Raw genomic sequence first — 202,618 nt, 5'->3', positions numbered from 1 at the left:
TATGTGGAATATGTGGTAATGGGTAATCATCACCAAGTTTTGATGTATTTCCTTTAGCTCTGCTTGTGTTTGAAGCCCACTAATTGCCTGCATTACCTCTTTGTCATTGCTCTGAGATGTTGTCCTAGCGATGAAAACAGGAGCATTGGAGCACATGAGGTTCAATGGCAGGGGTCAGTACTCATCAGGGTGTGTCCTGATTTGGATATCTCTTAAGCAGCACAAAAACATATTGTTCTAGAGCAATGAAGATGTATCATTTCATGAAGACATGTCACAAGTCAAAATTTCCAGAATAATAAAGACTCAACTTCCTTGACAACAGAGTGGAGTATATTTATTTATTTTAGCACAACAACAGTGGAATTCTATTAGCTATAATAGGAAAGAAGAAATACATTTACTTTTTGAAGTAACACCAATAATAGTACTGACTATAAGTACGGCAAACATTAGAATGGGATAAAAATATGAGATCAAGAATTTTTCATAAGATCTTTTCCAAAGTGGCATGTTTTTAACTGCGTGTGGATTCAAAAGCATACATAGATTGAATTTAAAGCTCAAACAACCATGATTCATTAATACTGTTTTGTCTGTCAAATGTATGCATGTTTTTAAGCTCTGGCTAGGGCGTGAACCATGGATCACAAAGTTAAGATAAATGATTGGCTATTTGGGACTTGGATGAAGAGAAACATCTTCACTTAATGTGGATGAAAATGTCTACCCCAGTGAGCTATGGATGCTCAGTTGTTGAGGATTCTAAATCAGAGATTGATAGATTTTTGGGACCAAAGGGAAAAGAATATTCAATAGTGTGCACAAATATAGCATCTACTAGGCCTTATCCTGGTAGATTTCTTCAGTTCCTGTTGAAACTAACTTAAGTGATTGTCTGCTTCAATGGGTGATCTTACTAAAAGTGCCATTACAAGATCTTCAGCAGCAAGAGGTTAGTATCAGCATTGGATTGATGGTGCTTTCCCTTGCAACATCTCCAAAAGAGACCAAAGATGGTTGACAAAGAACAGCATCATCTACAGGAGTGAATGGCATAACACAATTGAATGTTGCTGACATTGTCTTGTTTAATCAAATTGTGTATGACAGAGGAATAATGGAGGAGCCTCAAGAACCTTAATTAATAATGAATGTACTAAGTGTGAAGTCACAGAAAACCTCTAAATCCTGAAACTTCACAGTGTGCTTTCTTGAAATCTCTCAAAATTCTTTAAGTAATAAGTTTGAATCTGAAAATGTCCATGCTGTTGTGTTGAAGATAAAGCCCATCACTATTACACAGTAAGGTCTGGCTCTGTTCTCAATACAGTATGTGCTAATGTCTCGAGTGAGATGCTGAGGAGCTCATGACACTGGGAAACAATGTTGTATTAAGGGAATGATCTACAAATTTAAACAAGTTTATATTTCAGAGGGAAGATGGCCAAGGCCTTTCTCATCGAGGCATATTTTATTAAATGGTATAAACAGTGTAAATATGGAATACTAATCGGCAGTAAACCAAGAAATTAAGACCAGAGGACAAAATTTAAATGAATGAGAATAAATTTGATACAAAGTAAAGCAATAAATGCCTGTCATAGTCTGCCAAGTATCAGATCAAAACATTTAGGATATTCATAACAGAACTGGCAGCTTGATTGGAAGGTTGGGGTATTACAGAAAGAAAGTACAAACCTACATTTATATGGCAACTTTCACAACCTCAGAGCTTCACAAGCCCTTAAACAGCCAATGAAGTATTTATATTGTGAAGTGTAGTCTCTGTTTTAATTTCGGGAAATATGGGAACTAATGTGAATGCTGCAACGTTGCACAAACAGTAATGTGGGAATGTGTTTTCTGGGGTGGGGAAGAGGGCGTGTGGTGGGAAAGGGAGGTGGAGAGTGGTGGGTGGAATGGGGGTGGGGATAGCAGTAGGGAAGTATAGTGAAGCCTCTCAGAAAAGTTGTTTCCAAACTGACAATTTTGAATATATTAGAGGGGTAACGTGCCCTACACCATCAATATGACTACATTTATGTAATGCAATATTGTGGCTTATGTGACGATTAAGAAATTTTGGCTATATTAAATAATGTTTCATTTAATCAATGACAAAATGGCAAGGCTATTGGACCTAATGGTCCTTTCCTATTCCTAAGGGGTCTTATATTCTTGTATTTTGAAACTATTTCCCTATTAGCAGCATACACTCTTATACACTCATCTAAGTGACAGAAATTAATCACTTATCAAAGAACAAAATACAGCATTATGATGCAAATCTATATACAAAACACATACACAGGAAAATTAAACCTAGGAGGGGTCAAATGATAAAATAATCTACCAATGTTTCTGATCTATTCTACTTTACAATAGAAGACCATTCACACACTCAGAGCTTTGTTGTCTCCATGTAATGAAAGTATCAGTCATTTTGGAACAAGAAAACATTCAAACAAGTCTGCCACTGTCTTGTGAGTCGTAGATTAGTCATGGATACATAGTATAAATGGAATTACTAAATAATGTGATAGAAAGTGTCAAATATTTTATTGCACAGGCTTTGCTCAATGTTTCCATGCCTACAAGAGTTGAGATGATATTTTACAATGGTATGTTGGTAGGGTGAGGTGTGAATTAGACACCAGCACATGCAGTATTCTGCATGACTGAATCACTACCACTGGCATTATCAAACACCACCCAGCATTACCATGACGTAGCTCTCATCCCTTGCCTGCTCAGATCTTAATTTCAGTTCGGAAAGTCTGTTGCACATGTTCAGTGTGCTTGGCTGGGTGCCTCTTTGCTTTAATCGTCAGCATCCCATCATCACCCAGGGCGGAGGTCACAGAGGTGGGGTCCACATCATCTGGTAGCTGACATTTGTGTGTGAATGTGTTCATGACAGTTCCATCTGCAGCAAGCTGAAATTAAAAAAAAATTGCTTTATATTTGTATTGAGCCTGTGAGAACATGGTGCCTACTCCCACATGTGGGCTGAGCCAATATGAAATTGTGCGAGAAAAACAGAAATTACTGGAAAAGCTCAGCACTTCTGGCAGCACCTGTGGAGAGGAAGCAGAGTCAATAATTCCTTAATAATGGAAGAAGAGTCACTGGATCTGAAACATTAACACTACTTTCTCTCCAGAAATGCTGCTAAACCCAACAACAGGATATAAGAGCAAAATGAGGCCATTTAGCCAATGTGCTATATTTCCTCAAGGATATGACCTCACACATGTATAGACTGTGATAATAATGTGCGGTAGGTTTCTTGTTGTGAGTACAAGAGCTGTCAATTTGTATTGATACTATTTTCAATGCCATAAAATAGTACTAGAGACATGACAGTCTTTAACACTTTAATTGCTTTAGTGTTAAATTAGACATAGATTGTAGGCTAGATGCACAAATTAAATAATTTGACCACTTATTATTCATAAGTTTGCGGGAGAGATTCAGGGAAGAATGATAAAAGTGATACATGGACAAAGTGTGTGTTAAAGGGTTAATTTTCTCTTTCTGTAGCGGCACATTTTGGGAAAGCATATGTGGCAGCTCGCAACGTTCCGCCTATTAAAGTTATCAGACAGATAATCATAGACGTCATCCCCAATTTCCCAGCTTGTGGTTTTGGCAATAAGGCTTTGCACCACTTGTTCCAACATTTTCCAACAGGCAAAATATGTCTATGTTTCATTAAAGTAAAACAAAGGAGGAAAGAAGAGATGCTAATGGGGAATGTAGGTAGGTGAAAATGGGTTGGCTGTGCTGAAAGTAGTTGAGAGTGTGTTGCTGGAAAAGCACAGCAGGTCAGGCAGCATCCGGGGAGCAGGAAAACTGACATTTCAGGCCGGAGCCCTTCATCAGGGATGGCCCCTGTGTTGAAAGTAGCCCGTGACATGACAGGACCTGGGGTTTTGGTGTGGGTAAAGGACACGGAAGAAGGTGTTGAAGTCGATATTGAGTCCTGAAGGCTACAGGCTTCCCTTCTGAAATATCTATCCCTTTGTCTGCCTAACTGACTTTCTCTCACTCGGTGCTCCATTTCCACTTATCGCTTACTTTTTACATCCCTGCTGCCTCCACCATTTGTCTTCAGTATATTGGCTACTATCAGTTCTGGACCTGAAATGTTAACTCTGTTTTCTCTCCAACAGATGCTGCCAGACCTGCTGAATTTTTACAGCAATTTATTTTAATCTACAGTTCATGTCAAATTTGGTCCTGGGCTGTGTTTTCTGTTCATAGTGACCTTACACAGTTGCTACAATAGCCTAGTTGATGCAGGACTAGATCCAGCAACTCAGTCTTAGCGAGTCCATATTCCCATAATGGCAAATTGGGAAATGGGGCCTGGATTTTATTGTTTCTGGTGGGATGAGAGAGGTGTATGAAATATTGGACTGTTCAACACATAGGGGCACAATTTATGTTCAGATTGGAGATTCCTCACCCAATTATACATCTAGGTCAGATATCAGCTGGGCGAAGGGCTAAGCCACAAACTGAGAGTCAGTCACTGCCACCAATTCAAAGACCCCTCTCCTTTCACTCTCTCCTTATTTGTGATGATAAACTAAACACAGTGAATAAATAAAGTCTAATAATAACCGGCACTCCCATCTTTAGCAGCAGACTCTGCTGCTACATGTATCTATAGTCCTGCATGTAGGTCTTTTCAATCACACAAGAGTTGCCTCCTCATAAGCAGAGTGAGTTACTTCCAAACATTTTCCCATCTGACTACCAAGAAATGGAGTGTGAGACAACAAGGTTGTGGTTAATTGGCTCCTTAACAAGCTCAATAGCTTGAAATAATAAAGAGTTCATTTTTTTTCAAAATGCTAGATAAGCCTCTGATTTTGGCGTCTTAACCTTCCTTAAATTCCCAGACTGGTTGATGGGTGTTGGATTGCTGAGCTAACTGTATTTTATGGAATGTGAAGGGTTGGAATGGGAATAACCCCAGCTCTTTCATTAATGTAATTAGAGTCATAGAGTCATAGAGATGTACAGCATGGAAACAGACCCTTCGGTCCAACTCGTTCATGCCGACCAGATATCCCAACCCAATCTCGTCCCTTTTTTTATTGGGCTGGGTGCTGGCAGGTGAGACTAGATCAGGAGGTGACAGGACTACCTAAATTTCATTTGATCTCAGCCTCACGCTTTGTGGTTGGTCAACATTTAATATCCTCAGAAAAACTGGGGCTGGCTGCACATTAAATACTGTCTTGTTAATGTTGTTCATGTCCCAGGAATACATTTTTCAAATGTAGTAGGCCATAAGAAATAGGAACAGGAGTAGGCCATTTGGCCCTTTGAGATTGCTGCATCATTCAATAGGATCATGGCTGATCCTTCATTCCTCATGTCCAATTTACTGCCTTTTCCCTATAACCCTTGATTCCCTGACTGATCAAGAATCTATCTCAACCTTAAATATACACAAGGATTCTGCCCCTTCAGCTCTCAGTGGCAAGGAGTCCAAGGACTCACAACCCTCTGAGAGAAGAAATTCATCCTCTTGTCAGTCGTAAATTGGCACTCCTTTATAAAATCCCTTCAGTGCAGAAAGAGGCCATTCAGCCCATTGAGTCAGCATTGATCCTCTGAAGAGCATCCACCCACACCCACGCCCTCACCACCCTATTCCACATTTCCCATGGTGAATCTACTTAGCCTGTTTCTCTCTGGACACGGCATGGCAATTTAGCATGGCCAATTCACCGAACCCACACATCTTTGGATTGTGGGAGGAAACCCGTAGCACCTGAATGAAATCCACGCAGACACAGGGAGAAAAGCAAACTCTACACCAACAGTCATCCAAGGGTGGGATCAAACCCGGGTCCCTGGCTCTGTGAGGCAGCAGTACTAGTCACTAAGTCACTGTGCCTGAGATTGTGCCACCTGGCCCTTGACTCTCCTAAGAGGGGAAGTATCCTCTCAGCATTTACCCTGCCAAACCCCTTAAGAATCCTATATGTCTCAATGAGATTATCCCTCATTCTTCTAAATTCCAGTGAGTAGAGTCCCTATCTGTCTAATCTTTGATCAAAAGACAATCACTTCATACCAAAGATCATGCGAGTGAACCTCTGAACTCTGCCTACAATGAAATTATATCTTTTCTTAAATAAGGGAAGCAAAATTGCTCACAGTATTCTAGATGTGGTCTCACTAGCACCTTGCACAGCTGCAGTAAGACTTCCCTACTCATACTCCAATCCCCTTGAAATGAGGACCAACATTCTATTAGCCTTCTCGATCACCTACTGCACCCAGATGGTTTTCTGGGTTTTGTGCACAAATATCCTCATGTCCCTTTATGAGATTTCTTCAAACAATTTTATTTCTATAAATCAGTTGCTTGTTAGCCATCTCAGGTGGGGAGGAGGGGTGCTTATTGGTAAAGTTGCTGCACTAGTAATCAAGAATCCCAGGCTAGACAGTGAAATTTGAATTCAATATAAATCTGAAATAAAAACTAGTCTAATGATAACAATCTAACCATTGATTGTCATAAAAACCCAGATGATTCACTGTTGCCTTTTAGGGAAGGAAATCTACTGCCCTTACCTGGTCTGGCCTACATGGGACTCCAGACCTACAGCAAGGTGGTTGACTCTTCATTGCTGTAGGTCTGGAGTCATAAATTTATTTTAAAAAAACACAACTACATTGGAACTGACAACCTAACAAACATGCAAAATAATTTTGAGAGTATCAAAATGTGATTGGGTGTTACAATTAGTGAGTTGAAGTACGTGATCAATGTTCTGTGGTCCACTTTTGTTGCTTTCCACTGTTTTTAGAAGACTTGATGTCCTCTTCTGCAAGAGAGGAGCAGAGTAGAAATGTGAAGTCTTGTCGTGATGTAGATTTCTTAACTGTAAAACTGGAAAATTGGTACAAATTGGAGAGGCAAAGTGAGACTGTGTAAGTCTTCTCAAGAAGGTTTATCACATGTAAAGGATATGCGAGAAACTGTGGGACAATTTCAGGATTTGAATAGTGGGAGACACATCCCAAGAGAGAAAAATGTCTCTCTACAGTTGTGTATCCATCCAGCTTTCCGATTACTCTGGTGGCAAGTGTTTTTGGCTGGGAATACTAGCACACAGCAGAGCTTGTAAGTAAGGGCATGACTTTGGCAGCTAAAATGCTCTTTGAGAAGACTGAGCAATAGGTCATTGGGACTTCACCCCCTGCTCCAAAACTCAAGTCTATGAGTGTTGCACCTTCCTTTACCTCACAGCATATTCCCTCCAAGAGATAGACTCTTTATTGCACAACCTTTCAGCACCTCCTGGTTGGTGTCTGGTCCGATTCAGTGCAAGTATGGAATCACTAGGAGCTGAGCTTAGTCTGAAAATGTGGAGTAGAGTACTGGGCCAGAGTGTAGCATTGAGGCAGATTAGACCTTTATCGATACAGCACTGAGAAGATCTTGTAGATGTTGCAGGATGGCAGCATTATCTTCTGTTTTGTATAAAATGAGAAGATGACGAAAGACCTCTGAAACCAATTTTTATGTAGCATTGTCATTTTTTGGAATGCAGCAACTTTTGATTACCTGGAATGTACTACCTGAAATATAGATTGAATATAGATTCAATCGTAATGGTCAAAAAGGGATTTGAATAAATACTTGTCAGGGTATTGCAGTTAATTCTTTCAAGATCTGGCATGGCCATGATGGCTCAAAATGGCCACCTTCTGTGCCATATCCCTGATTTTGATATTTGTGGAAAGTAAATCTCTAATTCAGCTGAAAATAGCTTTGGATCTGTTTAGAATGTGCAATTGTTAGAATGAAATCCAGTATTGAGACTGATCTTGGTATATTTGTTGCTGGGATGAAGAGTTGAGATTGAGCAAGTTTAGACCTTAAGTGGCAGTGAGCTGAGTGCCACAGTTATTTTTAGAAGTGATAAAATCCAGCTCACCTGTCTTTCATTTGTAAAAGAGAAAGCACATGCCCCAATTGAGTCCAAGATCTGACTAAGATTGTTTAAAACCTACAGTAAATCAAATTAATTTCAGGAGGTCTAATGTGGGATGTGGAGAAATTTTCACTATGGACAACTTTTCACCATGCCATGTACCAGTGCGGACTCTACATGCAACTAATAGTATTTTACGGATGAGGTGGAACTGGAAGCACATTCATCCCTAGGCAGAATCTTGTGCCAGTGAGGGGGGACTTAGCCAACAAATAATTGGAGCCGCAGGACAAAAATCTTAAATTTTAGTCCAAACGTCATGATGACTTTTTTTTTGCAAAACAATCTTTGTTTCCTAATGCAATCCGCAATAGCTGTCCAACTTGGGAAATTAAATCATTCGATTGAGTGAGCTAGTGACACCCCAAGTCACTTCTCTCTGGGGCCACCCGTATTAAGTGCTAATCAGGCTCTCGATAGGCCTCTGGGACTTTCTCTGGAGTTAGGAGCCCAGTAGGCCTGCTGCTGTGCTTAAATCTATTCTTGAAGGTTTCCATACATGATTTCCCCCAAATTCCAGCCAGTAATTTGACAACATTTCCACTCTCATGCTTATCCTATGCCAACTGAAAAGAAAAAAGCCTCATTAATCAATTCTGTGATCCTTGACTGTCAGCCAAACTGCCTCTGTCTCCCTCTATTTCCAATATTTTTATATCAGTGAAAAAGAGAGGTTGAAAGTATATGCCAAAAGAAACATGATCTGTGTAACGTCGCACACAGTGGTTTCTTAGAGATTGATCTTCAATTATGTGGAGAAATTCCAGGCTAATCCTGCAGGCTTGGCAACATCAGGTCCGAGGGGCTGTATCCTGCCCGCTGAGGAGATGTTGGTGACTTCTGTTGGAATGGCACCCACCCAAGGGCCAGCACCAAAGCCACTGGTAAAAGATGGCAGGAGAGGATTTGGGATGTGGTCGTGGGAAGTGCAGCAAGAGCTGCGGGCAGCTCCAGATGGATTCCCCGGCTCCTTCCCAATGCTGGGTCCTTCAGTTTAGATTAGAGTGGTGCTGGAAAAGCACAGCAGTTCAGGCAGCATCCAAGGAGCAGTAAAATCGACATTTCGGACAAAAGCCCATCATCAGGAATACAGGCAGAGAGCCTGAAGGGTGGAGAGATAAATGAGAGGAGGGTGGGGGTGGGGAGAAAGTAGCATAGAGTACAATAGGTGAGTGGGGGAGGGGATGAAGGTGATAGGTCAGGGAGGAGGGTGGAGTGGATAGGTGGAAAGGAAGATAGACAGGTAAGACAAGTCATGGGGACAGTGCTGAGCAGGAAGTTTGGATCTGGGGTGAGGTGGGGGAAGGGTAAATGAGGAAACTGGTGAAGTCCACATTGATGCCCTGGGGTTGAAACCCTGCTGGGTCCTTCAGTCAGGCACTGAGCATCATTGAACAAAGTATTCCAATTGATACTGTTCTGATCAGAAAGCATGCCAGGGTTTGCCTGTTATGCATGTTGCATGGCAACCCCCTGTTGGGTCAAGACCAGTGGCAGCACCAAGGACTTACGTGAGGGCATAAATGAGCACAGGGCACAAAGGCCATCCATGTGCCTTTTTGCCTTGGGTTGAATTGAGGTGGAAGCTTGAAGTTGACAGTGTCCTCCTGCCCACCCCCCTCAGCACAAACCCAGCACAGGAGGGAACAGGAATCTGTCCTCTGAGTCAGAAGTGAAGTCCCAAACCCAGACATGAGCACAAAATTTAAGCTAATATTCCAGTGCAGCGTTGAGGGAGTACTGTGCTGTTGGTGACACCATCTTTTGGATGGGACATTAAACAGGTGTTGTAATAGCAAACATTACACAATTTTGAACAATAGTAAGCAGAGTCCTGGGCCAATATTTCTCTGACAGTGAACATCATCATACAGAATGGATTATTTAGTAATGATCATGCTTGTGTTTGAAGGAGTTTGCTGTGTACAAATTGATTGCTGTTTTTCCTTCATTGTTACAGGAACTGCACTTCAATAGTCCGTTGTTGGCTGGAGAGTGCTTTGAGGGGTCATGACGGATGCTGTATAAACACAAGTCTTTCTTTTTATAGATGATAAAAATCTTTCAGCAATCTCCTTTGAACTGAAGGAAAAGTGTCCTTATGACCAGAAGACTTTGATATGGTGCTTTGGAGATGTTCAACCGTACAAGTTACAAGGCGAAAGTGAAGTGTGGTGCTGGTAAAGCACAGCAGGTCAGGCAGCATCTGAGGAGCAGGAGAGTCGACATTTCGGGCAAAAGCCTTTCATCAGTATGAGCCCTCATTCCTAATGAAGGGCTTTTACCTGAAACATCGACTCTCCTGCTCCTCGGATGCTGCCTGACCTGCTGTGCTTTTCCAGCACTACATTGTCGATGTGCAAATTACGAATCGAGGCTTGATGATGGTGCCTTACCTTTTCAGCATGAACTTCAATCTGATTATTAGAGGTGGTAACAATAATATCTTCAGGTGAGAAGTCACTCACATCTACTGTGAACTGGTAATTGTCTCCCATGGTCTTTACATTTCCAGTATTTCCTGGGCGGCCTATTTTGGGGTAAAACACATTGAATAATCCCATCAGCTATGTTTGTATTTGGCAATGTCTGTAATGTATGCTATTGCATAAGTTGGAGAGTTGGACGGTTTCCATTCTAATTGGATGCAATCCTATGCAGATGCTTAGTCATTGAAAATTAATGCTTGAGTCAATTCTATATAAGTGCGATGATAAGCCAAGCTGACACTCTGGTATCTAACATGTGAAAGATATCTACAGCAATATGTTAAAATGCATGAGTCATTATCGTGCCCAGACACTTTTAATTCAAAAGCAGCAGAGTGACCTTTTCCATCCTATTAACATTCCAGCTGCAGGCTTATTATGGGCCGCCACAGTTCTCAATCTGATGAAGCAGTATGCCAAGAAGTGAGTCGGGAGTTACATTTGGAATATGAGCTATCCAAATCTTATTCAGGAGCCTTTAATGGAGTCTGTTATGCTATAGAGATAAGATGTAGACAAACAATGCAGAAAATTAAACAAGGTCAAGCAGATTTTATAATGAGGTCTGGTCAATTACAAACTGTTTTCTTTGTAACATATTTTTATTTGCTTGTTCCTAGTTTCTCCCAGTTTCTCATTATCTTCTTCATTATCTCTCTTTGGATATTTTTATATATATTTTATATATATTTTTTAAACTTCATAGCCCCCACCCTCCTTTTCTGAAAATAGTTAAGTGTGGTTGAACAGATGCTGGCAAACGTAGAACATCTCACCAAAGTGACCATTCTTGAATAAACCTCAACGTTTCGATATTGAAATGTGACGCTGATCTCATCTGACTCTTGATCTGTCAATCCACAATGTACTCCTCCACTAGGGTCATTAGAAAGAGATCGGGGAAGAAATTTTGACTGATTTTCCCTAAACCCCACGCATTTGCCCATCACTCGCTGAAGAAAAGGATGCTAATTGTAATAATTCCATCACCAACCATGTGATTGGCTAACAACCCATGAGGAGATCTGGTGATAAAATGACTACTGTCCCTGCCTCTGAGTCAGACACTCGGGATTGAAGAGCCCTTCCAATTCTTGATGACCAAGGGAGATGTATTCATAACAAGTAGTATCAAATTGTACATCCTTCCAGTGTCAATGGCAAGAAGAGCAAGAGAGATTCCTGGTCAATCATGTGATAGTAAGAAAATCTGAACCTCTACTGTCACTACTTATAGCTCCATGTATAGAAAAGTACATTGTCATAGCATCTTGGAATTCTTGGGGGGGACAGTGTTATGACCAGATCCCATTTCCCTAAATTATTACAATTCTAGATGGGATATCCCAAATTGTCAAGATCCCACGTGAGGAGGGATAAACTGTCTCTCCTTTTTTATTCACTCGATTCGTTAGCTGGTCACAACAAAGTCAACTTTAAAAGGTCCCTTCCTTGTGAATGCATTCCTCCCAGACCAAATCAATTCATGGTTTAAAAGGAGCCACCTTAACCAGGCTTTCTTAAGTTAACAAAAGAGTGAGTTTATTACTTATTAAAATGCAGGAAGAAATAACAATGCAACGGTTTAGAATATGCACAGTTTAGGAATAATGATAACATTTTTAAAAAATGATATACAACTTAGTCCCTGTGTCATTTGTGAAAAGTGGATAGCAAAATGCTGCAGCCATCACAATGGATGTACCGGCAGCATTTGAGTAGTTACCTGTAGTTACCATTTAGCAGTCAATCTGAGATTCTTGACCTTGCAGGTTGATTGAGATTCTTTTGTCCTTGTTTCTTTTAGCAGTGCCTGGCTGGCAGCACTCAAGAGAGATTATTTTCCCTTTCTGTACCTTCAGTTCAGAGGTGTTTAATGGGCTGTTCTCAAAACTGTGACCTTCACAGCACACTCATCCATACACTAGGATGCCAGGCCACTAATAAACACAGACCAGAAGTGACACCCTTATTCCTGAGTATTCTTGAAAGGGAAGACCCAAACCATGTTTCTCAACCAGAGTGCTGTCCTTACTCCCACCATGTTCACTGTCTGAGATAACTCTCAGCGATGGTAGTTCAGTTTGTAGCACATTTCTCCCTTTTAAATGCATCTCTTTGAAGCTTCCTTGACACCCATAGGTGTGACATTCCATGGTGTCTCTCCAGGCAGCCACTGAATTTACATCCACCATCATTTTATCTGTGTTGTCTTCTTTTTGAAAAAAAAAGCAAGCTGGAATTAAAGCAAGACATGTCCATTGCTGATCAAGGGCCATGATCCACAGACATGACAACGACTTGTTCCATTAGCTGTATGGCCAATGTGGATCAGATTGCTGCTGACAGTGTGCAGTTTGATTTCTTTTCTGGTTGGGATAGATTTGGGGCTTACATGTGGTGGAGGTCATGGCGCTGTGCGGGTCAGATCTCCATTCAGGCAGAAAATAGAAGATGAACACACCTGAGGTTGAACTAGACAGTACCTTGCTGTTCTGTGTGAACACGGTGACTCACACACTCAACCCTGACAGCTGCTCCTTTTTTCTCAGTGTATTTAATTTTTTAAATCATATTTACTTCATGCTAGTACCTTTATCCGTGTGGACATCTGTGCACAAAAGACACTGAGCAACTTCTGAACTCTAGGAATTTTGTATTAGATTAGATTAGATTACTTACAGTGTGGAAACAGGCCCTTCGGACCAACAAGTCCACACCGACCCTCCGAAGCGCAACCCACCAATACCCCTACATTTACCCCTTCACCTAACACTACGGGCAATTTAGCATGGCCAATTAACCTGACCCGTACATCTTTGGACTGTGGGAGGAAACCGGAGCACCCGGAGGAAACCCACGCAGACACGGGAAGAATGTGCAAACTCCACACAATCAGTCGCCTGAGGTTATTCAATCTTTATACATGTTGTAATCTATGACCTTGATAATCAGAGCACTAACTTTATCGATCAGCAACGTAGATTGAAACTCATTGTACTGGTCAAGTATCTCAACTTTTGAAATACACTTGAGATTTTCAAATTGTTTTACAATGATGTGTTACTAAAAGGTTTAGCATATTGTCATGGTTTCTACAAGTACAGATTAAGGAAGATGTTTGTAGGTCAATATGCAATTTTTACACTTGACTATTAGAAGGATAAACATTTGACTGTGTTATATAGAGTAACATTTAAGTGTAATTGCTGTGAAGCATCTCTCCAAACAAGAAATGTAGTAAAACAAATTAAGTAATTTTTTCAGACTTTGCATATTCACTGGCATCCACAGTCCCACAAAAAAAAGTTTCAAAACAAGCATTTTAAAATGGCTAACATTTTAAACTTTGGAATGTCAGCCCAAAGTTGAAACAGTAATGCAGAACTAAAATTCACTCCCACAGTCAGTGTACCAAATTAACTCAGAAGGTTTTGATCCTAAGATTTTTTCTCTGTCCTTTCTCAATCTGCTGCTCTACTATAGGACTTCTTTGTTTATTAGATGTTGACTAGTTTTGTACCTTAGTTAGTTTCCTGCCCCATGATTAGCATACAAAAGTAGAATTTATTCTTATTCTATTATCACTTTTACATGTCTTGATATATACCCTGTATGAACTTAAATACAGATGCATAACCACACACATTCAGTTAAATGCACACTTCCAAATTAAGCTAATATATGGACATCATTTTAAAGTATAAATTATTTTAATTTAAATTTTGCAGAATACTTTCATTTAACTTTATCTTCCTCACTTGCATTTTTATCTTTAGTTCAAAGTATTTAAGCTGTGTTTAATTATAATTGCCTGGGGAATATCATTGCACTCTTGGTCACAATGACTTGATTTTTCTGAGATTTGTTGATCATTACTTTCTGTTTTTGTGGAATTAGATTGATTCTCTGTGTGAATTATTTTCAGATGCCAGACACAGCATCGCCTTAAATAATCAAACGAGGAGACCCATTCAATTTCTGGTGTTGATAAATGTCAGTACGGGTATTCGTTGCTCTGGACAGATTGCACTTACCTGAATATCCAAGTTGCTCACTCCGGGGCCTCAAGAAGCTTCCATGGAGGATTGAGGACTTCTCAAACTCGTCCCCAAAGAGACCTCTTGATTTATCCATGCACTGATCCAAACCTGGACCCAAAGAAGAAGAGGAGGAAGTGGTGTTCTGATGAAAGCAACGCTCAGATCTGAAAGCAGTTGAGGATTTTACACTCATGGAAGGCAGATAAACTTTAAATCTCAAAACTCAATTTCACCAGCTCCTTTCTTGCAACCCTGGATGGCCAGGAAATATTGGATATGCTTCCAAAGACCAAGTCGTCTTTTGTGCTCTGATTGTATTCTCCTCAGCTTTTATACAGACTCCTGCCAATGCGTCTGACTGCCAAAGTCAAATTTTGATGTTAATTTTAGCTCTGGCCACATCAGGCATGCAGTTGTGAAAATTCTAACAGATGAAAAGGTCGTCAGAGTCCTCCAAACAAATGGAGTGATCAGGAATGTGTTCTCATAGCAAACATTCCAGCTCAGTTTGATGGAGAACTTAAAAAAGCAATTGGTCTCCCAGCATTGCAATTCTTGTTAAAGCTGCAGCTCTGCTGTTCTGATACTGGAAAAATGCTTTATTTAGACTTGAAGAGCTGGTTTGGGAACAATTGTAAGGATTCAAGTGACATTTTGAACATAAATGATTGTGCATTGAGTTAATGGAGAAACAATTCAAATCATTCAAACAGTCCCTACAAAACACAGCAGAATGTAAAACATCTGGTTGTTTTGACCAGGATGTTTTACAAATGGTCAGAAGCTTTATCATTTCCAGTAAGCTCATGCTTAAAGCAATCAAACACTGGAAAATTAATGTAATATCTTTCAGAAGTTGGATTTGAACTTGGAGCTTAATGTCTGAAGATATGTTAAAAATGTGTTATAATTGGGATTATGGATCCAGACCTGTGTAAAGCTGATCATCGTGGCTCATGCTTAGAAAGCAGGGATACAGAGAGAGTTCACTGTTAAGGAAACACAGCTTGTTTTCTGAAACAGAAGCAGGAAAAATGGTTGGATATTGGGTAACAAGACTTCACTTCAAACTTACTTCTTCACACCAGGTCTGGTTAAATGGGGAAGATTAAGTTAATGAAAATGGAAATGGCAGTGTACATGCAGTCTGTGACAATTTAAGACAATCTGAACTAGTGATTGTGAATGAACCAGTGATTTGATGAGATGGCACAATCTCCTGTAGTGCTGGAGGTATAGGAGAAGAAACTTGAAGGAAAACTGGGAGAAATATAAGATCAAAATAAAATGCGCATCGGCATTCAAAGCATTTTCAATTTATTAACCTATCTGATTGGATTTTAATGAAGCATTGATTTTGAATATGCCAATATACAGCCTTCAGGATGCAGTGACTTGATAACAAGAGGGTAAGGAGTAGGGTCAGACTGAGCTTTACTTCCTCCTTAGTAGAAATTGGTGATCTAATAAGGGTTTATTTTATTGGCTTCGTATTACCACAGTAAGAAGAGGCAGTCAAGGTATGTGAAGAAGGTCACCCCAGTGCAGGGCAAAGCTGCTGAAACTAAAGTTGTTCTTTGCTGTTGACTAGACAGTCTATTGCTGTTCAACAGAAGTTGTGAACAAGGCTTGTTAGAGAGCACACAAAAACAGTGATCTAGATATTGGTGATGAAATTTGGCTTCAGCATTTGTGTAAAACCGGCTGAAGAAGAGTCTTACTGGACTCAAAACATTAACCCTGTTTCTCTCTCCACCAGTCCTACCAAACCCTGCTGAGTTTCTTCAGCATTTTCACTTTTTGTTTCAGATCTTCAGCATCTGTAGTATGTTGCTTTTGTGGAAAATGGGTCAACACGGTCGTCACAACCAGAACTGAAATCTTTTTGGACTCTGACAGACCAGATCACAGTAGAGGATGGCATATTATTAAGGGGAACAAGGGTGATTGTCCTGAACAAAGGTTGCTGCCAGATACTGGCTATGCTGCAGTAGGGTCCTCTTTTGGTTTCCAAAATCAACTTATTGGCGAGGAAGTCATGTCTGGTGGCCAGAACTGGATGCAGAGTCAAGATTAGAGTGGTGCTGGAAAAGCACAACAGGTCAGGCAGCATCTGACGAGCAGGAAAATGGATGTTTCGCGCAAAAGCCCTTAATCAGGAATGAGGCCTCATTCCTGATGAAGGGCTTTTGCCCAAAACGTCCACTTTTCTGCTCCTTGGATGCTGCCTGACCTTCTGTGCTTTTCCAGCACCACTCTAATCTAGATTCTGATCTCCAGCATCTGCAGTACACTCACTTTTGCCCAGGACTGAATGGAGATGTAGCTGCGTTGGTGAGGCAGTGGTCAGAAGTGCCAACAAGGACAGAAATTACAGCAGCTCCCCCACATTCGTGGGAATGACCAGGTAAGCCCTGGACATTCTTACATATTGACTATCCAGGTCATTTCATGGACTCCATGTTCTTAGTCATTGTGTATGCCCATTCAAAGTGACTGGACATGCATAGAGTTCATTCATCAAACATGGGGATGATTATAGAAAAACTGCACACATCTTTTCTAGTACACAGACTCTCAGAAGTATCGGTCATAGATAACAGGCATCTGTGGTATGTGCTTTTATCAAATATTGGTGGTTGTGAATTGGTAGCCTATTTTACTTATTCATTTAAATTCATTTCCATTGACTTTACTTAATGACATTGGTGAGGCAGTTGCCATTTTAATGGTATCCACACCCATGTAGATGTACTAACCCTGATTTTTCTTTCATAATGATAGCTAACTTTCAGAACTAATTTGTCACAATAATGCTACCTAACAATACAGTATTAAGATTCACACCCATCGCCTTTCTTGACACAATAATGGTTGACATAATTATAGAACCAAGAAATACTGAAAGTTGAAGTCAAACAAACTTATGATGTTTATTATAAAGAGTAAAAGAAAGGAAAAGTGGCCTTGTTATTGAGCTGTAAAGTAGGATCTCTTGACTGGGGACCTCAAGTCTGGACTTTATTGGTTTCTGGATAATGAAGAGGAAATGCAATAAATCTAAAAAAAATTTTTATAACAATTGAAATGTGAATCACTCAAGAACACTTCTACTGAGATGGCTAATTACTGGTATATGCTATTCTAATACTCCAACAATACCTAATATTTATATAGCACCTTCAACGTAATAAAAAGTCCCAAAGATTTTCACAAAAACATTACAAAATAAACTCTGGTTCTGACCACATAAGGAGATACTGTAGTAGGACAGGTGACCAATAGCATGGTAGAAGAGGCAAGTTTTAAGGAACACAAAGTAAACAGAAACAAAGGGGTAAAAAGGTTTAGGGACAGGATTTCAAGGCGAAGGAATTTGGAAACTGGAGGCATGGCCACCAATGATGAAGTGATTAAGGCTATGGCATCAAAAGACCAGAATTGGAAGATTGAGATACATCGGGGAGTAGTGGGATGGAAGAGATTACAGAGATAGAAGGGAACCAGAACTTGGAGAAAGTTGGAATCCAGAATGAGAATTTAAAAATCAAACTATCGTTTGACTGGAACCAATGTAGTTCAGTGAACTTGGCTTCATTGGGAATGCTGTAAGAAATCACTGTATTTAACATAATGTTAAGAACTTTACTGAATACAATAGAAATAATTTTCTCTCTCTCCCATGAAGAGAATTTCCATAGTGGTTTACTGGATTGGCAAACACAGTTCGGCATAGACCTGTAGCATTCTCCAAGGACATATTTCTAATGTAGGCTTTGAAAAAAGCTATTCCTGATACTGATAACATTCTTTTTCATGACCCATAAATCAACCAACTTTTTGAGTGAAGATTAAACAGTGTATCCTAGCAAGTGATGAGCCTTAAGGTGACTACATAGGTTTCAGAAGGAAGTAAATGGGTTTAACTTGAGTACCTGTTCCTTGGGTTTGGGTAAATGGGGTTGAACAAGAGGCTCACATGGGCATCCAACATCTTCTAGAAATGAAATGCCTGAGAGTGAGTCTTCAAGCCTTCTATAATAGGAAGTACCATGTCAGGTTGGTGGAAAGGGTAAGGGTGTGGGTAGGATACCAAGGCAGGAATGGAGTTATTGTCCAGAGAGGTCATATTCAAGAGAGGTTCTACTTAATACACACTATGCACAGAATTAGGAGGGATCTTATTTCTATTCATTAAAGATGTTAATCAGTTATATCTATGGATGAACTAGACATTGAGCCAGAAATTAATTTTTAAAACTACAAATCACGATGAAGACCATCCAAGTCAAGACATAAGACTTCAGCGAGGTACAAATGACCTGACATGTACACTTTCAGGGAGAGACCTTCTGACAGATTGAATTTATGGTGTCTGAGACTTGGGGGGCAGAAAGGATAGCATCTAAATGTGAATGTAACAAATATGGATGAAGACCTGGGAGGAGGAGATGTAGTGTTCAGTTGGTTAGGGTTAATATCTGGGACTATCCCATGTTGATAATGTAAGAGAAGACGTGATTGAGAGACTTGGAGGGAAAATGATTGTGAATTCAACAAAATTAAACATACTTATGTAATGTACACAGTTTCTTAATATATAATAAACTAGCTATTAGCGAGTTTTGAGAAGATTTGTAGCTCAGATTGAGGTTCTGGATGTAGGTTTGCTCACTGAGCTGGAAGGTTCGTTTTTAGACATTTCATCACCGTACTAGGTAACATCTTCAGTAAGCCTCCGGATGAAACACTGGTGATGTAGCCCACTTTCTATTTATATGTTTGGATTTCCTTGGGTTGGTGATGTCATTTCCTGTGGTGATGTCATTTCCTATGGTGGCATAATTTCTGGTTCTTTTTATCAGGGGGTGGTAAATGGGATCCAAGTCAATGTGTTTGTTGATAGAGTTCCAGTTGGGATGCCATGTTTCTAGGAATTCTCATGCATGTCTCTGTTTGGCTTGTCCTAGGACGGATGTGTTGTCCCAGTTGAAGTGGTGTCCTTCCTCATCCGTATGTAAGAAGGACACCACTTCAACTGGGACAACACATCCATCCTAGGACAAGCCAAACAGACACATACATGAGAATTCCTAGAAGCATGGCATTCCAACTGGAACTCTATCATCAAACACATTGACTTGGATCCCATTTACAAATGCCAGAGAAAAAGAACAGGAAATGACACCACCATAGGAAATGATGTCACCACAAGAAATGACATCACCAACCCAAGGAAACACAAACATATAAATCGAAAATGGGCTACACCACCAGTGCTTCATCCGGAGGCTCACTGAAGATGTTACCTACTATTGTGACAAAATGTCTGAAAGCAAACCTTCCAGCTCAGCGTATAAACCTACATCCAAAACTAGTTATTGTTTGAACATACCAAAGACTCAATCCAGGCAGCTCCTGCTTTGCAAATGCTTTCTGTTCTTGAGTCTGTTCTAAGTTGATTTATACGTAAGTCCGAGCACAATGCAGGACAATGTAAAAGACGTTTTGTAAGTACAGAAAATGTTCACATGTCAAGTCTTTAAATTTCTGCTCCCTGTATGGGATTGCGTTTGTCAGTATGAGCTGTCGTAAGTCAGATGTCTGTAACCCCCTGTAGTTTTTGCATAGCTAGACTAACCAACACGTAACAGCATCCCTCATGAATGGTGGGATTTTACGAGATACTGAGCCTTCCACATGCAAAGCGTAGTGTGTTCTGAAAGGGTTAATTTTGAAATCGACAACGAACTCCGCCAAATATGATCATGTCACATGACCTTCGGTGATAAAAGGCAGAACTACTCTGGGTCTCAAAGGAGACGGACCGAACAGCTAGATCTCCCCAGAATCTTTGTAAAAGTGTCTATCATACCACTATACCATATATCTGATTGTTTTCATGCAACTAACTTGTTTAAGACTGCAGCCTCTCCTCAATAGACTACTTAGTGGTTTTCCTCTGCCATATTACATAAAGCAGCCCTGTAAATCCCAATCTAAAAAGAGGATGGTGCAACAAATCTACCTTTTTGTGACCAAGAGTCCAATTAGCTCATACAACATGGCACCAGCAGTGCTTTTCTGAAGATTTAATTTAGCCATATCATTCCAATACCGTGATTTCTTATATCAGTGTGTTGTCTTATTTGACTTAAGTAAAATAGATTGTAGCTAAACTGCAGAATTCAACCAAGTCTGGCAAAATCCTACTATTCCAGCTTTCCTTATTTTAAACCTGTAAGTGGGCTCAGTCTCATTTCTAAACTTCCTGTTCTCACAATTAGAGGGGAGACCATTAAGCCCTGGCAAATATCCCAGACTTACCAGAATGGTGGGTGTGGGATGATTGTTGATAACTAGAGAGTTTGCAAGTTTCTTGTTGTTTTCTAGAAACTACCATTGATTTTTTTTGCAATAATTTTGATTGTGGTTCCCACCACCACTCAACAAACGCCAATCCCACTCTTGTCAATGTTGCAGTGTCATGCGGACAGATCTGGAAAAATGCTGCAGTTGGTGCTAGTGTGAAAATTCTCTCAAACAGTGTGGTTGGATCAGCTGCACAATGCAGTGCACGTTCCTTTTCAATTTGCATTTGAAATAGTTTAATTATTAATTGTCCTTCTTTCATTCCGGGCATTAAGTTACACATCAGTGAGACTCTAGTTTGCCTCTGAGCACAGAATCCCTCATACTCTTGACCTCTGAGAATGGATTGCTTGTAGAACTATTAACCTTATTAAAAACGAGACTCACAACTGTAAAAGCCTTTTTACTTTTCTTGTTTCAAAAGCCTCCTAACATCCACTTCTCTTATATTTTTGTCTTTCAAGACCCTTCTTCCTCAATTACCCTTCCTATTTTTGTCTACTAGTCTGTGAAACACCAGGATTCTGTATGTGATGAATGCACCAGAACTGCATTTGAAATTTGCAACAAATTTGAAGATGATTGTTTATGAGAACACAATGAAAGGGAAATTCTTGGGTGTGGAAAAGAGCTGTGCTGAGTGAGCAGTTATTTGAAATAAACATAAGTTTCTAATTGAATTGAGAGGTGGATCTCAGCTGTGTTTTTGTACTGTTCGATGAAGTGCCCAACACTGAATGTACGGATTTACATATTGTATTTGAAGTTAGATGAGGTAGACAGATGAGTTGCTTGGCTTTAGCAGTCAAATGCTGCAACTTTGTCGTCTTGGATACAATCAACCCAGTCTGACTGAAGTGACACCATCATGGTGTCAGTGGCAGTGTTTCCCCAGTTTAATATTGCAAAAGGTTATGATGCATTTAAGTATCTTTACAGCTTTTGATTTGCCCACTTTAATTACAATTCTTGACTCCAGCTTTAAATAGAAGACAGGAATTCTGCAACAAGCACAGAGAATGTTGGAGAAACTCAGCAGGTCTGGCAGTTAATGTTTCAAGGCTAGTATGCTTCTTCTTCATAGAGTCATAGAGATGTACAGCATGGAAACAGACCCTTCGGTCCAACCTGTCCATGCCGACCAGATATCCCAACCCAAGCTAGTCCCACCTGCCAGCACCCGGCCCATATCCCTCCAAACCCTTCCAGAACATTAAATCTGTTTCTAACATCACAGATGAGGCCTGATTCTCTGTGTCTGTTTTAGATTTCCAGCATACAGTGGCTCAGTGGTTTGCACTGTTGCCTCAGAGCGCCAGGGACCTGGGTTCGATTCCACCCTCAGACAACTGTGTAGACTTTGCACATTCTCCCTGTGTCTACGTGGGTTTCCTCTAGGTACTCCAGTTTCCTCCCACAGTCCAAAGATATGCTGGTCGATTGGTCATGCTAAATTGCCCATAGTGTCCAGGGATGTGTAAGGTCATGAGAAATGCAGGGCTACAGGGATGGGTCTGGGTAGGATGCTGTTTGGAGGGTCGGCATGAACCTGATGGGTTGAATGGCCTGCTTCCATGCTATACAGCCTCTATAGTGTTGTGCCGTTATGGGAATTCTGCAATCAGGCACTCAAGTCATTTATCATTTGGTCCTGGTTTAATTCCAGTTTGAGTACAGCTTTTGAGAATATCTGTGTTTGGCGAACACCTCATCCTGCCAGCTGATGCCAGGAATAGTTGTGGACAGGGCAAAGGGAAATGTACAAGTGGGGAGTGGAGTGGAGTAGGACGCGATGAGTTGCATGCTGTGAAGAGGAAACAACCTGACACTGATGTTATTGGGACTGGACTTCGGTGACAGGTTTTGAGTTCACTGGAAATGTTTCGAAACTGGAGGCTTTGTACAGAATGACACCAATGCAGGTTTAAGCGATTGGCACCTGGTGTTGTCAGTTCCTCTCAAATGAAATTGCAGCTGGTGTTGCCACAATAAACTTGTGGGTTATCCATTACACAACATGCTGTAAGGTTAATCATAACAACTTGAATCCTTGAATCCACCTACCTCACCCAATAGTTAGGCAATTGCCCATTTTTGTTACTTGCCCATCATCAGACAAGGCTAAGTAGGCCTAAGTTGGTCTTGGGTATTTGATCTGATGAATAGATAAGGCTTAAAAATATTGGTGTCCAATGAGATGAGATGGTCAAAAGATTGACTGAGACAGCATTTCCTTCAGTTAGAAAGGTCATACTCCTGAAAGCCAGTTGGTAAAGGAAGAAACCAGAGCTAGTCTTTACTGGGAATGGATTTAGTCATGGAATGAAACATTACAGGAATATCTATCCTGACTCCACTCCTGTATCAGTAAGTGTCTCTTTGCATGTGCTTAAGCGACCATTCTATCAATACCCTCCACTTGAATATAATTAACCTCAATTGACAATAGGAACTGCGATGTAATAAATAGCGTACGGTGGAGTGAAATGTAACAGCAAGAGAACGACAGTTGTTTCTAGCCATCCTTGTGTTGTCTCAGTTGCTTCATGTCAGAATGCCTTTTAATCAGGACTGACCCTATGAGTGTCCTGGTGGGGGCAGCCTAAATGCTTAACCCAGCAATCTGTCTCACGGAAAATCAGCAAGGCTACCAGGGTGATTACGTCTGGATATTGGGATGTGTGGAAAATCCTGCAGCCTCATTCATGCCAAAGCCCTTTTCCCTCTCAATATAACATCAATAGAGCAACCTAACAAAGCAGAAAGAAAATTGAACATGGAACAATACAGCACAGCAACGGACCCTTCAGCCCACCATGTTGTGCTGAATACGAGGCCAAATTAAACTAATCCCTTCTGCCTGCCCTTAGACCATATCCCTCTATTCCTTGCATATTCATGTGAATGATATGAATTCACATGATGTGAATTCTTAAGCATTTGTTTATCTGCTGAAAGTGGTGGACCAAATGTTATCAGGTCCACTTATTTATCTTGAAACGTGTGTACATTATGGTTCCATTCTAGCATGTCACTCCTTCTTTCGGTGAGCTCTATATTTTATCTTTCTAATTGGCATTCAAAGATGAAAGATTTCACACCACTTCTGTCATTTCCTCTGTTTTGATCGACTTTTGTGTTTCAAGTCAGAATGGCAGTCAGTAGGGAATCTGCATTGTGTAATTTATAATGCTGGAATGGACCACAACAAGGACAGTTCTCGCTTTCCTTCACATGTTTTTGCAGACTTAGTAGTGTCCGTCCAAAACAATTCTTGTGTAGATACTTTAGTAAATGTATCTTACATTTTGATAAATGTATCCATGCTATTTTTTCACTCTGTCCTTTCAGGATTCGTCTTGGTTGTTTTTAATTCACCAGTGGGGAGTAGGCATCGCTGGCTGGACCAGCTTTTATTGCCTGTCCCTAGTTGCCCTTGAGAAGGTGGTGGTGAGCTGCCTTCTTAAATGGCTGCAGTCCATGAGTAGACCCACAATGCCGTTGGGGAGGGAATTCCTGGAATTTGACCCTACGGCAGTGAAGGAACAGCGATATTTCAAGGCTGGATGGTCAGTGGCTTGGAGGGGACCTTGCAGGTGACTGTGTTCCCATTTATCTGCTCCACTTGTCCTTCTAGATGAAGATGGTTGTATGTTTGGAAGGTGCTGTCTCAGGATCTCTGGCAAATTTCTGAAGTGCATCTTGCAGATAGTACACACTGTTAGTACTAAGCGTTACTGATAGATGGAGTGAATATTTTACATAATACAAAAGTCTTGATGGGGGTAGAGGAAATTGCTGATCTTAGATTTCACAATTGACTGTGATTCTGAAGTGAAGTGTACATCATAAGCCCTGATCTTGGTAAACTAACGACATTGGACATTTTTACTTACTTCCAATGTCTGGAATCCTGAATGACCATCTTAACTGGGAGAGAAATGAAGTCATCCTAATGGACAATGAAGCTTAGTTTATTTAGGCATGGCATGTAGAATGTGGATTCAGGAGGTGAGTTACATCCTGCAGCATTCCTGGCCTCCGACCTGCTTTTGAAGACAATATGTCTTGTCCAGTTCATTTCCTGATCAATAGTAACCCCCAGGATGTTGATATTGGAGGATGATTCAACAATGGTAATACCATTGATTGGTAAGGGGCAATGGTTAAAGTGATGGTCATTGCTTGGCATTTGAATGCTCCTTGCCATTTTTCAGCCCAAGCCTGGATATTGTCCAGGTTTTATTGCATTTGAACATGGACTGTTTCAGTATCCGAGGAGTTGTGAATGGTGCTGAACATTGTGCAATCAATGAACAAGCCCACTTCTGACCTTATGATGGAAGGAAAGGGGAAACAGCTGAGTATGGTTGGGCCGAGGACACCATCCGAAGAAACATTTAAAATATGTCCTAAGCCTAATGATTAACCCTGAACCATCACAATCAGCTTCCTTGTGTTAGGTATGGTTCCAGTCTTTGGAGAATTCCCTCCCCCACACCCCCACTGATTCTCACTGACTCTGGATTTGCTAAAACTCCTTGATGTTGCCACCTGGTCAAATGCTACCTTGATGTCAAGGGCAGACACTCTTGCCTCATCTCTGCCATTCAACTCTTTTGTCCATATTTGAACTGAAACTGTAATAAGGTCAGAGTTGAGAGGCCCTGGCAGAACGAAAAGTGTGTTTGACACAAACAGTGATTTTTGGCCTCATTTGCGGGTAACCTGGAAAATGAGCAGGTGTTTGATGTAGTCACTGGAGATGGTGCATGCTGGGACAGAAAGCGAATGCAGAGCTGGCTTGACAGAACCATTCCTAATTTTTTGACTGAGTAGACCAGGTTTCTGTCTATTAATTGGGCAGATCTAATCAGAAAATCCCCACAGTTCAGTCGAGACTGCCCTAAGTAACATAAAAACACACAAGCAGGAGAAGGCCATTCAAAGACTGTGGCTGATTTAACTGTGGCCTCAAACCAATTTCCAGACCACCCCGATACCCTTTAATACTCTTGGTTTGCCAAGAATTTATCTATCAGTATTTTTAAAATATTCAATGACCTTGCCTCCACTATTCACTGGGGAAGAGAGTTTCAGTCATGATCATCTGACAGCAAACCATTTCCTCTGATCTACCTCTTACCTCTTTACTTTTAAACTGTGCCCCTCATTCTAGTCTCACCAAGGGAAATATTCTCTTGGCATCCACCGGTCAAGGCCATTCAGGATCTTAAAGGTTTCCATAAGTTCACCCCATGGTTTTACAGATACAGCTTGTCCAATTTTTCCTAAAACTGACACCAGGAATCAGTCAAATGAACTTCTTCAACAGTCTTTAGTTCAATTATTTTCCTGTTTCTCTGCCTAATCATCTTGATACATCAATTACTGGGTTGTTCAGGGCTTCAATTAATTTTCATTAGCTAAGGAAAAGCCACAATTCCTCCATCCAACTACTTTCCTCCTCTGTTCCGTTTAGGATTAGATCCCTAACCTTATTAAAAGATTGCAATGACTCAACGTGGTGTGTAATCATTTGAATTTAGAAAGTTGAAACGTGATATAACAATGGTTTTAAAACAATTCAGGGATTCAGTAGAGGGGTGTTGTTATAATACAGTTCATTAAGGAAGACCAGGTTGCCATGCCAATATACACTCTTTACATGCATATTGTAGATTGGTGCTGGACATCGTGATAATGGTGGCCCCAATAATCTTTACCTCAGCTGGCTGACTAGGAATCGCTCCTGATCTTACCACTTGCCATTGTGGTGAGACTCCCTCTCACACTCCCCCAATGACACGCAAATCTTGGGCCTCCTCCACTGCCAAATTGAAGCCACCTGCCAACTAGGTCCATCTTCCATCTGGGGACGCTATAACTACATGGCATCAACATTGACTTCACCAATTTCAAAATCTCCCCTCCACCCACCTCATCACAGATCCAACCTTCCAACTTGGTACTGCTCTCTTGACCTGTCCTACCTGTCCATCTTCCTTCCCAACTATCCGCTCCACCATCCCCACCAACCTATAACAATTACCTCCCTACCCTGATGAAGGGCTTATGCCTGAAACATCAACTCTCCTGCTCTTCAGACGCTGCCTGATCTGCTGTGCTTGTCCTGCACCACACTTTTTGACTCTGACTCTCCAGCGTCTGCAGTCCTCACTTTCTCCCAATTGTCTATACCCAATGTATGACTTCTTCTTATTCTTGACTAGAACTTCAATATTTTTATTCATCCATTGTTCCCCACTCTTACCAGCCTAACCCTTCACGCTAACAGGAACATACTGCCTCTGAACTCTTATTATCTCACTTTCGAAAGTATCCCACTTGCCAGTTATCCCTTTATCTTCAAAAAGTCTACACCAATCAACTTTTGAAAGTTCCTGCCTCATGCCGTCAAAATTTACCTTACTCTAATTAGGAACTTTAACTTTTATATAAAGCCTATCCTTTTCCATAACTATTTTAAAATTAATAGAATTATGATCGCTGATCTCAAAGTGCTCCCCCATTAACACTTCAGTCACTTGCCCTGCCTTATTTCCCAAGAGAAGGTCAAGTTATGCTCCTTCTTCAGTAGTTAGATCCACATATTGATAAAGAAAATTTCCTTGAAAACATTTAACAAATTCCTCACCGCCAAGCCTTTAACAGGCTGGCAGTCCCAGCCTATGTTTGGAAAAATAAAACCCCTACTATTACTACCCTATTACTGTTATATATATCTGAGATCTCGCTACATATTTTCTCCTCAATTTCCCTCTGACTATTGGAGGAGGCCTATAGGACAATCGTATCAAATCGTATCAAGGTGATCATCCCCTTTTTATTTCTGAGTTCCACCCATATAACTTCATTGGACAATCCCTCAGAGATCTCCTCTCTAAGTACAGTAGTAATGTATTCATTAAACAAAAACACCACTCCCCCTCCTTTCTAGTCTCCCCTTCTATTCCTTCCTTTGCAACTAAAACCTGGATCATTGAGCTGCCTGTCCTGTCCTTCCCTCAGACAAGTTTCTGTAAAAGCTATTATGTCCCAGTCTCATGTTCCCATGCATGCCTTGAGCTCATCTGCTTTACTTGTAAAAGTCCTTGCATTGAAATAAATGTCGTTTAATTCTTCAGAGTTACCTTGTTCTCTGACTTGTTCTTCTCTGGCTTTTCTAGTTAACTTTCTCTTTTATCATTCAGAACCATCCTCATCTGTCTTTCTATTCTCATATCTTAGGATTCCACCCCACCTACACCCCCCAACCCACCACCACACACACCCCACCACCACCATCACCAACAACATCACCCCGCCTCCTAACTTAAACTCTCCTGCATAACAGTAGCAAATCTCCCTGTCAGGATATTGATCCTCCTCCAGTTCAGATGAAAAGTATCCCTTGTGAACTGATCTTTTCTAACCCAGAAGAGCTCCCAATGAACCAAAAATCTAAATCCTTGCCCATTGCACCTCCTCCTCAGCCACTGATTTTCCTGCCCTACCTTCTTCTTCCTACTCTCACTACCACATGGCACCAGGAGTAATCCAGAAATTCCTACTTTGAGGGTCTGCTTTTTAAACTCCTACCTAACTTCCTATATTCACACTGCAAAACCTCAACACTTTTCATAATTATATTATTTTACCAATGATTTGGAGGTGCCGGTGTTGGACTGGGGTGGACAAAGTTAAAAATCATTAAACACTAGATTATAGTCCAACAGGATTATTTGGAAGCACGTACCAATGTGTACAACAACTTCTGGCTTCTCACTCTCCCCTTTGACAATACGATGTAGCAGCTTTGAGACGTTCTTGACCCTGGCACCAGGGAGGCAACATACCATCCTGAATCCACACCCATGGCCATAGAATCTCCTGTCTGTGCCAATGACAGGAGAGTCCCCTATAACAATAACATTGACAAAACCCTGCTTAATGTAAGGTTAATCCTTGGTGCCCAAGATCTGGCTGCCACTTCTATTTTTCTCTGAGAGACTATACCCCCAACAGTACCCAAACAGTATACCTGTTTGAGAGAGGATTAGCCACAGGAGACTCCTGAACTACCTTCCTATTTCTCCTGACAGTCATTCATCTATTTGACTGAATCTGCATTGTAACCACCTCTCTAAAGCTACTAACCATCATACTGTGTGTCTCCTGTATGCTCCTCATTGACTCTAATGGCCTCTGTAGCTGATCCAAATGGTCTAATATGAGATGAATCCAAACACACCTCCCTGCAGACATGGTGTCCAGAGACAGTCCACAGTTGGCGTTATTTATTGTAGGAGAAAGTGAGGTCTGCAGAAGCACATGACCTCCTCATTCAGGAGGGTAGATACAGACAGATGCAGGCCATTACACATTATCAACTTCTTGTGATTGGGTGCAGCTCCCCTCATGGCTGATATGATCTTTCTATTTTCATTTAATCACCGTCGATATTATGATTCATTTTATGTGTCAAGTGTACTGGTACAGCACACTCTTAAAATAAGAGGCTTGTAATTCAGGAGTTAAACTAGGAATCACCCAGTCATACAAATGGTAGTATAAGTTTCAAACTCGGTCTCCCAGGACTGATGGAAATTTTGAAAGAGGAGATCAATAATTATTATTGATTCAGTGTATGAAGGGACATGGCCCAAAAGGCAGGAAGATGGAGTTGAGATGCAGACCCCTCGTGATCTAATTGAATGGTAGAACAGACCCAAAGGGCTGAATGGCTTCATTACATTTTTTCTTTTCTATATCATGTTTCAGAGAGACATACAACAGAAAGCACAAAGGAAAGAAATTACATTTCATTAGCAATAGTGAAAAAGGAATGGAAATTAAGAATTAATGAATAACAACATTGCAAGGGTAAACAAAGCATGTCCTCAATGGTAGGTGAAGATGACATTGCCTGGGTGGTGGATTTCAAACATTTCCTTTCTCTCATTTCCTTCTGTAAAAGCTATTGACTCTCACAAAGAGATTTCCAAGGGCAGGCAGGTTGTGACTGTAAATGTTATGCATGCTAAGTGTGTGTGTCTGTGTTAGGGTAGGAGGGAGGGGTGGTGCAGGTGCCTTGATCCTGTTTAGACAAGGTTTGCAGCAAACTGCTGGTTCAGGTACACCTGGCGGCTGGGGACACTTAGCAAGGGACGGTGAGCTTGGGTGGCGAATGGCACAGGTTTCTGGTAGTGCCTTATGTCTGCAATGAGTGAAATATGGAAACAAGAGAATGCTCCCACACTGGGAGCAGAAGAAAGGATCTTTCTGCAGCCAAAGCCACAGAGACCTTGGTCCAAAACCAGGAAGAACATGACAGGTTAGTAAGACTAGCCTGCAGAATAACTTCTAAGCTTTAGAATTATTTCTGGCTTTGTCAGTAGGTATTAAAATTGATGAATGTGGCATAGTAGAATTTTAAATATTTACAGAACGAATAAACCTTCCTTACCACGTGGACTTATAATAATTTGTTACATGTGGTATGTCTTTAAACTTGAGGAATAAGCTCAGTTAGCAAGCACGGAGCATCACTGGCTCTTACTGCTGGTAAAATGATCTGGTCTACTGAAGAAAGCAACTCATGCAATTCCCAACAGTGTCTCATTGTGTTTATAATTCCTAAACCGGTTCTAAGTTTATGTTCTATTGTCATCCAGATATATACCGAGGCACTAATGTCACAAATATTACTGTGTGACTGCTGGAACAGTGATTGTTCAACTCACTGGAAGAACCTGGTGTAGTAAAACAGGTGTACTTAAATTCATTGTATCAATATTTGCAGAAAGAGAAATAATCTTCTTTCTTGTTCTGGATATGGAGGGAGTGCAAGAAAGATTTACCAGACCGATTGTGGGATGGCAGAACTAACGTATGAAGAGTAACTGAATTGATTTGGACTATACTCACTGGAGAAGGACAGTCTTGTAGGAACCGATCTAATTCTAACAGGGCTAGACAGGGAGTAAAGATGTTCCCAATGACCAGAGAGTCCAGAACCAGGGGTTACAATCTAAGGATATGAGGTAGGTTATTTAGGACTACTATTTAGGATGAGGAGAGATTTCTTCATTCAGAAGGTGGTGAGCCTATGGAATTTTTTGCCAAAGAATGTAGTTAAGAGCAAAACGTTGAATGTTTTCAAGAAGGAAATAGATATAACTTTTAGGACTAAAGGAAGTCAAAGGATATGGGATGAAAGTGGGAACAGGGTACTGAGGTGGATGATCAGCAATAATCATAACGAATGGTGGAGCAGGCTCAAAGGACTTATTCCCGCTCCTGTTTCTATGTTTCACATAGTCTTTTTTTTACTTCATGGTATTGTAAGAAGTGCACCTTGAGTTATTTAAATTGAGTAAGTATTTCATTAGTACCTTAATTTTTCCTAGAGGAACAGGAAATCTTATTGAAATATCCTTAATTGTTAAAGGATACTAACTACCTGTGGGTCATTATACCACAATAAGCATATTATATTTATGCTTGTTGTCTTTGTGTTGATTGGACAATTTAATACTGAAAAGTTTTATTTTTGTATTAACATATGATCACATCTCAAAATATTTCACATGGTCCGAATTACTCGAGATGCAGTTACTGTGCAATTGATTAGATTAGATTAGATTAAATTAGATTCCCTACAGAATGGAAACAGGCCCTTCGGCCCAAAAAGTCCACACCGACCCTCCGAAGAGTAACCCATTCCCCTACCCTATACTTATCCCTGACTAATGCACCTAACACTACGGGCCATGTGTTTAGCTTCAGCCTCACAGTCAATCTGTGTTTTGGGTGATGGCCTTTTGTGTGTAGAAATGTGTCAGTTATTTTGCTACTAACTTATGCTTGTTGTCTTTTTCTAATTTAAATATTGTGGCATCTTGGAAATGAATGGTTTCTCTGTGTGTGCTTAATGGAATGATGTGGGATATTGATGAATTCTTCTAATTCTGCTTCTGTGTGAGTCCAACTATGTCATACGTCAACATTAATACAGAAGGTAATATATCTATGTGACATCAACATTTAGTAAAGTAGTAAGGATGGAAAAGGAGCACCTGAAAACCAAAACTTAACACCCAAAACATTGCAAATTAGCCTAGAGAGCATTTTAAGAGGAACTCTTAAAAAAAAAGAAATTATTTTGACCTTGTTGTACCACCCAGGGAAATGTAGCATGAATTAACCTGATTTGAGTATAATTAATGTAGAATATGTAAAGAAATGTTCTGCAAAATAACTTGCTCCAGGGACCTCTTACAGTTTTGAAGTATCTAACATATTAACAAAGGAAACAAGGTGTTAAATGCTCAGATACTCCCATTGCCAGAGTCAGAATATGAACAGTAATCTGGCTGAGAAGGCCATTGTTCAGCACGGTGGCTCAGTGGTTAGCACTGCTGCCTCACAGCACTGGAGACTTGGGTTTGATTCTACCCTTGGGTGACTGCCTGCGTGGAGTTTGCACATTCTCCCCGTATCTGTGCAGGTTACCTCTGGGTGCTTCGGTTTCTTCCCACAGTTCAAAGATGTGCAGATTAGGTGGATTGGCCATGCTAAATTGCCTGTAGTGTTCAGGGATGTGCGGGCGAGTCAGCTATGGGAAATGCAGGGTTACAGAGATAGGCTAGGGGGGGATGGGTCTGTGTGCAGTGCTGTTTGGAAGGTGGGTGTGAACTGGTTGGACCAAATGGCCTGTTTCCACAGTGTAGAGATTCCGTGAAATCTTCTAACAGGCTCTGTGCATTTTGCATGAAAGTGTATTCTGCGCAAAGTACTTAACTTCCCAGGGGAGGTTAATGACCAGATTGAAATTTCCAAACAAATAAAGTGAAACGGCCCTTGAGCTCAAACGTAATTGAACCAGCTCTGTAGGATATAGATCTAACATTAGAACCTACGTTACTGAGCCATGACCAGTTACATTCCACAGATAACATTTCCATGATTGCAATGCTATGAGATACACTCGTGTGTGCAATGTGTAATATTGCCTATGCCTAGAACTGTTGAGGAGCAGTAGATACAGCTTTTATTGTGCCACTGTACTACTGGTCAACTCTTTAATTTGATGCAAATTTTGTTTTCGTGTACTATGTATGGAACTTCATACGATGGAAAAATACAAAATTACTTTACCTCAAGCAAGATGTGAGATTGGAAGCAATTCCCATATATCTTTAAAAAAAATTCCAGTAATTCCAAGTTAATTAAGAAATTTTCATAGGACATTTCTTTATAGGATGCAAACTGGGAAATTAAAGTTAGGAATAACTCATACAATTTGCAAAGAAGGTACATTTGTGAAGTTTGGTTGGATGAATAGCGTCACCTTTCTGGCCAAGTTTGTCTCCAGTTTTTCTCTTAATGGAATTGATTAACTTCAATGTATGATTCTGCGACCATTGATTGACCTGCTGTGACTCACACCAATAGAGATGCCCAAATATTTAATGTTGGTAGAAGCTTTGATCAATGAAATGATGGTTCTAGCTCTGGGATTCTTCTCACCCAAAGTTGACATGTTTAGTATTTTTCTTGAAGACCACTCCTCATACCTTGTGGTCATTGCTGGAGGTGGTACTAGGTAAGTCTTTAAGGCAGTCTGCTGCCACCAATCCTTCTCTGCTTTTGCTTTGTTTTGGGTCTATCTTGTGATTAGTTGTGGAGAATTCACCATCATTGAATATCTATGGAAGTGACACTGTTCTTTAGTAACAAGAATATTTATTGCAAAACAGCAGTAATTAGAACTACATATAGAGTCATAGAGATGTACAGCATGGAAATATACCCTTCGGTCCAACCCGTCCATGCCGCCCAACCCAATCTAGTCCCACCTGCCAGCACCCAGCCCATATCCCTCCAAACCCTTCCTATTCATATACCCATCCAAATGCCTCTTAAATGTTGCAATTGTACCAGCCTCCACCACTTCCTTTGGCAGTGGGTCATGTACAATTACTAGAATTGTTGGGAGCTGGTAATCTGATACATCTGCTCACTATGGAACCTAGAATAGAACTCCTCATTTCCATCCACAGATGTGTGGAATACCACTGGCCATGGATCTCCTCCACAATTACATTTTGTCTTCTATGACCAAGCCAATTTTGTATCCAACTTCTCAATTCACCATGGATCCCATGTGTCTTAATCTTCTGGACCAGCCTAACATGAGGGACCTTGTCAAATTGCCTAGCAATGTCCAGGTAGACAACATCCACCATCTTACCCTCATCAATCATCTTTGGTACTTACTCAGAAAATTCAATCACATTTGTGAGACAAGACCTCCCCCTAATAAATCCACTCTTCTCTAAATGTGATTAAATCCTGTTCCTAAGAATCCATCTCCAATAATTTCCCTACCACTGATGTAAGTCTCACCAGTCTATAATACCCTGGAATATCACTGTTGCCCTTCTTAAAGAAAGAAACAACAATGGATATTCTCCAGTCTTCTGGGACTTCATCTGTGGCTAAAGAGGATACAAAGGTCTCTGTCAAGGCTTCTGCAATTTGCTCCCTTGCCTCCCTCAGTATCCTGGGATAGATCCCATCATGTCCTGGGGACTTATCCATCTTAATGTTTCTCAAGACACCCAATACCTTCTTGTTTTTAATACTGACATGCCCTAGAAAATCAAAATGCACCTTCCCCCCTTATCTTACCATCATCCATGTTTATTCCTTGGAGAATATTGATGTGAAGTACTCATTAAGGATCTCCCCCACTTCCTCCGGCTCCATGCATGAATGGCACTTCACCTGACAAAGGGGCAATGCTTCAAATGCTTGTAATTTCAAATAAAACTCTTGGACTATGACCTGGTGTCATCTGACTTCTGACCTAGTCCACCCCAGTCCAACACTGGCACCTCCACATCATGTGTCTTCTTACAGTTGTAACATTCTTGAAGTAGTAAGTTAACTTGCTTGAAAAGTTTTTTTACTTCTGAGCTTTTGGGATTTCTCTTCCTCCTGATGGGGGATGAATCTGCATTACTGTTATACTGTTTGTATTTTCTCAGATGAGTGCTTCTGGTACCTTGTGGCATCTGTCACCTTGATCAGTGTGTGGGACTGGCTTAGAGTTATTGCAGTGGATAACTACCACCACTTGTCCTCTGTCTCAGGCCTAATTAGTGATTTTTGGCATAGGCCACATCATGGCAAAATATCTACAGAACAGGCAGTATTCCTGGATAATATGAATGTTTGTTGCATAATGGCAACAGGTAAAAAAGTAAGTTAACTGAGTCTAACTATATTTGATCAGTCCTAATTTTTCAGACCTTCAGGAGCTAGCAGAGATATATCTGCTCCCTCCATTTTAAGGCTCAGTTACTTAATGCTTTTACTAGCTGAGCTGTCAGGCAGCCCTTAATCTGCTTAGCAATGAACAAATGACATCCATTATTCATTAAACTTTCATTAAAATCACCAACAATGTTTTAAAATTAAGAGTGACATTCCAGACTGGTTAGTGAAAAGTTTTGGTGCCAGAGAGGCTGTTCAGAGTTATTAAGTCACACTGTTAATTTCAATGGATATGCCTTCTAGAGTCATTGAGTCATAGAGATATGCAGCACAGAAGCAGACCCTGCGGTCCAACTCATCCGTGCTGACCAGATATCCTAAATTGATCTAGTCCCATTTGCCAGCATTTGGCACATATTCCTCTATACCCTTCCTATTCATGTGCCAATCCAGATGTCTTATTGTATTAGCTCCATCACTTCCTCTGGCAGCTCATTCCATACACACACTAACCTTTGCATGAAAACATTGCCCCTTATGTCCCTTTTAAATCTTTCCCCCTCACCTTAAACCTATGCCTTCTAGATTTGGACTCCCCTACCCTGGGGAAAAGACCTTGGCTATTCACCTTATCCATGCCCCTCAAGATTTTATAAACATTTATAAGGTCACCCCACAGCCCCCGACATTCCAGGGAAAACAGCTCCAGCCTGTTCAGCCTCTCCCTATATCTCAAACACTCCAATGCTGGCAACATCCTTGTAAATTTTTTCTGAACCCTTTCAACTTTCACAGCATCTTTCATATAGGAGGGAGACTAGAATTTTATTGAATAGAATAGATATCTAGCATGTTAATTCTAGTGATTTCATTTGTTTTCATGCTGTATATGACAGCAACTTACCAGTGCAACTAAACATGCTAAAAAGCAAGGCAAACTTGACAGTTACTTCCTATTTCCTTGTTAAGCTGCACACATATGGATTCCAGACATGGCTGTCTGATTTTTGTTATAATAAGAGTGAGAATTGATACTGCCACTATTACTATTACCACAAAATCCAGGCTAATGATAAACCTACCAGTCTATACATTGGTAGTCTCTTGTACAAAGTTACTAACAATCCTCATCATGTTTCATTTTTTTGTGCAGGATGTTTGGGTTTCGTCAAACGCCAGCTCTTCCGGATAGGAGACGACTGGTATTTTCTCTTCATTCTTGGTGTGTTGATGGCTCTCATTAGTTTTGCACTGGACTTCACAGTGGTCAAACTTCTCAAAGGTAAGCAGAGACAAGTATTTGCGTTCTTGGTTTTGCTGTGCCCTTGCTTGCAATGCTATGTCGTTCCATCCACCATGTGGCGGCAAAGCAGTAAATTATCCTATATGTTCGTCAACAACATGTTGTTATACAAGAGTGAGACATACAGCCATCCTTTTTTAAAAGGTAATTCTCACCTGGCTGCGAGTTCACTGAGTATGTTAGATGTCCCTGGAGCATGTTCTGACCACTGAAAGCTATGGATCCCAGATAAGTGACCCAACAATTTACTTTGACTTTCTCAGACTATACATAGATAAATATGACAACTACTAGTGGTTTACAATCAAGTTCTGGAGGAAGGTACTGGTCCCGGTTATCTTTTCATTATTGATAGCTACTTTTTTGTGTTGAATTTTTAGTTTGTCCGATTTTCCCAGGACTGTCGTGAAGATAGTGTGCAGATATTCTGCAGAATTCACATCCCTCTCTAGTTATCTTGCCCAACAGAAATTTCGGATTAACCACATGGTTAGCCGTGGTGATTCACAGCACAGTTAGGAATGTAATTCCAGGATTTTGACCCAACCACTGTGAAGGAACAGCAGTATAATTCCAAGTCAGGATCAAGTAAGACACGCATACGACCATGCGCATTTGTGGTGATGTTCCTGTGCATCTGCAACAAATGCCTGAGTCACTTAAAGGCGGGAAACCTGCTAGAGGCTCATCAAAAATATGCAAAACAGAAAAAGACCAGGAGATTTGAAAAAAATACATTCATCAGATACATAGCTACAGTGACATCACAGACAATGTTATATCAGGTTATAGTCATAGAGTCATAGAGATGCACAGCATGGATACAGACCCTTCAGTCCGACTTGTCCATGCTGACCAGATATCCTAAACTAATTAGTCCCACCTGCTAGCACCTGACCCATATCCCTTCAAACCCTTCCTATTCATATACCCATCCAGATGCCTTTTAAATGTTGCAGTTGTACTAGCCTCCACCACCACAAGCTTTTAGAACACTGCTCCTTCATCAAGTTTCACCAAATAAACCTGTTGGACTATAATATGTTGTCGCGTGACTTCTAACTTTGTCCATACCGGTCCAACACCGGCACCTCCACATCACAATGTAAAAATACCAGGGATCCACACTTTTTGCAGCACTGGCACCCACTTCCAGTCAGAAATTTTCATGTTAACCAAGGTATTTGGTGTAGAAGGCATCACAGTTAAGTTCAATATTCTTTACCCATCATTAAATCATGTATGTTGGCCAGCAGCAGTCCCCAGTGATCAGGGCTGAATGGACGTATTTCTCTTTCTCTACACCAAGGAGAACATGATCAGCTGGGACGTCTCCTCCTTGAGATGAATTGGCAGCACATATTGTGGTTTGGACCTTCAGCTTTTCCCATGTGCATAGTTATGCCTTTAACCACCAAAGAGGATGTTTTATAGAGTAAAGCAGCACAGAGACAGACTGTTCAATCCAACCAATCCATGCCGACCATTATCCTAAACTAAACTAGTCCCACTTGCCTACGCTTGGCCCACGTCCCTCCAAATCTTTTGTAACTAAACATAAGAGCAAGGAACGCTTGTAATAAGTCCTTATTTAAAGAGTACTATTGATTTAGATCGCCTGCCCGCTAAGTGAAGAGTCCAAGAGCCCGTGAGTTGACAATTTCTATTCGTCCATTAAAGTTGAAAATTATTAAGAGGTAATGCCCTAGTGGCATTATTGCTCGACTATTAATCCAGACACTTAGGTAATGGTGTGAGGACCAGGGTTCGAATCCTGCCAATTATCCAGAGGGGTGGGTTGATTGGTTTGTGATTTTAGCTCCCAGAGTGGTGCAACAGGAGTGTATACTGAGCCAAAGCTCAATGGATTGAAACCATCCTCTGCTATTTACAGTTTCACTAACACCACATCTTAGGATGTGGTGGTAGTGTTCCCAGCTCTGATCCATCTGCTCCAGAGGTGTATCATAACATCTCTGAACAGAAAAGAATAATTGACAATAATTGTGTATCCCTTGTCGTGTAGTGGTAGTGTCCCTGTCTGTGATCCAGGAGACCTGGGTTCAAATCCCACCTGCTCCAGAGGTGTATGATAACATCTCTGAACAGATTGATTGAAAAGTGTTTGAAGGTGGTATTGACAAGAGGAATATTATATTTTAAAATTCTCATATCAAGTTGTTTTTGATCAAGTAAAATCAAACAACATTGTTGCATTGGTTATAATGGGTGTCAGTGCTAGTAAATAATTAAAACTATGTATTCCTTTCCTGTTCCTTCATTTTCTGCCCTTGTCTTGTCTTTGCAACTCTTCACATCAGTTACTGCTTGGTATTTCCTGAAGTAACTGAGTGCTGCAGCAATTTATCAGTTTCAGACCAGATGAATTTCAACAGACTGAGTTTTAACAGACTCAGTTAGACTATAAGACTGATTGTGTAATGGCAAATAGTAATTTCTCCAAATTGTTTGTTGAAACCAGATATTGCTATGTTTTGACATGAGCAGTGGAAACAATTTTAGCATGTAAATTAAAATAGTTTGAGCATGTGTCCGAATTGAATGTGACCATGGTGCAGAACCAGCCTGTTTTGTTCGTTGTGAATTTGCTTGTTTGTCATGCTCTGTGTATGTCCACAGCTCATCGGTGGCTCTTTGAGCAGTTGGAAGGCAGCAGTCTTCTCCAGTACATCTCTTGGACTGTGTATCCTATTGTAATGACCACATTCTCCACCGGCTTCTCTCAATGTGTGTCACCACAGTCAGGAGGTACGTCTGTCACTGCCAGTGTATTTATAGAGCAAACAGTATTTGTATGATTCCATTTCCCATCAGCACTGAGGACATATCTCAAAATACAACTGGTTAATCTCAGCTTCCTATGTCAAGGTGAACTGAAATTCAGAGTTGGACACTCAAAGTCCATCCATAAATTCCAGTCGTAGAGTTGGAATTTTAAACTAGAGGGAATGGTAGTTAAGTGAAGAAGTCAATAGCAAAGGTCTTCTGAGAGATTAGGTCAATTCATTGCTCTTCTGTTTCCAGCTGGCATCAGTGTTCAATGGGATTTGAGTTGATAGAGCTAAATAGTGTGGTGCTGATTCTCTGACTTTTGAGCACAGCACCCATTGGTAGCACTGATAGATGAGTTTGACTCTCTATAGAGTCATAAAGATGTACAGCACAGAAACAGACCCTTCGGTCCAACTTGTCCATGCTGACCAGATATCCTAAATTAGTCTAGTCTCATTTGTCAGCATTTGGCCCATATCCCTCTAAACCCCTCCTATTCATATACCCATCCTATTGCATTTTAAATGTTGTAATTGTACCAGCCTCCATCACCTCTTAGACTGAACTCCAATGTCCAGAGATGCTTGTCAGCTGGAGAATGTTGAAGATATAAATGTCAGTCAGCTGTGAACTTCCAGCCTTTTCAATTCTCTATGTGGACTTCTGCTCTCTCTTTTCTCTCATTTCAAAGTATCGATGTTTTGATCTTTTTTTCAAAGTTCCAAAACAAAGCAACAGCATATAAAACAGTAACTACTGCTCCAGGAAATCGAGAAAATCAGTTCCAGTACTGAAAAAAAACCTCAACAAAAAAGAAGCAGCTCTTACAGGCATAATTTTCTCTCCTCCACCATTTTGGAATCTCTTTTTGTGGCCAATTTACTAAATCAGTAAGTGTGGACCAGTAAGTTCCCTGGTCCAATTCTCAGTCTGATAATTGTGTGTCTTAGCTGGGCCAATGGTTGACTCATGACCATTGACAGTACAATGGTGTCAGGGGATACAATGATGAGCCATATGTATACTAATCAGACTTCATATCCAAGCTCTGCCACATACATCACTCCCTTGCCACTGACTCCATCCTCCTCTCTGACCACTCGCTCAGACTGAACTGAAATATTTACTGTTGTATAAGATTATGGTTCTGAAAGAATTAATGTTGAAATTGCATTGAGCTCCACCCAATCTGAAGATGTCGCAGAAGGTTTGGATGAAGCACAAGGTCCAACTGGGGACAGGTACGCCACCTTTAGTTGCTGATAGTCTTCAGTAGTTATGCCAAACTAGTCACTGTAACTTGTACCTCTTACTATTATGCAATAAACTGCTTTTTGTAGTGTAAGACCAATGCCTCTTCTTGCTAAGAATCACTGATGGTCTATCTGCCATCACTGATAATCAGACAGGCCCTGAAACTCAGTGTAGAAAGGAGGATTGTTGACAACAAAGCCCCGCCTAACCACAAGCTGCCAATGGTTGGTAACTAACACCTGAAATGATATTTATAACCTCAGTATTTTGCTCATTCCAGAGCCCAGCTCTGAAATGTATATCCAATTCATTTCTAAAACTCCATATGTTGACCTCAGCAATACTATCTGTGCTGTACAATTTTATCACCTCCATGACCACTCACTTTAAAATCTACTCTGATGTCTGCTGATCCTTCATGAGTTCCAACTGGTTCAACATTCATGAAGCCCCAATTATCTAAATCTTTGCTAACCTAATTTGCATCCAAGGCCATCAATTTATCAAATTTAAATTCTTTGGCTTCATCTTCAAGTCCTTTTGTGAACTTGCCCCACCTTTATATTTAAATAGTCTCCAGCTCTAGCTTAATTCTCAATTTTCCAACTTGGGCTTTTCGCCACACCAATGTGAAGCTAACCTCCCTCCCTAAACCCACTGCCTCTTCTCTTCTGTCTCTACTTTCCAAAAAGCTTTGAAGAACCATCTTCTTGACTAAACTTTCAGTCACTTGCACTTAACTTGCCTTGTTTTAATGTAATTTGTTTTCCTCTCACCCTCCGTAAAGTAACTTGGGACATTTTCTACATTAAAAGCACTGCATAAATGCAAGTTGTTCTTGCAGTGTAGGATTCCAATTTGAAAATTGGGTGAAGTGATGATAGATCTTAGCCGTGACAATACATGATGTAGGTGAGGGAATTAAATGTAAAAATCTCCAAGCTTGCACAAAGCAGGGTGAGCCGTGAGGAGGATGCAGAGATTTTGCAATGTAATTTGGGCAAGTTGAGTGAGTGGGTAAATGCATGGCAGTTGAAATGTGAGTGGATAAATATAAGGTTATTCATGTTGATATCAGAAACAGGAAAGCAGAATATTATTGGAACTGGTGATAGATTGGGAAAGGTGAGGTGCAATGAGACTTGGGTGTCCTTATTCACCAGTCACTGGAAGTAAGCTAGCAGGTACAGCAGGCAGTGAAGAAGGCAAATGATATGTAGTGAGATGATTTGAATACAAAAGCAGGGATGTCTTGATGCAATTGAACAGGGGGTGAGATTACACCTGGAGTATTGTATGCAGTTTTGGTCTCCTTATCTGAAGAGGGATGTCAGGTTATGGAGGGAGTACAAAAAGGTTTACCAGACTGATTCCTTGAATGGCCGATAACGATAAATCAGAATTGCTGGAGAAACTAAGCATCTGTGGAGAGAAAGCAGAGTTAATGTTTCAGGTCCAGTGACCCTTCTTCAGAACTGACAGTTTTCAAGAAAAGGTAGTTTTAATGTGATGATGGAGGGTGGGGGTGAAGGAGTGAGCGGATAGGCAGAACAAGAAGAAGGATTGAAACAGAAACCGTGTCAAAGAGAGGAGCAGTACTTCTTCAAGCTGGGCAGACCTGAAAGAGATGTTGCAGGACTGACATATGAAGAGAGACTGGATTAATTCAGGCAATATTCATAGGAGTGAATGAGGAGGGATCTAACAGAAACCTCTAAAATTTTTCCAGACCAGACAGGGTAAATGCAGGAAAGATATTCCCGATGACTAGGCAAATTAGAACCAAGGGGATCTCAGTCTAAGGATATAGGCTAGGTCATTCACGACTGTGGTCAGGAGAAATTTCTACACCCAGAATGTCATGAGCCTCGGGAATTCTCTGCCACAGAAAGCAGTTGAGGCCAAAATGTTGAGTATTTTCAAGGAGATTCTAATTCTTAGGCCTAAAGGGATCAAAAGGCTTGGGGCGAAAGCAGGGATAAGAGACTGAGTTGGATGATCAGCTATGATCATATTGAATGCTGGAGCAGGGTTGATGGGCTGAAAGTTCCTGTTTTCTATACCTACATTTCTATTCCCTCAACCAACTTCCTGACAATAATTAATACTGAATGTTTGAAAACCTATTTTCTTGGCATGCTGACAGTCAATGGGTTATATCACCAACGTGCTGTAGGAATTACAATACTGACTTACATAGCTCAATGCATTGCTTGCCCTGACTGATTTAATATTTGGAACACTGCCAACCTCGTCAGGGTTACTTGGTTTATAAAGTGCTGTGGTATGTGAATAGAGTTCCCCCAACTGATTTCATACAGTACTGCAACAAGTTTGTTGTGCAGTCAGGAATTACAAAACAAATTAACAGGCAGCATTGAATTTTTAAGACTAATATTTAAACAATATGTTTTACAATAAAAGAAAATAATAAAATAAATTGCAATAAATTTATATTGTGTCTTTCATGACTTCAGGTTATCTCAAAGCCAATGGGCATTGGTAAAGTATTATTGCTGTTTTATCACAGGGAAATATTTCTAAGACAAAATATGTTTTTCATCAACCTTGCCTTCTGCAATTCTCATACATAGAATCATAGATGTGTACAGCATGGTCCAAATGTATGCCGTAAACAACAGAAGTGTTGATGTATCACAGCCACAGTAGCAGAGGACAGACAATGTTCGTAACTTTGGTTTCATTGCTGGGCAGAGAGATTCGGAATGAAACGAAAAGATTCAAAGAGACAGAACACAGCAACAACTTAAATTTGTGGAACCCTTTTGTCAAAATAAAACATCCCAAGACAAGAGCATCATCAAACAAAAGATACCGCAGAGCCACACAAGGAGATATTAATCTCAGGAAAAGGAGTTTTTAAATGGAGTGAGAGAGGATGTAGGGAGGAGGGGGAAGGAGTGAACAGATAGGTGGAACAAGAAGAAAGATTGGAATAACAATCCTATCAGAGGGAGGAACAGATGTTCTTCAAGGTGGGCAAACCGGGAAGAAATAAGGCAGGACTGATACATGAAGAGAAACTGGATTGGTTCAGACTCTACTCCCTGGAGCTTAGAAGAATGAGGAGGGTTATAACAATAACCTATGAAATTCTTACAGGACTAGGGAGGGTAAATGCAGGAAGGATGTTCCCAAACTAGGGGGTTACAGGATATAGGCTAGGCCATTTAGGACTGAAATGAGGAGAAATTTCTTCACCAGAGACTGGTGAAAAGTCAGGGAGACAGGCAATGAGGTATGCGGGGGTGCAATTCCAGGGTTGGGCTTAGGAGCTGAAGGTAAAGTCATCAATGATGGAGCAATTAATTGATATTAGAGCAAACGATGAAAGATTGTTTAGGTTTCCAAATAACTGATATTTCACAACCTCCGTTTGCCTTATCTGGGCCAGGGCTTTCAGATCAAGTGTTTCTCTTTGTGCTGCTTCAAAAATGCATCCAAATGGACTTGTCCTTTGCATCTAGGTTCAGGCATTCCAGAACTGAAGACCATTCTAACTGGAGTACTTTTGGAGGAGTATCTGACGATGAAAAACTTTAGTGCAAAGGTGGTCGGTTTGACATGTTCACTGGCTGCAGGAAGTACAATATTCTTGGGGAAAGTGGTAAGTTAAGGCTCAACTGTACAACATAAGAGAGATGGGAAGAGTGTAGCAGTGCTAGGAACTAAAGAGATGGGAGGAGAAAGGAGAGCCAGTGGGATACAGAATGAAGAATGGAGAGAAATCATGAAAGGATGGATGGACCCAGGCAGGGTGATAAAGACATCTTGGAGGTGGCACTCATTAACACTTGGGGTTTGACCGTATGGATATCTAAGAGCAAGTGAGCACTGCAGATGCTGGAGATCACAGTCAAACATGTGGTACTGGAAAAGCACAGCTGGTCAGGCAGCATCTGAGGAGCAGGAAAGTCAACGTTTCACCCATAAGCTCCTCAGGAATGAAGGGGGTAGCCCAAGAGGACTGAGGGAAAAATGGGAGTGGGGTGGGGCTTGGGGGAAGGTAGCTAGGAATGTGATAGGTAGATGGTGGTGGGAGTTGGGGGGTGATGGTGATAGGTCGGAGAGGGGGGTGGAGCGGATAAGTGGGAAGGAAGATGGACAGGTAGGACAGGTCAAGAGGGCGGTGCCGAGTTGAAAGGTTGGATCTGGGATAAGATGAGGGAAGGGGAGATGAGGAATCTGGTGAAATAAATATTGATCCTGTGTAGTTGAAGCCAACTTGCGGAATGTTTAGAGAACATATCTGGGACACACACACTAAACAATCCAACGGTCTTGTGGCAAAACACAATTCCCTCTCCCATTCCACCAAGGACATACAGGTCCTTGGCCTCTTCCACCGCCAGATTCTAGCCATCTGACGTCTGGAGGAAGAATGTGTCATCTTCCATCTTGGGACCCTCCAACCATATAGGATCAATGTTAATTTCACCAGTTTCCTCATTTCCCCTCCCCCTCTTATCCCTGATCCAATCTTTGGCACCACCCTCTTGAACTGTCTGACCTGTCCATTTTCCTCCCCACCTATCTGCTCCGCCTTCCTCTCCTATCAGCATCACCCCCCCCCACCTCCATCTACCTATCACATTCTCAGCTATCTACCCCCCCCCCCCCCCCCCCTCCCAGCCCCACCCCCGCACCCCATTTATGTCTCAGCCTCCTTGGGCCACCCCCTCATTCCTGATGAAGAGCTTATGCTCGAAATGTCGACTTTCCTGCTCCTTGGATGCTGCCTGACCAGCTGTCCTTTTCCAGCACCACATTTTATGATGGATGGATATGTGTATGTTCCTGAGCAAAAAAGAATTAATGCCAAACATAGAAGATTGAATGAGGAAAATGAAAATTATTAAACAATTTTTTTTCTTGCCCGAACCTCAGGGTCCCTTTGTTCACATCTCCAGCATGATTGCCACTTATTTGGGAAGAATCCGAACCACAGTTACTGGAGATTATGAGGTAAGCAGGGACATTGAAGTGAAATTCACAACTCATTAATCCCTAAATAACGTCATTGCTGCTGTGGACACAGTGGAAGCCTGACTTATTTTGTTCAGTAAATTGTAGCGCACAATCTCTCTCTCTCTCTGAGTATCAATGGGGATCCCTGTGAGCCATGCAAATCAAGAAGGATTGATCTTCTGTCTGTTAGCTGATCTCTCTGGAGTGCTGATGGAGTCAATATAATCAGTCTCAGCAACTCCTGGCTAAAGTCAGCCCGGGTTCTTATTGCTGTTTTCAGACCAGTAATACTAATGGAAAGCATGTTCATATGTGTGCTAGATGAGAATAGAGTGGGACTTGGCTGTGATGATTCATTGCAGGAATATACTTAATTTCATACAACTCTAATAAGCAAATTACATCACTATTCAAATTGGATAAAATGAACATCAAATCAGTTTCTTCCAATGCTGTATTGGATGTTGTACATTGAGGTTCCTCACTACACTTACAGTTAATACAGGTACACAATTCTTTATCGAAAATGTTCAGGACTAGCTAGTTTTCAAAATGCAGAATTTTTCAAATTTTAGAAGTGATAGTTTTGATGGTGAAATTTTTAAATGTCTTACCGAAGGAGCAGACTCATTGAGTAAAACAGGCCTTGAGACAGAATTGAGGCCTGCCAGTGCTGGGCCATGCCCCCCCCCCCAATGTTGCATCTGAATGACACGCATCGAGTGGGTATCAACGTGGGTTAACTGTTTGCACGCCAAACAACCTTGTTGATGAGCATAAAACTTCACAAAAAAAACCTTCAGACTTTGGAGCTTTTCAGATTTCAGGATTTCGGATAAAGGGTTGTCTACCTGTACTTAAAGTATTCATTTCATGTCAAACATTCACCTCAAGGGCTAGTTTCCAGCCACTTGCTATATTAGGTTGTAAGTTTGCTCACTGAGCTGGTGGGTTTGTTCTCAGATATTTCACCACCATGCTGGTAACATCATCAGTGAGCCTCCAATGAAGCATTGGTGCTCTGTCCCACTTGCTATTCATGTGTCTTGGTTTATTGTGGAGGGTGATATAATTTCTGGTTCTAGTTCTGAAGGGTTAGTAAATGGAGTCCAAATCTGTCTGTTTGTTAATGGAGTTCCAGTTTGAATGCCAATTCTCTAGAAATTGCCATGCATGCCTTTGTTTAGCCTGTCCCAGTCGAACTGATGTCCCTTTTTGTCTGTGTGTGCATCTACCAGTGATAGTTGGTCATGTCCTTTGGTGATTAGTTGGTGCTCATGTATCCTGGTGCCTAGGTTCCTGCCTGCCTGTCCAATGTAATGTTTGTTGCATTCCTTGCAGGATATTTTGTATACGACACTTATTCTGCTGGCTATGGGTACGGGGTCCTTTAAATTCAACAGGAGCTGTTTAAGTGTGGTGCTAGGCTTGTGGGCTACTGTGATGACTAGGGGCCAGAGTAGTCTGGTCACCATCTCTAAGGCGTCTTTGATGTATGGCTGGGTGGCTAGAGTCTCTGGGCATGTTGTGTCTTCCTGTTTGGGTTTTTAGTGCAGGAATCGGCGGACTGGCTTATCAGGTACCCGTCGTTCCTGAATACATTGTATAGTTGTTTTTCCTCGGCTTCTCGTGGTTCCTGGGTACTGCAATGTGTTGTAACCTGTTGTACAATGTGTGGTACACTGAACAGATACTCAACTACAGCAGCAACCACTCCTACACCCACAAACAGAGCCACATCAGGAGATTATCTAAACGCACCACAACATACTGCAGCACCCAACAACTATGAGAAGCCGAGGAAAAACACATATACAATGTATTCAGGAACAACGGGTACCTGATAAGCGCAGTCTGCTGATTCCTGCACAACAGACCTAAACATGAAGACACAGCATGCCCAGGGACTCTAGCTAACCTGCCATACATTAAAGACATCTCGGATATGATGACCAGACTACTCCAACCCATAGGCATCACGGTTGCCCACAAACCAACCACCACACTGAAACAGCTCCTGATTAATTAAAAGGACCCTGTACCCGCAGCCAGCAGAACAAGTGTCATATACAAAATATCCTGCAAGGAATGCAACAAACATTACATTGGACAGGAAGGCAGGAAACTAGGCATCAGGATACATGAGCACCAACCAACCACCAAAGGACATGACCAACTATCATTGGTATCCAATGATAGAGGGACATCAGTTCGACTGGAACAATGCATCCATCCTGGGACAGGCTAAACAAAGCCACATGCGGGAATTCTAGAGGCCTGGCATTCAAACCGGAACTCCATTAACAAACAGATAGATTTAGACTCCACTTACCAAACCCTCAGAAACAGAACCGGAAATGATGTCACCCACCACAACAAACCAAGACACATAAATAGCAAGCAGAACAGAACACCAATGCTTCACCAGAGGCTCATTGATGATGTTACTCAGCATGGTGACGAAACGTCTGAGAACAAACCCACCAGCTCAGTGAGCAAACTTACAACCTGATCCACAATCTGAGCGACAAATCTTCTCCAAAATCTTAAACTTGCTGCACTATTGTAGCAGGGCATTAGAAAATGATCTTTTCCAAATGACACTTTTGCAGCAACAACTTGTCATGTTATGTCTCACGGTCAGTGACATAATACTTTAAGTATTACCTTTAACAGACATGCTCATGGTATCGTCAGTCTATCCAAGCATGTGACCCGATGGTATAATGGTATAAGACTCCATCTTACCTCAGATCATGTGATGTCTCTATGTGATTTCAAATCAACTTGTGTCATCTCATAAATAACTGCATTTCCACAGAGTCAAGCTCATCCAGCCTGTGATATGTTCCTTTTCTACAGAATAAGAACAAACGGTATGAGATGCTGGTGGCGGCAGCAGCAGTAGGGGTTGCAAGTTGCTTTGGTGCGCCCATCAGTGGTAAGAATCTGGTCAGAAACTGGTCTCTGCATTGAGGCAGATTGAAAAAGGAACCCTCCTGGTGGAGGACATGCATGGTGTCATTCACGGTGTCATAATATCCACAAACTAGAAAGCAATTGGTATATTTGTCAAAAGGCAGGCAAAAGTGAGGACTGCAGATGCTGGAGATTAGAGTTGAGAGTGTGATGCTGGAAAAGCACAGAAAGTCAGGTAGCATCCGAGGAGCAGGAGAATCGACATTTTGGGCAAAAGCCTTTCATCAGGAATGAGGCTGGGAGCCTCGGGGGTGGAGAGATAAGTGGGAGGGGAGTGGGGCTGGGGGAAAGGTAGCTGAGAGTGCAATAGGTGGATGAAGGTGGGGGTAATGGTGATAGGTCAGAAGGGAGGGTGGAGTGGATAGGTGTGAAGGAAGATTGACAGTTGGGACAGGTCATGAGGATGGTGCCAAGTTGGAAGGTTGGAACTGGGGTAAGATGGAGGGAGGGAAAATGAGGAAACTGGTAAAATCTACACTGATGCCATGGGTTAGAAGGTCCTGAGGTGGAAGATGAGGTATTCTTTCTCCAGGCGTCAGATGGTTAGGGGCGTGGCGATGAAGAAGGTCCAGAACCTGCATGTCCTTGGTCAAATGGGAGGGGGAGTTGAAGTGTTCGGCCACAGGGCAGTGGGGTTGATTGGTGCGGGTGTACAGGAGTGTTCTCTGAAGCGCTCTGCGAGTAGGTAGCCTGTCTCCCCAATGTGGAGGAGACCGCATTCGGGAGCGATGGATACAGTAAATGATGTGTGGAAGTGCAGGTGAAACTTTGATGGATGTGGAAGGCTCCTTTGGGGGCTTGGACAGAGGTGAGGGGGAAGGTGTGGGCGCAGGTTTTGCAATTCCTGCAGTGACAGGGGAAGGTGCCAGGAGGGAGGGTGGGTTGGTGGGGCCGTGGACATGACAAGGGAGTCACAGAGGGAAAGGTCTTTACAGAAGGTGGATAGCGGTGGGGAGGGAAATATACCTCTGGTGGTGGAGTCTGTTTGTAGATGGCAGAAATGGTGGAGGATGATGCGATGTATATGGAGGTTGGTAGGGTGGAAGCTGAGTACCGGGGGGTTCTGTCCTTGTTGTGGTTGGAGGGGTGAGGTTTGAGGGCGGAGGTGCGGCAAATGGATGAGATGCGCTGGAGGGCATCATCAACCACGTGGGAGAGGAACTTGCAGTCTCCCCTCTGACCTATCACCATTTCCCCCACCTCCATCCACCTATCGCACTCTCAGCTACATTCCCTCCAGCCCACCCCCTCCCATTTATCTCTCCACCCCCTCAGCTCACAGCCCCATTCCTGATGAAAGGCTTTTGCCCAAAACGTCAATTCTCCTGCTCCTCGGATGCTGCCTGACCTGCTGTGCTTTTCCAGCACCACACTTTTTGTCAAAAGGCAGTGTGCTCTTTTGTTATCTCCATGTTAATTATGTGCAGCTAACTCTGATTAGATTAGATTAGATTACTTACAGTATGGAAACCGGCCCTTCGGCCCAACAAGTCCACACCGAAGCACAGCCCATCCAGACCTATTCCCCTACATTTACCCCGTCACCTAACACTACGGGCAATTTAGCACGGCACATTTTTGGACTGTAGGAGGAAACCGGAGCACCCGGACGAGACCCACGCAGACACGGGGAGAATGTGCAAACTCCACACAGTCAGTCCCCTGAGGCAGGAATTGAACCCGGGTCTCTGGCGCTGTGAGGTAGCAGTGCTAACCACCGTGCCACCCATGATAAGTTGGCTTGAGTTGATGCTACCTTTTATCATGAAGGTTGCTGCCTTCCTCTTCTGTGGAGGAGCTCCTGGGTATGAATTTCATTCCTGGAGGAAGAATGTGTCTCTCATTGGCCCACAATAAAGCTGTGCAAACTGGAAAGCCAGCACACTGATTTTGGGTGTTTCTGCAAACTAATCTGCTGACATTACAGGAAAAGTTTGGGGGAACTCCCGTGCACATCCGCTATTTGGTGTTAGAATGAAACGACAAATGTTCTGATGGAAATTATGACTCCAGTTTTAACTTGCTCTGTATAGTCACTCATTGTAAAATAAAACAGTTGAACAATTTTGAATCTGCAGTCTTTGTTTTTCTCAGTTTCCCTTTGTGAATTTTGGAAAATCTCATGTGTAGAGGTATGAAAACCTAGTTCAGTTCACAAGGGGAACCCTGTTGTTACGTCTTGAGTTCCAACATTGTGTGGTTAAGTATTGGTTAGTGTGGTACTCCCCTGAGCACAAAATGTTGTATCTAAAAGTCACCACTCATTAGAGAGACACAAATGGTGGTGGTTTAACCTGAGGGTCACCACAACTCAATCAAGGGGAGAGGTTGAGAAGGAGGTTCCTTCATTGTAACCTCAGCCAATGCTGGAATCCATAGAATCCCTAGAAGACCACTCGGCCCATCAAGCTCACACTAACATTCCGAAGAGCATCCCATCCAGACCCAGTCTCTCAACCCTCTAACCCTGTATTTCTTATGGCTAATCCACTTAGCCTGCAAATCCCTGGACAATTTAGTCTGGCCAATCCATCTCACTCGCACATCTTCAGACAGTGGGAAGAAAACCAGAGCACTTGGAGGAAACCAGCAGGACATGGGGAGAATGTGCAAACTCTATACAGACAGTCACCCAAGAGTGGAATTGAACTTGGGTCCCTGAATAGTGTGCTAATCGTTCAGCTACCATGCCACCCCAATTGAAACCTTTGGCATTACACTGCATTGCAAGTGTGCTATCCAGCCAATTAAGCTAATGCACTCGCATTCAGATTATCAGGAATAATCCACTCGATTGAGAGAGTATTGAAGGTAACATCTGTCGTAGCTGACAGCTGCTCAGTTACTGTCTTGGGCTCATACACCAACTTCCACAGGGAGCCACATGTGGAAGTTAGAGCCAATGGAAAGACAAACTCTTATTAACTGTTGGAGTATACCATTTCTGTTAGCTGGTAACTGTAGCTGTACTAATCTAATTCCCGAGAAGAAAGAATCAGAAAAATGTCAGTGTTTTAAACAATAAATGTGACATACATTTAAACTGTTCTTGGAGTGCATTTTGGAGGGCATTGCTGGGGGGTGTTCACTCATTCACTGGATTGAAAATCAGTCCCCATAATGCTCAAGGTATAAATGTCAATGAGCAGCCTAGGCACTTGACAATGACCATGTTACTGTCACTGATCCTTACTGAGTGGCAGTGTGGTTAAAAAAACACTTCTGTCCTGAGGTTGAAATGTGATCTGTGCTTGTTTTCCTAAGGTGTGCTGTTCAGTGTGGAGGTGATGTCCTCTCATTTTGCGGTGCGTAACTATTGGCGAGGCTTCTTTGCTGCTACCTGTGGGGCATTCATGTTTCGACTCCTTGCTGTGTTCAACAGTGAACAAGGTAAAAACAAACGCCACACACTGGCACCTCTGGGACAGCTGAAGCTCTTTACCATGCATCCACTTGGTTTCTTTAGTTTGCTATAATGGTGGTATATTCTGAAAAACATGATAGTTCCAGAATTGGAAACACTCTTCAGTCTGCAAGTGAGACAATATTTATCCAAATATAAAACAGTACAGGAGTAGCAATGTATTAGACTCTTGCATCCATATCCCATTAACAAGTTAGGAAAAACATTCTACATGTAGCAGGGCTAATTTTGATTTTTACTGATGACAGTGGATCAATCATTCCTGCGATATTTCTCCCAAAGTACTGTCGTTGACAATATTAAATGCAATGAGTTCTTACTAACAGAGAGTCTCCTAAAGGTATACTGACAGACTGACCAAGAGGCAGAACACAGCAAGGCTGGGTTCCAGCTTTGGGTTTTTATTGCTGAGTGATGGCATGATTAGTTTGACTATGGTGTCATAGAGTCATAGAGATGTACAGCATGGAAACAGACCCTTCGGTCCAAACTGTCCATGCCGACCAGATATCCCAATCCAATCTAGTCCCACCTGCCAGCAGCCGGCCCATATCCCTTCAAACCCTTCCTATTCATATACCCATCCAAATGCCTCTTGAATGTTGAAATTGTACCAGCCTCCACCACATCCTCTGGCAGCTCATTCCATACACGTACCACCCCTGCATGAAAACGTTGCCCCTTAGGTCTCTTTTATATCTTTCCCCTCTCACTCTAAACCAATGCCCTCTAGTTCTGGACTCCCTGACCCCAGGGAAAAGACATTGTCTATTTATCCTATCCACGCCCCTCATAATTTTGTAAACCTCTCCCTGCCAGCACCCACTAACAATGTTTACATTGTGAATAGCCTTGCAGATAATGTTAAAGATAATCCATGAATGTTCTACAAACACATTAAGGGCAAGACAGTAACTAGAGAGAGAGTAGGGCCCCTTAAAGCATAACAAGGTCATCTTTGTGTTGAACCTCAGGAGGTGGGAGAGATATTAAGTGAATATTTCATATCAGTTTTTACTTGGAGAAAGAAATAGAGGCTAAAGAACTCAGGGAAATAAATATTGATGTTTTGAAAACAGTTCACATTACAGAAGAGGAAGTGCTGGAGGACTTTGGAAACATAAAGGTAGATAAATCTCCAGGATCTAATTGGGTGTATTCCAGGATGTTGTGGGAAGTTAGGGAGGAAATTGCAGAATCCATACCAGAAATATTTGTATAATCTATAAACACAGGTGAAGTACCGGAGGACTGGAGAGTGGCTAATGTTGTGTCATTGTTTAAGAACGGCTGTAAGGAGAAGCCTAGGAACTATAGACCTGTGAGTCTGAAATCAGCGGTGGGTAAGTTGTTGGAGGTGATTTTGAAAGATAGGATTTACATGCGTTTGGAAAGGCAAGGAATGATTAGGGATAGTCAACACGGTTTTGTGTGAGGAAAATCATGTCTCACAAACTTGATTGAGTTTTTTTTAATGAAGTAAACAAAACAATCGATGAGGGCAGAGCGGTAGTCATTGATTACTTGAACTTTAGTAAAGCCTTTGACATGGTTCTGCATGGTAGACTAATTAGGAAAGTTAGATCATAAGGGATTCAGGGTAAGCTTGCCGATTGGATACAGAATTGGCTTAACAGTAGGAGACAGAGAGTAGTGATGGAGGCAAAAACAGAAATTGTTGGAAAAGCTCAGCGGGTCTGGCAGCATCCGTGCAGAGAAATCAGAGTTAATGTTTCCAGTCTGATGAACCCTGCTCAGAATCATTCTGAGGAAGACTCACCGGACCCAAAATGTTAACTCTGAATTCACAGGTATGCCAGACCCGCTGAGCTTTTCCAGCAATTTGTTTCTGATTTACAGCATCTACAGTTCTTTTGGTTTTTATTTAGTAATGGTGGAGCAATTGGATGATTCTGTATCCAATCGGCAAGCTTACCCTGAATCCCTTATGATCTAACTTCACTAATTAGTCTACCATGCAGAACCATGTCAAAGGCTTTACTAAAGTCCAAGTAATCAATGACTACCGCTGTGCCCTCATCAACTGTTTTGGTTACTTCATTAAAAAAACTCAATCAAGTTTGTTTATTAGACTGGAGGCCTGTGACCAGCAATGTTCCACAGAGATCGATATTGGGTCCACTTTTGTTTGCCATTTATATAAATGATTTGGACGAGAATATAGGAGACATGGTTAATACATTTACACATGACACCAAAATTAGTGATATAGTGGACAGTGAAGAAGGTTGTCTAAATGATATGGTGATTTTGATCTATTGGGTCAATGGGCTGAGGGATGGCAGATGGAGTTTAATTTGGATATGTGTGAGGTATTACATTTTAATAATACAAGCAAGAACAGGACTTATACAATTAATGGTAGGGCCCTGGGAAGTGTTGTAGAACAGAGAGACCTAGAAGTTCAGGTACATAATTCCTAGAAATTTGCATCACAGACAGACAGGATGGTTAAGAAGGCTTTTAACATGCTTGCCTCCATTGCTCTGACCTTTGAGTATAGGAATTGGGACGTCACATTGAGGTTGTGCAAGAAGTTGAGGGCCTCTTCTGGAGTACTGTTTGTAGTTCTGGTCGCCCTGTATAAGAAGGATATTATTAAAGTGGAGATGGCTCAGAAAGGATTTACCAGGATGTTTCCAGGAATGGAAGGTTTGAGATATAAAAATAGACTGGAAAGACTGGGATTTTTTCACTGGAGCCCCCATAGGAGGCTGAGGGGTGACCTTACTGAGATTTATAATGAGGGGCATAGATACGGTGACTGACAAGGATCTTTTCCCTAGGGTGGGGGAGTTCAAAATTAGGGGCATATTTTTAAGCTGAGAGGAGAAAGATTTAAAAAGAACATGAGGGGCAACTTTTTTTTACACAGAGGGTGATTTGTGTTTGGAATGAAGTGCCAGAGGAAGTGGTGGATATGGATACAGTTACATCTAAAAGGCATTTGGATAAGTACATGAATAGGAAAGGTTTGGAGAGTTATGGGCCAAGCTCAGGCAGGTGGGACTAGTTTAGTTTGGGATCATGATTGACATGGACTGGTTGGACCGAAGGGTTTGTTTCATTGCTGTATGACTCTATGAATAATATCCACTTCAATGATGTACCAATGCCTGTGGAATTGTCTCTGTGAAAGTATCAGCCTCTGCAGGAAGGGAAGGAAATCAGGAAAATTGGAAATAAGGAAAATTATAAATCCAAGAAAGTCTCCCGGTTGCATGGAAAGCAGATCGGATAATTGCCTACTCCAGTTTTTTGCTTTAAGATACATTCCTAATATTTTTTCTTATTTTCTTTTTCTTTCAGAAACTATCATTGCTCTTTTCAAGACAAAATTCAGCATTGACTTCCCATTTGATTTACCTGAAACATTAATCTTTATCATCTTGGGGTGAGGTGTATTTGCAGCTTTATCTGTTCTCCAGCTATTTATAAAAATAGGATGACGATGGCACCAACAGCAGCTACAGCGTCTGTTGCAACAGTGTTTGAGTGGGACGCAAGCTATCGCACGCGTTACTCAGGATAGCCTTCACCAAGTAGTGTTATATGGGGAACTAGAAAATCTATTTGTTTCTACAGAGTGGCACAGGAAAACATATTGTTAATGTTGTGCAATATTGAGCATTGGGTAGACGATAAATTAAAACTTAACGCTTTTAAAAGGCTGCACTAGACCCAGAGAAATTAAATCATTCACTATTTTCATACTTTTGTGAAGAGATCTGTGACAACTTTGTAAACACCGGATCATGCCGTTAAAATGTGTTGATAACATTATTTAATCACATGTGCATAACATTAGTGAACATTATTCTTCCAGTGAAAACAAAACAAAATGACAATTATGTCCACAGTAATGCCAGCACAAATGTGGAACAACACTTCTGAGTCACTGATTTTGACGTACCATATAAGAGTCCCCGACATCTCACAACTGCTCCTTTTTTCTTTTGTTGCCTCTTATTCCTATTTGTTGGGTCATTATCAGCTTTTCAAGGTGAATTACAATGGTGCTGGAAATAAAAACTTTGCTGTTTCTAATTCAGGTAATGACTGACAAAATTATACTTGGGCCAAGAGTGTTAATATCAGTTTCAGACAAGATCCCATACAGTTCAGGAATGAACAAAGTCAGGTACTGTCAAAATTGTTGTCTGAATAGGAATAGCACATTCAGATAGCAACAGTTTCACACCGAGGATGGGTGTGATCTATTCAGATACTTGCTACCCCCATTCACAGCAGTGGGAGACACATATACTGACAATATCAAGTCCTTGAGTTATTGATCACACTGAGATTGACAGTGTTACTGATAGAGTATTAGGTCCCATTAAGAATGTAACCACTTTGGAAATATTGGTTCCTGCAACTGGCATGTTATCTGAATGAAAATATCTGGCAATGTTTCTGGATCTGAAATATTACTTTCACTTTAAATAGAAAGCAAAACACCGTAGATGTTAGACATCTGAATTAAGAGCAGAAAATGCTGGAGAAACTCAACAGGTCTTGCAGCATCCATGGAGAGAGAAATAAAGTAATGTTTTGAGTCCATCAGTGCACGCTGATCCAAAGCAACAGTCCAGAAGAAGTGTCTTTGGACTCAAAACATTAACTCTATTTCTCTCTCCACAGATACTGCAAGACCTGTTGAGTTTATCCAGTGTTTTCTGTTCTTATTTTGTACTGCTTGATTTATCTGCTCTTTGTTATTATCTTTATCAGGATTATCTGTGGGATACTGAGCTGTGTCTATCTGTGCTGTCAGCGCTGGGTGGTAGGATACATCAGAAGAAATGCTTTCATCCTGAAGCTTGTGGCAGCAGAGTAAGATTGCAATATTATTTTTTACAAATTGCTGCTTGGTGCATCGGAAATTGAATATGGTTGAAATTGGAGACATATTGCCAAATCTTTTTGTCTTTCATCCAAATACATGAACATCAAACTTCAAATTGTATAACAGACAAGCGACCGTTTGGTTGGCTAGTCAATTCTGGCCAAGGCATTAACCCATTGCTTTCTCCATAGCAATTCTCCTTGTGTTCTTCCTTTTCAAGTAATCACCTAAGACTCTTAAAAAAACCCATGAATGCTCCTTGAGCACTGTATGTAACAGGGACTTATATATACAAATCACCTTCTGCATAAAAAAGGGCCAACCTATCTCTATTGATTTCTGTCAATACCTTAGGCTTTTTCTAGTCATATCATCAATCAGTGGAAAGAACCTATCACTATTTATCTTCCCATAACCTTTAAAGAGTCTAATACTCATTTCTTGATGTTCTGAGCTCCAATAGAAATACAGAAATTTCTCGAGTCTCGTGCTTTAACTGTAAACCTTTATCCCTTTGTTACATCCTGTTGAATTAAAACAGCATAGTTTTCATTCTTTTCTATAGTGGGCTTTTCAAAACCATACCCCACAGTATTCCAGTTGCAACTTAAGCAAGGTCGTGCATAAGTCCAATGTTGCTGTTTTTGATCAGCAACTTTCAAACTGTGGTCCATGGATTAACAGTCCATGGTCCAAGATGCACGCCATTGATCCACTAGGCCACAGCCAAAGTCATGTGACAGGACAGGCCAGACCCTTCATGGCCACTACCGATGAGTCACAGTCATACAGCACAGAAGAGGCCTCTACTCCTGTGACATCACACAGTTAGGCCCATTCCCTCCTGCACAGCACAGTGGTCATAAGTACAAACTACAACAACAGCACTGTTTTAGAAGTCATCTTCCTGTTGATTTTGTTTGACTAGGATGTTTCAAACAAACATGTTCCCTTGTAATATTACTGCTTGTGATATGAAAGAATTTGTAGAATTATTTCAGGCATGAATAATTTACTTATAATATTTAAGTAAAACACATTTAGTACATTAATTAATGAAAAAAGCAGCAAAATGTTTATAGTTTCCATAAGATTCTGTTAGTGTCCTAGGCTCAACCATCTTCAGCTGCTTCATCAATAACCTTCCCTCGATCATTAGGCCACAAGTGGGGATGTTCGCTGATAATTGCACAATGTTCAGCATCATTCATGACTTCCCAAATACTGAAGCAGTCCATGTTCAAATGTAACAAGATCTGGACAATGTCAAGGTTTGGGCTGACAGGTGGCAAGTAACATTCGTGCCACACAAATGCCAGGTTATGACCATCATCAATAAGAGACAATCTAACCATCGCCCCTTGACATTCAATTGTGTTACCACCACTGAATCCCCCACTATCAAAATTCTGGGTGTTATCATTGACCAGAAACTCAACTGAACTCACCACATAAACACAGTGGCTACAAGAGCAAGTCAGAGGCTAGGAATATTGCAGCAAGTAACTCACTTCCTGACTCCCCAGAGCCTGTTCACTATCCACAATGCACAAATCAGGAATGTGTTGGAATTCTTCCCACTTGCCTGGATGAGTGCAGCACCAACAACACTCAAGAAGCTTGACATCATTCAGGACGACACAGCCTGATTGATTGGCACCACGTCCACTCCCTCCACCACTGACGCTCAATAACGGCAGTGTTTACTACCTAAAAGAAGCACTGCCGAAATTCACCAAAGATCCTCAGCTAGCTCCTTCCAAAACTATAACCACATTCACTTAGAAAGGCAAGGGCAGCAGATATATGATAACACCACCACCTTCAAGTTTCCCTCCAATCCAATCAACATCCTTACTTGGAAATCATCGCTGTTTCTTCACTGTCACTGAGTCAAAATTCTGGAATTCCCTCCCTAATAACATTGTGAGTCAATACACAGCAGGTGGACTGCAGCGGTTCAAGAAGGCAGCTCACCATCACCTTCTCAAGGGCAACTAGGGATGGGCAATAAATACAGGCCAGCCAGCGACACCCACACCCCACAAATGAATAAATTTTAAAAATATAGTTTCAATCATTTTGGAATGAAATTAACACATTTCAGCACAGAGTATGGGGAACGTGACAAACTCCCTATCTGTAAGAAGGAAGAGAATCCATTGGATTTCTGTGCTAGCTCAGCTGGTACGCTATATTGACTTACTTGTATTACACTGAAACTTGAAATGTTTCCAAACAAATCAATGGTGCGAATCAGACTGTTGTCTTTCAGTGTTCATTAATTGGCAGCTGCAGTGAGAGTAAAAGGTTCATTACTTAACAATACAGTGATGTCAAAATGTTCATTAACATGCAACAATATACTGTGAAAAATAATTCACTGACAGATCATTAATTCCTTTCTGTTTACTTGCACCATTCTCAGGAAAGTGACTGAATTGGTGTTTGGTTGAGCTAATCATATAATTGTTCAAATCTTTTTGGATTAACGAATAAAGCATTAGCTAATATCTGAAAACTGTTCTATCAATAGGAAGGCAGTGTACTCTGGACTTGTCACCTTACTGTTGGCATCTATCACCTTCCCTGGCAGTCTGGGTCAGTTCATGGCATGCAGAGTAAGTATTTCTGAACACAAAGCATTTTCCAGCGTTTTCCTTTTATTTATTTCAAAGTATACTACATTTGTAAAAATTATCTTCCCATATATATATATACACATGCACATAGTCACACAGTAGCATATCAAGGAAACAAACACTGGAGTTTGACCCTGTCCAAACAAACCAAAGGCCTCTCTCATTTGAACCAGAATATATTTATATGCATTTGAGGCACTGGAAGGGTCTGATAACTGAACAGACCCCCATTTAACTTCAGCGGGTACGCCTCAGACAGTGGTCTTTCCCCACTGCACCTTGGCAGCAGCTGCCCCAAGCTTTACTGCATCCCTCAGCACATAGTCCTGGACCTTGGAATGTGCCAATCTGCAGCACTCAGTTGAGGTCAACTTCCTTGGTCTGAAAGGCCAACAGGTTTCAGGGAGATCAAAGAGCGTCTTTCAACCTTGTAATCAGGCTCCATGTCACGTCCAGGTTACGTAACAGCACAGATACTGACCTTTTTGTTTCTTCAGCCAAAGGTGACACCACCACATGACTCTGAGGGTGACTTTTACACTAACTAGATTAGGAAAAGGCTCAGGGAAACACACATTGCTGGTCAGTTAGAGAATACTGAAACTTACTTTCTACCTGACTCATTGTAGATTCTGCCCTTCTACAATAGACATTCCTCTGCCCATTGGACCAGATGCTATGTTATTGAAACCAAACTGCCTTTAATCTGTAACTCCAAACACACAAGATGCCTGCTTCCCAGCTCCCACCATCTTGTTAGCACATCAATACTGGAATAACAATGGTGTTGAGCCTTGGACATAGAAAGGGGTCTGGTATTAATAGAAGCAGTTTAGTCATAAAGTTTGAATCATTGATCCACCAAAGCAGTAATGTTCTGCCTTGTTGGAGATTTTCCACTCTTCAGCCACAGGTTTCCCTTCTTCTCAGTGTTACAGGTGCTGTCTTGTTGAGGGTGTGAATGTGGTTGTTAACAGAGTATATATGGGTTACCTGCAGAGTAGGGAGATTGCGATGGAAGTCAGCCCACACCACGGATTTTGTTAAAGATATTCAGGGATATGGGCCAAAGGCAGGTATATGGAGTTAGGCCACAGATCAGCCATGGTCTCATTGAATGGTGGAACAGGTTCGAGGGGCTGAATGGCCTACTCCTGTTCCTGTGTTCCCATTTAGCTGTAGCGGCTCTACTTGTGAACTCAAGCTTCTGACCTTCTTTAACCTTGTGGATCTGAATGTGCACACGAGGCAGGAGAGGCACACAGCTTTATTCACAAAGGGATCATCAAATACTTTCAGATGAGCCTCTTTGTGAGGTTGTAGGTGCTACGTAACATCAGCACGTCGCGATTCTCTTGCACTCTGTGATTGATAGTGGAAGTGCATGCATGTGAACTGCAGGGATACAAAGGGGCACAGTTGTTATATTCTCCATATAATTGGAGGTAGTTAATTAAGATCCTCATATGATTGATGTTTTGGAAGTGGTACTTGAGAGGCAGTAGCACCTGGAACCAAACTTCAGTGAAGGTGTCAATGGGACAAAGTTCTCAAGGAAGGAAACTGAAGCAACAAGTAAACAACATATCAAATGGAATGACCTAACTTCCACAACAATTCTATCAAAGGGAAATGAATGAATGACTCTGGTATAGAAGGGATGATCTCTGACTGTGTGTTGTTTCCCTTGATGTAGCTCACTATGAAGGAGCTTCTCTCTTCACTCTTCGATCACCGGTCCTGGGGTGTGCTGTCCCAGAATGCAACACTCAACATCCAGGCAAGAGTAGATCCAGACAATCTCTGGATTGAATGGTGCCACCCAACCTTCACTTTTTTTGGCACGCTTCTCTTCTTCCTCTTCATGAAGGTAAGGCCCAGCCTTAAAATAAGCCATTAATCGCTGACCACAATGAGTTGCAGTAATTTAATGTCCAGGGGGCCACCGCAATGTGTGCAGTTATGAATAGTCTCACATAGCCATGTGTATATTACAGGAAACAGCAACATGTTCAAGGTTTCATGCTAGACTGACTTTGCATTGTTTCCCCTTTACCTCTAGTTTTGGATGCTGATCCTTGCGACCACCATGCCAATGCCTGCTGGATACTTCATGCCTGTTCTTATATATGGTAAGCTCAGGAAATAAATTTTCATCTTCAATACAAACAACAGAGAAAGGCTCTAAAATCAAATCTTTAAAATTTAAAAGCAGTTGGAAACTTAAAACCATTGAATCAGAACCTGAAGTTTTCTTTAATAAACAGCTAATGCATTTACAATTCAAACACGCAGAAAATTCATGGCAGGGGGGAGGGGATGGCCTAGGATGGACTATTAATCCAGAGACCTGATGATGTCCTGGGGACACGGGTTCGAAAACCACCACGGCAGATGGTGGAATTTCAATTAAATTTTTTTAAAATTTGGAGTTAAGGGTCTAATGATGACCTTGAATCCACAGTTGAAAAACTCATCTGGTTCACTAATGTCCTTTAGAGAAGGAACCTGCCATCCTTACCTGCATGTGACTCCAGGCCCACAGTAATGCCCTTTAAGTCATTAGGGATGGGCAGTATATGCCAGCCTAGCCAGTGAAGACCACATTCCATGAACAAATAAAGGAAAAAAAAATACAAGGAGGCAGTGAAGACCTTTGGTCCATTGTCTCCACGCTTGGCTGAGAGACAGCATTCCAGCCAAGTTCACCACTCTACCTCTCCTCTTGCAAGGGGCTGATGGAATATGTCCCACTTGCCTGGATTCGTACAGCTCCAAGAACATTCAAGAAGCTCAAGCTCTAGGACAAAGTAGCCTCCTTGATGGCTCCCCTATCCACACGCATTCACTCCCTCCAGCATTGGCCTTGAGTAGCAGAAATGTGTACCATCTGCAAGATGCACTGTAGCAACTCACCAAGACTCCTTTGACAGTACCTTCCTAACCCATGAGCACTACCATCTAGAAGGACAAGGGCACCTCCATCTACAACTTCACCTGCAGGCCTCTCACCATCCTGACTCAGAAATATGTTGCCATTCCATCAGTGTCATTATGGCAAATCCCAGGAACTCCTGCCTAATAGCATACTTACACCAAATGGACTGCAGCAGTTCAACAAGGCAATCCCACACCCTTCGGAAGGGCAATGAGGGATAGGCAATAAATGCTGAACCATTCAGCATTGCCCACATCCCATGAATAAAATATAACTTTTTTTTAAAGCCTTGCATAAGCAAATAGTTTTTTTAAAAATATGTTTTGTGTGTTTCTGCCTCTGCTACCCTCTCAGGCAGTGAGTCCCAGTGAGACAGAATCCCAGGCCACATTGAGTGAACAATTCTCCCTGATACCCCTTTAATCCTTTTGTCAATTATTTTAAAACTAGGCTTTCTGGTTATTAACTTCATTTCTGAGGGAACTCGGTCTTTCCTAACCATCCTGTCTAGGTCCCTCATCATTTTGTTCAATTCGATTAAATCTCCCCTCAGCCTCCTCTGTTCCAAAGAATACAATTTATCCAATCTTTTACTCACAGCCAAAATTCTCCAGGTCTGGTAGATATCTTTAAATCTTCTCTGTTTGCTCATCAGTTTGATCACATCCTTCCTATAATGCAGTGACCAGCACTATGAGTAATACCCTAGCTATGGCCGAATCAGTGTTTTATACAATTCTAGCATCGCCTCCTGCAAGTGGAATGAATCAGTTTAGTTTATTTATGTGTAATTAAGACATTATCCTGCATTGTGATGGACATTGTTTTAACCCAGGGCTTCAGGATCCCAAATGGGCTCTCGAACTCTGAGGCTGTTATGGAGCTCTGATTAAGTTATTGCAGCTGTGTCCTGAGGGGCAACGTTTTCACACAGAGTGTGGTGCATGTATGGAATGAGTTGCCAGAGGAAGGAGTAGAGGGCGGATACAATTACAACTTTTAAAAGACATTCTGACAAGTACATGAGGTTTAAAGGGATATGGGCCAAACGCAGGCAGATGGGACTAGTTCAGTTTAGGGTACCTGATCGGCATGGATGAATTAGGCTGAAGGGTCTGTTTCTGTGCTGTATGACTCTATGACAGGCTCACAGGCTCTCCCTTCCTCACCCACCTGCAGCCCCACACTTTCCCAGCACCTGATTTCACAGACTCTCCCCATTATTGCCATACCCTCAATGTCTCACCCCACATCTTCACGGTTCTCACTGAGGGCCAGGATAATTTTGAAGCCTCAAAATGGTGTCACAGTAGGAAAATAGATTTGGAAAGAACTCCTTTAACCCTTTCAAGTTTCTTCAATCCTTTAGGATTTGCAGAGGATTTAAAATTTGGAAACATTGTAAACTGTGAGGTGGACAGTGTAAAACTCAAAAAGGACATAGGCAAGTTGGTGCAAAAAGCAGATAAGTGACAGTTAAGTTCAATGCAGAGTAGTATAAGATGGACATTATAGTAGGAAGAACATGAACAAACAAGGTAAAAGAGGGAATACAATACTCAGGGAGTAGAGGAGTAGATGGACCTGGTGCTTACATGTGCACATCATTGAAGGTGGCAGGACATATAGAGAGAATTTCATAAAGTAATCAGTATCCTGAATTTTATGAATAGGGGCATAGAGTATAAAAGCCAATGGGATGGTGATGAACTTAAACAAGCTACTTGCTAGATCTCAGCTGGGACACGGTGTACGGTTCTGCGTGTCACATTATAGGAAAGATATGAACACATTGGACAGATTGCAGAAGGAATTTACAAGAATGGTTCAGGGATGAGAAACTTCAGTGATGAGGATAGACTGGAGAAGTTGGGACCGTTCACTTTGGAGAGAAGAAGACTAAGAAGGGATCTGATAGACCCTTTCAGGATCAAGAGGAGTCTGGGGTAGATGGGGACAAATAGCTCGCTCTCATAAATGGATTGAGAATGAGGGAGCATGGATTTATTTGCAAATGGAGCACAGGATCAACTGAAGCATTCGAGAGGCCATTGGATGATGATTTGAACAGAAACACTGTGCATGGCGAAGAGGCAGGACAGTGGCAATATATCTTAACCTTCATTGAATAGTCAGTGTAGGATGTGTCATAGAATCCTTACAGTGTGGAAGCAGGCCATTCAGCCCATCAAGCCCAGACCGATCTTCCAAAGAGCACCCCACTCCCCTACCCATGCATGTCACCCTGCATTTCTAATGGTTAATCCACTTAGCCTGCACATCCATGGACAATTTGGCAAGGCAGTCCACCTAACACACACATCTTTGGACTGTGGGGGTGAAACCGGAATGCCTGGAGGAAACCTACACAGACATTGGGAGAGTACACAAACTCTACACATCCAGTCACCTGAGACTGGAATTAAACTGACTGTGTGGAGTTTGCACGTTCTCCCCGTGTCTGCGTGGGTTTCCTCCGGGTGCTCCGGTTTCCTCCCACAGTCCAAAGATGTGCAGGGTCAGGTGAATTGGCCATGCTAAATTGCCCGTAGTGTTAGGTATGGGGTAAATGTAGGGGTATGGGTGGGTTTCGCTTCGGCGGGTCGGTGTGGACTTGTTGGGCCGAAGGGCCTGTTTCCACACTGTAATGTAATCTAATCTAATCTAAACCCAGGTCCCTGGAGCTGTGAGGCAACAGTGCTAACACTGAGGCACTGTGCCACCCACATGTGATATGGGACTTGTGAGACCTCAGCTGGAGTTCTGCACACCACATTATAGAGTAATGCAGTAACAGACCTTAGGCTGTTCTCTCATGAGAGAGAGAGAGATGCACGCAGTTGGTGTGTGGTTTAACCTGAGGGTCACCATGCCTCACTACGAGGGGCAAGGTTGAGAAGGACAGTCTATCCTTGTAACCTCAGCTGATGCAGGATGTTGGTATCATTCGCCATTGTAAGCCAGCTGTCCAGTGTACTGAGCTAACCAAACCCAATAGATCAGGTGGTCTCCATCTGCACTGTAATACTTCTGTAATTCTGTAATGTGGCATCAGCCTGGATTGAGTGTCTCCACTTCGCGCGTAGTCTGGAGTGAAATCATTATGTCATTTCAGGAATTACTTCCGCTGTGAAAAACATCAGTGATGAACAGATGGCTATTTAGTTTATAGAAAGGGAGGGTTTGTAATCTGTCCCTAGTTGACTATAATCGAATGGATGGAGAGTCTGATCTTGAGGTTAATTGTAGATGGGGCGATGCGCAGCTTCCCTCCCGAGAGATTACAGATGGAGCACATGGGCCCTACTCCAGGATGGTTGCACATGGGGACCACATAAAAACTGGCTCAGGAGAACTTTAAATCTGTGATTTATTTTCTTCTATAAACAATGTGTTATAAAGCCCTGACATTTATCTTCAGCATTTTGTACTCTTTAGGGGCTGTTATTGGTCGCTTAGCTGGAGAAGTTATGGCTCTTATATTTCCTAATGGCATCAAATCTGAAGGAGTCCTGAACCCAATAATTCCTGGGGGGTATGCCCTTGCAGGTAAGTATGTGCTGGTCACACATTTCCTAAATATGCTTCTATATTGTCAGCTTGTCTTACATGTCTCACCAGGTATAGTAGTACTGCGCCTATCTCTGGGCTAGAAGGTCCTGGTTCAAGACCCAACAACTCCTGGACTAGAGTAGGTTAACTAAAAATACAAGTCTCATGATGTATTCTGCAGGGCTCATGCTGTTATTTGTGTACAGCTACCTCCAGCCATGATTGAATGGTGCAGCAGACTCGATGGGCTGAATGGCCTAACTCCTATATCTAGTGGTCTTATTGCAGTAAACCTTCCCAATGCATTGTTGTGTTGCCCTGTTTGTAGCTGCTCAGTCAGAGGACTCGGCTGCCCTACCAAACTGCTGAATAATAATTCCCTTGGATGAATTAGAATTAGGTTTTATTGTCATGTGCACTCAAGTACAAAAGTACAGGAGTCCAGTGAAAAGTATAAAAGTCACTGCACACTGTGCCAACTTAGGTACAAAGGTCAAGAGTGTGGTGCTGGAAAAGCACGTCAGGTCAGGCAGCATCCAAGGAGCAGGAAAATCGATGTCCGGGCAAAAGCCCTTCATCAGGAATTTTACCTGAAACGTCGATTTTCTTGCTCCTTGGATGCTCCCCGTCCTGCTGTGCTTTTCCAGCACCACACTCCTTCGACTCTAATCTCCAGCATCTGCAGTCCTCACTTTCACCTTAGGTACAAAGATACCTAGTTATAAATCTAGAATAGGTTAGGTACAAAAATAGCGAAATAAAGAAAAAAGCTCAAAGGCTTACATTACAGTTCTTCATCGTATAAATTAGGAAAATAGAAAGTTAAACATTGGAGTACTTCTACTCTAGACTGTAGCATCCCTCCCTCATTATGCTTCCAAACACATTACATCTTCCTGTTGCAATATCTTATAACAAGGAATATCATTATGGCACCCAAGTGATACTTTGCTCACATCTTAGGTATATCTTTTCAGGCAATGAATGTTCTGTTTCGGGCTATTGTAACCTACGGGCTATTGTAACCTTTCTCCACTGTAAGTTCAAGGAATGTGAAGTCTTCCTTTTTGTCTTGGCAGGAGCAGCAGCGTTTTCTGGAGCTGTGACTCATACGCTGTCCACAGCGCTGTTGGTCTTTGAGCTGACTGGGCAGATGGAACATTTCTTACCTGTTCTATTGGCTGTACTTGTAGCGAACGCCATAGCGCAGAAATTCCAACCTTCCTTCTATGACGGGACCATCATTGTGAAGAAGCTGCCATATTTACCCAGAATCCGGAGCAGTGTGACTGGGTTGGTATCACCCCTAATGCCAGCAGGTTGGTGAAGGGGGCCATCTGATGGGGGTGGTGGTTTGTCGTAGCAACATGATTGAAGGGTCTCGATATTTTAGAGTATCCCATTGCAACCCCAGTTTGGTGTCTAAAAATCACTGGCTACACATCCAGACCTGTAAGCATGGCAGGGGAGAAGGGGGAGCCTGTGGGAGGGACAGATACAGTGGCAAGGAATATGGGACTGTGTGGTGGAAGGATGAAGGGGGTAGGGGAGGAGATGAGGGACTGGGAGAGCCGTTTAACCCACTTTGTTCATGACCTATCCTTTCTCATAATTTTTCTTGGCCTTTAGGATCAGGCAGTCAGGTGATGAAATGATAAAAAGAACCGTGAACTTTAAATGTATTTAAATGTATTAAATGTCTTAAACTTAAAGGGACCATGTAACTGTTAGCACTCAGAGAGTGGGACGTCTACAGTAGCCATTGCTGCTTCTGAGTTTGTGACCCCACTCCCCAGTTAGGGAGGCCCTGCTGTATTTTCTGGGGTGGCTTTTGTGAACCCAGTGGCCGGGGAGGGGTTTAGCTGGAAGTTTCAGAACCTGACGCACCATTCAGCTGTTTTTTCAAGCTCTGCATCTTTTCTCGAGCACGTTTGTTGATCAATCTGACTGATGTGTTTGACTCCCGGACAAGTAGGGAATACTCTGGAACGGGCCACGGCTAGAATCAGGTCATGGGCCTGCAGCTTGGTTAGTGATAGTGGGACACTGGTGTATGGGATCTGGGTCTTGACAGGATTGGAGATGGTTGCTGATTCCAGGCTGTGGATTGAGGGAGGGTTGGAATGGAGTCATTCGATCTCCAATTCCAAAGTGTGTTCAAGGAAGAAGGTGGACTGAAAGGAATCTATACTGCTCCTCTTGGCCCATAAGCAGTGCTGTAAAGACACTTACATTTTCCTCAAAGCCATTATTATATCCATGTACTCAATAGGTTTCCTGAGGTGAAACTGGATTAATTATCAGAATACAGACACATTATAGTACTTATATAACCAATTGTCACAAAACTGTTTTTTTTTTCTAAAAGCTGTTCCTTTTCTCAAGGACACTATGTCCTTGGTTTTTTTCAAAGGGATTGTAAGTGCTCCCATTTCCGATTAGACTGATTTGGTACAGAGATTAAAGGGTATTGAGAGGCCTGTTTGTTTATATGTAAATAGATGAGACTTCAGGTCAAAGTTGTCATGTTTTAGCAGTGACCTGTATAATGAAAGGAGAGTGGTCAGCTCTCTAACTGAGCAGTTCAATCTAGAACTAGTTAGTACTTCAGCAGTGGACTGTGTGAACAGGCTCTCTCTCTTTCTGCCCTTCTAACTTCAACCTGTAAGCATCTGTTCCATCTTATTTTACTGTGTTTTAAGGAGGTTTGCTTATTGAAACTGTGGTGTATATTCGGAACACCATAATTAAGTCTAGTTTGGATAGACCGAGTTCTGTAGAGGTTCTTTAATCTGTTCTTTATGTTTCCTTGTGTAATTTTGTGAATAAATTTGTGTCTGTTTTAAAACCTGGTACTCAACCTAATTACCTCACTCCGGGTAATTTTCTGTACACTTACTGAAACAAATTGCAAAGCTATGGTCAGGATTGCCTGCTCAAGAATGTTTTGAGTGGTCTGGCCTAGTCCATAACACAATCCATTTCCTGGGCGCAGGTTGGTAGGTGATCCTCCCTCCCACACTGGCTAAATATAGATGTGGGTGGTTTTGAGAGGTGATGGGTTCCAGTTTGAGATGGTTTAAATTTTAACATCCCACCCAACACAAACCCACTTTTCTGGGGGGAGCTAAATTACCCTCAAATTTCAAACCAAAAGCATTATTTTTCTGCCGTAGTCTTGTGGCTTGATAAGTAGTGCCCCTACTTCCTTCAGCCGTTCAAGTCTCATTGTTGGCCACCCAAGGAACATTCATGATTTGCTTCAACAGTTTGAGAATGAGCCAATTTTTCCTGCCAATACTTGTCCACTATCCCCCAAAGTGAAAGAAAAATATGTAATGATATAAAGCAAAAGAATTGTGTCTAAATCAAACATTTCTGAGATACTTGCCTTAACAATTTCTATAGACCTCTGAGCAGACATTAGTTTACAGCTTTACCTTGTTTCCTTTAGTGGCGCACTCTCCGACTGAATCTTGCTGTTCTGCTTATTTGGTGTTGATCTATTTTTCAGTGCTTATGATGTGACAGTGGAAGAGTTCATGAACACCAATATCACATGTTTGAACAAAAGATTCAGCTACACTGATATCCTGCGACTGGTGACCTCGCGTTCTGATGATGTGTATCCTGTTGTAGAGAATGCAGGTACTTACCTCAAGAATTATGCAAGATGTCCCTTGTCATAAACATTCACTAAACTGCCTTTGGCTAATTTTCATGATGGATTTCATGGTGGTTTGAACTTGGGGCCAGTATCATTTGTATTAGACAACTCTGGTGCTGATTTCTGATAACGTCCATTTAAGATTGAACAAAGTAGTTAACTGTATCAATTGGCATGCCCTAGACCATATCCAACTGAGAAGTGACAAATGACATGTGTGCCACTCAAGTGCCAGGCAATGATCATTAATGGCATCACTGAATCCCCCACTATCAACATTCTTGGGTTACCATTGACCATAAACTGAATAGGATGAGCCATATACAGAGGAAGCTCAATTATCTGGCATTCAATTAACTGAATTTCAGATTATCCGAACAAGATCGCAAGGTCCTGATGCTTGGCTGACTATGTTATCCGGCATTGATTATCTGGCATTCGATTAACTGAATGAAATATTCCCTGCCCTTCGGATAAATGAGGTTCCTCTGTACCTACTTTAACTACAACAGCAGTGACTATGAGTTGTGAGGCAAGTGACTCACTTCCTGTTTCCCCAAAACCTGTCCACCCATCCACAGGGCTCAAGTGAAGAATGTGATGGAATACTCTCTACTTGCCTGCATGAGTGAAATTCCAGCAACACCCAATAGATTCAAGACCATCCAAGGAAAAGCAGCCTACTTAATTGATATACCATCTAGCACCTTCAACAACCACACCCTTCCACAACTACAAAGTGGCACAGTGTGTACCTTTTACAAGATGCACTGCTGGAATTTACCAAAGCTGACCACACCTTCCAAACCTGTGACCTAGAAGAACAAGATCAGCAGCTGCATGGGGTCACCACCACTGCAAGTTTAATTGATAATGAAATATGTCCCCCTTCCTTCACTGCCAGAGAGTCAAAATCCTTTAACTCCCTTCCCACAGAGCACTGTGGGTATGCCCACACTCCAAGGACTGCAATAATACAAGAAAGCAGCTCACCACCATCTTTGGGAGGGCATTTAGGAATGAGCAATAAATGGTGGCCTAGCAAGCAGTGTCTACATCCCATGAAGTTTTTTTTAAAAGTCACCCTGCAATCTTGCTGCAGTTGAAAGCTTCTAGCTGTACAACCTAAGAAGATGTATTGATGCTGTATAAGGTGTTAGATGCCTAATACAACACTGTGTTCAGAGCTGTTTATCTAATCATAGAAATAACATTACTAAGTTCTAAGGACAACAGGAGTGATGAGAAAAAAGGTGGCTTCCAGGTTTCAGGAATTTAACTTGCGAGCAGTGTTTGATTTCTTTGGAAAAGAAGAGATTGTAGGAGATCTACTTGATTTTTATTCTGGTGAATAATTCAAATATCAGTGTTATTTACAGATGAGAAAATCCAAATGTAAGGCATCCACCCAGCGCAAGCTTTCACTTGTTTGGCATTGACTGTTAAATAATTCCTATCATTATATGATGATTAAATATCATTCTGCCAAGGTGTACATTTCATTCATTGATCCCTCTGACTGAAGAAACACAATGGACAGATTTTTTTGGCTCTTGAGGAATCAAAGAAGATGGAAAATGGGCAGGAAAGTGGCAGAAGATGATCTTATTGAATAAAGAGAGACTTGAGGGGCAAAATGGTCCATTTGTCCTCAAATTTCTTATTGTTTATGTCAGTCCATATCCCCTTGTCCTTCTCTTGCAATTTAAATTCAAGTGAAATTTGTTTTTCCATATCAAATAGTTATTTGATAGTACAGAGCTTGAATAATGCAGTAAAAAAGACAGTTTTTTTTTCAAAACTTTTTATTTTGCCCTCATCAGGACAATTTAAGGGAAATATCAATATAAAAGGAAAATAACATTTATACGATATGAACAGAGAGTGCTGATTGGTTTGCAGATTAGGAGAGCATTTAGATGATGACTGATAATTAATTACTAAGCTTTGTTTATATTTTAACCTGTCAAATTGATTCTTACTACTCAAGGCATATGATTCCTGATTAGTTTTATTACAACTCTCACGCCATCAGCTCTGACACTGCTGATTACCTGTCCCCCATAAGAATAAGAATCTAGAACTGACAGTCTCCCATCTTATTTAGAAAACAGAAGTTTTTACATTTTTAATAATTACTTTAATATTACTTTAAAAGTCCCATGTGGAAGCTTACAGAGAATGGTTTTTTAACTGTCATGGTACATGAATGTATTTTGTCCTCACATATCATCAGAGGTTCTCTCTCTGTTAACAGAATCCATGGTGCTAGTGGGGTCAGTTCAAAGGAATGAGGTTATCAAACTACTTCAGGCTCACAGGAAAGAGGAGGACCAAAAGGAAAAAACACATCAGGTGAGCAAACTACTGATCGCAGGCACAATGGGCCAGAAGACCTCAAAGAACCATTCAAACAAAAGAATTTGGAGCAGGAGAAAAACATTTGTCCCCTTTTGTTTGCTCTGCCATTCAATCTGGTCATGGCTGACTTGATGCTGCGCCCAGCTCCACATTCCTACTTATCCCTCAAAACCTTTGACTCTCAATTTTTAGTGAAGAATTTGTCCAACTCTGCCTTAAGAACAATCAATGACTCCCCCCTGCCCCCTGCTCTCTGGGGAAGAGAGTTCCAAAGACTCATGGCCCTCTTTGGTGATGCATTATTTATCGTTCTGTAACAATGCACTCGATCGTAAAATAGTATATTTTGTTGAACCCTAATCATGGTTCAGCAAGGATCAGCAATATCTTTGAAAGACCTCAGCACTTGGGTAGATTAAAAGGAAGGTTTGAATGTGTTAGTATTTAAGACTTAAATTCTAAAAATAAACTTTAGCAAGCATACTGACTGCCCAGCAGGTCAATGATTTATTTGTTTGAAATGGAAAGCACATGAGTCTAAAATGTAGTTTTTATAATGTTCATTATTCTTTATTTCAAAGATCTAAACTCTGTGCTGCAACTGATTCTGGCTGTGTTTTCACTCTGTTTGTATACTGCACACTCTGAAATAAACCTGAATAGATAATATTAGTGAGACCTGTTTGTACATTAACTGAAGGTTCTCTTACACATTTTTATGATGCACATTTATATTTAATTTAATCCTTAAATCTAGAAATGCAAAGCCAATTGGCATGTGCTAAAATAACATAGAAAGAAAAATAAAAGCTCATATTTATGATGCACTCTATCATGTCACCCAGAAACATCTTGAAATACTTTACACGCAATAAATTACTTCTGAATTGCAGTGAATGTGTACGTGAACAGGCTAAGAAGCTAACCTGATTCCTATAGGAGCAGAATGAGGCCTGGATCTGTGCACTGCTGATACTGAAGCTTTAATGAAGCTAAAGAGAAGATAGCAATATTTGATTATTATTCCTTCTGTCATGATCACAACACTAAAGATATACTTTGCTGGAAGCTCTTTTTGTAAAATCGCAATTTTAAAACATTGAATGAACTGAACTAAGTTTTTAAAAACTCACGCTTAACGTATCAACAATTTGTTCAATTTTCCCTGTTTCAAAGTTCAAAGGACCAAAACCAAACCCATTTCAACCAATCATCGTCAACAATTTATTTGGATTTTAGTGTGGGGTTTTTGGAAGAAGGATTTGAACAGAATGTTCTGAATGATTTATTGATTGATGTAGAATTAGTGAAATAGGAAAATCTCTGAGTGAAGAAAGGACCGTTTAGCTAACATAGTCTGTTCAATCCATCTGCCATGTAAAATGGTTTGATCAGAGACTCTCTCCCAAGCCACAATTAGTCATCCCTTTCTTCATTCTTCAGATATGGCCGTCATGGCAGCAGCATCATTTATGACTCACCCTAATTGTCATTGAGTAGCTGACAATGGCCTGCTGGGCAGTTTCAGAATGTAGTTAAGGATTAACCATTGCTGAAGGTCAGGAGTCACATGTAGGCCAGTCTGGGTAAAGACAGCAAATTTCCTCCCCCGAAGGATTTTATTCACAGCTTTATTAATTAATTGAATGTAAATTCCTCCAGTTCCCAGGGTGAGATTTGAACTCCTGTCTCCAAAGCATTTGCCTGGGCCTCATCCAACAACATTGTCATTATGATCCCATTCCCTTAAGAGATACATGAGGGCAGTTTTGTTTTTACATCTGGGTTTACTGAATTTCCTTTGTGCAGTTCATACTGTACATTGAAAATTCATACTGCACACTGAAAATTCATACTGCACACTGAAAATTAAGCAGTGCAATTGACCCTCTTTGATTTTCTATCCAGTTAAATTAACTCACTCAGGCTCCTTCATGGGGATGTGCTCCTCTTCATCTGATTTTTCTCCATGAACCACAGTCAGACAAGATTAGATACAGGGAAATAGAAATCTGGCCTATTCACACTCTTCACCTAAATTCCCAGCTCTCTATAAGATATCATTGGTCTAAAATATATATGTTTTTCCTTTATAGAAAGAAGTGGATATAAATATTTGGGAAAAATGCCACATTGATCCAGTAACTTTCCAGCTGTCTCCCAATACGTCGTTACACCAGGTAAATGCACATTGGAATATGGAATGCTCAGCTGATAATACTTACAATGCTCTGAATAGTTACAATCTGAACATGTTCACATTTTAATTATATTCACTTTGGTCGGGTGTGTTTAATATTAGTTAGAAAAATGAAAGACAGATTCACTTAGTGCCTGATCAAATATCTCACCAATAGATCTTAAAGTCCTTTCTAAGTAAACATGCCTGGCCACAGTGAGATACAATAAGTAGCAATTCAACACGCTAACATGTAGTTTGGGTAGCATGAGACAATGGAGGAATATTGGCTTGGAGAGTTTTGTCCCTTCTCCACACAATACAATGGGGGTTTTATTATCCCACTTGAGCAGTTGGACAGGAATAGCCCACTTCGGAAGTTTACAGGAGTCATGTGTGGTGAGGAATATTTCAAAATACAATTATAGAGGGTCAAATCCAGCCATACGCCTGTGCTCTATGTGGTTCTTCACAATGCGAAAAGCAAGTCATAGTCACAGAGTCATAGTCATAGAGATGTACAGCACGGAAACAGACCCTTCCGTCCAACCCGTCCATGCCGACCAGATATCCCAACTCAATCTAGTCCCACCTGCCAGCACCCGGCCCATATCCCTCCAAACCCTTCCTATTCATATCCATACCCATCCAAATGCCTCTTAAATGTTGCAATTGTACCAGCCTCCACTACTTCCTCTGGCAGCTCATTCCATACACGTACCACCCTCTGTGTGAAAAAGTTGCCCCTTAGGTCTCTTTTATATCTTTCCCCTCTCACCCTAAACCTATGCCCTCTAGTTCTGGACTCCCCCATCCCAGGGAAAAGACTTTGTCTATTTACCCTCATAATTTTGTAAATCTCTATAAGGTCACCCCTCAGCCTCCAATGCTCCAGGGAAAACAGCCCCAGCCTGTTCAGCCTCTCCCAATAGCTCAAATCCTCCAACCCTAGCAACATCCTTGTAAATCTTTTCTGAACCCTTTCAAGTTTCACAACATCTTTCCGATAGGAAGGAGACCAGAATTGCATGCAATATTCCAACAGTGGCCTAACCAATGTCCTGTACAGCCGCAACATCTCCTCCCAACTCCTGTACTCAATACTCTGACCAATAAAGGAAAGCATACCAAACGCCTTCTTCACTGTCCTATCTACCTGCAACTCCACTTTCAACGAGCTATGAACCTGCACTCCAAGCTCTCTTTGTTCAGCAACACTCTCTAGGACCTTACCATTAAGTGTATAAGTCATGCTAAGATTTGCTTTCCCAGAATGCAGCACCTCGCATTTATCTGAATTAAACTCCATCTGCCACTTCTCAGCCCATTGGCCCATCTGGTCCAGATCCTGTTGTAATCTGAGGTAACCCTCTTCGCTGTCCACTACACCTACAATTTTGATATCCAAAGAACAAAATTTCAGTCTAAGAGCTTTGCATTGGTATGAGGTCATGGAAGCCACCCAACATTTTCTGAGTATTTCCTGGATCAACATGATGAAGATTATCAATGCTGGGGGATTAATCACTTTCTTCCACTTTCTGGAACACAATATTAGCGTTAATCAGAGTTGAAAAATATGATGCTGGAAAAACACAGCAGACCAGGCAGCATCTGAGGAACAGGAGAATCGACGTTTTGGGCATAAGCCCTTCTTCGGGGGTGGGGACGGAGAGGTCGGGAAGAAGATTGCAGGTCAAGAGGGCACTGTTGAATCCGGGGGGTGGGACTGAGATAAGGTGGGGGGAGGGGAAATGAGGAAGCTGGAGAAATCTACATTCATCCTGTGTGGTTGGAGGTTCCTAGGTGGAAGATGAGGCGCCCTTCCTCCAGGCATCGTGTGGTCAGGACTGGCGATGGAGGAGGCCAAGGACCTGCATTTCCTTGGCGGAGTTGGAGGGGGAGTTAAAGTGTTCAGCCATGGGATGGTTGGGTTGGTTGGTTCCGTAAGTAGGCGGCGGCCTGTCTCCCCAATGTAGAGAAGACCACATCAGGTGCAACGGATACAGTAAATGATGTGTGTGGAGATGCAGGTGAATTTGCGATGGATATGGAAGGATCCATTGGGGCCTTGGAGGGAGGTGAGGCGGGAAGGTATGGGTGCAAGTTTTGCACTTCTTGCGGTTGCAGGGGAAGGTGCCAGAGTGGAGGTTGGGTTGGTGGGGGATGTGGACCAGACGAGGGAGTCACGGAGGGAGTGGTCTCTCCGGAACGCTGATAGGGGTGGGTAGGGAAATATATCCCTGGTGGTGGGGTCTGTTTGGAGGTGGCGGAAATGACGTAGGATGATACGATGTATCCGGAGGTTGGTGGGGTGGAAGGTGAGGACCAGTGGGGTTCTGTCCTGGTGGCGATTGGAGGGGCGGGGCTCAAGGACGGAGGTGCGGGAAGTGGAGGAGATGCGGTGGAGAGCATCATCGACCACGTTGGAGGGGAAATTGCGGTCTACTACAAACCGACCAACTCCCACAGCTACCTAGATTACACCTCCTCCCACCCTGCCCCCTATAAAAACGCCATGCCATATTCCCAATTCCTTCGCCTCCGCCGCATCTGCTCCCAGGAGGACCAGTTCCAATACCGAACAACCCAAATGGCCTCCTTCTTCAAAGACCGCAATTTCCCCTCCGACGTGGTCGACGATGCCCTCCACCGCATCTCTTCCACTTCCCGCTCCTCCGCCCTTGAGCCCCGCCCCTCCAACCGCCACCAGGACAGAACCCCACTGGTCCTCACCTACCACCCCACCAACCTCCGGATACATCGTATCATCCTACGTCATTTCAGCCACCTCCAAACAGACCCCACCGTCAGGGATATATTTCCCTCCCCTCCCCTATCAGCATTCAGGAGAGACCACTCCCTCCGCGATTCCCTCGTCAGGTCCACACCCCCCACCAACCCCACCTCCACTCCCGGCACCTTCCCCTGTAATCGCAAGAAGTGCAAAACTTGCGCCCACACCTCCCCCCTCACCTCCCTCCAAGGCCCCAAGGGATCCTTCCATATCCATTGCAAATTCACCTGCACCTCCACACACATCATTTACTGTATCCGTTGCACCCGATGTGGTCTCCTCTACATTGGGGAGACAGGCCGCCTACTTGCGGAACGTTTCAGGGAACACCTCTGGGACACCCGCACCAACCAACCCAACCGTCCCGTGGCTGAACACTTTAACTCCCCCTCCCACTCCGCCAAGGACATGCAGGTCCTTGGTCTCCTCCATTGCCAGACCCTGACCACATGACGCCTGGAGGAAGAGCGCCTCATCTTCCGCCTAGGAACCCTCCAAACACACGGGATGAATGTAGATTTCTCCAGCTTCCTCATTTCCCCAACCCCCACCTTATCTCAGTCCCAACCCCCGGATTCAGCAGCACCCTCTTGACCTGCAATCTTCTTCCCGACCTCTCCGCCCCCACTCCCTCTCCTGCCTATCACCCTCATCCTCACCTCCTTCCATCTATCTTATTCCCAGTGCCCCTCACCCAAATCCCCTCCCCCATACCTTTTATCTCAGCCCGCCTGGCACACCAGCCTCATTCCTGAAGAAGGGCTTATGCCCGAAACGTCGATTCTCCTGCTCTTCGGCTGCTGCCTGGCCTGCTGTGTTTTTCCAGCATCACATTTTTCAACTCTGGTTTCCAGCATCTGTAGTCCTCACTTTCTCCATCAGCGTTAATCAGGCATGTTCAGGATCAGATGCAATGTAATGTTCCTCTACGTGACCTAACAATGTGTATAAGTGCACGCTTAGAGAATCATTGCTAACTGTACCCGTGTATAATTTTCATGCCAGCCTCTGTAGCTGCTTTGAATAAGTTTGCTAATGTAATGCTGATTTACGATGGAATGTCAGAGATTTCATGTTGTGGTCCTGTGTAGCCATTAATTTGATTACAGACTGCTGCATGGAGGTGGAAGCACAAATTGCAATTGCTCTGACCTGGTCCACTGTTTAAACACAGCAGCTCTGAGCAAAGGGATTGCATGCCAGGGCACTCTCACACTATGGGTGTGTAGTGTCTTGAGAGATCAAACTGTCACGCAGTACCAATAGGCAAGAACTGAAAGCCCGGAACTCCTAACATGGGATGGTATGGTGGCTCAGTGGTTAGCACTGCTACCTCACAGCACCAGGGTCCCAGGTTCAATTGCAGCCTTGGGGGACTCTCTGTGTGGAGTTTGTACATTCTCGCAGTATCTACATGGGTTTCCTCCCACAGTCCAAAGATGTGTAGGCCAGGTGAATTGGCCATGCTAAGTTGCCCATAGTGTTAGCTGCATTAGTCAGAGGGAAATGGGTCTGGGTGGGTTACTCTTCAGTGGGTTGGTGTGGACTTGCTGGGCTGAAGGGTCTGTTTCCACACTGGAGGGCGTCTAATCTAAGTTTCAATTCAGCAGACAATGAGTAATCTGGTCATTTTAAAACACTGCTGATACATATCCAAATCACATTTATAAATGGGACTATGGTAACTGGTAGGAAAGATTAGAGATTTAAAAAGCAGATTTTGTAAAAATCTATTTATTTTGACAATTGAAGTCTTGAACCTTCAGAGTACAGAGCGGTTATTTAGCGAGTAACCTGGTGGTGGAAAAGAATCAATGCTTGATCTGCACTGATTTAAGTCATTTCATCCAGGGAAATGACAATGGTGTTAAAGGTGTTTAGCATGGACACATTGAGCCAAAAGGCCATTTCCTGTGCCCTAATTACTGTGTAACTCCAAGCAGTCTCTGGACTCCCTAGAGTGAAAGATTCAGGCAGTGTTCATCATTGGGAGTTCAGTGGTTACTCTTCAGTGCACCTATAGGGGGGACAGATCGCAAGCTGAGATACAGCTCGAAAAGCCCACCCACATTCATTAAGTAAGCTGCCACGAAGATGGCCTCACCTGGAGAAAGAACTGGATGGTTGCCAGCAATCTTGGAACTGTACTCCCGACGAACTGAAAGCTTACAATATTGATAGAGTCAATCCCATGCCCGGACTTACAGCGAGATGTTGTCTGTGACCATATGACCGGTTTGGGAAATTGTGTGATGAATGTTTGCGGGCAATTCCTTTGCCATTTTTTTAGTTTATTAACGGAGCCTGGATTGTGGAATCACTCCTGATCAGTTGTAAATCTTGTCAGTTCTGTACTAGACTGGGCAGTTCCCTGTTCTTTGCTGGATATAAATGAGAGCTGTTTGTGGATTCTAATTTAGACTGTATGGAGTGAGCTTTCAGACTCCACTGAGACCAGGATTAGACACAATTCAGGATGAAAATTAACCTGACCAGCTGGTGCCCTTGTTCCCTGGCTGTGGGCCATTTTATTAGAGACAAGTGTAGCAATGGAGGCAATGGTCTAGTGGTATTATCACTAAACCAGAAAGCCAGGCAATGTTCTGAATCTTGGGTTCAAATCCTGCCAGGGAAGATGATGGAAATTTGAATTCAATAAAAAAATCGGGGATGACCATTGTTGGGGAAAACCCATCAGGTTCACTAATGTCCTTTAGGGAAGGAAATCTGCCATCCTAACCTGGTCTGGCCTACATGTGAAGGACTTATGCCTGAAACATTGACTCTCCTGCACCTCGGATGCTGCCTGACCTGCTGTGCTTTTTCAGCGCCACACTTTTCAACTCTGATCAGCAGTCCTCACTTCCTCCTGGGACTATGTGACTGCATACCCAGAGCGATGTGTTTGACTGACAATTGCCCTCTGTCCAATTAGAGATGGGTAATAAATACCCAGAGATGTTCATGTCTACTGAGTGAATGAGAAAAGGTTCCAAGTGGGCCTAGAATCTACTACTACCTGAGTGCAAGAGCAGCCAGAACCTGCCGGAAAACAGGAATTCAAACCCCATTCCCCCCCACCAACACTACCACATCACTCTGATCCTTGAAGTGGCCTAGGTACCAAATTAATTTTGAAAGGTTGGAGTGAAGGTGCTGCAATCTATAAAGATCCTCTCAATTGTTTACTGACAATGGCAGCTTGCTGCTATTCTCAAACTGAAACTCGCTCTTGCTCATTAATTGACTGCCTCAGGGAAAAGTGAAGGAAGAGTTTGCCCCCTCCCAGAGTAGTTTCAGGAACCAGAACAGTCCTGACCTCTGTTTCAGGAATCTCCAGCTGAGTGTCTCAGAGCCAGTCGGTCTCACACAGTTTGTTTGGCCCAACACCGAGAGTCAGGCGGTGGATTTCTATACAATTGGTCTGAGATTCTGAACTAAATAGTGCAGTGATTTGTCATTTCTTTCTGCAGCATGGCTGACTGGGAAACTCGTCAGCACTTAATGTCTGTCATCAGGTCCTTTGGAAGGATCCACAGGTTAATGATCAAACATTTGGCCACGCTACTAATGCACCTTCCACAGTCAACAATCTCTTGAGTATCAAGGAGTGGTCTGATAAAAGTCTTCAATATATTTACAGGAAAAGACATGGTAGCTAAAGATAAACTACTTCTACTAGTTGGGGATTCAAGAACTGGGGACATGGTCTGAGAATTAGAGCCAGGCCGTTCCTACAACCATACAATCCCTACAGTGTGGAAGCAGACTATTTGGCCCATCGAGTCCACAGCAACCCTCCAAAGGGCATCCCATCCAGACCCATCCTCAAACCCTATCCCACTAACCCTGCATTTCCCACAGCTAACCCACCTAGCCTGCACAGCTTTGGACACTCTGGACAATTTAGCATGGCTAGTCCATCTAACCTTCATATCTTTAGACTGTGGGTGGAAACCGGAGCACCCAGAGGAAACCCACGCAGACATGGGGAGAATGTGCAAACTCCACACAGTTAGTCGCCCGAGGGTGGAATCAAACTGGGATCTCTGGCGCTGTGAAAGGACTGTAGATGTTTGGAACTCTCTTGGAGTTATAGAGATGTACAGCATGGAACCAGACCTTTCGGTCCAAACTGTCCACGTCGACCAGATATCCCAACCCAATCTAGTCCTACCTGCCAGCACCCGGCCCATATCCCTCCAAACCCTTCCTATTCATATACCCATCCAGATGCTTCTTAAATGTTGCAATTGTACCAGCCTCCACTACTTCCTCTGTCAGCTCATTCCATATGCGTACCACCCTCTGCATGAAAAAGTTGCCCCTTAGGTCTCTTTTATATCTTTCCCCTCTCACCCTAAACCTATGCCCTCCAGTTCTGGACTCCCCCATCCCAGGGAAAAGACTTTGTCTATTTATCCTATCCATGCCCCTCATAATTTTGTAAACCTCTATAAGGTCACCCCCTCAGCCTCCGACACTCCAGGGAAAACAGCCCCAGCCTGTTCAGCCTCTCCCTGAAGCTCAAATCTTCCAACCCTGGCAACATCCTTGTAAATCTTTTCTGAACCCTTTCAAGTTTCACAACATCTTTCCGATAGGAAGGAGACTAGAATTGCACACAATATTCCAACAGTGGCCTAACCAATGTCCTGTATGTTGGATCAGTTGTTCATTTTAAATCTGAGCTAGATAATTCTTTGTTAAGTAGAGCTATTAAGGAATATGGGCCAGTATTTAGATCAGCCATTGAATGGTGGAACAGGCTCAATGGGCTGAATGGCCTACTCCTGTTCCTGTGTTCTGATAATTTCTTGTATGGGACTTAATCCTGCAGCTTCAGTCCCAGCGGTAGGGACCAAGGTTCCCTCTAAGCTGCGTGGCCACTGGGAAACTCTGCATATGCTAATCAGCTATTTATTGCAAGCAGATTGTTTTTAACCAATGGAAGATGGCTTTTTCTTAATAATCAACAATGGTTTGGTCAATAGACTCTTCATATCAGATTTTTATTAAATTCAAATTCCACCAACTGCTGTGGCAAGATTGGAACCTGAGTCCCCAGAACATTACCTGGGTCTCTTGATTTATAATAATACCATTACCTCCCCTACATGCAATGCATTCTTTAGCAATTTAGGTAAAAAGGTTCCCTCCTCAGTAGATCACAAACACAAACAGAAATTGCTGGAAAAGCTCGGCAAGTCTGGCAGCATCTGTGGACAGAAATCAGAGTTAGCATTTTGGGTCCTGAGGAAGGGTCACTGGACCTGAAATGTTAACTCTCATTTGTCTCCGCAGATGCTGCCAGACCTGCTGAGCTTTTCCAGCAATTTCTGTTTTTGTTTCTGATTTACAGCATCCACAGTTCTTTCGGTTTTCATTGAGCAGATAATTAAGCTGTTTGAGGAAGGAGTTGGAATTGAACCTGCAGGGTAGTGCTGAAGAGGTCTGCATTATTTGATCTGCTCACCTTTTGATGCAATATCTGTCTCTTCAAATGGAAAAAGAGCAGTTCGTTTTCCTTCTGTAATGGCTAGTGAAAAGTGACTCTCTGCTTATTCATGGGATATTTCTGGTGCAGGATAGTATGATTATTTGTCTGCAAATGACTATCACTTCACTTCATCATTAATACATTGCACTTTGAGACACACTGGTGTGCTAATTACAATTATAGCTGTTAGCAACGGCACCGAATTGTGTATAATTTATGAAAAATATGTTAAATGGTTTGCAATCCTGTCAACATTTTCTATCTCTGAACCCGGCCAAGGTCGTATCTGCAGGAGTGATAACTTGGAATTACAATGAAATTGCTTTGAGAAATAGCTATCAAAAATGTAATCTATTTGCAGGCACACAAGCTTTTTGATCTTCTTGTCCTCCAGCACATGTTTGTTAGCTCTGCGGGGAAGGTGGTTGGCTTTGTAACCAGGAATGAGGTAAGACAACGAGAAAACGTAACCCAGAGGGAAAATAATATTTGCATATAAATTCAATCTTTTCAGCAGCAGATTTGTCCTGGCGCAGACACTGTTCTGAGAGCAACACTCCTAGTCAGCGCACAAAACAATTAATCGACTCTTCTGGAGATCCTGGGGAAGTTTTAACCCTGTCACAATGGGTGTGATGGGTTTAGGAGAGTGGTATTAAAAATCAAAATCTCACACAGTGATGCCAGCATGCTTCATTCAGGCCCCGTGATGTTACAATGATGAAGGAATCAATTCAAAAGAAAGATTCACCGACTGCTCCATCTTCAAATTATGTTCCCCTTTGGAGCAAATTCTCCCTCAGAGTACCATCAGATCATTAGAATATTTACAGCACAGAGGGAAGTCGTTTGGCCTGTCACGTCCGTGCTAGCTCTTTGCAACTGCACTTCAACGATTTGCCCATCCTCTCCCCGTGGCTCAGAACCATTTTATTCTCCATGTTTTTTTTAATTGTTATCCAATTTATTTTCAAAAGTCACACTTCAGTGTACTTTCTCCAACCTCTCAGGTGGTGCGTTCCAAATCCTGAGCAGTCCCTGCAGAAAGAGATTGTTCCTCAATTTGTTGTTGCTTCTTTTGGCAATTGGCCTTAAATCTAAGCGCGCTGTCACAGTACAGACACTTTCTGGAGGTTTTGAACACCTTCATCATATCTCCTCTGAGATAAATAACCCCAGCTTCTCCAGTCTATCCCCATACCAGCAAATAAAAGCTAAAAGGATTGTGGATACTGTAAATCAACACAAGAATAGAAATTGCTGGAAAAGCTCAGCAGGTTTGGCAGCATCAGTGGAGAGAAATCAGAGTTAACATTTAGGGTCAAGTGACCCTTCCTCAGAAGTGTTCTGAAGGGTCACTTGACCCGAAACGTTAGCTCTGATTTCTCTCCACAGATGTTGCTAGACCTGCTGAGCTTTTCCAGCAATTCCTGTTTTTCTGCCCATAGCAGCAAACCTTTTCTGCACCCTCTCTAAAGCCTTCACGTGTTTCCGACAGTGTGGTGCTCAGAGGTGTGGTGCTGTACGTGAATTCCCTACTCGGTTAAACCTCCACGATCTAGAGCAGTCTGATTACTTTCTTCAGCAGCTAAAAGTTGATTTGCATCCAGTGCCAGATTTTGCGATACCTCCAACAATATTCCTATTCAATCATGATTTGGAGATGCCGGTGTTGGACTGGGGTGTACAAAGTTAAAAATCACACAATACCAGGTTATAGTCCAACAGGTTTAATTGGAAGCACACTAGCTTTCGGAGCGACGCTCCTTCATCAACCACCTGATGAGGGAGTGGTGCTCCGAAAGCTAGTGTGCTTCCATTTAAACCGGTTGGACTATAGAATAGTGTTGTGTGATTTTTAACGCTATTCAATCATTCCAGCTTCCAAATGTTCTGTTAGCCAAACTTGCCAGGATCTAATATGTAGTAAAATAAATGGCACCAAATGCCACCATTGTCAAACTATAAGAGTCCTTTTCTGTGCATAATCAATGTTTTGTTTTATGTTGTTTTCTTGAGAAGGTTGTATTGCTTATAAATTGAAATCAATGACTTTGTTCTTGTGATGACACTGGTCAATAACTAATAGCTCTCTATTCTCTATCAGCTGAAAAAAGTGATTGAAGATCTGGCCAATGACCGTATTCCAATCAAGCAGTAAATATTATAGAAGAGGAGACTTGTTTGCCATTTTACATATCACCATGGAGTCCTAATCAGAGTTGCCTTTAGCCCGATATGTCCCATCACAGAAACACGGCAGTAACACATTCAGTAACACCAACAAACACATTAAAGTTTGCTTATCCTCACAATGCAGTCAGATTGCACTTCCTACATTCCAAAATGTTTCACAACAGCTGAAGTCCACACATCATGTTGTTTTGATTTCCTGTGTATCATGAGATTATATAACTACAGTATCATAAAAACCTTAAACAAATAAATAATTAGATCTCTGCTTGTAGAGGATATTATAATCGAATTATTAAGACGAGACTTCAGAAATATCTGCTGAGTACTGGAAGAAGCAGTCTGAAGTGACTCTTCTGAAATTTTCATTGAGGTATTCAAGAATGTATGTCTAACATGGGCCCATTCCAACAAGGATGTTCCTGACTGTTTTGCTCAGTGTTACCTATGTTACATCATCCTCCAACATAGCAGCAAGAATTCCAAAGATATTTATAAGTGTGTAGAAAGATTATCAGTTGGGCTCTTAGTGTGTCTGAAGCTGCTTAACATAAAGGGCTCTGTGTCCTATTGGCAATAGGAAATCATGCATACATTACACCACCCTTTCGTGGTGGTATTTGTAGGAAAGTGGTTGTGGAGATAACCAATCTTTGCTGCATTCCCCACATCAACACCCTGACCAATCAGAGTCAACCTGCCTGGTCAGAGAACTAAGATTAACAATTAACTGTTCCTGCTGTCCTGCCATGTCAATGATGCTCTTACCAATCAGCACCCTCATCTCATGCTGTATAAGTTGGTGCTCCCTTTCTAACTCTGCTGTCTGCATGCAGACCTTCCAAATGTCAAAAAAAAAGTTTGTACTCTGACAAATAGCAATTGTTGCTGCAGTACACAGTGCTTGCCTCTGACCTTACTCCACTACAAGAGTTTACATCATGTGTTTGGCTGTGAATATTTCAATTTTGCAGTGTCACCTTTTGAAACATTTTCAACTGCTTTTTCAAAATAGATATTTTGTAACCCAAACTCTCCTCTTTCTACGGTATTCACTTTTGAGATTGTTCATTGAATTTTAGCAGACATTCTACAATAAACTTAGAATTAAATAACAGATTTAAATGGTGTTTAATTGTTTTTTTTCTCAAGTGCAGTTGAGTTCTAAATACAATTCACAACAAAGACATAAGAGTAAATCACAGCCACTCATCAGATATTTACCACATATCCCTGTGAACTTCCGTGTGATGTTGTGCTCATTGGAGTAAGGGGTGACTGATAACTGAAGCATCAAACTGATTCTCAGGAAAAGATCTTCTCAAGTGCCCTGTCCAAAAGCAGGTCTAATCCACTGTGCCCTCCACCACACATAAGACAAGGTTGCAGATCCCAAATCAACCCCAGCTAGAACAGGGATCAAACCATGTGCTTTTGGTACCAATTGGATCCACTGCCCACTCCCCAAGAGTCAAAGTAGCTGCAGCTATGGGTAACAGTGGTAGAGGCTCCCATTACAGGGCTAACTAGAAATCTCTCCTGCTCTCACCCCTTCCTATTCATGTATACATTGGGAGGATTTACAAATTAATACTCCACCTGTTTGGCAGTATCATGAATGCAACATCTTTGACCATTGTAATCTGGAGTGGGACTTGAACCCAGAGCTTTGACTTTATAGGCAGGGATGCTATTGATGTGCCACAGCACCACCTTAAAATCATCTAAATAAATTAAAGAATCAATAAGGATGTAACATTTATCTTTCATGCTCAATGAGAGGATTGTGCCAAAGTTAGACACAATTACAGTATTCAGAATATAGCAGAAGAGCATTTTAATGTTGATCCTTGTCATTCTAAATGGAGTAGCTCTGTACAGCGTATTCCGGTATGACTTAGTTAGATTAAGTCAATGAGCTGTACTAGCCAAGACATATCTGACCCTGTTTCCTTCTAATCTTCTTTTCCATTTTCCCAGAGATGTTGGCTCTTGCTACGATTATCTTGCCAAACTGATCATTCCTATGGTCAAGCCTAGACATGAACAATACAGCCCTGCCAGCTTGACCAATTGTCATTGTAGGAGCTATGGTGACAGACCAGTTGAACTCTCCCCATTGACTTTCAAGGCTTGTGTGTCACTGGCCTGTTTAACATTGAAGCTCAATACCCCAACATCCACTGACAGTCATTGGATTGTGAGGGAAAGGGAGGAACACAGCTAATTTCAGCCCCAGTCCTGTCCTGCTGATCTCTGGGACAACTAGGGGTTCCCATTTTTTCAGGCATCCCAAACCTCAATGAGCGTGCACCCACAAAGACACACAGAATGGAACAAATCAGTAACAATTCAGTTTTTGTTTCAGCTTTTAACAAAGGAAGCGGTAAATTCCCTTGTCCAAGTGTATACAGTTTCCCATCCTAATTTTCTGTCTAATTATAAAACACATCATCTTCCATGAGCGAGCTGCTGTTGCTGGAGTGTGATTGATGTAAGGGACTTTGCAGTGTTCTTTGTAATTCTGCTCCACAGGAAGTGGTTGCTGGGAGAGACGAGCAGTTCGGAAGGTTGTGAGTCGGTAAGGTTTCCGTCAACGTTCCGCTGTGGGAAGAAGGGGTGGGAGCCATGTCTGTTTGCAATGGTTCACCAGCCAAGCTGGCTACATATGAAGATACAGGAGTTATGACAGTGCAGGACCCTTCAACATTCAAAGAGTAATAAAAGCCTTGAGATCCACTTGAAAGCTGATCTTCAAGATACACTTCGTCTGTATCTGAGAAGAGAAAAAAAGTAATATTAAACAAGAGTTGCTTTTCCACACAAATGAGAAACTTAGAACATAGAACATAGAAAAATACAGCGCAGTACAGGCCCTTTGGTCCTCGATGTTGCGCCGATCCAAGCCCACCTAACCTACACTAGCCCACTATCCTCCATATGCCTATCCAATGCCCATTTAAATGCCCATAAAGAGGGAGAGTCCACCACTGCTACTGGCAGAGCATTCCATGAACTCACGACTCGCTGAGTAAAGAATCTACCCCTAACATCTGTCCTATACCTACCACCCCTTAATTTAAAGCTATGCCCCCTCGTAATAGCTGACTCCATACGTGGTCAACCCTATCTAAACCCCTAATCATCTTGTACACCTCTATCAAGTCACCCCTAAACCTTCTTTTCTCCAATGAAAACAGCCCCAAGTGCCTCAGCCTTTCCTCATACGATCTTCCTACCATACCAGGCAACATCCTGGTAAACCTCCTCTGCACCCGTTCCAGTGCCTCCACATCCTTCCTATAGTATGGCGACCAAAACTGCACACAATACTCCAGATGCGACCGCACCAGAGTCTTATACAACTGCAACATGACCTCAGGACTCCGGAACTCAATTCCTCTACCAATAAAAGCCAGTACGCCATATGCCTTCTTCACAGCACTATTTACCTGGGTGGCAATTTTCAGAGATCTGTGTACATGGACACCAAGATCCCTCTGCTCATCCACACTACCAAGTATCCGTCCATTAGCCCAGTACCCCATCTTCTTGTTACTCTTACCAAAGTGAATCACCTCACACTTAGCTACATTGAATTCCATTTGTCACTTTTCTGCCCAGTTCTGCAGCTTATCTATATCCCGCTGTAACCTGCCACATCCTTCCTCACTGTCAACAACTCCACCGACTTTCGTATCATCCGCAAACTTGCTCACCCAACCTTCTAACCCCTCCTCCAGGTCATTTATAAAAATGACAAACAGCAATGGTCCCAAAACAGATCCTTGCGGAACACCGCTAGTAACTGCACTCCAAGTTGAACCTTTACCATCAACTACTACCCTCTGTCTTCTTCCAGCCAGCCAATTCCTAATCCAAACCTCCAACTCACCCTCAATGCCATATCTCCGTATTTTTTGCAGTCGCCTTATGGACCAGCGGCCTGTCTCTGAAACATTCATACATGTTTCATTTTCAGAAAAGCATTTTTCCTTTTAATTCTTTCATGGGATACAATAAGGCCAGTATTTGTTGCCCATCTTTAATTGCTTCTGAACTTACTGACTTGTCACTGTATTTCACTGTCAACCACACTGCTGTGGGTCTGGAATCACATGAAGCTGGGTAAGGACAGCAAATTTCCTTAAATTATGAAAGTGAAACTTTTTTTTAACTACAATCAATGAGGTTATAGACACAATTTCTGAGATGAGCTTTATATTCTAGATTTATTAATCGATAGAATTTAAGTTCTGCTAACGAGAACAAAAGGGATGAAAGGTTATTGGAGGAATGTGAAATAATCTTGAACCCATGCCTCAGACTGTCACTCTCAGTCTCTGGAGCACTTTAATCCAGTGACATTATCACTACGTCATCATAATTTCTTTTATAGTTCCGATTTGGAGATGCTGGTGTTGGACTGGGCTGTACAAATTTAAACATCACACGACACCTGGTTATAGTCCAACAGTCCAATTAAACCTGTAGGATTATAACCTGGTGTCGTGTGATTTTTAACTTTTTATAGTTCCCAGTACTTACAGCTGGTGTTCAGAGATTTGTCCACATTAGTTAAGCAACCAACATTATTTTTGACAAAGAGCAGAAAATTAGCAGGTGCTAATTGTTGGCAGTTGTCATTAAGAGAATCACACTTTAACCTGGGTGAACTGCTTAAACACCCACCTTTGCCTGAAATCAGCAAAGCATTGTAAGTCAGTAAGTATTTAAAATTACCCAGAATAGAGAATGTACTCCATGAATAACAAGATGTGCCAGTGTAATTGATTTCTATGCGAACAAAAAATGACTAGCCAAAACAAGTGGCTGCCTGCATTAAAAGTGACGGGAACCATGTTTGTAAAGAGGATTATTATGTGTAATATGTCCAGACTTTTCAACACAATTTAATGCAAATTGCCTTGTGCTGACAGCACTCAGGGAGACACAGGCTCAAGAAAAAATCCTCAGTAAAGCATTAGGTCCATCATACAACATCTGTTCAGTGCCTGTACTGAAACATTTATAAATATGCCACATGCGATCATCATGTTACGTGCTGTTTTAACAATTGTCATTCGGTTGTACAGTCCTTGAGTGTTGCTGAGAAAAGACACATTTTTGTTGAAACTTTTCATCTTGTACTCATCAGGAGCAATTTGCAAGAATACCAACCTTAAGGAGGGAAAAACCAACATTAGTGCTTCATAAGAGGAGAGTGCTGATAAGTTTGTAAGTGAATTCTGATTGGTCGAGGCATTGCCATGGTGAATGCACCTATTCATGCTGATTAACATTAAATTTTAAACCAGGCAGGTTGTCTCTAACTGGGCAGGGCACTGCCCTGAGAAATGAATTGGCAAATGACTGTTGCCTATTTGACAAGCTGGAGTATTTGGAAAGGATTAAAATACAGAAATAGAGTCATACAGAAGTACAGCACGGAAACACACTCTTTGGTTCAACTCGTCCATGCTGACCAGATATCCTAAAATAATCTAGTTCCATTTGTCAGACTTGGGCCATATCCCCTATTCATTTACCCATCAAGATGCCTTTTAAATGCTGTAATTGTACCAGCCTCCACCACTTTCTCTGGCAGCTCATTCCATACATGCACCACCCTCTGCATGAAAACGTTGGCCTTAGGTCCCTTTTGTATCTTTTCCTTCTCATCCTAAAGCTATGCCCTCTAGTTCTGGACTCCCCCATCCCAGGGCAAAGACCTTGGCTATTTCCCCTATCCATTTCTCTCATGATTTTATAAACCTATATAAGGTCACCCCTCAGCCTCCAATGCTCCAGGGAAACAGCCCCAGCCTGTTCAGCCTCTCCCTATAACTCAAACCCTCCAATCCTGGCAACATCCTTGTAAATCTTTTCTGAACCCTTTCAAGTTTCACAACATCCTTCCTATAGGAGGAAGACCCAGAACTGCACGCAATATTCCAAAAGTGGCCTAACTACTGTCCTGTAAAGCTGCAACATGACCTCCCAACTCATATACTTGATGCTCTGGCCAATAAAGGAAAGCATACCAAACGCCTTCTTCACTATCCTATCTACCTGCAACTCCACTTTCAAGGAACTATGAACCTGCACTCCAAGGTCTCTTTGTTCAGCAACACTCCTAGGAACTTACCATGCAGAAGAGAAAACAATTTGAAGAGTTTAAGAATTAGCGACAGCATAAGCGTGGTTGGCTTCTTTCTGTGAGCCTATCACATGATTACAATCAGTGCCAGAGTAAATGACCCAGAAGATTATTTGTTGCATTATCATTCCCTGTGTTAGAAGGTAAGACTGAGCAACAAGAAGGTAGAGTGGTTCAATTTTGAAAAGAAAGATCACAGAGGGGATCTTGAAGATGTGAATAAGGCATAATGGAGCATCCATCGCCCACAGATTTCCCTTCAAGATACAAACCATCCTGACTTGGAAATATATCGCTGTTCCTTCAGTGTCGCTGGATCAAAATCCTGGAACTCCCTCCCTAAGGGCATTGTGGGTCCACCTACAGCCCAAGGACAGCAGTGGTTCAAAAAGGCATCTCATTACCACCTTCTCGAGGGCAACTGGGGATGTGCAATAATGCAGACTCAGCCATGAAAGAATAAAAAGACAATTAATAGGATAGAGAAAGTTAACCCAGAGGCATATTATGAGATACATGGAGATAATAGGATAAAATGATTTAGTTCAAATTTGGGAAAAGGATGTTTAGGATTAGGATAGATGTTCAGAATTACTTCTTAAGAAAATGATTAACAATTACAACAAAAGACCTTTGAATGTATCATTGAAGGAACTGAAGAAGCAGCAAGATTTCATCCTGGTGGGATTAACTCTAGGTAAAGAAGAGCCTTTCTGTGCAAAGTGACCCCATACTTATATTACAGGTGGACAATAAATAGACAACAATAAAATGTCTTTAACCTACTGAGGTAGTCAACCGTGTTGCTTGGACTACTGCCACAAATCACCTCTTCCGCATCCAGTGAGGACCAGGCACTCAGTGTTGCCTCAGTAATGGCAAACTGCTCAGCAACACCTATTTTTAAAGAAATGAACGGTGAAGGAAAAGAGTATCAACATCAAGACTAATAATTGACAATAACCAAACCAATTATAACTGACCCAGCACCCACAGAAAATTAATACCAATCAATTGGATCCCATTTATACAATAGTCTGAATCTAATCTAAAGGGAAAATAGTCAAAATGAAAGAAACAAACCTCTAATGGGAAACTGGTGCAGGATCTCACTGTAGTTGAATATATAATTAATTTCCTGGGGGTTCCACAGGTTGCGAAAGGCAAGAACCTGGTATGGACTTTGTAGAGTTTTAACACTGACACTTGTTGTGATTACTATTTGCAAGTTGCAAATCTGCGCCTGATAAAACTATTAATGATTCCATTGGTAAATGCATTAGATTTGCTCTGTCTGTCTCTAGTCTAAAAGATCCCTCAAAACCTCTTCTTGTTGTCTTCTGTGACTCTTCCAATCTCTGCTTGCTGTCCAAACCTTCTCCTCATTCCAAGGTCACAGAATTGTTACAGTACTGAAGGTGGCCATTTGGCCCAATGTTCCTGCACCTCCAAATGAGCATCATTATTAAGTGGAGTCTTCCCAGCCTTTCCCTGTAACCCTGCACATTGTTTCTGTTTAAATAATCATCAAATCATAAGGGACATGGATAGGATGAACAGCCAAGGTCTTTTCCCTGGGGTAGTGGAGTCCAAAGCTAGAGGGCATGGGTTTAAGGTGAGAGGGGAAAGATTTAAAAGGGACCTATGGGGCAACTTTTTCATGCAGAGGGTAGTGCGTGTATGGAGAGAGCTGCCAGAGAAAATGGTGGAGGCTGGTACAGTTACAACATTTAAAAGGCATCTGGATGGGTTTATGATTAGGAAGGGTTTAGAGGGATATGGTTCAAATGCTGGCAAATGGAACTAGATTAATTGAGAATATCTGATCAACATGGATGAGTTGGACCAAAGGGTCTTTTTCCATGCTGTACAGCTCTGCAACTCTATAACGTACTCCTAAACAGTTCAATTGAACCCATTTCCAGGCAGAGGTCCAAGTCTGAACTACTGGCTTTGAGACAAATTCTTTCTCTGACATCAAATTTACTTCTTTGACAAGCCACTTTAAGTCTGTAACCTCTTGTCCTTGTTCCTTTTCTGAGCAGGAAGTGCCTTGGAACATTTTGTAATATTTTCAATGACCTTTAGCAACTTTAATGTAGTAAGTGATCCTAGGTGCCTCACAGGTCAATGATGAAGCAACATGTGACACTCAGCCACATGAGGAGATATAAGATCAGATTACTAGAAGATTTGTCAAAGGAATAAGTTTTAAGGAGCAGCTTAAAGGAAGGAAAATGAGGTAGAGAATATTCTAGAGATTCAGTATCAAGAGGCTGAAGACATGGCCACCAAAGGTGGGAGTGATTAAAATTGGGGCTATGCAGCAAAAGGCTGGAACGTGAGTATTGGAACTACCTCAAAAGATTGTAAGATTGGAGATTACAGATATAGGGAGGACAAGGTCATGGAGGGATTTAAAATAAAGTACAAATTTTATCATAAGTGCCTGGCCAGAAACCAGAAATAAGCACAAGGAGGGTGAAGAGGGCTGAGTTAAGAACAGGTCGCAGAGCTCCTAAGTTCTAGAAGGTGGAAAGTAAGAGAGCAGGCTTTGGAATGATTGATTCCAGCGGTTCCATAGGCTGAATAAGGTTTCCAGTAGCAGATGGAGATAGGCCCAGAGCTAGCTAATGTTCTGGAATCGAAGTTGGGTCCCTTGTGTGATATATATATACATCCTCACTTTTCCTCCATGCTTGTGAAGTATGTACTATTGTACAGGCCTCAGTAATAGTGATGAAATGATTTTAAAATCATTGGAAAACAATTAAAGCTCTAACAATCTACAAAACATCTGAAATCAAACTCATAATCTGGGTCAAAAAACCCAATAGAAAGATTGCATTCTTTAAAGCACCTATGAGGTTTGTAAACAAACAAGAAACTGTTTGTTACTCGCTTCAATAGCTTTTGGAAACAGGCAGCCTTAGTGATGGCACCAATATGAGATCAACTTGGAATCAAATGTGCATCATAGTTGCAAAGAGACTGGTTAGTTTCAGCCTGTCGCTAGACAGACAGATGGAGATAGTGGTCAGGGAATGGAGTTTGTGGCAGAGACTTGGTCTGGGCTTGGGTCTCCCCAGTATTTATTTTCTGGTTTAATTCATCGGGTGTATTCATGGAATAAGTCTAATGCATGAATTTCCAACCATGGGCTGGTGAGGCACAATTTCTTAGTGTCTGTGCCCCCTGAGCAGCAAGAGAACAGATGTCCCCCCTTTTGGAAGTGCAAGTTGTTATTGTCGCTGCTTATTCATAAGGAGTCACTAGGGGGAACCAATGAACCATCCACTGCCCTCGACATTCCTAAATCCAACTTATATACAGCCTTCAGCAATGCCACAAAGACACAGCAACTTTTGTGGTAAATCACAATGTAAATTGTCCTCAAATATTTTCTGACCTTTTTTTGCTTTTCAGTGCTGGGAGACCACTCTTCATTCCTTGTTCTGCTGGGGCTTTGTTCATTGACCAGCATTGCTAATGAACAATGGCTGTGGTGGGATTTCCAGAATCCACCCGATCCAGGAGATCTTCTGTCGTCTCAATTATCTAAACATTATTGGTGATATCTCTAAAATCCTTCAGGAAGTTAAGCCAATTGTTGTCATATGACAACAGCTTCAGAGCTTCTGCCATTTTGGAGATAATTTATTTTTTCAGTGGTTGGCACTGTTGTCTTATAGCACCAGGGATCGGGTTCGATTCTAGTCTTGGGCAACTGTTTGTGTGGATTTTGCGTGTTCTCCTGTGTCTGTGTAGGTTTCCTATGGGTGGTCCTGTTTCCTCCCTCAATCCAAAGAAGTGCAAGTTAGGTGGATTGACCATGCTAAATTGCCCATGATGTCCAGGGATGTGCAGGCGAGGTGGGTTAGCCATTCTGGGTGGGATGCTCAAGAGAAGGTTGGTGTGGGCTTGCTGGGCCAAATGGCCTGCTTTCACACTGTAGGGACTCCATGATTCAAATTGCAGTTGATCTATCGCTGCATGTTTTTTGGCTTTCAGGATTTTAATTCATTGGATGTCAATCTTTAATTATTTCAATGTCCCTGCCAACACAAGAGCTGCACTATTGAATATCAGGAACAGAATTTTTGCTCCATTTTTCTGCACAAATAGCCACATTCGAATTTATTTTTGGAGGATATTCAATTTTGCTCCATGCCCTTTTGCCCTTGTCAGTTTGTGGGCTGGGAATGCTGAGTCTGCGAAATACTCAGACTTCCCCATTGAGACTGAGATTCCCAGTTTAAATGGAGGACAGAAATCAGATTTCTTTCCCTGTACTATTTTCATTTATTGATCCAAGAGCTATTGAAGTGAGTAACTGAACATATCTTTGTTGCAGTTTCTTGTTTGTTTACAAACCTCATAGGTGCTTTAAAGAATGCAATCTTTCCATTGGGTTTTTTGACCCAGTTTATGAGTTTGATTTCAGATGTTTTGTAGATTGTTAGAGCTTTAATTGTTTTCCAATGATTTTAAAATCATTCTCATCACTATTACTGAGATCTGTACAATAGTACATACTTCACACGTATGGAGGAAAAGTGAGGATGTATATATATCACACAAGGGACCCAACTTCAATTCTAATCTCAGGCGACTATCTATGTGGAGTTTGCACATTCTCCCCATGTCTGTGTGGGTTTCCGCTGGTTGATCCAGTTTCCCCCCACAGTGCAAAGATGTGCAGGTTAAATGGATTGGCCATGATAAATTGCCCCATCGTGTCCAGGGATGTGCAATATTGGGGGATTGGCCATGGGGAAGGCATGGTTACAGGGATAGGGTAGGGATGTGAGTGCGGATAAGATGCTTTATGGAGGGTCAGTGTGGACTTGATGGGCCAAGTGGCCTGGTTCCATACTGTAGGGTTTCTATGAATCTATGACTCTGTGATATAGTCACTGTATAGAGAATGTGAAGATGGCCTATAGAATGTACATGAGTACAGGTGGGAGTGTGTGGACATCTAAACCATCTTTCCTCAATGTTGGGAGCTGGACTGCAGAGCTGGAGGACAGAGGCGGGCCTTTTGACCAGTTTACCTCACGCACTCCTTCAGAACTCGCAAAATACACAGGCGACCCACACAGACTAAAATCCCACGTAAGCTCACAATGGATTGGCTATGCATTGAACCATGAACATGCGCCTTGCGGCCTTTCCCGAGTCCAGGTGAAAATGTGGCCTCACCTGTAAATTCCTGCTGGAAATTGAGTAGATGTGGAGATTGGTGGAGATGCAACGGAAACCTTCAGCTCAAATTTGACCCTGAAATATCTGGAGTGTGGCTGAAAAGCAGCATTATCTTTTATATAGAACATGGAACCGTACAGCATAGTACAGGCCCTTTGTCCCACAATGTTGTGCCAAGCATTTATCTTAATCTAAGATAAACCTAACCTACACACATCTCAATTTACTGTTGTCCATGTGCTTGTCCAGCAGTTGTTTAAATGTCCCTAATGTCTCTGACTCGACTACCACCGCTGGCAGTGCATTCCACGCACCAACTACTCTCTGCTTAAAGAACCTACCACTGACATCTCATGACAGCCATTTCCGCCCTGGGGAAAAGTCTGTGGCTATCCCCTCTATCTGTGCCTTTCATTACCTTGTACACCTCTATCAAGTCACCTCTCTCTTCTTTCTTCTCTCCTGTGTGAAACGTCTTAGCTCACTCAACCTCTGTTCATAAGAAGAGCCCTCCAATCCAGGCAGCATTCAGGTAAATCTGCCCTGCACCCTCTCTACAGCATCTGCACCTTTCTGATTATGAGGTGACCAGAACCAGACACAATATTCCAAGTATGGTCTAACCAGGGCTTCACAGAGCTGCAGCAAAACCTCATGGTTCTTAAACTCAATCCCCCTCTTAATAAAAGCCAAAATACCATACACCTTCTTAACAATCCAATTAACTTGGATGGCAACCTTGAGGGATCTATGTACATGGACCCCAAGATCCCACTGTTCCTCCACACTGCCAAGAATCCTGTCTTTAACCCTGTATTCAGCATTCAAAATCAACCTTCCAAAATGTATCGCTTCACATTTATTCAGGTTGAACTCCTGGTGGGTTTCCAAAAAAATGGAGCTTCTGCATGGTTGTGTTTATGAGCACTTTTTTTTTCCATTTTGAAGTAATAATTATGAGCTGGAAAGCACAGAAGTAAACACCTCGAACTTTCTCACTTCTATCTGGTATAGACAGAGTTTGAATATCAACATTTTAACACAGAACATCACTGGCTTACCATATGATTAAATTACTTACAGTGTGGAAATAGGCCCTTCGGCCCAACAAGCCCACATCGACCCGCCAAAGCGCAACCCACCCAGACCCATTCCCCTACACCTAACACTACGGGCAATTTAGCATGGCCAATTCACCTAACCTGCACACTTTTTTGGACTGTGGGAGGAAATCTACACAGCCACAGGGAGAACGTGCAAACTCCACACAGTCAGTCGCCTGAGGCGGGAATTGAACCCGGGTCTCTGGTGGTGTGAGGCAGCAGTGCTAACCATTGTGCCACCTTGCTGCCCACATGCTAAAATTCAGATCACTGGATTAAGAGTGAATCAAAATTGAAACTGAATAGCAACATGATGATTTGATTTGATTTGATTTATTATTGTCACATGTACCGAGATACAGTGAAAAGTATTGTTTTACATGCTATCCAGATAACGGATATATACACACTGGGGAACCTCGATTATCCGAACGAGATAGGCAGGTACTATTTTGTTCAGATAATCAATTATTTGGTTAATCAATTAAATGCCTTTCCTCTGGGGCTTGGAGTCTTTAAAGTCTGCTCCCCGTTCAGGAGACTGCAGCCGCGTCCCCAACACTGCTCATTGCCCCCGACCCCAGGTTCCACCTCTGCCCTGTACAGGACAATGTTGGAGAGATTATCTGGGGAAGCGGGGTGGGGAGGATTAGCGTACACCCTGTAGAACTCCAGGGAAAGTGTGGAGAGAGAGAGAGGTCAGTCATTTGGAGACAGTGCCTGTTTAATCACTGTAAACAAAACACACGATCACTGTTGGAAACTCGTCTTTCATGTAATGTTTCTATCGGGGCCTCCAGATCTCCTTCGGATAATCCGATTTTCAGATAATTAGTATTCTGATAATCGAGGTTCCTCTGTATTATATATATATATATACACATATATATAAATATATGTGTGTGTGTGTACATCAGATTTACGTCAGTTTTAAATTCTTTGACCATCTCATGGATTGCTACTTGAAAACACAGTGAAACAATGGACGATCCCATCCCCATTGAGTAGATATTTGGCTTGGAACCCCAGTGTTTCAGATTGCTTTGCCCCTTGTGTAGGACATCGTATTGAACGCAGTTTAATTCCTGCCCATCTTACCTGCTGCAAAACGAGCTTCCTTCAGCTCATCGGTGAGATTGGAATAGTGGACGTCATCCATCGAACATGTGTTAGAGCCTCTGCCATGGGCACCCCAACCCTTCCATTCTATTAGGTGAGCCACCCGGCCACGTGCCATTGCTGTTGGCTTTGTGATGTGATCTTTGACTGTCTGAACCAGACCTGCAATGGAAAATCAGTATCACATTTTGCTGCTATGGTGAATTTAATCTATTGGTTTCACTACATGCGCAAGAAGGTAAATATCTTAATTGTTAAAAGGTGAAGATTACAAATGAGATTTAAAGGATGAATTCCTCACTCACAATCCATCAATCACAACCCCTTCATTGCATTTCCATTTAACTTCCTTCTTTTGTCATTCCCACACTTTTTATTAAAAATATCTGAAATTTGGAACAATCAACCTTTTTGTGACCAATATTCATGTTGCAGTAATGTTGGCTACCAACAGATTAATTTTCTTTGTGGAGAACTTAGAAGAGAATAGCAATCAGTACAGCACATTCCAAAGGAATAGCAATGGGGTCAAAATTACGACAGTAAAATAAAATGGCTTATAATTATAGAGCAATAAATCGCGCTATCATTCTCCCAACAGCCAAACTATGTTCAGACAATGACCTACTTTCTCAGTGTGGCACTGCAATGTCTGTGTGGAATATGTCCTTAAGTCAGGAGTGAGGTTTGAGACAGAGCCATTAGAAATAATAGCTTGTCTGATATTTACTGCTATTGGGTACAGTATGTTGCCACTCTGCAGAGTCAGAGACTTACCCTTGAAGTGTAATTTTTTTTTTACTCAATCATGGGATGAAGGTGACGCTGGCTGTGCTAATGTTTATTGCTTTTCCTGAATTGCCCAGAGGGCCATTAAGAGTCAACTACACTGCTAAAAGTCTGGAGTCACATGTAGACCTGGTAAGGATAGTAGTTCCCTTCCTTAAGGGACATTAGTGAAACACAGATGGGCTTTTCCAACAATTGACAGTGGACCTGCAGTCATCATTAGACTCTTAATTCCAGACTTTTTTTTAATTGAATTCAAATTCCACCTTCTGCCATGGCAAAATTTGAACCCAGGTCCCCAGAACATTATCTGGGTCTCTGGGTTAACAGTCCAGTAATTATACCACTAGGACATCATCTCCCCTAAACAATCAAGTGTTAATGGAGCTATTTTGCTCAACCCAGAGATGACACTAAATGCAAATTGTTTAGATGATATGTATCACTTTAAAAATTAATCCTAGAAAGGATCCATTTCTTACAGTTGGGTGAATGAAAGTAACTTAGTAACATGCAGACTGATGACTTGTTTCCCGTGGGCTGTTTCGAGTGAGCGCTGCATGGATGTGGGGTCCATTGTCATGGAGATGTCAGATGAGCAGAATGAATGCGGTGAGATTTATACACAGGGCTGAAGCTCTGAAATCAGCCAGTGATTTAAAATTTAGAGAAGACGGTAGCATTTTTGTTATAAATCTACATTTTGAATTCATGTTGGATTTCGGAAAAGCTTGGGCTGTGAAGGACATTTTTCTCCCTTTTGATCTGTGATAGAATTAGACACACCATTCCTCTGCAGAACGGTTACATATAATACAAAACTAAAAAGATGTGGGTAAAATGTGCGGAATTTGTGCTAGGGTTCAAGGCTTTCCTACTGCAGCTGGTATTGACACTGTTTCCTGAATGTCACAGCACTTACAACTGCAGCTGCTCAATATGGAGATGGCACTTGGCTGCTAATTGTTGGTTAACTTCCTTCTCTGTATATTTGCAATGGAGATTTAAATGGTTTCCGTCAATTGATTGCCAATTCATTTTATGTGAGTCCCAGTTAATTCTTCTTCAGCCATGAGAAACCAATGCTACTCCCTCTAAACTACTTTGCTGTTTTGAGAATGTAACTTTTAAATGTTCTGCGATTTACATAGGAAAGAACTGAAACCAACATGTTAATTCTAAAAGATTTGGAGATGCCGGTGTTGGACTGGGGTGTACAAAATTAAAAATCACTCAGCACCGGGTTATAGTCCAACAGGTTTAATTGGAAGCACTAGCTTTCGGAGCGCTGCTCCTTCATCAGGTAGTTGTGGAGGACACAATTTTAAGTCTTACAATTGTGCACTCCACAACCACCTGATGAAGGAGCAGAGCTCCGAAAGCTAGTGCTTCCAAATAAACCTGTTGGACTATAACCTGGTGTTGCGTGATGTTTAACTTTGTACACCCCAGTCCAACACCGACACCTCCAAAGCGTTGCTGTATTGAATATTCAGCAGAAGTGTATAAAATTGAAAGGAGAAAGTGAGGTCTGCAGATGCTGGAGATTAGAGCTGAAAATGTGTTGCTGGAACTCAGCACCGCCTTCCTAACCTGCAATCTTCTTCCTGACCTCTCCGCCCCCACCCCAGTCTGACCTATCACCCTCACCTTGACCTCTTTCCACCTATCGCATTTCCGACGCCCCTCCCCCAAGTCCCTCCTCCCTACCTTTTATCTCAGCCTGCTGGACACACTTTCCTTATTCCTGATGAAGGGCTTATGCCCGAAACGTCGATTCTCCTGTTCCCTGGATGCTGCCTGACCTGCTGCGCTTTTCCAGCAACACATTTTCAGCTATTAAATTGAAAGCCAGAGCTGGGATGGCATGTACAAACTGTGCAAACTAATTAAGGTACAGAGATCATAAAGATTTATCAAGTTGATGGTGTCAAAACAGGACAGTTAGGAAGATTTTACAGACACAGAACAGTGTGGCATGTAGCACAACATGTACCTTAATTAGTTTGTACAGTTTTGGATTACTTGTTACTTTGGTTAGACCCTCAGCATGCGAGTCTTCTACCTGTCATGTTATTCCGGTCATTTAGTTCGTCTCCAACACCACCTTATTTTAATTTTTTGTAATGATCTCTCTGCTTCATTTAATCGATTATAAGTCATCCCATCAGCTGTTGACACTTTACTCACAGCGTCTAACATCCTCAGTCACCTGCAGAGACTTATTATTCCACACTCCGCTCACACCAATTGTATGATCTTTTGATCTCGCTGCCCTTGATCTCTCTGCCTATAAATACTGTGTCTGTGTGCTCTTCTCTCTCACTTCACCTGTCGAAGGGGCTATAATCCGAAAGCTTATAATTTCAAATGAACCTGTTGGACAATAGCCTAGTGTCATGTGTATTCTGACTTTGTCCAACTATTCAGGGAGAGCTTAAGTTATCATAGACAGTATACAAAGACATTTAATCCATTAATTAATAGACAGAAAACAGAACAGGGATAAATGGATCATTTTTGAATTTGTAGACAATTTGTAGAGTTGTAGAGATCAATAGTGCATCAAAGGCCCTTCAGCCCATCAAGTCTTCTCCAGTCAAAAACAAGCACCTAGCTATTCTAATCCAATTTTACAACTCAAGTCTGTATGCCTTGGTATCATAAGTGCACACATCAAAATTCTTCTTAAATGTTATGAGAGTTTTTGCCTTGTCTACCCTTACAAGCAGTGAGTTCCAGATTTCCACCACCCTCTGAGTATTAAAGAAAACCCCTCTAACTCTTCTGTCCCTTCCCTTAATGTATGCACCTGGGTCACTGAACCCTCCAACAAGGGAAAATATCTCTTCCCTATTTACCCTGTCAGTCGTGTCCCCCTCAGTCTCCTCTGATTCAAGGAAAACAACTCAGTTTATTCAATCTCTCTTCATAACTAAAACTCCCCAGCCCAAGCAGCATCCTGGGAAATCATCTTGGAATTCTCTCCAGTGCAATCACATCCCCTCCTATAATGTGGATTCCAGAACTGCACACAATACACCCACTGTGGCCTAACCAAATTTTTAGACAGTTCTAGAATCATTTCCCCGTTCATAAAGGGAGATGTAAAGATTAGTTCTCAGCCTCAGCTATTTATAATTAATCACATCAATCAGTAAGCAACGAGTAATGTACCCAGGTTTGCAAATGATGGAAAGGTAGCTCTAAGGAGGACACAAAGGGCTGAAATTTCGCTTTGTGACAGGAAACAGGAACTGAGGATCATTTTCCAGTTCCAGAACTTGATCCCCAAGGGAAACATTTTTTGTAATGTTATCAGAGGCTGCTTATTCGTTGGCATAGAAACAGGTTCCCTAGCCAATGATGAGTGGCTGGGGGAGGGGTGGTGTGCTCTCTCGAAGATGGAGGGCCAATCAGCGACCTTCCAGCTTGATAACAGCAGCTGGTTGAAGGAAAGAATAAATATGAGCCGGTGCCTTGGGTTCAAGTCCCAGCTGCTCCAGATGTGTGTCATAATGTGTCTGAGTAGGTTGCTTTAAAAATAAAATTGTCAGTTATGCCTCAACAAGGACTTTGCTTCTCCTGTTAAAATTGTAAATTAAACAGCGAAAATAAATGAGGAAGAAGCGGTATCCCTGAATTTTTGTCTACACCCCAGCCAGGTAGGCCAAGAGGTCCTGCAGGCTTGTCCAGAGCATTCGGCCGTTCCCTCCCTGCCCCCAGCCGATTGCTAAGTGCCTCCTGCCTCCACACATTTAAACAGCCCTCCAAACTCATTGGGAACTGTTTGGAAAGCTGGCAAGTCACAGTTGGCTGTCCTTTCAGTGCCTTCAACAAGGTTCAACATGATCTAATGCCAAGGTGGGAGTTCTGGAGACTCTAAAATGTTGGTGTGAAGAATGGTGTTGAGACCAGGCAATGCTGGCCCTTGTTGAAATAACTCCAAGAGGCTGGTATCCCGTCACCAAGTCACCCTTTATTGACATGTGGAGAGTCCTTGACACTGGTCCAGCTTCCTCAGAGCCAGGTCTTAGAGTGCCCTCTCCTGGATACCGGCCTATGAGCTCTCTTACGCACTTCAGGCCTAGTGGGACTCTTTTGCTGTATCAAGTCCACATACCAGCAGCAACTACAATGGCTTGCCGGCGCCAATCCTGAAGAAAATTTTAACAGTTTGGCTGAGGCTTGGCTTTATTTTGGTGTTTTGCTGTGGGCTGACCTAGAGTCCCACTGTTCAGGATATGTCCTGAGTGAGGTCATGCAATTGCCTTCACTTAAGTGGTGTTCTGTGAGCTCAGTCAGACTGGTCAGGGTGTCCCCTTCCATTGGAATAGTCTGCAACTCATATGCTTCACTTGTTGTATTTTCCATTGATAAAGCCAGTTGTAGTGCCTGTTTGAGGTCCAGTTGGGCTTCTGCTAGTCGGTGCTTTTGCATGGTTACATCATTAATCCCACAAACCAAATGGTCTCTCAGCATCTCATTAAGGGTTAAACCAAAGTCACATGGTTCTGCTAGTCATCTTAAACTCAATAAAAATCCCAACATGGATTCCCCTGGTTCTCAAATTGCCAACTAAAACCAATAGCATCTCAGAATTAGAGAACGCTTGGGGTTGTAACATTCCTTAACTAAATCCATCAACACTTGAGAGGTTTTAGTATCTGGTGCCCCAGGCCAAGTTAGGCTCCTAATAACCGAGAAAGCTGCAGGTCCACAAGATGTTAGGAGAATTACTCATTGCTCTTCATCTGCCCCAATGTCATTTGCCCGGAAAACAAAAACATATTCTTTCCACTTACTGGGCCCAGTCTTTGACAGCAGCATTGAATGAGTCAAGCTTCCAAAAGAATGGCTTGATGCCAGAAATGCTTTCCCCAACTCAAAGACGACTGTTGCGGGTGAATTTCTTCACCTGTCCTTCTCCATTGCCTACCTTTGCAGCATCCAAATATTTTGCCCAAGGGAAATGGGCGCGTTGTGACAGGTGGAAGAGAATGGGGTGGCGAGGGTGGGAAGTATGAATTTGATAAGGTAAAAAGGCCAATATTATTCTTTTCAATGGTGCAATACAGAGAGACATTGTCATTCAGAGAGACCTGGGTATCTATTACATGAATCACAGGAAGTTCACATGCAGGGACTACAAGTAATTAAGAAAAGCAAGTGCTAGGTTAGCCTTCAATACAAGGGGTTTGAGTCTAACAGTAAACTGTAATTATAGGTCCTTAGTGAGACCACACCTGGAGTACTATGAGGAAGGCTAGAGTAGGCTAAGCCTGAACATCCTCCTGATTCCACTATTATCTTGCAGTTTTCAACAGCAGTGCTAGGCAACACTGTCAATCCCCAATGAGTCACAACTTCAGCAAATTAAGTCATTGAAACTGCCACTCCAAGGGAACAGAATTGATTAGCCCATAATCCTTTCAACTCAATGCTTTGCATTATATGAAAACACCTCAAAGCAACTGAATGACTGATGCTCCCTGGCACTCCTGTGAATGTTCAATAATGCAAGTCATTAGAAGTAGCACCATGGTTAAATGAAAATGTCAGTGTTGCGTGTATGCTCCCATTCCATCTCCTTTCTCCTGAGACACTGGCTCAGTTGTAGGCCAGGTATGCCTGTATGTGTAACTCCATCGGAAGAAAGTATACTTATAAATGTACTTGCAGCCAATTGTCTGACTATCTGAATATATTTGTGATTATATTCAGACTCCTCCTGTAAATTGCATTAAAGATTACTTTGCTCACCTCATTCCTATGCCTGCAGACAGAATAATCCAGCACAGAAACAAGCCATTTGGCCCATCGTGCTGCTGCTGGTTTCTTTGAAAGAGCTATTCAATTACCTGCACTCCCTTTTCCAAAGCCCTGGAACATTTTCCCTTTCAAGAATTTATCCAATTCCCTTTGATAGTTACTACTTGAATCTACTTAAGTCTCCCTTTCAGGCAATGCATTCCAGATCACAACCACTCAATGAGCAACTCTGGATTTGCATTTGACATTCAATCCCACTCATCACGGATAATTAGCACCACTTCATCATCCCATTTCTCGAATGATGTTCTGTGCTGTTTATATGCTTTCATGCCTGTATTTTCACATTCTGTTCTTTGTCGTTTTAACTTAGAAACACAAATGACAGACTCAGTGTTACTTCATATTGCGCTTCTGACTTTCAGTGAGCCACTCAGATTTGCAATAGGACCAGAAGGCCCAGGTTTGCTTCCTGACCTGCCCATAGTTGGGCAAGTTTGGCTAAAGCAACTGGGTTTATTACTCTGCCACTGGGCTAGGCAGGGTGTATAAAGGCAGACACGAATCTTGCCTCTGGTAGTTTTTCCACTGAGGTAAAAACAATGACTGCAGATGCTGGAAACCAGAGTCTAGATTACAGTGGTGCTGGAAAAGCACAGCAGTTCAGGCAGCATCCGAGGAGCAGTAAAATCGACGTTTCGGGCAAAAGCCCTTCATTAGGAAACAGCTGGGCTTTTGCTTGAAACGTCGATTTTACTGCTCCTCGGATGCTGCCTGAACTGCTGTGCTTTTCCAGCACCATTCTAATCTAGATTTTCCACTGAGGCCTGTTAGAAAGGGCCTGAGTATAAGCATTGGCGGAGAGCAAGATCATGCTCAGCTGCAGTAATACCTGTGGTTAACCTCTAAATTGGTTCTCATGTGAGCAATGCCCACTTTCAGGAGATATTCAACGACAATTGAACCTAATGCAGTTATACCTCAGTGAGAATCACCATCTTCACACACTGAAAGGGGAGAGGTATTTACACCAGGTGGAAACAATGGGGTGAATGTCAGCTCCTAAACACTGTGAGAGTTGTAGTTGGGTCAGATGTTCAAAATTAAGAGAATCTCATACTCGCCCGTCGTGGTAGGTCAGGAGTTGAATTATTTTAATAGGGTTGCATCCTCTCTTCAACAATGACTGACTGGGTTTCCCAGATCTCGGATAACAGGAGGACAGACTCGGGGAGAGATCGGGTTCCTTTCAGCGCTGCCTATGGGCTGGGGAGGGGTAGGGGTTTTGCCTGTGAACCCGAACTCACTTACAAACATGGAAACGAGGAGAGGGAGGAGGCCATTCAGCCCTTCGAACCTGCTCCATCATTCAACATGATCCTCTATCTCAATGCTATATTCCTGTTTTCTTCCCTTATCCCTTAAGCATCTAAAACTTTATGTATCTCTTCCTTGCATATTCTCAATGGCCCAGCCTCCAGAGCCTTCTGTGGTAGTGAAATCCACAGGGTGACCACCCTCTGAGTGAGCAAATTCAGTACTAAATGGCCTACTCCATATCCTGAGACTGTGAGCCCTGTTTCTAGACTCCCCCACCTTCCTGCCTCTCATCTATCTATCCCTGTTCAAACTTTATGGGTTTTAAGTAGATCTCAGGCCGAATCACTGAGTTAGATGGATTTTTGATAGACAAGAGAGTCAAAGGTCATGGAAGTGGAATTCACAGAATCCCTACAGTGTGGAAGTAGGCCATTTGGCCCATCAAGTCCACACTGATCCTCCGAAGAGCATCCCACCCAGACCTAACCCCCTTACCATATCCCTGTAACCCTGCATTCCCCTTGGCTAACCCACCTAGCCTGCACATCCCTGGACACTATGGACAATTGAGCATAGCCAATCCACCTAACCTGCACATCTTAGGACTGTGGGAAGAAACCGGAGCACCCGGAGGAAATCCATGCAGACCCAGGGAGAATATGTAAACTCCACATGAAGGGTCACCCTAGGCTGGGATTGAACCTGGGTCCTTGGCACTGTGAGGCAGCAGATCAGTCATGATCTTATTGAATGGATGAGTAGGATCGAATGGCCTACTCCTGCTTTTTTTTTTAGATTACTTACTTACAGTGTGGAAATAGGCCCTTTGGCCCAACAAGTCCACACTGACCCACTGAAGCACAACCCACCCAGACCCATTCTCCTACATTTACCCCTTCACTTAACACTACGGACAATTTAGCTTCTGAGCTCTGTGTTCCTATTCATATGTGAACTTTACCCCATTCGAAAGCCTCCAGCATTGCTGGGCAGGTGGGATGTTGGTTAGATCCTGGTGTCAGAGGTAGCGAAGGTAAAAAAGATCATTAGTGTCCTGACTGAAATAGATCACAACTTGTCAAACAAAGTGGCCTGTTGTAAAATGCTGGCACATTCTCGTAGATCATCTCTTTCATTTTTGGTGGGGGCGGAGTAGGGGCAGCCTATTCCCTGCAGTGGTAAAAACAATGACTGCAGATGCTGGAAACCAGATTCTGGATCAGTGGTGCTGGAAGAGCACAGCAGTTCAGGCAGCATCCGAGGAGCTTCAGCAAAATCGACGTTTCGGGCAAAAGCCCTTATTCCCTGCAGGGGCCAATCCCTATCTAGTTCCCCGAGGTGGGTAACCAACGGCACCAATTCAGACACAGACATCTCCACCAGGCACAGTGCTCAATCCATGAGGGCTTCATTCTCGAGAGATCTGGGGCCACTCGATCGTCAGAAAGATCATGCGAAGAATAAACCTTTTGCAGGCAAAAGGATGTTCGACATGCTAACGGCTAGGTTGAAGGAGTTCAGCTCAATTTTGCCCAGTTTATAAACATTTCAAATCAACCTACCAACTAGTGATGACCTTGCAAGTGCAGTGATGTCATAGCCATTCAGAGTCTGCTTCGAGCCAGTAAAGATTACATTGGTGCTTCCAAAACAATTCTAAATTCCAAAAAAAAAACAACGTTACAAAAAAATGAAGCACATTGGATTAGATTTCAGTCAAAATGTGAGATTAAACAGTGTACAATCATGCCACCAGTAGCAGATTACCATTGGCCATTTATTCTCTAAACACACGCACTTCAATATATACCACCTGGTCACAGTATCATTTATTTACCTTAAGACGTATTGATGATGGACAAACTTAATATAACCTCCTTTAGAATGCAGGCAAATAGTCTTTATATTAATGTGGCGATGTCAGAGTCAGGAACCAAAAGAGCTCAGATCAGTTTATTTCTCGCTGAGTTCTCCCCTTTACCTCCTTTTGCTCATTGGGCTAATCTTCCAAGGGAGCTGGCATCTTTCATGGACTCTGCAAGTCTGAGCTTAAATGATTTCTTTGACCACACAGAAGAGGTGATCACTACATTTGTTCCCATTACATTCCCACATGAACGTTTGAGGAGGTCACTGGTTAGCACTGAAAATAAAAGATGCTGGAAACCACAGTGGGTCAGGCAGCATCCATGGAGAGAGAGAGCAAGCTAACATTTCAAGTCTAGACTCGAAGATGATTTCCAGCATTTTTTGTTTAGAGTACAGGTTCCAGCATCTGCAGATACTTAATTCCCAGTCCTGATCCTGCTGATGTCTCTGTCATACCCACAAAATCATACCCACCAATTTCAATCTAAGGTACAGGCTCATTTACCTTGCTTCATATGCTACATGCATTCAAGTCCAATACTCTCAGTCCTGCCTTGACTGTCACTCCCTTTTCATAGTTGTCCCCTTATCTGCTGTGCCTGAAGTTAGACTCCCGACTCTTTCCATACTCTCTATCCTGTTATTTGTTCTGGAAACTTTAATAACCTCTAACAAGTCCTCCTCTCCCTTTAACCTTTTCATAATTTTCAATGCAACTGGTCCCACCCCCAACTATTTAGCTTAAAGCCCTTATTACATGATTTTCCAGGACTCTGGTCCCAGTGTAACTCAGGTGGAGCCCATCCTGTGGGAACAGCTCCCTCTTTCCCCAGTCCTGGTGCCAATGTCTCATGAATTCTAATTCGTTTCTTTCACCTCCATCTTTGAGCTACACTTGCACCTCTTTAATCTTGTTGACGCTGTGCCAATTTGCTTGTGGCTCAGGTAGTAATCCAAAGATAATAACCTGTTTGGTTCTGCTTTTTAATTAAGTCCCTAGCTGCTCCTATTCCCTTAGCAGAGCCTCTTTCCTCTTCCTACCGCTGGTAACTATGTGGACCACGACAACTGGATCTTTCCCTCCCACTCTAAGTTCCACTGCAGCCCAGATGAGATATCCTAAACATGGGCACCAGACAGGCAACACAGTCTTTAGGACTCTTGATCCTGGCCACAGAATAGGATCTATTTCCCTGACTATAGTATCCCAGGTCTCAGCTACATTTCTCTTTTCTCCCCACTCTTGAATGGCTCCCTATACAAAGGTGCTATGGTCAGTTTGCTCATTTTTGCTACACGGCAGAAGTGGGTACTGCAGATGCTGGAGATTAGACTCGTGCTGGAAAAGCACAGCAGGTCAGGCAGCATCCAAAGAGCAGGAAAATCGACGTTTCAGGCAAAAGCTTTTCATCAGGAATTTCTTGTAGGGCTTTTGCCCGAAATGTCGATTTTCCCGCTCCTCGGATGCTGCCCAACCTGCTGTGCTTTTCCAGCACCACTCTAATCTTGACTCATTCTCACTATAGCCCCCTGCTCTCATCCCCATAGGGAACAAGCATCTCACACCTGTTAGACAAGCTCAAGGCTGAAGCTCCTTCAGCACTACCTCCTGGATTCCTCTACTTGCCTCACTCATAGTCATACCCCACTGTCCCTGACCACTGACCGAATTTGAGGCCGTTAATATAAGGGGTGTGACTGCCTCCTGAAACATAGTGTCCAGGTAACTCTCCATGTTCGAAGCTCAGACTCCAGCTCACCATCTCTGAACCAGACTCCCGGAATAATTCAAAGCATAGGCTGGATTGAACCCAGGATTTTGCAGTCGTATCTAGCTTTGCTCCCTACCACATTTCAGATGAGGGAGGTCCTAATTATTCCTTTTATATTGCAATCCTGAATTTAGCCCCATTTAGGACCATGTCGTCCAATGAGAGAAGTATGTACTGACCTGTACAATGGGGTCCCAGCAGAAATCTGTCCTGTCTTCCTGAAATGTAATCAAAAGCAAACATTAATTCACATTAGTATAGATTAGATTCCCTACAGTGTGGAAACAGGCCATTTGGCCCAACAAATCCACACTGACCCGCCAAAGAGTAACCCACCCAGACCCATTCCCCCTAACTAATGCACCTAACGTTATGGGCAATTTAGCATGGCCAATTCACCTGGCCTGCACATCTTTGGATTGTGGGAGGAAACCGGAGCACCCGGAGGAAACCCACGCAGACACTGGGAGAATGTGCCGAATCCACACAATTACCCAAAGCTGGAATTGAACCTAGGTCCCTGGTGCTATGAGGCAGCAGTGCTAACCACTGAGCCACCGTGCCACCCACTCATTCCCTTTTTGCAATCTTTTCTCCTCTTCACCGAGCTCAGGTGCAATTCCTCTATGATCAGACTTTCTCTACATCCGCCATGCAGCCCTTGTTAATGTGAATCCAGAGACTGTGGCTGGGGGAATGGGACAATGTTTCTAACCCAAAGCCCCCCACTCTCTGAATGTCCACCAGGGGTCACTGGAGAGTAATTCAGATCAAGAACCCTATGTGCCAATAGTCTAAGGTAGTGCAGGGGCCTTTAGATCCCCCAATACTGGGGCCAAATGAGAGCTGAGAGCCCACTTTGTGTGGGTAACAGTCACCTGGCTGTGATTTCCACTGAACTGGATAATTAATAGCCCAAAAAAATTGACCTGTCTATTCACATAAATAGTGTTCCCATTATATTTCAGGGAATTGTAAAGCGGAGGGATGGGGTGAATGGAATTTTGTATGGGATAGATGCTGACAGAGTTCTTGGGTTCAGTGAGGTTTATGGAGGGTGTACCTTGGGTTGTCAGTGTGAAGATTAGAGTCACATACAGAACAGAAAAAGGCTTTTGGCCCATTGAGTTTGTATCCATCAAAAACAACAACCTAACAATTCTAATCCCATTTTCCAGCACTTGGCCCATAATCTTGTATGCCTTGGCCTTTGTAAAATCCAGTCTAGTAATGACAGTGACATTAGTAAAGGATTCTGAAGCATCACTAGGTGTTTTGGTGATAATGGGATGAGGTAAAGATGCTATTGTGTGTATTTTGGGTGTGGAAATTGGTAGTTTTGGTGGTAGATTGAATGCAGGGTTTGAAGGTCAATTTAGAGCTTAACAGGTCAACCAGGTTGAGAATGAACAGGCATCCAGGAATGTGGATAGGATTGGGGCCAAACAATACTGCTTTGGTGAACTGCAATAGTTCTGGTTCAGCTTCAACTTGATGTTGTACAGGCAAAATAATAAAATCTATAAAATCAGGAGAGGCGACAGAGGGATGAAGCTGAGTCTAGTCAGCATACCCACAAAAGCCAAGCACTAATCATGTTGGGCTGTTATACTGTCGGAAATGTATGATGATTTTAGGGTTGGAACCAGAAGAGAGGGCGATGAAATGAAGTGGGGGGGTCTCAGAAGAGGTGGTACTGGCGAACAATTGATTGTGTTGAAAGCTGTGGAGACAAGAGGAGGAAGACAAGAATAAGCTGTAGCTGCAAACATTGTTGGTAATTTTGTTCGGGAAGGTTTTAGTTTTGTGATTAGGACTTGGGATTTCAAGCAGAAACCTTAAAGGATAGCCATTTTGTAAAGAGTAAAACAAATAGAATCCATTGTTTTGAATTGATTATCATGTGTATAGGGGATCTTTACCTTGCAGACTCCATGGTCTTCAGCAGGTGGTGCAAACTCTCTCTTCTCCTGAGCAACTCCATTGTTCGGAACCTGGGATACACCATTGGCTTTTGAAGGATATTCGCAAGTATTTGTAAGAATTTCTGAAGAGATGAAGCATTTGTCTTTTTTAAAAAATGATAGAAATGCAAGCAATGTATTCACCAATGATTAATAATGAATTGTACAAGAGAAGGATTAATGCCTGACACACACTCTCGTCTCCAATTGTTCCCTGATTCAATCCCATTCCAATTATAATCCACTGAATTATCTCTCTTGTTCAAATACACTACCATACTTACTTTCCAACCTTACCATGTGGAAATTAAGACTCATTATATTGTCTCCAACTCTAATGTATTCCTTCCCGAGATATTGAAACCATGGAAGTTCTCATTGTGTTCCAGTTTCCCAAGCTTTCAAAATCACCAGGCTCATTAAAAGCGGTGTGTAGAGTCGCCTAATTGCTGCTTTATTAAATCTCTCCCACTCCATCCAACATTAAGAGCCATCCATCACAGAAAACTGTGAGATCTTATTATTATATCTTTGACACTGGTGTCTCAAACTATGAAACAATCACTGGAATTTGTCAGGGACGTGAACATGAACATGTTGCAGCAGTCACACTGTCTATCCAGCATTATCTCACACTGTTATAGTGAGTCAGTCACAGCTTGTGTTTGGGTTAATCTCCAACCACAGCTTTTTTTTGTTTCATCAAAAAAAAAGTTGATCTCAAAGACAGGGAGGGAAAAGATGGATGAAGAATGCAAACTTTCTGTCTGTTTTGTAACATTAATGAATAATTTTTAATGATTCCCTCACTTTCCCAAATGAAATGTGGTTAGACAAATGTTTTATCGACAAGGGAGTGTGGTGGGGAGAGGCAGAAGGAAGTGAGCAAGTGGAGTTGCTCACAATAGGAACAGCCATGATCTTAACAAATGAGAGAGCAGGTTTGATAGGCTGAATGGCCTGCTTCTGCTCTTTTCTTTTAATGATTTTATGATTCACATGTGACAACCATCTTATATTCCCACCAACTGGCAAATCAACATGTGTTGGCACCAAGCATTATTTCCCCAAAGTTTTAACACTTTCCCTGTCACATAGACCAGTTCGCAAGCATTTAGACACCGCTGTTCAAATTTTTTTTAAAGTTTATTCATTCGTGTTATATGGGTGTCACTGACTAGGCTAGCATTGCTCTGGGTCTGAAATCACACAGTGCCAGGGACCCAGGTTCGATTCCAGTCTTGGATGGCTGTCTGTGTGGAGCTTGCACATTCTCCCTGTGTCTGTGTGGGTTTCCTCCGGGTGCTCAGGTATCCTACCACAATCCAAAGATGTGCAGGTTAGGTGAATTGGCCATGCTAAATTGCCAATAGTGCTAGGTGCATTAGTCAGGGGTAAATACAGGGTAGGGGAATGAGTCTGGGTGGGTTACTCTTCAGATGGTAGGTGTGGACGTGTCGGGCTGAAGCGTCTGTTTCCACACTGTAGGGAATCTAATATATTCAGTCCAGACCAGATAAGATTGGCAGTTTCCTTCCCTTAAGGGCATTAGTGAACCAGATGAGTTTTTCCAAGAATTGTTTCATACCAGGGCAGGATTTGAACCCAAGTCTCTGGATTAACAAGCCAGCGATAATGCCACTAGGCCATCGATCCAATTCTAGAAGTAGAAGACCATTCTTTGGTAGTTGGTTAATGCAGAGCATGGCAGCATGTTCACACCTTTCCCTTTCCTCCATGAATCCATTCTCAGTTTATTTTTCCAAAATCCGTTTCAGCTGCTGAACTTTGAGGGAAGGCGATGAAGAGGCGGGGTAATGTGGCTGCAGTAGTAGTCCAGAACCCCAGGAAGGGACATTGGTGCAAGGCAAATGGTGAAAGTTGAGTTCAAAAATAACCTGGAATAAATGCCAGCTCAATGGCTACCGTGTAACCACTATCAATTTTGTAAAGACCCATCTGGTTCACTGATGTCCTTTAGGGAAGGAAATCTGCTTTCCTTACCCAGTCCGGCTGACATGTGACTCCAGAAAGGCTGCCTTAATTCTTAACTGCCATCTGGGCAATAAATACTGGTCTTGCCAACAACATCATCCGAAGAATGAATTAAGAAATATAATTATTATGCTAAGAAGAAAACAAAGCCCAGACACAGCATCGTACAATTTCCCTGATCCCACGCACAGATTACTCCCTGATTTATGTTTCTTCTGTCACGTGCCTGAAAATCTCCAAGGAACAAAGAGATTTGGTATTACAAATACCTGTCAGACACAGGCTGGGTTGCCTTCCAACTTTTCTGTGTGGTTTAAGACTTGGGGCATGACACTCCCTGTGATAATAATAGATTAAGTACACTGTTCTCAGATTTAGACCATAAAATATAGGGGCAGATTTAGACCATTCAGCCCATTGAGGTCTGCTCCACCATATTATCACAGCTAATATAATTCTCAACTCTGTTCTCCTGCCATCTTCCTGTAACCTGTGATTCCTTAACTAACCAAGAACTTATCTATCTCTGTCTTAAAGCCACTCAGTGACTTGGCCCCCACAGCCCTCTTCAGCAATGAGTTCCACAGATTCACCACCCTGTGGCTGAAGAAATTCCCCCTCATCTCAATTCTAAAGGGTCGTCCCTTCAATCTGAGGCTGTGTGCGCTCAAGTCTTAGTCTCTCCCACCAGTGGAAATGTCTCCACATCTACTCTCTCCAGGTTTCTCAATATTCTAGGAGAAAGTGAGGACTGCAGATGCTGGAGGTCAGAGTCAAAAAGCACAGCAGGTCAGGCAGCATCCGAGGAGTAGGAGAGTCGACGTTTCAGTCAAAAGCCCTTCATCAACAATGTGGGGGAGGGGGAAAGGGGACTGAAAGATAAGTAGGAGGGTGGGGGAAGATAGCTGGGAAGGCAGTAAGATGCTGGTAGGGGGAGAAACTGATAGGTCGGTGGGGAGGGTGGAGTGGATAGGTGGAAAAGAAGGTGGACAGATGGGACAGATCAAGAGGGCAGTGTTGAGTTGGACGGTTGGATCTGGGATGAGGTGGGGGAGGGGAGATTAGGAAACTAGTGAAGTTGATGTTGATGCCCATGTGGTTGAAGGGTCCCAAGAGAGAAGGTGAGGAGTTCTTCCTCCAGGCATCAAGTGGCTTGGATTTGGCAGTAGAGGAGGCCAAGGACTTGCATATCCTTGGTTGAGTGGGAGGAGGAGTTGAAGTGGTCAGCCACACAGCAGTGGGGTTGTTTGGTGTATAGTGTCTCCTTTCAATATTTTGTTTCAATGAGATCCCCCCTCATCCTTCTAAACTCCATTGAGTCCAGACCCAGAGTCCTCAACCACTCCTCATATAACAAGCCCTCCATCCCTGGGATGATTCTTGTAAGCCTCCTCTGGACCCTCTACGACACCAACACATTCTTCCTTAGATACGGTGCACAAAACTGCTCACAATGGTCCAAATGCGATCTGACCAGAGCCTCATACAGCCTCAGCAGTATACCTTTGCTCTGGTATTCTAGTTCCCATGAAGTGAATGCTAACGTTGCATTTGCCTCCCTAACTGCCAATAAAACTTGCATGTTCAGTTAAGAGAATCTTGAACTAAGACTCTTTAGTCCCTTTGAGCTTCAGATTTCCGAAGCCTTTCCCCTCTATTCTTCTTCCTCAAGTGCAAACCTCACATTCTCCCACATTGTATTCCATTTGCCACTCTTTGTCACTCTCCTAGCCTGTCCAATTCCTTCTGCAGCCTCCCCGCTTTCTCAAAGCTACATGTCCCTTCCACCTATCTTTGCGTCATCTGTAAACCTAGCAACAATGCCCTCAGTTCCTTCATCCAGATCTTTAATGTGTAACGTGAATAGTTGGGGTCCCAACATGGAATACTGTGGAACTCTACTAGTCACTGGCTGCCATCTGCCAGTCAGCCAATCCTCTATCCATGCCAGTACCTTGCCCCTAACACCGTGGGCTCTTATCTTATTTAGCAGCCTCCTGTGCTGCACTTGGTCAAAGGCCTTCTGGAAATTCAAGTAGATCTCATCCATTGGCTCTGCTTTGTTTAACCTGCTCATTACCTCCTTGAAGAATGCTACCACATTTCTCAGGTAAGATCTCTTCTTGATGAAGCCATCAAGATCTTGATCAGTCCTATTTTACCAGGCACTTCCATGTACTCCACAATCTTAGCCTTAATAATGGACTCTAAAATCTTACCAATGATGGAAGCCAGGCCAACTGGTCCAGTTTCCCATCTTCTGCCTCCCTCCCTTCTTAAACAAGGGTATCACGTAAGCCATTTACGAGTCCTCAGTACCCTCTCTGATTCCAGTGATTTCTGAAAAATCACCAACAATGCGATCTCCTCAGCTCACCTTGAGATCTCTGAGGCGTAATCCATCTGGCCTGGGTGATTTATACCCCCTCAGACCTTTCAGATTCCTCAGCACCTTCTCCTTAGTAATGGCCATTACACTCACCTCTGCCCCCGACTCTCTTGCAGTTCTGGTATGCTACTGGTGTCTTCCACTGTGAAAATTGATGCAAATACCTATTCAGTTCTTTGTTCCCCATTACTATTTTCCAGATTTATTATCTAGCAGTCCAATATTCACTCTTGCCTCTCTCTTATCTTTTTGATAGCTGGAAAAACACTTGCAATCTTCTTTTATATTTCTAGCTAGCTTACCCTCATATTTCATCTTCACCCCCCCACCTCATTGTTTTTTTTAATTATCCTCTGCTGGTTTTTAAAGACTTTCCAATCCTCTGGCTCCCCACTAATCTTCACCACATTGTACGCTTTTTATTTTGCTTTTATGATGATACTTGACTTCCCTTCTCAGTCGCGGTTGCCTTGTCTTCCCCTTAGTATATTCTTTGTTCCTCCCAAATTACTCTCTGAAACTCCTGCCCATTGCTGCTCCATTGTCTCCCCTACCATGTTCCCCTTCCAATCAACTCTGGCCAGTTCCTCCCTCATGTCAATAGTAATACCACTACATTTGATTCCACATTCTCCCTCACAGATTGCACGGTGAATTCTATCATATTATGGTCACTGTCCCCTAGGGCTTCCTTCACCTTTAGCTCCCTATTCAAGTCTGCCTCATTACACAGCACCAAATTCAAAATCGCCTGTTGCCTAGTGCGCTCTATCACACGCTGTTCCAAAAAACAATTGTAGACATTGCATAAAGTCCTTCCCATGGGATCTTCTACCAACCAGTCCAACTGCATATTGAATGATAGTACCAAAAAAGTACTAATAGTACCTTTTCTCAAACACGAGTGAGAGATAACTGTTTTTGTCCTGCTCATAACTGGGGATTTCCTGATGAGACTTCAGTATCAGTTGTTTTCAATTGTCGAGTTGGATATTCATGAGTCAGCTTCCCCCTTGTGTTCCCAACCTTTATAATTGGTGCCTGTGATTGTGGGTAAGCCATTGGATCAAAGAAGATCATTGTTAAATCTTTTCCTGGAATCACCAGAAACGCTTTCCAACAGGCCAACTCGAGGTAAATATGAACCCCATTCAATTAGGATTATAGAACAGGAGAAGGCCATTCAGCCCCTCAAGCCTGTTCCACCATTCAATTAGATTATGGCTAACCCGTGGCTTTGCCTGTCTTTGCCTAATTATCTATCTCAGATTTAAAATCAACAACTTATCAGGCCATTTGTGGAATGAGATGATACTATGGCTTTAAGAGATCATTTTGTCCTGGATTGTTTTAAGATTTAAGACACAGGTGCCGAGAAGGGGTATGTTTGACATCCAGGCAGACTTCATTGGGACTTCTCATACAATTCTGTCACAAACATCACCACATCCCACATTGCTCTGGCCTCTGTAAGATTCTGTCCAATTTTCCACCAATGATATTGTCATCTTACATTCCCTCAGGATAATCTATGGTCTACCATTTTGTGTTAAGCCTTGGCTGTCTCCTGTCTCTCACTGGACTCACCTCTTACATTGCCCTCTGAAACCTCTGCTCACTCCATCTCTTATCTACATCCTCTCCACTCCTTTACTCTTACCTCCTCTCTTTCCATATTTCTTGCCTTCCCCATCTCTCACTCTCCACATATTTCTCTTTCTCTATTCTCAGTCACTCACTCTTCCTGCCCTTCCCTATCTCTACCTCCTCCCTCTTCAATTCATTACCACCACAGGATTAATTGCCTTTCATTTAACTGATGCCTGCAGTGTCAGAATTTCTCCCTTCCTGTTCCCAGGCCTTGCTAAAGAGAAGACACATTTTGTCAAAGATTTTCATCTTGTACTCATCAGGCCATTTTGCAAGAATATCAATTCAAGGGTAAAACCAACATTTATGCTGCATGAGAGGAGAGTCCTGGTCAAGGCATTGTCTTGGAAATGCACTCATGAACGCAGATTGACAGTTAACAGCCACATTTTGTTTAAAATGTAAATGAGACCACCTCATGCAGGCAGAAAGAACACGTACACATACTACACATGTTTCAACTCAACAAAATAAGTCATTGTCATTCTCAGAGCAATGCCCTAACCAGTCAGAGTTAGCCAACCCAGGTTCATAGAATCACTATGGTGTGGAAGCAGACCATTGAGTCCACACCGACCCTCCCAAGAACATCCCACCCCAGACCCACCTCCCTACCCTATCCCTGTAAACCCCGTATTTTCCATGCCTAATCCACCTAGCTTGTACTTTGCTGGACACTATGGGCAATTTAGGTGCCATTCCACCTACCTTGCACATCTTTGGACTGTAGGAGGAAACCCATACAGACATGAGGAAAACATGCAAACCTTACACAGTCGCCTGAGGGTGGAATCAAACTCAAGTCCCTGGCATTGTGAGGCAGCAGTGCTAACCACTGAGCCACCGTGCTGCATTGTGCTAAAATGTAATCAAAGCCTGGCTGTTAACTGTCAATCATCATTACTGGTTGTATTCTCCACGACAAGTCTTTACCAATCAAAGTCCACTTACCAACCAATTAGCACTCTCCTGTTATACTATATAAATGTTGGCTTTCCCCTTGAATTGGTATTCTTGTGAAATGTCCTGATGACAAAATATGTCTTTTCTTCAACAATACAGAAGCTCTGTACTGTCAAACGACTATCAATAAAGCCAGGGAGGAGATTGCCGATTCTTTGACTCTGATCTTTATGTCATCATTGTTTGAGACTCACAGTTGGTGTGTTGCCTCCCAGGTCCCAGAGTTCATGTTGTCTTTGGTTGTGTTTACAGGACTCTTGAGGGGGAGGGGCAGTAGCCCCAAGTCCTGATCCACATAGACACCAACGACATAGGTAGGAAGGGATTTAAAGCAGAAATTAAGAGAGCTAGGGTGGAAGCTTAGAGCTAGAACAAACAGAGTTGTTATCTCTGGTTTGTTGCCCATGCCATGTGCCAGTGAAGTGAGGAATAGGGAGAGAGAGAGGAGTTGAACACGTGACTACAGGGATGGTGCAGGAGGGAGGATTTTCGATTCCTGGATAATTGGGACTCTTTCTGGGGTAGGTGGGACCTGTACAAACAAGATGGTCTTCACCTGAAACAGAGGGGTACCAATATCCTGAGGGGGTTTAAACTAATTCAGCAGGAGGGTGGGAACCAAAATTGTAGTTCGAGTATACAGGAGATTGAGAGTAGTGAAGTCAGAACTATGGTTTCAAGATCGCAAGAAGGCACCGGCAGGCAAGAAGTTGGTTTGAAGTGTATCTACTTCAATGCCAGGAGCATCCGGAATAATTTGCAGCATGGGTTGGTACGTGAGATTTCGATGTTGTGGCCATTTCAGAGACATGGGTAGAGCAGGGACAGGAATGGTTGTTGCAGGTTTGGGATTTAGATGTTTCAGCAAGAACAGAGTAAATGATAAAAAAGGGGGTGGTGTGGCATTGTTAGTCCAGGACAGTATTACAGTTGCAGAAAGGACGTTTGAGGACCCTTCTACTGAGGTAGCATGGGCTGATATTTAACTTTCCAAATATTGGCTGGGAATACTATAGTTCAAGTACTTTAGATAGGTCAGTTTTTGTCCAATGTGTGCCGGAGGGTTTCCTAACACAGTGTGTAGACAGGTCAACAAGAGGTGAGGCCACATTAGATTTGGTACTAGGTAGTAAAACAGGCCAGGTGTTAGATTTGGAGGAAGATGAGCACTTTGGTGATAGTGACCACAATTCAGTTATGTTTACTTTAGTGATGGAAAGGAATAGGTATATATCGCAGGGCAAGAATTATGGCTGAGGGAAAGGCAATTACAATGCGATTAAGCAAGATTTAGGATGCAAAGGATGGGGAAGGAAACTGTAGGGATGGGCACAATTGAAATGTGGAGCTTATTCAAGGGCCAGCTAGTGCGGGCCCTTGATAAGTATATACTGGTCAGGCAGGGAGGAAGTTGTCGAGCACGGGAGTTATGGTTTACTAAGGAGGTTGACTCTCTCCTCAAGAGGAAAAAGAAGGCTTATGTTACAATGAGATATGATGGCTCAGTTAGGGTGCCTGAGAGTTACAAGTTAGCCAGGAAAGACCTAAAGACAGAGCTAAGGAAAGCCAGGAGGGGACATGAGAAGTCATTAGCTGACTGGATCAATAAAAACCCTAAGGATTTCTATCGGTATATCAGGAATAAAAAAATGTTCAGAGAAAGATTAGCGCCAATCAGACATATTAGTGGGAAGTTGTGCGGGGAGTCAGAGGAGATAGGGGAAGCGTTAAATGAATATTTTTCATCAGTATTCACAAGGAAAAGACAGTGTGGTTGAGGAGAATACTGAGACACAGGCTACTAGACTAGATGGGATTGAGGTACATAAGGACCTGTTAGCAATTCTGGAAAATGTAAAAATAGTTAAGTCCCCTGGGTTGCTTGGGATTTATCCTCGGATTCTCTGGGAAGCCAGGGAAGAGATTGCCAAGCCTTCGGCTTTGATCTTTATGTCGTCATTGTCTACAGGAATAGTGCCAAAAGGATAGCAAATGTTCAAGAAGGGGAGTAGAGATAGCCCTGGAAATTATAGACCTGGGACCCTTATTTCAATTGTGGGTAAAGTGTTGGAAATAGTTATAAGAGATAGGATTTATAATCATCAGAGAGGAATAAGATTAGATTAGATTACTTATAGTGTGGAAACAGGCCCTTCGGCCCAACAGGTCCGCAACCCACCCAGACCCATTCCCCTACATTTACTCTTCACCTAACACTACGGGCAATTTAGCATGGCCAATTCACCTAACCTGGAGAAAGTGAGGACTGCAGATGCTGGAGTATCAGAGTTGAAAAATATGGTGCTGAAGAAGGGCTTATGCCCGAAACATTGATTCTCCTGCTCCTCAGCCTGCTGTGTTTTTCCAGCACCGCATTTCTCAATTCACCTAACCTGCACATATTTTTGGACTGTGGGAGGAAACCGGAGCAAACCCACGCAGAGAATGTGCAAACTCCACACAGTCAGTCGCCTGAGGTAGGGATTGAACCCGGGTCTCTGGCGCTGTGAGGCAACAGTGCTAACCACTGTGCCACCGTGCCACCCAAGTTGTGATAGACAACACAGTTTTGTGAAGGGTAGGCTGTGCTTCACGAATCTTATTGAGTTCTTTGAGAAGGTAACCAAACAGGGTGGATGAGGGTAAAGCGGTTGATGTGGTGTATATGGATTTCAGTAAAGCATTTGATAAGGTTCCCCACGGTAGGCTACCGCACAAAATATGGAGTCATGGGATTGAGAGCTAGCTGAAAGGAGACAGAGGGTGGTGGTTGATGGGAAATATTCATCCTGGTGTTCAGTTACTAGTGGGGTACTGCAAGGATGTGTTTTGGGTCCACTGTTGTTTGTCATTTATATAAATGACCTGAATGAGGGCATAGAAGGATGGGTTAATAAATTTACAGATGATACTAAATTCAGTGGAGTTGTGGATAGTGATGAAGAATGTTGTAGGTTACACAGAGACGCGGATAAGCTGCAGAGCTAGGCTGAGAGGTGGCAAATGGAGTGTAATGTGGAAAAGTGTGAGGTGATTCACTTTGTAAGGAGTAACAGGAATGCAGTGTACTGGGATAATGGTAAGATTCTTGGTAGTGTAGATGAGCAGAGAGATCTCCGTGTCCAGATATATAGATCCTTGAAAGTTGCTAACCAAGTTGATAGGGTTGTTAAGAAGACATACGGTGTGTTAGCTTTTATTGGTAGAGGGATTGAGTTTCGGAACCATGAGATCATGCTGCAGCTGTACAAAACTCTGGTGTCGCCACATTTGGAGTATTGCATACAGTTCTGGACACCGCATTATAGGAAGGATGTGAAGCTTTGGAAAGGTTTCAGAGGAGATTTACTCGGATGTTGCCTGGTACGGAGGGAATATCTTACGAGGAAAGGCTGAGGGACTTGAGGCTGTTTTCATTAGAGAGAAGGTTGAGAGGCGATTTAATTGAGACATATAAAATAATCAGAGGGTTAGATAGGGTGAACAGTGAGAGCCTTTTTCCTTGGATGGCGATGGCTAGCATGAGGAGACATAGCTTTAAATTGAGGGGTGATAGAAATAGGTCAGATGTCAGAGGTAGTTTCTTTACTCAGTAGTAGGGGCATGGAAAACACTGCCTGCGACAGTAGTGGACTCACCAACTTTGAGGACATTTAAATGGTCATTGGATAGGCATATGGATGAGAATGGAATAGTGTGGGTTAGATGGGCTTCAGATTGGTTCCACAGGTCGGCGCAACATTGAGGGCTGAAGGGCCTATACTGCGCTGTAATGTTCTATGTTCCAATTTCCAATAGTTGCCATATGAACGATTAATAATGCAGAAGGCATGAGTTCAGCTCTTAGGAACTTTGAACAGGATTAGGCCATTCAGCCCATCAAACTAAGTCCACTGATCAATGAGATAATGGTTGATCTGTGAGCTAATTCCATATTCCTGCTTTTGAGCCATATCCCTTTGCCTAACAAATACTTATCTATCTAAGATTTAACACTAACAACTGATCCAGCATCCAATTCCATTTTTGGAAGAGGCTGCCAAACATTTCCGAACCTTTGTGTGTCAAAGTGCTTCCTAACATCTCTTCTGAATGGTCGGTCCTAATTCTTAGTCTATGCTGCCTAGTTCCAGAATCCCCAACCAGTGGGAATAGTTATCTTTATCTATAGTGTCTTTTCCTGCTAATATCTAGAAGACTTCAATCAGAACACCATAACCTTCTGAATAATAGAGAAAATAGGCCTAATTTCTATAATTTCTCCTCACAACTTAAACCCCTGAAATCCTGGCATCATAAACCTACATTATATTCCTTCCAAGGCCAATATATCTTTTCAAAGTGTGATGCCCAGATCTGCTCAGAATAGTCCAAGAGGGGAGAGAGCGTGGTGTTGGAAAAACACAGTAGGTCAGGTAGCATCTGAGGAGCAGGAGAATCGACGTTTCGGGCATAAGTCCTTGATCAGGATTTTTCTGCAGCCCTCACTTTTTCCTACTCCAAGAGGGGTCTAACAAGGGTTTTGTATAACTGCAGTGTAACTTCTGCTTCCTTGTACCTGGTCCTCTACATATAAAGGCCAGTATGCCATTAGCTCTCTTGATTATTTTTTCTACCTGCACGTGACACTTTTAAAGATCGATGCACCTGAACCCTCAAAGTCTCTTTGGACGTCCATTGCACTTTGCAGTTTGAGTTTAGTTTTTAAAATCTGGCCTTAAATACATTGTATCTGTAAAAGCGACAACAAATCTGTCAGGCGGTTGTAAAAATCAAACTTGTTCACTCATGTCCCACAGGGGAACAGGCCTGTTGTCTATGTGACTCCAGTCCTGCACATGTTGGCTCTTGCTATGGGCTTGCAAGTGACTGAATCACATCAAATTGCTTTCCCTTCAGAAATCGGGGATGGGTCAGGAATACCAGGCATGCCAGCTGCTGTTGGTGATTGCTGGTCCACTCCCATGGCATCCAATTTGATTCTGTTATCAAGGACGGCCATAGGATTCATAGCTTTGACCACAATTACAGAAGATTAAAATACCACGCGTTTAAAAAGCCCAGCACAGAAAACGTGACTGTGCTTTTTTCTAGAATATTCTGATAAACCTGTACTGTGGGAAACATTAGGCATCCTTGCCTTATTTCTCTCTTTTTCTAAAACAAAGCCCTGACACTGACAGTGAAGTCCTGGTCCATTGATACATGTAACCATAGCAACAACAGATTGATTTAATCTGCCAATATAGCACAGTGTCGCCTTGCAATTTCAAGACAGCTATTTAACCCCCCAGCTAGAGGGGCGATGGCAAGCATACAATGAGAGGGGCAGGCTGATTCGAGAGTGAGTGGTTATTTTTCACAATGTGGACTCACCTCTGGAAATGCAGCAACCCATGATGAGCAGCGAAGACAGGAGCACGAGTTATCCACTGCTACCTTTTAAAAAATGCAACATATCGGGGGTTTTTTTGTTGTTGTTGGGTTGTATGGTCTTCCCTAGAGTACCTTGAACACAATGCTTGCTGAGGCAGCTGGCTTTGACGTCGGTGGAATCAATCTCGGAGGCCCATTTCTGCACTTCTGAGCTGAACTGAAACACGGCCACAAACACACAGGAACAGGACACCAGGCTGTCACTCTCGCTGCATCTCGGCATTAACTCCTTCACCACCAGGCTCTTGGTTGGATCCAGCTCTTACTTCTGTTGACTATCCTCCTCACTGATCCATTAACCAACCTGTTGCAACACCTTCTTCAATGGGTCGGATTGGTTGGGTCAGCAATGGCGCAACCTGCAGTTGAAGGAGCCATTGCCATCAACTCAATAATCGCTTCGGTAAAGTGGACCCGTGTTCCTAAAAAAAGATTTGAGGTAAAACTACTGAGGTAGAAGCTGAAGGAAAATCCCTCATCACTTCCAGGGATGGAATGCCTCAGAAAAGAAAAGGCTGCCCATTTAATCTTACTATTCAACAGCATTACCACCACAAATCCTTAACCATCAATACCAGGGGGTTACCACTGATCGACCGTGCAAAAGCGGATCAGGAACTGGGATTCTGAGCTGAATAGCTCACCTTGTAAATCCTCGGGATCTCTCTGCCATTGACAAACCAGGGCCAGCAGGGATGGGCTAACAAATTGTTATTGATCCCCACAACTTGGGAATTTTTTAAGAAAAAGGTTTGCATTTTGATAGCACCTGTCACGAGTTCAGGATATCCCATTATATTTTTCAGCCAATGAAACACTTTGGAAATGTAGGTTGTAGATATAATGCAGGCAATGTGGCAGGCGATTTGAGCATAGCAGGCCCCCAAGCCAGCAATGTGATCATGACTTAATGATTTGGTTTTGTTAAAGGGTTTGCGCTCTGATCATAGCAGCACTGGTGGATTGGAGCAGGCGCCCACCTTGGCCATGAAAATGAGCCAAGACCCTGAACTTCAGGGAAGGATAGAAATTCCATTTTTATGCTGCCTGTCATAACCTCAAACCTTAATTATAATTACAGCCAATTGAATATTTGAATTCAGTTGATTGTGTGACTGTGGGGAAATGTGACATTTTACCTTCAACATTATCCCGCAAATAAAGATTTGATAATTCATCGTACAATGTGCTGATTTCTGTTTAGCAATGTTGGTTGAGGGATCGGTTTGGACCAGGACACTGGGGGAACTCTGTTGGCATTCATGGAATAATGGCATGGGATGTTTGATTGAACCGCCAAAGAATTAAAAACTTTTTGTTTGTCTGGGAGCACCGGAACCTATATAGGCACAAGATTTCAGAAAATAATTAGAAGGATGTTGCCAGGGTTGGAGGATTTGAGCTATAGGGAGAGGTTCAATAGGCTAAGGCATTTTCCCTGGAGCATCGGAGGCTGAGAGGTGACCTTATAGAGGTTCATAAAATCATGAGGGGCATGGATAGGATATATAGTCTTTTCCCTGAGGTGGGGAGTCCAGAACTAGACAGCAAAGGTTTAGCTTGAGAGGAGAAGAGACCTAAGGGGTAACGTTTTTACACAGAGGGTGGTATGTGCATGGAATGAGCTGCCAGAGGAAGTGGTGGAGGCTGGTACAATTGCAACATTTAAAAGACATCTGGATGGGTATATGAATAGGAAGGGTTTGGAGGGATATGGGCCAGGTGCTGGCAGGTGGGAATACATTTGGGTCGGGATATATGGTCGGCATGGATGGGTTGGACCGAAGGGTCTGTTTCTGTGCTGTACATCTCTTCAACCCTATGACCTGCAGACCTGTGGCTGATGTTACATTCCTGTATTGCTAACCTGAGCCACGTTCAAATTGGTGTCTGGTAAATAAGATCAAGGAATGAATGCTTGGTTCAATTTCTGATGTGGTAGAAGTAGGTTCCAGTTTGTGTGGCATTGGCACCAGTAATGGGGGAAGGTGGATTGTACTGTTGGTATGTTCCAGACTCAAACTCTCAAACTCAAAACTAGAGAACCTCATAATATGGGAAGTAAGAGAGTGGGCGCAAGACGAGTAATAGTATCTTAAATAAGAGCAGTTATAAGGAGGCAAAAGCAGAGCTAGCTAAAGTGAAATTAAGTTAAAGGATAAGTTAACAAAGGTGCAGTGGCAGACATTTAAAGGGATGTTACCGAATAGGTGCATTCCAGAGAGTACAACAATCTCAAAGGGAGGAGAAAATATCTGTGGTTAACTTGAAAATATAAAGAAAGTATTAAATTGAAAAGAAAGCATGTAATTTCACAAAGTTGGCTGGCAGTTCTGAAGATTAGACAGAAGTTTAAAAAGAGCAAATAATGACAAAAAAGAACAAGGCTTGGAAAATTAGAGCAAAGAATAAGACAGCTAGAAATATTAAAAACGGTGAGACTTGCTATAAATGTTCAAGAATGAGAAGAGTTAACAAAATGGGCATTGGTAGCATAGAAAGTGAGTCTGGGAATTAATATTGGAAAATAAGGAGATGGCAGGTGAATTGAGTGGGTATTTTTCATCAGTCTTCACTGTTAAGGATATAAGTATCATCCCAGACACAACATTAAACCAGAAACTGGAAGGAAGGGAGTAACTTGAGGGAGTTACAATCAAATTTTAAAATATGCAAGTGATACAGAGCAAATTCTTGGAGCTGTGAACTGGCAAATCCCCAGATCATAGCGGACTCCATCCTCAGAGGTTAAAAGAAATCGGTAGTGAGATAGTTTTTATTTTGCAAAATTCTTTCGATTTGCAGAATTCTCCATTCGATTAGAAAATACCAAATGTAGCTTCTTTATTCAAAAAGGTGAGACAAGAGGTTGGAGACTACATGCCAGTTAGTCTGTCAGAGGGAAAATGTTAGAATCTGTGATTAAAGACATTTTCAACAGGGTACTTTAAAGAGTCAACAAAATCAGGCAGGGTCGACATGGTTTTATGCACGAGAAATCAGACAGGATTTTCCGCTGACTAGACAGCCAGTGAGATCAAAGGTTTATGTGAAGGAATTGTCTGGGAAACTGCATTTTCCTCTGGGCACATCCCCTTAACCCCTGAGTTTCCCTGAAATTCTTCTTTTAATTGGAGATTTTGATGGTTCTGATGAAATTAAGTAAAATAGTGACTCAGGAAATGTTAGACTATTAAATACCTAGTCTAACTTCTGATCAGCTGTTCAACTGACCCCATCCTTACCTCATCCCGGCCCCAACCACACCTCCCCCAGATCTCATATACCTTCCAGACCCTGACCTGAGACCTCCTTTGAGAACTGACAAGGTAGTCTGGCGCACTGACCTCTACACTGCTGAAGCCAAACGCCAACTCGAGGACACCTCTTCTTACTGCCCCCTTGACCATGACCCAACCCCCCATCACCAAACCATCATCTCCCAGACCATTCAGAACCTCATCACCTCAGGAGATCTCCCACCCACAGCTTCCAACCTCATAGTCCGGGAACCCCGCACTGCCCGGTTCTACCTCCTTCCCAAGATCCACAAGCCTGACCACCCTGGCCGACCCATTGTCTCAGCATGCACCTGCCCCACTGAACTCATCTCTACCTACCTCAACACTGTCCTATCCCCCCTAGTCCAGGAACTCCCCACATACGTTCAAGACACCACCCACGCCCTCCAACTCCTCCAAGACTTCCGTTTCCCCGGCCCCCAACGCCTCATCTTCACCATGGATATCCAATCCCTCTACACCTCCATCCGCCATGACCAGGGCCTCCAAGCCCTCCATTTTGTACTCTCCAGTCGTCCCCAACAGTACCCTTCCACCGACACTCTCATTCGTTTGGCCGAACTGGTCCTCACAATTTCTCCTTTGAATCCTCCCACTTCCTCCAGACCAAAGGGGTAGCCATGGGCACACGTATGGGCCCCATCTATGCCTGTATCTTTGTTGGATACGTAGAACAGTTGATCTTCCGTAATTACACCGGCACCACTCCCCACCTCTTCCTCCGCTACATTGATGACTGCATTGGCGCCACCTAGTGCTCCCGCGAGGAGGTTGAGCAATTCATCAACTTCACCAACACATTCCACCCTGACCTTAAATTTACCTGGACCATCTCTGACACCTACCTCCCCTTCCTGGACCTCTCCATCTCCATTAGTGACGACCGACTTGACACTGACATTTTTTACAAACCCACCGACTCCCACAGCTACCTGGATTACATCTCTTCCCATCCTATCTCTTGTAAAAATGCCATCCCGTATTCCCAATTCCTCTGCCTCCACCGTATCTGCTCCCAGGAGGACCAGTTCCACCATAGAACACACCAGATGGCCTCCTTCTTTAGAGACCGCAATTTCCCTTCCCACGTGGTTAAAGATGCCCTCCAACGCATCTCGTCCACATCCCGCACTCCGCCCTCAGACCCCACCCCTCCAACCGTAACAAGGACAGAACGCCCCTGGTGCTCACCTTCCACCCTACAAACCTCCGCATAAACCAAATCATCCGCCGACATTTCCGCCACCTCCAAAAAGACCCCACCACCAGGGATATATTTCCCTCCCCACCCCTTTCCGCCTTCCGCAAAGACCGTTCCCTCCGTGACTACCCGGTCAGGTCCACGCCCCCCTACGACCCGCCCTCCCATCCTGGCACTTTCCCCTGCCACCGCAGGAACTGTAAAACCTGTGCCCTCACCTCCTCCATCACCTCTATCCAAGGCCCTAATGGAGCCTTCCACATCCATCAATGTTTTACCTGCACATCCACCAATATCATTTATTGTATCCGTTGCTCCTGATGAGGTCTCCTCTACATTGGGGAGACTGGGCGCCTCCTAGCAGAGCACTTTAGGGAACATCTCCGAGACACCCGCACCAATCAACCAAACCGCCCCATGGCCCAACATTTCAACTCCCCCTCCCACTCTGCCAACGACATGGAGGTCCTGGGCCTCCTTCACCGCCGCTCCCTCATCACCAGACGCCTGGAGGAAGAACGCCTCATCTTCTGCCTCAGAACACTTCAACCCCAGGGCATCAATGTGGACTTCAACAGCTTCCTCATTTCCCCTTCCCCCACCTCATCCTAGTTTCAAACTTCCAGCTCCGCACTGTCCCCTTGTCTTGTCCGGACTTGTCCGACCTGCCTAGCTCCTTTTCCACCTATCCACTCCACCCTCTCCTCCCTGACCTATCACCTTCGTCTCCTCCCCCACTCACCCATTGTACTCTATGCTACTCTCTCCCCACCCCCACCTTCCCCTAGCTTATCTCTCCACGCTTCAGGCTCTCTGCCTTTATTCCTGATGAAGGGCTTTTGCCCGGAACGTCGATTTCGCTGCTCGTTGGATGCTGCCTGAATTGCTGTGCTCTTCCAGCACCACTAATCCAGAATTTGAGAACTGACACCCCACCCAGGGGCCTCCCGCTCCAGCAAATCCCTGGGATCTGATGCACACTTCACCCTCACCCTGGGGACTAAATACAATCACCACGACCTGTGTTCAACACCACCCACATACCACCAAACACTCTTCCTGCCAACCCGAGACCAGGCTGCGATCAGGCTAGACCTGATCCGAGAAATCCCTCTCCCTCCACTGGACCCAGCCAGACTCCACAACGCCGCACCCTCCCAACTTTCCCCACTCCCCAATCCAACCCACTCCCTTTCTGCCACCGAAATGCAAACCTGACCCAAGCCCCAGACCGCATTCAATCGCTCCTGCTCCCTGCTGTTTGATCCAAGCAGACCATCCATTTCTGTCCCATTATCCAATCAGACATAATCCGGCACCCTCAACCATCTCCACTCACCATCAGAGGTGCCCTGACTCCCTCATTGCCAGATCCGAACCCCAATCCCCCAAACACCCAAAACCCACTCACCCCACCATCTGCTGGACCCAGTTTCTCACCCTCTTCCCCTAACCCCCACCTCCACAACCGCCTGACCTTCCCTGGACACAATATCTCTTACCTGGTTCTTGCCACCTGACACCCCCTACCCACTTCCCATGGCGTCCATCCATGTGAGAGCTTGTCCAGCTGGTACCTGACACTGTACCTCCTACCCTGATGGCACCCTCCCTTCCTAACACCCTAGCATCACACTTAATGAACCCATGTGTCTTCTGAGAGCAACTGTCAGGACCTTTAAAGTTTCTGAATATGAGCAGCTGACTGCTGTGGAAAGACAATGTGGTTTGGAAGAGCTCTGTGCTCTCCGAATGTTCGGAATGGAAGTTTACCTCCACATTTCTGAGGGAAACCTGAGCAGAATGTACTCTCAGAAATGTAGAGCACCCTTCCTTCATAAAAAAGACAGGCTGTAGGGTAACCCTGGGTGAGATTGCCACTCCCCAGAAAATCTGGCTCGTCGCATTTACCCAACCAATTGGAGCTCTTTGAGGAAGTAACTTGTGTTATGGATAAAAGAAGAATAACTAATCTCACAGAATCATAAAGTCATACAACATGGAAACAGACCCTTCGGTCTAACCAGTCAGTGCTGACCATAATCCCAAACTCAACTAGTCCCCCTGCCTGCTCCTGGCCCATATCCGTCCAAACTTTCCTATTCATATCCCTATCCAAATGTCCTTTAAACATTGTAACTTCATTTTGCAGAAGACATGTTATAAGGTGCCACTTCAAAGGTTTTTGTGATAAATAAAAGCTTCTGGTGCAGGGTGTAGGAGATTGATCTGGATAAAAGATTGACTAGCTAACAGGGAAAAGAAGAGCATTGCTTATCAATGTTCAACACTAAGCCTCATCTGGGTGGCACGGTGGCTCATTGGTTAGCACTGCTACCTCAAAGTGCCAGGGACCTGGGATCAGTTCCAGTCTTGGGTGACTGTCTGTGTGGAGTTTGCACGTTCTCCCTGTGTCAGCATTGGTTTCCTCCCACAATCCAAAGATGTGCAGGTCAGGTGAATTGGTCATGCTAAAATGTCCATAGTGTTAGGTGCATTAGGCAGAAGGAAATGGGTCTGGGTGGGTTACTCTTCAGAGGGTTTGGTGTGGACTTGTTGGGCCGAAGGGCCTGTTCCAGTACTGTAGGAATCTTATAAACCAGCTTTGTCCTGCAAGTAAAACAAAATTATCTCTCTTAAAAGCTTTGCTTGTCTACTTTCCAAAATTGCTTGATATTTCATTAATTAGCCAGTGAGTCATCAACCATATTCCAAGAAATTACTTGTCCTTGCAAAATCTTGGTAAATCCTTTTCAGTCCAGAATTTCCAAACAATTAAGTACAACGAGGTATTTCCAACAATAAGCAAGGAGTGAAAGATTATTAGGGCTAATCAGATCAGCCATGATTTTATTGAATATCAGAGTGGACACAAAAGCCTGAATGGCCTTTGATTAGATTAGATTTGATTAGATTACTTTACAGTGTGGAAACAGGCCCTTCGGCCCAACAAGTCCACACCGACCCGCCGAAGCGTAACCCACCCATACCCCTGCATTTACCCCTTACCTAACACTACGGGCAATTTAGCATGGCCAATTCACCTGACCTGCACATCTTTGGACTGTGGGAGGAAACCGGAGCACCCGGAGGAAACCCACGCAGACACGGGGAGAACGTGCAAACTCCACACAGTCAGTCGCCTGAGGCGGGAATTGAACCCGGGTCTCTGGCGCTGCGAGGCAGCAGTGCTAACCACTGTGCCACCGTGCCGCCTTCTTTTGCTTCAGATCTTATATATATAAAAACAATCATGTCACCAACTGCAACAACAAATATATGTTAGTATGGAAGTTTTGTTTGAAAAAACAAATTGTCATACACTTCTATATTCAAAATGCCATCACCCTAATAGGTTTTCACAGACTCATGAGGTCACAGCTAAATTGTTGCATGTTTGACTCAAACACATCGTCACCCCTCAAGTAATTCACAGCATGTGAAATTTGTTGAGCTCTGATAAACACATAAATGCAAATCTTTTACGAGATGCAACTGTTTAGTATCAAACTGACACTGTGCACATTAAAGTAGCATCTACTTTGCGGAAAGGTTTAGAACTGTTCTCTTTCCCCTTGTAGTTCGTCATATCCTTTACAGACTCTCACTCCCCCTCGTTTTCCTTCTCTCCAATTTGCAGCCTCTCTCACTCCTTGCCAGTTTCCCTCTCCTTTCATTCATGGTATTACACTGGCCTTTTTTAAACTGTTTGTCTCACATGGACCTGCCATAATATTGAGGATATCCCTCACACTTTTGCCCCTGTCCTATATCACAGTCAGTACTATTCTCTTATGGTGATGTTGCTATGAACCCAAACGAGACCAGACCCTCTCAAAATGTTTTAAGAAGGTTACCTAGACCCTAACTATTTCTTATTTTAAAGGCTAATGCAATGTGCTGTGTTCCAGTTGCAATGTGACTGGTCAAACTACTCAACATTAAGCAAAACAAAATTTATTCAAACACTATAGTTAAAATACAACCAAAGAAAGAAGAACTTAGAAAAATACAGAAACTATTACTAATTAACTGTTCCAATATAGTAACATCCCATAAACACACCCTTTGGCAAAAATGGCAAATACAGAAAACAGATTTTGTCTCACATGCAATCCAGCAGCGTAGGAAGAGAACCCTCAGCTTTTGACCATAACAGAGAAAGGAAAAAACAGCTTCCACTTCTTCAAGCCCACAACAGCAACTTCTGAAAGCTAAAAAACTAAAAACTAGAAATCCTGGTCTGTGACAGATGGCCACACCCATCCAGGCTGCTTCTATTGTTCTAACTTTTAAAAAATCCCACAGCCTCACAAGTTGTTTATCTTGTCAGAGACCGCTCAGCGCTTGTCCCAAATCGCTCTCTAAAAGAAACCAGAACAAAACATATATCTTAAAACCACAGCATCACAATCCGCACTGGCTCTCAGTCCAGCAACACTTCGATTTTAATACTCTCAGATTCTGTTTCAAATGCTTCCAAAGCCACACCCCTCCCTTTTGCTTGTAATATTCTCCATAATCCTCCAAAATCTCTGCAGTCCTATTCCTGCCCCTTGAGTAACCTCTATTTTAATTGCTCAGTTGATGGTGGCATTCTGGTAACATGACTGGATTAGTAGCTCAGAGGCTCTGGATACATGGATTAAATTCAATTCATTTTAAAAGTCTGGAATTGAAAGCTAATCTCAATGATGATGAACACAAAACGATGATCAAATGTTATAAAACCTCATCTGGTTCCCTAATACACCCTCTGGAAGGCAATCTGCTATTCTCACTTAGTCTGGCCTAATTGGATCTCATGGCAATGTGGCTAACTCTTAACTGAGCTGTGAAATAGCCAAGCAAACCACTCAGTTCAAGGGCAATTAGGAATAGTAAATAAATTGTCATAGAGTTATATACAGCATGGAAACAGACCCTTCGGTCCAACTCATCCATGCCAACCAGATATCTTAAATTCATCTAGTCCCATTTGCCAGCATTTGGTCTATATTCTTTTGAACCCTTCCTATTCATATACCCATCCAGACCCCGAATAAATGTTGCAATTGTACCAGCTTCCACCCATTATTGGAAAATAGGCTTCTTTTTATAATTTTGACATAGGCAGAGGAGGAGCAAGAAGGCAGATGGTACAGAGGCTCAGTGCAAAAGACAGAAAGAGATTGCGAATAATGGAGAAAGAGAAAATGAGATGTAAAAAGGGTGTGAAAGGAAGACACAAAAACAGAAATTGCTGGGAAAACTCAGCAGGTCTGGCAACATCTGTGGAAAGAAAGCAGAGAGGAAACAAATACTGCCCAGCCCTATAGAGCTTTCCCATCAATTTCTACTTTTGTTTCTGATTTCTAGCATCCTCAATCAACAAAGTAAGCAACACGAAAACACAATATGGAGCCGCAGGAGATGGGGAGATACTAAACTAGTATTTTGCATTAGTGTTTACGGTGGAGAAGGACATGAAAGATATGGAATGTGGGGAAATAGATGGTGACATCTTGAAAAATGTCCATATTACAGAGAAGGAGGTGGTGGATGACTTGAAACAGACAAAGGTGATAAATCCCCAGGACCTCATCACGTTTACCCTGGATCTCTGTGGGAAGCTCAAGAAGTGATTGCTGACCCCCTTGCTGAGATATTTGTATCATCGATAGTCACAGGTGAGGTGTGGGAAGACTGGAGGTTGGCGAACGTGGTGCCACTATTTAAGAAAAGTGGTAAGGAAAAGTCAGGGACCTATAAACCGGTGAGCCTGACGTCAGTGGTGGGAAAGTTGTTGGAGGGAATCCTGAGGGACAGGATTTACATGTATTAGAAAAGGCAAGGACTGGTTAGGGATAGTCAGCATGGCTTTGTGTGTGGCAAATCATGTCTCACGAACTTGATTGAGTTTTTGAAGAAATAACAAAGAGGATTGATGAGGACAGAGCGGTAGATGTGATCTATATAGACTTCGACAAGGTTCCCCATGGGAGACTGATTAGCAAGGTTAGATCTCATGGAATACAGGGAGAACTAGCCATTTTGATACAGAACTGGCTCAAAGGTAGAAGACAGAGGGAGGTGGTGGAGGGTTGCTTTTCAGACTGGAGGCCTGTGACCAGTGGAGTGCCACAAGGATCAGTGGTGGGTCCACTACTTTTCATCATTTATATAAAGAATTTGGATGTGAATATAGGAGATATAGTTAGTACGTTTGCAGATGACACCAAAATTGGAGGTGTAGTGGACAGCGAAGAATGTTACCTCAGAGTACAATGGGATCTTGATCAGATGAGCCAATGGGCTGAGAAGTGGCAGATGGAGTTTAATTTAGATAAATGCGACGTGCTGCATTTTGGAAAAGCAAATCTTAGCAGGACTTATACACTTAATGGTAAGGTCCTGGGGAGTGTTGCTGAACAAAGAGACTTGGAGTGCAGGTTCATAGTTCCTTGAAAGTAGAATCACAGATAGATAGGATAGTGAAGAATGCATTTGGTATGCTTGTCTTTATTGGTCAGAGTATTGAATATAAGAGTTGGGAGGTCATGTTGCAGTTGTATAGGACATTGTTTAAGCTACTTTTGAAATATTGTATGCAATTCTGGTCTCCTTCCTATCGGAAGGATGTTGTGAAACTTGAAAGGGTTCAGAAAAGATTTACAAGGCTGTTGCTAGGGTTGGAGAATTTGAGCTATTGGGAGAGGCTAAATAGGCTGGGGCTGTTTTCCCTGGAGAATTGGAGGCTGAGGGGTGACCTTCTTGAAGTCTAGGTAGATAACATCCAATGGCTCTCCTTGGTCTAACTGCTTATTACTTCCTCAAACAGTTCTAGCAGATTTGTCAGGCATGATCTTCCCTTTGATGAAACCATGCTGATTTGGCTCTATTTTACCATACACTTCCAAGTATTCCAAAATCTCACCCTTCACAATGAATTCCAGGATCTTACCCACAACTGAGGTTAGGCTGATCGGTCTGTAATTTTCCATCTTTTGTCTTACTCCCTTTTTAAATAGGTGTGTCACGTTAGGGCCTTTCCAGTCCTCTGGGACCCTCCCTGATTCTAACGACTCCTGAAAGATCTCTACTAACACCTCCATTATCTCTTCAGCTATCTCCTTTAGAACTCTGGGGTGTAGTCCATCAGGTCCAGTGATTTATCCACTTTTAGTTTTTCTAGCACTTTCTCCTTGGTGATGGCCACCATACTCAGCTCTGCCCCCTCACTTTCTTGAATTTTTGGGATATTATTCCTGTCTTCCACCTGGAAGGCTGACGCAAAGTAATTATTCATTTCCTCAGCCATTTCCTTGTTCCCTACTACTATCTCTCTAGCATCATTTTTCAGCAGCCCAATGTCCACTTTTGCCTCTCTTTTGCCCTTTATATGTCTAAAGAAACTCTTACAGCCTTCCTTTGTATTATTGGCTAACTTACCCTCATATCTAATCTTCTCCCTCCTTATTTCTTTTTTTGTTGCCCCCTGTTGGTCTTTGTAAGCTTCCAAATTCTCTGGTTTCTCACTGCCCTTTGCCACACTAAATGCTTTCTCTTTTGCTTTTATGTTATCTCTGACTTCCTTAGTCAGCCATGGTTGCCTCATCCTCCCTGTGTCATGCACCTTTTTCCTCAGGATGAATCTCTGCTGAGCCTCCTGAATTATTCCCAGAAACTCCTGCCATTGCTGTTCCTCTGTCTTTCCTGCTGGGCTCTTCTCCCAGACAATTCTACCCAGCTCCTCCCTCATGCCTCTGTAGTTGTCTTTATTCAGTTGTAATGCTGTTACCTCTGATTCTATCTTCTCCCACTCAAATTGCAAAGTAAGTTCAATCATATAATGATCACTGCCTCCAAAGGGTTCCTTAAGCTCCATTATCAAGCCTGCCTCATTGCACACCCTAAATCCAGTATTGCCTGTTCCCTCGTGGACTCCACCACAAGCTGCTCAAAAAGCTACCTTGTAGACATTCCACATATTCCTTTTCTTGCAATTAACTCTCAACCTGATTTTCCCAGTCCACCTGCATATTGTAATCCTCCATAATTGCTGTAACTTTGTCTTTCCTGCACAGCTTTTCTATCTCCTGGTGTATCTTGCGCCCCAGCTCCTGACTACTGTTTGGAGGCCTGTACGTAACTCCAACTAGGGTTTTTTCACCTTTGCGGTTCCTCAATTCTGCCCACACAGATTCTATACCATCTGACCCTACTTGTTTCTTACTATTGATTTAATTTAATTCCTTACTAATAAGGCCAACCCAATAAGGATTGTAAAGTTGAAAACTTCTTCTTTATTTCTTTATTCTTCTGCCTTTATATTCTATGGTATAATTTTCTGTCTTTTGAAATTATGCCAGAGAGTGGCAATACTATACAATATTTTTCACTGTATTTTGTAACAGAATGCATGTGGCAATTAATAAATAAATCAGTAAGTGATATCCCTGGGCATTTACTGCAGGAGGACTTGCAGCTGCATCGACATGCTGGTATCTCTTATATGTGAGCTGTATCTCTTTTTGGCAAAAGTTTCTATCAGTCCTCAAAACTAGACAATGATGATTCCGGTGAAAGCTCACAGACCTGAAATGTTAATCCTGTATCCTTTTTTCACAGATGCTACGTTTCTCCAGCATTTTCTGAATTTATTTCATTTTCTGGTCATATTTTGCTTTTTGCATTGTAAAGCTGTTTAAGTATCTTATGCTTTGTTCTGGTAATGGAGCAAGAATCCCAAATTACTCACAGTTGTATTGAACCTTTGGACAAAACATACATGTTTCTTATTTAAAACAAGGACTGCAAAAACTTGGCTTATCATGTAACCTCTAAGAATGGAATTTACTGATTGTTGAAAGATTCCTTTGTTAAGCTCTGGAACATCTCACACTGTCAAGTGCCAACAAAGCATCAGAGAGAGACTTCAAAAGGCAGAGGTGCAAGTCTCATCTCATCAGCAAGACATCTCCTGTGGATTATATTTCAGACTATGGACACAAGATACATTTGTGCTTTACATTTCCAGGAATAAACAATAAAAAGGCTTAAGAGCCACATGCGTGTGTCAGTGAACTCATGTGCTAGTGTAGACGAGGGAGGTCATAGTGATTAGACACCCCGGTGCTACAGGTAAGAAGAAACAATTCTCTCCCATTCTGAGTACTGCAAGCCAGTCAGCAAGTCCCAAACCATTGAAAAGAAAACAGGACAAAAGAATTTCAGCTAACTTACAAAGCTAAGAATCTTAAAATTGCCTGCTCATTTTCAACATTAACACTCTGAGTATCATCCAAAGTAAGTGGACGGCATGGTGGCTCAGTGGTTAGCACTGCTGCCTCACAGCACTGGGGACCTGGGTTTGATTCCACCCCGGGTGACTGTGTAGAGTTTGCACATTTTCTCTGTGTCTATGAGGGTTTACTCTAGGTGCTCTAGTTTCTTCCCACAGTCTGAGGATTCTGCACATTACGTAGATTAGCCATACTAAATTGCCCATAGTGTCTAAGGATGTGCAGGCTATGTGGACAATCAATGGAAACCGGAGTGTTACAAGGGTAGGGTAGGGGATGTGGGTCCTTCTGAGATAGTTTTCAGAGAGTCAGTGTGAACTTGATGGACTGAATGGCCTGCTTCCACACTGTAGAGATTCTAGGGTTCAGAAAAATGTACAAGGAAATTGCCAGGGTTGGAGGATTTGAGCTATAGGGAGAGGTTGAATAGACTGGGGCTGTTTTCCCTGGAGCATCGGAGACTGAGGGGTGACCTTAGAGACATAGAGTCATAGAGATGTACAGCATGGAAACAGAACCTTCGGTCCATCCCGTCCATGCTGACCAGTTATCCCAACCCAATCTAGTCCCACCTGCCAGCACCCGGCCCATATCCCTCCAAACCCTTCCTATTCATATACCCATCCAAATGCCTCTTAAATGTTGCAATTGTACCAGCCTCCACCACATCCTCTGGCAGCACATTCCATACACGTACCACCCTCTGCGTGAAAAAGTTGCCCCTTAGGTCTCTTTCATATCTTTCCCCTCTCACCCTAAACCTATGCCCTCTAGTTCTGGACTCCCAGGGAAAAGACTTTGTCTATTTATCCTATCCATGCCAATTGGTTTGCCAATTGTGCTGCAAAGTAGCAAGAGTGGTAGACATTGACCACCTCCAACACAAGGAAGTCTAAATGCTTCCCCTTGACTTTCGATGGCAATCCTCCTGCATTAATGTCCTACTGGGATATTGCAACTGACCAGAAATTCAAGCAGACCAGCCACATAGATGCAGTATCCATAAGTGTGTGACAGAGGCTGGGCATTTTGTAGTGAGTGGTTCACCTTCTTATTCCCCAGCGCCTCTCCACTGACTACAAGACACAGGTCAAGAGTCTGGTGGAAGCTTGACATCATCCAGAACATCTAAGTCTGCTGGACTTATACCCCTATTCGTAAAAAGGCACACCTTCCCCCATTGGTACACCAGATTGGCTGTGTGTACCATTCAAAGGAAGCAATGCAGCAAGATGCCAAGACTCTTTTTATAGCAACTCCCGAATCCAGCATTTCTACACCACAAAGGTCAAAGATAGCAGATGCAAGGGAACACCACCACTCCCAAGTTTGCTTCCAAGCCGCACACCATCCTGAAACTTTCCCAGTGCTTTTCATTGTCACTGGGTCAGAACCTTGGAACTCTCTCCCTGACTGTACTGTAGCAGTACCTGCACCATATGGATGGCTGTGGTCAAAGAAAGTAGCTCAGCTTCACATGGGTAGCTAAGGATAGACAATAAGTGTTGCCCTTGACAATGGCCATAACCTTCACTAACTACATGTGCACTAGAAAAAAACGTGTGATTTAAATCCAAACCACCGTGGATCACAAAATACCGAGAATGGCCGAGAGTATGAATTGGTCTTGGTAGTGAGTTGATTGTGAAGGTGAGCTGTGCTCTGATTGACTCTGCTGTTCTGAAAGTAACTTTATTGTGTGCACTGTGCCTATTGGGATATGTGTGACACCAGCTGTGCTGTAAAGTCGGTGTAGACAAGAGTGAACTGTACCAGCATCGCGCATCCTCACCATTGAACTAACTTTCCGAAACTCAGGTGCCAGCCATGTTCAGACCTTTTTTTTAATCAGTTATTCATGGCTGGGGATTGTTTCTGTCACTCATTTAAGAGTAACTCCCTACCTGGAAAATTGCGATAACCATTTATACATCATCGAAGCCAAGAACTCGGAATATGATGATAATGAATAGGTTGGCTTCAGTTGCTACACCCTCACTTCAGGCAATGATCAGAGAAGATTTTCCCATTGGTATTGAGTTACCTCACACTGTGTTGTGTAACACTAGTATCTCATTATGCACCGATGTGTGACATTGCTTTGTGTTGGTACACGTTTGTGTGTCCCACAGGCTGATGGGATAGTCCTAGTGTTTGGACGAGAGGGTTAGCATGCTTCTCAACTTTTGAGTGCTAGTGTCCTTCTCATTATTGGTCTCTATCACTGAGTTACAACAATATAAAAAAACCTTACCCAGCCAGTACACAGCCTCTTCATCAGATATACCTCCTCATGGTGAGACACAGAAACTAGGTCCATTACAGCCCCAAGCTGAAATTAGATTAGATTAGATTAGATTACTTACAGTGTGGAAACAGGCCCTTCGGCCCAACAAGTCCACACCGCCCCGCCAAAGCGTAACCCACCCATTCCCCTATGTTTACCCCTTTACCTAACACTACGGGGAATTTAGCATGGCCAATTCACCTGACCTGCACATCTTTGGACTGTGGGAGGAAACCGGAGCACCCGGAGGAAACCCACGCAGACACGGGGAGAATGTGCAAACTCCACACAGTCAGTCGCCTGAGGCGGGAATTGAACTCAGGTCTCTGGCGCTGTGAGGCAGCAGTGCTAACCACTGTGCCAACGTGCCACCCCAACATTCTATCTAACACACCCCTTATCCTGTCCCTGTAATCTTGCATCTCCCACGGCTGATCCACCTAACCTATACATCCTTGGACACTATAGGCAATTTAGCATGGCCAATCCATCTAACCTACACATCTTTGGACTGTGGGAGGAAATTGGAACACCCAGTGGAAACCCTCACAGACACGGCGAGAATGTGCAAACTCCACACAGACAGTTGCCTAAGGGTGGAATCGAACTTGGGAACCTTGGCACTGTGAGGCAGTAGCACTAACCACTGAGTCAATGTGCCACCACAACTACAGGCAATTTAGCATGGCCAATTCATCTAACCTGCACACCTTTGGACTGTGGGAGGAAACCCATGCAGACATGGGGAGAATGTGCAGACCCATCGCAGACAGTTGCCCGAGGCGGGAATTGAACCTGGGTCCCTGGCGCCGTGAGGCAGCGCTAATCACTGAGCCACCGTACTGTCAGAGGGATCCAGAATAGGATTTCCTCGGAGGAGTGCAGACCCTCTGGCACCCCTGAACCAGGCTCCCAGCTACAGGTGAACAGGTCTATTGCCTTGAGGGTAGTTAAAGAAGGGCAGGTGAAAGCAGAGGCAGTAGGTCCTGACAAACTGGAGTGTAGTTCAAAGGTGAATGATACCTAACTCTGCCAACTGGCCAGAAACTCTTACAACCAAGCTGGTACCAAATGCAGGCTGGCGCATTTGCTTTGATCCAGCCTGCTGGGTGAAGAGGGGTCCCTGATGCTCAGGCAGTCCAGGGTCTCAATAGAATTTGACAAGATTTACCCAGTGGAGAAGATAGTCAAGTGTCACTGAGCACCAAGGAGCATATTGTTGTCTCAAAAGATGGACAGCTGCCAGAGACTCTGTTGAAGGACATTGTTTAATTGATGTTAATGTGTGACGTTGTTTTAATTGTAACTATGAGACATTGTTTTAACTGTTACTGTGTGATGTTATGCTAATTCTGTTATAGAGTCTGAGAGTCAGACAGCATGGAAACAACCAGTCTGTGCCAACCAAAATCCCAAACTAAACTGGCTCCACCTGCCTGTTCCTGTCCCATATCCCTCCAAACCTTTCCTTTTCATGTACCTATCCAAAAGTCTTGTACCCTCTTCCTCAGGAAGTTCACTCCACTCAAACCACCCCCTGTGTAAAAATTTGCCTCTTGTATCACTTTTAAATCTATTTCCTCTCACCTTAAAAATGTGCCCCCTCATCTTGAAATGCTCCATTTTAGCGAAAAGGCAACTACCATTTACTCTATCTGTATCTCTCATTACTTTATAAACTTCTATCGGGTCACCTCTCAACCTCTTACACTCCAGTGACAAAATCATAGCTTATCTGGCCTTTCTTTAGGTCTCAAACCTTCCATACCCGGCAACATCCTGGTAAATCCCTTCTGAACCCTCTCCAGCTTGATAATATCCTTCCTATAACTGGGACACCAGACCTGGACACAGTATTCCAGAAGAGGCCTCACCAATGTCCTGTACAACACAGCATTTCAACCCCTATACTCAAAGGACTGTGTGTGATTGTGCTAACTGTTACTGCACTGGCTGTAGAACGCTGTACATTCTTTCAGCTCCCCATATGTATTTGTAGGAGCAGGAAAAGGCCTAACTAGGTTTGACAAGACTATCCACTTGTCAAAGATTAACCCGACATCATTATACTTCCCAATCTCCTCTCTCCAAAAACACATTGAAATGAGTCCATTGATACCATCTGTTTCAAAGGCTTTTCTTGACACACTGTCAGACTACCTGACATGCAACATTTGTGATTCCTGCACATTATAAAAACAGGCTGGATTACGGAAAATATTTTTAAAAAGAAGCTTCATTTGTCACAGCAATGCCAATCAAGCAAGCTGCAACGGATTGAGATGAGATCAGCCTCTGGCACTTCGACAACTTTGGAAGAAGAAAGATATCAGTAAAACGTTGGAATGAACAAATGGGATTAACCATTCATGCACTACAGGAGCACAGAGCTGCCAGCGGAATTGGGATATCTGAGTCACTTAAGAGTTAAGCAGGCTGCTTATTCCTGTGGCTCTGCTGGTGTGATTCATGACATTGTAACATTCCATCCCTCATAGGTAAGTGAAATAGATTGATTTACATTGTCATCGCTCATCAAGGCAGGTACACAGTCAGCAAATACTTCTGTCAAGCAAATAATAAGGGGGAACTCCAAGCCATCATTTATTTTCATATCCTTTCCACTCCTTCCCTGTACTCCTCAAGATTATTGACTCTAGGGTGAGGTCTCAGTCCCAATAGCCCTCAGGCACCTCACCTGAGAGGCAACACCTCCTTTTTCTCAGTCTGTTTGGGGAGGGTCAGCGTGATATTTGAGTGTCGGAGCTCATCCTGTCCCTACCTAACATCGACTTTTGTCTGAGACTCAGAGAGTAATGAGGGCTCTGCCTGATTTTCTTCCAGATTAGATCAGCGACATTTACAGCAAACCGTATTGCTCCTGCCAGTGATCTAGATGGGATCAGCTGCCAAACAAGCATCCATGTTGAGTCCTCATGGTCTGGGCCATTCAGCTGCCATGAGGAGGGGGCAAGATAAGCAAGAACATCTACATTTACACAGGAACAAAACCAGAAATTGCTGGTGAATCAGCAGGCCTGGCAGCATCTGTGGAGAGAAAGCAGGGTTAACATCTCTGGTCCAGTGACCCTTCTTCAGAACTGGTTGAAGCTAGGAAAAGGTTGGTATGACTGCTGAAGGTGGATTGGGATGGGGGAGGAGTAAACATTAGGTGGAGATGGCGCTCAGAGAGAGAGAGAGAAGCACAGTTGGACAGGCAAAGGACTGAGTAAAGGTCAACTTGGGAGAATGAAATCTGCTAATGGAGACCATTGGTGGTTCACAATGGGATGGTTGTGGTAGCAGCCCACGTGATGACAAGGCCTGGTGTGTGGGCAGTGGGGTAAACGAGAACTTGCTCAGGCCCTAAGATGACTGAACTCAATATTGAGTCCTGCATGCTGCAGTGATCCCAAACGGAAAATGACGCATTGTTGTCCCAGCTCTACTGCAGCACTGCAGCAAGCCTGAGTCAGAGGTGTTGGACCAGGGAACATGATGGTGTGTTGACGATTATGCTCCTGCTTTCTCTCCACAGATGCTGCCAGACCTGCCGAGTTTCTGATTTCCAGCATCCACGGTTCTTTGATTTATTTTGTGGTTCACACTCAAATAGCGCCTTTGTTATCCCAAGGCATTTCGTTGGAGCTTTGCCGAATAAAATATGTCACCGTGATGCATAAGGTGATATTAGGTGAGAAAACCAAAAGCTTGTACAAAGGGGGAAGGTTACAAGGACTGCCTTAAAAGAGGAGATGGAGGGGAAGGGGTTCAGGGAGGAATTCTACAGCTTAGGGCTTAGTGAAGGCACAGCAATCAGGAGCAGAACAATTTAAACTGAGGGTCCGCAAGAGGCCAGAATGAGAGGAGACGGTTGTGGGGCTACAGGAGATTACAGAGAGAATCAGTGTGGAATCAGAGAAAGAGAGAGAGAGAGGGCCAAGGGCTGATTTGAAAACAAGGAAAGAAATTCTAAAATCAAGAGGTCATTTGACTGGGAGCCAATGAAATTCAACACACACGGGGTGACAGATGAAAACAGCCTGTTGTGAGTTAAGACACAAGAAGGTAGAATCTAGGAGACTAACCAGGAGTGCGTCAGTCAGGTCCACACACACACACCCACTTTCTCTTTCAAAAATCCAGTTTCACTCTTTTGAGTAAAAATAAATTAATTTTAAAGAGATTTACTTCTGGCTGGGATCTTTGTTTTGCACTTGGTGTCAAAGCAGTGAGCTGCTGAAAGCAAATTTAACAAAGGCATCAATCAGAGGTGGCACAGTGGATCTGTAGTTAGCACTGCTGCCTCACAGTGTCAGAGACTCGGGTTCGATTCCATCCTCAAGGTGACTGTCGGTGTGGAGTTTGCCTATTCTCCCCGTGTCTGTGTGGGTTTCCTCCGGGTGTTCCAGATTCTTCCTGTAGTCCAAAGGTGTGCAGGTCAGGTGGATTGGCCAGGAGAAATGCTGGGTTACAGGGATAAAGTAGGGGTGTAGATCTGGGTGGGATGCTGTTTGGAGGGTTGGTGTGGACTCAATGGGTTGAATGGCCTGCTTCCACACTGTAGGGTCTCTATGAGCGATTGGGCTATGCTTGCAGCAGTCAATAAACTGAAGATATTGCACGTGTAAGGTCAGCAATCCCATCAAGGAGTCCGAAGGTTGTGCTCCTGAAATAGACCTGGAAACCTTGGATCTGCAATAACGTCTGTGCTGCTGCAGTCATATTTTCATATCCCTAGATGCTACTGTGGATAAGAGAGGCCAAACACCAAACACATCCACCTTAAGTTAGAACATAAGGAACAGGTGGGCCATTCAGCCCCTTTAATTTGTTTCATCATTTGGTAGGATCATGGCTGATCTTCTACCTCAACTACACCTTCCTAGCTCTACATCCTTTGTTTCTTAGGATTGAAAACCCCTCAAGCTCGAGATTTGAATATACTCAATGACTCAGCATCCCTTAGTGCAGAGAATTCCACAGCCTTCTGAACTGGTCTCGGTTCTACATGTCTGCACCCTTACTCTGAGACAATGGCCCCTAGTTCTGGACACCTCAACCATAGAATCAACCTCATAGTCTCTACACAAGACTTTTAAGGATTTGATATGTTTCAAAGAGATCCACATTCATTCTTCCAAATGCTAGTGAGCATATAGCTTTGTCTACGTTACCTCTCCTCATACATCAATCCTCTCATCCCAGGAATTTGTCCAATGAGCCTTCACAGCATTCCTCATTGAAGGTTCCTTTGACTGTGATTTTGATGCATTCATGGGGCTGGTGGTATATCTGCTAGACTCTTAATCCAGAGTTAAAGAGTGGTACTGGAAAAGCACAACAGGTCAGGCAGCATCTGAGGAGCAGGAGAATCAACGTTTCGAGCAAAAGCCCTTCATCAGGAATGAGGCTTGTGGGCCAAGGGGGCTGAGAGATAAATAGGTGGGGCTGGGGGTAAGGTAGCTGAGAGTGCAGTAGGTAGATGGAGGTCGGGGTAATGGTGATAGGTCAGAGGGGAGGGTGAAGCAGATAGAAGGAAGATGGACAGGTAGGACAGTTCATGAAGGTGGTGCCAAATTGGAAGGTTGGATCTGAGATAAGGTGGGGGGGCAGGAAAAATGAGGAAACTGGGGAAATCCACATTGATGGGTCCCAAGGCCAAAGATGAGGCATTCTTCCTCCAGACGTCGGGTGATTAGGGTATGGTGATGGAGGAGGCCCAAGACCTGCATGTCCTGGAGGGTTCACCCCTTACACCCTCAGCCTTAGCACAACTTGGTTCTAAAGGAGCTAAGCTAGCAAAGAAGTTTGCTTGGAGGAAGAAGATGTCTACCCCAGTTGGTGTATGCCAAATAATCAGATTTGTGAACACACATGTTTCCCATATTTTGCTAAACAGGATTGCATCCATGAACAGAGTTCCAGCAGGCTGGGGTGTTAGTGAGTATTCACTCTGATGAATACAGAACAGGTTTCAGGACACCAAGCGAGGGGAAACCAAGCTGTCTGAAGAGTTTGGAAAACAACACCTTAACCCGGCAGCAGGAAACAGATTTTTTTCTCTATGTACATCAGAGAACTAGGGGATGTTCTGTGGAACCAGGTTCAAATCCCAACAAGGCAGCTGATGGAATCTGAATAAAATAAATGTCTATAATGGGGACCCTAATGATGACGGTGAAACCAATTGTCAGGAAACTTGCCAATTGTTGTAAGGAAAACCATTTGGTTTACTAACATCCTTCCTTTAGGGAAGGAAACTGCCGTCCTTACCTCGACTGGCCTACGCGTGACTCCAGACCCACAGCAATGTGGTTGACACTCAATTGCCCTCTCAGCAATTAGGGACGGGGATTAAATGGTGGCCCGGTCAATGATGCCCCCACCCCATGAATGAATATAAAATATTAATCCAGTTACTGCTGAGGACTTCTTGCCAGATGTCCTGGAAGTGTGTTGAACCCCCGTTTCCCGATGGAGCCCCAAGTCTTCACTGCACTTCTGGTGGATCTCCGTCATCAAAAAGAGAATCTGACAAGTTTAGGGTCAAGATTTGCAATTAATAACAGCATCAAGCCCTCATGACAGTATCAGCAACATGGGTTTCTAGGCTACTCAGAACCAGTTTACCTCAGCACAGTGGCTTAGTTGTTAGCACTGTTGCCTCACAGCGCCAAGGACCCAGGTTCAATTCCAACCTTGGGTGACTGTCTGTGTGGAGTTTGCACATTCTGTCCGTGTCTCTGCGGGTTTCCTCTGAGTGCTCCAGTTCCGTCCTGCAGTCCGACGATGTGCAGGTCAGGTGAATTGGCCATTCTAAGTTGCCCATAGTGTTAGGTGCATTAGTCAGAGAGAAATGGGTCTGGGTGGGTTACTCTTCGGAGGGTCGGTGTGGACCTGTTCGGCCAAAGGGCCTGTTTCCACACTGTAGGGAATCTGATCTAATCTCCACATGTGACTAGGCCTTACTTTGTTCCAAAATCTTGAAGGAATGACCTGAAGGTGCTTTTAATGGGTTGAGATACAGCAAAAGGTGATAGATGTTTCTGTAGCTCAAAGAGACAGTATTAAGAGACAAAGATTTAAGAGAACCACAGAAGAAAAGAATTGAAGGGGAGATTATAAAAATATCTTTATGCAGAGAATGACTGGAATGTGGAATTCTCCTCCAAAAACTCCCATTGAAATACGATCCATAAATTCTTTTAATGAGATGGCAGCTCGATAAAGAGAATGGAATTGCAGAAAATAACCAAGACTTGTGGGTGGAATTTTCTGGGTTTGCCCCAAGCGTTAAGAAGGGTGGGTGGGGGAGTGTCATTGGTCGAGAGGCAAAGAAAAATCTGTTTCCTGCTGGCGGGTTAAGGTGTTGAGTTTTCGGAGCCCTTCAGACAGCTCGGTTTTCCCCAGCTTGATGTCCCGGAACCTGTTCCGTATTCATCAGAGTAAATACTCACTAACAGTCCAGTCTGCTAGAGCTCTGTTCATGGATGCAATCCTACTTGGCCAAACATGAGAAACATGTGTATTCACAAATCTGATTATTAGGCAGATACCAGGTGGGATAGACATCTTACTCTAAGCACGAGTGAGCGCAGACGTCTTCGCTAGCTTAGCTCCTTTAGAACCAAGCTGTGCTAAGGCTGAGGGTGTAAGGGGTGAGCCCTAACCAGATCAGCCAGCTCCTGAGAAGTCACACTCGTATACAGTCTTGTTCTCTAATGCTTACGAGAGTAAAGGATGAAGTCTCACTGGGTGGACAGACGTGTGGGATAGCCACACCTTCTGCTGCCCAAAACCCTGACTGGGAAAGGCGAGTTAGATGGATCCCAAGTTCAATGTTTAGTAGATCTCAGCTGAGTGTTAACAGTGTGGTATGAACTTGGATTCATCCAGTCCCTTATCACATTCCAATGCTCTTCATGGTCAATGAGTTCCATTCAAAATGCAGTCACTGTTTGATGGACAGCTGCCAGATGAGGTGAATGAGATTTGATGGTATTTGTTGACAGAGGAATGATGGTGAGGACGGGGAGAAATCCCTGTGTTGAAATCGGGTTCAGACACAGGAGACTCAGCTGCGAAGCCCTGATGGACAGTGCCCATTGACACTCAATCCTCAATGTGAACCCACCCTGATTGGCAAGCCCACTCAGAAGGTCTGACCAGCTGAATGCCACAATTCCAATGTGGTCTGATAGTTAATGACCGTCAGCCTTCTGACCTGCACATCAGCGAGGAATTGTCATCCACTCCTACAAATTCCCATGGTGCAGGGATTTAAAAATTGGCTTTTTCCTGGTACTATACAGAATAGCCACTGAAACTTGATATTAAAGAATTGATATATATATATATAAAGATATGGAGGGTTGATACACATGTGGATACTGGTGTTGATACACATGCAGTGATGGAGGGTTTTTAATTATGTGGATACAGGAGGGTTGATATACATGTGGATACTGGAGGGGTGATATGTATACTCAAGGGTTATATGGTCTCCTACCCCAGCAGCAGTCAATGCCTACAGTAGAGGACAGCTTACTGACTTGGTGAAATAATGCTGGTATCTACCTGAGATTTTATCCTCATTAAGCTGTACTCATGAAGAGCTCTCGACAGTAAAGCCTCTCATGATCTGCCTGTTGCCATGTTTCGCTATTTCGTGCAGCTGGTCCTCTTGGGCTGGATTAACTTCTCAAAAGGACTTCACTTCGATTGGCTCTGAACCAGTTTCCTAAAATACTAACAGTGCCTGAAGGGTCATTCAGACGGGCAACTCCCTGATTGAAGTTTACGGCTTGAATAATCTTGTTATTTTTTATTAACCGAGCATTTTCATACCCAATAGAAACAGTAAACACTGTACAACATGTGTGGTCTCTTCAAAAAAAAAATCCTCTTTCTTTTTCTGCTCTTCTGCCTCATGATAGTGTTGATACCTGTTGGGGCACAGTGCCAGGGTGATGTGCCATTGTCAGAGTCTCAACCAATTAGACATTCTCCCTCTTTGTAACTGCGGCAACCTGCATTGGTGCAGTATTAACCCATCCCTCAACATAGCCACACCCAACCCTGTACTAATGTCCAGATATTTGACTATTCTCAAGGCAATTGTGGAGAGTGGGTTTTGGGGAGTGGTGTGGCTGTGATCAGGAGCTGACTACGCCTCCCAACCCTCTTAGCACGAAAGCCAACAACAACATGTCAACTCTAATCCCCTCCATTCAGGCGTTTTCCCTGCTAAAAGACTGGGTTAGTAATCTAGAAATAAATTAATTTTATAGCGCACCGTTTTGACTTGGCTTTTGTGAATTTGGCAGCAAAGAAACAGTGAGCAGCCAACAGTGATTATAACTAAAGATAGATACTGTTTAGATTCGATGCTGCTGTTTGCTGGAAAACTGACAGTAATGGATAGGTTCGACTTCATAGAAACTTCTACCAGAGAACGAGGTCATTCCATTCAGCCTGTCATGGCTGTGCTATCTCATTGGTGGCAAAAGCAAATTTGTGATGAATAAACAGGGAGAGGAACTCAAGAGAATTTAGGGGTGGCACGGTGGCTCAGTGGTTAGCTCTGCTGCCTCATAGTGCCAGAGACCTGGGTTTGAATCCACCTTTGGGTGACCGTCTGCGTAGAGTTTGCATGTTCTCCCTATGCCTATGTGTGTTTGCTCTGGTTTCCTCCCACAGTCCAAAGGTGTGCAGCTTAGGTGGATTGGCCTTGCTAAATTGTCCCATAGTGTTTAGGCTAGGTTGGTTACCCCGCACTGGCCTATTACCTGCCCTCGACCTCTTCATTTCCAACTGCCGCCGGGACATTAACCACCTCAACCTGTCTACTCCCCTTCCCCACTCCAACCTCTCACCCTCATAACGCGCAGCCCTCCAATCCCTCTGCTCCAATCCCAACCTCACCATCAAGCCAGCAGATAAAGGGGGCGCAGTGGTAGTCTGGTGCACTGACCTCTACACCGCTGAAGCCAAACGCCAACTCGAGGACACCTCTTCCTACCGTCCCCTTGACCATGACCCCACCCCCCATCACCAAACCATCATCTCCCAGACCATATAGAACCTCATCACCTCAGGAGATCTCCCACCCACAGCTTCCAACTTCATAGTCCGGGAACCCCGCACTGCCCGGTTCTACCTCCCTCCCAAGATCCACAAGCCTGACCACCCTGGCCAACCCATTGTCTCAGCATGCTCCTGCCCCACTGAACTCACCTCTATCTACCTCGACACTGTCCTATCCCCCCTAGTCCAGGAACTCCCCACATACGTTCGAGACACCACCCACGCCCTCCACCTCCTCCAAGACTTCCGTTTCCCTGGCCCCCAACGCCTCATCTTCACCATGGATATCCAGTCCCTCTACACCTCCATCCGCCTTGACCAGGGCCTCCAAGCCCTCCGTATTTTCCTCTTCTGATGTCCCCAACAGGACCCTTCCACCGACACTCTCATTCGTTTAGCCAAACTGGTCCTCACCCTTAACAATTTCTCCTTTGAATCCTCCCACTTCCTCCAGACCAAAGCGGTAGCCATGGGCACACGTATGGGCCCCAGCTATGCCTGTCTCTTTGTTGGTTACGTAAAACAGTCGATCTTCCGTAATTACACCGGCACCACTCCCCACCTCTTCCTCTGCTACATTGATGACTGCATTGGCGCCATCTCGTGCTCCCGCGAGGAGGTTGAGCAATTCATCAACTTCACCAACACATTCCACCCTGACCTTAAATTTACCTGGACCATCTCTGACACCTACCTCCCCTTCCTGGACCTCTCCATCTTCATTAATGACGACCGACTTGACACTGACATTTTTTACAAACCCACCAACTCCCACAGCTACCTGGAATACACCTCTTCCCACCCTACTTCTTGCAAAAATGCCATCCCGTATTCCCAATTCCTCTGCCTCCACCGTATCTGCTCCCAGGAGGACCAGTTCCACCACAGAACACACCAGATGGCCTCCTTCTTTAGAGACCACAATTTCCCTCCCCATGTGGTTAAAGATGCCCTCCAACGCATCTCGTCCACATCCCGCACCTCTGCCCTCAGACCCCACCTCTCCAACCGTAACAAGGACAGAACACCCCTGGTGCTCACCTTCCACCCTACCAACCTTCGCATAAACCAAATCATCCGCCGACATTTCCGCCATCTCCAAAAAGACCCCACCACCAGATATATATTTCGCTCCTTACCCATTTCCGCCTTCCGCAAAGACCGTTCCCTCCGTGACTACCTGGTTGGGTCCACGCCCCCCTACGACCCACCCTCCCATCCTGGCACCTTCCCCTGCCACCGCAGGAACTGCAAACCATGCGCCCACACCTCCTCCCTCACCTCCATCTAAGGCCCTAAAGGAGCCTTCCACATCCATCAAAGTGTTACCTGCACATCCACTAATATCATTTATTGTATCCGTTGCTCCCGATGCGGTCTCCTCTATATTGGGGAGACTGGACGCCTCCTAGCAGAGCGCTTTAAGGAACATCTCCGGGACACCCACACCAATCAACCACACCGCCCTGTGGCCCAACATTTCAACTCCCGCTCCCACTCTGCCGAGGACATAGAGGTCCTGGACCTCCTTCACCGCCGCTCCCTCACCACCAGACGCCTGGAGGAAGAACGCCTCATCTTCCGCCTGGGAGCACTTCAAACCCAGGGCATCAATGTGGACTTCAACAGTTTCCTCATTTCCCCTTCCCCCACCTCACCCTAGTTTCAAACTTCCAGCTCAGCACTGTCCCCATGACTTGTCCTACCTGCCTATCTTCTTTTCCACCTATCCACTCCACCCTCCTCTCTGACCTATCACCTTCATCCCCTCCCCCACTCACCCATTGTACTCTATGCTACTTTCTCCCCACCCCCACCCTCCTCTAGCTTATCTCTCCACGCTTCAGGCTCTCTGCCTTTATTCCTTTTGCCTGAAACGTCGATTTTACTGCTCCTTGGATGCTGCCTGAACTGCTGTGCTCTACCAGCACCACTAATCCAGAAGTAGCCATAAGAAGTGCAAGGTTACAGGGATAAGGTAGGAGTGTGGGTCTGTGTGGGATGTTCGTCAGAGGGTCGGTATGGACCGAATGGCCTGCTTCCACACTGATGCGATTAATGAATCTGACAGAAAGGCGAAGTGATTTGTCAAGCTTTGCTGCACCTTATATCACGCAGTTACCTTGATCTCCACATGCACAGTGATTCTAAATTAAACAGGGTTATTGTGGTCAAGCCTGTGAAGTGGGGCTCAAAGCTGATGATGAAAAATCGAACAATTAAAGAACATTGATAGCAGGGGTAGGCCATTCCATGCAGGAATAGGGGAATCCAGGCAACAATGCTTGGTTGTGTCACTTTGAAGCATAGACTGGCTGTTCCACCCAGGCACATCTGGTTTTGCTGGTTATTCCACACAAAGCAATGCTTGCAGCAACCAGATCTCTGTATAAAAGTCGTTTTGTTATCTTCTCCGTTCCTCCCTGCAATCTGTACAAGTGAGGAATCTGTGCAAATAAATCATTCCTGTGACAGCTGTACCAGGTTAACCGTGAGCCCTTCACCTTTTGAAGCTACACAGAATTTTGGGTGGGGATGAAGTAATCAAAGCATTTACAGAATACGCTCGAATTAACTCAGAAAGTAAGAATTTCTAGATTTGTAGATTTAGGTTTTATTGTCATATGTACTCAAGTACAGAGTACAGGAGTATATTGAAAAGTATACAGTGTGGCCACACACTGTACCATCTGAGGTACAAAATGCCTAGATACAAAATCTTAGTTACAGCAGTAGAGAAATAAAGAAATAAGTTAAAAGGTTCAGCACTGCGGTCTTCCTAGGATAAAATGTAGAAAAGTAAATACAGAGGAGCCTCGATTATCGAACAGGATGGGCGGGCACTATTTCGTTCGGATAATTGATTATTCAGTTAATTGATTCAATGCCTCTCCTCTGGGTCGTGGAGTTTTCTGAAGTTTCCTTCTTCCTCGCACTGCCTGCCTAGCTCCCTCCCTCTGTCTCAGGGTTTGTTTCTGAGCAGAAACACTCACTTGTGTGTAAGGGACCTGCAGCATTGCTGAAACATCCTGCACCCCCCACCCCACCCCACCACCAAATCAGTTCAATGGGATTGACACAGGGAGCACTTGCTAAGTCCGTTCCCTGTTCAGGAGACTAGGCAGCAGCACACCATGCACGAGCCCCCACCGCCCCCGCCCCCGTCCCCTCCCCCATTCCACCCCCACAACTCCATTGAACCCCGCCCCTGTCCACCCTCTCACCCACCGTCCACTCCTGCCTCAAGCCCCCCATCCGCTCCCTCAACTCCATCAAAACCTGCCCCCGTCTGCCCCCTCCCACCTTTCGCACCACCGTCTGCTCCCCCTCCCCACACTGGGGAAGTCAGACTGGACATCAACAGTAAGATTGCTGCTGCCTTTGGGGGGGGGGGGGGTGTTAGTCTCAAAATAGTGCAAATACACACACACACAGACATAGAGACACAGACACACACATACACACAGACACACACAGACACAGGCACACAGGCACAGGCACACAAAGGCACAGACACACACACACACACACACACAGACATACACAGACATACACAGACACAGGCACTCAGGCATAGGCACACACAGACAGAAAAAAGACAGACACAGACACACACTGACACAAACACACACTCACACAGACACAGACATGCGCACAGACACACGCAGGCACACACAGACACACATAGACACACACACGGACACACACACAGACACACAGACGCACAAAGACACACACACATACACACACACACAGACAGACGGACACACACAGACGCGCACACACACAGACACACAGACACACACACACAGACACACAAAGACAGATAGACACAGACACACACAGGCGCACACACACAGACACACACACAGATGTGCACACACACGCAGACAGACACACACAGACACACACACAGACACACACAGACTTACACACACATAGATAGACACACACGCACAGACACACACAGATGTGCACACACACGCAGACAGACACACACACAGATGCACACACACAGACAGACACACAGGCACCCATACAGACGCATACACACAGACAGACACACACACACAGACACACATGCACACAGACACACACACACATACAGACACGGGTGCACACGCACACACACACACACACAGACACGCACACACACACACACACACACACAGGCACACATACACAGACACAGACACAGGTGCACACTCACACACACAGACACACAGACAGACACACACAGATACAGGCACACACGTACACAGACACATACACAGATGCACACACATGCATGCACACACAAACACACACACACATACACACACAGGCACACACACACACACAGACGTACACACACACGCACACACACACAGACGCACACACACAGACACACACACAAACACACACACACATACACAGACACACACACATGCACACACAGGCATACGCACAAACACAGACGCAGACACAGACACACAGACAGACACACACAGACACACACGTACACGCACAGACACACACAGACGCACACACATAGACAGACACACACAGACACACACACACAGACACACGCACAGACAGACACACACACACACACACACAAACACACACTCACAGACACAGACACACAGGCAGACAGATGCACACACACAGACACACACACACAGACAGACAGACAGGCACACACACAGACAGACACAGACGCACACACACACACGCAGACAGACACACACAGACACATATACATAGATGCACACACACAAACACACACTCACAGACACACACACAGACGGACGCACACACAGACGCACACACACAGACGCACACACAGCCGCACACACACAGGCACACACAGGCACACACACATAGGCGCACACACAGACACACACACAGCCGCACACGCAGAGACAGACAGGCACACACACAGACACACACTCAAACACACACTCACAGACACAGACACACAGGCAGACAGATGCACACACACAGACACACACACAGACAGACAGACAGACACACACACAGACACACACAGACGCACACAAACACACACAGACACACATGCACAGACACACACACAGACACACACACAGATACACACACAGACACACACACAGATGCACACACACAGGCAGACACACAAACGCATACACACAGATAGACACACACACAGACACACATACAGACACAGGCGCGTACACATACAGACACACACACACAGACACAGACGCGCACACATGCACACACAGACAGGCACAGACACACAGACACAGATGCACACACACAGACACAGACACATACACAAACACACACTCACAGACACACACAGATGCACACACACACATACGCACACATAGACACACACACACAGCCGCACACACACACAGGTACACACAGACGCACACACACAGACATTCACACACACAGACAGACACACATACAGACAGACACACACACACAGACACACACAGACGCACACACAAACAAACACACACTCACAGACACAGACACAGACACACGGGCGCACACACACAGACACACACACATATAGACAGACAGACACACACACAGACGCACACAAACACACACAGACACACACGCACAGACACACACACAGACGCACACACTGACGCACACACTGACACACACACAGACAGACATACACATAGACACACATACAGATGCACCCACACAGACGCATACACACACACACACACACAAACACAGACACACACACACAGACACACATACAGACACAGGCGCACACACAGACAGACAGACACACAGACACAGGCACGCACACATGCACACACAGACAGGCACAGACATACAGATAGACACAGATGCACACACACACGCACACAGACACACACACAGACACACACACACCAACAGACACACAGACGCACACGGAAACACAGACACAAATGCACGCACACACATACACAGACAGGCACACACATACAGACACACAGACAGACACAGATGCGCACACACACGCACACACACAGATGCACACACACGCACGCGCACACAAAGACACACACACAGACACACACACACGCGCACACACACCCACACACATAGACGTACACACACACAGACACACACACAGACACACACACATACCCAGACACACACACACAGACACATACACAAACACAGATACAGACGGACGCGCACACACACACACTCACAGACAGGCACACACACACAGACACAGACGGGCGCGCACACACACACACACACTCACAGACAGGCACACACACACAGACAAAGATGCACGCACGAACACGCACACATACAGACACACACACAGACGCACACATAGACACACCCACACACACAGACACACACACACAGACGCACACACACAGACACACACACAGACATGCGCACACATACACAGACACACGCACATACATAGATACACACACACATACACAGACACACAAACACAAACATGCGCACACACATACCACACACACAGACGCACACACAGACACACGCACAAACACAAACACACAAACACACAGACACACACACGCGCACACCCACATACACAGACACACACGCATCCACATACATAGACACACACACATTCACACACAGACACACGCACACATACACACACTTAAACACAACTATTTACTGCAAAGTTTTGACAAGTTCCACCTTTCCCCTGTACAGGACAATGTTGGAGAGATTGTCTGGGGAAGGAGGGGTTTAGGTTACACCCCTGTGTAGAACTCCAGGGAAAATGTGGGGAGAGAGAGGGAGGGCGGGCATCAGTCATTTGGAGATGGTGCCTGCGGTCCCCTGAAAGACCAGGAATGTTCTCGACAGCATTTCAGTAAGCCGAGTTCATTTTTAATCATTGTAAACAACAGATGCGATTAGTGTTGGAAACACCTCATTGATGTAACGTTTTTATCGGGAACTTGAGATCTTCTTCAGATAATCCGAAATTCGGATAATTGATATTCGGATAATTGAGGTTCCTCTGTACAGGTATCCCCCGCTTTTCGCATGTTCGCTTTACGCCACTTCACTTTTACGAAAGACCTACATTGGTACCTGTTTTTGCGAATCTGAAGACGATTTTCACTTTTCGAGAAACGGCGATATTTTTCCCATATAAATCATGCATCTTCTACTTTACGCCATTTTCGACTTATGAAAGGTTTCCTGGGAACGCTCTACTTTCGGATAGCGGGGTTTACCTGCAAATACAGTTAAAATGTCAAACATTACAGTCTTTTCTTCAGCCGTGGGTCTGCAGATGCTCCACGCTGGGCTTTCCCCAGGAGGGCTTGCTTTCTCCGGCGTTGGACATGGACGGTGCTGAATGGCCAATTCACAAGTACACCTCTTATAAGACCAAAAGAAATAGGAACAGGAGTAGGCCATTCGGCCCCTTAATAGGATCATGGCTGATCTTACATTCCTCATATTCACTTTCCCGCCTTTTTCTTGTTACCCTTGATTTTGCTATTGATTCCTCCTGAATGATGGATTTTCTTTTAAATAATATCCCTTTTCGTCATGAGCTATAGTTAAACTCATTGATACTCTGCAGCTTTTGCAGGCGTCATCCATATTTTCTGGAGTGTAATCACACTGTGCAATCCCAAGAGTGAGGATGATCAATTCCTCGGAATATTGCAGCAAACAACGGGATTTCCCAACGCACAAGTTGGTGAATTGGAAAGAATATTTTGAACAGTTAAATGTTTCGCACTTGCTTTGACTATCGACATGTATGGAAGCATAAATAATGGTTGCCAATGTTGATCAGAGTCGAAAGGTGTGATGCTGGAAAAACACAGCAGGTCAGGCAGCATCCGAGGAACAGGAGGAAATCGACATTTCAGGCATAAGCTCTTCATCAGGAATGAAGGGGTGGGGTGTGGGGGAAGGGGGCTGAGAAATAAATAGGAAGGTGGAGTGGGGGGGAGTGGGAAGACAATAGGCAGTTGCAGTTGGGGGGTGATGATGATAGGTCGGAGGGGAGGGTGGAGTGGTTGGGTGGGAAGGAAGATGGACAGGTAGGACAGTTTAAGAAGGCGGTGCCAAGTTGGAAGGTTGGGTCTGGGATATGGTGAGGGATGGGGAACTGAGGAAACAGGTGAAATCAACATTGATGCAGTGTGGTTGGAGGGTCCCAAGTTTCCTCATCACCAGTTTCCTCATCTCCCCTCCCCCCCACCTCATCCCAGATCCAACCCTCCAACTCAACACCACCCTCTTGAATTGTCCTACTTGTCCATCTCCCTACCCACCCAACCACTCCAACCTCCCCTCTGACCTATCACCATCATCCCCACCTGCAACTGCCTATGGTCTCCCCAGCTACCTTGCCCCCAGCTCCACCTCCACCCTCCTATTTATTTCTCAGCCCCCTTCCCCCATACCATACTTCCACATTCCTGATGAAGGGCTAATGCCCGAAATGTTGACTCCCCTGCTCCTGAATGCTGCTTGACCTGCTGTGCTTTTCCAGCACCACACTTTTCGCCTCTGACTCTCCAGCATCTGCAGTCCTCCTTTTCTCCTCGCCAATATTGATCAGCCTACTAACACTTCAATCAGTGTGTCTGCTCATGATAATTAGATCTCAAGAAGAATCTGACTGAACTGAAGGGGAAACAAGTGCAGGAACTAATCAGCAGGTCAGGCATTATCTGTGAACCCTTCATCAAAAGTGCTGCTGTTAGACAGTAGGTCACAGAGACACATGAAAGGAATGTACCGTAGATGCTGGAGATCTGAAACAAAAAACAATCAGAAAGTGCTGGAGAAACTTGGCATCTGCATCAAGAGATTAGAGATCAAGTTTCAAATTCAGAAATTAATTATTTGGGAGGGTGTTGATTTTGGCATCCACCTACCTTACAGAATCACAGAGCTATGAAGATACAGGAGGTAGCTATTTGGCTCATCATGCCTGCACTGGTTCTTTTACCAACTGCCAATTTCCTGCCTATTACCCACATCCTTGCTCACAATTACTATCCAAAAAAATCATTAAATGCCACCCTGAAAGCCTCAATTGACCCTGCCATTGCCAGGCAATGCATTCCAGACCCTAACTACTCGCTGTTTGAAAACCTAATTTATCTCACATAACCCTTTGCACATCACTTTATATTTACACCCGCTTGTTCTTGCTTCTTCGACAAGTGGAAAAAGCTCCGCCCTAGCTGGTAGTACTCGGTGTGAGCTTGTGGGGAATTGGTGGGCTGTGCCTCCTGGATAGTTTATGTGGCACCCTCTCTCACCCACCCATTGAAAAGACATCCAGTGGGAGCAAGTAATATCCAGCCCTATGGCTCTCTCCCACACGGATGCTGCCTGATCTCCTCAGTATTCCCAGCACGGATTGTTCTGATTCCAGAAGGCTTGCACATGCTAACAGTAAAAGACAACTTTAAGGAGAATCCCATCCTGACAATTGCACTCATAAAACAATGATTTACCTCAGCTTCCTGGCTTCCAATAGCAATTACTTCAGTCGGTTTGTACCTCAGTGTCTGGTGCTGACTGACAGGGTGGAGTTACCATACTCAGTAGTGATCCAGTTGATTTAGCATTTACTTAGATTTATTCAGTTTTGTTACTCAACTAGTCAGGGCATTGTTCTTTCGAATTTGGATTTGAAACCAGGCCAGAAGATTAACATTTATCAACTAATGGGAATTTAATTACTGATTCGAGAACTAAGTTGCTCCATTTGAATCAGAAGGTGATGATAAATGGAAAAGATTGCCTGAAGGAGTAGTGAATACTAATGGCCTGTTTGGGTCTCCTGCTGTTAGTACTATTTATACACCTGGAAGAAGCCATTTGCAATTGTGTTGCGCCATTGAATAATGATGCTGCTATCTCCAGAATGCTTGAGGCCTTCTCTTGTTATGCTATCTGATTGAATTACGGAGTTAATTGTTATTCAAAAGTATCTGGGTGAGTCACATTGATAGCCAAATTGGTAAAGGGTTTTTAATGTACAAAATGTAAATCCAACAGACCTTAGAAGATTACTCAATGAAGTAACATTCATCAGCAACATGCAAAATGTTAAACAACATGGGTTGCATATTAATATCAGTGAGATCAAAGTCACTCTGTTTAGCTACCCACACCTGGCACTAAAGCCCTTGAATTTATTACTTTCCCTGTTATAAGGAAAGGTTGAATAGGCTGGGGCTGTTTTCACTGGAGCGTCGGAGGGTAAAGGGGTGACATTATAGACGTTTACAAAATTATGAGGGGCATGGATACGATAAATAGACAAAGTCTTTTCCCTGCAGTGGGGGAGTCCAAAACTAGAGGGCATAGGTTTAGGGTGAGAGGGGAAAGATATAAAAGGGGCCCAAAGAGGCAACCTTTTCACACAGAGGATAGTGCTTGTATGGAATGATTTGCCAGAGGAAGTGGTACAATTACAATATTTAAAAGGCATTTGTATGGGTATATGAATAGGAAGGGTTTAGAAGGATGTGGACCAAGTGTTGGAAGATGGGATTAGATTTGTTTAGGATATCTGGTCAGCATGGATGAGTCAGATCAAAGGGTCTGTTTCCGTGCTGGCTATCTCTATGACTCCATGTCCCACTTTCACTGCAGCTAGAACCTCATCCTTTGTCAATATGTCCATGTTGTGATAAGTCATAGAGTCATAGAGATGTATAGCATGGAAGCAGATCCTTCGGTCCAACTCATCCATGCCAACCAGATATCCTAAACTAATTAGATTACATTACAGTGTGGAAACAGGCCCTTCGGCCCAACATGTCCACACCGACCCGCCAAAGCGCAACCCACCAATACCCCTACATTTACCCCTTACCTAACACTACGGGCAATTTAGCATGGCCAATTCACCTGACCTGCACATCTTTGGACTGTGGGAGGAAACCGGAGCACCCGGAGGAAACCCACGCAGACACGGGGAGATTGTGCAAACTCCACACAGTCAGTCGCCTGAGGCGGGAATTGAACCCGGGTCTCAGGTGCTGTGAGGCAGCAGTGCTAACCACTGTGCCACCGTGGCGCCCATAATCTAGTCCCATATGCCAGTACTTGGCCCATATCCCACTAAACTCCTCCTATTCATATACCCATCCAACTGCATTTTAAGTAATCATACCAGCCTCCACCACTTCCTCTGGCAACTCATTCCATAAAAGCACCACCCTCTGTGTGAAAAGGTTGTCCCTTGTGTCCCTTTTATATCTTTACCCTCTCACCCTAAACCTATGCCCTCTTGTTCTGGAATCCCCTACCCTGAGGAAAAGACCTTGTCTACTTATCCTATCCATGCTCCTCATGATTTTATAACCTCTATAACTTTGGCCTCTGATGCTCCAGGGAAAACCGCCCCAGCTTATTCAGCCTTTCCCTGTAGTTCAAATCCTCCAACCCGATCAACATCCTTGTACATCTTTTCTGAACCCTTTCCAGTTTCACTGGATCCTTCCAATAGAAGGGAAACCAGAATTGCACACAATTGTACAAAAGTGCCCTAACCAATGTCCTGTACAGCCGCAACATGACCTCCAACTCACAGTGGTTAGCACTGCTGCCTCTCAGCACCAGGGTCGCAGGTTCAATTCCTGCCTCGGGCGACTTTCTGTGTGGAGTTTGCACATTCTCCCTGTGTCTGGATGTGCAGGTCAGGTGAACTGGCCATGCTAAATTGCCCGTAGTGTTAAGTGCATTAGTCAGAGGGAAATGGGTCTGGGTGAGTTACTCTTGGGAGGGTCGGTGTGGACTGGTTGGGTCAAAGGGCCTGTTTCCACACTGTAGAGAATCTAAGCTAAGCATCCAAGTAGCAGTAGAGTCGACATTTCGGGCATAAGCACTTCATCAGGAATTCCATTAGAACTGAAGCGAAGTCTCTCTGACATCAAACTGAAAAAAAACTTGCTTTTGTGGGCGGCACGGTGGCACAGTGGTTAGCACTGTTGCCTCACAGCAACAGAGACCCGGGTTCAATTCCCGCCTCAGGCGACTGACTGTGTGGAGTTTGCACGTTCTCCCCGTGTCTGCGTGGGTTTCCTCCGGGTGCTCCAGTTTTGCATTTCTTGCGGTTGCAGGGGAAGGTGCCGGGAGTGGAAGTTGGGTTGGTGGGGAGTGTGGACCTGACAAGGGAGACGTGGAGGGAGTGGTCTTTCCGGAACGCTGATAGGGAAGGGGAGGGAAAGATATCCTTGGTGGTGGGGTCTGTCTGGAGGTGGCGGAAATGACGAAGGATGATACGATGTATTTGGAGGTTGGTGTGGTGGTAGGTGAGGGGAACTTACGGTCTTTGAAGAAGGAGGCCATCTGGGTAGTTTGGTATTGGAATTGGTCCACCTGGGACTGCAATTTCCCCTCAGACGTGGTCGACGATGCTCTCCACCGCATCTCCTCCACTTCCCGCTCCTCTGCCCTTGAACCCCGTCCCTTCAATCACCACCAGGACAGAACCCCACTGGTCCTCACCTTCCACCCCACCAACCTCCGGATACATCGTATCATCCTACGTCATTTCCGCCACCTCCAAACAGACCCCACCACCAAGGATATATTTCCCTCCCCTATCAGCGTTCTGGAAAGACCACTCCCTCCGTGACTCCCTCATCAAGTCCACACCCCCCACCAACCCGACCTCCACTCCCGGCACCTTCCCCTGCAACCGCAAGAAATGCAAAACTTGCGCCCACACCTCCCCCCTCACTTCCCTCCAAGGCCCCAAGGGATCCTTCCATATCCATCACAAATTCACCTGCACCTCCACACACATCATTTACTGCATCTGCTGCACCCGATATGGCCTCCTCTACATTGGGGAGACAGGCCGCCTACTTGCGGAACGTTTCAGAGAACACCTCTGGGACACCCGCACCAACCAACCCAACCGCCCCGTGGCGGAACACTTTAACACCCCCTCCCACTCTGCCAAGGACATGCAGGTCCTTGGCCTCCTCCATCGCCAGACCATGGCAATACGATGCCAGGAGGAAGAGCGCCTCATCTTCCGCCTAGGAACCCTCCAACCACAAGGGATGAATGCAGATTTCTCCAGCTTCCTCATTTCCCCTCCCCCCACCTTATCTCAGTCCCAACCCTCGGACTCAGCACCGCCTTCTTGACCTGCAATCTTCTTCCCGACCTCTCCGCCCCCACCCCCTCTCCGGCCTATCACCCTCATCTTGACCTCCTTCCACCTATCGCATTCCCAACGTCCCTCCCCCAAGTCCCTCCTCCCTACCTTTTATCTTAGCCTGCTTGACACACCTTCCTCATTCCTGAAGAAGGGCTTATGCCCGAAACGTCGATTCTCCTGCTCTTTGGATGCTGCCTGACCTGCTACGCTTTTCCAGCAACACATTTTTCAGAGGTTATTACACACTCTGGAAGAGCAGGGACCTGAACCCAGACCGCCTAGCCCAGGTGTAGGGACTCTACCACTGCATCACAAGAGGGCTTACAGTCATAGAGTCATAGAGATGCACAGCACGGAAACAGACCCTTCGGTCCAACCCGTCCATGCTGACCAGATATCCCAACCCAATGTAGTCCCACCTGCCAGCACTTGGCCCATATCCCTCCAAACCCTTCCTATTCATATACCCATCCAAATGCCTCTTAAATGTTGCAATTGTTCCAGCCTCCACCACATCCTCTGGCAGCTCATTCCATAATGTACCACCCTCTGCGTGAAAAAGTTGCCCCGTAGGTCTCTTTTATATCTTTCCCCTCTCACCCTAAACCTATGCCCTCCGGTTCTGGACTCCCCGATCCCAAGGAAAAGACTTAATCTATTTATCCTATCCATGCCCCTCATAATTTTGTAAACCTCTATAAGGTCACCCCTCAGCCTCCGACGCTCCAGGGAAAACAACCCCAGCCTGTTCAGCCTCTCCCTATAGCTCAAATCCTCCAACCCTGGCAACATCCTTGTAAATCTTTTCTGAACCCTTTCAAGTTTCACAACATCTTTCCGATAGGAAGGAGACCAGAATTGCACGCAATATTCCAACAGTGGCCTAACCAATGTCCTGTACAGCTGCAACATGACCTCCCAACTCCTGTACTCAATATTTTGACCAATAAAGAAAAGGATACCAAATGCCTCCTTCACTATCCTATCTACCTGCGACTCCACTTTCAAGGAGCTATGAACCTGCACTCCAAGGTCTCTTTGTTCAGCAACACTCCCTAGGACCTTACCATTAAGTGTATAAGTCCTGCCAAGTTTTGCTTTCCCAAAATTCAGCACCTCACATTTATCTGAATTAAACTCCATCTGCCAATTCTCAGCCCATTGGCCCATTTGGTCCAGATCCTGTTGTAATCTGAGGTAACCCTCTTCGCTGTCCACTACACCCCCAATTTTGGTGTCATCTGCAAACTTACTAACTGTACCTTTTATGCTCGCATCCAAATCATTTATGTAAATGACAAAAAGTAGAGGACCCAGCACCGATCCTTATGGCACTCCACTGGTCACAGGCCTCCAGTCTGAAAAACCACCCTCCATCACCATCCTCTGTCTTCTACCGTTGAGCTAGTTCTGTATCCAAACGTCTAGTTCTCCCTGTATTCCATGAGATCTAACCTTGCTAATCAGTCTCCCATGGGGAACCTTGTCGAACGCCTTACTGAAATCCATATAGATCGCATTTACTGCTCTACCCTCATTAATCTTCTTTGTTACTTCTTCAAAAAACTCAATCAAGTTTAAGAGACATGATTTCCCATGCATAAAGCCATGTTGACTATCCCGAATCAGTCTTTGCCTTTCCAAATACATGTACATCCTGTCCCTCAGGATTCCCTCCAACAACTTGTCCACCACTGAGGTCAGGCTCACCAGTCTATAGTTCCCTGGCTTGTCTTTACCACCCTTCTTAAACAGTGGCACCACGTTTGCTAACCTCCAGTCTTCTGGCACCTCACCTGTGACTATCGATGATACAAATACCGCAGCAAGAGGCCCAGCAATCACTTCTCTAGCTTCCCACAGAGTTCTTGGGTACACCTGATCAGGTCCTGGGGATTTATCCACCTTCAACCATTTCAAGACATCCAGCACTTCCTCCTCTGTAACCTGGACATTTTGCAAGATGTCACCATCTATTTCCGTACAGTCTATATCTTCCATATCCTTTTCCACAGTAAATACAGATGCAAAATATTCATTTAGTATCTCCCCCATTTTCTGTGGCTCCACACAAAGGCAGCCTTGCTGACCTTTGAGGGGCCCTATTCTCTCCCTAGTTACCCTTTTGTCCTTAATATATTTGTAAAAACCCTTTGGATTCTCCTTAATTCTATTTGCCAAAGCTAATTCATGTTCCCGTTTTGCCCTCCTGGTTTCCCTCTTAAGTATACTCCTATTTCCTTTATACTCTTTTAAGGATTCACTCGATCTATCCTGTCTATAGCTGACATATGCTTCCTTCTTTTTCTTAAACAAACCCTCAATTTTTTTAGTCATCCAGCATTCCCTATACCTACCAACCTTCCCTTTCACCCTGACAGGAATATACTTTCTCTGGATTCTCATTACCTCATTTCTGAAGGCTTCCCATTTTCCAGCCGTCCCTTTACCTGCGAACATCTGCCTCCAATCAGCTTTCAAAAGTTAAGAACATAGAACATTGAACATAGAACAGTACAGCACAGAACAGACCCTTCAGCCCACGATGTTGTGCCGACCATTGACCCTCATGTATGCACCCTCAAATTTCTGTGACCATATGCATGTCCAGCAGTCTCTTAAATGTCCCCAGTGACCCTGCTTCCACAACTGCTGCTGGCAACGCATTCCATGCTCTCACAACTCTCTATGTAAAGAATCCGCCTCTGACATCCCCTCTATACTTTCCTCCAACCAGCTTAAAACTATGACCCCTCCTATTAGCCATTTCTGCCCTGGGAAATAGTCTCTGGCTATCGACTCTTTCTATGCCTCTCATTATCTTGTATACCTCAATTAGGTCCCCTCTCCTCCTCCTTTTCTCCAATGAAAAAAGTCCGGGCTCAGTCAACCTCTCTTCATATGATAAGCCCTCCAGTCCAGGCAGCATCCTGGTAAACCTCCTCTGAACCCTCTCCAAAGCATCCACATCTTTCCTATAATAGGGCAACCAGAACTGGACGCAGTATTCCAAGTGCGGTCTAACCAAAGTTTTATAGAGCTTCAACAAGATCTCACGACTCTTAAACTCAATCCCCCTGTTAATGAAAGCCAAAACACCATATGCTTTCTTAACAACCCTGTCCACTTGGGTGGCCATTTTAAGGGATCTATGTACCTGCACACCAAGATCCCTCTGTTCCTCCACGCTGCCAAGAATCCTATCCTTAATCCTGTACTCAGCTTTCAAATTCGACCTTCCAAAATGCATCACCTCGCATTTATCCAGGTTGAACTCCATCTGCCACCTCTCAGCCCATCTCTGCATGCTGTCAATGTCCCGCTGCAGCCTACAAAAGCCCTCTATACTGTCAATGACACCTCCAACCTTTGTGTCGTCTACAAACTTGCTGACCCATCCTTCAATCCCCTCATCCAAGTCATTAATAAAAATTACAAACAGTAGAGGCCCAAGGACAGAGCCCTGTGGAACACCACTCACCACTGACTTCCAGGCAGAATATTTTCCTTCTACTACCACTCGCTGTCTTCTGTTGGCCAGCCAATTCTGTATCCAGACAGCCAAGTTCCCCTGTATCCCATTCCTCCTGACCTTCTGAATGAGCCTACCATGGGGAACCTTATCAAATGCCTTGTTGAAGTCCATATACACCACAGCCACAGCTCGACCCTCATCAACGTTTCTAGTCACATCCTCAAAGAACTCTCAAAGACCCTCAAAGGTTTGTGAGGCATGACCTGCCCCTCTCAAAGCCGTTTTGACTGCATTTAATCAAGCCATGCTCTTCCAGATGGTCATAAATCCTATCCCTCAGAATCCTTTCTAACACCTTGCAGACGGCAGACGTGAGACTTACTAGTCTGTAATTGCCGGGGATTTCCCTATTTCTTTTCTTGAAGAGAGGAATTACATTTGCCTCTCTCCAGTCCTCAGGTACGACTCCAGTGGAGAGCGAGGATGCAAAGATCTTCACAAGTGGCGAAGCAATTGCATTTCTTGTTTCCCAAAGCAGCCGAGGACAAATCTGGTCCGGGCCTGGCGACTTGTCAATCTTAATGTTTGACAAAATTTTCAGCACATCAGCTTCCTCTATATCCATTCCAGCATGCACACCTGCTCTTCAAAGGTTTCATTCACTACAAAGTTCATTTCTTTCGTAAAGACAGAAGCAAAAAACTCATTTAGGGCTTCCCCTACCTCCTCAGACTCCACACACAAGTTCCCTACGCTATCCCTGATCGGCCCTACTCTTTCTTTGACCATTCTCTTATTCTGCACATAAGTGTAAAATGCCTTTGTGTTCTCCCTAATCCGTTCTGCCAAGCCTTTCTCGTGCCCCCTCCTGGCTCTCCAAGTTCTTGCCTAATACTGTCAAAATTGGCCTTTCTCCAATTTAGAACTTCAACTTTTAGATCTGGTCTATCCTTTTCCAAAATGCTCCCCCACTGACACCTCAGTCACCTGCCCTGCCTTATTTCCTAAGAGTAGGTCAAGTTTTACACCTTCTCTGGTAAGTACATCCACATACTGAAATCTGAAAGTTGTCTTGTAGACTAAACCTTTAACACTATGGCAGTCCCTGTCGATGTTTGGAAAGTTAAAATCCCCGACCATAACTACCCTATTATTCTTACAGATAGCCGAGATCTCCTTACAAGTTTGTTTCTCAATTTCCCTCTGACTATTAGGGGGTCTATAATACAATCCCAATAAGGTGATCATCCATTAGATTAGATTAGATTACTTACAGTGTGGAAACAGGCCCTTCGGCCCAACAAGTCCACACCGCCCCGCCGAAGCGCAACCCCCCCATGCCCCTACATTTACCCCTTACCTAATACTACGGGCAATTTAGCATGGTCAATTCATCTAACCTGCACATCTTTGGACTGTGGGAGGAAACCAGAGCACCCGGAGGAAACCCACGCAGACATGGGGAGAATGTGCAAACTCCACACAGACAGTCGCCAGAGACGGGAATTGAACGCTGGCGCTGTGAGGCAGCAGTGCTAACCACTGTGCCACCGTGCCGCCCACTCCCTTTCTTATTTCCCAGTTCCACCCAAATAACTTCCCTGAATGTATTTCCGGGAATATCCTCCCTCAGCTGTAATGCTATCCCTTATCAAAAATACCACTCCCCCTCCTCTCTTTCCTCCCTTTCTATCTTTCCTGTAGCATTTGTATCCTGGAACATTAAACTGCCGGTCCTGCCCATCCCTGAGCCATATTTCTGTAATTGCTATGATATCCCAGTCCCATGTTCCTAACCATGCCCTGAGTTCATCTGCCTTCCCTGTTAGGCCCCTTGCATTGAAATAAATGCAGTTTAACTTATTAGTCCTACCTTGTCCCTGCCTGCCCTGACTGTTTGATTCACTTCTGTTCTCAACTGTACCAGTCTCAGATTGACTTACTAACTCCCTGGGTCCCACCCCACCACCACCACCACCACCACCACCACCTTATTAGTTTAAATCCTCCCAAGCAGTTCTAGCAAATTTCCCTGCAGTTCTAGTAAATTTCCCTGCCAGTATATTAGTCCCCTTCCAATTTAGGTGCAATCCGTCCTTCTTGTACAGGTCATTTCTACCCCAAAAGAGATTCCAATGATCCAAAAATGTGAATCCTTCTCCCAAACACCAGCTCCTCAGTTATGCATTTATCTGCTCTATCCTCCTATTCCTGTCCTCACTAGCTCGTAGCACTGGGAGTAATCCAGATATTACTGCCGTTGAGGACCTCCTTTTTAAATTTCTGCCTAACTCTCTGTAATCTCCCTTCAGAATCTCAACCTTTTCCCTTCTTTATCGTTGGTTCCAATGTAGACAATGATCTCTTACTGGCCCCTCTCCCACGTGAGAACATTGTGCACCTTCTCTGAGACATCCTTGATCCTGGCACCAGGGAAACAACACACCATTCTGCTTTTTCTCTGCTGGCCACAGAAACGTCTGTCTGTACCTAGGACTACAGAATCCCCTAACACAATTGATCTCTTGGAAGCCAACGTACCCCTCGTTGCATTAGAGCCAGTCTCAATACCAGAAACTTGGCTGTTTGTGCTATGTTCCCCTGAGAATTCATTTGTCAAAACATCATACCTGTTTGAAAGGGGTATATCCACAAAAGACTCCTGCCCTAGGTGCCGACCTCTCTCACCCTCCCTGGAGTTAACCCATCTATGTGACTGTATCTGAGACTTTCCCCCCTTCCTATAACTGCCATCCAGCACATACTGTTGCTGTTGCAAATTCCTCATCGCTTCTGACTGTCTCTCCAACCGATCCACTCGATCTGATAAGATTCGCATCCAGCAGCATTTATGGCAGATATAATCCTCAGTAACCCTTAAACTCTCTTTAAACTCTCACATCTGACAAGAAGTACATATCACTGCAAAGGCCATTTTTGCTCCTTCACAATCTACAGACCAGAAAATAACAACGTCTTATTCCTCTACTAACACTGCCCCAGGTTAAATTAATAGCTATGGCTTATATTTTAAGTTTAATCAAGAGACTTCTCTCCAAAAACATATAATCAAGAAAGAACCCACTGTACTCATTAATACAGCCTTTCTCTTGGACAGACTTAAAACAACAATTAACTTATCTGATTCTGTGCTGTGAACGTCGCCCAAACCAGTTCCTCCAAGATCAGTTGTGAAATTCACTGTTTGCTAATTGTCCCAGATGCACTCGATGTCCAGCGGCACATGAATTCAAAAACAGCAAAGGCAGTAACTGCAGGTTCTCTCTCTCTCTCTCTCTCTCTCTCTCTCTCGCTCTCCTGCACTGTCCTCACCATGTGCTTCCTTTGTCTGTTCTTCTCCCTTTTAAAACTGCTGTTGTTTTGACTTTTTTTTTTCCAAAGTTCCAAAACAATGCAACAGCGTATAAAACAGTAATTGCTGCTCCTGGAATTCGAGGAAATCACCTCCAGCACCTAAAATACCTTAAAAAGGGCTTCTATTATGAATCAAGACTTTTTTTTGCTTTTTATCTAAAGACCCATTCAAAGATATTACTACACGCCTCTGGAGCAGGTGGGACTTGAACTCGGGCCTCCAGCAGTAGAGACACTACGACTGCACCACAAGAAGGCCAGATGAATCCAGATGTGCTTCAGGAATAATAGAGAGCAGCTGCTGTTTGGATGATGTAGAGTCATGGAGTTATACAGCAATGGAAGGAAACCTCTTGGTCCAATTCATCCATGCTGACCAGATATGCTAAAGAAATCTAGTCCCATTTGCCAGCATTTGGCCCATATCCCTCTCAACCTTTCCTTTTACTGTACCCATGCAGATGCCTTTTAAATGTTGTTATTGTACCAGCCCCCACCACTTCCTCTGGCAGCTCTTTCATGCACGCACTACCCTCTGCGTGATTTGGGGCGCTAGTGGAACTGTGGTAGTGCCCCTACCTCTGAACCAGGAGGCCTGGTTCAACTCCCATCTGCTCCAGAGAAAAGTTAAAAATATCTCTGAACAGGGTGATTTCAACAGAAAGAGGAGGAATTCGTTAGGAAGGCGACGGGTAGGGGGGAGACAGCAGATTATTGCTTTTATTGAACAAGACAATGCAAACAAACATGTGAAACGTCGGCTGCTTTGGTTAATGGATCACTAGCAATCTAACATCAAATGATACGCTGATATTAAAGGCTTGGTGTTGATTTAGTGAATCGCTTTGATCAAATTGAAAAGTAAGAGTGTAATGTTAAACCTGCAGTGAATCTTGGTTAGACCACACGTTGTGCTCTAAGGCGGTCTGGTGACTATAGTATAAAGTGGACATTAGAGAGAATGCAGACGGAGCAGGGAAAAATCACAGGGATAATACCTGAAATGCCTGGATACAGCTCTCAGAAGGTTGAAGGGTTGACCCTCTTCTCTTTAGGGAGGTGAGGGAGTAGAAGGGAAGGCAAAGCAGTGACGGGAACCCTTTACATTTCCATACAGTTTTGATAGAGTCTGAATATCTTTTTTTTGTGGGGAAGAGAGTAACCACAGACTGTCTGTAAAAGATAGTCACCAAGACATTAGTGAGGAATTCAGAAGAAATATGTTTTTAACTAAAGGTTGATGGGAATGTGGAATCCATGACCATAGGGAGTAGTAGTGGAGGTATTGGGACCCCCACATTGCTGAGAGGATTCTGACCCAGTGACAATGAAGGAACAATAATATAGTTCCAAATCAGGGTCATAGGTGTGATGCTGGAAAAGCACAGCAGGTCAAGCGGCATCCAATGAGCAGGAGAATCGACATTTCAGGTTTAAGTCCTTCATCAGGAAGGGCTTATGCCTAAAATGCCTATTCTCCTGCTCCTTGGATGCCTCTTGACCTGCTGCACTTTTCCAGCACCACATTTTCGACTCGAATCTCCAGCATCTGCAGTCCTCACGTTCTCCAAATCAGGGTCATGTATGGTTTGGAATGAGATTTACAGGTGCTGGTGTTCCCATGCATTTATTACCCTTATTCTTCTCGGTAGTAGAGATCACTGTGCCACCACTGTGTTTGTGTTAAAGGATTCATTGTTGAAGGTGATGCCAATCAAGTGGGCTGCTCTTTCTCGAGATGGTGTCAAGTTTGTTGGAGCTGCAACCAACCAGGCAAGTGCAGAGTTACCCATCACACTCCTGTAGATGGTGGACAGCTTTTTGAGAGTCAGGAGTTGAATTTCTCTTTGCAGATTCTGAGCTGCTGACCTGCTCTTGTAGCCCTGTGTTTATATGGGCTGCTCCAATTCAGCTTCTTCTCAATGGTAGCTACCAGGATGTTGCTAGTGGGGGGATTTAGCGACAGTAATGCCATTGAATGTCAAGGGGTTACGGTTAGATTCCCTCACAGGAGATAGTCATCGCCTAAAACCTATGGTGAGAATGTTACTTGCCAACCGTTAGCCCAAGTTTGTATCATTATGGACTTGGGCTGCTTTAGTATCTGAGAAATTGCAAGTGGTGTTGAATGTCGTGCAATCATCAGTAAGAACATTGATAAAGCCATTGAAGATGGTTGGGCCCAGGAACTGCCCACAGAATTCCTGCAGTGTTGTCCTAAGACTTACACAATTGACCTCAAAACTACAACCATCTTCCTTTCTCCCAGGGTGAACCCAGACTGGGTATTAATGAGCAGATTATTGCTGAATTGATGTATTTCAGGGAAGCCAGACCTGTATCTGAGGAACAAGAGGAAAGATGGATGGAACATAAAAGTTAGCATAGATTGAATGGGCCAAATGGTCTATAATGAAGGTCGTGTGGTGTCTTGGATAGTGCCCCTAACTCTGGGCCAGAGCTCCGTGCTGACTGTGGAAGGACCACTCCAATGTGATTCAAGAAGCCAATCAACTGTCAGATCTTCCCATTGTTCTTAAAGGGAACAAAGTGTATGAAGATGCTTTAGGCAGATGAGCATCCAATTTCTGTTTCATTATCCTAGACAATCCTATATAAGCCTGGTTTCTGGAAAGTATTCTACGTCATAAAGTAAACGCCAATGTGGTAGTTCAGTCAGTCTCAAATGTTTGACCCACAGATCTCTCAAGAGACCCGCAGACTACCTACCAGATGTTTCCATTTGCCACTCCCAGAAATCCTTATTGGAATCAATAGATGAAAGGCATGCCAAAGAGTTGATGTCTGGTTTCCAGCTGGTGAGTTTCAGTCTTGCATCAGATTCTATGTTCAAGCAATTTCTTTGTTTCCAGTCGCACAGATGTTGAGAATTGAAGCTTGCTTGTAGAACTTCACTGTTACGTGTGTTTACGATTGCTGCTGCCAAGAATGCATTAGCTGGCCTGATTCAGAGCGGTGGCGATGAGGCTTCTCGCCGGTTCTCTCATGTGGTCTCTGTTACAGGGTAACCCCCCGTCAGAGAGTTGCATTCCAGACCAGCCCTTGGACTACCTGGATGATCAGTAATATTTCAAACACAGAAAATGCTGGAGAGACTCAGCAGGTCTGGCAGCATCTGTGGAGAGAGAAACAGTTCATGTTGCAATCTGACCTGCCTGTTCTTCAGAAGTACAGAGGAACCTCGATTATCTGGCATTGGATTATCCGAATATTGGATTATCCGGCAAGATTGCAAGATCCCAATGCTCAGCTAAACGATGTTATCCGGCATTTGGATATCCGGAATTTGATTAACCAAACGAAATGCTCCTCATCCAAGTCCTTCGGATAATCGAGGTTCCTCTGTAATATGTTCCAGAACCTACACACCAAAGGCATTGACTGTCCTCCCCACTAATGCTGCCTTCCCTCCATTTCTAAAATCTTCTGTTTTTCGTCCAATTTCCAGAGACTGTGGTGTTTCGTTAATTGCTCCTATTTTGTTTAAAGGTAAGGTTTTTGAAAAGAAAGCTGTTTCTTTCTGCTGCTGGCTCCTTGTTAGTATCTCTGGTTGCACTTAGCTCTGAGAGTAGAGCTGCTTTCGCTAATAGGAGTGAGTGTTACAGGTCAAAGAGTGTATTGCTAGAAAAACACAGCAGGAGAGGCAGCATCCGAGGAGCACATGAGTCGACGTTTCGAGCATACACCCTTCATCAGGAAGCTAACAAGGTCAGCCAAGTAGACCTTTCAAAGAAAATGAAATTCCCTGATTGGAACTGTTAATCTGGTCCAATCAGGGAGCTATAGTCATAGAGTCATAGAGTCATAGAGATGTACAGCACGGAAACAGACCCTTCGGTCCAACCCGTCCATGCCGACCAGATATCCCAACCCAATCTAGTCCCACTGCTAGCATTTGGCCCATATCCCTCCAAACCCTTCCTATTCATATACCCATCCAAATGCCTCTTTAATGTTGCAATGGTACTTCCTCTGGCCCTGGCTGACAGATTAAACAGGAGTGTCAGAGGTTCTATTCACTCTGACAGTTGGCTCTGAGGGAGCTGGATCAGTGTCAAGGACTAAATAAAGGATGACTTGGTGATGGGATATCGACCTGTCTGGAGTTATTTCACGAATGATAATGGGGACACGAGTGTTGTGCAGTCTGATCAAAGGCAGCTTCTGTAGCTGTGATTTATACCTCTTCTGAAAAAAAAAGAGAATATGCATCTTTATATGGATTCCATAACCTCAGGAAACAAAGTGCCTTTGAAGTGCAGTCATGTAAGAAGAAAGGCAATGGATAATTTGCACTTGGTTAGGTCCCACCAAATCCAGTGAGATGAGTTTTTAAGTGTTGGTTGAAAGAGTAAATGCTGTTCAGGTCATCAGAATATCACCCTTGCTTGTCTTTGAATAGTGCCAGGGGACTGTTGTGCTCTGAACTGACTTGCAGCCACCTGAGAGAGCTAGAGGCCTTTTTTTTATGCAAAAGGTGGATTTCTTTTCCCACAGCGCAACACTCCCTCAGTAATACATTAAAGTATCAGCCGAGATTATGTGCTTAAATCTCTTAGGTGGGGCTTGTATGCACAACTCAGAGACAGATCACTGCCTCTGAGTCAAGGCCGAGGGCTACTTTTGCGATTTCAACAGTTATTGAGTTTGCTTTGTGGTGAATTCTCAACTGTTTGAGCTATGCAAGGGCGCACTCCTTATGCATTCCCTTCTTAACTCATGCCAGTATCAAGAAGTACAGGGTAGGGCAGAGAACAGCTCACTCTACACTGTCCCACCAAGCAGTCTCAGGTCAGACAGTTTGAGTGCAGAGTATGTTCTCTCTCTGCTACCAAATACACTCGGATTTGAAACAGCTCAGGAAAGATGCAGATTAAGACTCATTTGGTGCTGCTCTAGCTTCAGAGGTTTGCCTATAAGTATGAATTTTATCATTTTTCACAATAGCCATCTGGGACCTCCCACAGGATAAACAGCAATTGGTTATCTGGCTAACTAGCCATGATCTCATTGAATGGTGGTGCAGACTCGATGGGCCGAATGACCTACTTCTGCTCCAAGGTCTCATGGTTTTAACGCAAGCTCTCATTGAGCCAGACAACTCTGTGTGAAACTGCAGCCTGAGTGCCGGTTTTGTTCCATGCATTCACATCAGCAAGGAACTCAACTCGGATACATTTCATCTTGGGTCCCCGCAGTGGGGAAAGGAAAGTTTCTATTGAAGGTGTGTTAGCTTGAATGTGTACAGGGTTCCTAATTGTCATGATGATTTAGCAGCTTTTGGTGCGACCAAGTTAGGGTTGCAAGTTCTGACAAAGAGCAAGCATCTCAAAGTCCAATTCCTTGAATCCATTGTTGAGCTACAATGCAATTGCATGTTTTCAGAGCAACACGAGTAAGCAGCTTCCTCCCCACCCTCACTGCGTGCTGTAACACAACTCAATGACTCAGTCTCAAATCCAGATCTTTGAAATATGAATGACAATTAAATTGAAATAAATCAAGATCTTTACTGACATTGCATTGGTTAAATAAAAATTCCTCAGTTAATAATATAGGAACAGGAGGAGACCATCCAGCACTCAAACTTGTTCCATCATTCAACTGAGCTGCAACTTTGCTCAACATCCTTAGCAAACCCAAACCTCTCCCAGGTTTTAAATTTCTCTTTAAAATTAGAGCCTCAACAGCTTTCAAGGGAAGAATTCCAGATTCCCACCAGTTTTTTTTTAATGGATAAGTGCTCCCTGCTATTATTGCTGAACAACCTATCTCTCCCTATTCATATACTCATTTTGAATGTTGTATTTGTACCAGCCTCCACCACTTCCTCTGGCAGCTCATTCCATACATGTCCCACCTTCTGCATGAAAAAGTTGCCCCTTAGGTCCCTTTTAAAAGTTGTCCCTCTCACCTTAAACCTATGGCCTCTGGTTTTGGATTCCCCAACCTTGGGGAAAAGATCTTGGTTAATCACCTTATCCATGCCCCTCATGATTTTATAAACCTCTATAAGGTCATCTCTCAGCCTCCGACACTCCAAGGAAAACAGCCTCAGCCTATTCAGCCTCTCCCTGAAGTTCAAACCTTCCAACCTTGTAAATCTTTCCTGTACCCTCCCAAGTTTAACAGCACCTTTCCTCTCAAAGGGTGACCAGAATTGTATGCAGTATTCCAAAAGTGGCCTCACCAATGTCCTGAACAGCTGCTTCTCCACAGCTTCTGGCCTACACAAACCTGGACACCATTTAGAAAACATTCTGATAAACCAAGTGGATGACCCCACCCTTTCCCACATTGAACTCCATCTGCCACAGTTTGGTCCACCCACTTAAATTGTCAGTGACCTATTCTGCCCTCATCTACACTGTTTCAGTGCCACCTAACTTAGTGCAGTCAACAAGCTGTGATAAATAGCTCATCTTTCTTCATTGAAGTTGTTATGGAGAAACGATTAGATTACTTACAGTGTGGAAACAGGCCCTTCGGCCCAACAAGTCCACACCGACCCCCCGAAGCGCAACCCATTCCACTACATTTACCCCTTCACCTAACACTACGGGCAGTTTAGCATGGCCAATTCACCTAACATTTTTGGACTGTGGGAGGAAACCGGAGCACCCGGAGGAAACCCACGCAGACACGGGGAGAATGTGCAAACTCCACACAGTCAGTCGCCTAAGGTGGGAATTGAACCCGGGTCTCTGGCACTGTGAGGCAGCAGTGCTAACCACTGTGCCGCTCAAATGACGTGGTAGAGCTAGTGGTGGACTGGGGCGGACAAAATTAAAAATCACACAACACCAGGCTGAAGGAGCAGCGCTCCGAAAGCCAGTGCTTCCAAAAAAACCTGTTGGACTATAACCTGATGTTGTGTGATTTTTTTTGACGTTATGAGGAAAAACAGGCCTCAGTACAGACTCCTGGGGGAGCACCACAAATTCCATCAGGAATTCAACATACGATTAAGCCACAGAAAATCCTACCCTCCGTCTCCAGTACTGATTAAATTGTAGACAGTAAGGACTGCAGATGCTGGAAGTCAGAGTCAATAGATGTGAAACTGGAAAAGTACAGCAGTTCAGACAGCAACTGAGGAGCAGGAAAGTCCCAATGGGATTCGGCCAAAAACATTGACTTTCCTGCTCCTCGGATGTTGTCTAACCTGCTGTGCTTTTCCTGATTAAATTGTTTTCAGTTCAAGTGGCATTAACAGCACCATAGCTACCACAGCAAGGGGGTGGCTTGTAATGGGGAATATCAAGTCGTTTTTTTCACAATTCTAATCTTTATCAGTTGGCTTCTTCTCTGATTCAAAATTGAAAATATGTGGATGTCAGGTGAGGAAAGCTGTGCTCTTAACTGTGACGCCTTTCCAGTTGAATAGTCACTGATAAGGAATGGTGCAGGAAGGCTGCAAACACTGAAGGTGTTAACCCACCCAAAACGAGTCAGTGACTCTAGGGGAGGAGTTTCAGCTTCAAGGCCTTAATTGGCAGGTTCTTAACATTAATGTTGATGTGTTTGGCCTCCAAGATAGAAACACTGGTCACCCTCTGTTCCATAACTCTGTAACTGAGATAAGGAAAAATTCATAAGAGGGTGAATCAGGATTGTGTCTTCAATTTGGAGGCACTTTGACCATATCTGTCACTCCATTGGACAGGATGTGGACAAATCTGAGAACTCCTTTAATCTCCCATTCACCAGAATGGACCTTCCTTCGCCTTTTGACCTACAACAGCATTTGAAACAGAGACATCACTTCCTGGATAAATGAGAATTGTCACAGCATGAAGTTTTAACTGCTTTCATCAAAGTGGCCCCATGCCTCATCATGCAGTTAATGATGTCATAGAATCCTGACAGTATGAAAAGAGGCCATTCAGCCCATCTGCACTGATCCTCTGAAGAAGATCCTGGCCTGTCCTGTAGCCCTGCATTTCCCATAGCTAACTCACCTAGCCTACACAAACCTGGACAACATGGGCAATTTAGCATGGCCAATCCACCTAATGTCCACACTTTTGGACTGTGGGAGGTAACAGAAACAAATCCACAGAGACACGGGGAGAATGTGCAAACTCCATACTGACAGTCGCCCGAGGGTGGAATCGAACCCAGCTCCCTGATGCTGTGTGGCAGCAGTGCTAATCATTGAGCCAGCATGCTGCTCTATGTCTGTGATGCCCATATATCTGGAGGCTTTATTCAGACAGGGGTCCGCAGCTCTACTTGTCCTGTGGAAGATAGGTATTTATATGGATGACAGGGATCTCTTATGTGCATTATTAACACGCACATAGGCTCCAGCCTCCTTGGCCGTTACAAAGAGGAATTATTTGGCCAACGAGCACTCAGGAAGCAAGAACCCTTAGTGCCAAGGGTCTGATGGATCAAGAAATCCAGGGTGGACAGTTGCTGGGGAACAATGAAAGATTTTATACAGTGGAGAAAACCCTATGCCATGTCTGAAGGACATATCCTCCTCACTGCAGCCAGGCACCCTCAGTTACAATCTCTGGCCCATCGAGACAGAGGCCCACATTCTTGTCGCCTATTGAAACGGAGAACCCAGCCAATTCCAAACAGTTGAGCCCTGACCACACAATGTATTATAGACACAGGGCTCCTCATACAAATCCCACCGTAACAGCACTGCAAGTGTACCAACAATTCAAGAAGGCAACTCATCCCAACCTTGGGACGGCACGATGACTCAGTGGTTAGCACTGCTGCCTTACATCACCATAGACCTGGGTTCAATTCCAGCCTCAGGCAACTGTCTGTGTCTCCCTGTGTCTTGTATGGCATTCCCCCAGGTGCTCCAGTTTCCTCTCACAGTCCAAAGATGTGCAGGTTAGGTGGATCAGCCATGCTAAATTGCACATAGTGTCCAGTGATGAGCAGGCTAGGTGGATTAGCCATGGCAAATGTAGGGTTACAGGGATAAGGTAGGGGGTTGGGATGCTGTTCAGAGGATCGGTGTGAGTTCAATGGGCCGAACGAGCTACTTCCACGCTGTAGAGGTTCTATGATTCTATGAAACTTCTTAAGGCTAGCTGGAGACAGGCATTAAGTGCTGGTCTGGCCAGTGATGTTCACGTCCCATGAATGAATAGAGAAAACAAGAAGTGTATACAGACTTCAAATTTGTGTCATAGGAGAACTGATTCGCAAGGTTAGATCTCATGGAATACAGGGAGAACTAGCCAGTTGGATACAGAAGTGTCTCAAAGGTAGAAGACAGAGGGTGGAGGTGGAGGGTTGTTTTTCAGACTGGAGGCCTCTGACCAGTGGAGTGCCACAAGGATCGGTGCTGGGCCCTCTACTTTTTGTCATTTACATAAATGATTTGGATGTGAGCATAAGAGTTACAGTTAGTAAGTTTGTAGATGACACCAAAATTGGAGATGTAGTGGATAGCGAAGAGGGTTACCTCAGATTAAAACAGGATCTGGAGCAGATGGGCCAATGGGCTGAGAAGTGGCAGATGGAGTTTAATTCAGATAAATGCGAGGTGCTGCATTCTGGGAAAGCAAATCTTAGCAGGACTTATACACTTAATGGTAAGGTCCTAGGGAGTGTTGCTGAACAAAGAGACCTTGGAGAGCAGGTTCATAGCTCCTTGAAAGTGGAGTTGCAGGTAAATAGGATAGTGAAGGAGGCGTTTGGTATGCTTTCCTTTATTGGTCAGAGTATTGAGTACAGGAGTTGGGAGGTCATGTTGCGGCTGTACAGGACATTGGTTAGGCCACTGTTGGAATATTGCGTGCAATTCTGGTCTCCTTCCTATCGGAAAGATGTTGTGAAACTTGAAAGGGTTCAGAAAAGATTTACAAGGATGTTGCCAGGGTTGGAGGATTTGAGCTATAGGGAGAGGCTGAACAGGCAGGGGCTTTTTTCCCTGGAGCTGAGGGGTGACCTTATAGAAGTTTACAAAATTATGAGGGGCATGGATAGGATAAATAGACAAAGTCTTTTCCCTGGGATCGGGAGTCCAGAACTAGAGGGCATAGGTTTAGGGTGAGAGGGGAAAGATATAAAAGAGACCGAAGGGGCAACCTTTTCACGCAGAGGGTGGTATGTGTATGAAATGAGCTGCCTGGGGAAGTGGTGAAGGCTGGTACAATTGCAACATTTAAGATGCATTTGGATGGGTATATGAATAGGAAAGGTTTGGAGGGATATGGGCTGGGTGCTGGCAGATGGGACTAGATTGGGTTGGGATATCTGGTCGGCATGGACAGGTTGGACTGAAGGGTCTGTTTCCATGCTGTACATCTCTATGACTCCATGACTCTAATTGGGCCCAGTCAGTATCACCCATTGGCTTATAGTGTGTTAAACACTGTGCTGTACCATTTATTCTGCAATTCACCCACGCTTAATAACTGGATCTATCAGCTGAAGTTAGTGTCTGCAGTTAACTTCTATAATTGAAGCTGGTAATTGATGTGGTGCAGGTTTGATCATTGGCCTCTTAATTAATATAGTCAGTCATTAGGAAGAAAGATAAGTCGAGGAACATTTATTGCACATATGGGTACAGGCAGAACTAAGCGCTGTGCAGGCGTGTTGGACTGAAACCGGTATTAACACCTACCCACAGCAATTATATTCACCTCCTGAAGGAAGCTGGAGCTCTAGGACCTAGAGAGAATCTTTCGAATTTGTGGGCGGCACGGTGGCACAGTGGTTAGCACTGCTGCCTCACAGCGCCAGAGACCCGGGTTCAATTCCTGCCTCAGGCGACTGACTGTGTGGAGTTTGCACGTTCTCCCCGTGTCTGCATGGGTTTCCTCCGGGTGCTCCGGTTTCCTCCCACAGTCACAAAAGATGTGCAGGTCAGGTGAATTGGCCGTGCTAAATTGCCCGTAGTGTTATGTAAGGGGTAAATGTAGGGGTATGGGTGGGTTACGCTTCGGCGGGTCGGTGTGGACTTGTTGGGCCGAAGGGCCTGTTTCCACACTGTAAGTAATCTAATCTAATCTAGTGGGGGCCTAGGAATCAGTGACTGCAAATTAAACTTGTGGAATGCACAGCTCAGAAGCATCTTTGTTCGGCAGCCCCTGACCTTCCCATTCACAATGCTCTGAGTTAAATCATTGCATTTTTTCCCTTATGGAGAAAGCAAGCAAAAGACTACAATCACTGGCATTGTTGTATAATTTCCACAAAGCGCTCCCTGAGTTTAAGCAAATTCCTGGCATTCACTTGCATGAATACAACTTGACTATAACCTTTAAATATCTTCCAGTCCTGTCGTTACTTGTTTTCTTTCTCTAAGTCAAGCAGCCGATAATTATCTGCACAAACGCTGTTTATAATCCTTTCAGCCTGTTGCCTAGTTTTGCTGCAAGACTTAAAATCACCTAAACTCAGTGCCTGAGGCAGGGTCTGTGTGACATGTCCATGTGAAACATCGGTAAGGTCTAACTTGTGACACAATAAAGAGCAGACTCAATGAAATAGGCTGCTACTTCCCCGCAGTGAGTGAGAGATCAAAGGGGAGGATTGGTGTACATCAATACATAAAACAGCACAGCACAGGTAAAGGCCCTTCAGCCCATCATGTCTGTGCTGAGCACAATGCCATTCTGAGTTAATCCCATCTGCCTGTACATGGGCCCTCTACATCAGTTCCTCTGTAACACAATGGTTGCGTTCTTGTGCAGCCCCATGTTATAGAAGAATCGTGCTTTAGAAACAGCACTTAAAGTTTTGACGATGTAATTGTTTTACAGTCAACACACGTTTTGAAATGCTTTGACAAAGGGTCAGTTAGACTCGAAACGTCAGCTCTTTTCTCTCCTTACAGATGCTGCCAGACCTGCTGAGATTTTCCAGCATTTTCTCTTTTGATTACAAGTCTTAAAAGTTCACTCTTTAAAGCAAACAGTGTCCCCAGTTCGTCAATTGCGTTACGGCGAACACACGTTATAGCAGAACAACCTGTATTCCCTACCTTTGCATGTGTCTGTCTAAATGCTGGTGACTGGACCTGAAACCTTAACTCTGATTTTTCTTCACAGATGCTGCCAGACCTGCTGAGCTTTTCCAGCCACTTTTGATTTTGTTTGTGGTTAACAGCATCCGCAGTTTTTATTGAACATCCTGGTGAACCTCTTTGCACCCTTACCAGAGCTTCCACATCCTTTCTAAAAACGTGGTGACCAAAACTGCCCCAGTGTGGCCTAACTAAAGTCTTACACAGCTGCCACATGCCTTGCCAAAATGCCCCGATTGAGCGCACATGCTCTCCGCACATGCTGCCAGACCTGCTGAGTTTCTCCAGCAATTTCTGTTTTTTGTTCCAGAGTTTTATGTGAGGTCACTTAAAATCCATTGCATGTCCCTGGGTGTAAGTCCAGTGAGCTGGGAGTGCTAGTGCTATGGAATGCAGCTTCAGCCCAGCTTGTCAGAAAGCAGCAGATTCAGTCAGAAAGACAATCACTGAGCTCAGTACCAGCTAGCTGCACTAGGTGGCGCATGTGTGACTATATCATTTCAAGAATGACCTTCCCAGTAAATTCGTGACAGAGGGAACTGGAAATCTGAGCAGGGTGGTACAGAAGAGATGACACGTTCTGTGAGATGAACCTCCAAATTCATTTAAGCAGCTAGACCACAACCATTCAAACCTCTAGCCTGCTCCATCCACAGACCACGTGCATTTCAAGCTCTCATGAACTCCCCATAGCTGTTTTTTGTGTCCTAGGCGAAAGTGAGGACTGCAGATGCTGGAGATCAGAGTCAAGATTAGAGTGGTACTGGAAAAGCACAGCAGGTCAGGCAGCATCCGAGGAGCAGGAAGATCGACATTTGGGGCAAAAGCCCTTCATAAGGTTTCCTGTGTCAGTCTATCCTGAATCCCAAGGAAAATCAAAGCAGAGTCCCTGACCATCCAATCATGGCCAACTCTCTAATGTTCAACCCTGGCTGGCCAACAGTCCAAAGAACAACAACAGCTTGCATTTACCTGACTTCTTTGAGGTAAAGAAACATCGCAAGGCACTTCACAATAGTGTTATAAAGTGAAATTTGACACTGTGCATCATGTCAGGAGAGAAAGTGGAGAGACTGGTCAAACAGGTACATTTAAAAAGGTTTTTAACAAAGGAGAGAAAAATTGAGAGCCCAAGAGTTCAGGCACAGAATTCCAGATTTAAAGAACTGGGAACCCAAGCATACAGCCACCAATGGTGTAGCGATTGTAATCACATACTCAAGAGGCCAGAATTGTATGAATGACATAATGTCAGAGAATTGTTGGGCTGGAAAAGATTAGAGAGATAGGGGAGGGGGAATAAGGCATGGAGAGTTTGAACTAAAGGATGAGAACTTTACAACAATGTGATCTGCAGAGAATATCCTCCCCTAATCCCACAGCACATGAACTATGATGTCCTTTGGGCTATCTGATGATCATAATCAAATATTCTTTGTCTCAAGAAACCCCAATTGTTTTCACAATAAAATAACTTAGTAAATTAGTAAGTTTGCAGATGACACAAAAATTGGAGGTGTAGTGGACAGTGAAGAAGATTACTCCAGAGTACAATGGGATCTTTTGATCTCCCTGCCTCTAAATTCGGTCCCTTCACCTGATGAAGGGGCAGTGCTCTGAAAGCTTGTGGTTTCAAATAAATCTGTTGGACTATAATCTGGTGTCATGTGACCTCTGACTTGTCCACCCCAGTCCAACACCGGCACCTCCTCAACAATTCAAATGGTGGCATTGGTTACAGCAGAGAAGAAGCCCATTTGTTCAATCATTGTCTGTGTTGACTCACCGTGGGTGGCATGGTGGCACTGCTGCCTCACAGCACCAGGGTCCCAGGTTCGATTCCTGCCTCAGGCAACTGTCTGTGTGGAGTTTGCACATTCTCCCCGTGTCTGCGTGGGTTTTGTCCGGGTGCTCCAGTTTCCTCCCACAGTCCATACATGTGCAGGTCAGGTGAATTGGCTGTGCTAAATTGCCCATAGTGTTCAGTGCACTTGTCAGAGGGAAATGTGTCTGGGTGGGCTACTCGTCAGAGGGTCAGTGTTGATTTGTTGGGCCAAAGGGCCTGTTTCCACACTGTAGGGAATCTAAGCTAATAAAAGCTGGTCAGTGAATCTCACTTACTCTGTCCTTTACCTGTGTCCTGCCATTTGTGGGAAAATGGAATAGTGAGTGAAAAATGAATCTCAGTTCATGAAGGATGTGCATGCATTGGATGAAGTTCACAAAAGGTTCACTAGACTAATACAATAACAAAAGCAGTAATTTCTGTAAAAGCTCAACAGGTCTGGCTGGGTCTGTGGAGAGAAATCAGAGTTAACATTTCGAGTCTGGTGACCCTTCCTCAGAAACGTTTGGGTCACTCAACCCGATACACTAATTCTGATTTCTCTCCACAGGTACTGCCAGACCTGCTGAGCTTTTCCAGCAATTTCTGTTTCTGTTTCTGATTTGCAGCATCCACATTTCTTTTGGTTGTTACTAGGTGGGTGGGTGGGTTGTTGTATGAAGAAAGGATTGGGGGGGTTGGATCTCCTGGAGTTTAGAGGAGTAGAAGGCAGCTTGACTGAAGCATATTCGATCCCGAGTAATCTTGGCAGGGAGAATGCAGAGAGGATTATGGGAGAATCTAGAACTGGAGTCATTATTTAAAAACCGGGGTTCACTTATTTAAGAGTGAGATAAGGAGAATTTACTTCTCTCAGAGTATTATAAGCCTTTGGCACTCTCTTCCTCAAAAGTAGTAGAAGCAGTGTCTTTGAATATTTTTAAGGCCAAGATAGTTAGGGGTGGAAGGTTATCCGGAGCAGATGAGAATGTAGAGTTTTCAGATTAGCCATGATCATCATAGAATTCCTACAACATGAAACACGCCCTTTGGCCCAACAAGTCCATATCGACCCTCCGAAGAGTAACCCGCCCAGACCCAATCCCCTACTCCATATTTAACCCTGACCTAACCTACACATCCCTGAATGCTATGGGCAATTTCCCATGGCCAATTCACCCATCTTGCGCAACTTTGGATTATGGGAGGAAACCAGAACACCCAGAGGAAACCCTCGCAGACACGGGTGGAATGTGCAAACTCCACACAGACAGTCACCCGAGCCTGGAGTTGAACCTGGGTCCCCTGAGCTGTGAGGTAGCAAGTGCTAACCACTGAGCCACCGGGCTATTGAACAGCAGAACAGCGTGGGGCTGAGCAAGCTGGTACAACTCCTAATTCATGCATTTGTAAACAGATGAGATCACAGCAAGGAAGGTGTAGACAGAAATGTGGAGATTACAACAAAGTGACAAAAATAAATTTAGGGAAATCCGAAGGAAGTAAAGAGGAAGACATCAGAATAGACATGAGCCCATAGCACACTGCTCATCCTCAAGGTGGTATCATTGATGTTATGTTAAAATTCAGCAAACTATCTCAGAGGATTGTTGTGAATGGTGGAAGACACAAGGTTAATTGCAGAGAGTAAGTCCCTTTGCCAGAAACAGCAGTTTGTGTGTCTCTATCCTGTAATTATAAATGATGTGGCATTGAGGATTTTGGGTGGTCTCATTGGGTTAAAAGAACCGTAAATACATTTAATATATTGACACCGGAGGTTGCTGTGCTTTGGATAATCCACGGGCACTGGGCAAACCTCTGGATCAACAATCAGGAAGGAAATTCCATAAGGCAGCTGGACAGGTTTGAGAAAACAGATTGAAAACAGAAGCAGCGGAGGTCTGAGCTACTTTGTAACATTCTGCTACTTTTTGTCAAGGCCTCCTTCGCAAAAGTGTCATGATTTATAACTTGGGTGCATGTTTGAGCAGTACCTAACAATCAGCAGCTCCACAGGCTGCTGCCAGTTTGTGGCTGTCTCTGTTTGTACCCGTGTTGCCTCTGTTTCCTCGAGCAGTTTGATTATTTGAGGTTTCTATTTTCTCTCTCTTCCCCTACATCTCCCACCACCGCAACCCCCCCCCCCCCCGCCCCAAGCTCTCTCAGTGACTGTACTCTCCTTTTGTTCTTTGTTTCCTATCCAATGTTTCCCATACCTCCTTTACTATGACTCTCCAACATTACACAGAGGAAGTTACATAAGCTGTGATTTCCGGCTGTTGGCTCTCCTTACTCATAGCTCTGAACTTCCGAATGCTTGGGAGCAAATATCTTTTTCCACATTTGGAAATAGTGCCACATCCAACAGCTGGTCTCCAAAGCTATGCTATTTCATCACAATAAGTGGAATAAGTGTTTACTACCCATTCATGAGAGTTGGGTGTCATTTATTGCTCATCCCTAATTGCCGTTGAGAAGGCAGTGGTGAACTGCCCGCTGGGATGGCTGCAGCCTGTGTGGCGTTAGGACTCTCACAGTGCCCTTAGGGAGGGAGTTCCAGGATTTTGATCCAGCGACAGTGAGGGAATGGCGAGAGGTTCCCAAGTGAGGGTGGTGAGTACTTAGGAGAGCAATTTGCGAGAGTTGGTGTTCCCATGTGCCTGCTGTCCTTGTCTTTCAAGGTGGTAAAGGTTGTGGATTTGAAAGGTGCTGTTGAAGGACACTTGGTGAGTTGTTGCAGTTCGTCTTGTAGATGGCACACTGTTACTGAATATTGGTGTCAGAGGGAGTGAACTTTATGGATGTGGTGCCAATTAAGCGAGCTGTCTGTCCTGGTTGGTCTCAGGAATCCCATTCGGCCAACTCGCCAAACTGCATCCTACCCAGACCCATTCCCCTACCTTATCCCTGTAACCCTGCCTCTCCCATTGCTAATTCACCCAGCCTACACATTCTTGCACACCATGAGCAGTTTAGCATGGCCAATCCACCCAACCTGTGCATCTTTGGACTGTGGGAGGAAACCAGAGCACACAGACATGGGAAAATGTACAAACTCCACACAGACAGTCGCCTGAGGGTGGAATCGAACCCAGGTCCCTAGCATCGTGAGGCAGCAGTGTTAGCCACTGAGCCACCGTGCCGCCCATTTCTTGATTATTGTTGGAGCTGCACCCGTCCAGGCAAGAGGGAAGTATGCCTTCACACTCCTGAATTGTGCCTTGTAGATGGTGGACAGGCATTGGGGAGTCAGGAGGTGAGTTACTTGTCAGAGGATGTCCAGCATCAGAATTAATTCTCGTCACTCTTTTTCCAAGACGTGTCTAATGTGCAGAGCCGTGGTGACTCTATATGGCACTACTAAAGACTGTGCTGCTTAATGCAGGGCTTCATACTGTATTAAATTTCACAAAGTGAGTGGTGTGCATTGTAGCAACAACAAGTTACCTTTATATTGTGCCTTAATTTAACATGGTAGAACACTTTAAGAAGCTCCATGGGAGTGATTATCAAACAAAATTTCACATCGATCCATCTTTGGATGGATTAGGACAGCTGGCCACAGGTTTAGCCAAAAAGGAAGGTTTTCTGGGAAGCTGGAGATGAAAAGAATTTGAGAGGAATTCCAGATCTTTGGAACATTTGGCAGCTGGAATGATAACCAGAGCAGTGATTGGTTTGGATTGTCATTGCTGGGCTTCTCCAGTCCAGCTTTGGTGTCTGAGCTTGACAACAGCATTCTTGCTGCTACCAGGTCTCCATCCACAACTGCAGACACCACACCATCACAGCAACTCACCTTGCAGTCCAACTCTGGGCCATACCGACCCAGATATCCTAAATAAATCTAGTCCCATTTGCCAGCACTTGGCCCATATCCCACCAAACCCTTCCTATTCATATATCCAATCCAGATGCTTTTTAAATGCTGTAATTTTACCAGCCTCCACCACTTCCACTGGCAGCTCATTCCATACACCCTCTGTGTGAAAAAAGTTACCCCATAGGTCCCTTTTAAATCTTTCCCCACTCACCTTAAATGTAGGCCCTCTAGTTTTGGACCCACCCACCCCGGGGAAAAGACCTTATCTATTCACTTTATCCATGCCCGCCATTATTTTATAAACCTCTTTCAGGGCACCCCTCAGCAACCGACACTCCAGGGAAAATAGCCCCAGCATTTTAAACCTCCCCTTATAGCTCAAACCCTCCAACCCTGGCAACATCCTTTTAAATCTTTTCTGAACCTTTTCAAGTTTCACAGCATTCTTCCTTTAGCAGGGAGACCAGAATTGCACACAGTATTCCAAAAGTAGCATAAACAATGTCCAGTACAGTTGCAACATGACCTCCCAACTCCTGTACTCAATACTCTGACCAACAAAGGAAAGCATACCAAATGCCTTCTTCACTATCCTATCTACCTGTGACTCCACTATCAAGGAGACATGAACCTGCACTGCAAGATCATCTTGTTCAGGAAAACTCTCCAAGACCTTACCATTAAGTGTATAAGTCCTGCTCTGATCTGATTAGCCTTTCAAAAATGCAGCACCTCATATTTATCTAACTTAAACTCCATCTGCCACTCCTCAGCCCATTGGCCCATCTGATCAAGATCCTGTTGTAATCTGAGATAACCTTCTTCGTTGTCCACTGATTTCCAATTTTGGTGTAATCTGCAATCTTACTAACTATACCTCCTATGTTCACATCCAAATAATTTATATAAATGACGAAAAGCAGTGGACTCAGCACCATGCCTTGTGGCGCACCACTGGTCACAGGCCTCCAGTCTGAATTGCAACCCTCCTGCACCACCCTCTGTCTTCTACCGTCGAGCCAGTTCTGGCTACTTCTCCCTGTATTCCATGAGATTTGACCTTGCTAATCAGTCTACCATGAGGAACCTTGTAGAACTCCTTACTGAAATCCATATCGATCAACATCCACCGCTCTGCCCTTGTCAATCATTACTTTTTCAAAAAACTCAATCAGGCTAGTGAGTCATGATTTCTCATGCATAAAGCCATGTGCCATCCTTAATCAGTCCTTGCCTTTCCAAATACATATACATCCTGTCCTTCAGGATCCCCCCCAACAACCCACCCACCAACGATGTCAGGTTCACCAGTCTATAGCTCCTTGGCTTTTCCTTACCACCTTTCTTAAAAAGTGGCACCACGTTAGCCAACTTCCAGTCTTCCGGCAGCTCATCTGTCACTATCGATGATCCAAATATCTCAGCAAGGGGCCCAGCAATCACTTCCCTAGCTTCCCACAGAACTCTAGGGTACACTTGATCAGGTCCTGGGGATTTATCCACCTTGATGCATTTTAAGATATCCAGCACCTCCTTCTCTGTAATGTGTCCTATTCAAGTGAAGATGCTTGGATGCTCAGTGACCACTGGTCATCTCCATATTCTTTGATTGCTTAAGGAACAGGATCTCGGTTGTTACAGCCTCAATTGGCCCAACATCCAGCCAGCCCTGGAGATTTATCTACTTGTTAGACTGCCGGACCACCAGAATCTCCCCTTTGTTAATGCTAATTTCTTTAAGTGTATCACAGACCTTCTCCCTGATTTCTATATCCACATTGTATCTCCACGAGAGAGCACAGAAGTAAAGTATTCATTTAGAGCCTGACTTATGTCCACTTTCTCCAAATAAAAATTACTACCCTGGTCCTTCAATCTCTTTCCTTCAGAAGTCGGGGGAGTGATCTGGATGTTTCTCTTTCTTTTGTCTGTTTCTTTTATTTTTGCTTCTGGTTTTAACTCTGGCTTTTGAATACCAAGATGGTGCTGGAAAATGGTACCTTTGTACACCTTTCACTGTATTCAAGTAAAGGTGACAATAAAATCCAAATCTAAGTCTAAGTCTAAACCTGAATCTAAATCTAAGTCTAAACATTCTGGGGAGAAGTCCCAGATTCATACCAGCATTCTTGAGGAAAGGAGAGCCCTGAAGAGCAGGAACGTTAACTGTGTTTCTCTCTCTTCACAGCTGCTACCACGCCTGCTGAGTTTCTCCAGGGTAAACTGCTCCTCTGAATCCATCATATCAAATACTTTTTAAGTACTTATCAAGCAGCTCCTACATCAAGTTTCTACACTCAAGGGAATTCAAGTCATGTTGAGGCGACTTGTCCTTATAATTCAATCCCCACAACCCAGCCCCCAACTCCCATCATTCAATAGGTTCTATAAAATAACCCAGCCAGTATTTCAAATATCTAACAGACAGAGCAGAGCATATAACTTAGTCAGCATTGACAGGGGGCATGATACAGGCCAGTAACATTGTCATATAGAATTAGCATGTTTCATTGATAACACTCCATCATCTCTGTTAAAGTAACAGGTCAAGCCGCGGTGTCTTAATCATGTAATCCTGGCTGACAGTTCACTGTAGCAGGAGCCCAGTTCTATGTGACAGCACTGACTATATTCTGAAAGTAGTCTGATGGCCCTAACATGCTTCCAGTCTGGGAATTGCACTCCGCTAAAAGTAAGCTATTTTCTTTCTTTGTAGAAGATGCCAAATGAGCTTCAATCTGTGAATAAGGTCGTGATTGCCCTGTACGCCAGCTGTAAATGGTATCAGTGCTGCCGCAGGTTCACATCAGCAGGGGTGAAGTGCTGTGGAAAGTGGAGGGCACATGGCATGTTAATGTTACACCATTTCACTCTGAAGTCGGGGCTTCCACCAGGAATATGTTGCCCCAAGACACCGAAAACGTTTGAAGTGGCTTGCCCTGGCCCCACCTTTATAATGAGAGGAATGTCAAATCCCCTAACAGACTTGAACATTCTAAAAGCTGACAGCAGTAAAGGGATGTGAAACGTTTCTAGTGCGTTGCCAGGTATTGAGTCAAACAAACAGCAGCTACTATCACTTTCAGTGAAATACCTGAAGGCTGAGGGCATCGCTTACTCAGTACGTCCTGATTACAAGTTCAAAGCTGAAGGGAGTGGTAGTTAATGAATGATTTCATCCAGATATAATGAACTGGCACTGGGAACATTTCAAGCTACTTATCCTCCGTGAGATCATCTTTCCAGTGAAGGTTTCGCGGGAGGGGCAATGTCACCTTTATGGTCAGCCTCTTCCAGGAATGTGTTCTACTGCGGTAACATAAGACCAGAGGAAATAGGAGCAGGGTTTGGCCACTGAACCCATCAAACCTTCTCTGCCATTCAACCAGATCACCCATGATCTTCCACCTCAGCCTCGTTTTCCTGCACTCGCCCCATATCCCTTGACATCTTTACTGTGTAACAAATCATACAGTATAACAGACTAGTGGAGGAATGAGGGTGACGCATGGGAAGGATCTGCTGGTAGCAGCCCAAAGGCCAGCTGAATTCCACAACCGGTTTCAATTTTGCAATGATACAGGCCATGGTTCAGGTGTGGAGTTACCAAGTGACTTTCCGACAGCTCAGATGGAGCAGACGTCCAGGAGGCAATGTAACATCACATTTCCTGTACACCACTTAGAACGTCTCAAAGGAGATCTTTAAAATTATAAAGGAGTTTGATGGTTTAAGCACGGGAGAGGAATCCAAAACTAGGGCTCATAAAAATAAAATAATCGCTAAAATGTTCAATGAAGAATTCAAAAGAAAATATTTTACCCAGAGAGTAAAGACGTGGAAATTATGACAGTGGGCAGTAGTTAAGAAGAAGCGAGATACCTGAGGGAGAAAGGAATAGAAGGATGTTCTGAAAAGCCAAGATGAGGTACAATGAGAGGACGTCCTGTGCAATATATAGACCAGCACTGACCAGCTGGACTGAATAGCCTATTTGTGTGGTGTGAATTTGATGACATTCTATCCAATGAAAAGTTCCTCACTAGAGGATCCTCATCGCTCCATGCTATTTAAAATGCAAGCAGCAATTCATCTTTTAGATTCATTCGTGGGATGTTAGCATTGCTGGTTGGGCCAGCATTTAATGTCCATTCCTAATTGCCCAGAGAACAACTCAGAGTCAGGTTCATTGCTGTGAGTCTGGAGTCACATGTTGGCCAGATCAGGTAAGGATGGCAGATTTCCTTTCCCGAAGGGCATCAATGGTCCCGATGGGTTTTTACAATAAGTGATTGCAGTTGCATGGTTGCCATTCCAGATTTTATTTTTAAACTGAATTCATCTGTCATGGTGGGATTTGAACCTGTATCCCCAGAACATCAACCGTTCTTAATTACTAGTTCCACTGGCATTGACACTATGCCTCTGCCTCTCCCATTCATGATGAAGGGCATTTGCCCGAAACGTTGATTTTCCTGCTCCTCGGATGCTGCCTGACCTGCTGTGCTTTTCCAGCACTACTCTAATCTAAACTCTGGTTTCCAACATCTGCAGTCCTCACTTTGGCCTAGTAGATTTTAACCTTACTGTGAATCCTCTTGCAAGGATGCCTACCTTGAAGATGTTCTCCTCCTCTCTCCACATTCCTGTTGAGGGGCTTTTGCCCGAAAGGTTGATTTTCCTGCTCCTCGGATGCTGCCTGACCTGTTGCGCTTTTCCAGCACCACTCTAATCTAAACTCTCCCATTCAAAGCCCAGGCATTGGCCAAACAGTATGGCAGAGACCTTGCTATAAGTATCCCTCCACTATGTTTCCTGTATCAACAAAATAATGATACTCTGAATATCATTCCAAGAAGGATGTTTGAGTGCTGCAATCAGAAGAGTAACTTTATCTTTCAATTCAGATTGTTTTCTGTGGTCTGAAGTTGAAAATTAAACATGATCCCGAATCAATGCCTGCTACATCTGGTAGGGCTGGAATCTGTGGGGCCCTGCAATGCTGTGTATTGCTGTCACTCGAATTGCAATATCAGCTCTTTAAAGGCAGCCCTCCAACCACTGCAGCATTCCTTGCACACCCAGGGTCTAGGGAGACAGGTCAAGGTGGTTCTGGATTAGTGGTGCTGGAAGAACGCAGCAGTTCAGGCAGCATCCAAGGAGCAGTGAAATCGACGTTTCGGGCAAAAGCCCTTCATCAGGAATAAAGGTGGTTGTCCATTCGTAAGAAACAGCTTAGGAGATCAAGTGGCAGGATGCCCTCTAAGGTAGGGGTTTTACTTGTCTAAGTCATTTAGAAAAATGTCCCATCAGCAGAGGTTACAAGCAAATCAATATGTAACGTGGCTGGCAGTGAGAAAGATCCTTCCTACATTCCTGGAGTCTCAGCCACATTACATGTTATCCTTGATGTGGCTGCAATGGGGCAAAAACGTATCCATTTCCTTCTCGAATATGTCGCAAAGAGGTTCTGGAGAGAGATGCCATGGTTTTTGTCAAGGTTCGTCCCAAGTAGCTCCATGTTGCAGGAGTTGGTGCTCTGTGAACTAGTCCCAGGAGTACACATTGTAATTAGCATCAGTTGTGGCTGGAGGACCAACTATTGGGTGAAAGATGCTCTTTGGTCTGCCTGAAAGACAATGGTCTTCCATTTGAAAGAGTCACCCTCAGCTGTGTGTTGTACGCTGCCACATTCCAAGGCCCTGGACTACAGGCTGAGGGATACGCCACATGCTAAGAGGAGCACTCCACTTTGGAGCAGCTGTCACAGAGGCACAATGGGAAAAGATTGCTGCCTAAAGCCTTTTAGCCACAGTAAACCAAAAGAAACCCACAGGCTATGTGCCTGGTAAAGAATGCGCATTGTAAAGATCAAGACAGTTGGAAGTCTATTGAGACATATTCGAATAGAACATGGTGTATAGAGCAAGGCTTATTGCTATTGCGTTTTTGGTAATTTTCAATTTGAAATGTTTTATCCTCATGTATGGAATATATTCTAAATTTTAAATTTATTGCAACCACATGAAATGAAACATGCTGTATGGAGAAAAGTTGAACTTTATTGCAAATTCTGTAAAATTCAAACTGAAATGTTGTGTAATTTAGTTTACAGATTTTGCAAATAAAACGTATTTTGGAAAAGAAAGGGCCATTCTCCAGCTGAACCAACCTCAAGGGAATCAGCTAAATAAGTTAGATTCAGATTGAGGTTTTAAAGTCATGTGTACTCAAGTACAGGGTACAAGAGTATAATGAAAAGTGTACAATGTCACCACACACAGTGCCATCTTAGGTATAAAGCACAATTGAGTGCTATCTCATCAGCTAGGCTCTTACTTTAGGAACTTTTATATGTATCTTGCTTTTTATATGCATATTATATGCTCTTTTTTTTATCAATCTCTTGGTCCTTTATGCTGAATTATAAAATCCTCCCAATCTTTATGCTTACTACTTTTTTTGTTAATTTTATAAACTTCCTTCTTTGATCTAATGTGATTTTTAACTTCCCTCGTTCACCACAGCTCTTCTGCTTTTCCTGTTGAGCATTTTTGCCTTAAGGGAAGGTATGTGTTTGAAAATGAAGTATTAATTCTATAAATATTAGCCATTGTCTATCTCCTGTCAAACCTTTCAGTAAGAACATAAGAACTAAGGGCTGGAATAGCCAATTCAGGTCCTCAAGCTTGCTGCGCTACTTAACATGGTCAAGGCTGATCTCATCTCAGCCTCCATTTCACTTTCCGTCTGTATTGTTAGGGTAAAAGTACTTAGCAGATTCTTTAAGGTCTGATCAAAGTGAATGCAAGAAGATACGTGCACTTTAATATGAAGTAAATTTATTAGTGTAATCAACTTAATATGTACTAGAGACATATGCAAACTAATGAGTGAATCTATTAGCTTTGTTATGGACCAGACCAGACCCCCTCAAAATATTATAAGAAGATTGCTTAGATCCTAACTTTATTTTAAAGGCAAATGTAACATGTTGTGTTCCAGATGCAATGTGACTGGTCAAACTACTCGATGTTAAGCAAAACACAATTTATTCAAACACTATAGTTAAAATACATCAAAGTAAGAAGATCTTAGAATAACTCAGCTACACTGGAAAACTTACCAGAATAATAACCACAGTAACAATTATTAATTAACTAATTCCTATATAGTAACATTCCATAAGCACACCCCTTGGCAAAAAGGCAAATTCAGGCAAAAGATTTATCTCACAAGTAACCCAGCAGCAAAGAGAAATCCCAGCCACTAGCTCTAACTGAGAGAGGGAAAATACCTCCCACTTCTTCAAGCTGACAACAGCAACTGCTTAAAGCTAAACCTAAAAACTAAAAAAGACTAATAATCGTTGTCTGCGAGAACACCGATCCAGGCTGCTTCTATTGTTCCAACGTCTAAAAAAAAACCACAAAGCCTCACAAGCTGTTTGCCCTAGTGGCTCTGGTAGACTGCTCTCTACCTCTGCCTTACAACCTCTCTTCAAAAAAAAGGACAAAATAACCTCTTAGAGCCATGACATTGTCACAGCCTAAACTACATAATGTACATACCTATAGAAACAAATGAGACTCACACTGCCTTCTGTCTGTCGGGAACTCTAGCAACTCATAGCTCGAGCTCAGATTCTAAGGCACAGCTCTTGCAAACCCCAGCCCGATGGTGAAAAGGGGCAAAGTCCCTGTTATTAATGCTATTCTGAATCTATGACAATGTGCTGAACTCTCTCTCAACTATACTGTTGCTGCCAAGGTGGACTGCAGCCTCTGGTTTCTCGCCCTCCCCCAGAACAATGTCCTGAAGCCACTCTGTGACATCCTTGACCTAGCACCAGAGAGGCAGCATACCATCCCAGAGTCACATCTGTGGCCACAGTCGAGAAAGAGATTGTTAGTTGCATGCAGGAAGGCTGCAAGGTAATGTAAGCTCAATGTTTATGGTGCATTTCACTTCAGCCAGCTTGGTGGACCATCAGGAAGGACAGCATTCTTACAATTGTGTGGGCACACCCATATTTCATTCAACTCTTTGTATAGGGACTGGCAAATGACAAACATCAAGCACGTTGCCGACATCAGTTGTATGTTTGCAAGACGGATTATTGGATGATAATTGGCTGGCATATATATTCGATTCTCTGACATTGTTTATTCCAACATCTGTCTCTTTCTGATCTGTTTAAAGCAGAAGCCTCACATTACAATGCCAGCCAGTGCAGAGTTATGTGTCTCACCTCTTCCTAGCCCTTTGACATCTGACAAGAAGGATTTTGGTACAATAAAATAAAACAAAGAGTTGTGGATGCTGATGCTCTGAAACAAGAACAGGAATTGCTGGAGAAACTCAGCAAGTCTAAAGCAACGTTAGCTTTTCAGGTCCAGGGACCTTTCATCAGGAACTGGGCTTGGGCTGAAAAGCAACATGGGGTGTGGTGTGGGATTGTCCCCAACTTGTGGATTTTCTCTCTAATGGTCACCCTTGCCATTCGTCCATATAAGCTCACATTAGCTCGGAAATTAGAATCCCTACAGTGACCCTCTGAAGAGTATCTTACCCAGACCCGTTCCCCTAACTATATATCCCTGAACATTATGGGCAATTTAGCACGGCCAATTCACCTAACCTGCACATCTTAGGATCGTGGGATGAAACTGGAGCACCTGGGGGAAACCCTCACAAACACAGGGAGAGCGTGCAAACTCCACACAGACAGTCACCCGAGGCTGGAATTAAACCCAGGACCCTGGAGCTGTGAGGCAGCAGTGCTAACTACTGAACCACCATGCCATCCCATGGCATTACTAGCAATATTTGCCAATGGAATATTTTGACTGATTAAGCTGTTTCAAGAGTTGCCTGACTGTCAGTATTTCAAAACATTCTCTGCTGCAGTATCTAAGATGAGCTCAAAGTTCCAAGTGTATTGTCATCAAGCATTCCTTTACGTTCACTATTCCTATTCTCAATTCGGCTCCTGGGGTGACAGGATTGATTTTACAGTCATGGAGTGAAAGCAATTAGTGCTTGGGAAAGGGATAACATTGGCCTTATGGATCTGTAAAGCCATATCAGTGCCATTCAATAGTGTCTGGCATCCTGGACAAGCGTTGAAAGTACAGTGTTCCATCATGTATTGTCAGCTTTGTAATGTGAAATCACTGGTCCAGACAAGTAGGATATCTGTTAGCAATATAATAGAACTGCATATTGAGTAATGTGTCACATATTCTCTGATACCCCTCAGATGGATGTAATTCCTTTAAAATGTCAAGGAAGCCATCATTAGCAGATATTAAATTAAAAGCCCTCCTCCGGAAAGTGGTTTCCAAGTATGCCTTTGGCTCCCACCAACGCAGATGCCCCTGGACAAAACTGGGTTGAACTAACTTAGCCTTTAGACAAGGAACTGTCATGAGGACAGCTCCTTTTTGAATTATTAAAGGACTATCACATCTGTCTTGTATGATCCTCCTCCTTCTGCTTTGTGTCTGGACAGGACATGAATGGCTTTAATTGGATGTAATTGGGTTTAATGGATATAATTTAACTTGAGACCACAACTACTGCTTTGTTGACTAACAATCCCTGAAACAGAAGGGATGCTACTTCAGGAAAGTCTGAAATTAATCCACACCTCTGTTTTAAACAGACAACTCTTGATTTTTAAACAGTGGCCCCATTTCTAGACTCCCCCACAAGGGGAAACATTCCTTACACATATCCCCTGTCAAGACTTGTCATAATCTTACATGTGCCAATCTAGTCATTTCTTATTCTTCCCAACTTCTCCTGATAAAGGGAACACATCCCACCTTCCCCGTCTGCTACAATTCCAGGTATTATTCTGGTAAACCTTCTGTGAATTACTTCCAGGACATAGGAACATAAAGAACTAGGAGCAGGAGTAGGCCATTTGGCCCATCGAACCCGCTCTACCATTCAATAAGATCATGGCTGATCTTTTCGTGGATTCAGCTCCACTTACCCGCCCGCTCACCATAATCCTCAATCCCTTTACTGTTCAAAAATCTACCTTTGCCTTAAAAACATTCAACGACAGGATATTTACATCCTTCCTTAAATAAGATGACCAATATTATACGCAGTACCCAAATGTGAATTCACCAGTGCCCTGTATGACTGAAGCATAAATCCCTATTTTTGTAGTCATTTCTCTTGTGATAAGTAGCAGCATTATATTAGTTTTCCTAATTACATGTTGTACCTGCATTCTAACCTTTGAGTTTCATGCAGTCAATGTGCCCCTTTGGTACAGTATTATACTGGACCACCGGTACCTTGGTGAATCTTTAGGAATCAAACTGTGGTTTTCACATGTATTGCCTGGAGAGATCAGCCAATTTGCATTGCTGGAGAATCAGAATCGAAAAGGGTGGCACTGGAAAAGCACAGCAGGTCAGGCAGCATCTGTGGAGCAGGAGAGTCAACGTTTTAGGCATCAGTCCTTCATTACTGATGGAGGCTGATAGAGTTTCAACATTTAAAAGGCATCCAAATGGGTATATGAATAGGAAGGGTTTAAAGGGATATGGGCTAGCAAAGGGGACTAGATTAATTTAGGATACTTGGTCAGCATGGATGAGTTGGACTGAAGGATTTGTTTCCATTCCTGATAAAGGGCTGATGACTGAAATGTTGACTATCCTGCTCCTCAGATGCTTCCTGACCAGCTGTGCTTTTCCAGCACCACTGTTTTCAACAATTTACACCTTGATCAACGAATTGCTTTTCTTTATTTACATAAATGATTTGGATGTGAATATAGGATGTATGGATAGTAAGTTTGCAGATGACACCAAAATTGGAGGTTTGGTGGACAGCGAAGAAGGTTACCTCACACTACAGCAGAATCTTGATCAGATGGGCCAATGGGCTGAGGTGTGGCAGTTGCAGTTTAATTTAGATAAATGTGAGGTGCTGCATTTTGGAAAGGCAAATCAGGACAGGAATTATACACTTAATGGTAAGGTCCCGGGGAATGTTGCTAAATAAAGACACCTTGGAGTACAAGTTCATAGTTCCTTGAAAGTGGATTCTTAGGTAGACAAGACAGTGAAGAAGGGGTTTGGTATGCTTGTCTTTATTAGACAGTGCCTTGAGTATAGGAGCTAGAGGTCATGTTGCAGGTGTACAGGACATTGTTAAGGCCACTTTTAGAATACTGTATTTAGTTCTGATTTCTCTGCTATTGGAAGGATATTGCAAAACTTGAAAAGGTTCAGAAAAGATCTACAAGGATATTGCCAGGATTGGAGGGTTTGACCTGTAGGGAGAGGTTGATTAGCCTTGGATTACTTTCCCTGGAGCATCGGAGCCTGAATGGTAACCTTATAGAGGTTTATAAATTAATGGGGGACATGAATACACAAGGTATTTTCCCCAGGATGGGGGAGTCCAGAAGTAGAGGGCATAGGTTTAAGGTGAGAGAGGAAAGATATAAAAGGGACCTAAGGGACAACATTTTCACACAGAGGTTGGTGCATGTATGGAATGAGCTGCCACAGGAAGTGGTGGAGGCTGGTACAATTACAGCATATAAAAGGCATCTGGATGGGTAAATGAATAGGAAGGGCTTAGAGGAATATGGGCCAAGTGCTGGCAGATTGGACTAGATTAGGTTAGAATATCTAGTCAACATGGATGAGTTGGACCGAAAGGTCTGTTTCCGTGCTGTATATCTCTATGACTCTTTCACTCTATGGTCAGCATGGACGAGTTGGGTGTTTCCATGCTGTACAGCTCTATGACTCTGACTCTATAACTAAGAAACAGGAAACAAACAAAACTCAAAGTTGAGATTGGAGATATATTGTGTGCTGGAGGAATGGTGGACGATAAGCAAAGATCCAATGTAAAAAAAAAATGAATTGGTGTGACACTTAACCAGCTCTATGGAGATTCTGTAGTGGAGAAAAACATTGGAAATGATGAAATCTCTATATACAGAGCACAGCCGGATGTGGTAAAACTGTTATAATCCTAAAGCCTAGTGAGCTGTAGATTTAGTTGTTTGCGTGATTACCTGTTTATATTGATGATGAAGGAGTGATAATGAAGGGCTGACAAAATGCAATTAACAAACTACTACTTCGGTCAGTGGGAATTTGTTTTATTGGTTTGACACTCACTTGTTTATTGATACTTTGACAGCTCTGCAATGCACTCCTGACAAGGTGCTGATAAAAGGAACCTTCTGCTGCAAGTAACTGTTGTCACATTGCCTGCCTTTGTTCCCAGGTACTTTGAATCATGTGGCTGCATTGTGTTTACTGGTTATAATATTAAAAATCTCTCAAAAAGCAGTTTACCTAGAAGCTTGTTGGCAATAGTATGTTATTTACTTGTCATTACCCTCTGGTAGAACTGATATAATGAAGTTGTTAATGTGGGCTGTCATCAGCAGATCAAGAAGTCTAAGAGATGATGTTTGGAGACACCTGGAATCCTAATTTTCATTGTACAAAATTAATCCCTTTGGAACTGGAATTAAAAATTTTCATTTCAAATTGTCAATGTGAACATCTGCACCGCACTTATTAATGTCATAGAGATGTATAGCAAGGAAACAGACCGTTCAGTCCAACTTGTTCATGCCAACCAGATATCCTAAATTTGCCAGCATTTAGTCCATATCCCTCTCAACCCTTCCTATTCATGTACCCACCCAGATGCCTTATTAGACAAACTGGGATCTCTGAAATTTCAGGTCTATTACAGATATTCTCTCAAGTTAAGCAGCACTGATCACATCTATAAATGATCCCCACATTTTATAGCAAAGAGGATTCCTGTATTGCCCATTATTTAACTTGGGATATCACCTCAGTACCTCTTCATAATCTGTGCTGGAGATTGCATCCTTTGCAGATGTGCCCTCGTATGCACTTCTGTATTTGCTGCTCAGTTGGTTGGATTGTTAGTTTACAGAACAGTGTGATGCCAACAGCCTGGGTTCAATTCCCATCACCGGTTTGAGGTTACCATGAAGGACTCTCCTTCTCAACCTCTTCCCTTGCCTGAGGTCTGATGGCCCTCAGCTTAAATCACCACCAGTCGCTTCTCTCTAATAAGAGAGTAGCCTCCACGGTCTGGGAAGACTATGGCAACACAACACAACATTGATAGCACATTTGGTACAAATTGTAATTGATTTTACACAAAAGGCTGATCAAATCTCTCTGTAGGTAACTTGCCTGGACATTTCAAGCCTCTATCTCAGTACACAACACCCAAACGACTTGACCAAATGTGACCTTTATGGCCTTGTTTCCTGTCACACAGGAATTTGTGGCTTGATTCACGATCCTTGTGTAGACCAAGAATGGTCAGAAAGTTGGCAAGTGATTCCTCTTCCACATCATAAATCACAAGAAATTATCCATTTATTACCAAAATCAATGTGGCTATTGTGACTCATCTAAGATTAGCCAATTATTTTACTGACTCAGGTTGAGAACAAGGTCTTCAGACCATCACCTCACCTTTTAAAGGACTCATCACCATCCTTTGTCCCTGCTCCCAAATTTCTGGGAGAGGAAGGTCAGATTGAGTAGGTGCGGAGGAAGAAGTGGAGCAGGCGGGTACGATAACAACACTTAAAAGGCATCTGGATGGGTATATGAATGGGAAGGGTTGAGAGGGATATGAACCAAATGCTGGAAAATGGAACTGGGTGAATTTAGGATGCCTGATCTGCATGGATGAGTTAGACCAAAGGATCTGTTTCAATGCTGTACATCTCTTTAAGAGAGGACAATAATGATGGGGTAGTAATGGGAGTCATGAGGCCAGGGTCAGTCTCCCTTTCTGTGGAAGATTTGGCTAGATCTCAATGAAATCTCCACTGGGGGACTGTGTGTGTGTGTGTGTGAATACACATGCAGTGGGCAGGTTGATTGAGGAAATCAGTTTTAGCTCCCATTTTACAATGCTGCTGGCTGGGAGATTGGATGGAGGGATAGCAGATTTATTATGTAGACAGAAACAGAAAAATCATAATTTGTGTGGGAACCTTCAATGGAGATTACAGAAAACATGGTGCGCAGTGTGACTGAACTAAGTGGGATGTAAAATTTCTATTTCTTAATGGTGGCTTGAGATGCAATTAAAGTCAGTCACATGTCTGTGGCATGTTAAGCTTCACACAGCGATTGCATGTTTACAATCCTGTTGCACATTAAATCTTGTATTAATGACTATACGTAAAAAGAAGTCCGATCTTCAAATCAAAATCAGCGGAACAGAGGATCTTGTTGAATCTTGTTTACATTTGGTTAAAGGGACAGTCGACAGTTTTCTGTGAGCAGCTGTGATTGAGGACAGGGGGTTTTTCTTATTAAAGTCCCTATGACAAATGAGAGCAGCAGCCTGTGTGGGAGCTAGGGATCAGTAAGGGGGAAGGCAGGAGGATTTGGAATGGGGTCAGGGGTACAGAGGAGTAGGTAAGGGAGCCAAGGAAGGCATAAGTTGGGATCAGCAGTATAGGTCACTGAAGTGGGAGGGTCTGGGTCCTTGGCTGCAGCTGGGGACTGTCAGTCAAATGTAGAGAGAAGGCAGCCCAGAGAGCA

At 43.6% G+C, this 202,618-nt stretch overlaps 3 protein-coding genes across 5 annotated transcripts; 1 reads left to right on the top strand and 2 right to left on the bottom strand.

The window, feature by feature from the left end:
• Nucleotides 1-320: 320 nt before the first annotated feature.
• hspb7 (heat shock protein family B (small) member 7) lies at nt 321-14,855 on the bottom strand. Its single transcript, XM_043675731.2, has 3 exons — nt 14,557-14,855; nt 10,427-10,560; nt 321-2,939 (listed from the first exon to the last, which is right to left on the bottom strand). Exons 1-3 carry the CDS (start codon nt 14,753-14,755, stop codon nt 2,754-2,756), a joined length of 519 nt encoding a protein of 172 aa, XP_043531666.1. The 5' UTR covers nt 14,756-14,855; the 3' UTR covers nt 321-2,753.
• Nucleotides 14,856-30,015: 15,160 nt separating this feature from the next.
• On the top strand, nt 30,016-85,780 carry clcnk (chloride voltage-gated channel K). 3 transcript variants are annotated; one of them, XM_087980485.1, is made up of 19 exons: nt 30,021-30,271; nt 36,374-36,502; nt 39,164-39,292; nt 44,059-44,198; nt 45,479-45,556; nt 48,422-48,500; nt 51,803-51,928; nt 55,293-55,377; nt 56,718-56,819; nt 59,369-59,453; nt 61,171-61,344; nt 61,537-61,606; nt 65,851-65,961; nt 67,044-67,257; nt 69,479-69,612; nt 71,889-71,986; nt 74,089-74,172; nt 82,830-82,916; nt 84,576-85,780. In XM_087980485.1, the coding sequence occupies exons 1-19, from the start codon at nt 30,151-30,153 to the stop codon at nt 84,627-84,629; spliced, it is 2,100 nt and encodes a 699-aa protein (XP_087836611.1). In that variant the 5' UTR covers nt 30,021-30,150; the 3' UTR covers nt 84,630-85,780. The 3 variants fall into 3 exon arrangements, 2 of the variants coding, with proteins under 2 accessions (XP_087836612.1, XP_087836611.1); XM_087980486.1 differs by lacking the exon at nt 39,164-39,292 and having other exon boundaries at nt 30,019-30,271; XR_015753466.1 differs by lacking the exons at nt 74,089-74,172; nt 82,830-82,916; nt 84,576-85,780 and having other exon boundaries at nt 30,016-30,271; nt 67,044-67,283.
• fam131c (family with sequence similarity 131 member C) lies at nt 85,780-125,262 on the bottom strand. Its single transcript, XM_043675732.2, has 7 exons — nt 124,111-125,262; nt 111,696-111,820; nt 109,953-109,991; nt 107,695-107,788; nt 98,231-98,413; nt 91,608-91,718; nt 85,780-87,437 (listed from the first exon to the last, which is right to left on the bottom strand). Exons 1-7 carry the CDS (start codon nt 124,130-124,132, stop codon nt 87,097-87,099), a joined length of 915 nt encoding a protein of 304 aa, XP_043531667.2. The 5' UTR covers nt 124,133-125,262; the 3' UTR covers nt 85,780-87,096.
• Nucleotides 125,263-202,618: the final 77,356 nt, after the last annotated feature.

The sequence above is a fragment of the Chiloscyllium plagiosum genome, unplaced genomic scaffold, assembly GCF_037043375.1.
Source record: "Chiloscyllium plagiosum isolate Xiang-an unplaced genomic scaffold, Cpla_swu_hap1 HiC_scaffold_37, whole genome shotgun sequence".
Lineage (NCBI taxonomy): Eukaryota > Metazoa > Chordata > Chondrichthyes > Orectolobiformes > Hemiscylliidae > Chiloscyllium > Chiloscyllium plagiosum.
This window is presented reverse-complemented; position numbering and strand designations above follow the sequence as displayed.

What these genes read in the sequence shown, in the direction of transcription:
- hspb7 (XM_043675731.2), bottom strand. Translation starts at nt 14,755, where the DNA reads ATGAGTGTAAAATCCTCAACTGCTTTCAGATCTGAGCGTTGCTTTCAT. An exon ending in TGAGCAACTTGGATATTCAG is followed by an intron (nt 10,561 to 14,556) that starts GTAAGTGCAATC and finishes ACCCCAAAATAG; the next exon opens with GCCGCCCAGGAAATACTGGA. An exon ending in TTGAAGTTCATGCTGAAAAG is followed by an intron (nt 2,940 to 10,426) that starts GTAAGGCACCAT and finishes TTTTAATTTCAG; the next exon opens with CTTGCTGCAGATGGAACTGT.
- clcnk (XM_087980485.1), top strand. Translation starts at nt 30,151, where the DNA reads ATGTCTGCAATGAGTGAAATATGGAAACAAGAGAATGCTCCCACACTG. An exon ending in GTCAGTTCATGGCATGCAGA is followed by an intron (nt 59,454 to 61,170) that starts GTAAGTATTTCT and finishes CCCTTGATGTAG; the next exon opens with CTCACTATGAAGGAGCTTCT. An exon ending in TGGGGGGTATGCCCTTGCAG is followed by an intron (nt 65,962 to 67,043) that starts GTAAGTATGTGC and finishes TTGTCTTGGCAG; the next exon opens with GAGCAGCAGCGTTTTCTGGA.
- fam131c (XM_043675732.2), bottom strand. Translation starts at nt 124,132, where the DNA reads ATGGGTTGCTGCATTTCCAGAG. An exon ending in AAGACCATGGAGTCTGCAAG is followed by an intron (nt 109,992 to 111,695) that starts GTAAAGATCCCC and finishes ATTACATTTCAG; the next exon opens with GAAGACAGGACAGATTTCTG. An exon ending in CAACACGGTTGACTACCTCA is followed by an intron (nt 87,438 to 91,607) that starts GTAGGTTAAAGA and finishes TTCTCTTCTCAG; the next exon opens with ATACAGACGAAGTGTATCTT.